Source organism: Balaenoptera musculus, chromosome 5 (assembly GCF_009873245.2).
Source record: "Balaenoptera musculus isolate JJ_BM4_2016_0621 chromosome 5, mBalMus1.pri.v3, whole genome shotgun sequence".
Taxonomy (NCBI): domain Eukaryota; kingdom Metazoa; phylum Chordata; class Mammalia; order Artiodactyla; family Balaenopteridae; genus Balaenoptera; species Balaenoptera musculus.
In genome coordinates, this window is record NC_045789.1 from 53,794,865 (window position 1) to 54,083,222 (window position 288,358).

Sequence of the window (288,358 nt, forward strand, 5' to 3'; positions counted from 1 at the left end):
TATTATTCAACATAGTTCTGGAAGTCCTAGCCACGGCACTCAGAGAAGAAAAAGACATAAAAGGAATCCAAATTGGAAAAGAAGAAGTAAAACTGTCACTGTTTGCAGATGAAATGATACTATACATAGAGAATCCTAAAACTGCCACCAGAAAACTGCTAATGCTAATTAATGAATTTGGTAAAGTTGCAGGATACAAAATTAATGCACAGAAATCTCTTGCATTCCTATACACTAATGATGCAAAATCTGAAAGAGAAATTATGGAAACACTCCCATTTACCATTGCCACAAAAAGAATAAAATACCTAGGAATAAACCTACCTATGGAGACAAAAGACCTGTATGCAGAAAACTATAAGACACTGATGAAAGAAATTAAAGATGATACCAACAGATGGAGAGATATACCATGTTCTTGGATTGGAAGAATCAATGTTGTGAAAATGACTATACTACCCAAAGCAATCTACAGATTCAATGCAATCCCTATCAAATTACCAATGGCATTTTTTACGGAACTAGAACAAATCATCTTAACATTTGTATGGAGACAAAAAAGACCCCGAATAGCCAAAGCAGTCTTGAGGGAAAAAAAAGGAGCTGGAGGAATCAGACTCTCTGACTTCAGACTATACTACAAAGCTACAGTAATCAAGACAATATGGTACTGGCACAAAAACAGAAACATAGATCAATGGAACAAGATAGAAAGCCCAGAGATAAACCCACGCACCTATGGTCAACTAATCTATGACAAAGGAGGCAAAGATATACAATGGAGAAAAGACAGTCTCTTCAATAAGTGGTGCTGGGAAAACTGGACAGCTACATGTAAAAGAATGAAATTAGAATACTTCCTAACACCATACACAAAAATAAACTCAAAATGGATTTGAGACCTAAATGTAAGACTGGACACTATAAAACTCTTAGAGGAAAACATAGGAAGAACACTCTTTGACATAAATCACAGCAAGATCTTTCTGGATCCACCTCCTAGAGTAATGGAAATAAAAGCAAAAATAAACAAATGGGACCTAATGAAACTTAAAAGCTTTTGCACAGCAAAGGAATCCATAAACAAGACGAAAAGACAACCCTCAGAATGGGAGAAAATATTTGCAAATGAATCAACGGACAAAGGATTAATCTCCAAAATATATAAACAGCTCATGCAGCTCAATATTAAAGAAACAAACAACCCAGTCCAAAAATGGGCAGAAGACCTAAATAGACATTTCTCCAAAGAAGACATACAGACGGCCATGAAGCACATGAAAAGCTGCTCAACATCACTAATTATTAGAGAAATGCAAATCAAAACTACAATGAGGTATCACCTCACACCAGTTAGAATGGGCATCATCAGAAAATCTACAAAGAACAAATGCTGGAGAGGGTGTGGAGAAAAGGGAACCTTCTTGCACCATTGGTGGAAATGTAAATTGATACAGCCACTATGGAGAACAGTATGGAGGTTCCTTAAAAAACTAAAAATAGAATTACCATATGATCCAGCAATCCCACTACTGGGCATATACCCAGAGAAAACCATAATTCCAAAAGACACATGCACCCCAATGTTCATTGCAGCACTATTTACAATAGCCAGGTCATGGAAGCAACCTAAATGCCCATCGACAGACGAATGGGTAAAGAAGATGTGGTACATATATACAATGGAATATTACTCAGCCATAAAAAGGAACGAAATTGTGTCATTTGTTGAGACGTGGATGGATCTAGAGACTGTCATACAGAGTGAAGTAAGTCAGAAAGAGAAAAACAAATATTTATATTAACGCATGTATGTGGAAGCTAGAAAAATGGTACAGATGAACCAGGTTGCAAGGCAGAATTTGAGACACAGATTTAGAGAACAAACGTATGGACACCAAGGGGGGAAAACTGCGGTCGGGTGGGGATGGTGGTGTGCTGAATTGGGCGATTGGGATTGACATGTGTAAAGTGATGTGTATAAAATTGATGACTGATTAAAAAATTTTAAAAAAAAAGGAAAAAAAAAAAAAAAAAAAAGGAAAGAAGAAAAAGGACATGCCTAAAGCTCAGTATAAGGAATTATTAGCCACATGCAAATTCAAATTCAAAAAGGTTTCAGCTCACACCAGTCAATGACCATCAGCAAAAAAAAAAAAAAAAAAAAAAAAAAAATTCATGATCCTTCAAATATGCTCTCTATCTAATCCTCCTCCCAACTTCAGGGTCTCTACTGGCTAGTTTATACCACTGTAAGTATACCCAAACTTTTCCATTCACAAGAAAAAAAAACTTTCATCAACCCCATACACCTTGATAATTTCTCTCTCTTCCCATCTATAATCTAACTCATAAAAAATTTGTTGAGATCCATTGTCTCATCTCCTTTCTTCCAATTATTCCTCAAACCCCTGACATTTGGTTTGTAACTTCACTGCTCTGTTTCTTTTCCTATTCACTGAATCACCATGATTCACTATGTTTAATCCAATGGGTATAATAAATTTTTATCATATTTGATTTCCCAACCACATTTGACACTGTGGATCAATGTCTCCTTGAATATCTTTTATCCTTTGTTATCATATCACACATATTTTCCTCCTTATTTCTTCTGTATTTTACTCTGTGGTTTTCAGCCTTCTTCATTCTTTGCCAATCTTCATTCTTTGCCTATATCTTAAATATTAGCCCTCTTTAGGATTCTTCTCTTGAGTCTTCCTCCTTTCCTATTATTTCAATTAAAAAATATTCTTTAGCATCTACCATATTCCAGGTGCTAAAAATACAATGATGAATTTGACACAGTACCTGACATTTTTAAATGGTAAAGTAAATTGCTAGATTGAAAGGAATGCATATTTAATGGAATTTTATTCATGTTGATAATTAACCTACTCATTTTCATATTTGTAATATATAACTTCCAATTTGTCATTTGATTTTTATTTATGAAAAGTTGATATATAGAAGATTTGATGCTATCATTAGATTCCCCGCCCCCTTTTTTTTTAAGTAGTCGAATTATTAATTTTTCCCTTGGTAACTTCTGCCTCCATATGTCATTTTTAGGAAGTGGAGATCTCATTCATAAATAAGATGGCAAAGAGTGAAACTAAGCCAAGATCAAGTGGAATTAATTTTTCTAATCTCTTAGCTCCAAGGAGTTTATAAGCAAAGGCAATAAATAACCTAAAACAGTAAAAATAGACAATTTAAACAAATAAGGCAGTTTTTAAAAGGGGAGTTTTCCTCCTCATGTGGTATTTAAGTAGGACACAATATTTTTTAGTTTTTGTGAATAGCGTTGATATAGTACACTACTTAAATGTCCCTGTGGGAATAAGTAATGTGCAATAATTATTTTATTTTATAGATGTATAAAAGAGTAGTTTGTAGCCTGAAATTACTATTGCCTAATCCATCCACAATTAATCTTGTTTCACAAATTCACAGTACAGGCTATATTCTTTTTACCAGATCATTAATCATCTAAGGGGAAATGACTGCCAAATTTCCTAGGTATTGACATATTACTGAGTTAAAATGCAATCTCAGTTCTGAGGTTTGGTAAATGAACCAGACAATTTCAGGTCATACATAAGGATCATAGTGAGTGAATACTGAGAATATTTCTTATGCCAGCCAAGAATCTAAATAACACTAAGATGAGCTCAGTGCTATTTCATTTCAACAATAACACAAAAAGGTACTCAATTACTGCCAAGGACAAGAATTGTAACTGAACACATGGTAGAAGGATAAAAGAAACCTGGTGTCTGTTAAGGGGAAGAGAGAGAGAACAATAAGTAGTAAAAAATATGATACTATTTAGAACTTAATAAATGTTAAGCACAGGTATAATCAATGTACTTTAGCAGCATTACCTAAAAAATAAAGCTACTATATCAAACTCAGTATTTGGTGGATGTCATTGCTTAGGGACTGGCTATATTAAAAGTGGATCCGGGTCTGGGCAAGATGGCGGAAGAGTAAGACGCGGAGATCACCTTCCTTCCCACAGATACAGTAGAAATACATCTACACGTGGAACTGCTCCTACAGAACACCCACTGAACGCTGGCAGAAGACCTCAGACCTCCCAAAAGGCAAGAAAATCCCCATGTACTTGGGTAGGGCAAAAGAAAAAAGAAATAACAGAGACAAAAGAATAGGGACGGGACCTGCACCAGTGGGAGGGAGCTGTGAAGGAGGAAAGGTTTCCACACACTAGGAGGCCCCTTCGCGGGCAGAGACTGCGGGTGGCAGAGGAGGTAAGCTTCGGAGCCACGGAGGAGAGCGCAGCCACAGGGGAGCGGAGGGCAAAGCAGAGAGATTCCCACACAGAGGCTCGGCGCCAAGCAGCACTCAGCAGCCCGAGAGGCTTGTCTGCTCACCCGCCGGGGCGGGCGGGGGCTGGGAGCTGAGGCTCGGGTTTCGGGTCGGATCGCAGGGAGAGGACTGGGGTTGGCGGCGTGAACACAGCCTGAAGGGGCTAGTGCACCACAGCTAGCCGGGAGGAAGCCCGGGAAAAAGTCTGCAGCTGCCGAAGACGCAAGAGACTTTTTCTTGCCTCTTTGTTTTGCGGCGCACAAGGAGAGGGGATTCAGAGTGCCGCTTAAAGGAGCTCCAGATACGGGCGCGAGCCGCGGTTATCAGCGCGGACCCCAGAGACGGGCATGAGACGCTAAGGCTGCTGCTGCCACCACCAGGAAGCCTGTGTGCGAGCACAGGTCACTCTCCACACCGCCCCTCCTGGGAGCCGGTGCAGCCCGCCACTGCCAGGCTCCCATGATCCAGGGACAACTTCCCCGGGAGAATGCACAGCGCGCCTCAGGCTGCTGCAACGTCACACCGGCCTCTGCCACCGCAGGCTCGCCCCGCATCCGTACCCCTCCCTCCCCCTGGCCTGAGTGACCCAGAGTCCCCTAGTCAGCTACTCCTTTAACCCCGTTCTGTCTGGGTGGGGAACAGACGCCCTCAGGCGACCTACATGCAGAGGCGGGTCCAAATCCAAAGCTGAACCCCGGGAGCTGTACAAAAAAAGAAGAGAAAGGGAAATCTCTCCCAGCAGCCTCAGAAGCAGCGGATTAAAGCTCCACAAACAACTTGATGTGCCTGCATCTGTTAAATACCTGAATAGACAACAAATCATCCCAAATTCAGGAGGTGGACTTTGGGAGCAGGATATATTAATTTTTCCCCTTTTCCTTTTTTTGTGAGTGTATATGTGTATGCTTCTGGGTGAGATTTTGTCTGTATAGCTTTGCTTTCACCATTAGTCCTAGGGTTAGGTCCGTCCGTTCTTTGTTTTTTTACGTAAAAAAATTTTTTTTCCTAATAAATGTTTTCTTAATAATTGTTTCCTTATATTCTATTTTTAAAAATTAAAAAAAAATTTTAAATAAGTTTTTTCATATTTTTTATTTTAAAAAATTAAAAATTTTTTTTCTTAATAAATTGTTTTCTTAATAATTTTTTTCTTATTTTTTATTATAAAAAATTAATATATCTATTTTTAAGAATTAAAAAAATTTTTTTCTTAATAAATTTATTCTTAATAATTTTTTCTTATTTTTTATTATAATAGCTTTATTTTATTTTATTTTATCCTCTTTCTTTCTATTTTTTCTCCCTTTAATTCTGAGCTGTGTGGATGACAGGCTCTCGGTGCTCCAGCCAAGCATCAGGGCTGTGCCTCTGAGGTGGGAGAGCCAAATTCAGGACACTGGTCCACAAGAGACCTCCCAGCTCCACGTAATACCAAACGGCAAAAATCTCTCAGAGATCTCCATCTCAACATCAAGACCCAGCTTCACTCAACGACCAGCAAGCTACAGTGCTGGACACCTTATGCCAAACAAATAGCAAGACAGGAACATAGCCCCATCCATTAGCAGACAGGCTGCCTAAAATCATAAGGCCACAGACACCCCAAAACACACCACCAGACGTGGACGTGCTCACCAGAAAGACAAGATCCAGCCTCATCCACCAGAACACAGGCACTAGTCCCTTCCACCAGGAAGCCTACACAACCCACTGAACCAACCTTAGCCACTGGGGACAGATACCAAAAACAACGGGAACTACGAACCTGCAGCCTGTGAAAAGGAGACCCTAAACACAGTATGATAAGCAAAATGAGAAGACAAAAAAACACACAGCAGGTGAAGGAGCAGGGTCAAAACACACCAGACCTAACAAATGAAGAGGAAATAGGCAGTCTATTTGAAAAAGAATTCAGAATAATGATAGTAAAGATGATCCAAAATCTTGGAAATAGAATAGACAAAATGCAAGAAACATTTAACAAGGATGTAGAAGAACTAAAGAGGAACCAAGCAATGATGAAAAACACAATAAATGAAATTAAAAATACTCTAGACGGGATCAATAGCAGAATAACTGAGGCAGAAGAAAGGATAAGTGACCTGGAAGATAAAATAGTGGAAATAACTACTGCAGAGCAGAATAAAGAAAAAAGAATGAAAAGAATTGAGGACAGTCTCAGAGACCTCTGGGACAACTTAAACGTACCAACACTCGAATTATAGGGGTCCCAGAAGAAGAAGAGAAAAAGAAAGAGAAAGACTGAGAAAATATTTGAAGAGATTATAGTCAAAAACTTCCCAAATATGGGAAAGGAAATAGTTAATCAAGTCCTGGAAGCACAGAGAGTCCCATACAGGATAAATCCAAGGAGAAACACGCCAAGACACATATTAATCAAACTATCAAAAATTAAATATAAAGAAAACATATTAAAAGCAGCAAGGGAAAAACAACAAATAACACACAAGGGAATCCCCATAAGGTTAACAGCTGATCTTTCAGAAGAAACTCTGCAAGCCAGAAGGGAGTGGCAGGATATACTTAAAGTGATGAAGGAGAAAAACCTGCAACCAAGGTTACTCTACTCAGCAAGGATCTCATTCAGATTTGATGGAGAAATTAAAACCTTTACAGACAAGCAAAAGTTGAGAGAGTTCAGCACCACCAAACGAGCTTTACAACAAATGCTAAAGGAACTTCTCTAGGCAGGAAACACAAGAGAAGGAAAAGACCTACAATAACAAACCCAAAACAATTAAGAAAATGGGAATAGGACCATACATATCGATAATTACCTTAAATGTAGATGGATTAAATGCTCCCACCAAAAGACACAGGCTGGCTGAATGGATACAAAAACAAGACCCATATATATGCTGTCTACAAGAGACCCACTTCAGACCTAGAGACACATACAGACTGAAAGTGAGGGGATGGAAAAAGATATTCCATGCAAATGGAAATCAAAAGAAAGCTGGAGTAGCAATTCTCATACCAGACAAAATAGACTTTAAAATAAAGACTATTACAAGAGACAAAGAAGGACACTATATAATGATCAAGGGATCGATCCAAGAGGAAGGTATAACAATTGTAAATATTTATGCACCCAACATAGGAGCACCTCAATACATAAGGCAAATACTAACAGCCATAAAAGGGGAAATCGACAGTAACACAATCATAGTAGGGGACTTTAACACCCCACTTTCACCAATGGACAGATCATCCAAAATGAAAATAAAGAAGGAAACACAAGCTTTAAATGATACATTAAACAAGATGGACTTAATTGATATTTATAGGACATTCCATCCAAAAACAACAGAATACACATTTTTCTCAAGTGGTCATGGAACATTCTCCAGGATAGATCATATCTTGGGTCACAAATCAAGCCTTGGTAAATTTAAGAAAATTGAAATCGTATCAAGTATCTTTTCTGACCACAACGCTATGAGACTAGATATCAATTACAGGAAAAGATCTGAAAAAAATACAAACACATGGAGGCTACACAATACACTACTTAATAACGAAGTGATCACTGAAGAAATCAAAGGGGAAATCAAAAAATACCTAGAAACAAATGACAATGGAGACACGACGACCCAAAACCTATGGGATGCAGCAAAAGCAGTGCTAAGAGAGAAGTTTATAGCAATACAAGCTTACATCAAGAAACAGGAAACATCTCAAATAAACAACCTAACCTTGCACCTAAAGCAATTAGAGAAAGAAGAGCAAAAAAACCCCAAAGCTAGCAGAAGGAAAGAAATCATAAAGATCAGATCAGAAATAAATGAAAAAGAAGTGAAGGAAACAATAGCAAAAATCAATGAAACTAAAAGCTGGTTCTTCGAGAAGATAAACAAAATTGATAAACCATTAGCCAGACTCATCAAGAGAAAAAGGGAGAAGACTCAGATCAATAGAATTAGAAATGAAAAAGAAGTAACCACTGACACTGCAGAAATACAAACGATCATGAGAGATTACTACAAGCAACTCTATGCCAATAAAATGGACAACCTGGAAGAAATGGACAGATTCTTAGAAATGTACAACCTGCCGAGAGTGAACCAGGAAGAAATAGAAAATATGAACAGACAAAGCACAAGCACTGAAATTGAAACTGTGATTAAAAACCTTCCAACAAACAAAAGCCCAGGACCAGATGGCTTCACAGGCGAATTCTATCAAACATTTAGAGAAGAGCTAACACCTATCCTTCTCAAACTCTTCCAAAATATTGCAGAGGGAGGAACACTCCCCAACTCATTCTACGAGGCCACCATCACCCTGACACCAAAACCAGACAAAGATGTCACAAAGAAAGAAAACTATAGGCCAATATCACTGATGAACGTAGATGCAAAAATCCTCAACAAAATACTAGCAAACAGAATCCAACAGCAGATTAAAAGGATTATACACCATGATCAGGTTGGGTTTATACCAGGAATGCAAGGATTCTTCAATATACGCAAGTCAATCAACGTGATACATCATATTAACAAATTGAAGGAGAAAAACCATATGATCATCTCAATAGATGCAGAGAAAGCTTTCGATAAAAGTGGATCCATTTAAAAATTTAAGAAAATCAATTTAGAGGTGTTAGTGCTTATGACAAAAATTGTGATGATTGCAACTGAAATTTGGAAAAAACTTTAGCAACTCAAAGAAAGAATAGTTAGTTTCAAGCAAGACAGAAAATCAACACTTCAAATAGAACACTTGGATGAGGTCTTAGAGATAAGTATATTTCTTGTAAGTAGGGAAATAGGAGAGGGCAACTGTAGACTGGGATTATTAGACTAACAATGCAGAATGCTTCCTTAGTTCATGTAATAGGTGTTTTGTTCTTTTTTGTTTTGCTTTTGACCAGGTTGACATCCTCAAGAAAAATGCAAATTACAAGCCCTTCGTTTTAAAACAAATATTCGTTTTATGTGTTTATCATAGCAGGTATTTACATGCTTCAGCAGTCATAAAATATATCACAAACAAGGCAGGAAAATTTCTACAGATAATTTTATTTTTAAGTTTCATTGTTATTATTACTGTGGGCTCAATTGACTAGTCTTTTATGTTCTTGGGCAAATCCCTTTAGCCACACCTTAAAATGAGCCTAATAATATTCACCATGTGAACCCCACATAGATGTTGGGTGGATCAAGTGTTACAGCGTATGCTAAAGCTCTTTAAAAGCTATAAAATGTTATATAAATGAAAACTATTATCATAATCATCACTATTGTTGGGGTGACCTGTGCTTCACCCTTACACCCTTGGACTTCACCCTTTGCTCTCCCAAAACTGTTTGGAATAAGGTGGGACAACCCTGAGTAAAAGACCACTCCCTACCTTTTCAGGGGCCCTAAGACTCTCTAGAACCACCCTCATGAGGCTCTGATTACACTGTGCAAATTTATCAAACACAGACAGAAAGGACTCCCAACAATTAAGATAGCTCGTCAGGTATATACAAATGCCATTTATATTTAACTGAAGTAATATAGTCACCCTGTGGCATGTATTTTTCCACTGAAATGTGAGGGTGAGCAGTAAGAAACTGGGGAGAAAAGAACTGGACAGGGATCCCTTGGTTACCATATGGACAGGAATCTCCAAACGTGTGCAATTTCTATGCAGTGACTGGACTGCCTTGGTCACAGCAGAGTGTTTGTACTTTTCAAACCATCTAATTTTGTTCAGCAAGGTCAGTCAGCCAGTCACAGCCATTTCTTTGATCATGTCTGAAAACAATAGCTAAACCAAGTGACCACTTACTATCTCTTTTAATTCTCCTAATATCTCTGTAGGGATAATCTGTATTTTACAGATTAATAAACTCAGGCTTTAACAAATGAGGTAAGGTCACATGACTAGTGACTGCAAAAGCATTCTGTCTGAAAACAACCAGGCTCTTTCCACCATACATGCCACTTCTCTTCAGAGAGCCAGTGGGGCTGCTGTAACCAAAGCAACCTCTTAAGAAAAAAGTAATGTGAGAGAAATATTGTTTATTTTCTGTTCAAGACTATATGAGTTAAGCAGGATGGCTAGAAGAAGTAGAAAATCATGTAAAAATGCATAAAATAGTGTATCACGACTTTTGTCTTCGAACACCTTCTTAAGATCCTGACCCATAATAGTGTACAATGCATTCATTAAGATGAAACCCAATAAACAGCTTCTTTCTTGCCCATGAAGTAACAGCAACCTAGAGGAAACTTTCTTATTATGTGATAGATCACATACAAACCAGGTTATGCAGGTGAATGGGAAATTGAGAAAACTACCTGGGCAGTTAAGAGAAAGTAGGAGATTTTCCTCTTAATTATCTAGATAATTGTCTTAATTCTTGATTTCCTCTTCTCAAAATGATTCTGACAAATTGTAGGAGCATAAGCCTAGAATCCAATCTTTTCACTCCATATCCTATACTCTCTTCACTTAAATTTCAGAGTCTCTACAGAAAACACAGCATTACCATTTCAACAAAACCAGAATTTATTGCCCAACTTGCACCAAACACTGTGTCAGCATTATTGTTAAAACAAGAAAGGCAGAGAACACGGACACAGAAATAAGACATAAAAAAGGCACAACAGGAATGGCAGATGGGTTAGTGGGAGTTTGTGGGTGTTCTCTTCTGATTATTTCTATTTTCTCAGTGAAATGAAAACAAGGTCATCAGCTGAGGCTGAGGATGAAAAGGAGGTATTGGAGATTTGAGAACAGAAAGTATGAAATAATTGTTTATTCCTTATACTAGGAGAAAGAGAGAGTAACGAAATTAATATAGCCAGGAAGCCCTGAGGGCCAACTTGATGTTAGCGGTTCTGCATTTAAAATGAGACTCATAAGCATAGTTGAGCATTTTTCCCCAGCCACATTTGTGCAAATGCAAAGTAGGTAGAAAGTTGTATTTCACTAGGGTTGGAGTTTTGCTAGATGATTATGACAAAGTAAGAGAGGACTGCAGGACTGAGGGTGTACACCAGTGAATGAGTATAATGAGGGTTCATAGGATTTACGGTGGGTAAGAGACCAATGCCAACATTAGGGTAATTGGAGACAGTGAAAAGATGGTAGGATCCACAGATTATAAATCCCAGTGGGACTGAACTCAGGGTATTAAGGCAGTGAGCTGGAAGGATGTGTCATGGCAGTTGAAGAGTTAGATGATTAAAATTTAGATTATGGAGAAATTGAAGCTCTTGGTAATGACAAGATATAGAGCCTGACTATGAAAGTGCGCAGCTAAGGTAGAGAGAAGGACAAGATCATTGGCACAAACAGTCAGAACATAAAACAGAACATGATCAATACAACAAAATAGACAGCAACAAAGCAGTATAGGAAACTTCAAGATAGTTGCTAACTGGGGTGGGATAGCTGTGAAGAGAACTGGCCCTTAAAGAAGACTTTAGAGCAGCACACTGAAAGGTTTTCAGAAATGGAAATTCCAGCCACTGGGGAAAAGGAGGTTAGAAATACAGAGGAAGAGAGGACATTTTAGGCAGGGGGGATGTTGTGAGCAAAACAGGGGTGGGTAGCTGTAAGGAATAGAATAGCACATGTGAAGCGAAGTACTAGACATTAAGAACCCAAAAGTGAGTTAGACACAGCAAATGAAAGACACTTCTTTTAACAATGTAAATTATATCAACATCCCTCCCATATTTAAATTTGTCCAGTGGGTTCCTATTACCCTTAGAATTAATAACACCTTGCCATGGGCTTCAGGGACCCCATGATTTGGTCCTTGCTTGTCTCTCTGGCTGAACCTTCTCTACTTTTCCCTGGACCCACCGTGATCCAGCACACTATCGTCATTTCTTTCAGGAACTCAAAAAACTCACTCTTGTTCCAGCTCTAGGAAGTTGTTGCCACTAGGTTGCTCTTTCCCTAGTTCTTCTAATGGCATCTCTTTGGGGATGACTCCCTCCTACCCAATTAAGCACCCTTTCTCCCTGGCCTCCAGTCACTCTCTATTCATCAGTGTGTTTTACTTTCATGAGTTGAACCTTATTCTTTGGTTTGTTTATTTTCGGTCTCCTTCCACTGGCCTTTGAGCCCCATGAGAACAGGAAACTTGTATGTCTGTTCACCACAGTTTTTGGAGCAACAGAATCAGTTTTTAATACAAAATGGGATTTCTATAAATATTTCTTGAATGAATACATGAATAAATGAATGAACACTAATCTAAAGAGTCAGTCTAGGAGGAGCTTCAAGACAGCAGAAGAGTAAGACGTGGAGATCACCTTCCTCCACAAAAATACATCAGAAATACATCTACATGTGGAACAACTCCTACAGAACACCTACTGAATGCTGGCAGAAGACCGCAGATTTCCCAAAAGGCAAGAAACTCCCCACATACATGGGTAGGTCAAAAGAAAAAAGAAAAAACAGAGACAAAAGAACAGGGACCGGACCTGCACTGTGGGGAGGGAGCTGTGAAGGAGGAAAGGTTTCCACACACTAGGAAGCCCCTTCATGGGCGGAGACTGCGGGTGGCAGAGGGGGGAGCTTCGGAGCCACGGAGGAGAGCGCAGCCACACGGGTGCGGAGGGCAAAGCGGAGAGATTCCCACACAGAGGATCAGTGCTGACCAGCACTCACCAGCCCGAGAGGCTTGTCTGCTCACCCGCCGGGGCGGGCGGGGGCTGGGAGCTGAGGCTCGGGCTTCGGAGGTCGGATCCCAGGGAGAGGACTGGGGTTGGCGGCGTGAACACAGCCTGAAGGGGGCTAGTGCGCCACAGTTAGCCGGGAGGGAGTCTGGGAAAAGGTTTGGAGCTGCTGAAGAGGCAAGAGACTTCTTCTTGCCTCTTTGTTTCCTGGTGCACGAGGAGAGGGGATTAAGAGCGCTGCTTAAAGGAGCTCCAGAGACGGGCGCGAGCCGCGGCTATCAGCGCGGACCCCAGAGACGGGCATGAGACGCTAAGGCTGCTGCTGCCGCCAAGAAGCCTGTGTGCGAGCACAGGTCACTGTCCACACCTCCCCTCCCGACAGCCTGTGCAGCCCGCCACCGCCAGGCTCCCGTGATCCAGGGACAACTTACCCGGGAGAACGCATGGCACGCCTCAGGCTGGTGCAACATCACGCCGGCCTCTGCCACCACAGGCTCGCCCCGCATCTGTGCCCCTCCCTCCCCCCGGCCTGAGTGAGCCAGAGCACCCGAATCAGCTGCTCCTTTAACCCTGTCCTGTCTGAGCGAAGAACAGACGCCCTCAGGCGACCTACATGCAGAGGCGGGTCCAAATCCAAAGCTGAACCCCGGGAGATGTGCGAACAAAGAAGAGAAAGGGAAATCTCTCCCAGCAGCCTCAGAAGCAGCGGATTAAATCTCCACAATCAACTTGATGTACCTGCATCTGTGGAATACCTGAATAGACAACGAATCATCCCAAATTGAGGAGGTGGACTTTGGGAGCAAAGATATATATATATTTTTTCTCTCCTTTTCTTTTTGTGAGTGTGTACATGTATGCTTCTGGGTGTGATTTTGTCTGTATAGCTTTGCTTTTACCATTTGTCCTAGGGTTCTGTCTGTCCGCATTTTTTTTTTTTAGTATAGTTCTTAGCACTTGTTATCATCAGTGAATTTGTTTTTGGTATGGTTGCTCTCTTCTTTCTTCCTTTTTTTTTATTACTTTAAAAAATTTATTTTTATAATTATTTTTTATATTAATAACTTTATTTTACTTTATTTCAATTAAACTTTTTCTTTCCTTCTTTCTTTCTTTTCTCCCTTTTATTCTGAGCCATGTGGATGACAGGCTCTTGGTGCCCCAGCCAGGTGTCAGGGCTGTGCCTCTGAGGTGGGAGAGCCAAGTTCAGGACACTGGTCCACAAGAGACCTCCTAGCTCCACATAATATAAAATGGCAAAAATATCCCAGAGATCTCCATCTCAATGCCAAGACCCAGCTCCACTCAACGACCAGCAAACTACAGTGATGGACACCCTATACCAAACAACTAGCAAGACAGGAACACAACCCCAACCATTAGCAGAGAGGCTGCCTAAAATCATAATAAGGCCACAGACACCTCAAAACACACCACCAGACGTGGACCTGCCCACCAGAAAGACAAGATCCAGCCTCATCCACCAGAACACAGGCACCAGTCCCCTCCACCAGGAAGCCTACACAACCCACTGAACCAACCTTAGCCACTAGGGACAGAAACCAAAAACAATGGGAACTACGAACCTGCAGCCTGTGACAAGGAGACACCAAATACAGTAAGTTAAGCAAAATGAGAAGACAGAGAAACACACAGCAGATGAAGGAGCAACATAAAAACCCAAAAGACCTAACAAATGAAGAGGAAATAGGGAGTCTACCTGAAAAAGAGTTCAGAATAATGATAGTAAAGATGATCCAAAATCTTGGAAATAGAATGGAGAAAATACAAGAAATGTTTAACAAGGACCTGGAAGAACTAAAGAGCAAACAAACAGTGATGAACAAGACAGTAAATGAAATTAAAAATTCTCTAGAAGGGATCAATAGCAGAATAACGGAAGCAGAAGAACAGATAAATGACCTGGAAGATAAAATAGTGGAAATAACTACTGCAGAGCAGAATAAAGAAAAAAGAATGAAAAGAATTGAGGACAGTCTCAGAGACCTGTGGGACAATGTTAAATGCACCAACATTCGAATTATAGGGGTCCCAGAAGAAGACAAAAAGAAAGGGACTGAGAAAATATTTGAAGAGATTATAGTTGAAAACTTCCCTAACATGGGAAAGGAAATACTTAATCAAGTTCAGGAGCACAGAGAGTCCCATACAGGATAAACCCAAGGAGAAACATGTCAAGACACATATAATCAAACTATCAAAAATTAAATACAAAGAACAAATATTAAAAGCAGCAAGGGAAAAACAACAAATAACACACAAGGGAATCCCCATAAGGTTAACAGCTGATCTTTCAGAAGAAACTCTGCAAGCCAGGAGGGAGTGGCAGGACATATTTAAACTGATGAGGAAGAAAAACCTACAACCAAGATTACTCTACCCAGCAAGGATCTCATTCAGATTTGATGCAGAAATTAAAACCTCTACAGAGAAGCAAAAGCTAAGAGAATTCAGCACGACCAAACCAGCTTTACAACAAATGCTAAAGGAACTTCTCTAGGCAGGAAACACAAGAGAAGGAAAAGACCTACAATAACAAACCCAAAACAATTAAGAAAATGGGAATAGGAACATACATATCGATAATTACCTTAAATGTAAATGGATTAAATGCTCCCACCAAAAGACACAGACTGGCTGAATGGACACAAAAACAATATCTATATATATGCTGTCTACAAGAGACCCACTTCAGACCTAGGGACACATACAGACTGAAAGTGAGGGGATGGAAAAAGTTATTCCATTCAAATGGAAATCAAAAGAAAGTTGGAGTAGCAATTCTCTTATCAGACAAAATAGATTTTAAAACAACGACTATTACAAGAGACAAAGAAGGACACTACATAATGATCAAGAGATCAATCCAAGAAGATATAACAATTGTAAATATTTATGCACCCAACATAGGAGCACCTCAATACATAAGGCAAATACTAACAGCCATAAAAGGGGAAATTGACAGTAACACAATAATAGTAGAGGACTTTTAACACCCCACTTTCACCAATGGAGAGATGATCCAAAATGAAAATAAATAAGAAAACACAAGCTTTAAATGATACATTAAACAAGATGGACTTAATTGATATTTATAGGACATTCCATCCAAAAACAACAGTATACCCTTTCTTCTCAAGTGCTCATGGAACATTCTCCAGGATAGATCATATCTTCGGTCACAAATCAAGCCTCGGTAAATATAAGAAAATTGAAATTATATCAAGTATCTTTTCCGACCACAATGCTATGAGACTAGATATCAATTACAGGAAAAAATCTGTAAAAAATACAAACACATGGAGGCTAAACAATACACTACTTAATAACCAAGAGATCACTGAAGAAATCAAAGAGGAAATTAAAAAATACCTAGAAACCAATGACAATGAAAACACGACGACCCAAAACCTATGGGATGCAGCAAAAGTGGTTCTAAGAGGGAAGTTTATAGCAATACAATGCTACCTTAAGAAACAAGAAACATCTCAAATAAACAACCTAATCTTACACCTAAAGCAATTAGAGAAAGAAGAACAAAAAAACCCCAAAGTTAGCAGAAGGAAAGAAATCATAAAGATCAGATCAGAAATAAATGAAAAGGAAATGAAGGAAATGATAGCAAAGATCAATAAAATTAAAAGCTGGTTCTTTGAGAAGATAAACAAAATTGATAAACCATCAGCCAGACTCATCAAGAAAAAGAGGGGACGACTCAAATCATTAAGTTAGAAAAGAAAAGGTGAAATAACAGTGACACTGCAGAAATACAGAGGATCATGAGAGATTACTACAAGCAACTATATGTCAATAAAATGGACAAACTGGAAGAAATGGACAAATTCTTAGAAATGCACAATGTGCCGAGACTGAACCAGGAAGAAATAGAAAATATGAACAGAACAATCACAAGCACTGAAACTGAAACTGTGATTAAAAATATTCCAACAAAAGCCCAGGACCAGATCACTTCATAGACGAATTCTATCAAACATTTAGAGAAGAGCTAACACCTTTCCTTCTCAAACTCTTCCAAAATATAGCAGAGGGAGGAACACTCCCCAACTCATTCTACGAGGCCACCATCACCCTGATACCAAAACCAGACAAAGATGTCACAAAGAAAGAAAACTACAGGCCAATATCACTGATGAACATAGATGCAAAAATCCTCAACAAAATACAAGCAAACAGAATCCAATAGCACAGAAAAAGGATCATACAACATGATCAACTTGGGTTTATACCCGGAATGTGAGGATTCTTCAATATACGCAAATCAATCAGTGTGATACACCATATTAACAAATTGAAGAATAAAAACCATATGATCATCTCAATAGATGCAGAGAAAGTTTCCAACAAAATTCAACACTGATTTATGATAAAAACCCTCCAGAAAGTAGGCATAGAGGGAACTTACCTCAACATAATAAAGGCCATATATGACAAACCCACAGCCAACATCGTCCTCAATGGTGAAACACTGAAACCATTTCCACTAAGATGAGGAAATAGACAAGGTTGCCCACTCTCACCACTATTATTCAACATAGTTTTGGAAGTTTTAGCCACAGCAATCAGAGAAGAAAAAGAAATAAAAGGAATCCAAATTGGAAAAGAAGAAGTAAAGCTGTCACTGTTTGCAGATGACATGATACTGTACATAGAGAATCCTAAAGATGCTACCGGGAAACCACTAGGGCTAATCAATGAATTTGGTAAAGTAGCAGGATACAAAATTAATGCACAGAAATCTCTGGCATTCCTATACACTAATGATGAAAAATCTGAAAGTGAAATTAAGAAAACACTTCCATTTACCATTGCAACAAAAAGAATAAAATATCTAGGAATACACCTACCTAAGGAGACAACAGACCTGTATGCAGAAAATTATAAGACACTGATGAAAGAAATTAAAGATGACACAAATAGATGAGAGATATACCATGTTCTTGGATTGGAAGAATCAACATTGTGAAAATGACTCTACTACACAAAGCAATCTACAGATTCAATGCAATCCCCATCAAACTACCACTGGCATTTTCACAGAACAAGAACAAAAAACTTCACAATTTGTATGGTAACACAAAAGATCCTGAATAGCCAAGGCAATCTTGAGAAAGAAAAACGGAGCTGGAGGAATCAGGCTCCTGGACTTCAGACTATACTACAAAGCTACAGTAATCAAGACAGTATGGTACTGGCACAAAACAAGAAATATAGATAAATGAAGCAGAATAGAAAGCCCAGAGATAAACCCACACACATATGGTCACCTTATTTTTGATAAAGGAGGCAAGAATATACAATGGAGAAAAGACAGCCTCTTCAATAAGTGGTGCTGGGAAAACTGGACAGCTACATGTAAAAGAGTAAAATTAGAACACTCCTTAACACCATACACAAAAATAAACTCAAAATGGATTAAAGACCTAAATGTAAGGTCAGACACTATCAAACTCTTGGAAGAAAACATAGGTAGAACACTCTATGACATAAATCACAGCAATATCCTATTTGATCCACCTCCTAGAGAAATGGAAATAGAAACAAAATAAACAAATGGGACCTAAGGAAACTTAAAAGCTTTTGTACAGCAAAGGAAACCATAAACAAGATGAAAAGACAACCCTCAGAATGGGAGAAAATATTTGCAAATGAAGCAACTGACAAAGGATTAATCTGCAAAGTTTAGAAGCAGCTCATGCAGCTCAATATCAAAAAAACAAAAACCCAATCCAAAAATAGGCAGAAGACCTAAATAGACATTTCTCCAAAGAAGATATACAGATTGCCACCAAACACATGAAAGAATGCTCAACATCATTAATCATTAGAGAAATACAAATCAAAACTACAATGAGATATCAACTCACACCGGTCAGAATGGCCATCATCAAAAAATCTAGAAACAATAAATGCTGGAGAGAGTGTGGAGAAAAGGGAACACTCTTGCACTGTTGGTGGGAATGTAAATTGATACAGCCAATATGGAGAACAGTATGGAGGTTCCTTAAAAAACTACAAATAGAACTACCATACGACCCAGCAATCCCACTACTGGGCATATACCCTGAGAAAACCATAATTCAAAAAGAGTCATGTACCACAATGTTCATTGCAACACTATTTCCAATAGCCAGGACATGGAAGCAACCTAAGTGTCCATCAAAAGATGAATGGATAAAGAAGATGTGGCACATATATACAATGGAATATTACTCAGCCATAAAAAGAAACGAAATTGAGTTATTTGTAGTGAGGCGGATGGATTTAGAGTCTGTCATAGAGAGTGAAGTAAGTCAGAAAGAGAAAAACAAATACTGTATGCTAATACATATATATGGAATCAAAAAAAAAAAGAAAGAAAAAAAATGGTCATGAAGAACCTAGGGGCAAGACGGGAGTAAAGACACAGACCTACCAGAGAATGGACTTGTGGATACGGGGAGGGGGAACGGTAAGCTGGGACAAAGTGAGAGAGTTGCATCGACATATATACACTACCAAACGTAAAATAGATAACTAGTGGGAAGCAGCCGCATAGCACAGGGAGGTCAGCTCGGTGCTTTGTGACCACCTAGAGGTGTGGGACAGGGGGTGTGGGAGGGAGGGAGACACAAGAGGGAAGAGATTTGGGGACATATGTATATGTATAACTGAATCACTTTGTTATAAACAGAAACTAACACACCATTGTAAAGCAATTATACTCCAATAAAGATGTTAAAAAAATAAAATGTTTTTAAAAAATCAAAAAAAAAATAAAGAGTCAGTCTATGTAACGATAAATATCTGCAAGTTTTTGCACTAGAGGATCACATCAGAACTGTATATTTAGAAGATATTTCTAGCTGTAACATTGTAGAATGTATTTGAGGGGAATTTATCTGGAGATAAAGAGATCTATTAATGGCTACTGTGCTTGTTCAGGTAAGACACTTTGAATGCCTAAGATAGGATGGTATTAAGGAAACGGAAAGAGAACAAATAGGAAAGACAACTCAGAGGTAGACTGATTAGGTGAAGGGGTTGAGGGGAGGGAGAGATCTGTGATTTCAGAGAATGGGTAAGTTGAAAATTTAGAAAATTGCGAATAATCCTATTAATACATATGTTTGTCTGTTTAATTTGATTAACAGTTAATGGGAAGTAAGGGTGAGGGGAATAAGAAATGAAGAGACTCAGGTGGAAAGAGAGTGATATAATAAGAATGAGGCAGAGCAAGAAAAGGAAGATGAAAACCACTATGGGACGGCAAAGAAAAAAAAAAGTGAAGATGTAGAGAAATTATAACTTTTTAAATGGTTGATGGGAATGTAAAATTATGTAGATACTATGCAAAACTTTAGCAGTTCCTCTCAATGTTAACCATAGAGTTATCATATGACCCAGAAATTCCACTCTTTAATATATATGCAAAGAAATGAAAATACAAGTCCATACAAAACTGAACATTAATGTTCATAGCAGCATTATTTATAATAGCCCAAAGTAGAAAAATCCAAAATCCAAAAATCCAAATGTCCATCAGCTGATGAATGCAAATAAATTATAGTATATCCATAAAACGGAATATTATTTGGCAATAAAAAGTAATGAAGTCTTACCTTCCACTATGGAAAACAGTATGGAGGTAATATGTTATCACACTGATGAAATTTGAAAATATTATGTTAAGTGAAAGAAGACAGATACAAAAGACCATATATTATATGATTCTATTTACATGAAATGTCAGAATAAACAAATCCACAGAGACAGAAAGTAGATTAGTAGTTGTGTAGAGTTAAGGGGTTAGGGGAAAACAGAGAATGACTATTAATGGGTATGGGGTTTCTGTTTGGGATGACGAAATGTTTGAAAATTAATTATGATAGTGGTTGCACAACTTTGTGAATATGCTGAAAAGAATTGAATTGTATACTTTAAGTGAGTGAACTGTATGGTATGTTAATTATATCTCAATAAAGCTCTTAAAGAAAAAAGAACGGAAAGAGATAAAAGGAAGGAAGAAAGGCCAGAGGGAAGACATCAAAAGGTTCTAGAAGTTCAAAAGTGTGTTTTCATTAAATGTAAAAAGCTCTTGACAGCTATTGTTCACTGAAGCTGTCAGTCACCTACCTATCATTATCCTCCCCATTTGGCACTCATGTGACTTCTACAGCAGTATCAAATAGTTCTCTCAATAGTTCTTTCTGACTCAAGAAAAGCCTTAGTTAATTTTCTTTTTGCATTTTAAATTTTATTTTTTCAAATAAAACTATCCCCCAATGGTCAGATACAGTGACAGTAGAACTTGTTCATTAGAAAAGATTTGTAGCTAATACTTTAGTGCATGTTTCAGTGTTCAAAGAAGCCCTGTGTCCTTGTGGAGGTCAAAATTTGTTGTTAAGTAGCAGTGGGAAGAGACATAATGAAAGATAAATGATGCTTGATTGAAAACATGAGTAAGAAAGTAGGAAACTGTACCCAAAAGAACTGAAGCCAAAGTGGGTGGGAAGTACTGCTCTGGCTAATCATCTTCAACAGCCCAGGTCAATGGCATATGCATTCTTTTTGGTCCTCATCAGGTTTTAATTACCTCAGTATTCTAAAATTCCTTTCAAGGAACAACTTCTCATGGAATTTCACCATACAAATTTGCATTAATGAGCAGAGCTCTGAAGAGTAGCACTCTCTGAATCTGTTTATTCCTTCTGAACTCTTATGAACTAAAACACCAGTTATTTTAATTATATTTTAATTATGACATCCATCAACTTTTTATTTATGAAACATTATGTCTTTCTTATTTGCATAATATGGGGTTATGGAAACAAGACACACAGCTTGTCAGAACATGAAACATAAAAGGAAGCACAAATCTTCATTTAATCTTTTGCACAACTTTGAATATTTCTATCCACATCACAGATTTAATGAAATATTATTAAATATTTGTTATGAATAATAACACCACCACCTCCTGATATTTGCATAACCACAGCTTTCTTCCAGAGTTATTCTGTCGTCCTTAGGCAATGAATTAAAACCCCAGCTAGATGATTGACCCATATTGTTTTGCCTTAAATTTTCCCATACCCACTATTTTTGTCCAGTAATTCTTTCCCCATGGATGCTCCACCATGTGCTCACCGCATAATGTCTACTTTTGAATCCTGTGATTACTCTTGAAGGCTCTGCTGTCTTCCCTCCCCCCAAGCTTGGAATTATTTTATCTGCTGGAACTCTCCATGGGGATAAGTAGGGCTTTGCTAGGCTCCCAAGCTGCTTCCCTATCTCTGTGTATTTTGTGTCCAGTGTTGCCACTCAGATTCCGAGGTCCTGGATACAAGTCCTCACCTCTTTTGAGAAGCACATCCACCATCCAGCGTGCACTTTCCACCAGCTCACTCCACTCCATCTATGCACAAACTCCTTGCTAGTCTTTCTCAGTTGCTTTTGATAATAAAAATAATGAAATAATCAAAACTCCTAAGTCCTCACCATGTTTTAGTTACTGTTCTAAGTGCCCTTTCATATATTAACTCATTTAATCTTTTCAATAAATCCCACAAGGTGTGTATTATTACTCTCATTTTACTGATAAGAAAGCTGAGGCACAAATAAGTTGAATGACTGCCAAAGGTCCTGCAGTGGGGAGCCAGGATAAGAACTCAGGTAGGCTGGCTGCAGAACCCACACTCTTAACCACTATGCTGGGCAACCTCTTTCAGAGACCATGAGCCCTTCAAATCATGCGGCCATTGCTGTGCCAGAAAGAAATCACTTTATTCCTCATTTTTGAATCATTGAGTGACAACATTTTGATTAAATAAAGCATTTGAAAAAGCTCCAATAAAAATAACAGATGCTCAGAGAGCTAAGGTGAAAGAACCTGAAGATGTACCTTGGTAAAACTTGTAACATTGAAAGAAAATGGTTGACATTGAAAAGAGCAAGAAGAGTTCTTTCTATTCTGAGTTTTGGTTCAATACCTCCCCATGAGACAGTCTGGATAATGAGCCCCTCAGAATTTAAACGAAAGTAAGGGAGGGATTAAAAGGATGACACTTTTCAAAAATGTTTTGATTCTTTGTGAAAGGTTTTCTAGACTGACCTGCTGAACGGATAGCTTTTGTCACTGCTCATCTTCATTTTGGTGTGAATACCTTAAAGGTGAGGTCACTTAAAATTTTCTTTTGTTTGGATGCCAAAGCCTTCTCTAAGGCTGGATATTCCTACACTACAGTGAACCTGTTTAGTCATCTTGTTGGAATAGTCTTACCAACAGACTCTTGGTTTCGAGGGAGAAACAAAGAAGGAAAGAGGAGAGAGTTGCCCTTTAGCAGTACAAAATTTGTAAGTGTATCTTGATTCCAGATAAAAGCTTAATCTCATTTCTCTTCCTGCTGTGTTTGAAGCAATTCATCTCTAGCAAAACTCTCTACTAAAAATAGTTTTTGTGTTGCAAGTAGTTTAGGGCTTCCTACTACTTTATAACACAATATTTTATTTAGTAGACAAATATTTACCAAGTACCTATGAGGTATAAGCTCCACCAATATGGAACAACCACTGAAATTAGTCAATGTTTAAGTTAAAATTAGGTTAGGAGTAAAAGAAATTAGGGAGAAAACATTCTTTTCTTTTTTTGAAAAACATGTAGTAATGAATATTTTAGGGCATGTCTGCATGGTTAAGGAAATGAACTCAAACAATTTTTCACTTGTGACCTATACATAAAATGGTAATCCAGTCACAGTGATGTTTCTGGAGTTAGAACAGTTCAACAGGAAACCACATCCTTTTGATGATAAGAATTTTGTTGCAAAACAAGCTCCCTCTTTATGAATGGTTTTCTGTATCTGATGCAGAGGGGAGCAGAGTGAGAAGATGGGTCTGGCATTTTCTTTGTATTTATTTATTTATTTTTGGCTGTTTTGGGTCTTCGTTTCTGTGCAAGGGCTTTCTCTAGTTGCGGCAAGCAGGGGCCACTCTTCATCGCGGTGCACGGGCCTTTCACTGTCGCGGCCTCTCTTGTTGCGGAGCACAGGCTCCAGATGCGCAGGCTCGGTAGTTGTGGCTCACGGGCCTAGTTGCTCCGCGGCATGTGGGATCTTCCCAGACCAGGGCTCGAACCCGTGTCCCCTGCATTGGCAGGCAAATTCTCAACCACTGCACCACAAGGGAAGCCCAGGTCTGGCATTTTCAAGTTTTAAAAAAGTATTATTATTTTTCAGCCATTATTTCCTCCAAAGAGAAATCATTAGTTCTTCTCTGAAATTCTCTTAGAAATGCTCTGCAAATCTGGAACAATTTGTGTGCACTGTGCTTCTCCTCTAAAAGACCATAAGTTCCTTGAGATGAAGACTGATTGAAGGTTCTTTTCTATGCTCCCCTGTGTTTCATACATAGTAATGCTCAATAAATATCTACTGAGTTAACTAATTACTCTGCATTAATTAACTTCACCTTCATTCTCATTCATGAACTCTACTTTCTCTAATATGTTCCTAAGAAATTCTTGTCCTTGTCTCATGTCTCCTTTTCTTTATTTATGCTGTTCCCTCTGCCTGTGGCACATGTCATTCTTCCCAATGCCTCCTCCTCAGCCTTCAAGGCCCAGTTCAAAGGACTTCTTTAAGGCAAAACCATGTACCCACTCAGCCCCCATAGCATACTGGGCATAATTCCATTATGACATTTATCACTTTATTATAGTAGTTACTTAATACATCTCTAGATCACACATCCTTGAAGAGGGGAGCCTATGGATTATTAGTTTTTGAGTGTCAAGCAGAAAGTGTTTGGCACACAGAAGAAACTCATTAAATTTCAACTGACTGAGTTCGTGGTCTTCTATTAATAAAGGTGATGATTATGTTCATCAGCACTTGCCTGTGCCCCAGCAGGATCCCATCTCTTTTAAGGATACTTCAGGTGTTTGCACATGTAATACTCTTGTCTTGCCACCAACCAAAGAGTAGCAGGCCAGAGTAACTTTAGATCCTTCCAGAAACACAGCAGAACTCAGAATTAGTGCTACCTGAGATATTTATCAGAGGTCGGGTTGATGTTTCTGGGGTGGGGAAACTGCCTCTACCTTCTTGCCCAGATACAAGGATACAGGAGCATCCCTAATCCTTCTAGACCATTGATGGCGAAAGGTAGCCCCGGTTGATATCTTTAATTTTTTAACTGGGGCCTATTTTCCACTTTACCACTACCAGCTACCAATCCCAGGGAAGATAATTCCTTCTTCTTTTCCATGTGTAATTTTTAACAGAACAAGAACTGGTACCTTTAACTTTCAAAAGAATATTCCTGTTCAGTTCTCCCATAGATTAGATCCTGCTGGACAGGCCATGTCCGTCTCAACTCTATAATTGTTCAGAATTGTTCTTTAGACTGTGGGCCCTGACACTGGGCTGGAGACAGAGCTTTGCCACATTTCCCTCATTCCACAAAGTTTCCCAAAACATCAGTCATTTGCATTCCACTTTCATACTTTTTGTTATATTTGTATACTGCTGATACTATTATTGCCTTAATATTTTTCTTTAAATTGATTATTTACTCAAATAAATATGGCTTTATCCTGTGCAATATTATCTATAAAAGTCAGGTTTGAAATCTTATAACCTTATGAAATAGATGCTCATTATATACCACCAGTGGTTCTCACACCACTGAGTTCCTGGGTCCAAAAACCTGAGCTATAACTATTTATTTATTATATTAATGATATCTCTTGGTTCACATATTATTTCTTTCTTATATTTCTCTTCTGTTTTCTTTTCTTCAAACCTGTCCTATTTTAGATGCTCTTCGTATGCATTACAGATTACTTGTTTTATAAATGGGGATTATTGGTTTAAGTGGTGTGAAAAGAGCCCCAAAGCCCACATCCTAGTCCCAGCTCCTCTCATACCCAACTTTGAGGATTTAGTAATCACTCTGTCTGTTCATGCTAGAATGAGAGGAGTGTCCCAGAGGCCCTTGGTCTTTGAGGCTTATTGTGATTTGAAGCACATAAACAAAATATATGGTATTAGTTCATTTACAAAGACAAAAATATTTCAGAACATCTAGTATAATGGACCTGGAACATAGGAAATAGTTGTCAACTGTAGTATAATTCTGACTTTTAAAAATTAAAATGTAAAGTCAAATGTCAATGAGATTTTTAACAATATTTTTTCTAATTTTTTATAGAAAAATATATTTAAATGTTACTAAGTGCAGTAAGGGCTAATCATGAATTTCAGAAAGAACATTCTATACCAAAACTATGTGAAATTGAGATTCTAGTGTTCAAGTTCTGTCTTTTTTTAACATGCAATTCTTTCTCAAAAGTCCATCAACATTGGGTAGAAGAACAAGTTCATTGAAACCATGGATGATTGCCCTTATTATTGCAGCTGTTGTGTTGGTTCTAGCAATAATCATCAGTCTCCTTGTTTATTTTTTGGCATTTGGTAAGAATCTATCTCACTGTATTATTTTGAAAATTTAAAGATCTAGTCAATTTATCTCAAAATCTTAATAGTTTAGAAAACCTTTTGTAATATCTTAAAATGTAGTTTTCATTGCAATAATTTACATAATGTATATATACTTTGTACAATTCGATATTTCTTTGCATAAATTTGTCTACATTTGGGGAATGATCATCCTTTATGTATAAAAATTACTTCTACTGTTTAAAATTTGACTTGATTCATATAACATTTCCTCTTGAACAGTGAAATAGATTCATAACATATGTTATTGTATGGTTTAATAATATTTAATGTACTGAGAGTAAAAATTATTTTAGTAGTAATTTTAACTTTGAGGTCAGCTTGTGGGAATATAATACATTCTATTATTATCATTTAATTAGCAGCTTAAATTTATGAATTATCACTAACAGGTGATAATTGTGTCAGGATACAACTGACAACCATGTGACTATGAGAATGTGTGATCTTAAAAAAGGTGTTGGCCATAGCTGTTTAGTGTTTAATTCTCAACAGTTCATCAATTATAGGAGTATTTTGCATGTCATCCCTTCTGATATTTATACAACTCAAATGAGCTAAAGAGAAACCATCCATTTTTGTTCTCCCTTCCAGAACAGAAGTTTCACTATTACCAAACTTCCTTCCAGATCCCCAGTATTGAATATAATCCTGATTTTTCAGTGGAACATTAAAAAAATAGGACAGACTTGAAACAAAATATCAGTAATGAGGTAAGCCTGAGCTTTGCTGGCATCATTCCTACCCTGACAATAGTATTGTGAAGGAGTTTAAAATAAAATAAGAGGCAAGTTGAGAACACACCAAATTGCACCTATGTTAGGGTTGCCAGAAAAAATACAGAATGCCCAGTTAAATTTTAATTTCAGATCCTCCTGAATATATATTTCATGCAATATTTTAAACATGCTTATACTAAAAAATCATTCATTGTTTATCTGAAATTAAAACTTAACTGTATTTTTATTTGTTAATCCTGGCAACGCTAACCAACATTATCTCAGGAAGACTGGAAAAATCATTGGACAAAGGATAATTATACCATATACTGAACAACATAAGCCCAACAGAAAATAAATAGCTCAAATACAAAAAAGAAAAAGAAAAAAAAAGGTATTAGAGTTATCTGGAGACATAAGTTAGTCAGGCACAAACAACATTACCACATACTATATATTAAACACCTACTGTGTGTATGACCTGATACATTTCCCATTAGGCAACTTATACTGAACATTTATTCCTGAAAATATACCACAGAAACACACAGACTAGCTCTTTCACTGAAGACTTCAGTTGTATACACAGCTTCTGAGCCTAGCATTGACTAAAGATGACAGATCTTTGCCAGGTTCAAAAGTACTTCTTTAACCCTTTCCCAACAAAAATCAGAAGCTGAATGAAATGAGTTGAAGGATGCAACCAAGTGGGATTGGCATGCCTCTTCAAAAATACATCCTAAGGAATAAATGATTAGGAGAAAAAAATCAGGGCAGGATATAAAATATTTTGTTACAGGAAGTAATATATTGAATTAGAGAGAGTCAAGTCTTTTAAGTCAGAACATCTAGATCATATCCCAATTTTACCCTTTGTCAGCTTAGCAACTTTGGGAAAGCTATTTGACCCCTCAAAATTTCAACTACAAAATAGGGACAATTTCATCTACCTTCCTGAGTTATTCTGAGGATTAGTTTATGTTGTGAATAAAAAGTATGAAAAATAATGTCTAAGTAATGTTAGCATCTCTTTCTTGTTCTGAGAACTTTTCATACACCTCTGCTGGAGCACTTACCACTTTGTCACAGCATTATTATTTTATATGTCTATGCCCCTCTGGATTTTTGAGGGGATAAGTCTACTTATTCTTGTGCCTGTCACAGTATCTACCACATGGTAGGACCATAAAATACTTATCAAGGAGATGACCAGCAAATAAATGGCCAGTTCATTAGTACTGGTTCTGTCCTCTAGAGTATAAATGGAGACAACATGAAGAAGGGCATATATTGTCTTATCTTATTCTAAGTAAAGATTTAATGCATTTTTCTTGATGAGTATATTCATTTTTTAAAAGTGCCCCTAAAATATTCATTCTCCTCCTCTTCCCCATTTACCACAGCATCAAAACACAGCCTGAAAAATTTCACTAAAGCCTTGAAACTTATCTTTTAATCACATCCATGAGAATGATAACTGAGCTTGAATGATAGTCGTTGATAAGTCTGTACATATCAAGTGTTCAAAGAAACTCAGTCTCTGTACTGGCTGTTGAAATATCGAGCTTAATTCAACTCTTTATATCATTCATCTTTGACCGGGTGAAAAGTTACTCAAATATCAACATTCAGTTACAGGGATGACCTTTATGACAACAGATTATGCCTAAATGAGACTTCTGGGGATAGTTATAAACAAACTTAGAAGTAAATGCTATTTGAATCACTGCACATTTTACAGAGGTATTTTTGTGATATATAGAAATTGTGAAATTCATATTTAACAAAATTCTATACTGTTGATTTTTTTTCTTTTCTCAGATAGATATTTCAAAGATCCAGTTTAAATCGTCATTACATCAAGTCACATGCTTTCAACCTTACGTAATTACAGCTACTTACTTTGATGAAAAGGCAACTTTGTATTATTTAGTTATTCTTCAATTATTTGCATTTTGATAGGATCTAAAAATCTTAGCTATACCAAGAGCAAAAATAATTTAATATTATTACATTTAATTGTTATTTCTCCTGTACACAGTACCTGTAGGGAGAGAGTGTCGTAACTTGGGTAGTGATGAAATATATTCTACTGGCTGTCCTTTTAAAGTTTTTTGCATTTCAGTTAAAGATTCTTACAATCATTGAAAACTCTTCTCAATTTTACTTACATTTTAAACAATGAACAGATATTATGGATTTTTTAAAATCAAGAAAAAAAATACAAAGTTGATGAATTTAACATGTGCTTTTGATTTATTTTTTCAGAAAAAAAAATTCTAGAATCCTCAGATACTCTCCCCTTCCTAAATATGATCAAGTTTTACAAGCAGGAAATAATTCAGGTATTAACACCGATATGATAAAGAAAGGGAAAAAAATCCATGACAATAAAGGTATAAAATATTTGTTGTATTTTCTTGAAATATAACTAATACTTAAATAATAAGTTATAAAAGTAATAATTACTATGGCTAGGTCCTCACTCATTTATTCTGGTGTTTTTGTTTTTCAGGTCAAGTAATGATGGTTTGAAAACAGATGTATTGTTCAAATTTCAGTTTGCTTCTAACAATGCAGACACAATAAAAAGACAAGCTGATAACATTTTGCATCAGAAGTTGAAATTAAATGAAAGGTTCTTGAAGCTAGATACTTCATTACCTTATCTTAGAGGCAAGAAATACAATTTTTCTTTCCTTGTTACAGTTTATCATTTTAACAATCTTCTCATCTACAGAGAAATCTTTATTTTACCCTTAAAATGAAACCACTTTTCATTTTTAAGTCTCTTATTTACTTGATAATAAACAAATCTCCACACAATCAGCACTAAAGCTTATCTTCCTTTGGTTTGTATGGAAACAATTATGAAACAAGAATTACATGATAATCTAAATATAGTAGTATTTCTTACTTTTTTTAAAAAAGAGATCTTAGTAGAATTGTTTGAACTAATTAAGCATGCATGTGATAAAAATCTACACTGTGCTACTGATCTAGTAATCCATAGTGCCCGGCTGTTTCTGATGCAATACTCTCTCAAATCTGAATTCAGAATGTAAGAGTGGTGTACACACAGAAATCACAATATGTGAGGCACAAGCGTGATTTGGCTCCGGTGAAAAGAAGTCTGATATTTTTTCTTTTACTCCCATAACACTTCCTAGGCACATAGGATAGGATTGGCCAAGGACATGAAGGGGATAGAAGGAAGAGAAAGATGACAGGCCCCAGTAGTATACTTGTATCAGGCATAAAGACACCATCTCATTTACAACACAGATATTTATCTGGGTGATAAATGTTTGGGGTCTGAGATTAAACAAAGCTCGTTACAATTCGAAGACAACTGTTAGCCTTCTATAAATTAATTTTAAAGTTGTCATATTTTACCAGACTGTGTAAGTTGTGAAATGAGATTCTAAAGCTGACAGATAAAGCAGACAAGTTACCAATAAGTCTTCCCTTGGTACTTTTTCTGCCAAATTGTTCTAGAGTACTAGAGCAGGTATATTATAATCTGTTCAAAGAGGAGAAAATTGCATCACAGTTTTGGCCGAAGTCAGAAGGAAGAAAAATAGATTGAAGATAAGAACTTGAAGTCTCTGTGAGTAATGCTCATCATTCAGTTCTGCTAGTCATGCAGATAGAATAGAGTAGACTCTGAATCCAATGCACTGGGCTTAGATAGCAGAGACAAGATTGCCTGAAGGAAACATTTTGTTGAAGAGATGTAGGTATGTAAAAAATTTTTATTTTCAAAAAATTTAATTTTGATTTTGAGCTCTCATTAAGCTAAATGTTAGAAACTTAAACTCCATCATTTCTGGATCTATCCCCCACCCTCATCCCCACTCTGTGATGTTAGGGGACTTAGGTTATATACAGTGTTGCTGGACCAGGGTGGAGGACTGGTCCATGCAGGCATCTGCTGGTGATCACAAGCTCTTCAGTTGCCTGTCTAAGCAAATTACTGTTAAGACATTCCTCATTCCCATGGAAAGGTCTCCTCAGATTCATAATTTATCCTGAGACACTTCTGTGATTCCCAAGAGAGCTTGGAAATTAATTTGTATATTTTTAAAATTTTACTTCTCTCTGCAAAAGACTGGTAATTCCTTGAATACGGGAAATGTGTCTTCTGTAGATATAATCACATCCCCAAGATTAGCACAGAACTCAGCAAAGGGCAGGAACAGGGTATTTAAAGACAGTTAAAGACAGGAACTGTCTTTAACTCTGTAAACTAACTCAGTGTCTTGAAAGTGAGCATGAAACAAAAGTAGTCTTTTAAAATTAATAAATACCACAGAACACTGAGGAACCTGAAATCATTCCTTTTCCACGTAGAGTTTTAGAACTATGCTTTAAAAAGTGAGAGGTTGTATATATAAAATTTAAAAACCAAAAGTTGTGTTCCATAGGGTAAGATAAATCATTTAAATACATACAGTATAAAGAGAATATGCATGGAATGCACTCTAGGAAAGACTGTAGGTGGTAGTGGAAAGAAACCAAGACTTAGAAACTAGAAGACCTGTGTCCCAGCAGTAACCAAAGTTGTAGCCTTGGATAAGTTGCTGGATCTCTGTGTCTCAGTTCCTGTTTTGCAAAATGAAAAGAGTAAGTAGAGTGTATTCTTTAGGAAAATGTAAAAATGCTTTGAAAAGTACAAGTACAAACAAATTAATGTAATGTAGTATTTTATGGACTTTCTCAGATATATTTAACAATGCTGATCCTGGGAAGTTAGAGAATTGATTAACTTGTCTCCTAAAAAAGAGAGCTTGGAAACTAAACACACATATGGCCCCAAAACACAAATATTGGAAGTTAGCTGAGAACATCTTGGGTCCAGCAGAAATCTATTAAGCTTAATCTTTCAAAAGTATTTTTTACAGTATTATAATAAAGCTCAAGGAGAAGCTTTGAGTTTAACTTTCAGAGGTAATAAAATGAAAGTCTGATAAATAGTTGTCTATGTAATGTATATCTTCTTTAAAAAAAATTGCAGAATTTGAAATGTTCATGTATAATTAGGTAATGTTTTTCTAAAATTTATAGCCTTGTGACAATTTCTTCTCATTTTGTAGAAGTTGGAATTCTTTCCAGAAGTTCCAAGTGACAAGGTTTTAAAAGAAGGAAAGAAGACTAGGGTTTGGAAGGAAGGAAGGATGGAAGGAAGGAAGGAAGGAAAGAAAGAAAGAAAAAGAAAAAGAAAGAAAGAGAGAGAAAGAAAGAAAGAAAGAAAGAAAGAAAGAAAGAAAGAAAGAAAGAAAGAAAGAAAGAAAAAGAAAGAAAGAAAGAGGAGGAAAGAAGGAAAGAAAGAGAGAGAGAAAGAAAGGAGGGAGGAAGACAGGAAGAAAGAAAGAATGGGAGATAGAGGGATGGAGGAAGGAGAAAAGGAAGGGAAGGAAGGAAAGGAAAGGAAAAGGAAAATAATTAGTTGAAAGAACAAATTAAGATTTTCAATGTTACATGAAAGTGTATTTTCAATCATTAATTTTACCCTGTTACAACCTTGTATCAAATTATTAAGTAACTTTTATTGATCCCAAAATATGTCTCTATTTCTGTTTCTCTTCATCATTTAAATATATACAATATAAAGAAAAGGTGCATGGAATTTACTTGTAGGGGAGGAAAAATAATTTTCCCTCTATCCTTCTGAGTTCTGGGCTAAGACCTCTGTAATAAAAAAACAGATTAACAAGAGAAAAAGAAACAGAAATTTATAAACATGTATACATGGGAGATAACCAGGGAAAAATGAGTAAATCAAAGAGGTGGCTTAGAATTCAGCATCAGCATCTTCATCAAAGAACAATAAATTTGTGGAGAAATGGCAGGACAAAAGAAAGTTTTTGTCTTCCAAGGGCGGAGATAAAGGCTAGTTAGTAAAGTGTCAGTAATTTATATCTAGGCCTCTCCTTTTTGTAGAATTTTATTTAAATTAAGAATTTATTGACAATTCAGTTCCTCCCAACCAGAAACATTCATGTCATGTAGGCAGAGAATTTTAAATTATAACTGTTCCATTGCTGAGCAATCATTTTGTTTTTGTTTTCCAGATATGAATAAAGTACAAGCAGAGCACATTCTGAACAGCTGTAAGTTAAAGAATATTATTGAGATGTATATAAATCAAATAATAGAACCCAAAACACTTTTGGAATACCTCTATTCCCATGTTTACTTTTTTCCCAAAAGTATATAACATCTCCGAATGGATACATAATTTAACTCTCCCTAAGGGAAAAAAAATACTACTAATAATTGGGAGTGTCTATATGGACAAACTTGCTCTTCCTCAAAGAAAGTTTCACTGATGACTTTTTTTTACAATTCCCTTTCACTTTATCTTATTTATTTTTATTTGGCTCACTTTGTTAAGGCAGAAAATTTTGCTTAGAATTTAATGACACCCACTAACTTTAATATGTGAACTTTGACATTTGTGCTCTAGTAGTATAATAATTATAATACTAGACAAGTATTTTAAAAGAGTGCTGCTATAAGTAGTGTACATTTCACACTCAAAATTGTCAAATATCACTGGGGTAAACTGCTGCCTATAAGAGTGTGACTCGGAAAAGTATATAAAAAAATTTTTTTAAGTGAAATTGCTGTAAGGGTGTGTTAAATATTTTTTTAAAGTTAATCCTTTTTTCAATGTAAATAATCATTATTCTGTCATATAACTTTGTTAATTTTGCAAAGTAAGGCAAACATAGATGTTTCCATCTTTAACTCTGGCACATTTATAACTCTATAATAACCATCTTATTCCCTCTGACAGTTTGCGGTTTAGGGAGGGAGTTCCCTTCCATGGAAAGAATTGCCGATGGTAGTGTTGCAAAGAAAGTTGACTGGCCTTGGCAAGCCAGCCTGTAGGTGGATGGCACCCATTTCTGTGGAGCATCTTTGATCAGTGAGGAGTGGCTCCTGACTGCTGCTCATTGCTTTGAAATGTAAGTCTTCAGTCTGTACCAACCAGATAACAAATTTCATCTCTTTTTCTTACCTTCACTTCCTATAATTCTTATCCCTTTTTCATTGATCATCTTAGGCCCTAAAATGGTGTTCATAATTGTCCAGGAGACTTAGAAGAAATATCAGGTAGTGAAGAATAGTAGAAAAAATTAGAGTATTTTCAGCTCCAGTTGAATACATATTCTCCATCAACCTCAACTTTAAGAACAAGTCAACACCGCCAAAAGTTAAACACACTCACCAGTTTTCCTGAGATATATTGTGAATTTTTTTAAAGACTCAGATAATAGTATCCTAACCCACAAACTTACATCTGATTATACCACATAAGTATCTTTGGTGCTATGCTTTTATTATTTGTATGCTTTTTGGTGATTTAACATATGGGACACTTGGAGATAATAAAGAGATACAGTGACCCTATTGAAATTCATATAAAACGGGAAAATATTCTGGATAAATTCTAACCAAAAAGAAAGGATGTGAAAATATATAAAGTGTGGCTTCCACTCTCATTCCCTCTCTGTCTCTCTTTCTCTCTCTCCCTTCCTCTCTCCCTCCCTCCTTCTCTCCTTTCTTCCCTCCCTCCTTTCTCTCTCTGTAGACATACATGCATTTATATAACTGTGCACAGATATGAGTATATGTGTATGTGTACATGTAGGTACATATGTCTAATTTTTATTTACTTATATACCCCTCAACTAATCTGAATTACTTTTGCAACCAAAAATGGCAATAATATAGTTTTCTTTTAAAAAAATACAAACTTCCCCTCAAGGAGAGTAATTTAAGCTATTTTAGAATGGGGGCTGCTTCCACTAGCTATCCATTTTACATTTAGTAGTGTATATATGTCCATGCCACTCTCTCACTTTGTCCCAGTTTTTTTATCAGCAAAATGAAAGCAAAGCAGTCCTGGGGGAGAAGCCTCAGATAATAAGGTGGGGGGATCCCAAACAACTACCACCTTAAACAATTTGCCCTTCTCCTGCTCTAATGTCCCATGCTAATCCAGAGTCCTGGGCAACTTTAGATCAGAAATGATCTAAACCAACCATAATCTTTTTAATTTGTGATCAGTTACAAAAACCCCAAACTCTGGATGGCTAGTTTCGGAACAACTCTAAGCCCTCCACTAATGAAAAGAGAGGTGCGGTCGATTATCATTCATGAAAACTATGTTGCCCATAAGCATGACGATGACATCACTGTGGTGAAGCTCTCCACCCCCGTCATATTTTCGGATGAGGTGCACAGAGTCTATCTCCCAAATGCTACTTTTGAAGCCTTGCCTGAGAGTAAAGTGTCTGTCACTGGATGGGGAGCATTAAAAGCAAATGGTGAGTATCTCAGTAAAAATATCTAGGCAAAAAAATGAAAACCCATCCCCCACTGGAATGGAGATATATTTATAAAATAAGATATAAAACCAAAATATAGAAAATAAGAGATGAAATCAAGATGTCCCATGACAAATATGGCAAAAACGACAAATAAACCCAAATATAGTGAATTATGAAAACTAGTATTACTATTACATATTATCTATGTTCCACCATCTTCTTTATGGAGTATTTTGGAAACTATGTAATTATAACTTTCTTTTCAAAAATAATTGGAGCATATTTTTTCATATGATCTTTTTCTTTCTGTTGCTGCCTTTCATATTTGAGATTCTGTTATTGTTGCATGATTCCTAAAATATGTGACTTGTGAGCAGTAATAATGATAAGCTTCTGTAATGTGTCATACAGCTAAACAGAAATAGCCTTAAGCAAGCAATTTGAATGGTGTTCCTGATGCTAAATATTAATGGGGCCCTTCTTATCCATGTATCTATGGAACAGTTTTTGAGCCTAAGACTTCATAAATTTGACAAATATGACATTTACTATACTTAATAATATACAATAAACTGCAAAGATAGGCCTTTAGATCCTGATATGAGTTTCCAGTTCCTATGTCTCTTGGTTGGATTTATTACATATGGTTTAATCTACCCTTGAATTTCTGACTCTTATCATAGACTCTTATTATGGCATTATAGTCTTGTTTATGTACTTGCTCAAAGTATAGCTTTTATCCGAGTCTTTATCAGATGGTGGTTAGTATTTTTTAGCAGTAAGTTTTTTTTTTAATTAAGGTGTATATACATATTTTTAGACATAATGCTATTGCACACTTAATAGATTACAGTATAATATAAACATAACTTTCTATATGTACTGGGAAACCAAAAAATTTGTGACTCGCTTTATTGCAATATTAGCTTTATTGCAGGAACTGAACCTGCAATATCTCCAAGATATGCCTGTATAGCTGTGTCCTTTGTGAAGTGATGAGGCAGATTTCCAGATAAGGTGAGGTGAACTGTCATAGATTATCCCAGTGGTGAGAAATGCCCTGGGTTTAAATCTAATGTTATCTCCCATTTAGCTATGTGATCATGGCTAAGACTCAAAACCAGATGAGCTTTGGTTTCCCCATCTGAAAAAGAGAATACTCATATCTATCTTTGGTGGTTGTTGCTAGGATTAAATAAGATAGTGGGAGTAAATGTGCCAAGCATGGTACCTAGCACATAGAAGACACCCTAGAAATAAAACTTGAATCTGAACACTGTCATCGAGTCCAGAGTTCTATAACCTCAAGAAACATGTTTTATCACTGGTCCATCCTTTGCAAGAAACAACAATTAACTGTCATAAGCAATAATATGGAAGTTCTTCATCTATTTATTTTTTCTCTTTAGGCCCCTTTCTCAATACTCTGTGAGAAGTTGAAGTAGAGATCATAAGTAATGATATATGTAATCGACTTAGTGTATATGGTGGTGCTGTATCATCGGGAATGATATGTGCTGGATTCTTGAGAAGAAAACTAGATGTCTGTGAGGTAAGAATAGACTCAGTTCTACTAAATGAATCTGTTAATAGAGGTGGCCTTCCTCTACATAGACCAATATCACTTCGTGTGACTCTATGAAATTAAACTGTGGGGGAGAGAGGAGAGTATAAAATATAGGTCTATATTTAAAATAGATAACCAACAAGAACCTACTGTATAGCACAGGGAACTCTGCTCAGTATTCTATAATAACCCAAATGGGAAAAAATTTTGAAAAAGAATACATGTATATCTATAACTGAATCAGTTTCCAGTACACCTGAAACTAACACAACATTGTTAATCAACTATACTCCAACATAAAATAAAAATTTTTGAAAAACTTGAAGAAAATTTTTTAAAATAGGCATCATTAGAAAATCAAAAAAAAAAACAAAAAAAAAACAGGGAATGGAAGAACCATATGAAATAGTTCTTGTTTATCACCCTATTGGCCAGGACCATATGTAAAAAATCATCACCAGCTGCAAACTAGGGCTCTGATTAAAGAAAAGGACTGCAAGTAAATAATAGAAACCAAATCAGAAAGACACACAATCATTGCTTCAAGCCATAGTCATACCCTATAGTTAGGTATCTAATCCCTCTAATTGTAAGGCAGTGTGGGATGGGATTTGCAGATATCTCCATGGCCAACAGAGCCTCATCCCACCAGCACTTGAACCTTTGACCTTAAACAGTGTACATCAGATAGAATTACACTATTTAGGAAAGAAAATATCTACACTTATTCATTTTAAAGTGTTACCTTGCAAATCATGTACAAAAACTAATTAAATAAATGGCATTTTCCCTCAACCATACAAAACATTAATTTTAATTATTAAGCATTTAAAAATAATATGGCTATTTAAAGGACTGAAACTAAATAACTAAAATAATAAAGATTCTACCTATAGCATTTGAAACTGAATCCAACCGTTTAGCAATTCTATGTTTAGAATAGACTCAAATCTACAAAAATGAATCTGTTGAATAGAGAGTTGTATTTGAGTTTATTCTGTAAGAGAGCAGATGTTCTCATTCTGTTGGTCCATGCTCCGTTGCTTATCTCACCTCTAGTATACTAAGAACCTAAATTAGGATTTAGGACTATGAGAAAAAAGCTGACAGGGATTGCTTTTGGTAGACCAGGGTTTTTATTCTCTGAGTATTCAGAGACTGAGTATTCAGTCCACTGAGCACTGGAGTGTACTAAGAAGCATGTGAAGGGAAGAGAGTTAAAGGCACAAGACTGTAGGACCCCATGCCTACTTCAAACAGCATCATTTCTCTTATTTTTTAAAAAAAGTCCGTAAGGGTCTTCCATATAATATTTCTTTTAAGTGAATAGTTTCATTGTTAAAAGATAAAATTAAAAATCACTTGTCTAAGGGTTAAATATATCAGGAAAGTCCCCATGATTCATACACTCAAATCAATTCACTTGGTAGCAAAATCCTTTGTGTAATAAATGGAACACACTTATTTGGAATGTACTCTGCATATCTTCCTCCTCCCAAGCCTACTGCTGCACAGTAATACAATGCCCCAGACACCTTCCCATCAACTGGTGTGAGTGGAACAAGGTGAGATTCAAATTCAAAGCAAGAATTATTCCTACCTAACAGAGTTAGGAGAGGCTTCGTGGAGGAAGTGACATTTAGTTGAGCCTTGAGGTCACATTTATGTAAGAACTGGATGCTTGGACTTAGGTTCAATTTGTTTCTCTCTGTTGAGACGGAGCAAAACTAAAAAACTATACAAGGATAAAACTGAAACCTTAGCTTTATTCACACTACCTTCCAGATAAAGACATTAATAAACAGAGATAATAAGATAACGGGTAATAAGTAATAAGCTCAATTATCATACTAACGTTAATGGTAAGTAAAAATAAAATTAGTTTTCCATACTTCAATTCAAAATATTAATTTATTAGACATCCAGATTTTCTGATTAACTCATATTTATGACACCCCTTTATTTACTACACTGATATTTTTTTCTTCTTCCTCCTTTCCAAGGTGATTCTGGGGGACCTCTTGTTATAGCACGTGATAGAAACATCTGGTATCTTATTGGAATAGTAAGCTGTGGAACGGACTGTGGAAAAGAAAATAAGCCTGGAGTTTATACCAAAGTGACTCGTTATCAGGACTGGCTTAAATCTAAAACTAACATCTAATGTACCAACCACTTCTACATCCAAAATGTAAATGCCATGTGTGCTCTCCAGCAAATTGTGTTTAGTATGTGCTGCCATGTATACTGTCATCAAGTTCAAGATGCAAGTAAGCATGATCTGACTAGTCTCCCCTTAAACATGAAGAAAGCAGGCTTTCTTTCACATCACCCAAAATGTTTCACTGACCATGAGCATATAACATACTGCCGACTCCACAAAGATCTGCCATTGCTGCTAAGTGTCTCTGATTACCTCCTGGTTCACCTTTCTGTTCCTACTACACACTTCCCATTTTAGAAAAATCCAGCAGTTTAATCAGTTGAGTATCAGCTGGCTAAGTATTCTTTATTTTTCTTCCTGACAGAGCATACTGTCCTTCCCTGACTTCACAGTTTTTAGCTTCCTCCTCAAGTAATCCTCATTAAGAATCTGTAGGGACTTCCCTGGTGGTGCAGTGGTTAAGAATCCACCTCAAAGTGCAGGGGACGTGGGTTCAATCCCTAGTCAGGGAACTAGATCCCACATGCATGCTGCAACTAAGAGTTAGCATGCTGCAACTAAGGAGGCTTCGAGCTGCAACTAAGGAGCACACATGCTGCACGCAGCTAAGACCCGGCACAACCAAAATAAATAAATAAAATAAATAAAATTTAAAAAATAAAAATAAAAAATCCAACAGAGCCCATAAAATAAAGTTAAAAAAAAAAAATAAAAGAATCTATAAGTGCAATGCACCAGACAAATCAAGGTAATTAGTTTTGGCCAATGCTAGCACAAATGATGGAGGGGCACTAGAAATGAAACCAGGACTTAACAGGTGGCACTACTGTGAGTCCTTTCCCCTTTGCCCTCAGATGTGCATTTAACCTCTCTCTGAAACTTGAAAAAAATTGACATTTAAATTTACACCCAATAGTGCAGATTTTAAACTCTTTAAACAACTGCACTAATGTTTACTTGAGAGCAATGAATAAATTCGATCAGACAGTAGGAAAACAGGAAATATTGTCTAGGACAGGATTTTGTTCTAAATTATGTAAAAATGCCTTTTACTATTCAGAAATTAAAAGCAGTTCCTTGGCCTTTTCGCCAGGTAGGAAATGAGAAGAGGCAAGGAATCAGTGAGAGAAGTTACTTTCCATCCCTGAAAAATGGGAGAAGTTCCAATTCTGGTGCAAATTTACTTTTCACTTCCGTTTAATTATTTCCTAATGCAGTTTGTTTGCTAAACCATTTTCTTTCTTTTCTTTTCTTTTTTTTTTTTTGGCAGCACACAGATAATCATAAGTTCTATTATCAACTTAAAAACCTAAACATTTCATGAGGACTAGGAAGCTTACCCATAAAATCCGCCCTCCTGCATTTCCAACTCCCACACATCCATGCCTCACTGCACACACGCCCCAATGATGTGCAATCCGCAGCACAGTGAGTGTCCTTTATTTGCACTATTGGTAGAAAACTGGCATTTAGATTTCAAAATTTTTATTACAAAATTACCAGCAGTTTTAAGCATTTCAACAATGCTTATGAACTCTACTTTGCTGACACAAAAAAGGCTATTCAAAAAGCAGGACCTGTCTGAAGTGGACTATTGTATGTCCTAAGATCCTTAGAGGCCACCCTGCTCAAGACCCATTTGTGACTGTGTCTTCTTCCATCTCCTCTTCACCATCATCAGTGGGGCCTGATCTGTGTTCTCTGCCAGGTATCTAACTGGACTGAAACAAGCTCTTCAGCTGCTCCACTTCAGCTAAAGTTGACACGTTTGCTATAGCATTCTTGATTGCTTCCACATCCCCTAGAGATGGCCCACCTTTCTTTTTCTCAATTGGCAAACAAGCACCTGGATTGAAAGTTTTGCTTCTCCTGGCAATATCCTTTGCAAGTTGTGCACCCCGTTTGCCCTTGAACATTTTCTCTGCTTTCTGCCACTCTTTTAGTTTCACCTTCTGGAAATCCAGTACTCTGACTTGTGGAACTTTATAAATCACATATAGTCTGTAATGTTTCTTATTTGTTACAGGATTTCTTAGAATACTTAGATAAGTCAATGATTTGAGAGATGCCAAAGGGTCCAGATCACCCAATTCCACAAGACTGTTGTCGGTGAGAATGAGTTCTGTCAGACAGGGCAGAGCCTGATCAAGTCCCTCACCTATATGGCATATTCTGTTGTTCACTAATAATGTTTCCAGTCTTCTCAACGAAGGAAAACCATCCCAGTTTCCAGATTTCATTGTCAGAAAAATCAAAGGCATCAAACTGGTCTAAGGTAGCGCCTAGATTTTCAATGACAGGAATGTTATACCTCTGCAGGTCCAGCTCATGGTCCTGCACAGTGTTGGTGTACTGCGCTGCCTGCTCGATCAGCTCCACCGTCAGCTTCACCATCCTGCCGCCTCCCGCCCGCCATGTCCCCCGCTCCTCTTGCAACCATTTTATTTTCAATCAATTTCAAAACACTTAAGGGACCCACAGAATGAGAAGCCAATATAAATTATATATTCATCAATAACTTAGAAGCCAGTAGAATATTAGACACTCATAGAAAGTTTGATATGAGTTTAGGAAAGACCTTATTGTATAATATTTAAATTTACTGTTAAAAATGGTAGTCATTCTTTGAAGAATTGTATCTATAAAGAATTTTCAAATAAGAAAGCATCTTTGGAATGGTTTAATAATTATATAGTCATTCTCATATATATATTTAAATGCATATTTCTGGGACTGTACATGACCATGGATTAGTGTTCAGCAAAACTTAAACTTTACCTGTGCATCTAAACCTTTATTTGCTTCCCCCCTCCTTTTACGATTAATTGAGTTAATGAAATAATTGCCATGTTAAGACTTTTTGAGTTTTATATCAAGTAAGAGTCTCTCTTGCCCCACATAATATTATACTGTATAAATTAAAATATATTTCTAATGGTAAATTCAAACTCGTTCTCTTTGAATCCTTACTACAAGGCACGGTTTCTCAATCTTGGCACTACTGACACTGTGTGAGAAAATTCTTTCTTGAGGAGGCAGGGGCAGTGGTGGAGGAGCGGCAGCATCCTCTGCATTGTAGAATGTTTAGCAGCATTCCTTCCCTCTATACACTAGGTGCCAGTGGTAACCCTACCAAGCTGTAACAAACAAAAACGTATCCAGGAGCGGAGGGCAGACAGCAGAAGCAAGAAGAACTACAATCCTGCAGCCTGTGGAACAAAAACCATATTCACAGAAAGATAGACAAAATGAAAAGACAGAGGGCTATGTACCAGATGAAGGAACAAGATAAAACCCCAGAAAAACAACTAAATGAAGTGGAGATAGGCAAACTTCCAGAAAAAGAATTCAGAATAATGATAGTGAAGATGATCCAGGACCTCGGAAAAACAATGGAGGCAAAGATCGAGAAGATGCAGGAAATGTTTAACAAAGACCTAGAAGAATTAAAGAACAAACAAACAGAGATGAACAATACAATAACTGAAATGAAAACTACACTAGAAGGAATCAATAGCAGAAGAACGGATAAGTGACCTGGAAGACAGAATGGTGGAAATCGCTGCTGCGGAACAAAATAAAGAAAAAAGAATGAAAAGAAATGAAGACCGCCTAAGAGACCTCTGGGACAACATTAAACGCAACAACATTCACATTATAGGGGTCCCAAAAGGAGAAAAGAGAGAAAAAGGACATGAGAAAATATTTGAAGAGATTATAGTCGAAAACTTCCCTAACTTGGGAAAGAAAATAGCCACCCAAGTCCAGGAAGGGCACAGAGTCCCAGGCAGGATAAAGCCAAGGAGAAACATGCTGAGACACACAGTAATCAAACTGACAAAAATTAAAGACAAAGAAAAATTATTAAAAGGAACAAGGAAAAAAATGACAAATAATATACAAGGGAACTCCCATAAGGTTAACAGCTGATTTCTCAGCAGAAACTCTACAAGTCAGAAGGGAGTAGCACGGTATATTCAAAGTGATGAAAGGGAAGAACCTACAACCAAGATTACTCTAGCCGGCAAGGATCTCATTCAGATTCGATGGAGAAATCAAAAGCTTTACAGACAAGCAAAAGCTAAGAGAATTCAGCACCACCAAACCAGCTCTACAACAAATGCTAAAGGAACATCTCTAAGTGGGAAACACAAGAGAAGAAAAGGACCTACCAAAAAAAACACAAAACAATTAAGAAAATGGTAATAGGAACATACATATCGATAATTACCTTAAACGTGAATGGATTAAATGCTACAACCAAAAGACACAGGCTCTCTGAATGGATACAAAAATAAGACCCATATATATGCTGTCTACAAGAGACCCACTTCAGACCTAGGGACACATACAGACTGAAAGCGAGGGGATGGAAAAAGATTTTCCATGCAAATGGAAATCAAAAGAAAGCTGGAGTAGCAATACTCATATCAGATAAAATAGACTTTACAATAAACAATGTTACAAGAGACAAGGAAGGACACTACATAATGATCAAGGGATCAATCCAAGAAGAAGATATAACAATTATACATATATATGCCCCCAACATAGGAGCACCTCAATACATAAGGCAAACGCTAACAGGTATAAAAGAGGAAACTGACAGTAACACAAAAATAGTGGGGGACTTTAACACCTCACTTATACCAATGGACAGATCATCCAAAGAGAAAATTAATAAGGAAACACAAGATTTAAATGACACAATAGACCAGATAGATTTAATTGATATTTATAGGACATTCCATCCAAAAACAGCAGATTACACTTTCTTCTCAAGTGCGCAAGGAATATTCTCCAGGATAGATCATATCTTGGGTCACAAATCAAGCCTCAGTAAATTTAAGAAAACTGAAATCATATCAAGCATCTTTTCTGACCACAATGCTATGAGATTAGAAATGAATTACAGGGAAAAAAACGTAAAAAACACAAATACATGGAGGCTAAAAAATACGTTACTAAATAACCAAGAGATCACTGAAGAAATCAAAGAGGAAATCAAAAGATACCTAGAAACAAATGACAATGAAAACACGATGATCCAAAACCTATGGGATGCAGCAAAAGCAGTTCTAAGAGGGAAGTTTATAGCAATAAAATCCTACCTCAAGAAACAACAAACATCTCAAATAAACAATCTAACATTACACCTAAAAGAACTAGAGAAAGAAGAACAAACAAAACCCAAAGTTAGCAGAAATAAATGAAATAGAAACAAAGAAAAGAATAGCAAAGATCAATAAAACTAAAAGCTGGTTCTTTGAGAAGATAAACAAAATTGATAAACCATTAGCCAGACTCATGAAGAAAAAGAGGGAGAGGACTCAAATCAATAAAATTAGAAATGAAAAAGGAGAAGTTACAACAGACACTGTAGAACTACTAAGCAACCTAAGAGACTACTACAAGCAACTCTATGCCAATAAAATGGACAACGTGGAAGAAATGGACAAATTCTTAGAAAAGTATAACCTTCCAAGACTGAACCAGGAAGAAACAGAAAATATGAACAGAGCAATCACAAGTAATGAAATTGAAACTGTGATTAAAAATCTTCCAACAAACAAAAGTCCAGGATCCAATGGCTTCACAGGTGAATTCTATCAAACATTTAGAGAAGAGCTAACACCCATACTTCTCAAACTCCTCCAAAAAAGTGCAGGGGAAGGAACACTCCCAAACTCATTCTATGAGGCCACCATCACCCTGATACCAAAACCAGACAAAGATACTACAAAAAAAAAAAAAATTACAGACCAATATCACTGATGAATATAGATGCAAAAATCCTCAACAAAATACAAGCAAACAGAATCCAACAACACATTAAAAGGATCATACACCATGAACAAGTGGGATTTATCCCAGGGATGCAAGGATTCTTCAATAAACGCAAATCAATCAATGTGATACACCACATTAACAAATTGAAGAAGAAAAACTATATGATCATCTCAATAGATGCAGAAAAAGCTTTATGACAAAATTCAACACCCATTTATGATAAAAACTCCCCAGAAAGTGGGCATAGAGGGAAACTACCTCAACATAATAAAGGCCATATATAACAAACCCACAGCAAACATCATTCTCAATGGTGAAAAACTGAAAGCATTTCCTCTAAGATCAGGAAGGAGACAAGGATGTCCACCCTCACCAATATTATTCAACACAGTTTTGGAAGTCCTAGCCATGGCAATCAGAAAAGAAAAAGAAATAAAAGGAATCCAATTTGGAAAAGAAGAAGTAAAACTGTCACTGTTTGCAGATGACATGATACTATACATAGAGAATCCTGAAGATGCCACCAGAAAACTACTAGAGCTAATCAATGAACTTGGTAAAGTTGCAGGATACAAAATTAATGCACAGAAATCTCTTGCATTCCTATACACTAAGGATGAAAAATCTGAAAGAGAAATTAAGGAAACACTCCCATTTACCATTGCAACAAAAAAAAATAAAATACCTAGGAATAAACCTACCTAGGGAGACAAAAGACCTGTATGCAGAAAACTATAAGACACTGATGAAAGAAATTGAAGATGATACCAACAGATGGAGAGATATACCATGTTCTTGGATTGGAAGAATCAATATTGTGAAAATGACTATACTACCCAAAGCAATCTACAGATTCAATGCAATCCCTATCAAATTACCAATGGCATTTCTTACAGAACTAGAACAAAAAGTCTTAAAATCTGTAGGGAGACACAAAAGACCCCGAATAGCCAAAGCAGTCTTGAGGGCAAAAAATGGAGCTGGAGGAATCAGGCTCCCAGACTTCAGACTATACTTCAAAGCTACAGTAATCAAGACAATATGGTACTGGCACAAAAACAGAAACATAGATCAATAGAACAAGATAGAAAGCCCAGAGATAAACCCACGTACCTATGGTCAACTAATCTATGACAAAGGAGGCAAGGGTATACAATGGAGAAAAGACAGTCTCTTCACTAAGTGGTGCTGGGAGAACTGGATGGCTACATGTAAAAGAATGAAATTAGAACACACCCTAACACCATACACAAAAATAAACACAAAATGGATTAGAGAACTAAATGTAAGACCAGACACTATAAAACTCTTAGAGGAAAACATAGGAAGAGCACTCTTTGACATAAATCACAGCAAGATCTTTCTGGATCCACCTCCTAGAGTAATGGAAATAAAAACAAAAATAAACAAATGGGACCTAATGAAACTTAAAAGTTTTTGCACAGCAAAGGAAACAACAAATGAGACAAAAAGACAACCCTGAGAATGGGAGAAAATATTTGCGAATGAATCAACGGACAAAGGATTAATCTCCAAAATATATAAACAGCTCATGTACCTCAATATTAAAAAAACAACCAACCCAATCCAAAAATGGGCAGAAGACCTAAATAGACATTTCTCCAAAGAAGACATACTGATAGCCAAGAAGCACATGAAAAGCTGCTCAACATCACTAATTATTAGAGAAATGCAAATCAATACTACAATGAGGTATCACCTCACACCAGTTAGAATGGGCATCATCAGAAAATCTGCAAACAACAAATGTTGGAGAGGGTGTGGAGAAAAGGGAACCCTCTTGCACTGTTTGTGGGGATGTAAATTGATACAGCCACACTGGAGAACAGTATGGAAGTTCCTTAAAAAACTAAAAATAGAATTACCATATGACCCAGCAATCCCACTACTTGACATATACCCAGAGAAAGCCATAATTCAAAAAGACAGATGCATCCCAATGTTCATTGCAGCACTATTTACAATAGCCAGGACCTGGAAGCAACCTAAATGCCCATCGACAGATGAATGGATAAAGAAGTTGTGGTACATATATACAATGGAATATTAGTTAGCCATAAGAAGGAACGAAATTGGGTCATTTGTAGAGATGTGGATGGATCTAGAGACTGTCATACAGAGTGAAGTAAATCAGAAAGAGAAAAACAAATATTCTTATTAACGCATATATGTGGAACCTAGAAAAATGGTACAGATGCACCGGTTTGCAGGGCAGAAATTGAGACACAGATGCAGAGAACAAATGTATGGACACCAAGGGGGAAAAGTGGTGGGGGTGGTGGTATGATGAATTTGGAGATTGGGATTGACATGTATACACTAATATGTATAAAATGGATAACTAATAAGAACCTGCTGTATAAAAAATAAGTAAATTAAAATTCAAAAAAAAAACAGACAAAAAAACATAACATAGTCAACAAATTTAGAAAATGATGACATACCTTTTCTGATTCAGATTTTAATAAATGTTTTTATGCATACCTACATAGTTTTATTATATCAATAAATGTAATCAACTCAGGAAAAAAAAAACCCATTCAGGATAAAACCTCAGCAAACAAAGAAACAGGAAGGAACTTCTTCAACCTCATACAGGGCATCAATAAAAACCTACAGCTTTCAAAAAAGAAAAAAAAAAAAAATGTAACCAGACATTGCCAAATGTCATCTGAGGGGCAAAATCACCCCAAGTTGAGAACCACTGCCATCGGGTCAGTAGTCAGAGGAAAAGAGTCACTCTTAAAAATCTTGGACCCACAATTTCCTTACATGAGTTTGAAAATATCTTTCTTCTCCCCTTTTATGTAATGCTGATGCACTGAGAACGCTAAAAGACCATCTATCATGATTACACTCGTATCTAAAAAAATCCTAGCCAAATTAAGATCATTTGGAAACTGAACCTTGTTGCAGAAAGGAGGCAGTTTGAAGACTGAGTTGCTACAAGCTAATAATTCATCTCTAGATGGATGAATGTATGTATGTATGTATGGATGGATGGATAGATATAGATGTAGATAGAGAGATCTACCTATATAGAGATACAGAGAGATTATGTAGAGAGATATCTATATAAATATGTAGCTAGTGAAATGTCAAGTACATAAATCCTGCATAATTGCCTCATGTCAAGTACATATGTCAAGTACATAAATCCTGCATAATTGCCTCATGTTTATCTATTCAGTATCCTCAAAATGCATAAACAGATACTATTTGAAAGAGTATTACATAGTCAGCTGAGGCAGAATGGCTCAGTCCATCATTCACTAACATTTCAGAGTGGAGAATAGAAAATCATGTAGCATTACTGTATACTAAAATCTGTACTGTCCAATATGGTAGCCACTAGCTAGATGGGGCTATTTAGATATAAATTAATTTAAATTAAATACAATTAAAAATTTATTTTTCAGTCATACAAATCACATTTTAAACACAAAATAACTACATGTGGCTAGTGGCTACCATATTGGGTAGCACAGATATACATCATTTTCATCATCGCAGAAAGTTTTATTGGACATCACTGACCCAGAGGATTCTACGCAACTACTTGCATAATCAGTTATTCATCTAACAAACATTTCTTAAACCTCTATGTGTCAGACATTGGGTATTCTAGACAATGGGTATACAGTTTTGTATAAAACTGAGTCCTTTCTCAAGACTACATAAGGAGCCAAAAGTGTTTTTGATAACTGCTGTTAAAAGTAGCAGACCCTTTGGAGAGTGTGGTTAGCCAGGCATAGCATGACCACTTTTTGACTCTCCTTCCTCTGGGGGTGCTGGTCCACTAGTGGAGAGGGGATCTGTATGAGCTAGAGAAGGCCCACCAAGGACCCACAGGTAGAAATTGTTTTTTTCTATCTCCCTCAGACAAAGATCCCAGAACTTCCCCCAAATAATGGTATATTAAAGAATCAACGAGTGTTTTTGGTTGCTTTTTAAATCAACAGGGAATTTCCTGTAACCCCAAAAGCTATGTTAATGACAACCAAACACAAGAGTAGCAAATAGTGGAGGAGTATCAGAGTGACTTAGTCACAAAGGTAAAAAATATCAAATGATAATTTAAGCAAGAAGCCAACCCAAATAAAACAAGGATTGGATTGTGCAATCAGTTAATGTTGATTTATTATAGATGAATCTAGGAAATACAGAAACAACAGATCACTGTGACCCACACCTATGTTCATTTAAATGCTGCAAGGCACTAAGAAACTTAGGCCAAAGGTGTTAATATGCTGCCACCTCCTGGTCCATGTTATTTTTAAAATATATTTTATTGTAATTTCATTTCAAGAGATGAAGTTACATGAGCTGTTTTCTAAACATAAAGAAAACTCTGGCAACCTCTCTCCAATTTCCTCTTAAAATAACCCAAGTTTAAAATTTCATATATCCCTTCATATCATTCCATCTGTATACAAACATAAACAGATATATCTGTTTGCTTATAAAGGGCTTGCCCACTTTTTATTTTTCAAAAATTGCATTATTTTTTACACTCACATAGACTGCATACACACACACACACACACACACACACAATCACATGAGTATATCTGGGCTTTTGTTTCTGCCAAAATGGTAAACTAGCATAGGATACTTACTCCCTTCTCCAAATCAATCAAATCAGATAAACTAAGAATAAAGAAGTAAACATGGATTCTAGATCAGAAAATCATAACAAAAGTGAGACACTGGGAGATGGGGCCATCTCGAATGGGAGTATGTAGGAAGAGTGGGTGGCTGAAGCCTAGAATTTAATGAGAGAATAGTTGAAGGAAAAGCTCTTTAAGTTTTACTCTGTCCCCCAGCACCCTGACTTGCCCTGTATTACCTTGAGACAATGTTCACCTGCTTTTCATACCAGACTAGACTCAGCAATCCAGACGACCAATTTTGGAAGCATCAGGGTAAATTCATACAAAGGAGAGGAGTTTCTAGAAAAGGTAGCAACTAATCAGCCGCTTTCAGGTATTCTTTACCTCACCCTCACTCCCCCAAACCTCCAGGGCCGGTGAATTCAAGTTTAAGAACATGGTTCCCCCCCCAGTGCTTCTTCACTTTGAGAGCCCAGCTCTGTAGCTGTTAGTCTCACGGTCAGCTTTCACCTGCAGAGGAGAGCCAACACTGAGCTTCTCAGTCATGCTCGAGTCCCTCCCACCAGCTCATTTCTAGTGGCTTTGGTAAACAACATGGGCCTGTCCCTGGTACATATCCACAGGTAGGTCTTCTGGCTTCACATAACATACCCATTCCAGAATTCCCATTTCCCTCAGCCTCTATTTTTTCCTCCAATGTCTGCCTGGGCAACTAGGGAATTTCTGCTTCACTCAGTCCTGACTATTGCTTCTTCCAGGCTGTTAAGATCAACTCTTGCAGCAAGTGTGCCCAATCTCCTTGGTTCTTCCCAGGATATTAAATTCCCTACCTCAAGAAGGTCAATAAATTCTTACTTATTCCATCTTCAATTCAGCCCTCCTTCATCATGCACCCTCAAAACCCAATGCCAGGACCAGGAGTACTCCTCTGTCAGCACATACTCACTAATTCTTACAATTTCTTCAGTGCATAGTCTCCTTCCTCCCTTCTCAGGCTCAGCACATTCCTAGCTGAGTTACTGGCCTGATTGTCAATTGAGGAGGAGAGAATATCTCTTGAGGAGGCATCTGTTGTCTTGTGGGGGAGAGGGCTCTGCAGCATCTTTCACCATGGGAGAAGGGCTAGCTCTTACTAAGGAACAAGGGACTACTTCTGCAAACTCTGAGGTTCAAGGAATCTGCAGGACCAATACCAGTATCTATCCACCTGTCTCCATTTTACAATTCAAGGTCCCAGATTTTTCTCTACCAGGTCCCAACCTAAGCATAGCAGATCTGCTTTGACTAAGCATTCAAACTCTGGGAAACTAACTATTAAATCTTTAGTCTACTCTTCCTCTGCAGGAGGTAAGCGTCTCTCTGTAACTGGTTCTCATGCTTAGCCTTAACTGATTTTAAACAACCCTCGTTTCTCCTTATCTCTCTGTGGGGCAACAATACAATTTAGCAGTAACCAGCCAATTCCACTATCTTTGTAGGCATTCTTCCTTCTCATCTCTTTTAATTGCCTGAACCATCACCCTGCAACAGGGTCCCCTCCACCAGGAAGTTTTCCCAGATCACCACTGGTGAAGTCTTTAGCAATTCAGTTATCACCTTATGCTAGGGATTATCTGTGCCCTGCATGCCACTCAGAATGTCCTCTTTACCCAATAGGCAGGGAAATGAGTTTGTTGGTCCTCAATTTTCTGACATCACTCAATCAGACCCCAAAGTTGGATTTGAGGTACAAGAGATTTATTGGGGAAAATTTCTGTGAAGAAAATGAGATACGTGTTGGAGGAGGCAAAGAGACCCCTCAGGATGCAGTTCAAGTCCAACATTTGTGCAGGAGAGGAGAAAGGGAGAAGAGTTAGAAAGAGTCTCACATGGCAGTGCAGGTCCAAGAAAATTTGGCTAAGCCTATGGGGAGTCCTCAAGTTAAATTCACCCATCAGAGAAGCCCCACATTTCCTAGGAATATTCCTGCCCTAACAAGCCTGCTGTGTTGGTCCAAGGCCAGGAGAAGCCTGTAGGAAGCATGGTCTCAGTATGAGTGCTGTGGAGGGCTCAGAGCACAGAAGCTGGGGCCATCTGTCAGTTACATTCTCCTAGATGGGAGATCTCAGAAGCTCACTTCCACCATCACCATAACCATGGATCCCTGCCTAAAACTACGCACAAAGGTAGACTCCAGAGATGGAGTAGAAACATAAGTGAGAGGGAAAAAAAAATGACGAATACAAAAAAAAAGGAAGAATGTCTTTGTGACCTAGGATAAGGAATAGATTGTTAAAGTAAAACACAGGGAATATTAACTATAAGGCAAAAAAAAATAAAAAATACATGTGACTATTCACTGCTTCTGTTAGGTAAATAACAGTATGGATAGAATGGAAGTAGATATTTAAAATATTTAAAACTGAAAAGGTAGTGATAACCTTATCAAAATATACAAAATACTGTTGCAAATCAACAAGGAAAGGAACAACCACATTAGAAATTTGGGCAAAAAATACAAAAGGGCAATTTTTTAAAAAGAAGTAAGCATATAAAACAAATGCTCAAAGAATTAGTGTTCAGAGAAATACAATGAAAATGAAAGTAAGGCATCATTTTATACCTAATAAGCAAGTAGAATAATGGCAAAGTGCAAGCAAGGATGTACACCGTTCATGACTATGGATGTTATCAGTCAATTTTAGTTAACTTATGTATACACATGTCCTCTGACCCCCAAGTTCTATAATCTATCATATCATGCACAAAGTGAATTTCAAATTGTTTCTTTCTACATTTTCTTCAGATCAGATTAGCTGGAAAGGTTTTAATTTCCCATATAATTTCAAGTGCAAGCCAGAAATCAAGAACACAGGAAGTTTTCATTTAATAATAGTTTAGCTATGAGAATAGGAGACTTACAGCAGAAGGAAAAACATACATTCTCAAGTAATGCTGTCAACCTTCACTGTCTTCAGAATTGATGACCCATCTCTATGTAATTGTTGAAGGACGGAGGGTGTTTTCTCAGAATAAACTTCCCTAGGTTGTTAGAGTAGGCAGCAAAGGATGACCCTAGCATTCTGTGCAAAATAAATGACATATGTTTCATCTCTCAGTGGTGCAGGGAGTAGAAGGAGAAAGGTTTTGTACATTACTCTTTTAATTTAAATAGATTCTCATGTTTATAACTAATACCTGTAACTAACTGCACTAACTGGCAATTTTGATTGAAATAAATACATTAACACATTTTCTTCTTTTTGTTCTACTTAATGCAAAGTATAGACAGTATGATATCTATGCCTATGATATTCCTAGATTATAATCTAAGCCATGTCCTTTCCTTTCCACAGAACAGGGTAAACATTCTCCTGAAACCTCTAGGGCAATAGCTTTCATGGGGACCATCTCTCAGGAGATGGAGATTCTAAGTAAGTGGGATTCCAGTTATGCCCTGCTCACCTCAGCCAGAACTGCTTCAGTGTGATTTGTTTCATGTATTTAGCTTCAGCATAAAACTCATTTAGAGCAAATAGTTCCACTGCTTTGTCTCCCCCACCCCCAATAACCGTTGTAATTCCTTGTTTTAGGAGGACATTTGTTATATTTTGTGACTTAGTAGAGTTGGAGTATAGATTCTTATATAATGAGAAGGTGATTTTGTAGAGAATAAATGCAAGTCATGACAATTCAATGGATGTGGGAGACCCAGGAATGGATGGAGGGGAATTAGAGAACAATATCTTGTTTGGGCATATTGAATTTGAGATATCAGAAACAGATCCACATAGGACTATTCCAGGAGGCAGAACTTTAAGTCAGAAGAATTATAACAAATATTTTAAAAGACTTGTCGGTCAAATGCACACATATGATATTTAAATCTGTCGTAGTGGATTAGAAAGCACAGAAGATAAACTTCATGATATGAATTTGGAAATGACTTCTTGGACATGACACCAAAAGAACAGGTGACAAAAGAAAAAATAGATAAACTGGACTACGTCAAAATTTAAAAATTTGTGTATCAGTGAACACTATTGACAGAGTGAAAAGACAACCCACAGAATGAAAGTTAATATTTGAAAATCATACATCTGTAAGGGATTAGTAGCCAGAAATATATAAAGAAACTCTACAACTCAACAACTAAATTCAAATTCAAAAATGGGTAAAGTACTTAAACAGCTATTTCTCCAAAGAAGATACACAAATGGCAATAGACATGTGATATGTTGCTCAACATCACTAATCATTAGGGAAATGCAAATCAAAACCACAATGAGATACCACTTCACATCCATCAGGATACGAAAAACAAAAAACAGAAAATAACAAGTGTTGACAAAGATGTGAAGAACTTGGAACACTTCTGCACTGTTGCTGGAATATGAAATGATATAACTGTAATGGAAAATGGTATGGCAGTGTCTTAGTTCATTATGGTTGCTATAACAAAAATATCATAGACTGGGTGGCTTACCAATAAATATTTATTTCTCACAGTATGGAGGCTGGGAAGTTCAAGGTCAAAGTGCAGGCAAATCCATGACTGGTGAAAGCCTGCTTCCTGATTCTTAGATGGCCATCTTCTTGCTGTGATCTGACATGGCAGAAGAGGTAAGAGAGTTCTCTGGGGTCTCTTTTATTAGGGTACTAATCCCATTCATGATGGCTTTACCCTCATGACCTCATCACCTACCAAAGGCCCTACCTCCTAATACCATCACATTGGGGGTTAGTATTTCTACATATGAATTTTGAGAAAACACAAACATTCAGTCCATAACAAGTTGTTCCTCAAAAAGATGAAACATAGAATTACCATATGACCAATGATTTTACTTCTGGGTACATATCCAAAAGAACTGAAAGCAGGGACAGATATTTGTTTTGGGTTTTTTTTTGTTTTTCATTTTTCTTTTTTAAAAAAATCTATTTTATTGAAGTATAGTTGATTTACAATGTTGTGTTAATTTCTGCTGTACAGTAACATGAATCAGTTATACATATATATATTTTTTCATATTATTTTCCATTATGGTTTATATCAGAATATTGAATATAGTTCCCTGTACTATACAGTAGGACCTTGCTGTTTATCCATTCTATATATAATAGTTTGCATCTGCTAACCCCAAACTCCCAACCCATCCCTCCTCCACCCCCCCTTGGCAACCACAAGTCTGTTCTCTACGTCTGTGAGTCTGTTTTTGTTTCGTAGATAAGTTCATTTGCGTTATCTTTTAGATTCCACATATAAGTGGTATCATATGGTATTTGTCTTTCTCTTTCTGACTGACTTCACTTAGTATGATAATCTCTAGGTCTATCCATGTTGTTGCAACTGGCGTTATTTCATTTTTTTTATGGCTGAGTAATATTCCATGAAGAAAATCTTTATGATAAAAGATGGAGGAAGTTCATTGTGGTGTCCAGATTATTATATATTCTCTAAAACATTGACCCTTCAAGGGTTGGGAGGTTGTTTAGGACTCTTTTCCTTTATTGAGTTTGAAACCGGTAGCTGTACTTTTTTCCCGTTACACCTTCTTTTCTCTCTTCTCTTACTCGTTATTACCATTGCTATTACTACAACCAGCAGCCTTCTCCCTTCCTCTCTTCTCAGTTCAGCTTATTGAATCAATAGCTATTTATTAAGCACCTAATGTGTGGTTGTGAATCTGCTCTAGGCTTGAAGAGCTGACATCCCAGCTGGTTAGACTAGGGTTTAAAGCATGAGACACACCCATGGAGTAAGGAATCATTGATTAGTAAAACAACAACACTTCAGTGCGTGGATTTTGCAAACTCTGTTTTGGATTCAGAGTGAGCAAGTAGATGCCTGGCTCTCCGCTGTGATCCAGAACAGCTGGTTGAAAAACTGAGCAGGGGATGAGTTTGGTACCACTGAACTTACAGCCTCTAGAAGAGAATTGATAGCCTGAGTGAGGAAAGGATTTGCTTCATTCTGCAGTGAAATCAAGTTGCAATTTAGTATCCTGACTTATTTTCTCTTGATTTTGCCATTAAAGCATGTTGTCTTCTTATAATAAATCATTAATGAGGTCACTAAAATAATGGAGGAAAGTAAGGTAAGAACACCATAAAACCATACTTTGCTAGGACTAATGATGCAATATTGCCAAGAAATTAACAGTCTTTTTTCATTCCTTTATAGCAAGGGAAAACAAAAGGAGTGACCAGTTACATAACCTTTCTCATGAAAATTTTCATACAGAAAATGTACAGAATAGGCAATGTAATACCTCCAGTAGCGACAGAGTAGAGATTTCTCTTATCTAAAATGTAGTATAGCTCACATATCAGTGTTTAGGGCAGTAAAACAACTACATCATTAATTTCTACCTTAGAATCATGAATGATTTCACCTCTATCTCCAAAAAAGGGACGATATTTGTAGACCCATGTTCATAAGCAAGCATTATTCTCAATAATCAAAATGTGGAGAAACTCAAGAGTCCATTCACAGATGAATAAACAAATGTGATATGTATGTACATAAAATGGGATATAATTCCACCTTTAAAAAGAAGAAATCCTGACACATGCTACAACATGGAGGAACCTTGAGGACATTATGCTAAGTGAAATAAGCCAGTCACAAAAAGACATACTATATGATTACACTTACATGAAGTACCTATAAAGTACTTAGGGCCATCAAATTAATAGAGACAGAACGTAGAATAGTGGTTAGAGGCTGGGGGAAGGGGGAAATGGGGAGTTAGTGTGTAATGCGTACAGAGTTTCAGTTTGGGAAGATGAAAAACTTCTAGAGATGGATGATGGTGATGGCTGCAGAACAATGTGAATGTTCTTAATGGCAAAGAACTGTACATTTAAAAATGGTTAAGATGGTAAATTTTGTGATCTGTATATTTTATCATATTAAAAAAGAGAGACAGAAAAGGAGGGAACAAAGAGAGAACAAAGAAGATATCCATGTCAAGACTGAGACAGAAACTGGAGTTTTAAAATACAAGCCAAGGAACTCCTGGAGCCACCAGAACTAGAAGAGGCAAGCAAGGGCTCCCTTGAGCCTTTGGAGGGAGTGCAGTCCTGATGACACCTTAATTTCAGACTTCTGGTCTCCTGAACTGTGAAAGATTACACTTCTGTGTTTGTGGTAATTTGTTACAGCAGCCTCTGGAACCTAACACAATGATGTAGGAATCAAGGTCATCAGCTAAGAGTGAGAAGTGAAGGGGTTTGAGAAAAGAGGAGAGGTGAGAAATTGTTGACCAGGAGTGTGGGAAAGGGAACAGCCTACAAACTATAAAATGACTGTCTGTAGCACTAGGAGCCCACTTTAGGATCACAGACAGGAATTTAAAATTAGATCAGTCAGTTTGTGTGTTTTTCTAGAGGCTGGTTTATCTGCACAAGGGTACAGGTGAGGAATCATAAAAAGTTGGCTTTATCCAAAGTTATCTTTTCATCAAGAGAGTACAAAGTAAAAGAGAAGTAAAGGAGTTGACGATGTTTGTAAGGAAGTAATTTTAATAAATTTTTTTAACTGCTCTAATCTCCAAGTACCCAAAACGTACCCTGGCACACCATAGGAACTGGGAAAATATCTATTTAATGAATTACTGAATGCCATGATGTTACCGTGTTAGGCTTCTCTGAAATAACCATCACACAATGGAGTCTGAGCTACTATGTACAATGACTCCTAAGCTATGTGATGCTTTCCATCTGTTCATTTCCAACATGACAACACTTGTTTGTCACCTGGTATCAGTCCCGTAATTTCCCCTTAGCAGAGAGAGGACAAAAATATCAGTTGAAAAGAAATATCATTCAGAGAAATATCTTACATCTCACTCAAGAAAGGTATATTGCTATTGTCTCATGATATAATCCTTATGCATTATAATAGTTTTTAGTATTCATATTTCAGTATTTCATATTCAACCAGTTAGTCTTCTACCCTCCAGTAAACAAAGGCCCAGAAACCTAAGAAGCCAGATGACGTCAGGGCCTATAGAAAAGTTCCAAGCAAACTTCTTGCCATGTTCTGCCATGCTGACATTCAGAGTAGTCATCTTTTGATCTCAGTACAGTTCTCTGTTCAGTTCTTATATATGCCAGTTAGTGTGGGTGGCATATTACATGTACTGTTACATTCATTCCTACAATAGCCTGGAAAGCTGTTATTAATTTCAAGTACAGACGAGGAAGCTAAGATGCAGAAGAGCCAAGCAGCAGCTATGTGGGGAGCCAGGATTTACAGTCAGGTGTATCTCCCTCCAAGTCTGGGCTCTGTCTAACAGGCCTTCTTCCACCAACAATGGAAGCTGTGATTTATTACCAGATATCGTGCTAGGCAGTTCCACACACATTATGTTGTTTAATTCTCATAAAAGTATTGCACATAAATGGTACCAGCTCATTTCATATAGAAGGAAACTGATGCTCAAAAGATCTAAGTAGCCTGTCCAGGTTCACATAACTTGATTATAATCAAGGCTAAACACTAAGTATATTCATATTTCATGTAGCTGTTAAAAAGAATAAGGTAGGTAGATCTGTGTCTCCAAACACAGAAAGATCTTCTAAATATTAAGTAAATACTTAATACTTCATGTAGCTGTTAAAAAGAATAAGGTAGGTAGATCTGTGTCTCCAAACACAGAAAGATCTTCTAAATATTAAGTAAAGAAAGAGCAGGTTGCCCAAGGGTGTTTGCATCATGACATTGTTTAATTAACATTCATATATGTTTTTCTATGAATACGTGTGTGTATGTGTCTGTGTCCGTAAATGCTTAGTATGTTCCACGAAAAGATGGACCCTAATAACACTGGTTGCTTCTGAGGAGAAAGAAATAAATCATGATTAGGACATGGTCAAACAGAGTTTCAGCCTCATTTCTTATGTCTTAATATTCACAAAGAGTTGGTATTCATGTTGTCTAATTGAAAATATTATTTGTTTCCCTGATCTTCTCTTTTTGTTTTCTTCATTATAATAAATCTCTCTCTCCCTCTCTCCCCTTCTGTGTGTGTGTGTGTGTGTGTGTGTGTATACATACACACATACATACATATATGTATATAAATATAGAGATATATATGTATAAATATATATTACATAAATATAAATTAAATTACACTTATTACATTAAGTCATTTAGGGAAAAAATCTGGTTTGATAGAATTTATTTGTATGTACTCTGAGAAATAGGTATTTTTAAAAAGTAAAATGATTATGTATTAATAAACTCGCTATACCCCTGATACATGGAGATAGCTGTTGTTCAACAAAAATTTAAGGAGTATTTCCTGAGTCATATTATGAATCTCGGTTTTAAGAATATCTGATTGTTTTTATTGAGAGCTTTTTATGTGAAGGTTTCTTTAAGATATTTGTATACCTGCCAATAATCTTCTTTAAACTCTTAATCCTAGTGCATTCCTAAAGTATTTCTCATTCAAATCCCTGTAACCAGTTCCTTCTCCTTTAACAAAATTAGTCAATACCAAAAAAAGAAATATTGCTTTCTTGTTGGGACTATGCTGTCTCTGGAGCTATTCTATGGGTTGAGGCTTCTCTGTTCAGACTTGTCAAACTAGTTTCATTTCAAGTACTTGAAATTTGTTCCCTTATGTCTTCCAGCCATAGACCTCTAATATATCTAGAGATGTCATATAGTTGATTAGAAAGTCAGGTTGAGTGGGCGCAGACCTCTAAGATCATATTCTTCCTCCCACAGATGATGTATCGGTAAGTTCAGTTTTGTTTAGTAATGGCTTGTTTGCTCTACTGTCTGTCAGTGGCTAGATTCCCAGAATGTCGGAGGACTGCCTGCATTGGATGTTGTGAAATTTGTGGAATTATTATAGCAGCTGGATTAATTAATCTCTGTAGTTAAAATCAATATTTTTGTATTAAAAATCATTATTAACATTATTTCATGTCACCAAGTTCAACAGTTGGGATTTTAGAAGAAGTTAATGAAAAACTATATTACATTGTTGTTTTGACTGCTTCTGATTTTTGGAGGGTGGAATGGGTGGAAGAACAGGTGTTACTTGTTTTAAGAAAAGCCTCCTGTCAGTAATATGACTAAACTTAGCTTCTGTAACACTTTCCTTCAGTTCCTTTTCCTCATACCTTATAGTCAGTCATTGGGAACTAATGCAGATTGGTAGGTCAAAATCTGCCGAGACACCTGCCTTCATAGATATTTCAGGACTTCTTGGGGGGAGAAAGGAGACGACATCCTGATTAGGGAAACTGTTTACTCTCTAAATTTTTTCCTGTTAAATATTAAAGAGGAAAGAAAACTATAAATTATTTCAAGTTTTTTTTTTTTCAAAGTAAGGTTGCCACATGTAAAGGAGAGGAAAAAAAATAAGATTCTTGGAATAACCTTTGATACAATTAAAATATGATTTTTAAACATCAATGACAGTAATATTTCAAGATTGCTTAGATGTATCCATTTTCAAAACATTTTTACACATTTATTTTCATTTAATAGTCAGGACCACCCCTGTAAGATCAGCAAACAGTTACCAATTACCATTTTAAAGTGATGAATCAAGAGGAAACAGATCTTAAGGGCTTCTCTGTATCGACAGAGTTGTGATGTCAAGATCAGAGCACTGCAACCCACAACTCCTTAAATCCAGTCTTCCTGGACTCTGCAGCCTCTCTAGTGCAAATGATTCCATCTGGGGTCTTTCAGAGATGAAACTTGACACTAGGTCAGTCCCTAAATTAGTGAACTTCACTGGGCTTCCTTCCCCACTAATAAAATGCACATTTGGATCAGTCCTTTAGTGAGCAAATAGTAATTGCCAGAGGGTCTCTGACATCCTTAGGCAGGGTCTACAGTGCTTCACACATAATTGGCACTCCACATATTTGTTGAACAAATTAATGAATAAGCAAATGTAAATATCTAGCATTAGTGTTTTGCTTATTAAAATTCATTGAATTTGAAAATGCATATTCCATGTCTATGGAAATCATGATATTATAGAGCAGTAGTTCCAACCTTTCATATTTCACATTCTCCAAATTATTCTTTTAAAAAAATCAAGTCTCATGATTATGGACACCAAAAATCTTCTTTTCTAATGCATATTTATGTGTTTAGAGGAATGTTTTCAGTTTAAGGGAAGTAAATTATAGGAGTAATATTGGGGGTCAGTGCAATTGTTCAGGACATCCATGACAAAGAAAGGGGACAGTGAGAAACACTGAATGTTTATGGTTTCTTTAAGATAAAGTAATGGAACATTAATCCAGGATTTGGAGGATTTGCAGGAGATGGCCAGGCAGTCTTAAGGATTGAGGCAAAGCAAATGTTTAATAATTACTGTGACGCCCTATGTCTCACCTACACTAATTTTACAGTACATTCTATAGTCGTGTCGGCCATCCTTACTTCTCCACTAACAAGAAACTCAGTGTGGAAGCTGTGTCAAAATGTACTTGATTCATATCTTTGTTGTTTCTGGTCTGTTGAAACTTGGATCTCTTTTCTATGGGTTTTTGACTCTCCTCTCTACCTTTCAGAGATAGTATTTAGTGTTCCAACTTTGCTGTGAATATCCATTTGCATTTGCCTTTAGCAATATCCATACCCCTACTCTTTCCTATAAATTGATTAGTTGGGTGATATATTCACTGAAAATCTCAATTATTTCTCTTATAAAGATAAATATCAAATGACTTCTTCATCTGAGATTGCTGTCCTGTTCCCAGATGACTGGCATCTCTCTCTTCCTATTGCCATTATTTTCAGCATTGCTTAATAAATGCAAAAATTAGATTTCTCCTTGTCATTATCCTCATTTAGAGAAAATGCTTCGCAAGCACTCATGTTGTACATTTTAATTTCATTTTGAATACTCATTTAAATCAACTTGATAATTTGCCAAGTTCATTCTCTAATATACTCAAAAACTATATCTTCAGAGTTAAAGCCAAAATAACAAGGTAAAACCTCCATGTTACTTACTGATCACTAAACTTTGTGTAAATTATCAATTAAATGTTACTGTTTTGTTAGTTTTTAGCAAACTCATAGTGCTTGCTGGGTGCCACATATGCACCACATTATATTACCTCATTTAATTCTCACAACAATTCTATGATTAGGTACTATTATTATCTCCATTTTATAGATGAAAAAGTAACTAGCCCTACATCACAGGCTAATGAGTGGAAGCTGGGATTTGAGGCAGTCTAGAACTCAAGCCTGAGCTTAACTATTAGGATATCCTGTTTTTTTCTTTTTCAAGAGAAAAAATCAATTTTTCCATTTTAATTTAAAATTTGAGTAAGAGATTCATAATGTTAGTTATACAGTAAAGCTTTATCTACATATGTATTCATATCATTGAGATTTAAAGGCTAGTTTATAGCATCCTCTTCTTTCTTTTGCTTTTCTTCTTTCCAATTGTCTGTCATACAAAGAATAATGTATTTGTAGATAAAATAGGGAGGCTGGCAAATATGTATACAAAATACTTGGAAACCAAGATAATAGAAGTTTATGCTCAGATAAGCATATATGAATCTATAGTAGGTGGTAGTTTATTTGTAATTACTGTAATAGCATCTACCATTTATTACCTATTTACAAAATATTCATCATTTTCCATATATTATCTCATTTATTTACAATCCTCATATGAGTTAGCTATTATTATCCCATTTTACAGAAAAAGAAAGCAGCCCTAGATCATAGAGTTATTGAGCTTTAAACCCAAGCTATACACAACATCTTACCCCCAATACATTCATAGCTGTGCCTCTGAAACATCTGGGCAACGACAGGAAATTGACCCACTACGGATACAAAAATAATATAAGCAACAACTGAACAGCGTACTACTAAAGGCTTTCACATTCATTATCAGAGTGGCCTGGTTACAAATGGTACTGATAGATTTGAAGTCAGAAAGATAAGCCCTCCCCTTAGCTTTGTAACCTGTGTTGATTTTCCTCTCTGATCCTCAGTTCTTCATTAGTGAATGGTGATAAGACACACCTCACCAAGCTGTGGCAACAAATACATCAGATAGCTCCTATGAAAACTCCTGACCCAGAGTAGGAATTTGATATGTGCTAGAGTCTTTCATATACTCGTTTCATTGCCTCACATCCTTGGGTAGTATTTATAATCACCATCTTACAGGTGAGAAAACTGAAATTCAGAGAGGTTTCATTAACTTCTCAAGATACATGTTAAAGAGTTACAAGCATGGACTGAAGCCAAAGTCGTTTGACTCTAAAAGGTAGGGCAGATCTGCAATACAAATAGGCCTAGAGAAGGTTTGTCCAGGCAGGTAAAAACTTAAAGGAATTTAAAAAAAAACCTTTGTCTTGGAAAAACTGTTTTTCTTTACTATCACACTATTACCACACACAATACTTCTGACATCAGCTGGGTAGGGTTTTCCCCCAAGCAATTCTCCAACACTGGCTGGGAATCCTACAATTCAATTCAATTATGACAGTAACCAGAGTTAGTGCAGGCCCCACAGGTTAAGGGCTCAGTCCCATAAGACTGCCCGTGCCGCCACTTCAGATGTCAATCCCAAGTCCCAGTCGTTACCTGTGTTCCTGACTGGCGGGCTATAAAATGGAGCTTCCTACAATCCCCTCCTCCGATTTGATTAATTTGCTAGAGTGACCACAGAACTCAGGAAAACAGTTTACCTACTAGGTTACCAGTTTATTACAAAGGTTATTAAAGGATATGTATAAACAGCCAGATGAGGCTGGTGAGGTCATATATGGTGAGGTCTAGAAGGGTCCCCAATGCAGGAGATTCTGTCCTCAAAGAGCTGAGATGCTCTCTCCTCCCAGCACATAGTTGTGTACACCAACCCAGAAGCTCTTTCATCATATACGACTGGGATTTTTGTGGAGGCTTCATCACATAGGTATGAATGATTATTAACTCAATCTCCAGCCCCCTTCTCTTCCCAGAGGATAGAAGGCAGTGGTGGAGCTTAAAGTTCCAAGCTTCTAATCATGGCTTCATCTTTCTGGCCCCCAGAAAGACTAGCCCCCATCTTCAAGCCATCTAGGAGCCCACCAAGAGTATCTCACTGGAATAAAAGACACTGCTATCACCCAGGAAACTCCAAGGGCTTTAAGACCTCTATCTCAGGAACTGGGGCCAAAGACCAAATATTAGAACAAAAGATGTTCCTAGTGCTCTTCATCACTTGGGAAATTACAAGGGTTTTAGAAGGAACTGGGGGCAGAGACCAATATATATATTTTCTATTATTTCATAATCTTTAACTCTCATTTTTGTTACCTTAATGGAAATTTGTTATTTGTGATATTTTAAATATTTATAGAAAAGAAGTTTACAATACTTATTATCATCCATATGGCACAGATTGAGACAAAAGCATTATATGTTGTATCATGAGTTACATGAGGGTAGAAACCATATTTTATTCATCCTTGCCTCCTTAAGCCCTGCATGATTCCTTAAAACATAATAAAGACTCAATGAAACGTTGTGGAAAAGAAAAATAGTTGGGTAAATGGACAGAAGGATGAATAGTTGAATGGATACATAAAAGGACAAATTAAAGGACAAAGGAGGAATAAGAAATATTGCAATATATGATTAATTCTCAGTAGTCTGCTAGGACATATTTATAGTATATAAGGCTGTGATCCAGGCATTTGTATACAAACAACTCATTTTGCACACATGCATAGACTCCTAGCCTAGACCTTAACCTCTAACCTGAGACATATTTTACAAACCTTAATAGGTGGGACTGCACTTTGTGTCAAAAACATGCTAAACTAAACCAAACACACATATCACACAACTCCATAACATCTGGTGCTGTCTACCCTTTCTAGTAAATTAGAACATTCTGTAATAAATTTCTGTTTTGTTACTGAATCTCTTTTTCCCTTATTAATAGTGTACTTGTAAAACAGGATTTCCATTTCATTGTGTCACTCAGGGCCACCCAGGACACATTTTTTGTTGATTAACATTGCATTTAAAATATTTGGGGGATTTCCTAACATACTACCTATCTAAGCTTTCTCTTGTGGGGCCACTCCAAGATGATCCTAAATTCCAAAATGCTACTGGTATAAAAATTACCTACCATGAATATTCTCAGGGTGAAATGCCCACTTTCTCAGCATGGTGAATTTCTAACAAGTGTGTAATATTAAGAAGAACAAAAATACTGATAATAGCTCATATTTATATAGCATTTACTATGTGCTGGTCATTTCACATGAATTAATGCACTTAATTTTCATGGAAATCCTGTGAGGTAGGTATTAATTTCATCTCCATTTTACAAATGGGGGAACTAAAACAAAAAAGGGTCAAATATGTTGCCACCTATTACAGAGCTAGCAAGTGGCAGGGCTAGGACTTGAACTCTGGTAGTTCAGCTCCAGAGATTGGGCTCTTATCCTTAATACTATACCACCCCCAGGAGAAGTGAGTTCAATCATGTTGCATTAATTTAAACTAACATGTGACTATGCTCTACCTCTAATGCAAAATCTAAGTTCAACACCATTTAAGAAAGACTTTGTGGGACCTCCCTGGTGGTCCAGTGGTAAAGAATCCGCCTTCCAATGCAGGGGACGTGCGTTCCATCCCTGGTCAGGGAACTAAGATCCCACATGCCACGGGGGCAAATAAGCCCACGTGCCACAACTACTGAGCTCGTGCGCCTTAATGAGAGAGCCCGCATGCTGCAAACTACAGAGCCCATGCGCTCTGGAGCCCGCATGCCACAACTAGAGAGAGAAAACTAGAGAGAAGCCCGTGTGCCACAACAAAGAGCCTGCACCGCAACGAAAAGATCCCACATGCTGCAAAGAGGAGCCCACATGCTGCAATTAAGACCCAACGCAGCCAAAAAAAAAAATAAAGAAAATATAAAATAAAATAAAATAAAATGAAAGACTGTGCTAAACTAGCACAATAAGACTCCCTATTTTGCTTATATATGAAGGTGAGAGAATTAAATGCCAGTCATTTCTTAGAATAAGGCTAGAGAATGCCTCCTTACTGAATCAGGACAGGGAAACCTAGAAGGGATAAGAATCTGAAATTAATTTAACTCACTAGGGCTGGGTAGATGTTAGAGGAAAGATGGAGCTGCCAGGATTTGGAGTAAATCCAGTCCAGAAGGTCAGATGTGATGAGCAGTGAGTAATTGTGTTCCTGTCAGGAACTGTCAGGGGTGGGAGTATCCCTCCAAGAGAAAGAAGTACATCCATGCGGAATCCAGGAGAGGTATTCTCAATCCCCTTTGGGTCACGTTTTCTTCTTCCAGCTCAAAATTCTCAGTTATGTTCCCTTTTTGCCAGTGTGCCTAATTTCCACCCCTGGGACCAGGGTGAAGGCATTTCCCTAGATACGTGAAGAAGTTGAGTCTTGTCTTTTCTGGCATCCTCATTTTCTTTTTCTGAGTCCCCTGAATTCAGCTCAGCCTGAAACTCTTCATTATTTTCTATAGAAGATGTTCTTTGGTCTAGACTTACAGTGGTATTTTATTCAATTTTGCCCCTCTCTCTTTGTCCCAACCCTCGCTCCATTCATATCTGGGAGTTAAATATAGAAGGAATATCAGAAGTTTTCTTTGTTTCTTCTTTTTTTTTTAAACCTCCTGACAATAAAGCATTCCATGGATTAGCACACTGGTGTAAATACATCTAGAGCCATGTTTTCAAAACTGTGTTCTGTGGAACATCAGAATCCCATGAGATACCACTAGATAGGGTGATTTTTAATGAGCACATTTGGAAAACTTTTATTTCAGTCCAATTCATTAAATAGTATTCAAGTATTTACCAAGAGTCAGATAATGTATTTGGTACTGGGGTTGTATCAGAGAACAGGATATATGCAAAACCAAGGCAGAAATACTGCCTCACCTTTACTCCCTTTTAAAACCATTAAAGGCTCTAAGACTTCTAGAAGTGAGAATCCTATTTAACTTTCTTTAACCCATTTTTTTCCAAACCTACTTAAATATGGCAAACCTCCCTTTACCCCACTACCTGGGAACACTTCTTGAGAAATGCCTCAATGCTGTATATGACTTACTCACTGTATTCAAGATCTTCCACACTCTGGGGCAAGAAGATAGGTGTACACATAATATCTCAAGAAATAAAACTTATAGGGAACATGTGGCAGCATGGAAAAAGTGTCAAATTAAATTAAAGCCTCCAAAGTTTACAGACAAGCCCAAATATGGTAATTAATTCTCCTCGTACATGCCTGCTTTCACAGCCCTCTTTCCTTCCTCCTCCTCCCTTCTAGATGACCTCTGCTACTGTCTGGAGAGGGATAAGGGAATGCTAACTTCTTGAGAGTTCACAAGAATTTAAAGCCAGTAGAAAGGAAGAAGAAGTGAAAGCAAAAACAAATTCAAGACTTGACCACAATGGACATGGGTGGTCCCTCTGGTCAGTAAACCAACCTCTGCTTTCACTTCATAAAACTGTTCACCTGCCTTTTATGCTTCTTGATGTTCCACACATTATTCATTTGGATTAATAGGAAGCCTGTTCTGTAAAAGGAAAAAAATCACTCTCAAAAGAAAATATGATACTACAGAATAAAAGGGCTTCTGAGTCACAGTGGCCAGAGCTAGGTTCTGCCTCTGCTTCTGGCTGCATGAATTGAGCAAGTTGTTCACCCGTAAAATGAAGATAAATAATTCTACTGACAAGAGCATTTAAAGGATAAAATCAACACATCCTACGAAGTCAGCACTTTCTAAATAGTAGCTCTTGTTCTTATCACTTTTAGTACTAAATGGTCATTCTAAAATAGTCACAGGAATATCAGAGCGTATTAGGTCACCACAAAAGGTTGCTTTTCTGTAACAAATGACTGAGTTCAGCCACTCAAAGGGAATGACAATTTTCGTTGGTGGAAGGAGAGTTTGGCACTTTAGTTCTATAAGAACTTTCCTCCAGGGATGGGAGCCAGGCTAGGAAAAGAGGAGCAAATTTTCTGCACTGTCTCCCAGGAATTCAATGCATTTAGCATCTTTGACAGTTTATATTAGGAGTTCAGTAGACTTGTAGGTTGGCCTGGGAAACTAACCAATAATTTCTTTTTAAACCAGATAGTATATCTTAAACACCAGAAAACTCTCTCTATGAAGATTTATGGGAACATAACCTGTCTGTAAATTGGCATTTTTATAATAATCACATGTATCTACATTTGTATAATGGTAACATGTAACTACAAGAAAGCAGAAAAATAATCCTGAAAAGGAAAGATTTGGAGCTTATAGCAAAATGATAAAGGGCATGTAGTTGACTGTGGAGTGAGCCAAAGTTACTGCCTTCAAGGGAGGTCTTTATAGGAAAAGGAAGATCCATGTGGAATAGGGGGTCCATGATGTCTTCTGCTAACTCAAGTCATCTTTTAACTCACATATATAGAAGTCATCAGCTTAGAGGGGTTTTTTTTGTTTTTTGTTTCTTTTTTAAAATATTTATTTATTTATTTGGCTGTGCCAGGTCTTAGTTGTGGCACGTGGAATCTTCGTTGCCACGTGTGGGATCTTTAGTTGTGGCATGTGGGATCTAGTTCCCTGACCAGGGATCAAACCCAGGCCCCTTGCATTGGGAGCATGGAGTCTTAATCACTGGACCACCAGGGAAGTCCCCAGCTTAGAGTTCTGTTACTAAGGAAATGAATATCCCAACTCTGATCATTAACAATTCATACTGCTCTATATATTCTTCAAGGTGTATATCTTTCGGTCTTCAAGATTGCAGAAAGCAAAGTCACAAAATTATTAATATTATCACTATGTTTTTATTGATAACATCTTTGGAAAAATCATGCCATAAATACACTCTTCTAAACACTGAATAATCAAAGTTAATGAAGGTGTAATGGATATGATAAATTGGATTTCACGCAGATTATAGGTTATGTTACTCTGAATAAATATCTTCTGTACTTGCCCTCTCCTTAAAGGAATGCAAAGTGCTAATTACGTCATGATCAGGGATTACTTTTAGCTTTTTTCCTACTTTAATTTAGAAGAGTTCACTTTGTATTCCCCCAAGTTGTTACTTGAATAAAACAGTCGTCTTCTAATTTTATGCTTAAAATAGAATTCCCTTTTAATGAAATAGTTCTGCCCCAACTCCACAAAAATTAGAGAAGGTTTTAAATCTCACATGCTTTTCTTTGAAGGCTGTAGATTTCTGTCCCTTTTTATGAAAGTCATAATATTTTCAGTTGTGAAAAACTTATAAGATCCTCCAAGATTCCCAACCCTTGGGGTATACACTCCTTCACCCAGTTATTCAAACACTAACCTAGGTACTGCTGTGAGGGGATTTTGCAGATATAATGAAGGTCTCAAGTCAGTTGACTTTTAAATGGAGAGATTCTAATTTTTAGGCCTAACCTAATCAGGTGACACCTTAAAATAGAACAAGGCTCTACCTGGAGAAAGAGATTCCGAATGTGAAAGAAATTTGATGGGAGGGAGATTCCCCATTGCTGGCTTTGAAGATGGAGTGGGCTACAATGGCAAAGAATGTGGGTGACATTTAGGAGCTGAGAGGCCTCTGACAGCCAGCAAGGGAACAGGAACCCCAATTCAGCTTCAAGGAACTGAACTCTGCCTGAAACCTAAGTGAGCCTGGAAGAGGGTCACATACATTAGATGAGATTGCAGCCTCAATCAACACCTTGATTTCACCCTCCTGAGATCCTGAGCAGAAAACTCAACCATGCCACATACAGAACTGTGAGCGAATAAGTGACTGTTGTTTTAAGCTGCTAACTTTGTGGTAATTTGTTACACAGCAACAGAAAATTAATAAACCAGTGTTTGTTTTATGGGTGCAGGTAAAGCAGGAAAAAAATGCTTGAGCATCTCTACCTACATACAGGCTAGATTCCAAAGGCTTTACTGAGTATATTTCCTCTCAAATCTACAGTGATATTATGCAAATCACTAATAGGACCTCTCCAGAATGGGAGGTTGATGATGCATATTTGTTTTCATGCCTTGCTTGTTCATAGTCATAAAAGTTGATACTAAGTTGCAAGTTTACTCATATACGATTAAGTAGTTACAGCTTTAACCCATGGCTCTTGCAGCTTTTGTAATTTGGCCTTGCGCACCTGTTACATTCCCCAAAAGTTTTCTCAAAAGGAGAAACACTCTGACAGCTGATCAATGGTGTTTGTTGGCCACCATTTCCCGCTAGATGTTAACAGCTCCTTGTATGGCATTTGTGAACAAGACTGCCATGGCACTTGAAGCAGTGTATCAGTGAGTGCTGAACCACTCTTCTGCCTAGTGTCTCACAGCCTGTAATAGTGTGAGTTTGTGTGCATCTTGGTGGCGGGGATGTGATCTTCCTGCGTCTACTTTCTCCATTTGTCCTACTCAGAGGAACTGTGTTATCATGGGAAGATAGATTTGAAAGCTTATAAATCTGCTTGAGGTCTAGCCTTTCTCCTCTGGTCCACTGTTGGTTTTGAATGACTTGAAGACACACTGATAAGATTCTCTAAGATAATAAATGGTCAAATAAATGAAGAATGAATAAGTGAAGAGATGAATATATAAATAATAAATCTAGTTAAGAATTAAAATACAATCAATGGGGAGGTACTCTGGCACTGAGAAAAAATAGCATACTATAAGTTAGAAGACATGAGTTTGAGATGACTACTAGCTTTATTATACTGGAGAAGGCACTTAATCATCTCTAGGCCTCAGCTTCCCCAACTGGAAAATGTGTTACATTGTACTAAATAGTCTGTAATTATGCTTCACTTCTGAATCTAGGTTTTAAGCCAACTAAGAGGCTAATTAATGTCATATCCCATGAAGCTTCTGTTTGTTGTTGTTGTTTTTTTAATATCTTTATTAGAGTATACTTGCTTTACAATGGTCTGTCAGTTTCTGCTTTATAACAAAGTGAAACAGTTATACATATACATAAGTCCCCATATCTCTTCCCTCTTGCATCTCCCTCCCTCGCACCCTCCCTATCCCAGCCCTCTATGTAGTCACAAAGCACGGAGCTGATCTCCCTGTGTTATGTGGCTGCTTCCCACTAGCTATCTATTTTACATTTGGTAGTGTATATATGTCCATGCCACTCTCTCACTTTGTCCCAGTTTACCCTTCCCCCTCCCCATATCCTCAAGTCCATTCTCTACTAAGTCCGCATCTATGTTCCCGTCTTGCCCCTAGGTTCTTCTGACCATTAACTTTTTTTTTTTTTTAGACTCCATATATATGTGTTAGCATACAGTATTTGTTTTTCCCTTTGTGACTTATTTCACTCTGTATGACAGTCTCTAGGTCCATCCACCTCACTACAAATACTTAAGTTTCATTCCTTTTTATGGCTGAGTAATATTCCATTGTGTATATATGCCACATCTTCTTTACCATTCATCGGTTGATGGACACTTAGGTTGCTTCCATGTCCTGGCTATTGTAAATAGAGCTGCAATGAACATTTTGGTACATGACTCTTTTTGAATTATGGTTTTCTCAGTGTGTATGCCCAGTAGTGGGATTGCTGGGTCATATGGTAGTTCTATTTTTAGTTTTTTAAGGAACCTCCATACTGTTCTCCATACTGGCTGTATCAATTTACATTCCCACCAACAGTGCAAGAGGGTCCCCTTTTCTCCACACCCTCTCCAGCATTTATTGTTTGTAGATTTTTTGAGGATGGCCATTCTGACCAGTGTGAGATGATATCTCATTGTAGTTTTGATGTGCATTTCTCTAATGATTAATGATGTTGAGCATTCTTTCATGTGTTTTCTGGCAATCTGTATACCTTCTTTAGAGAAATGTTTATTTAGGTCTTCTACCCATTTGTGGATTGGGTTGTTTGCTTTTTTGATATTGAGCTGCATGAGTTGCTTGTATGTTTTGGAGATTAATCCTTTGTCAGTTGCTTCATTTGCAAATATTTTCTCCCATTCTGAGGGTTGTCTTTTGGTCTTGTTTATGGTTTCCTTTGCTGTGTAAAAGCTTTTAAGTTTCATTAGGTCCCATTTGTTTATTTTTGTTTTTTTTTCCATTTCTCTAGGAGGTGGGTCAAAAAGAATCTTGCTGTGATTTATGTCATAGAGTGTTCTACCTATGTTTTACTCTAAGACTTGATGGTGTCTGCCCTTACATTTAGGTCTTTAATCCATTTTGAGTTTATTTTTGTGTATGGTGTTAGGGAGTGTTCTAATTTCATTCTTTTACATGTAGCTGTCCAGTATTCCCAGCACCACTTATTGAACAGGCTGTCTTTACTCCACTGTGTATTCTTGCCTCCTTTACCAAAGATAAGGTGATGCTATGTGCGTGGGTTTATCTCTGGGTTTTCTATCCTGTTCCACTGATCTATATTTCTGTTTATGTGCCAGTACCATACTGTCTTGATTACTGTAGCTTTGTAGTATAGTCTGAAGTCAGGGAGCCTGATTCCTCCAGCTCCGTTTTTCTTTCTCAAGATTGCCTTGGCTATTCAGGATCTTTTGTGTTACCATACAAATTGTGAAATTTTTTGTTCTAGTTCTGTGAAAAATGCCAGTGGTACTTTGATAGGGATTGCATTGAATCTGTAGATTGCTTTGGGTAGTAAAGTCATTTTCACAATGTTGATTCTTCCAATCCAAGAACATGGTATATCTCTCCATCTATTTGTATCATCTTTAAGTTCTTTCATCAGTGTCTTATAATTTTCTGCATACAGGTCTTTTGTCTCCTTAGGTAGGTTTATTCCTAGATATTTTATTCTTTTTGTTGCAATGGTAAATGGGAGTGTTTTCTTAATTTCACTTTCAGATTTTTCATCATTAGTGTATAGGAATGCCAGAGATTTCTGTGCATTAATTTTGTATCCTGCTACTTTACCAAATTCATTGATTAGCTCTAGGAGTTTTCTGGTAGCATCTTTCGGATTCTCTATGTATAGTATCATGTCATCTGCAAACAGTGACAGCTTTACATCTTCCTTTCCTATTTGGATTCCTTTTATTTCTTTTTCTTCTCTGATTGCTGTGGCTAAAACTTCCAAAATTATGTTGAATAATAGTGGTGAGAGTAGGCAACCTTGTCTTGTTCCTGATCTTAGTGGAAATGGTTTCAGTTTTTCACCATTGAGGATGATGTTGGCTGTGGGTTTTCATATATGGCCTTTATGATGTTGAGGAAAGTTCCCTCTATGCCTACTTTCTGGAGTGTTTTTAACATAAATGGGTGTTGAATTTTGTCAAAAGATTTCTCTGCATCTGTTGAGATGATCATATGGTTTTTCTCCTTCAATTTGTTAATACGGTGTATCACGTTGATTGATTTGCATATATTGAAGAATCCTTGCATTCCTGGTATAAACCCAACCTGATCATGGTGTATGATCCTTTTACTGTGCCGTTGGATTCTGTTTGCTAGTATTTTGTTGAGGATTTTTGCATCTATGTTCATCAGTGATATTGGCCTGCAGTTTTCTTTCTTTGTGACATCTTTGTCTGGTTTTGGTATCATGGTGATGGTGGCCTCGTGGAATGAGTTTGGGAGTGTTCCTCCCTCTGTTATATTTTGGAAGAGTTTGAGGAGGATAGGTGTTAGCTCTTCTCTAAATGTTTGATAGAATTCGCCTGTGAAGCCATCTGGTCCTGGGCTTTTGTTTGTTGGAAGATTTTTAATCACAATCTCAATTTCAGAGCTTGTGACTGATCTGTTCATATTTTCTATTTCTTCCTGGTTCAGTCTAGGCAGGTTGTGCATTTCTAAGAATTTGTCCATTTCTTCCAGGTTGTCCATTTTAGTGGCGTAGAGTTGCTTGTAGTAATCTCTCATGATCCTTTGTATTTCTTCAGTGTCAGTTGTTACTTCTCCTTTTTCATTTCTAAGTCTAATGATTTGAGTCTTCTCCCTTTTTTTCTTGATAAGTCTGGCTAATGGTTTATCAATTTTGTTTATCTTCTCAAAGAACCAGGTTTTAGTTTTATTGATCATTGCTATCGTTTCCTTCATTTCTTTTTCATTTATTTCTGATCTGATCTTTATGATTTCTTCCTTCTGCTAACTTTGGGGATTTTTTGCTCTTCTCTCTCAAATTGCTTTAGGTGTAACATTAGGTTGTTTACTTGAGATGTTTCTTGTTTCTTAAGGTAGGCTTGTATAGCTATAAACTTCCCTCTTAGAACTGTTTTTGCTACATCCCAAAGGTTTTGGGTCATCGTGTTTTCATTGTCATCTGTTTCTAGGTACTTTTTGGTTTCCTCTTTGATTTCTTCAGTGATCTCTTGGTTATTAGGTAGTGTGTTGTTTAGCCTCCATGTGTTTGTATTTCTTACAGATTTTTTCCTGTAATTAATCTCTAGTCTCATAGCATTGTGGTCAGAAAAGATACTTGATACGATTTCAGTTTTCTTAAATTTACCAAGGCTTGATTTGTGACCCATGATATGATCTATCCTGGAGAATGTTCCATGAACACTTGAGAAGAATGTGTATTCTGTTGTTTTTGGATGGAATGTCCTATAAATTTCAATTAAGTCCATTTGGTTTAATGTATCTTTTAAAGCTTGTGTTTCCTTATTTATTTTCATTTTGGATGATCTGTCCATTGGGGAAAATGTGGTGTTAAAGTCCCCTGCTATGATTGTGTTACTGTCTATTTCCCCTTTCATGTCTGTTAATATTTGCCTTATGTATTGAGATGCTCCTATGTTGGGTGCATAAATATTTACAATTGTTATATCTTCTTCTTGGATTGATTCCTTGATCATTATGTAGTGTCCTTCTTTGTCTCTTGTAATAGTTTTTGTTTTAAAGTCTATTTTGTCTGATATGAGAATTGCTACTCCAGCTTTCTTTTGATTTCCATTTGCATGGAATATCTTTTTCCATCCCCTCACTTTCAGTCTGTATGTGTCCCTAGGTCTGAAGTGGGTCTCTTGTAGACAGCATATATATGGGTGGCATTTTTGTATCCATTTAGCCAGTCTACGTCTTTTGGTTGGAGCAATTAATCCATTTACATTTAAGGTAATTATCGATATGTATGTTCCTATTACCATTTTCTTAATTGTTTTGGGTTTATTATTGTAGGTCTTTTCCTTCTCTTGTGTTTCCTGCCTAGAGAAGTTCCTGCAGCATTTGTTGTAAGGCTAGTTTGGTGGTGAATTCTCTTAGCTTTTTGCTTGTCTGTAAAGCTTTTAATTTCTCCACCAAATCTGAATGAGATCCTTGCTGTGTAGAGTAATCTTGGTTGTAGGTTTTTCTCCTTCATCACTTTAAATATGTCCTGCCACCCACTTCTGGCTTGCAGAATTTCTGCTGAAAGATCAGCTGTTAACCTTATGGGGATCCCCTTGTGTGTTGTTGTTTTTCCCTTGCTGCTTTTAATATTTGTTGTATTTAATTTTTGATAGTTTGATTAATATGTGTCTTGGCGTGTTTTTCCTTGGATTTATCCTGTATGGGACTCTCTGTGCTTCCTGGACTTAAGTATTTCCTTTCCCATATTAGGGAAGTTTTCAACTATAATCTCTTCAAATATTTTCTCAGTCCCTTTCTTTTTCTCTTCTTCTTCTGGGACCCCTATAATTCGAATGTTCGTGCATTTAATGTTGTCCTAGAAGTCTCTGAGACTGTCCTCAATTCTTTTCATTCTTTTTTCTTTATTCTGCTCTGCAGTAGTTATTTCCACTATTTTATCTTCCAGGTCATTTATCTGTTCTTCTGCTTCCGTTATTCTGCTACTGATCACTTCTAGAGAATTTTTAATATCATTTATTGTGTTGTTCATCACTGTTTGTTTGCTCTTTAGTTCTTCCAGGTCCTTGTTAAACGTTTCTTGTATTTCCTCCATTCTATTTCCAAGATTTTGGATCATCTTTACTATCATTACTCTGAACTCTTTTTCAGGTAGACTGCCTATTTCCTCTTCGTTTGTTAGGTCTGGTGGGTTTTTGCCTTGCTCCTTCATCTGCCGTGTGTTTCTCTGTCTTCTCATTTTGCTTAACTTACTGTGTTTGTGGTCTCCTTGTCACAGGCTGCAGGTTCGTAGTTCCCGTTGTTTTTGGCGTCTGTCCTCAGTGGCTAAGGTTGGTTCAGTGGGTTGTGTAGGCTTCTTGGTGGAGGGGACTGGTGCCTGTGTTCTGGTGGATGAGGCTGGATCTTATCTTTCTGGTGGGCAGGTCCACGTCTGGTGGTGTGTTTTGGGGTGTCTGTTGACTTATTATGATTTTAGGCAGCCTCTCTGCTAATGGGTGGGTTTTTGTTCCTGTCTTGCTAGTTGTTTGGCATAGGGTGTCCAGCACTGTAGCTTGCTGGTTGTTGAGTGGAGCTGGGTGTTGGCGTTGAGATGGAGATCTCTGGGAGATTTTCGCCGTTTGATATTACATGGAGCTGGGAGGTCTCTTGTGGACCAGTGTCCTGAACTTGGCTCTCCCACCTCAGTGGCACAGCCCTGATGCCTGGCTGGAGCACCAAGAGCCTGTCCTCCACACAGCTCAGAATAAAAGGGGAGGAAAAACAAGAAGGACAGAAAGAAGAAGATAAAATAAAATAAAGTAAAATAAAATAAAGTTATTAAAATAAAAAATAATTATTAAGAAAAAAAAATTTTAAGTAATTAAAAAAACCCAAAAAACAAAGAAACAAAAACAGACAGACAGAACCCTAGGAGAAATGGTAAAAGCAAAGCTATACAGACAAAATCACACACAGAAGCATACACATACACACTCACAAAAAGAGAAAAGGGGGAAAAAATATATATATCGTTGCTCCCAACGTCCACCTGCTCAGTTTGGGATGATTCATTGTCTATTCAGGTATTCCACAGATGCAGGGTGCATCAAGTTGATTGTGGAGATTTAATCCGTTGCTCCTGGGGCTGCTGGGAGAGATTTCCCTTTCTCTTCTTTGTTCGCACAGCTCCCGGGGTTCAGCTTTGGATTTGGACCCGCCTCTGTGTGTAGGTCGCCTGAAGGCATCTGTTCTTCACTCAGACAGGACAGGGTTAAAGGAGCAGCTGATTCGGGGGCTGTGGCTCACTCAGGCCGGGGGGAGGGAGGGGCACAGATGCGGGGCGAGCCTGCGGCGGCAGAGGCCTGCGTGACGTTGCACCAGCCTGAGGCGTGCCGTGCGTTCTCCCGGGGAAGTTGTCCCTGGATCACAGGACCCTGGCAGTGGCGGGCTGCACCGGCTCCCGGGAGGGGCGGTGTGGAGAGTGACCTGTGCTCTCACACAGGCTTCTTGGTGGCGGCAGCAGCATCCTTAGCGTCTCATGCCCGTCTCTGGGGTCCGCGCTGATCGCCGCGGCTCGCGCCCGTCTCTGGAGCTCCTTTAAGCTGCGCTCTTAATCCCCCCTCCTCGCGCACCAGGAATCAAAGAGGTAAGAAAAAGTCTCTTGTCTCTTAGGCAGGTCCAGACTTTTTCCCGGACTCCCTCCCGGCTAGCTGTGGCGCACTAGCCCCCTTCAGGCTGTGTTCACGCAGCCAACCCCAGTCCTCTCCCTGCGATCCGACCGAAGCCTGAGCCTCAGCTCCCAGCCCCCGCCCGCCCCGGCGGGTGGGCAGACAAGCCTCTCGGGCTGGTGAGTGTTGGTCGGCACTGATCCTCTGTGCGGGAATCTCTCTGCTTTGCCCTCCACACCCCTGTTGCTGCGCTTTCCTCCGCGGCTCTGAAGCTCCCCCCTCCGCCACCCCCAGTCTCCGCCCGCGAAGGGGCTTCCTAGTGTGTGGAAACCTTTCCTCCTTCACAGCTCCCTCCCACTGGTGCAGGTCCCGTCCCTATTCTTTGTCTTTTTTTTTTTTTTTCTTTTACCCTACCCAGGTACATGGGGTTTCTTGCCTTTTGGGAGGTCTGAGGTCTTCTGCCAGCGTTCAGTAGGTGTTCTGTAGGAGCTGTTCCACATGTAGATGTATTTCTGATATATTTGTGGGGAGTAATGTGATCTCCGCATCTTACTCTTATGCCATCTTGAAGCTCCTCCTGTTTGTTGTTTTTATGTTCTGGAACCTTAGGTCTTTTCCATCAAAAACTGCCTTTCAACAGCCAGTTGTCTAGATTCTTTTAAATCAGTCAATGTGCATTGTCAGTATTTTCCATACACAATAGAATTCAGGTCTCTCAAGTTTCACTAGTGGTAATTTGTTACACAGCAAGCAACAGAAGATTAATATACCATTGTTTGTTTTATGGGTGCAGGTAAAGCAGGAAAAGAATGCTTGAGCATCTCTACCTATAAACAGGCTAGATTCCAAAGGCTTTACTAAGTATATTTCCTTTCAAATCTGAAGTGATATTATGCAAATCACTACTAGGACCTCTCCAGAATGGGAGGTTGATGATGCATATTTGCTTTCATGCATTGCTTGTTCACATTCATAAAAGTTGATATTAAGTTGAAAGTTTATTCATATAGGATTAAGTAGTTTATTGGCTAAATGTATTACTGATGCCAAAACTATTACCTTCTTAACTATTTAGGTCCAAATAGTTTATATCTTTCATGCTGGCATTTATGTATAAAAGTATTTTATATTAAAAAAAAATTCCTGTAAATCAATCAATATATATTAAAAGTCTACTTAGAGTAAATCAATGCACTAAATCTTGTGAAACATGAAAAATACCTCTGCCCCCAAAGAATTTAGCTTTTCAATACACACACACAAAGATAAATTCCAATGAAAGGGATAAATTAAGTTGACTACAATGGCAAGTTGCAGAGACGGAGCACTAGAAAATGAGTTAGAAGACCTGGGTCCTTTTAAGTCTCCTGGCTCTAACAAAGAAGGCATCTTCTCTCTCAGCCTCTGTTGTTTCATATGTAAGGTTGGTATAATACCTGCCTGATTCTCATGGATTTATAAAATTCCTACTCTGTACCAGGTACCTTATTAGGTCTTAATGATAAAAAGATGAACATGACTAGTTTAACCCATTGAGTTCACTGTTAAGTATAGGTTAATATACTTGAAAATAAAGTTACTACAATGTGATTATCACTATTGTTGAGCATAACTAGAGGAAGAGCAAAGAGTTACTTTTTTTCTCCTAAACTGTGGAAATGTCCTCTAATCCAGAGGTGATGCAATATAAAGTATATAGCATCACTTTTGAAGTATTTTTGCCAAATGAATTTAAATCTAATCAAATCTTTAGATCTAAATTTAAGCTTATAAGAAATGAGGGGGATAGAACAAGTTAAATGAGATCACAAGAAAGCATTCAGACAAGTCCAGAAGGTGGACATTCTCAAGAAAAACTGGCTTGATCTCTTCAACAAGTCAATGCCATTAAAAGTTAAAAAGCAAGCTGGACTCTTTTATATTAAAAAAGACTTAAAAGACATAACAACCAAGGTACTATGAGGTCCTTGATTTGTACAGTCCATCTGTAAATAGGGACAATAAAGGAAATCTGAAGATGGATTTTGTATTAGAAGATAAAAAGATTAGAAAAATACTGTTAATTTTTTAGGATTGTTATGGTATTGTGGTTATATTGTAAATATCCTAATTGCTTATAATAATGATTTGGTAAAAACTCATGAAGTCCTATTTTACATTAAAATACAGCAGAAAATAATGAATAAAGCCATTATAGCAAAAATGTTAACAACTGACAAAATGATGTGATGAATATAGGGGTGTTCTATACCATTCTTTCTAAATTTCTGTGTCTGAAAAATTTCATAATAGTTAAAAATGAAAGATAAAGAATAAATGAGACAATATATTTGAAATCACTTTGTAAACTTTAAAAGGATAGATAAAAGAGATTTTTTTTTTTTAAAGAAATTGTTGGAGAAAGAAGGAATGGTTCTTTTTCAAGCATATGTGCTACTTCGGACCACACTGCTAAGAGAAGTCAGGACTGGCCACCACAGAGATCCACCCAATGCCTCTAGAAATAGAAACCAGGAGCAATAGCATGGATTCCCAGATACTGATCTTTTTAATACCTCCCTTCATGCCGAGATGACCTTGACCAAAATTGAAGACAAATGTCTTCTTGCTGGGAAAGGTGGGCTAAAGCAACGTGCACTTATCCAAGAAGAAGCAGAAAGCCTGTAACCATTACAACATGAGAGTAACTGGTGAGTTTTCCTTTTTGCAGATCGGTAGGATTTGGCACCCAAAGCAGAGGTTTGAAACCATGGATGATTGCCCTTATTGCGTTATTACTGACAGTGGTAACTGTGGCCACTGGTCTTCTGGCTCACTTCTTAGTCTCTGGTAGGTAAAATTGTGGATTTTGCTCAGTTTGATTTCAGTTTTCTGTAAAGCTTCATTTGAATAAATGTAAATTTATTTCCATCCAAAAATAATGTACTTTCACCAGTAAATGTCCACATTTTGAATTTTTTAATTTATTCAGTCATTTCATCAACAAATAACTACTGAATGTTTAGTATGTCCAAGTACGTTTCAGGGCACTCAAGAAACAGCATTAAGCAAAGCAGATAAATTTCCCACCTCCTTGGAGCTCACAATCTAGTATTCTTTTCAGAATCTATACAAAAGACCAAAATAGTAATTGTCTAAAATTTACTAGTAATCACAATAAACTCTAATCATTCATGTATATGCAAGTGAAAAATTATGATGAATTAGTTATTAAAATTGGCTCTTTTACTCAGCATTTTCTGCCCACTAACATTTCTAGGGAAAAAAGAAAAGCACATGTCCAATGAAATAATGAATTTTGAAATTATTGGTAAAGTATAAATATGATACAATATTATTACTTATTTTTAGAGAAAAAATTTTACTCTTTCCAAAACAATATCGAGAGATTATTTTTCTATTGCCGGATATATTTATACTCCCACAAAAATTCATTGCAGAATTCTCTTTTTATATTGCATCACTCTGCAGAGTGCAAACCATTTACATTTTTGACAAACGTCCACAATGTCAATCTCACACAGATGTATGTGATAAGACAACTAGTTCAGGGGACTTACTTGAATGGACTTATCTGTTGTCTCTTTCCTCAGACTTGATGGGGGAGTGAAGATTCTTTCAGGAGCTTTAAAGGGCTTAAGAACATAGTTCTGGGGCCCATATAACGACCCCATCTGTAGTTTACACCAATGGCAAAAGATTCTCAGGTCAGCTAATTTAATGTATAGAAGCCCCTTTACTATGAGTAGAGGGTTCAATTACAAATGGACTATATAGATTAGTAATCGGGGGGACCAAAAAAGCACTACAGAGTCCAGAGATGTCCCTAGGAGATAGACTATCCTGAGGTCCTCTTTCTTTCCTAGATCCACAGCTTCCCAAGGAGAGATGTGCTTCTGTGGTTGCTCCATTTTCTATCTTTAACTCTTTGTAGATTTCTTGCCCCACCAGGGCCATACTCCTAAGATTACCACATTCCTCCACTGCTCTGTTTTTTATAAACTTTCCTGAGAGACGAGCAGAAATCTGATTGATTCATCCCTTTTACACACTGTTCTCACCTCCAACCTCAGGCAGTTTTTTCCCTGCCTTTCTTTTCACACCTTTCTTAGTGTGCCTGGCTCTTCCATTAAAAACCAAAATTTACAAGAACACTTATTTACCTCTACTTCCAGTAGAGTACAAGGTGGTATACATTTCACCACAGCAAGAAGCAATACAGTAATTAAATATTCCAGCTCTAGAGCCACACTTGTCTGGGTTTAAACTTGGAGAGGCCACTAACTAGTTGTATAGCACAGAGCAAGTTACTTAATGCCTCCTGCCTCACTTTCTTCATCTGTAAAATGAAGGTGATGCCAGTCTTAGAGAGCTTAGTGAGAGTCAAATGAATTAATACATATAAAGTGCCCAGAACAGAGCTTGGCACATAGTAGGCACTGAATAAATACCAGCTACTATTATTAACATACAACATTAATCATTATTTTTATTATATTTATTATTAAACTAAATTAAAGTCTCAGAGATATATTCAAGACTTCATATTAGTCCCATTATAGTTGGGCCTTAGATCCCAAAATCTACTCTCAAACCACTTAATTTCCTACTTTTTTTTTCATCACAGACCAGAAAATGGAGTATTATCATGGCACCTTTAAAATTTCAGATCTACAAGTCAAAAGTAATTCTGGACAAAGCAGCCCACACCAGCTTAAGGACTTACAGGAGATGAGTGAAAACTTGGTAAGTCAGATAAAATTGTTTCTATCATAAAATATTGCAGGAGGAAGGGATTTTGTAAATCATTTTCCCCACTATTTCTTAAAACATGATTTTCAGACAATTTGCATCAGAATCATCTTGCAGATTCCCAGGTCCCACTCCAGATCTTCTGAATCAGTGTATGATGGGGTGGGTGGGTAGGGAGAGGGGAGTAAGGGAATCTGCATTCTAGCAAATTGGTGATTCTGATAAACCACTTTTTAAACCACCTCATTTAAAAGTGAGAGAACGGAAGCCAAGGTATCCCAGCCCATCGCTCCCCCATTCCACCACAATACTACCCAACTGAAAAGCTTAAACATACCAGAAGTGGTTATTTGTAAAACCACATGCTTTTTTTTTGTTAGACCACATTTTAAGACTTAAAATATTTGTTAAATACATGAAGAAAGGAAAGAGGATTATAAATGTTCATTTTATCTCAAAAACACACTAATTAAGATAAAATACCCAGACCTATTGCGCAATATTCAAATGACCTGCTAACGATTTTGTTAAAACTGAAATACAAGACTGCCCCCACCACCCCCCAAAAAAAGTAAACTCAGTTGCATAACAGCTCTGCTCACGATGCGTGCGAACCCTCACTCAAAAACTAAGGTCAAGTTAACTTCCTTGACAAAGAAGTACAGAGCATAAAGTTATTTTAAAAGGGTGGAAATGTCAGGTGTTGGTTTGTTTTAGTCAAAGAATCTTTTTTTTACTCAAAACATTTCCTTTCTTTCTCAAACCATTTTCCTTTTTTCATGCCGCTATTTGATCTGTCCACATGCATACCCAGTTGCAGCATATTCACAGCCACATCACAGATGGAGTTTTTAATCTGTATTTCCAATTCTCATTAAATTATGCACATTTTTTTTATTTTGCAGTCTCATCCCCCCAAATCAATAATTACACTTATAGATTGATATATATCCTCCATTCTTTTATATTCAGAGCACCTTAGAAAATAGCGTTTGTGATCATTTCTTGAGGAATGGCAGAAAAAACTTGGATACATACCTTAGTATCTCTTTTATTCCTCTGACCCTGACTCCACATAGCCTCCTCAATCTAAAAATATGAATAATAAATTAATTAATCTTAGTTAAAAAGATATACAATTTCTTTGAACATTGAAAAAATATTTATAATTTAACAGGAAAGTTTAAAATTTGTTTTCTTTATGTTTTACAGCCAACATTGTTGGCATTGTTTTAGGCTAACTAACACATTGTTTCTACTGAAATAAATGGACAGGAATGAAGCAGGTCTTTTAAAAAAAAGTGAAAGAAATTCACTTATAGAGGTACGTCTATAACATTATGTGTTTGAAGGTGGACTTTGAAGCTTCACTAAAGCACACGTTTTTAGGTGTGAAAGAACCTCAGGTACAAAGGCTGAGTTATGTGATGAAACATTATCATCATAAGGACCTACAAGGCCTTTCTCTAGTTGTCATTATTTATTTCTTCTCTTTTATTTTCATACCACACTCTCATTCTCCTCCCCCTGCAGACAACCATACTGTATTTCACATGTATTCTTTTATTAGTATTCATTCTTGCAAAAATGCATTTTCTTGTTTTGTGCAGAGCACATGCTTTTAATTTATTCTTTGTGTTATAAATCCCTTGTTTAAAAATGTACCATAGTTTGAGTGGCTTATAAACAACAGAAATTTACTTCTCATAGTAATGGAGGCTGGAAGTCTGAAATCATGACACTAACATGGTCAGGTTCTGGCAAGAACCCTCTTTCATGTTGCAGACTGCAGACTTCTTGGTGTATCCTTACATGGTGGAGAGCAGGGAGCTAAAGAGCTCTCCGGGGTCTCTTTTATAAGGTGCTAATCCCATTCATGACCTAATCACCTCCCAAAGGCCGCACCTCTTCATATATGGCCTTCATTATGTTAAAGCAGGTTCCCTCAATGCCCACTTTCTGGAGGATTTGTAACATAAATCAGTGTTGGATTTTGTCAAAAGCTTTTTCTGCATCTATTGAGATGGTCATATGGTTTTTATTCTTCAGTTTGTAAATGTGGTGTATCACACTGACTGATTTGCAGATACTGAAAAATTCTTGCATCCCTGGGAAAAATCCCACTTGATCTTGGGGTATGACCCCTTCAATGTATTGTTGGATTCGGTTTGCTAGTATTTTCTTGAGGATCTTTGCATCTATATTCATCAGTGATATTGACCTGTAATTTTCTTTTTTTGTGGTATCTTTGCCTGGTTTTGGTATCAGGGTGATGCTGGCCTCATAGAATGACTTTGGGAGTGTTCCTTCCTCTGCAATTTTTTTGGAAGAGTTTCAGAAGGATAGGTGTTAACTCTTCTATAAATGTTTGATAGAACTCGCCTGTGAAGCCATCTAGTCCTGGACTTTGTTTGTTGGGAGTTTTTTAATCAGTTTCAATTTCAGTACTGGTGATTGGTCTGTTCATATGTTCTATTTCTTCCTGGTTCAGTCTTGGGAGATTGTACCTTTCTAAGAATTTGTCCATTTCTTCTAGGTGTTTACTTTATCGGTATATAGTTGCTTGTAGTAGTCTCTTAAGATCTTTTGTATTTCTGTGGTGTCCATTGTATAATAACTTTCTCCTTTTCCATTTCTAATTTTATTCATCTGAGCCCTCTCACTCTTTTTCTTGATGAGTCTAGCTGAAGGTTTATCAATTTTCTTTATCTTTTCAAAGAACCAGTTTTTAGTTTCATTGATCTTTTCTGTTTTCTTCATCTCTATTTCATTTATTTCTGCCCTGACTTTTATGATTTCTAGATAGGAACAGTTTGTTGGTAGTAGACATTGCACTTATCCATTCCATCTTTTATTAACTTGGACCATATTGCCCTTCATAAAACAAAAATCCATAATTTTAAAGTAATCATATTTATCAGTTTTCTCAGCCTTATGGTTGTGTTTTTAAAGTTTTTTTTAAAGTTATTTCCTCTTTTAAGTTATAAAATTATTTTACTGTATTTTCTTCCATTAAACTATACTTCTACCTTCTACAGAAGGTTTTTAATGCATCTGAAGTCCACCTTTGAATGTGATATTAAGTAGGAACCCAGGTAGTGATCCAGTTTTCCCAATGTAATTAACTAAACAATCTGTCTCACCAATATATGGTATGATTATTCAGCTTATGACACTTCTTAGCCTCTGAGTCTTACAGAAAAAAAAAACACCATGATCCACCTCTTCAAACTGCTTCCCATCTCCTTGGAGAGATGATAGTAACACACATGAAACTGAACAGCATGACGTGATATAGTTAAGGACTAAATTGTATGTTGAGGACTATAAGTGCAGAAGAACTTCAAAGAAAAGGAAGATCAACTAGGGTTCACATGGTCAGGAAAGGCTGTGTATTATTTTAGCCCTGTTTAAGTGAGACAATGTCCCTTTCCCTCCCATCCCCACCAATTTACCTTCAGGAGAATTACAGGAAGTGCTCATGCCTCATCCTGAGCCACTCCTTTTTATTGTTGCTAAATCCCAATGAGTGAAACCAGATTCTTCTCTCTGACCTATGTGGGTGCTAATTAGACAGCCAAGAAATACAGGTTGTAGGTCCTGTTCTTCCTCATAATTGGGGATTTACTGATTTGAATGGAAATGGAGATGCAAAAATAAAATGAGTTCATGCTCAGATACTGCTAAAACCCATTCCAGTTCCTTGAGATAGTAGCACAGACATATCTCATCTTTCATACCATTCTTCAGAGAATACTCCAGTAACCAGACACCATGATATTCCTAAATAGGTAGGTCAATTTTATTATTATTATAAGTTTGAGTAGGATCACTGACTGAACGAGCACTTCATTTGAAGAAATATATTTCAGAAATATTTTTAAAGTATAGGATCATTACAAATGTGAAAGTTAAAAACTTGTAACACTATAGCAATGACACTAGTTAACACATATTGAATGCCAAGCACTCAATTAGCTTAGCACATTAAGCACTGTATCTGTATTATTTTAGTTAATCCTCAAAAACAAACTTATGAGGTAAGTATAATTATTATCACAGTTTTACAAATTGAAAAATCAAGGTACAGAGAAGTTAATTTACCCAAGGTCATTCAGCTAGTAAACGATATAGTTAGGGTTTTAGATTACATTTTCTTAATACATTTTTGTCATCTGTGTGATTTTACTTCCCATCTACCATCCCACAAAACACCAGAAATCAAATAATTATCCCTGGTACATTACTCTCTTTCAGTTACAGCTGACCCTTGAACAACATGGGTTTGAACTGCGCAGGTTCACTTACATGCAATCTTTTCAATAAATACGTGCTATAAATAAATAAATAAATATGTGCTACAGTACTACATGATTGGTGGTTGGTTGAATTTACAGATGCAGAACCAGGGATACAGAGGGCCAACTATGAAGTTATATGAAGATTTTTGACACAACCCCCCACATAGTTCAATGGTCATTGAATACTGTATAGTATTAGCATGTGCCAGTGACCACCACCTGAATTAACAATGGCACCAGTTAGGAATTTTCTTAGTGTTGTCTCCAAAAAAACCCACTTCTCCTGTGCCCAAAGCAGTCCTAAATTTTGTCTTCTTTGTGCCCAAGAACACCAGAAACAGCTCCTGAAATGACCCTCAAACTATCCTTTAGATTATGTGTCTAGAGTTGTGGAGACAAAGAACTTGGAAACAGAAGTGATGTAAGGAGAAAATGTAGTTTAGGAACACTCTCTAAAGGAACTTGAAGACACCAGTGAGAGACTTGGCTCTCTGAAGCAGGAAGCTCTTCTCTTGAGAAAAGGCAACTGGGTCAAGGTGAACAACTTAGCAAAGGTATTAGACTACCTAAAGTTTGGAGTTGCATAATGTAAGAGAAGTAAGAGGCCCAATGCCTGGTGTAGGCCTATGGTCCTATGCCTAGAGAAGAGATGAATTTGAGAGCTTAGAGAGAAAATAAGCAGCAATTACTTTAAAAAGCAAAAAAAAAACCTTTGTGTTCAGAGATTAGAAAAATTGGGTGTAGAATGTGACTGAGTTCTTACTTGAGAGCTCAAACTCACGTTCATTTCATAACTGAAGATTAGGTATGACTAAAAGAGGAAAATGTGTATCACAATCTCTGCCTTCAATGTGCTAAATTTGAATACTGAAAGAAAAAGCTAACTGTTGTATATTTCATGTCTAATCTTCAATATAACACTGCAAAGGAGGCATTGTTATTCACACTTTATAGACAGATAAGAGAACTAAGCCTCTGAAGTTAAGGTCCACAGTTGGTAAATCAAGGAGGAGAGATTTGAAGCCATATAGGTTAACTCCAACAGGTGCTATCTCCACTAAATTGTTCTTTTTGTCAGGAAGGGACTAAGCTATAATAGAAAGTTCAGTTCTACATCAATTCTTCTCCCATTTAATTTTTAAATCCATAAAGATTATAAATCTATATGTTCTGTCAGACCACTTTTACTTAGCCAACACATTGGGATTACATTACTAATTATATAAAGATGTCTTCATCCTTAGTTTCTTCATTTCCTTGTATCAATTTTTTCAGCTTTATTAAGATATAATTGACATATAACATTGTGTAACTTTAAGGTGTAAAATGTGATGATATGATACACTTATGTTGCAAAATGATTACCACTATAACACCTCCATCATGTCACATAATTACCATTTTTTTTGTGTGGTGAGAACACAAGATCTACTCTCTTAGCAACTTTCAAGTATATAACACAGTGTCATTAAGTATAAGCATTACAATGTACATGGGATACCAGAACTTATTAATTTGTAACCAGAAGTTTGTACTCTTTGATCAAGATTTCTCCATTTTTCCCATCCCCTAGCCTTAGTAAGTACCATTCTACTATCTGTTTCTATGAATTCCACTTTTTAGATTCCACATAAAACTGGAATAAAGTATTTGTCTTTGTCTGACTTATTTCACTTAGCGTAATGCCCTCAAAATCCATCCATGTTGGCAGAATTTCATTCTTTCTCCTGGCTGAGGAATATACAGCTGACCTTTGAACACTATGGGCTTGAATTGCAAGTGTCCACTTATATGCAGATTTTTTTTCATTAATAAATACTGTAGGATTATATGATTTGACCCATGGTTGGTTGAATCCACAGATGCAGAACCATGAATACAGAGAACCATATGGGAACTGTGGATACAGAGGGATGTTATGCTATATGGGGATTTTCAACAGCACAGGGGTCAGTACCCCTAACCACGACATTGTTCAAGGGTCAACTGTATATATATGTATATACATCTTCTTTATCCATTTATTTTTTGACAGACACTTAGGTTGTTGCCATATCTTGCCTATTGTGGATAATACTGTGATGAACATGAGAGTGCAGATATCTCTCTGAGATCCTGTTTTAATTTCCTTTGGATCTATACCCAGAAGTGGGATTGCTGGCTCAGATGGTAGTTTTAGTTTTTTGAGGACCCCCCATACTTCCTCCACAGTGGCTATGCCAATTTACACTCCCACCAACCGTGCTCCTTTCACCAAAGTCTTGAAGTTTCATTGTTAAGATCTTTCACCTCCTTAGTTAAATTTATCCCAAAGTATTTTATTGTTTTTGATGCTATTATGAATCGGGTTGTTTTCTTTATTTCTTCTTCAGATATATTGTTGTTATTGTATAGAAACACAACTGATTTCTATACACTATGAATGTTGATTCTATATGTTTGATTTCTCTGTTGATATGTATGCAACTTTACTGAATTCATTGGTCAGTTCTAACAGTGTTTTGGTGGCATATTTAAGATTTTCTATATATAAAATTATATCATCTGCAAATAAAGGCAATTTTACTTCTTCCTGTCTGATCTTGATGCCTTTTATTCTTTTTCTTGCCTGATTGCTCTAGCTAGAACTCCCAGTAACATGGTGAATAGGAGTGGTGAGAGTGGGCACCTTCTTATCTTGTTCCTGATCTTAGAGGGAAAGATTTCAATCTTTTACTGTTGAGTTTGGTGTAAGCTGTGTATTTGTCATATATGGAGTTTATTATGTTGAGGTATGTTCCTTCTACACCTGATTTGTTGAGTGTTTTTATCATGAAAGAACACTGTATTCTGTCAAATGCTTTTTCTGCATCTATTGAGATGGTCATATGATTTTTAGCTTTCATCCTATTGATGTGTTGTGTCACATTTATTGATTTGCATATGTTGAACCATCCTTGCATCCCAGAGATAAATCTCACTTGATCATGGTATATGATCCTTTTAATGTGCTGTTGAATTTAGTTTGCTAATACACTGTTGAGAATTTTTGCATCAGGAATATTGGTCTGAAGTTTTATTTTCTTGTAGTGTCCTTACCTGGCTTTGGTATAAAGGTAATGCTGGCCTCACAAAATAAGTTTGGGTGTGTTCCTCCTTCTTTGATTTTTTGGAAGAGTTCGAGAAGGACTGGCATTAATTCTTATTTAAATGTTTGGTAACATTCACCAGTGAAACCATCTGGTCCTGGGCTTTTCCTTTTGAGGAGGGTTTTGATTACTGATTTAATCTCCTTATTCATTATTGGTCTCAGATTTTCTATTTCTTCATGATTCAGTCTTGGTAGGTTGTATTTTTCTAGGAATTTATCCATTTCTTCTAGATTATCCAATTTGTTGGTTTATAATTGTTCATAGTAGTTTCTTATGATCCTTTGTATTTTTGTGTTATAATGTCTACTCTTTCATTTCTGATTTTGTTTGAGTCTTCTCTCTCTTTTTTCTTTTAGATAGTCTCACTAAAGCTTTGTCAATTTTGTTAATCTTTTCAAAAACACAGTTCTTAGTTTTGTTGATCTTTTCTATTGTTTTTCTGATCTTTATTTCATTTATTTCTGTTCTTATCTTTGTTACCTCTTTCCTTCTGCTAGCCTTGGTCTTAGTTTGTTCTTTTTCTAGTTCCTTGAGGGGTAAAGAGATCAAAAGGCCAATAAGCCTCAAAATCCTGTGAGCACCATCAGTGCTCAGGTTGGCCATGTTCTACATAAACTTAGGATAATGATTCACAGCTGACTTCTTAAATCCTGGGTTTTGCCAAAAATCTGGATCTTAAATAGATAGAATAACAACTTTAAAGGATTGCAATAAGAACGATCAAGATTATGGTCCTTATTTTTAGAGGGCAAAGAATATAGGCTGCCTTTGGAGAGGGGTAACCATTACATGTTGCTTGTACATATCAGTGGGTAGGAGCTCTTAGTCCACAGGAATCAAGTTACTGAAAATGTCAACAAGGAGAAAAAATTCCCCTCAAATACTTCATGGGCAGTTTTCTTTTTTCTCTAGGAGCACTGATCTCAATCTGATGTAAATTTCATTAAAAACACTAATAAAATCTTCCTGATAAATGCAAGGCTTTCTGATAAATAAATTTTCACTTCCTTTTATTAATTCATTCAAAAGAGCATGCTGAATTCTTACATATTGTAGAGTATGAAAAGAAGAATGATTGTCCCTATCCATAAAAGGTTTGCAGTTTACTAGAGGAGATAATATGTTTTCATAAATAACTATATTAAGGAGTAGAAGATATAAGAGGAATAAGAACAATTAGGACAGGAAGAGGAAAGATTACTCTGAGGTTCAAGGAATAAACCCAAAGTAGGTCTTATCTGAAATAGACTTTGAAGGAGAGTTGTGATTCAGAAAAGCAGAGCCAGCAGAATCAGAGAGGGGACTACAGACCAAAGGAATAGCCTGAGAAGGGCAAGTACACAGGGAAACAAGACATGCCTGCAAACAGCACTACCAAGCATGAAAGGTAATGGTGGTGTTGATGGGGGTTGTGGGTGCAGGGATCAATGAGAGATGGTGAGGCCCTTGAACATATGACTCTGTGACCAGAGGCTCAAATGCAATTGTGCTCTAATCTCTATTTCTACCTTGAGTTCAGCCCTGGAGTAAAGCAACTTCAATTAAACCTTATTTGAGGTTAAAGGTGTGTTTTTTAAAAAGCATCTCTTATACCATCCTTTGTCTGCCACCCTTATTATAACTAGGAGAAAGCAACAGGATCTGAATTTTTTTCTTGGCATGTTTTGGCTCTAAACTTTTAGTTCTCAGGCACTCTGATCTGGTGTGATGTTGGTAGAAACTGCCTTCATATTCCATTGGCCAGTCTTCAGTGGCATATCTCTCTGAAGTTTGTGGTCTCAGCTCTGAAACACCCCTATGTGAATACAAAGACTGCTGTGAGAGGAGCAAGCTGGGAAGCATCTAAACTGAAATGCAGGCTATGTGTGTGAACAGAGGTAGTTTAGGAATGAGAGCTAAATGGCTGGGCCCGTCTGTTTGTTTGAATTGAAGGCCTCTCCCTAACTCTTCCATTAAACACCCAACTAACCTTCAATTGTCCTCTTAGAACTTAGTCTCAGTGCAACTTCCAGCATTTCAAAATCATCAAACATAAAGAGGCACTACCTTGAAAGGAGGTCTTTTGTTCAATATGAGGGACTAACTCCAACTACAAAACTCTACAAATGGCTCCAAATGGGAGCAAGATAGATTTATAAATCACTAACTCTATTAAGATATGTAAATAATCAACTTAGAACAAGCTGGCACACAGCTTAAAAAAAGTGTCCTTTGAAACTTCTGAGAATTTAGAATTAGAATGCCAAAGTGCTGGCAGAATGTTTCTGATGAAATACGCCTTAATCTGCCAGGGAAACATTTTTGGGGGGGGGGGTCTCTAGAAAGCTAGTTCTTACATAAACTCCATTCAGCAATAAAGTTTACATTCATGTTTTCTCTAATTTCCCCTGTTTTAAATCCCTTTAGTGTAGGAACCCTGTTAGCTAGTCTCTGTGCCCCAGCATTTTTTAGGAAAACATAAAGATCCTGGGCTTCACCCCAGACCCAACCAATGAGGCTTTATAGGGACACGGTCCTGGAATTTGAAATATAGAGAAGAGACTTCTATATTTCTGTGATGACCAAAGTTACTTCTACCTAGATTCTTCTTATGTTATCCTTTCAGCTCCTATCTTCCCAGACACCTGAACTATTCAAAGATGGAATGGACGCTGGAGCTAGATATTCTTCTCAGCAGGCATTCTGCCAGATGAATGATGTCATCCAGAGTCAAAAACTTAATCCAGTACCTTCACCAACAAGTCACAAACAGCCAAGGGATCTATTGCGGGTAGAATTTCAGGGGATAATTACAAACCAAACTTCTTTAGATACTCAAACACTATTTACTTTTTTTCCTTTTAATACTGGTCATTTTTCTCCCCTTTGTTTTGGTTAGTCTTTTCTTTTCTTTTGGATTTCCCCCAGATACTGAGTAATAGGACTGGCTGTGTATGTCGGAAGAGAAATGATTAAAACAATTATCGGTCTTGCAAAAACGTATCTTACAAAATAATTTCAGTTCTAACATATAAACCCCACATTTCTTCAGCCCATTTAAGCTTTTCTTATTTAAATACAAGTAAGTGTATATTCTGGATACAAGCAATTTCTCTATTTGCTAAATACTGTCTTTGATCTAAAGTTCAAAAATATATTACCAAATTTATGTTTAAAAGTTTTATACTTTAAGTCAATCGACTGTTTATGTTATAACTTATTGTCATATGTTCTATGAAAGAAAATGAAGTAAAATGCACATCACATTTAACAAGGAGGTTGTGTGATTGATTAAGAGATGGACCTAGAGACAGAAGACCTAGATTTAAGTCCCAGTTTATTAATCCACATGATGCTAGGGAAATTCACATGATGTCTCCTAGTGTCAGTTTCCTCTTCAAATGAAATAAGAATCAAAATAATTCTTATTTCATACAGTTATTATAAGGAGTAAGGGGGATATATATTTTGTTTCCCAATTAAGCTTTTTACAAATGCCTGATACTGCTAAGGAAGTCACAACTTGTTCCTTGATCTCTGAAACAGTCTTCTTTTTTATTTCTATTCTTTGGGTTTTTCAAAATGAGAGTTGGTTTTCTTGTCTCTTTCTTAAGGATTTAGGACATAATTTTTGCACATTTGGCTCATCTACTATCAAATATGAAATGCAGTGCCTGCATTCAGATGACACTGTTGCCACCAAGTGGTCACTAGGGGATACTGCAAGCAAAAATCTAGGTGTGAAAAGTCACAGCATCATAACGTCTTGGCAGGCAATTAAAATTCTGTGCAAATGGACCCCAAACAGTAGTTTTTGTTCTCCTCCCCTGTTGACATAAACTGAGGAACACAATTTTGACCTAAACCTGTAAAACCACCTTACTCTTTCTTCCTTCCTGACCTACCCTAGGGCTCAGAATCAACAACAGTTAGAAAATTGTTAGCTCTTTCCTAAATCTCTAATGCCTCTTCCCTGTACTTACAGCCAAAGACCTGCAGAGAAATCTGAGACCTGTGATGCCAGGATGGGGACTAACCTGATCCACTGGCAGTCTACTACCAAAATATACCCAGCATTTTATATGTGTTTAATCCTTACAACCCTATGAGTAGCATAGCAATATCTTTGTTTTAGAGGTTAAGATACTGAGGCTCAGCTTGGTTCAGCAACTTTTCCAAGGTCACCCAGTTCATGAGCAGCAGGATAAGCAGGCTTCAAACCCAGCACTGAGCCACGGTTCTCTCCACCACTTCTCAAGGCCTCCCTGCATGTCCCATCTCTGCTCTGCAGCTTTCTGCTTCACCTTCTGTGGAGCTTTAGGAAGATAACCTTTACCCCAGATACCTATGTCAGCACATTAGAGTCACCTGGGGAGATTTTTACAAATACAAATGCCTAGGTTCCGTCCAGACGATTTATAACCAAAATTCTGGGAGAGGGGCCCCAGCATCTTAAGTCTTTTTTTTTTTTTTTTAATTCTGCAAATGATTCTGTTGCACAGTTGGAATTGAGAACCACTGGTTTAAATCATGATATAACTCATGTTAAAACATTTTTCTATCGCTTTAACATTTAATCAGGGGTATATTCTTCTTATAAAATATCTTATTAACACATAGTTTCTCTCTTATTGTAATAACAGGTGGATGAGATATTTATAGATTCGGCCTTGAACAAGCATTATATCAAGAACCAAGTAGTCAGACTGACGTATGTATGTTTGGGCAAAGGTGGATTCACATCTTGGAGTGACAAAGGGCAAAAGAGATAGGAACCCTCATATACTGTTGCCTCTATGAGCTTGGCTTTTGGCTAGGATTTCTTATAAATATTATTTCGACAACAGTCTCGAGATACAGGGCCGACCACCAGTTTGTAAACACAAAAACTAAGACTCTGGGAGGTTAAGTGATATGTTCAAAATTCCACAAGTGACAGAACCAGGATTCAAATCCCATCAACTGATTATAAGGCCTGGGACTACCAGAAACCACAGCTTTGGGAAAACCCAGCAGCATGTCACTGCATGCACCAAGTTGTATTCTTTCAATACACATGTCATTTCAAAAGTATTAAGAAGGCAAGGTTGACTACAAAATGGGATCATAAGTCTTACCTGTAATGAAGCCCTAGTTACAGGAGCCATGCCCAAACAAAAAGATGTTCCTGTTTTAATGAATTTCTGCTTGTTGTGGTGGAGAGGGAAGTCTCCTGTCATTTACAGAAATTGCTCAGAGGTTTCAATTGTGTTATTTGGAAAGCTCATAGCAGAACATATACATAACAGATACAAACATATGGGCCTGTGTGACTCATCTTCTTAAAGAAAATGAATATAGTCAGACAGATCTATTTGAAGGAAATAATAATCGGTTTTCTCATCAATAGGCTAATGCTTTATTGGCAGACTTACTCCAATTTCCTTATACCTTTATCGAGTAACTAGTGACCTCCAGAAGGATTTTACAATATATATTGGATAAATTTTATAATATTTAGGAGATAAAAAGCATGTATTTTCTGAAACTTTCTAGATTTCATGCCCTCCATTTTTAAATTCTGACTTGCCATAGCATCCTAGCAAAATTTTCATCCTTTGAATTTGTAGCCACTATCATTTTGTAAGCTTTGTGTGGGTCCAGAGAAATCCCACTTGGTAAACAATGTTTTCCCTCTGATTTAAAAAGAAGGAAAATTACTAGATTGTATATTTACCAATTTGACATAAAATTCTGTTTATTTATATCTTCACATTCCAAAGCCTAAATGAACCACAATATATAAAATGCCTTCAAACTGATATGATTCCCTCTTTTTTTAAATCAAAGAATTCAGGAAAATAGGGCTTCAGTGCTTTTTAGAGCGTGGATCTTTTGAAATGTTAAAATAAAAGACATGGCAGATCAACACATAGGTTTCCATTTTTCTTAAAGCTCTTTAATTGTTTGGTTTTCCTACTTTAACAGTATGGAAAAATTCAACCCCACAAGTGAAGGGGCTTGAACTTGTGTATATGAAAAAAGTTCAAGGAACTGGACATGTGTAATCTGGAGAAGACTCAGACACCAAGAATATCACTGTCTTCAAATATTTTATGTGGAAGAGGGAACTGATGTTTTATGTATGTCCCAAGTGGTAGACCTAAGCCTATTTGGAATGTAAGCTTTAGGGAGACATATTTCAACTCCAAGTGAAGAGCTCTCTTAAAATCAGAGCTGACCAAAGAGAAATACCCTCTTTAGAGAAGTAAATCTTTTTAATTACTGTGCTGGGGTTAGATGACCACTTATCATGGAGGCTGTAGAGCTGATGAAGGTATCACACGAGGGACTGGCCAACGACACCATTAAAGATTCTTCCAATCCTCAGGGTTTATAATTTTGATGATAAAATTTTGGTGTCTGAGTCTTACTCAAATGCTATAACAAGCCTTCAAATTAATGGGGAAAATTCACTCAGAACATAATGAAAACTTGAAGAGGGAACATATGAAATGATCTTAAGTCAGAAAGTGACATATATGAGTTATCAATGTGAGATGATTAGTTCTTGACACTTTCAACAACTGAGGCATAATTCGGGAGAAGACAATACAGAAAAGAGAGTTAGATAATACTGGATGTATTCTTTGAACAAGTACCTTTCTCTTGTGTGTCACAGTCCAGAGGAAGATGGTGTGACAGCAGATGTCATTATGGTGTTCCAGTTCCCCTCTGCTGAGTTAAGGGCAGTGAGAAAAAGGAAAATCCATAGCATCTTAAATGAGAAGATAAGTAACACCAGAGCTTTGTCAATAAATGCCTCGTCAGTTGAAGTTAATGGTAAGTAGGTACCTTTCTATGGGATGTGAAGTTCTCTATTAAGTCCATTTTATGTCTAATCATAAACTTATTTACCATTATTTCCATTCCAAATAATAGCTAGAATTCAGATGGAAAAAATTTCAAGTTAAAAAAGTGACTTTTAAAGGTTTTATTATTCTCTGATGAAAGCATGTCTGAAGTTAGTTGTCAAGTGATTTTTTCTGTAGTAACTGACTGGCACTCATCCAGAAATAAAATCAAACCTTTACCACTAACAGAGAGTCAATTTGAGCCAGCCACTTCCTCCATGACTAAGCAAGTGAAAATACCAAGTGTTCAGCAAAAACTCTTTTTCTGTTTCTAAAACATAAACTCACTTGTTGCCTTTTTAAAATATGAATAGTTTCTGTAAACAGTGAAATTATGAAGTTTATGTTAACTTTTTTTCCTATGGGCATTTGAGAAAATGGTAAATCAATTTTGGAGCCACTAAAGCCTTCTTATAAGTAATGCTTTAAAAATCACTAAACTAGAAAATAAATCATAGGAACAATTATACCATTATTGCTTCTCTAAAAAGAAGTAATCTTTATCAAGGCCCTTCTCTATATCCTTTACATGCAGCATCTAATTTCTATATTCTTATGAATTAGGCAAATTCACCTTTATAGATGTGAAAGAGGGGCAAAAAAAGGTTAAGGACTCCAATAATTAAAAGGAGCAAACATTCGGGACTTCCCTGGTGGTGCAGTGGTTAAGAATCCGCCTGCCAATGCAGGGGACATGGGTTCGAGCCCTTGTCCGGGAAGGTCCCACATGCCACAGAGCAACTAAGCCTGTGTACCACCACTACTGAGCCTGTTCTCTAGAGCTCTCGAGCCACAACTACTGAAGCCCGTGCAACTAGAGCCCGTGCTCAGCAACAAGAGAAGCCACTGCAATGAGAAGCCTGTGCACCACAACGAAGAGTAACCCCCACTCGCTGCAACTAGAGAAAGCCCGCGTGCAGCAACGAAGACCCAGTGCAGCCATAAATAAATAACTTTTTTTTAAAAAGGAGCAAACATTCAAATCTAGATTACTAATTTCTTGAAAGGCTTGTGAAAAAAGGGTGTGGTCAAACGCATTTCAGAAATTCAGTCTATGATATTCACCTCTTGGAAATTCATCCCTTATATTAGCATACTAAAGACTCTGAGGAGACCAGCTAAACAGAAACCTGTTCAACCGTGTACATTAAGCTGCTTCCACAAGCATCTATTTCTGGAAGACAAGTACAGATTTCCCGTACAAATTCCAGGGGACACCAGACTTATGGGTCACAGAAGAGATTCAGAGTAAGTGTGATTAATATCAGATGTGAAACAGAAGGCCCTGCCCTTGCAAGGGTCTGGTTGACCCTTTAAGAGGAAACTTGACCAGGAAGTGAAAATCTGCAGGAATGGGATGGGCAGGAGTTTGCTGATGAGACAAAGAGTCAGCTAGTCAAGGAATAAACCTGGGGACCTCTCCCAACCCAGGAGGGAAGAACCTGTCATGGGCTTAATCCACCTTCTTTGTTTTCTTGTTTGTGGGGAAACAAATGAATCGAGGTTGTGAAATAGTGGAAGCTCTGATAAATTACATGATGTGTTCTATGTAATTTCCAACAACCAGTTAATTTGCCAGGAACTTAAAAGCCTGAGCTATCTGAAACCAGAAATGAAGTATGAAATGGTCATCAGTTGTCTGGGCTTTTTGTTTCTTATAGGTTCAGTTTGTGACCTGCAGCTTATTTTAATGACTATAGTAGATTAAAGGGCAGGATGTGCTGATGGAGAACCTGATTTGAGAGTTACCTAATTCTAACTCCACTGAGTCACTGCAGGAACACCCAAGTAATTGGCCCATGCCTTTGCCTCCATCTTCTCATCTATAAACTTGCAATGATAATGTTTGTTATTCCTGAAGTCACAGAAATAGCATGAAGATACACAAGAAAATAGAAAATAGAATATGGAACCTACAGGCCATTACCTCTTAGAAAGCTAGCAAATTGTGCATATGCGTTGGAAACCTGAAAGCATTAATGTGAGTAACTGGTGGTAGAAAAAGCTATAACCTTGAAGTTTTCCAAATTTCCAAATATAAAAAGAGCAGTGTTTACTAGCACTTAGGAAAGGCCCATTTAGTAGAAAGCTCAGTAGAATCCTCAAGGCAATTCTTACAGACAAAAACATTGCTCTCCAGCAAAACTTAATTTGGGGGACTTCAAATGAATGGAGAACTGCAGAAATTCTAGACCAAGTCTAGATACAACACTGCAGCCCAAGATTTATCCATAATTTGTCAAGGATCTGTGTTTTGGCTTGACAAATAAGTGTGTGGTGTGGGTCTTTCATGTGATGTAATGTGTCGGAGCAAAATTAAAATCAGCTCCTTTGAATTGCAAACACCATGGCTGTGGAAGAGCGGCTCACCGCCTACATGTTGTTGATGTGAGTTCCAGTTATCATCATGTTACGTGTAGCATGTACTGACCTGAATATGATTACTCCCAACTCAGAAGTGTGTTAGAGGGTCACTTTCAAAACTAAGGTGTTAATGTTTCTTTTCACTTCTAGATGTGGAAAGTAAAAGTATTTGGTCAAAACTGGAAATGTGAAACAGCTAGTTACTTGTGTATGGGTAGTTTAGTTACAGGTGTAATCATTCTCTCTAAAACTCTTTCCTTAAAAATCCAATTACACTCCCAACTATTACACTCACCCTGGTATCATTCCTGGAAAGGGGTGATTTGCATCTTGCTCAAACTCAGCTGAAGAAGTTTTAACTGAAGAAGTCTAACATTATACTATTTTCCATTTTAATTTATTACTAACATGTGGCATATTAAAATACTTCTTTTTATTTCACTTCCCTTTATTGCACTTCAGAGATGTTGTGTTTTTATAAATTGAAGGTTTGTGGCAACCCTGTAGTGTCAGATAATTTTTAGCATGCTGTAGCAATGAAGTATTTTTTAATTATATATATATATATATATATATATAGTTTTTTCAAGATGTGATGCTATTGCACACTTAATGGACTACAGTATAGTGTAAAAGTAAACTTTTATTTGCACTGGGAAATCAAAAAATTTGTGACTTGCTTTATTACAATATTCACCTTATTGCAGTGGTCTGGAACTGAACCCACAATATCTCCAAGGTATGCCTACATTTAAAAACATAAAATAAGAAATTTACTACCTTAAAACTATATTTGACTGAAAATTGAGTTCCTTTCATAAGTAAGTACTGAGAATCTGACCTGAGAAATTGATTCTTCACCATATAATGATTTAGGTATGCCTTTAAGGGTATCCCTGAATTGGATATTCTCAAGATCTCCCACTTTGTAGAGTTCATCATCACTAGTTTCCCAAGTGAAATTTATAGAAGGTAAGTAGAAAGAAACATTCTTATTGTGCATAATGAGAAATTAGATACAAAGAATATGAGTCTGAGAAACATGGCATTGGTAGAAATAAGTAAAACCAATCTACCCTCATTCTACTCATTAAGCCCTTTTATTTTGAAAACCATCACAGTTTTCATGCAACCGTCCGTCAGCTTAAGTTTAAATGTTTGTATTTCCTTTATCAGATTCCTAACTTTGTTGGAAATGACAGAATTTAATCTCAGATTCTGTCCAATAATTGGCCTTTACCAATATCCAGAAGGAGTTTGATAAGAATATACAGTAGTTTATTCCTCAGAAAAAAATCATTTTAATAATTTAGGAACCGTGTTTTAGAAGTATTTTAAATATAGTTTATGTGGTAGTTTTCAAAGTTTTTTTTTTCCATTCCCAAACCCTTTGACCAAAGAAAGGCTTATGCGAAATCGTAAATAAAGAGAAGAGAAAAAGCAGACCTGTTCTGGTTGAGCCTGGGTTTGAACCTAAAGACCCCATCTAGTTTCTCCCTCTTTCCCCACTTTCTCTATTTCCTTAAATAAAATCCAAAGAAGCTTTATCCTGCACCATTGGAAAACCACTGTTCTGTATTAATACAAATGATTTGTGGGTTTTGATCATACAATATTTGTGCCTTAATCACCTACTGCTTGTATTACCCACCTAATTAGCGGTTGCCTATAAATCTCTACAAAAACTGTACACATATTCTGTTATATCAGATAACCATTTTCCTGACTGATCTATATGCTCAAGTTTCTCGAATCCATATGCGGTCAGTATCCTCTGATAATTTCTGATCATTGAGACCAACCAGAAGAATATCAAATTATCATTCTTTGCTCTATTTTGTTTTTCAGCAATGAGCTCATCGACAGGGAAGCTAACTGTCCAAGCATGTAAGTCTAGTTAGCTTATAAAAACAAGTTCTATTTCCATATCAGGGAGGATAATATCTTCAAATATTAGCTCATAATCTCCCACCCATGTCCCACATTTTCTTTGGGAGAGAACAACAATTGAGTAAGAGATGAAAATACTTTTTTTCCCTAAGACCGACCTTTTTGTAATGTTCAAGAAAAACATTTTACATGGTGGGAATTGGGGGGCAGTTTGAAGAAATTATATATTTCTGGTTTGCAATAAATGAACTTGCCTTGCTAATTTTTTGAATGCTATGAAATATGCTTTCTGCTGAGAAATAAAATGAGAAAGTGATAAATGGGAAAGAGATAGACCCCATAATTTGTGACTGACCTATAAATTTTACTTATTATACCCATCTTGATGGTTGACAGCAGCTCCACTCACTCACTCTATATCAGTGTGACCTAAATTTTGAAAGATTTTATAATAGCAGTGATGAATTTTAGGAAAGTTGTTCATTCATTTTCATCTGTGTCTTGCAAACATACTATACATTTTATTCATTCATTCAATAAATAATTTTTTAACATCTACCAAGTGCCAGAAAGTGAATACAAGTGTCAATAAGACATGATTCCTCCTCTAAAGTTAGGAGTTTGAAGGTAGGGGAAGACATAAATAAATCAGGAAATGTTAAAACAGTGTGATAAACGCTATGACAGAGACAGAGCACAGTGCTATGAGAGTCAATCAGAGACAGCTAACCTGGTCTTGTGGGGTCAGAAAGTGATCCTTGAGGAGAAAGGAAGGATGGAAAATCAAGTGACAAGTGGAATGAGTGTCTCAGGCAGGGGGAGCAGAATGTAAAAATGTCTTCAGAAAAGCAAGAACACGGTCATTTCTTGTCATTGAAAAATATCAGTGTGGCTGTAATATAGAATGGGGTGGGCATGGGAAAGGGGTGTGATTAATAACGATCAAGGACCAGAACCATGCTGAAACATTTCGACTTCATTTGGAGGGCAACGAGAAGTCACTGAAGGGTTTTACACACATCAGAAAGGTCACTCAGTTTTCAGTGTGGAGAACGGACTGCAAGAGCAAAGCTGGAGGCAGGTAGATGAACAGGGAAGTTATTTCAGTCCTTCAGATGAGAAAAATGGTAGTCTAAACTAGAGATGGCAGAGTGATGGGGATTTCTAAAATGACTGGCCACAGAAGGAGTGTAATCAGTACCAGTAAAGTGAATTTCCTTTTTGATACCTAATTTGTTGGAACAAGAATTGAACCTACCATGTTTTCTTTATGAGCACCATGCTTTAAACAGGCTTAATTCTTAGCAGGAACCCTAAGAATCAAACTAATCTCTGATCTGATGCACATAATAAAGTACATATTTATTCCTACCAATAGTGAATGTGATGTTTATGTGGAAACACAGAACCCTCCATCCCAAAGAGTAAGAGACTGGTCATGATACATTAACCCGTGCTCACTTTAGGAACTAGTCACTCAGAAAAATGTATGGGGGTGGGAGTTCCAAGGAATTAGCAATTACTTCTCTGACTAGTTCTTCTGGTGAGGACTTCATGTCAAAGTAACATGGTGGGAACATTTAAAACTGGGAAACAATAATCTTAGTAGGAGCTCCCAGAACATCTGGATAATTGACACTGCAGGTCCTCAGGACATACACTTTGTGATGTGTCAACACTTTACAACCTTACATAGCTTCAGTAGGCAATATATATCCACATCTATAAAGGGAGGGAGTAAGCAAAATATCAACTATCAGGAAATACAGAGGATGGATATTAATACTGTACATGTTTACATAATGACATGCAAATATTGCACTGCAGTACTCTACTAGTTTCTCTGTATCAGGGATTATAGAGATGTTTCTTACAACTTAATGATCTCATCTCTTTCAGGTTGTGGTAAACGAGTTGTTCCATTAATAATGAACAGAATAATGTCTGGAGAGATTGTGGTCAAGTCTGCCTGGCCTTGGCAAGCTTCCCTTCAGCATAATAACACACATCAATGCGGGGCCACCCTGATTAGTAATACGTGGCTTGTTACTGCAGCACACTGCTTTAAGAAGTAAGTGATTGACGTTAACTTACTACTACTGCTACTACTACTGCTTAAAAAAAAAACTCTGAGTTTTATCATCTTCTGAGTAATAACCAATGTCCCCAAATATTACTGAGGTAAAATGAGAAAAACTTCTTTCAGTTTCTTTTCTAAAATTGTGTTATACTTACACTTATTTGGAAAGTCAGTAGGGGTAGTAGTCATTATCCTAGTATCAGGTCCTTAAGGTTTTAAATAAAGAAACCGTGGCTGAACAGAGTGTGGAGAAAAGGGAACCCTCCTACACTGTTGGTGGGAATGTAAATTGGTGCAGCCACTATGGAAAACTGTATGGAGGTTCCTTAAAAAACTAAAAATAGAGCTACCATATGATCCAGCAATCCCACTCCTGGGCATATATCCAGAGAAAACTCTAATTCGAAAAGATACATGTACCCCAATGTTCATAGCAGCACTATTTACAGTAGCCAAGACATGGAAACAACCTAAATGTCCATCAACAGGTGAATGGATAAAGAAGATGTGGTATATATGTACAATGGACTATTACTCAGCCATAAAAAAGAATGAAATAATGTCACATGCAGCAACATGGATGGACCTAGACATTATCATACTAAGTGAAGTAAGTCAGACAGTGAAAGACAAGTATCATATTATATCACTAATATGTGGAATCTAAAAAAAAGATACAAATGAACTTATTTACAAAACAGAAATAGACTCACAGACATAGAAAACAAACTTATGGTTACCAAAGGGGAAAGGGAGGAGGGATAAACTAGGAATTTGGTATTAACAGATACACACTACTATATGTAAAATAGATAAACAACAAGAACCTATGTATAGCACAGGGAACTATACTCAATATCTTGTAATTAACTCTAATGGAAAAGAATCTGAAAAAGAATATATATATATATAAATATATATATATAAAATGAATCACTTTGCTGTATACTTGAAACATTATAAATCAACTATACTTCAATTTAAAAAAAAAAAAAGAAAGAATTAGGTTGAGAAACAAGTATCTACATAGGCAGTATCTGTCTCCTTGCTTATCCCTCTTGAATGATGTTAGTTCAATTAATTAGTTAAGGAACATTAATCTCATTATTAATAACACATTTTGGTGGGAGATGGTATCCTATAAAGAACAGAGAGAGACAAACAGACATGTGATACTATGCATATAATTTAAACCATCTAGGCCCTATTTTCCTTAAGTATAAAACAAAGCCTTTATCAGAGGACCTTTCATTACTAGATGACCTTCCCAGTCCCTGTATGTGCCATGATCTACCAGCTGCTCAAGCCCATAAGCTAGAAGTCACCCACACTTGGTCATCTCTCATAGGACTTCTGACAACTTTGCCTCATTCACTCTTGCCCTCTAACAATCTACTCTCTGGAAAGAACCAACGTGATTTTTTTTTAACATGAGACTACATTATGCTTGGCTTAAAATCATCCAGTGAATTGCCATATCACTTGAATAAAATCTAAGCACTTTATTCATGACCTATAAGACACTCTAAAATCTGGTCCCTGCCTACCTCACCGACCTCATCCCCCACCATAATTCCCTTGTGTCCTGAACTGCAGCCTGTCTGGTCTAAGCCCTTGAGATGTTTGCCTGAAAACTTGTCACCCCATCTTCTCACAGCTGACTCCTCATCAACCATGTCTCAACCCAAATGCCATGATCTCAAGAGACTTATCTAACTACCCCCTTGTACTCTATTCCATTGCCCTATTTTATTCATAGTCCTTATCACTGTGGGAAATTATTTATCTATTCATTAATTTGTTTTGCTCCTTTTCCTTCACTGAAATTAAATACACCCACCAGCAGGGACCTTTCTATCTTGTTTGCCACTTTATCCCCGGAACTTCATATAAGGTTCAACATGCAGATGTTTAACAAACATTTGCTGAAGAAATAAATGAATAATATTTTATGTGCTTTACAGTTCTAAAATTCAATAATTCTATACTGAATTTCAGCTCAAAGATGCCGTTTGTATATATTTTATCTTTCAAAACAGTAGCAAAAGACTATGGTCAAAGAAAACTATCATTGCAATCAAGTGTTTTAGGGTGGAATTTTCTCCTTTATTAGCCTGCATGCAATTATTGTAATGCAGTTCATATATTCTGTTCATTTCTAACCTTTTCCAGTAAAGCAAATCCACATCAATGGACTGTTAGCTTTGGAACAACAATCAACCCTCCATTAATGAAAAGAAATATCAAAAGAATTATTGTCCATGAGAGGTATCACTCCCAAGCAAGAGAATACGACATTGCTGTTGTGCAATTATCACCCAGCGTCACCTTTACTGATGAGATCCGAAGAGTTTGTTTGCCAGAAGCCTCTGTGTCCTTCCAACCAAATTCAACTGTCTATGTCACAGGATTTGGAGCACTTTTTTATGGTGGTGGGTATCCCAAAATGAATCATGGAGCACTAAGCCCTATTTATGGCAGTGTGATTTAATGTCCATCAATATTATTCTGTCAGACTTTTCCACACAGTTTGGTTGGATTAGTTAGGGCTCTTGTTTTACAAGTGACAGACACTCAACTCAAATTAACTAAAGTAAAAAATAATAATAAAATGGCAAATTTGGCCCTTGTCATTTGGAAGTCAAGAGATGAGATGAGTCTGGCTTCAGATACAGTTGGATTCAGGAGTTTGTATGATGTCATCAGGCTCTGAATCTTGGAGTCTTTCCATTACTTGGTTCTGTTTTCTCCAGGTCACCTTCATGTAGAGGGATTCTAGCTCCACATAGTGGTAAAGGTAGCCAACAGCAGCTCAGGGTGTACATCTTCACCTAGTCAATGCCAGGGAAGAGCATGTGCCTTCTCTTTGCCAGAACTACATTAATCCCTGAAAAGGTCTCTTTTGGCCCAGCTTGTGTCCAGGAGTACCAGATTGACTGGCTGACTCAAATACTCACTCCTACGCCTATAGCAAGAAAGGCAGGTGTGTGATTGGCAGCCTAGTCAGAATCACATGGAACAAGGGAAAGACAGCTCCAAAGGGAAAGCTTCAAGGAAGATAAAGGAAAAGAGGTTCCCTCAGCAACACTAAAATCTATCTCTATGTACCATTCTCTATGCAATGCCAGGTATATACTGGTTATGCTATGACCCTCATGCCCACCTTCACTCCAAGACTCTTTCACTTTGAGCCCCACCTCTGTCAGCCTCCTCTCCCTTTTTTCATCTCCTCTTCCCCTTAGTTTGCTCCATCACTTTTTCAGTTTCCTCAATCACCTCAAAAATGTTTTCTTTGCTCAGCTACAATCTTCAGTTGCAGCAAAATCTGCTTCAGAACTAAAGAGGCTAATTAGGTGTTATCAGGGATAAGAATACTGTATAGAGATGTCATCTCTCATAATAAAGCTTCCATTGACCTCTCTAAAATGATTTAACTTGATATACTAACTTAATCTCCTAAGAAATAAAAATAACTTCATGTTTTAATGTTTTAGGGGCATATTTGGTCAGACACACTCTGGATTCTAAAATCTGGTCCAGGGGCATACATGTAACAACAGCCAGAGGGTTTCTTTAACTCTGGGCTTGAGAAGGTAAAAAAGGACTTTTTGAGAATGAAAAAATTCATTCAAAGAGCTCTATACAATTTATATACAATAAACTCTAAAGAATAAGCCTTTAGTTCTCATTCTCCACTAAGGAACCAGGAATACCTTTCACTAATGTGGCTGAGAATGGGCTTGATGGTCTCTAGATTTTCTCCAGATGTCCCATGTGGTTTCACTCCATATTATACAAGCTGAGATATGTATTGCTTTCTTTAAGGTCATATTACCAATCACAGAAATTATTATCCATAGCTTAATAATCCTAAGGTTGACTTAGTAGAGCTGTGAGCCTGACACCACTATGTCTTCACTCTCTCTGATGGATTTTCTCCTAAGATAGAGTTGCATTCTTTGCTTGATGGGAGGGGCATCTCAGATTCCCTTTGGCTTGATGGAAAGAATCACTTCTGGCCTGGAGTTTGAGGTTGGCATAGAAATATACCTGCCATAATAGTTTTTGAGTAGCAAAAGAATCTAACTTGTGTAGAACACTATAATGAGCAACAGAATACCTACTTTTTTTAAGCACCCATGGAACATTCGCCAAGACAGACTATATCTAGGTCCATAAAACAATCTTTGACAAACTTAAAAGAATGGGAATCGCACATAGTATGCTCTCGGATGATAATGGAATAAAACTAGATACGAGTAACAGATAACAGGAAAATCTCTAAATGCTTAAAAATTAAGCAATACACTTCTAACTAATTCATAGGTCAAAGAGAAAATCTTGAAGAAAACTGTAAGTATACATAGAATAAAATGAAAATGAAAAAGTATCAATACATGCCGGATGCATCTAAAACAGTAAAGAGAGAGGGAAACATAGCAAATGCATACATTAGAAAACAAGAAAGGTCTCAAATCAATAACATAAGTTCTCATTTCAAGAAACTAGAAAAGAAGAGCAAAATAAACCTAAAATAAACAGGAAGAAGGAAATAATAAAGGTAAGAGTGAAAATGAATTCAATCAAAAGCAAAAAATAGAGAAAATTAATGAAATAAAAAGCTGATTCTTTGAAAAAAATCAATACTTTCTGAGAAATGTCATTAAGCATTCCCACAATAGTTGAGAAACAGTTCACGGATGTATAGGACTTATAGGCTATACTTTTTGTTTGTTTGTTTCCTATGGGTTTTTTTTAATTTAATTAATTTTTATTGGTGTATAGTTGATTTACAATATTGTGTTAGACTATACTTTTTATAACTTTTTGCCAACTAGTTTTATGAAAAATTTACGAATTTACACTGTCACCTACAATATGCATTTCATCTTACCCTTCCCGGCACTGGACATGAATTATTTTTAATCGATAATGTAGTAGGCAAAAAAAATTACACCAATTATATTCAAAGAACAGAATAATTTGAGCATTTTTTAAACATTTTAGCGAACACACCTGTCCAGAAATAAATCCTGAATTGGCATTCTACAGAAATTAGTGTCTATATTAGTTTTCTACTGCTGTGTAACAAATTACCACAAACTTAACAACTTAAAAGAGCACACATTTATTATCTCACAGTTTCCATGGGTCAGAAGTTCAGACATAGCTTAGTTGGGTTCTATTCTCAGGGTCTCACAAAACAGCAATCAAAGTGCTGGCTGGGGTTGTGGTCTCATCTACAGCTCTGAGTTCTCTTCCAAGCTGGTTGTTGATGGAACTCAGTTTCTTGCAGCTGCAGAGCTCATGGCATCTTGCTTCTCCAACACCATTAGGGAAAACTCTCTGAACTTAGGGAAGGCCTAAGCCCTTTTTAAAAGGGTTCACAGGATTAGGTCAGGCCCACCTTGGAAAATCTCCCAGTTTATGAACTCACTGTCAGACTGACTACATCTTAATTAATCTGCAAAATTCCCTCTCCTGTGCCACAGAACATAACCTAATCATGAGGATGACATCCATAATATTCACATATCCCACCCATACCTCAGAGAAAGGAGATCACATAGGAATCTTGGGGATCATAGTAGAATTCTGTCTACTACACGGTCAGTTTCCCAATCAGCGTATGGTTGATATAAAGAAACCCTGAATGCTTGTGATATTATTGTTTTCCATCATAAGTAGTTGTCTTCTGCATTAATACTGGTTTCTATAACTCAGGATCTAGTTTATGATCTGGAGTCCCAAAATTGTAAGAGGTAATGAAATCATTGCCTTTAAATGTCATTATGTATGTGAAAGTTCTTCATAAAATGTAAAGGATAAAATAAATGTATATAGTTATTTTATCAAGCCAGGGGAGCAAACTAGGCCTGCAAAGTTTCTGGGAACAATCTGGAATCTACAAATACAAACTTTATTTTTTTAAAAATGCCTTTCTAAATACATTAACTGATTGTTTTTTAAGTAAAGGTACAAAGGTTTTCCAGAAAAAGAAACAAAATGTTTTTCTTGCTAGTATAGGTATTTATAAAAATGAGATAAGGACGATTATCATTTACATATGCCAGATATTAAACAGAATTTTTTTCTTTAGGAACTGCTTACATTAACCTCATTCTGTATCAACAATTTTAGTATGAAAAAAAAATCGGGAAAAGGTCCACACTTCATTCTAGCTAAGGATGTTTATTGTAAACACTAAAATTACTTTGTTTTTCCTTAAGGGGAATCCCAAAATGATCTTCGAGAAACCAGACTGAAAATCATAAGTGATGATGTGTGCAAGCAGCCACATATGTATGGCAGAGATATAAAATTTGGAATGTTTTGTGCTGGCTATCTGGAAGGAATTTATGATGCCTGTGGGGTAGGTGGAGAGAGATTATTTTGATATCATGAACTCAAAAAATTTATCTGGTTCAAAATGCTCTTTATTTTAGTAAAATACAGAGATCTTGTCCGTTCAAAAATTTATAAATGCAAATCTCAAACACAAACATATTTTTAAATGTTTTATTAAGCAAAACAAAATAAGCAAAGAGTTTCTTTGATGCTATCAAACAACTAATAAAATTAAATTTTCTTAATACCAGAAATCCACAGGTTCATAAAGCAGAGTCCCTTTCCTTAAAGAGCTCACATTTAGAAAGGAAACAATCATGAACAATGAACTACGGTGTAATGTTATAAATTATATAATGGAGAACAAAATTTTTTATTAAAGTATAGTTGATTTACAATATTGTGTTAGTTTTAAGTGTGGAGAACAAACACTTTTAGCTTGAAGGAACATTTTTGGAACAAGTATTAGAGAGATGATACTTCAATGAGGCCAGAAGGATAAAAAGCACTTACCCTATAGAATAAGAGGAGACTATTATAGAAAAGAGAAAAAGCATAGCTAAAATTCTGAAGGTGTGAAATTATAATTCATATTTGAGGCAACTCCAAGTAATATGCTGGGTCTCAGCCTAAGGAGGATGAGAGGTGAGAAGCTGTTAGTGCTGAGAAGGTGGATTAGGCAATGGTGTGAATATCTAGTCCCCTTTCCAGTGGCCTACTGTGTTGTCCAGCGTCTATCCTGCATGTATATTTTTGGACAAAGGAGTAAAGTGTGTTTCTTCCTGGAGGCACTTGCTTTATAATGTGAGATTCTTGAAAACTCCAAGGAGGTGATTCCACATGCTAAAATGATGGGAATTGTATTGTTATCAGGTGGCAGAAAGCCCTGCCCAGAGTCCCACAAATGACACAACATAGACAACCTCTGTCAGAAAAATAGCAGGGAGTTTTGCAGCATACACACTGGGCAAGAGCAGAATCTAGCCCTGGTTGCTGAGAATGTGGAGGAGGTATCTAGAATTCAGGGAATCCAAAGAGAGGTTCATGCCATGACAGGCAAGTGGGAGTTGGTGACAGGAACACACTGAAAATGGGAATCTAGATGAACAGTGAGATCAGTGATAAGCCTCTGGAAAGATTGGTGGTCATGAAGAGCTTTCACTGGACTGGGAAGCAGAAGTAAGATTCCTGCCCCATGACTGTTCAGTGCATAATAAGGCAAAGCTCTAGTCATAGAAAAATTGGAGAAGTTATCGAGGAAGTGACTCAGGCACAGGGGTCTAAGCAGGAATACAGGGATTGCTACTGGGGTACATCAGGAGGTGCTTCGCCTGTCTGATAAAACAGAAGCCCAGGCACTTTACTTGGAGTCAGAAAAAACTAACATCAGATTGACTTTCTGTGCTGTGTACTTGAAATTTGCTAAGAGTAGACCTTAAGCGTTCTTACTACACACATACACCCACACACACACACAAAGTATTGTGAGGTGATGGATGTGTTAATTAACCTGATTGTGGTAATCATTTCACAAAGTATGTATGTCAAATTATCACGATGTACACTTTAAATATATATAAGCTTATCTGTGAATTATACATCTATAAAGTTGAAAAAATAAAAAAATAAAATGTGGAAATTGAACTTTAAGGCTTTTATAACTTTCAAAACCCATGTTTCAACTAATTATCCTAGAATTGGTAATCTATACATATACTGTCTAATAATAAAATATGTGGTTCATCAAAATATCTTAAGTAATAAGCTTTACATTTAGCTAATTTTCTTTCTCTTTTTTCTTTTTTTATTTTCAGGGTGATTCTGGGGGACCTTTAGTTGGAAAGGATCTTAAAGATACCTGGTATCTCATTGGAATTGTGAGCTGGGGAGATAACTGTGGGCAAAAGAACAAACCTGGAGTCTACACAAAAGTGGCTTATTACCGAAACTGGATTACTTCAAGAACGGGCCTCTAATTCACTATACAAGTTAAACATTGAGAGCTGTATGCAGGTCATACATGTATGAGAATCCATATATTGTACGACATTGTTGTAGTACAATGAAGTGAGATTAAATGATATGATTTATTTCAGAATCACTTTAATCAATCAAAATCCCATAGCCAATTTGTAAAGGATTTAAATTGATAAGGTAGTGGGTCAGTTTAGCCTGGCTTGAAAAATACAGCAGAGATACTGTACTCTTTATATCAGCAAGCTAGAGTATAAAAGAGGAGCAATGCAAATTTTTTAGGATAATCTGTAAGATTTTTAGAGTGTCTTTTTCCCTTAAGTGAGAAACTTTTTGAACTCTCAGAGTTTAGGAAACCCTTATATAATTTTCTATCATTTCTCCAGAGGTCAGGTCACAAATACATTTTCTAGTTCTTACAGGTTTTCCAAAGAAATTTTCCGTACTTTCTATTTATAAATCCATTGAAGGGATCCTAATTTTTAAAAAAGTTATATCTAGGAAACAAAGTATGGTGATAAATCAAGCCAGAGATCTTATAACCTTTGTCTGCTACAAAATCTCCCTAATTTTTCAGTGATTCTTTAACATACATACACAGACACACACACACACGCACAGAGAATATCCCTACCTTCAGATATACCCAGAAAAAGCCTGCTTAATGAATATATACAGTAATTAGCTAATCAAAGATGTATTTTTGTTACAAAAATTTGGGGGAAGGTGATAGTAACTTCATGAGCAGTCCGAAAATAATGGCACAAAAATTGGATATTTTATAGATGCGTTTACATGTTTGGACCACCAGGAGGCAGCTTTGTACATTATTGTTGTAAGCTTAAATGCCTAGAAAAAAATGAGAATTTGTTAATATGTTGAAGAATTAATGAGCATTATCCTTCCACACAGAAAGAAAAAGTTTATTCCTTTGTATTGCTGCAGCCAATTATCTCCTAAGGCTTGCAGCAATAGCCTGACTATTGCAACCATGAAACAACAGTTTTTGTTTTAGTTTAATAAATATAAATTTTGAGGACCAACCATACAGAACACATGAACAAAGTGATTAAATGAACCCCCTAAGTGTCTCATGAAGACATTGGGTGAGTCAGGCTCATGTATTCCATGATACAATTAAATGAAGATTTTGTGGAAACTGTTACTCTGTGTGACAATGCTGACTAAACATCAGGGTTATAGGTGGGGCGTCGTTTACGCATGCAGTCCAAATGTAAACCAAACTGTTAGAAAATTGAGTTATTTTATAACAGTCTCCCCCATGTGCTATTGATAAGGCATAAAAATAATCCTAAAAGCAACGAAGACCCAACGCAGCCAAAAATAAATAAATTAAATAAATAAAATTTTTTTTTAAATCCTAAAATAATCTAAAAGAGATTTAAAATTTATTCACCATAAAAATTGATCCATAACTTAGACTCACAGAATTTTAAAGCTTAGGAGAGACTACACGTCATGTGGGCCAGTACACTTAGAGTTCAGCGAACTGAAGCCAGGAAAAGTAAATAACTTTGTGAAGCTGTAGGTAATTTGTATCCCCAGGGGGCCTAGAACCCAGATACAAATTTCACAGGCCCTTTTCTTACAAAGTATCTTTATGACTGTCTATATTTATTGAATCATCAGCTGTATAAAAATTTCAGTGAGTTCTATTGAATCTGTTTTAAAGTAAGAAACTCAAGAATTTTAAACGGTGTGATTCACTTAGGGGGCTGGCTGCCAATTCTCTGAACTCACTTCAAGATAAAGCTGCTTTTTCTTATATAAAAATACACATAGGCATATAAATTATTCAATATTATGGTGGCAAGATATAATTCTGATTTCTAGTGTTAAGGTTCAAGAAATGATCTTAGAGTTATAACTTTATATTTCTAAACTGTTTTGTGAAGCACTTAATCCTGGGTCACATGTAAACAAATACTGATATATCATTTAAAACCTAATAATAAAGTTGGTGATCAGAGCATTCTACAAATAATATCATTGAATCTGTGTTAGGCCAATAGCGTGAATCTTTCTTTCAACTTCTGTTAAAAATTACATTTCTTTTAAAAACTAGTTGGGGTCACTCTGAAGCAGAATTTCTCAACTTTGGCACTTTTGACCTTCTGGTCTTGATAGTTCTTTGTTTTAAGAGGCTACTCCATGCATTGTAGAATTTTAGCAGCACCCCTGACCTCTGCCTTCTAGATGCCTGAAATACACTCCTTCCCACCAAATTATGATAACGAAAAATGTCTCCAGACATTGGCAAATGTCTCCTAAGGGGTGAACTTGTTCCCTTTTGAGATCTACTGTTCCAAAGACATTTGATTATTTTCAGAAATGCCAGCGATATCTCAAAATTATGACACTGAGCATTCAAAAACTATAGTCTCCTGGTCAAACTGTATGTTCACTATCATGTTCCTAAAAGAAACAGCAGAATAAGTGACTGATGCTCTAGTCAGTGGCTGTTTCAAATACAGAGTGATCTTCCCACACACAATGTGCCTAGCGTTTCTCTCATACTCCTGCCTACAGTATATTCATAGAAAACCATCAACCACTGCTATGAAGATAGGTTTTCTATGAATATACCCTCTAGTAGAGTTTCTCTATCTTGACCACAATCCACAGCAAGAAATAGGTTTTACATCACAGCTCCATAAATATGTAACAAAATACTATGTATGAAAAAATGAAACAGAAGTTTCATAAAACAATACCTACCTTATTAAATACAATAAAATCTAATATTTCTATTCTATTTCATTTTTTTAAATGCTTGCCCCACCAACTAAATTGATTTCACAATCTAACAAGTCAGTTAGATTGTGAATCTGCAGTTCCTATAACACATTCTGGAATGATCATTCACTATTATTAACACCATATTGTTATTATCTCACCTCTTCCCACTGCGTTCCCCACCTTCAACATCTCTCTACTCCATTTAGAAAACTGTAGCTAGATTATAATGCTATTGAATAATGCTATTCTCACGCACTCAAATCTTCACTGATTTCCCCTTTGCCTGACAAATAGAGTCTAAATCCACTTCACCATAGCTTGTAAGGTCCTTTACAATCTGCCAACAACAAATAAAATTTTTGTTTCACTTGTACTCAGTGCTCTTATAACACTGAATGTTACTCTTTATTTCCTGAACACATATATAGTGGGGCATGCAATGTTCTCTTCACTCTACAAGATCTAGCTCAAATATCACCTCTACTGAGAATACCTTTATTATCCCAGACAAAATTACTCTTTTTGAATGTTTTTGTTCTTCTCCTAGAGCACTTCTCGTACTTTACTCTGTATTACAGCTTATATGTAAATTTATTATCTCTGCAAACATTTTAAGTTCCATTAAAGACTGCTTTGTTCATTTTTGTATTCCCTACAGTATTTAGGACAATATGCTGTATATATTGTGTTTAGTGAAAGAATAAATTAATAGAGGTTAATTATGATTTCTATGAAGGAAAGACACCTCAGTTCTCAGTTGTTAACTGCTTCCCCCAGGTCACCTTCTTTTACACTGCTTTCCAATCTGTGCTGGTCCTGCTTTGCATATTCTTGAATGTTTCTAAAGGTCTCCTGTTCTCTGCCTACACCCGAAGCAATCAAAATACAGTAAGGCAAGTCTCTGACATTTCAGGACCCCCTCTAAATCAAAAACTTTTCCCTATATCCCTTAAATGAGCACATTCCAAACCCATAGGGATATTTGGAAATAAGGCCAAAAAGCAAATCTCTCATTTCCTTTTTTTGTTTTTATTTGATCTACAAGGACAGTCCTTTCCTCCTTTTTCTTTCATGGACGTCACAAAAGAGGTCTGGGTACTTCCAAAAAGCCTTGTTAGATATCCATGGTTATATTTTTCTGATCAAAGCCCTTCTTTGTTGAATTTGCCCAATGGGAAACAATAGAGATAAAACTAAAACTCATATACAATATCTATTTTTGAAAACTCACAGAAATAAAAGGATTAGAATTTCATGAAAAACATGACATTTGGTTCAGCGATTTTAATTATCCATAAGCCTGTCCTTTCATATCCATTAGTAATCAAGATTTAACTGATTAACCTTTTAAAACTGATTTTGTTGTTTTACAAGTTCAGGAGACTCCTCCTACACCTGAAGTCACTAAATTAAATAAAGGGAAAAAAATCCCAAATGTCACACTGAAATCTAAATACATACTAATGAAAATGATCAGGGGCTCATGGGCTAAAAGAGGAGAGACAGTAAGAGTGTCAAGACTGCTTGTATAAGTACATGCCTGGGACATCTAAGCTTGAATAAAGATGCTACATTTTAGGCTCAGTAACTTATCCATGAACTGTGGTATTTTGAGCTAAAGTTGGAATTTCTGATGTCCTGATTTAGGGAGAAGCCAAATTGAAAGACATCTTATAGATTTTTAATCTGAAGATTAAAGCCAGTGGGGAGAGGAATCTAAATACAAATCCACTTAGACAGAAACAAGGAAAGTCTGAAAGAGAATAAGTTCAAAGGAAAGTTTGGAAATTCAAAACCTAATTATTAGACCAACTAATGGAAAAATGAAGCTGATTTTACTAGAGTAACAATATTATTTGCAAAAATAATGATGGATGAGTTAAAGAGACTATCTAAGGTTTATCCATTGAAAAACCCAAAGGTGCTTGCTACATTTCTAAGGTCGGTGCTACAACAGCATCTTCCTCCAGCCTGTACACTTTTCAGTAGACAAAAATAGAAGTCAGCTGGGAACCTCTTCACACACTTGGGTTTTCTGCCTCAGGTTAATGTTGTTGGGATATGTAGGTATAAGCTATAGCGGGGTCTTAGTTAATTGGCATAGGGGAGAGCAGTTAATTGGCATAGGGGAGAGCTGAGGAAGAAAGGAGGGATGTCAATGAATGAGGCAAATTGAAGCTGAAAGTTATGAGATTAATATTATTAGTTACTAACACCTCAAAGCAGTCCCACAGAACTTTAAAACATAACACAGGCTAGAAGGACATCAAAGAGTATATTCTACATAGTAGTCTTCCCTAAGTTTAAAAATTCTGCATCCCTAAAGATGCTACACAAATGCCAGAACATTTGCACCTGATCTTGATACCATGGAGACTATGGTGGTGTCACTTCCTTATGGCCTGTACATTTCTCAAGTGCTAAAAAGCTACCAGGGGAATGCAAAATGGTATGGCCACTTTGGAAGAAAGTTTGGCAGTTTCTTACAAAACTAAACATACTCTTACATACAATCCAGCGATTGTGCTCCTTGGTACTTAACCAAAATGAGTTGAAAATCTATGTCCATACAAAAACATGCACAGGAATATTTATAGCAGCTTTATTCATAGTTACAAAAATTTGGAAGTAACCAAGACAACCTTCAATAGGTAAATAGATAAACTGTGTTACAAGCAGACAGTGTAACATTACTCAGTGATAAAAAGAAATGAGCTATCAAGCCATGAAAAGACGTGGAGGAAGCTTAAATGTGTGTTACTAAGTGAAAGAAGCCAATCTGAAAAGGCTACACACTGTATGATTCCAACTAGATGACATTCTGAAAAAGGAAAAACTATGGAAACAGTAAAAATATCAGTGGTTTCCAGGGATTGAGAGGAGGGAGGGATAAATAGGTAGAGCATGGAGGACTTTTAGGGTAGTAAAACTATTCAGTATAATACTCTAATGGTTGTCAAAACTCATAGATTATCAAAACCAAGAGTTAATGTTAATATAAACTTTGGATATTGGGTGATAATGACGTGTCACTGTAGGTCCATTGATCGTAAAAAATGTACCACTCTGGTTCAGGATGTTGATAGTGGGGAAGCTGTGCACATCAGGTGGTAGTTGGTATATGGGGGCTCTTTGTACTTTCTGTTCAATTTTGCCGTGAACCTAAAATTTCTCTAAATATAAACGCTGTTTCTCTATTTTTTAACAAAAGCTGCTAGAGCCTCAGAGGCCCTTGGGGATGTGGTAAAATATAAAGGAATATTGAGTTCTAACTCACAGGGAGTTAGTATAAGGGAATTCTTCTGTAGCTGAATTGTGTTGTCTGCAGGAAACATACAACAGGAGAGTTTTCTAATTACCAAGCTGAAAGTCTTTTTATCAATCAGTATAGGCAAAAAAGAGGAACTCAACGTATCTTTCTTAAATGAATAGCTGAAAATTATATTTAAAAATTCTGTGGAAACTGATAGTGATGGTGAGGATAGAGGTCCAGTACAGGGATTAACAACTTCATGAGGGTAGTGAAGACCTTCAGTATAGGGATTAACAACTTCATGAAGGTAGTGAAGACCTTCAATGTTAGTGAGGGAAAATCAAAGATTAAAATGCAGGCTTTCAGGAGTCAGAAAAAAGAAAAGAAACAAATGAACAGCAGTTCCTCAGATTACCCTAAACTGTGTTTAGCCTTGAAATAGGTGTTATGGGTTTAGGCATATAGATGATATTATGTCATATACAGGGCCCCTGAAAATTCCTGCATAACCTGTTGAACACTCTGTATGGGCTACAATGATCAACTGTGGTAACAACATGGTACAGAAAAAACACTAAGCTGAGCACGTCTCTGACTGAGTTATGCGGTCACTGCCCTCATAGAGTGGACCACCTATGTACCCTGTGCCTCCCAGGGCCATCTCAGGAGGTTCTGCCATTCAGTGAGGCACTATTATCCACATGATTCTCCTGCTATCCTTTAAGGGATCATGTGCTTTAGTTGGAACCTGGGAACTAGATGACTTCAAAATTCTCAAGATTTCCCAAGGAAAAATTTCCCTTACCAATCTCTGTTAACCTGGCTTCCAGGATTAGAGGAGCCATCTGGCAGGTTTGCTTTATCTACTTCAGCAAAAGCAACTCACCAAAAAGGACAGCGGCAGTAACCATGGTAGAACAAGCCATGAAAGTCTAGAGACATGATGTTGGCCCCCCTCAAAGGGATAGTTCTAAATCTTAAAAGTGTGCTTGATATTGAATAAATAAGGTATTTTACCTTTGTGGGAATGCTTTCCTGAAGAATCATATATAATGTTGGTCCCTGAGCAAAGTCCAATTTCAATGACAGAAGGTAGGGGGAGTTTAGAGGAGGAGACTGGAGTAATTTCTGTCATTGTCTATAGAAAGTACACAGTTGTCTCTGGGGTTCCAGACAAACCTCCTTCCCATGTAAAGTTTTGTTATTGTTTTGTTTTGTTTAAGTGACCATGGCAGAAAAGTATGAAATGAATCACTGGGGGACCTTAAATATTTTTGCCCAACCTTGAAGATTCCCACTTATAAAACTGTCATCAGTTTTCTGGCTGGGATCATGTCTGGATAGAGAGAACATTCAGGGTTCCTGTCAGTGCTCTTCTTGAAACTGTACTAAAAGTGGTAACATAATCTGGCTCCATGATACACTACACAATGGTGGTCCAGCACAAACCTTTAGCTAGGCCTCCAACACTCTTCCTGCTTTCCCTGGATGGACAACTGGGAAGTAGGATGGAGACCATTCTAGGTCAGAAGTCATGCCACAGCTGACCACAGCTCTGTTTCCTCTCTCTCATGGTGTCTGAGGCAATGGACAGTATTCTTGGTGCAAAAGCACAAACTTTACTTCTGGCTTTCCATGAACACCACTCTAAATACAGCCTAACCCTCACATTGCCTTTCATTGGGCCATTTTAAGAACCTAACCATCAAATAGGAGATAATTACACCATCTCCTATTTGATCCACATTCCTTATTTCCTTCTCATTTAGATGTCTCTGAAAAAATAATCAGATCAACAGACTCAAGCACAAGACAAATAAAGCAAACATTAAAAAAAAAAACACAGACTGAATTCCAAGGTGAGCTGGTAGCTTCTCCCTGTTCCATGACTACAGACTATTCCTAATCCTCAAAACTATCATAGTATTAAATGTTCTTGTTCAAAAGCCTTGGAAAACAAATAAGGATAAATCACGGAAATGCACCAGTATTACTAAAAAAAAACAACTCAAGTACTTTCTCTTCGAACAGTAAGTGAGAATTGTTATCTTTGTGTCAAAATGATGTCATCATGCACTTTCATGGTTCCAAATGACCTCAAACTCTGTTCACGTACCTCCCTACAATCACATATTTCACAGATTGGTGAAAGAGTTCAACACTAATACAAAACCTGGCCATTGATGCTCATTTGAATCAACTGGATTATTAAATATAGGTTTAAAAAATCTTTCAAAATGTTTGTAAAAGATTACACTACCAAATCATACAATTGCTGGATAGTGAGTAGCAAAACACAGAAGTAAACAATATGAAGTTAAAAAGAATTTATTTAAAGAAAAAAAAAAAAGAATTTATTTGAATCCCAGCTCCATAGCCTACCAGCTGAGTGACTATGGGTGTGTTATTTGAGCTCTATGATGGTTAGTTTTACATGTCATCTTGACTGGGCCACAGTGCCCAGATATGTATCAATAGTTAAACATTATTCTGGATGTTTCTGTGAGGGTGTTTTGGGTGATATTAACACTTTTCCAGCTTTACTGAAATATAATTGAAAAAACTGTACGTATTTAAAGTATACAACACAATAACTTGATTGTATATATACATTGTGAAATTATTACCACATTAAGTTAATTAACACATCCATCACCTAACATGGTTACTTTTTTTCTTTTTTGAGTGAAAATGCTTAAGATTTACTCTCTCAGAAAATTTCAAGTATACAATACAGTATAATTAACTATAGTCACTATGCTAAACATTAGGTTGCCAGGAGTTGGGGGCAGGGGAAATGGGGAGATGTTGGGTGAAAGGGTACAAACTTTTAGCTATGAGATGAATAACCTCCAGGATCTAATACACAGCATAGTGATTATAGTCAATACTGTATTATACACCTGAAAGTTGCTCTGAGAGCAGAGCTTCAATGTTCCCAAAACAACAACAACAATGAAATGGTAATTATGTAAGGTGAAGGATGTATTAACTAACCTAACTGTGGTAAATATTTTGCAATGTATATGTGTATCAAATCATCACATTATATACATTAAACTTACACAATGTTATATATCAATTATATCTCAGTAAAGCTGAGGGGAAAATCAATAGATTGCCTTGAAGTTAGCAGTAAACAAACAGAAAAAGAAATGGAAAATTAACCTATTCAAAATGACAACAAAAACAAATCCAACAAAACAAAATCAAGAAATCTGCTTTGACCATTCCCAGGGCCAAAGCAGGAAAAACCCAAGTTCTATGAAAGGTCTATGTAGGGGGAGATTCAAGATGGCAGAAAAGTAAGACGTGGAGATCACCTCCCTCCCCACAAATACATCAGAAATACATCTACATGTGGAACAACTCCTACAGAACACCTACTGAACGCTGGCAGAAGACCTCAGACCTCCCAAAAGGCAAGAAACTCCCCACGTACCTGGGTAGGGCAAAAGAAAAAAAAAAAAAACAGAGACAAAAGAATAGGGATGGGACCTGCACAAGTGGGAGGGAGCTGTGAAGGAGGAAATGTTTCCACACACTAGGAAGCCCCTTCACTGGCTGAGACGGCGGGTGGCGGAGGGGGGAAGCTTCGGAGCCACGGAGGAGAGCGCAGCCACAGGGGTGCGGAGGGCAAAGCGGAGAGATTCCCGCACAGAGGATCAGTGCCGACCAACACTCACCAGCCTGAGAGGCTTGTCTGCCCACCCGCCGGGGCGGTCGGGGGCTGGGAGCTGAGGCTCGGGCTTCGGTCGGATCGCAGGGAGAGGACTGGGGTTGGCGGCGTGAACACAGCCTGAAGGGGTTAGTACTCCACAGCTAGCCAGGAGGGAGTCCAGGAAAAAGTCTGGAGCTGCCGAAGATGCAAGAGACTTTTTCTTGCCTCTTTGTTTCCTGGTGCGCGAGGAGAGGGGATTCAGAGCGCCGCGTAAAGTAGCTCCAGAGACGGGCGTGAGCCGTGGCGATCAGCGCGGACCCCAGGGACGGGCATGAGACACTAAGGCTGCTGCTGCCGCCAGCAAGAAGCCTGTGTGCGAGCACAGGTCACTCTCCACACCGCCCCTCCCGGGAGCCTGTGCAGCCCGCCACTGCCAGGGTCCCGTGATCCAGGGACAAATTCCCCGGGAGAACACACGGCCGCCTCAGGCTGGTGCAACGTCACGCCGGCCTCTGCCGCCACAGGCTCGCCCTGCATCCGTACCCCTCCCTCCCCCCGGCCTGAGTGAGCCAGAGCACCCGAATCAGCTGCTCCTTTAACCCCGTTCTGTCTGAGCAAAGAACAGACGCCCTCAGGCGACCTACACGCAGAGGCGGGTCCAAATCCAAAGCTGAACCCCAGGAGCTGTGGGAACAAAGAAGAGAAAGGGAAATTTCTCCCAGCAGCCTCAGGAGCAGCGGATTAAATCTCCACAATCAACTTGATGTATCTGCATCTGTGGAATACCCGAATAGACAATGAATCATCCCAAACTGAGGAGGCAGACTTTGGGAGCAATGATATGTGTATTTTTTTCCCTTTTTCTCTTTTTGTGAGTGTGTATGTGTATGCTTCTGTGTGATTTTGTCTGTATAGCTTTGCTTTTACCATTTCTCCTAGGGTTCTGTCTGTCCGTTTTTGTTTTTTTGTTTTTTGGGGTTTTTTTAGTATGATTTTTAGCGCTTGTTATCATTGGTGGATTTGTTTTCTGGTTTGGTGGCTCTCTCTTTCTTTCTTCTTTTTTTATTACTTTAAAAAAATTTTTAATAATTATTTTTTATTGTAATAACTTTAATTTTATTTTATTTTATCTTCTTTGTTTCTTTTTTTTTCTCCCTTTTATTCTGAGCCATGTGGATGACAGGCTCTTGGTGCTCCAGCCAGGCATCAGGGCTATGCCTCTGAAGTTGGAGAGCCAAGTTCAGGACACTGGTCCACATGAGACCTCCCAGCTCCACATAATATCAAATGGTGAAAATCTCCCACAGATCTCCATCTCAACGCCAAGACCCAGCTTCACTCAACGACCAGCAAGCTACAATGCTGGACACCCTATGCCAAACAACTAGCAATACAGGAACACAAACCCACCCATTAGCAGAGAGGCTGCCTAAAATCATAATAAGTCAACAGACACCCCAAGACACACCACCAGACGTGGACCTGCCCACTAGAAAGACAAGATCCAGCCTCATCCACCAGAACACAGGCACTAGTCCCCTCCATACAGAAGTCTACACAACCCACTGAATCAACCTTAGCCACTGGGGGCAGACACAAAAAAAGTGGGAACTATGAACTTGCAGCCTGCGAAAAGGAGACCCCAAACACAGTACGTTAAGCAAAATGAGAAGACAGAGAAACACACAGCAGATGAAGGAGCAAGGTAAAAACCCACCAGACCTAACAAATGAAGAGGAAACAGGCAGTCTACCTGAAAAAGAATTCAGAATAAGGATAGTAAAGATGATCCAAAATCTTGGAAATAGAATGCAGAATATAAAAGAAATGTTTAACAAGGACCTAGAAGAACGAAAGAGCAAACAAACAGTGATGAACAACACAATAAATGAAATTAGAAGTTCTCTAGAAGGGATCAATAGCAGAATAACTGAGGCAGAAGAATGGATAAGTGACCTGGAAGATAAAATAGTGGAAATAACTACTGCAGAGCAGAATAAAGGAAAAAGGGTGAAAAGAATTGAGGACAGTCTCAAAGACCTCTGGGAAAACATTAGACACACCAACATTTGAATTATAGGGCTCCCGGAAGAAGAAGAGAAAAAGAAAGGGACTGAGAAAATATTTGAAGAGATTATATTGAAAACTTCCCTAACATGGGAAAGGAAATAGTTAATCAAGTCCAGGAACCACAGAGAGTCCCATACAGGACAAAACCAAGGAGAAACACGCCAAGACACATATTAATCAAACTATCAAAAATTAAATACAAAGAAAAAATATTAAAAGCAGCGAGGGAAAAACAACAAATAACACACAAAAGAATCCCCATAAGGTTAACAGCTGATCTTTCAGCAGAAACTCTGCAAGCCAGAAGGGAGTGGCAGGACATATTTAAAGTGATGAAGGGGAAAAACCTACAACCAAGATTACTCTACCCAGCAAGGATCTCATTCAGATTTGATGGAGAAATTAAAACCTTTACAGACAAGCAAAAGCTAAGAGAATTCAGCACCAACAAAACCAGCTTTACAACAAATGCTAAAGGAACTTTTCTAGGCAGGAAACACAAGAGAAGGAAAAGACCTACAATAACAAACCCAAACAATTAAGAAAATGGTAATAGGAACATACATATCGATAATTACCTTAAAAGCAAAAGGCTTAAATGCTCCGGCCGAAAGACACAGACTGGCTGAATGGATACAAAAACACGATCCATATATATGCTGTCTACAAGAGACCAACTTCAGAGCTAGGGACACATACAGACTGAAAGTGAGGGGATGGAAAAAGATATTTGATGCAAATGGAAATCAAAAGAAAGCTGGAGTAGCAATTCTCATATCAGACAAAATAGACTTTAAAACAAAGACTATTACAAGAGACAAAGAAGGACACTACATAATGATCAAGGAATCAATCTAAGAAGAAGATATAACAATTGTAAATATTTATGCACCCAACATAGGAGCACCTCAATACAAAAGGCAAATACTAACAGCCTTAAAAGGAGAAACAGACAGTATCAGAATCATAGTAGGGGACTTTAACACCCCACTTTCACCAATGGACAGATCATCCAAAATGAAAATAAATACGGAAGCACAAGCTTTAAATGATACATTAAACAAGATGGACTTAATTGATATTTATAGGACATTCCATCCAAAACCAACAGAATACACTTTCTTCTCAAGTGTGCATGGAACATTCTCCAGGGTAGATCACACCGTGGATCACAAATCAAGCCTTGGTAAATTTAAGAAAATTGAAATCATATCAAGTATCTTTTCCGACCATAATGCTATGAGACTAGATATCAATTACAGGAAAAAAATCTGTAAAAAATACAAACACATGGAGGCTAAACAATACACTACTGAATTACCAAGAGATCACTGAAGAAATCAAAGAAGAAATTTAAAAATACCTAGAGACAAATGACAATGAAAACACGACGACCCAAAACCTATGGGATGCAGCAAAAGAAGTTCTAAGAGGGAAGTTTCTGGCAAAACAATCCTACCTTAAGAAACAGGAAACATCTCAAATAAACAACATAACCTTACACCTAAAGCAAGTAGAGAAAGAACAAAAAACCTCCAAAGTTAGCAGAAGGAAAGAAATCATAAAGATCAGATCAGAAATACATGAAAAAGAAATGAAGGAAACAATAGCAAAGATTAAAACTAAAAGCTGGTTCTTTGAGATGATAAGCAAAATTGATAAAACATTAGACAGACTCATCAAGAAAACAAGGGAGAAGACTCAAATCAGCAGAATTAGAAATGAAAAAGGAGAAGTAACAAATGACACTGCAGAAATACAAAGGATCACGAGAGATTAATACAGGCAACTCTATGCCAATAAAATGGACAACCTGGAAGAAATGGACAAATTCTTAGAAATGCACAACCTGCCGAGACTGAACCAGGAAGAAATAGAAAATATGAACAGACCAATCACAAGCACTGAAATTAAAACTGTGATTAAAAATCTTCCAACAAACAAAAGCTCAGGACCAGATGGCTTCACAGGCGAATTCTATCAAACATTTAGAGAAGAGCTAACACCTATCCTTCTCAAACTCTTCCAAAATATAGCAGAGGGAGGAACACTCCCAAACGCATTCTACGAGGCCACCATCACCCTGATACCAAAACAAGACAAAGATGTCACAAAGAAAGCAAGCTACAGGCCAATATCACTGATGAACATAGATACAAAAATCCTCAACAAAATACTAGCAAACAGATTCCAACAGTACATTAAAAGGATCATACACCATGATCAAGTGGGGTTTATCCCAGGAAGGCAAGGATTCTTCTATATATGCAAATCAATCAATCTGATACACCATATTAACAAACTGAAGAATAAAACCCATACGATCATCTCAATAGATGCAGAGAAAGCTTTCGACAAAATTCAACAACCATTTATGTTAAAAACCCTCCAGAAAGTAGTCATAGAGGGAACTTACCTCAACATAATAAAGGTCATATATGTCAAACCCACAGCCAACATTGTCATCAATGGTGAAAAACTGAAACCATTTCCACTAAGATCAGGAACAAGACAAGGTTGCCCCCTCTCACCACTATTATTCAACATAGTTTTGGAAGTTATAGCCCCAGCAATCAGAAAAGAAAAAGAAATAAAAGGAATCCAAATAGGAAAAGAAGAAGTGAAACTGTTTGCAGATGACATGATACTATACATAGAGAATCCTAAAGGTGCTACCTGAAAACTACTAGAGCTAATCAATGAATTTGGTAAAGTAGCAGGATACAAAATTAATGCACAGAAATCTCTGGCATTCCTATACACTAATGATGAAAAATCTGAAAGTGAAATTAAGAAAACACTCCCATTTACCATTGCAAGAAAAAGAATAAAATATCTAGGAATAAACCTACCTAAGGAGACAAAAGACCTGTATGCAGAAAATTATAAGACACTGATGAAAGAAATTAAAGATGATACAAATAGATGGAGAGATATACCATGTTCTTGGATTGGAAGAATCAACATTGTGAAAATGACTCTACTACCCAAAGCAATCTACAGATTCAATGCAATCCCTATCTAATTACCAATGGCATATTTCACAGAATAAGAACAAAAAATTTCACAATTTGTATGCAAACACAAAAGACCCCGAATAGCCAAAGCAATCTTGAGAAAGAAAAACGGAGCTGTAGGAATCAGGCTCCCTGACTTCAGACTATACTACAAAGCTACAGTAATCAAGACAGTATGGTACTGGCACAAAAATAGAAATACAGATCAATGGAACAGGATAGAAAGCCCAGAGATAAACCCATGCACATATGGTCACCTTATCTTTGATAAAGGAGGCAAGAATATAAGTGGAGAGCCTCTTCAATAAGTGGTGCTGGGAAAACTGGACAGCTACAGGTAAAAGAATGAAATTAGAACACTCCCTAACACCATACACAAAAATAAACTCAAAATGGATTAAAGACCTAAATGTAAGACCAGACACTATCAAACTCTTAGAGGAAAACATAGGCAGAACACTCTATGATATAAATCACAGCAAGATTCTTTTTGACCCACCTCCTAGAGAAATGGAAAGAAAAATAAAAATAAACAAATGGGACCTAATGAAACTTAAAAGCTTTTGCACAGCAAAGGAAACCATAAACAAGATCAAAAGACAACCCTCAGAATGGAAGAAAATATTTGCAAATCATGCAACTGACAAGTAATTAATCTCTAAAATATATAAACAGCTCATGCAGCTCAATATCAAAAAACCAAACCACCCAATCGAGAAATGGGCAGAAGACCTAAATAGACATTTCTCCAAAGAAGACGTGCAGATTGCCAACAAACACATGAAAGAATGCTCAACATCACTAACCATTAGAGAAATGCAAATCACAAATACAATGAGGTATCACCTCACACCGGTCAGAATGGCCATCATCAAAAAATCTACAAACAATAAATCCTGTAGAGGGTGTGGAGAAAAGGGAACCCTCTTGCACTGTTGGTGGGAATGTAAATTGATACAGCCACTATGGAGAACAGTACGGAGCTTCCTTAAAAAACTAAAAATAGAACTACCATATGACCCAGCAATCCCACTCCTGGGCATATACCCTGGGAAAACCATAATGCAAAAGGACACTTGTAATGTTCATTGCAGCACTATTTACAATAGCCAGGACATGGAAGCAACCTAAATGTCCATCAACAGAAGAATGGATAAAGAAAATGTGGTACATATATGCAATAGAATACGATTCAGCCATAAAAAGGAATGAACCTGTGCCATTTGCAGAGACATGGATGGAACTAGAGACTGTCATACAGAGTGAAGTTAGTCAGAAAGAGAAAAACAAATATCATATAATATTGCTTATATGTCGAATCTAGAAAAATGATAAACTTATTTGCAAAACAGAAATAGAGACACAGATATAGAGAACAAACGTATGGATACCAGGCGGGGAAAGAGGGATGGGATGAATTGGGAGATTGGGATTGACATATATACAGTACTATGTATAAAATAGATAACTAATGAGAACCTACTGTATAGCACAGGGAACTCTACTCAATGCTCTGTGGTGACCTAAATGGGGAGGAAATCCAAAAAAGAGGGGATATATGTATATATGTATAGCTGATTCACTTTTCTGCACAGCAGAAACTAACACAACTTTGTAAAGCAACTATACTCCAATAAAAATTAATTAAAAAAACAAAAGAACCTGCACACAGTAAGAAATAAAATAAAATAGACTTGGCCACACTTAGAAAATCCAATTACTACCCAACTTTTAAATTTACACTTATACTAAATGTAAATATTTCTATTTAAACAACATTTTACAACTTTCAAATGGTGGGCACATCCATTATGTTTCTTTTTCTATGTATATAATAACTCTGTGAAGGAGGTCATGACAAATTCATTACCAGCCATAGCCATATGACAGTGCTGCCCTGGACATGATGACTAAACAATCTCCAAATTCAAAGAAAACACTCTGGCCCACGCCTTCTTACATCATCTGCCTTTTGGTTGTTTTCTTCTGCTCATATTGTTGTGACGGGTTCCACTGAATGACTCATACTTCTTTTAAAGCTAGGTCTATTTTCAGACATTCGTGTATTTGGAGATATTGTCTTTACCATCATCTCCCCCCTCAGCCTAGGCAGGCAAAAGAACCAATCTTGATAGTGTTTACACTACATGATTTATACTCCATCACAACAAATGATCTCTTCTATTGATATTTCCCTGAAGCTTGTTCCTGTCAGTCTTAGGTCACATTGTCTTGGTTTTGTGAATGTACAGCTGGAGGAATAAAATCAAGCCTATGGCAGGGAAGAAGAGGATTCTGATATTTTTTGTACAATGTCATTCTACATTCCTTATTCTTGCAATGGCTTCCCCTATAGAATAGAAAAGGTCAAGGCCTATCCTGCCACTCCCTGAGGATCTGAAAATTAAGAGTCAACATCTTTTGAATAAGTCCGTGTTAAGAGCAATTCCTTTGCCTCACAAACCATAATTTTTTTATTTTTTATTAATTTTTATTGGAGTATAGTTGCTTTACAATGTTGTGTTAGTTTCTGCTGTGCAAAAAAGTGAATCAGCTATACATATATACATACATCCCTTCTTTTTTGGATTTCCTCCCCATCTAGGTCACCAGAGAGCATTAAGTAGATTCCCTGTGCTATACAGCAGGTTCTCATTAGTTACCTATTTTATACATAGTAGTGTATATATGTCAATCCCAATCTCCCAATTCATCCTACCCGCCCCCCTTTCCCCTTTGGTAACCATAAGTTTGTTCTCTACATCTGTGACTCTATTTCTGCTTTCACAAACCATAATTTCATGCCCCACCTCTCTTCTGTGTTGAGCTCATCACAGGAAAGCAGGAAGTTGCTTTCAGACTGAATGCAGTTTACCCCATGCCTCTCCCCTGACGCATTCCCAAGTTCTGTTGTGAACAGTGTTGCGAAACCAGGATCTGCATTAATTCATTCAGTTACTGGACATTCAAACAATGTGTGTTGACTAAGTACCTTCTCATTAAAAAGGGCTTTGCTGATTGCTCCAGGAAATACAAAGATGGAGAAGAAAGAGCACACATAGTTGGGGGAAAGTACTGTCAACAAAAACCAGAAGACAATATACTTCACATCTTTAAAAAAACTATTAAAATAAAAGCAAATTTTTAAAGGTCATTAAAATATTTAAATAATTTGCCCCAGTATGCTATTTTTTCTTTTTCATTTATTTCAATGAAAAATTCAGCAGCAGGGTAAAAAAAAAAGACTACGTTCGTGAAGGTGGTCAAAATACTTCACATTAGGAGACGGTTTCCGTATTTTATGATGTATCTGTTCAGTGTGATATGATTCACCTTTTAAAATGCAGCCGTTAAAATTCTTAATAATTGATGAATCTAGGTACTATATTTGCAAGTTTTCTGTAAGTTTGAAATTATATCAAAATAAAAAGTTATACTTTCTATGCAGCCATTAGACAGGTACACAGCTACCAGAAATAATATATACAGCTACTAGGAATAAAAATTAGTAACACAAGAATATGCTTATGAAATAATATTGAGCATAATAAAAAGCACAATACAAAGCTATATACTATGATATAACTTGTGAAAAAGAGCTGTACATGTGAAAAGTACTTAAAAGTTAACATATAAAATGAAAATGGTTTGTTTAGGTAACTTTGTTCAAATGTTTTTAATATATTGTTTTATTCTTTTTACTAAAAACGAAACAAAAAAAAAAGGTCAGAATATCAGGCATGAGATATAGGATCTGATGAAAATATATAGGGGGCAAGGGTAGGGAGGAGCCCATGCATTCCTGTTCCTGTTGTATGGTATGCACATTATATAAAAAATGCATAAGTAATTGAACACTTCTGGAGTTGAAGTCCTGGAGTGAATTCATTAGACATTAGCTATCAGTGATTTACAAGATAAAGTCATAGAATTTTAGAGATAAAAATGTCCTCTAAAACCAAGTGATTCAGCTTCTCATTTTCTCAGTAAGTAAATGAGACTCATAGAGTAATAAGTGATTTTTTGCTTAGGCTTTGCAACTAGTTGGTGAAAAAGTTGAGACCAAAATTCAAATTTCCTAATTCTGTTACACATTCCAATTATTTAGCATTCATTATTTCTCCCAAAGTAACCTCAGCATAACCTTCCAAATTTATCTCCTGTCCTTCCCAGCACAATAAACAGGAATGTCCTTTCTCACTTCCGTGTTATTCTACATGGAATATTCGTACTATACTCTGCTGTCCACTCATCCATTAGCAGTATTGAGTTAGAATATTTTTTTAAAAAGGCATAGTGAAAAAGACAAAGTGAATTTTAGTTCCAACTGTTCTGCTTGCTTATCCCACAAGTTTGTATATGTAATCAATTACTTCTCTGAATCTCTGTTTCAAGTGCTATGAGAAAAACAGAATTTTATCACAGAGAAGGGAGAATTCAAAGGTAGTACTACCAATTAATATCTGGAAAGTATTTTCTGATAGTCTTTGGCTTGCTGTGGCAAAGAATAAGTTGTATGACAACATGATAATATGGGCGAGTGTCACATCCTTTTTAAATTAAAAACTATGACACTACAGCCTGTGGAGTAGTTTCAAGCTTTCACAAAATACCTATCACCTGTTATCATGTGTAATCACAATTTACCAGTATAAATAAAATTTTTACTGATTTGTAAAATTTCCTGTCTATTTCTTATTCCATTCCACATGTCACATGATTGGTTCAAGTTGATTCCTTCAGACTTGTTTAACAAGTTAGGTTTTAATTGTGTGGGATTTCCTCCTTTGTCTTCAGTTCTTTCATAGATCACATATAACACACAAGAGTCATTCATTTGAGTGGAAATCTCAGAGCAGTTGGACAGGCAGAAAAAAGGACCTCTTTATTACTCAGGATTAAAATGTATAGGTAAGTCCTATTTTTGCCGTTGTAGTTTTGAAATTTTGACTATATCATAAAGCATTTGAAAAATGTACAGAAGCTTAAGAAATTTTGGTTGTGCCTAGCAATCTTTTAGTTACTTTTCTCAAAACTTCATTGAAACTCTTAGATATTGTTTAGATAACATGCTTGATATTGTTTAAATAAGGTGCTTGACTGCTTGACTGAATTTTTAACAAAATGAATAAACCTAAAAAGATGGCTTAGCGCTTTGAAAACATGTTTGAATAAGGAAGTGTTTTTGTTTTCTCATATTTAACTTTTCAAAAAACTGATGTGTGGCTTTTAAAATGTAATCAGTAAAAAATTCCTCTGTTGTTTAAAGTTTTTTAAGGATTCTCTATTTTCACTCCTGTCGCAATATTATTACTAGCTATTAAATATGCAGTGAATCCTGAAGTCCTCTTTAAGAAAGCAAAGACTATATTTGTCTACCTATTATATACTATGATATCATTAATTTCAAGTAAGTTCTTGTTGATACTTAAGAAAAAAATAGTATTTGCCTAGTTTTCTTTTCAATTAATAGCTACTTATGATCATACACTTTCACATAAAAAAAAGCAACAAATTGTAGCACAATCTAGAGTTAGATGGTACAATCTCAAAATTACATAATTTGATGTGTTTGTGTCTGCATCTATGAGTATATTGTTCATTTTGTTTTCCCATGAACAAAGAAAAGTATGATACTGGTAAGTCATTTTAAAAGAGGAATAAATAAAATATGGACAATCTGTTGGCCATGTTAAGTGTAGTTGTGTTTATTTTAAATATCCTGAACTTTAGAAAACTCATTCAAAATTCAAATAATTTTAATAAAATATATGTACAATTATGTGCATTTGAATATATATATAAAAGAATAAAAACTGGATAGCAATCTAATTTTCCAAAAATAAATAATTAACAAGTAATAATATAAGAAAATAATAAAAATAAATTATTTCATATTCATAGAAGGGATAGGTTTAATAACCCATTAAAATAGGTTAAAATCTATGAAATAATTTATATATTATGTATTCTCATTTTATGTGAAAATAAATCACAAAATTGTATTCACTCATTGATTAACACTTTGTAAAACTATACATTTGAAAAAGTCTACGAGAAATATAAAATACTAATCATGTTTGTTGTATTATAGTGGTGAGCTTATTAATTATATTTTTCCCATTATTCCTAAACCTCCTATAACAATCTGGTATTGTTTCGGTAAACACAATAGAGTTTGAAATGTATTTTGCTGAAACATTTTTAATTTTGCAAAGAAATTTCTCTGATTTTTTAAAGAAACTGAATCTCATAAACAGCTAAATGTCATTCAAAGGAAAATAAAGGGAAACATGTAAATAATGGAAGTAATGAAAGTGATGTACAATTTCATAATGCCTTGAATCAAGCTAATTTCTAAATTGATCCATCCTTACACTCAATCAGAACCAAACTTTAAAATTACAAATAACTCTTCTTTGCAACTTGGTTTCTATGGATCACACTTTGAAATATTTTATCTCTTAAAAATAAGCTGCATCTACATATAATCAGTTTTTCCTTTTTTATTAACCTAAAAATATATAGCTCACAATTAGGTTTGTTCATTGGTTGGTTGGTTGGTTGATTTTTTTTTTTTTTTTAAAGAACAACCTGTTTTTTTGTTTTTGTTTTTGTTTTTTTATTTTATTTATTTATTTATTTTTGGCTGTGTTGGGTCTTCGTTTCTGTGCGAGGGCTTTCTCTAGTTGCGTCAAGTGGGGGCCACTCTTCATCGCGGTGCGCGGGCCTCTCACTATCGCGGCCTCTCTTGTTGCGGAGCACAGGCTCCAGACGCGCAGGCTCAGTAGTTGTGGCTCATGGGTCTAGTTGCTCTGCGGCATGTGGGATCGTCCCAGACCAGGGCTCGAACCCGTGTCCCCTGCATTGGCAGGCAGATTCCCAACCACCGCGCCACCAGGGTAGCCCGGGTGGTTGATTTTTATCGGAACAAGTTAATCAGTGCCACTGTGCCAAATTGGTGAAATTTTGAAAATAACTTATGGACCTTGTTCATCAATTTGAGGACCCATGACTAGAAAACAATGCCTTCTGTCAACATGAGTAAAGAGTAGAATTTTTAGTGGGAAGAGGAGAGTATACTCAAATGACTTGCATCATTTAAAATTAGACAAATTTTTTTTTTTTTTTTTTTGGGCCGCGCCTCGAGGCACGTGGGATCTTAGTTCCCTGACCAGGGACCGAAGCCGCACCCCCTGCACTGGAAGCGCAGAGTCTTAACCACTGGACCCCCAGGGAAATCCCAAATTTTTATTTTGACAGGACACATGCCTGAGTTTAATAGTGCAAGAAATGAATTAAAACATAGTTTCCTACTCTACTTGAATATTCCCATCAGCATAAAGACACACCTCACTATCTTCAATTTAAAAGAAAAAACTCAAACTTCACTATTTTCCAGTTCCTCCATATGCTCTGAGGGAGCAGGGTATCCAAATTGGGTAGGGGAAGGGAAATTAAAGTAATATGTTTTTAGGTAATTCTACGTCATTTTTAGGTAATTTTAGGTAAATCTCCAGGTAATTCTGTGATACCTTTTGTTGAGAATGGGGTCTCTTGAATGGTTTGATTACTTTTATGTATAAGTTAAACTTACAGACCTTTTTTAGGTTGTCTTCTCCTGAAGGTTGCAAAGATGGTGTGTTTCTTTCTTTACCTATCTGTTCACCCCTCTCTGAAGAGGGAAATCCTATCAGAGGACCCAGGAACCTGGGCAGCTCTGTTATCATGATATAATTATTATTCATTTCAAATCCTTAAGTATTCCAAATGTTCTTAGGTCCTCTAAGAGAGTGTCATTTGCACTGGATTACATAAAAAGTATGAGATGAAGTTTGGAAAACAGGATGAAGATTAAAAGCTGGAATTCAGAATGTAGTTTAAGGAAAGATTTAAGGCAAATGAGCATATCTCAGCTCAGGAACAGACACGTCTTAGCAGGACTCCTCCCACCATAACAAATCTTATTTCCATTTTCTTCCTTTTTGTTTGTGCTCTTGATATGATTAACTGACCAGAGAGACATGCCAAAGCCAATCAAATGCCACAGAAAAAAAAAAAGCTGTAACTGTCAAAAATGTATTCCAAATTCTTCCTGTTGTTTCAATTCTGGTTTATGAATTGCTATTTTAATTTTCAAAAACCATGCTTAAAATTATAAATCAGTAGCCAAAGGACATATTTCTTAATAGAAATTAGACAAGTGGATACCAACTTACCTTTACAGTCATGGAGCCCAAAATGGTACATTTAAAGTACAAGGTATTGCCCATAAAAGCCTCAAGCCACATGCTAAACCAGTTGCCCATTTGGCCAGACTGTTTTTCTAATGTTGATACAGGCTGGGGAGTGGTGATGGCATTATAATACATGGTGACTGCAATCAGTCCCCTAGAATCATGTATTTTCTAGCAAATTCTCTTATATCCACTGCCAATTTGTCCTCCAGAAGGAACTCAAGTTACTTCCTCAGAAATTTGTTACTTATCTGACTCATGCCACTCCATGCCATCATAGGGGTGGCTACGGTTGACACCCCTAAAATAAGTCATGAGGACAAGAATCAGTATCTGTTGTTGTAAGGGAAACTAAAGATACCCAATCCAATTCCTTAAAAGGTATTGCTCCAACTTGAAGGGTCTCATTCTCCTGAGCAAAGAAAACTTGCCATAATTTCAGTTTTTCAGAGTATTCTTTAAGTCTAAATTTAGCATGTGCTCATGATGTATAAAATTAAAGTACCATCCCAAGTCTAAAATCATTCACTGGGTAACTAAGATCATTGAAAATAAAACTGACTTTGGAAAAGTTTACACTGATGAATAACTCAGCAGAAAGAAAGGGCAGATTCATACAATATTTTCAATATCCATGTGCCAGAAGTATAAACAAGTGTATCAATGATTAATAAAAGGATATGTGATCTCAAATTTCAAGTCAGTGGATAAACAGATCCATTGAACATTTTTCTAACCTAGACATTTTTTTATTCTGAATTAAACAAATTAAAACATATAGTTTCCTTCTCTGCTGGAATATTGCTATCAGTATAAAGACATACCATGCTATCTTCAGTTTAAAAAAACAATTCCTCCTTGATCCACAACTCTTCTCTAGCTATTGCCTCATTTCTCATTTTCTCCCCTTAACAGCAAAACTCTTGTAAAAGTTGGTTTAAACCCACTGCCTCCATTTCTGTTTTCTTCTCCCATTCACTTTTTTTACTTAAAATTTTTTTTATCATGAAATATATCACACATAAAGACTTATTTAAAAATGAACCTCTGAGTACTCAGCATTTATTAAGAAAAATAGTATCACTGTACTTTAGAAGACCCTCTGGGCCCCTCCCCAGTTACATCTTGTTCACTAACTGCCCTCCCCCAACACTGCCCTTGTAACTGTTATCTGTCATGGTATCTAAATTTCCTTGATTATCTTTATGATATATATATATACATATATATATGTATATATGTATATATATACGTGTGTGTGTGTATATATATATATCTCCCTAAAGAACATACTGTTTAGTTCTACCTATATTTTAAATTCATTACATGGGCTCAAAATTAGGTTTTATAAGGTGTATAGTAATAACTTGTTCGTGTTCACAGCTATATGATATCCCATTGTAGGAGTATAATATAACCTACACATCCACTGTTTGGGGATTTTACCATTACAAATAACACAGCTCTGAACATTCTTGAATGGGTCCAATGGTACAAATGTGCAAGCATTTCTCTTGGGTATGTTCCTGCAAATGAATTTTCTGGACCATAGAGTGTATGCATGTTTATCTTCAACCTATTCTCTCTTTTCCCATTACAAACAGATTCTCATCTCCACAGCTCTCAAATTGCTCTTGTCTAGCTCTCCAGTGATCATGCAAAATCCAGTGGTCAGATCTCAGAGTTCATTTTACTTAACAGCTTCACAACAGATCATTCCCTCCTTGAAACACAGTCTTCACAAAACTTCCAAAACATCATTCTCTTGATTTTTCTCCTATCCCACTGGTCAAACTTTCTGAGTTTATGTTACTGGATCCTTCTCATTTTACTGTTGTCCAAATTCTAAGTAATTTGAGGTATAACTTCTTTTCTTCTGTAGCTCTGCTTACTTTCTGTGTGATTCCATCCAGTTCCATGGTTTTTACAAACTTCTCAACTGATTTTTACACACACAAAAACTTGAGAACTGCTAGCTTAGATGGTAATTGAAGTTGACTGAATGGGATCAACTAGAGAGAAAAGTGAACACCCAAAGACAGAGCATGGAGCAACACTAGACTCTTAAGGTTGAACAGAGGAGAAGCAACCAGCAAAAGACGTTTAAAAGAAGAGTCAAAAGGATAAAAAGAGTGTGGAATCATGGAAATTAATAGAAAGAGAGTGTTTCAATAAAAATGAATGGTCAAGGGTGTGAAATCCTGCTAATAAGCTATATCTTATCTTCCCTCAGAAAGTCATGAGTGCCTTAAAGCAAGGACAATTGGCCATTGTTTTAAAGTCCCCAGTGTCTAGCAGAATGGCACAATAAGTACTCAATATCTATTGATTTTTCCACCACTCATTCAATAAACACTGTGTTAATACAGTGCCCACCGTGTCCTGGGTTGAAAAATAAATAAATAAGACTTCAGAAAAAAACCACAGATTAAAAAAAATGAAGAGGCATCTCGTACCACCACTTAATCTCTCTTTAGATCAGTCGATTCATATGGATAATGGATAAGATGGAGTGGATATTCCTGAAGTTCCCTTCCACTGCTAACATTCTGTGATTCTGAAGAATGTTTTTACTCTTACAAAATGCCATTACAAAAAAATGATATTATTTGCAGCTAAAGCTGGGTTCTACCTAAAAGAGGAATGTAGAATTTACCACTTACTGAATACAGGCCAGAGTTCTAAATACTTTACAAACAGGACCCCATTTAATTCTCACAACCCTCTGAAGCATGTGATTATCCCCATTTTATGAATGAGGAAACTACAGCTTTTGTTGCTTGCATATGGTCACATTGTGTCTGTCTGAATACAAAACTTGTGATTGGCATTATTGTACTATATTATCTTTCTATATTACTTATTAAAAAATAGAAAAAAAAACCCTGAATAAATAGATACATTTGTTCATGAGACAGAAAGGAATCTCTTATATGTATGGATCTTCATGCCCATGTTAGAAGCCATGGCAATGTTCACAGAGTAGACAGGGTCTCACTTCCATCACCTAATCCACCCTCTCACTGTGCAGATACGCTTAACACACAGACCATCAAAAACTTCAGGAGATACAATGGAGAACTAATCACAATCAGTCCCTCCCCTCATTTATTTGATTGACCACACACTGACATAGGGTCAAATGTCAAATTTTTAACTTATTTATCCTCACAGCAACCTCGAGGTGCAGGTACTATTGTCACATCTATTTTGCAGATAAGGAAATGAGGAGAAGTAAGGTAACTTCCCAGGTTCGCACAGCAAGTAGATGGCAAAAGTGGAACTTGAACCCATGGAGTCCACTTTAGAATCTGTGCTCTCAACCGCAGCCTCTTTCACAGAGCTTAGTCTACTGGGGAGGGGAGAGAGGTGATGTGGGGATGGGGAGATAGATAAGGAACATGTAAGCAGACATTCTTAAGGGAATAAAGTGTTTGCAAAAATTGAAAGTGTGTAGTAGACATGAGAGAATCTACCTAATAGAGTGGTCATGGAGAGGGAAGGAACCATCCATGTGAAGCAGGGAAAAGGAAAGAACACTGTGAAGGTGATAAGGAAACTCACTGATTCTTCATTCAATGACAAAGGAGAAAACTGAAGTCCAGAGAAGGGATTTGCCTAATGTCAAGTAGCTTTTCTGATCTCTTCAACAGTGTTTTCACCCCACTATGTATACTGCTTCCCAAGGTGAGAGATATATCTGCAGCAATTTTACTAAGTTCTGAGGAATATATTCTATATGTAGGCTTCAAAAATACTAGTGTCAGAGATCTTGGAACTCTACTAATTTCATTATGACACAAAATCATCCTGGGAAAATGATACTGAGAATCTCAATTCTTTCCCCTGCTTCTTTGGAAAATCTGGGCAAGAAGCCACTAGGATTAAGTTCAGATGGGTTTGAGTACAAGATGTTGTTTTTAAAAATATACTGATGTAACTAAATGTTACTCAAGAGCATTTGAAACAACTAATCTTGGGTTTGGTCCATGATTCATTAGAAGCTACTTTTTTTCTATGAGAGCAATTATCATTTACTGGATATAGTTAAATAGAACTAACCATGATAAATACATATGGGGTTCTGGTTTCAGTCCCCACTTATTCCAAGTTACTGGTAATAACCCTTAACTAGTAGCTCTGAGAGAATAGTTCAGTAAATTTCTAGATTCTCTATTCTATCATTCCTACTAACTTATTTCATCTAGTTTGTGCTGAAATGTCTTTCTTGCTTTAGACGCTTAACTAATACATTTTTACTTAACTTGTACATTTCTTTTTTCTTTCTTCAACCCCATTTTTCACTGTACCTCCTTTCTTGCCTCCCTGCCCCACCCACCCCAAGTAAACAATGTTAAAAATCTGGTATATATCTCTCTATACAAATTAAACAGGATTGTCTCCTTGGTAATTGTTAGAATTTTTTAATATTTGGGTCTATATATAACAATCAGATCAAATATTAGAAGATGAACACACTTGGGGCAAAAAATGCTGCCTTGTGCTTCTCCAGAGTGTGATGTACCAAATTTCTCACCTCATTGGGACACACTTTGTAGAAACAATAAAACAGGGAATATCCTGATACTTTCAATTTAGTATTACAAATCACATCACAATGAGCTAGGAGTAAGGGCCCCCAAATACTTCACCCATTTATTTTCTATAGAAAGCAAATATGTATCTAGTTTTATTTTGACAAAGCAGTAAGTTAAGGTTTTGGACATTTCATAATGACCTTATAGCAGAAAAAGATTGTCTCCATACTTGGACTTTAGGAAACAGAGAAGAAACTAGGATGTCTTCAGTAGAAATCACTCTGTTCTGTCTTGGAGCTACTCTGATCTAAATGTATCCAAAACCCTTGTTACACAAAGTGTGGTACTGGGACCAATAGTATCAGCATCACCTGGCAGCTTGTTGGAAATGCAGAATCTTGGGCCCAACCCCAGATTCACTAAGTTTAAGTTTACATAATAGGCAATTGATACAAACATTAAAATATAAGAAGTACTAAACAAAACAACTTCAACTAAACTAAACAGCTACAAGGTAGTCTCCCAAGTATTCAAAATGGAGAGAGAGGTACAGCAAGAAGTATCTTTGAGTGTTTAAATATGAATGAGCATGCCCTCCAACCTGGGTGTGCAATAGATTTCCCATTCCTCTCCTGCAGAAACACTTTAGTGCCTTGGGCAAGTCACAACTCACAGAGCAGCATTTTCCTAACTGAGTTCCAGGAACACTGTGCTCCTCAAAATGTTAGGTATTTTGGAAATAAATGTTTCTGAGCTCAAATAAGTTTGGGAGACACTGCTATCTAGGCAGTTCAGGCCGCTTAAGAAAGGAAGAAATTGGGGAATTGGGAATTCCCCAGGAGAACTGCGGAATGCACAGAAAATGAATGGCTTTTTTGTCATTTAGCAGCTGAAATTTAAATATAAGTTTTTCTCTAGGACTTCTTAGTTCTTTTTTTCCACCCTGACAAGTAACAGTAACATGTGTGACATACCACGCTGGATCTAACCAGACTTATAAGCAATTCCTAATGCACTCTTTGTAACTCCACTCAAAAAAAAAAAAAAAAGGAAGAAAGAAAATACAAATGAGTGAGAGGAATGTTATGCTAGAATTATCTGCTCTAAATTGTGTAAGAAGTAAATCATTTCAAAACTCTGATGCTTTAACTATTATTTGTAACAAGTTGTTTGCTATTGTTGTTGTTACTAACAATAAGACACCGTTGTATTCCAATACCTAGATGAGAATTGCTTTCAAGGAAATGGCACTGAAACTTGAACTGAATGGGTTGAGTCCTTTTCTGTCTCTGTGAGTTCAAGTCCACCCTCACTGTCAATTACTCTTTGAAAGTTTGGTAATTTTGTTATTGCAATAAGTTAAGAATCATTAAAAGATAAACAATTTTAACAGCTTTATTGAAATGTAATTATGTGTCATAAAGTTCACCTGTTTAGGTGTACAGTTCAGTGGTTTCTAGTATATTTACAGATTCGTACATCACCAAAACCTAATTTCAGAACATTTTCATCATCCCAATAGATACATTTAATTTTAAAAATTAATTTCAAATACACATTTTTAAAAGAGCGTTTTGACAATAAACTTTCACATGCTTATCGTGTCAAGAATATGTCTTTGTAATTTGCAGAAAGATGGCAAAATATTGTTGGTGCTGATAAAGGTTAAATACCATCTTTAGTTTAAAAAATTTTTTTAAGGAAAAGAGGAAGAAAATCTCTTTAGTTTTTGAAAAAAACTAAACAAAAAAATTTAGTTTTTGAAAACTAAATCTATATAGGAAAAATATACTATTTGGAGGAAAACAGACAAGGAAGCAAATCTTCAACTAAATAGTTATTTCCTGCTCTGAAACTAGTATGGGCTCAATGGTTCTGTCAATAGCTAGCTACACTTTCTAGAACTCAGGTGGAAAACTAACATAGAAGAACAGTGCCCTCCAGAACAGCAGTCCCCAACCTTTTTTGCACCAGGGACCGGTTTCACGGAAGACAATTTTTCCATCAACAGTGTGGAGGGGAGGGGAAGGTTCAGGCAGTAATGCAAGCAATGGGGAGCGATGGGGAGCGGCAGATGAAGCTTCGCTTGCCCACTGCTCACCTCCTGCTGTGTGGCCCAGTTCCCAACAGGCCTCAGACCGGTACTGGTCCACAGCCGAGGGGTTGGGGACCCCTGTTCTAGAGTACATGCTAAGCTCTCCCTAACATTAATCAGCAAGGAGATAGGTAGCCTCTGTCAGGACTCTCTCTGTTACAGTTGTTGGTATTGAAATACCAGGTACACGTTTTTTGACAGTGGTAGAGTCAAGAGAGCGTTGCTCCCATGACTTTGTGGACTTGGTGATTCCTAGAGAAATATTCTTAAAATATCAGCATTGTCAAGTTCCAGAAGTATTTCATCTGTTCTGTAGTTTTCAGATCACCTACACAGGTTCACCTTTGCAGACAGTGCCACCGTGTACCATAGTGCCACTGTGCCTATTTGCACATGGAAAAGCCTCCACAATCTCAGTTACAGAATCAGAATCCACCTTTAGGCAGCTGTATAGTTCCAGCAAAGTTGGCCTTCCTTATAAAAGCAAGTGTATATTAAGTTTAGCAGAGCAGTAACCAGAATAGGCCTTTAAGTCTTTAACTGACTCTATGTCAGTTAGGAGTCTTCAAATATCCTCTATTAATAATTATGCAAGGCTAACCCTTTTATTGAATTTGGAGGTATATACTGAGTAAATGAAACCTGGCAAGCTTTACTGATCTATGTCCAGCAGCATTCCTCAAACCCTCCTCAGCAGTACATTCCATTCTCTTAACCAGACCATCTGCTTGAGGAAAATGAGCGTGAGTGGGACAATTCAGATATACCATCTCCTGCCTTAGTCTAAAATAAGATAAATATCAAAGAAAGATCAGAAACAAGTATCTGGAAATGCTTACTTTAAAACAATGGGTGCAAGGCTGTATTAGGGCTATGATTTGAAAAGGAAGAACTTTGATTTTCTTTGGATAAGTCTTCCACAGTCAAGAATTTCTTCCCCTGAAAAGGCCTATGAAATCAGCCTGACTCATGAACAAAGACTCTTGTTTTTGGTATATGTCACATTCCTTTACAGTCTTTTCAATATCAGAATTAATTCCTGCTTCTAGTAAGTGCCTTTCTTGGAACAGTCCTTGAATATGTTGAATATAGAGAAACCAGAGTAATGGGACCAGTCTTCTTAAAATAAATACATTATTCATGAGAAGGAAGGGGGGAAGGAGGGAAGGAAAGGAAAATCCCCACCCGCCTGGAGCTTCTAAATCAATGAGGGGAGACAGACAACTAACTAAATAAGTAATATGGTATATCAGAAGGCTCTAAGTGCTCTGCAAAATAATAAAGCAGGAAAAGAGGGTAGAGAGTACTAGGGGAGGAGGAGCAATTTTAAGTAGGGAAGCCTCACTGAGAAGGTGTCAATTTAGCAAAGACTTGAAGGAAGGAAGGGAGGGAGGAAGCCCTGGGGAAACCTAAGAAAAGTGTTCCAAGGAGAGGGAACAGCAAGCACAAAATCCCTGAGACAGAGAGTGCCAGGATGTTTGGAGCACAATACGGAGGTAGAAAGAAGTAAGAGATAAGGTCAGAAATATAAAGAAACATGGAATCACATTAGAAATACATGGAAGTAGCATCACCATGCAGCACCAAGAAATTGAGACAAAATATTACAAGATAAATATCCAGGGTTATCTTGGATGTCTGATAAACATTTCAGCATCAGCATTCTTAATCTTGAAGATGTAAGAAAGTATTAAAATATACAAAAACAATGTTGCCCACACAAGAAAAGCACATAGCATTCAGCATGAAGCCCTTATTGGGGTGATAAATGTGCCACCTTGGTGGTATAGCTTCTGCCAAGACCATTTTGTTTAATTAGATGCTCCAATTCCTTACTCTTTATTGGGTGAGGGGGCCAGGTCTGTACTACAAAAGAAACACACCAGCAAAATAGCAAATAAGAACAAAAGCTCAGCCTATAGCTCTGAACTGGTTGGGAAAATCTATCTGCGATGAAACCTTTGACCTTGGTCTCATTATATCATGCCATAAGTACACAAAATAATCAGCTACTGAAGGACAATTCCGACTCCATTAAACCATCAATCAACTGTTTAAGTAACCATACACCCAAGCACCCAGCATGAGTAGTCATTTATGTTGTTTCATTCATTTGACTATTCGTGCCTCTTTAAAGTGTAGACTAGCTAGGACTTCCCTGGCAGTCCAGTGGTTAAGACTCCATGCTTCCACTGCAGGCGGTGCGGGTTCGATCCCTGGTTGGGGAACTAAGATCCCATATGCCATGCGGCACAGCCAAAAAAAAAAAAAAATCTAAATAAATAAAGTGTAGGCTAGTTAAAGAAGTACGGACAAAATTTTGTATTTCTTTCTTTTCTATTTGTAAGCCACAATAAAAGTTCATTTTCCCTGGGTCATGGTTCATTGTATTTTTAGTCTCATATGTAAAAATTATTTCACTTTGGACAATGGTGTAATTATATGTGTTTAGTAAATATTAATTGATGGCTGCCTAAATTATATACACATACTGATTTTCATAATGCCAAATGCTTTCACTTATTACTGGATACCTAAGGCTGTAATAATGGGAAGTTCTTTATGAAATCAAATTCATGTGTGTCTGCATATCTGCCTAGACATTTACATTGTATTTTTTTTTAATCCAAATTTAGTGAAATGAGTTGGTTTCACACTCTCTTTTTCAGAGCTTTAAATTACTCTCTCTCAGATAATGGCTTCAGAAAGGATACCTCCAGTCCCAAGATCTTTTCTTAGGTTAGACGTACCTTTCCAGCTAACTGCTGGGAAATATCATACAAGTACTGCTAGTTACTAAAATTAAATATTATTAAAATACCTGAAAAAACTCAAATCGTCTATTCATATAACTAGTATAACTAATTCCTAAGTTACTCAGGCTAAGCCTTCATTCTCATCTTGGGCTGCTTCTCTTGCCTCTGGCACTGAATTCTCTATCAGGGACTGATCCTAGTTTTCCATCTTCCATGTTTCCCTCCATCCCTCCCTTTCCATCCCACAGTCTCTACAAGGCCCTAGGCCCATCCTATCCCATTCACGGACTAATGAGTTAGTCTCCCCAGTAAGACCTCCTGCCTCCCAACTCCCTCCCATTGTGGCCCAATCAGGCCACCAGATTAGCCTTTCTACAACACTACTGTTTTTCTGTAACTACTCATTTCAAAAACCTCAGTGATGTCCTAAAGCAAGCAAAGACTCCAAATCCATCACACTTAGTGTCTTCTATAATCTTGACTGATCTTAGTTTTCCAGAGTATTTTCCATTTACTAATCTATAAGTACAATACAGGGCCAATTACTATTCCCCAAGCATACTTTGCACTTTCTATCTCTTTTGTTCTTGTTTCTTCATCTACTCAGAAGTCCTGCCCATCCTGCAAAGCATAGCTCACATGCCACATCTTCCATGAAGACTGGAAACAATTTATCTTTCCTTTAACCAAAAGTTACTTCTCTGACCTCTCAATTTCTATAGCATTTGGAGTGCTTATGTGCCACTTTTTACCTATCACTCTAAAGTTATTTAAGGAATTTTATTTATTTTTACATGTCTGGCAAAACAACAGGCATGTAAAACCAATAAATATTTCTGAATACAGGAATTAATGACTATATAAGAACAGTAGAAAACTAATATTAAATTTCTTCTACTAAAAAAAGGACTTCAGTAGAGGCAGCTGTGGACATGTTCCTTTCCTTTGGTCTAAGGTATATATGTGATAACACCCAGGTGTCAGTTGGAAGAAACTGGAGCTCATGAAAAACATTACAACTAAAGATATAAATTAGAAGTCATCTCTGAAAAAGAATGTGTATAAAGTAAGCTTGAAAAAAGTGGAGATAGAGTAGAATAGGTAAATAGGTAAAATTGAATATTTTAAATGAAATACACTTTCTTCTCTTGATAGTATAAATTAAATATGAACAGAGGGTAATAAATAAGATTAAATTGATTAATGAAAACAATTTCTTCTTACTCCAAAGGTGCCTTGTGCTTCTTTAGCACTTTATAGTTTATATAGCATGCATATTATCTGCTTTAATTCTCACAAAATACTGTGCAGTGGGTATTGTTATCACCATGGTACAGCTGGGGCAACTGAGACTCCACCATGTTAGAAGGACTCATTCAAGATCACTCAACAGTTACTGGAATAACAATCTTCAGTTCTTGAGATCTTTCTAGTATACTTCAGTTGTCCCTATAATAATGCCTTATATTCTGAAAAACTTTTTTAGAATTTTACAAATAATTGTCACATACATTTTATTTTGTTCTCTTTGGATAGGGAAGGCATTGTTTTATCAATTTTTAAAATAAGACAGCTGGAGTTTGAAAAAATTATGATTTACATGAGACCTCATAGCTTAGATATGACAGAGAGAGAACCTGAATCCACATCTCCTAACTCCAGTTCTCTTTCTACACCTCCTTAGAAGTCTTTTACAATGCAGGAGTTAAACACTATGCTCAGAAATTTAGTCAATGAAAGGAATCTTTTATATCTCAGGTCTTTCATTTCAAAAACATGACTGGTATTAGAATGAAGGAAATCTCAAAAAGAAGAAATAATTTTTAATTTCCTTCCTTATTGCAGAAATGTAAAGTGAACATTATTAACAAAGAATGTATTACAAAACTGGAACTATTTTTCAATGTAGCTGGGTCCAAGTAAATTAAAACTTGATATACTATGCTGAAGTATAATCTATAATTTTTCCCTTCTCCAATAATTGTTTAATGCAGCCCAAGATCTATCCTCAAACACTAGAACTCAGTGAATTTTTTTAATCAAGTAACAATTGCTGTAAAACATCTTAAAATATATTTCAATGATATAATAATAATAAACTGGAGAAAGAATGTCCATGGGATTTCTGGGCTTTTGAACATGAGCTGCCCATTTTCCTTGCTTGGCCCTGAAATAAACCTTTTTTTGCTCCAAAAAAAAAGAATGTCCATGAACTTCCAGTATATGAAAATGATTCCTTCAAGTTTAGAACCAATTAGACAAAGTATGAATAGAGCATCATAAGGAAGGAATTAATTTTTCCCCCAGCAATAAGGATGGATTTGTCTTATTATGGCCACACTCTCTCATGGGGTTGATTCTGTGGCCTGGATCTGTTAAAAAGAGCCTGAGTTCCAGGATACAGCCTGAGTCCTAAGAAAGGAAGAACTTAACTAGCCTGTGAAGCTATTGAGCCCACACTCTTGGCTTCATTGGCAGCAGGTTCTCCTGAACCATCATCAACCCCCCAACTCAACTACTACATACATGCAAACATAGGCACATGCTTACATAATACCTATTAGTCATTTGTCCATATCAATTTGCAAACTTTATGAGAAAAAAATGAATCCTAGATTGGCTTTTCCCACTAGCAGCAGATTCCAAAGCTTTGACACATCATTTCATGTCTGTTGTACACAGCTGTGCAGTTTGTGCAATGCACAGAAATGCTGGTTCAGGGAGAGACTGGAAGCCTAGATGGTGCCTATGCTCCCTGCCAAGCTGTCTACCCCAGAGTAGAGCTGCATGCAGACCAAGGAACACCACTGTCTCTGTTTCCCAGAGAAGTTGCCTTTTCCTAATTCTCACAGAAGCATTGTATAGGCTTGCTCAGGTCCCTTACCACTTGCCCAGTCTCTGTATCCTCAACTGGTATAAAGTGCTGTATATCCTCAAGGAATATAAGCTAATTTAAATGTTACCCAAGATAAAGTTAAGTTGGAAGGTAAACCATTGAATTAAAAGAAAGTAATGTAGTGCATTCCAAAGGTACATGCACATAAAATGTTGTGGACTTGTGATTCAAGGATAGGAATCTTATCTTCCATATGAACCCAGAGTTTTCAGAATGCATCATGTTTTAATAAAACAAACATATTCAAGAAGTCTTAAAACTATGGCACTTACTCTACCATCATCCAGTTGTGCAATCCTGAATAATCCTGTGTCTCTCTTTTCTTTTGGAGCACACCTAAGGTTATCAAGGACAACCAAAAAAAAAAAAGTTAAGAAAGAAATAAATAAAAGTGTTGGACTAGATCAGTGATTTGCTGGAAATAGGAAGGGGTCCTTTTCCCACAACTCAAAATCAAACAGAGAAGCTACTCCATTTTTATCTGTTTTAACCATTAAGCTTCCAAGCCTTTCAAGACCTTGTTTGAACAAAGTATTTCTCAACTTAAAAAATTAAATCATTGAATTGGATAGTCTCTATTGCCTGCCTCATGACACCATCCAAAGTTAATGAAAGGGACTAAAACAGAGTAAGTTCCTCTACTTTGGAACCATTTCTCATATTCTTCATAACTCCAACATAAAATGTAAATAAACACACTCAAATATATGTGTTTGTATATCCTGTAATACAAGGGCTATAGAAATATTTTTGAACTTTCCATTTCTTAGTATCAACAATAAGGTAGTAAGTGTGACAGAAATTAATAACAACAACGTGATGATTAACAGAAAACTTCCTCCCATCTGAAGTGGCCATTTGTAGTTTGAGCTTGACAGACCTGTATTTGCATTCCAGCTCTCTTACTAGCTGAGTAAGCTTCTGTTTCTTACCTGTAAACAAGGGTTTTTAATAGGGATTAAATTAAATGATGTAGAAAAGTTCAGCCAGTACATGGTAAGCACTCAATAGATGGCAGAGATTATTCTCTGATCTATATTTTTGTCAGTATTTAAAATAAGAGTGCACAGCATACAATCTTACATAAAGTCCCTCCAAACTATAGTAAAATTAGTTTTTAAAACCCTCTTTGCAGAGTCATTCATAAATTTTTCCATAGTAATGCCTGATGTGGACTCTGTAATGGGTATTACGTAGGAATGGGGCATATCCTGGCAGACAAGATGCATCGCTACCTTTCATGAGTTACAGCCTAGATATGGATGCAGGCTCATGAGGGGATAAGGGACTGTAACAGAGAAATTCATTGAGCATTATGAGATCAGATGAGGAGAAAAAGGTAACTACCTGGAGGGAAATGAAAGGCGTTTAAATTATTTTAAGGATAAAATGAGAATTAACCAGGTATGACATTTTCCACACAAAAGACATCACATACAGAAGGGGCTGTGACATTTGATCTGGCTGGGGTCAAGTGGGAAGCTGAGGATGTGGCAGACGATGAAGCTGCAGGGGTGATATGATGGGCCTTAAATGCCATGGAAGATTTGAATGCCATCTGAGGATTTTGATGAGCTATAGAAAAATTTCAAATGAGGTATTGGAAGGGGAGGATGTCAGACCCTAAGATCTACATTTTTAAAAATCCCTTGAAGGATTTTAAAGTGTTGATTGGAAAGAGGCAAAAATCTTGAATTCATTGGAAAGAGGCAAAAATCTTGAATTTGATCTGGATTTCTCTTTTTCCCACATCTCATAAGTGAATCATCAGCAAATCCTCTAGGGTCTAAATTCAAAATATATCCACATTCTGACTACTTCTTACCACCTCCACTGCTACCACCCTTGTCTAAACTACCATCGTCTCTCACTTCGATTATTTAATGACCTCCTAAGTGGTCTCCCACACCATCCAGGCCCACTATTCCCCGCAAAGTACCCAGAGTGATCCTACAGAAGACATAGATCTGAGGTCAGTCTTTGCTCAAAACCCTCAAAGACTTTGTCTCACTGAGAATAAAGACCAAAGTCCTTACTTTCAAAGCCTTAAGTGATCTTCCCCAAACCATTGACTCCCTGATCATTATCTTTCTGACTTTATTTTCCTCCAGTATCCGCCACCCCTAACTTTCTCACTCCACTCCAGTTCAGCTGCCTCTCTTGCTCGTCCTCAAATTTACCACATGAGCTCCTTGCTCAGGACCTTCAAATTGCTGTTTATCCGCCTAGATAATTCTCCCCCTGGTATCTTCATGGCTTGCTCACTTACCTCATTCTGATCTTTACTCAAATGTCAACTCCTCAGCAAAGCCTTTCTTGGTCACTCTATCTAAATTTTCAGCACCCCGTACTTATACTTCTTCCTACTCCTTTGCTTTTTTTTCCTTTATTTTATTTATTTATCTTACTCATTTCTCTCCCCCCATTATTAGGAGTGCTATGATTGTTTCTTTTCATTGTATTCCCAGAAATTAAATTTTGCCTAGAACATTGCAGGCACTCACCAAATGTCTCTTGATAATGGAAGAAGGGAGAACATTTAAGAGGTATTTCACATAATACAAAATAATAGCAGCCAGAATAAAGAAAGAGATAGAGGTGATGGAGAGAAAGATTTAGGCAGTAGGTGTAAGCACCAATGACCTCTCGAATGTGGGAACTTACCAAGAGGGAGCAGGTACAGCTAATTCCTGGATCTTTAACTGTACCAGATAGATGGTAGTGACATTCACCAATATTAGAAATAGTGGGGCATGAGTGCAGGCTGGAGAAAAAGATAGCAAGTTCAGTTCTTAACTGAACTGTTATATTTAAGGAGGTTCTAAAACATCCATAAGATGTCCAATGCATAATTGAAAATAATGATGTGGAGCTCAAAGACAGAAGTCTGGGCTGAAGATCTATCTTAGAAAATATTACCTTATTATATGCCTGCTGAAACCAGGGCATAGGATGGGATCATTGAGGAAGAATACACATCAGGAGAAAACAACCGCGGACCAAATCGTTACTATCATACCTGAAATCTTATTTAAATGGACACAGAATTGTCTAAAAGTCCTCTACAGACATACTATGTATATCTGAATTTGCAATTACCCTGTCGTTGTTTTCCTCTATTCTTACAAATAATGGAAAGTTATTGCCAAGTGACTCTATTAATCCACAATCATATATTGCTTCTAACTATGTGTCAATGGCAGAAGTTAACTAGTATTCCTACATAAATCTGATATATTAATGTAAGGTATACTTTCAAATTAAAATTAGATCAACAATTATTTTATTGCACATTTACTATGTGTAAGAACAAAATCCTAGCACTCAATTTAATAAGCACTCAATAGATGTCGATTCCCTTTGCTTCCTCCAAGTGATGTCACAAGGGATAGGAGTCCCAAAATTTCTTCCATCTCTTATAGTGTGAGGGAGGAAGTCTACATGAGAGGAAGTCCATGTTCTTTTATTCTAACCACCCTGGTTTCCATTTCAAGCTCTGTCACTCCTGAGTTATTACTCTCTGAACCTCAGTTTTCCTATCTTCCAAATAGGGATCATAATACCCATCTTACAAGACTATTATGAAGACTGGCAATAAGCATGTATAAAGTCTGACACTTTGGTTCTCATAATAAAAGCATAGAATAAGTTTTCTAAAATTCATGTAATTTTCCAAGTCAATGAGAGAGAGAAAGAAGGAGACGGAAGCTGGTTAAATATGTCACAACTGCACATTTGTTTTGCTGTTTAAACACAACCACTAAAAATTTTACTGATCAGGATCATGCTTTAAAAGCAAACTATTTGCTTGAAGATTTCCACTGAATATGAGTCAAAATTCAGACAGTGTTAGCAAATATATTTTCTCTAATAGTTTTCAAAGCAAATATTGTACACAATTTAGTGTGTGTTGGCATAAGCTTTATAATCAGCGACATACAGAGGTTCAATGACAAGTTGCACTGCTAACAAGAGAGCAGGTATTTCTTCAGCAGTTTCTACAAGATGGAACAACCTATTCTTATGTAATTAATTATGGCTTGTGAGATTAAGGTCATTTGAGCTCCACACCCTTTGTTTATTGAGTCACATGTCTCATGGTGCTTTTTAGCCATTGGGTTTAATATGTTTTCCATGAACTGAAGCAAAGATGGTTCTAAAGCCATTCCCATGGGAGGCTCATCCAAGCTAAAGCATATGCTGACTCTAGCCTATGGTTTTTCTTTTTTGGTATTTTGGCTTCCAAGTTAAGCCTTGTTTTTCAGTAACTTCTCATTCTACACTCATAAATCTTGATACTTCTATTCACCTCTGGAAATACAGTCAATTTTTTGTTTTGGGGGTTTTTTTTAAACATCTTTATTGGAGTATAATTGCTTTACAATGGTGTGTTAGTTTCTGTTTTATAACAAAGTGAATCAGCTATACATATACATATATCCCCATATCTCCTTCCTCTTGGGTCTCCCTCTCACCCTCCCTCTCCCATCCTTCTAGGTAGTCACAAAGCACCGAGCTGATCTCCCTGTGCTATGCAGCTGCTTGCCACTAGCTATCTATTTTACATTTGGTAGTATATATTAGTCCATGCCACTCTCTCACTTCGTCCCAGACTACCCTTCCCCCCACCCCATGTCCTCAAGTCCATTCTCTACATCTGCGTCTTTATTCCTGTACTGCCCTTAGGTTCTTCAGAACCACTTTATCATTTTTTTTTTTTAGATTCCATATATATGTGTTAGCATACGGTATTTGTTTTTCTCTTTCTGACTTATTTCACTCTGTCACCTTATTTTTTTTTTTTAATTATTATTATTTTTTTTTTTAATTTATTTATTTATTTTTGGCTACGTTGGGTCTTCGCTGCTGTGCATAGCCTTTCTCTAGTTGCGGTGAGCGGGGGCTACTCTTCGTTGCGGTGCACGGGCTTCTCATTGCGGTGGCTTCTCTTGTTGCAGAGCACAGGCTCTAGGCACGCGGGCTTCAGTAGTTGTGGCTCACGGGCTCTAGAGCGCAGGCTCAGTAGCTGTGATGCATGGGCTTAGTTGCTCCACGGCATGTGGGATCTTCCCAGACCAAGGCTTGAACCCATGTCCCCCGCACTGGCAGGCGGATTCTTAACCACTGCGCCACCAGGGAAGTCCCTGTCACCTTATTTTTGATAAAGAAGGCAAGAATATACAGTGGAGAAAAGACAGCCTCTTCAATAAGTGGTGCTGGGAAAGTTGGACAGCTACATGTAAAAGAATGAAATTAGCACACTCCCTAACACCATACACAAAAATAAACTCAAAATGGATTAAAGACCTAAATGTAAGACCAGACACTATCAAACTCTTAGAGGAAAACATAGACAGAACACTCTATGACATAAATCACAGCAAGATCCTTTTTGAACCACCTCCTAGAGAAATGGAAATAAAAACAAAAATAAACAAATGGGACCTAATGAAACTTAACAGCTTTTGCACAGCAAAGGAAACCATAAACAAGACAAAAAGACAACCCTCAGAATGGGAGAAAATATTTGCAAATGAAGCAAGTGACAAAGGATTAATGTCCAAAATTTACAAGCAGCTCATGCAGCTCAATATCAAAAAAACAAACAACCCAATCCAAAAATGGGCAGAAAACCTAAATAGACGTTTCTCCAAAGAAGATATACAGATAGCCAACAAACACATGAAAGAATGCTCAGTATCACTAATCATTAGAGAAATGAAAATCAAAACTACAATGAGGTATCACCTCACACCAGTCAGAATGGCCATCATCAAAAAATCTACAAACAATAAATGCTGGAGAGGGTGTGGAGAAAAGGGAACCCTCTTGCACTGTTGGTGGGAATGTAAATTGATACAGTCCCTTGTTGTTGAGGTAGGGGGTCAATCAGTATGAAACTTATTTGGGTTGGCTTGCTTCCAGCTCTTCTTTTGACTCTCCCCTGCTGAGTACCCACTGATATTTACTGAACTTACAAATGCCAAACACTGTGCAACTGTGACCACACGTCATTGGCACAACAAACCCAGTAGGAAACAGAAGAGTAAACTGAGGCTCAAAAAGTCAGCACGTGTCAATGGGCCAATTTTACCCTACTAGAAAATTACTACAGTTAGTCATTCCCAAATGTTGGACTCTGGACCAGTGTCACTGAAAGTCAGTTTTGATTAGCATAGCAAAATGAACAAATAAGAACAATGTAGTAAAAAGACATCATTAATCTAGAGCTAAATTATTCATCTAATTTGTTATTATGAGATTATGTCCTTCCTACTTTTATCAATTTAAATGCCCTTTTATTAAAAAATAATATTTGAGCATGGTCAATTTTTGTAATGTTTAATGTGTTTATTCAACAAAATTGAAAGTTGGAAAGTCTATGTCCACCTCCAAAAATCTTCTGAAATGATACTGGTCCCATAGCCATAGCGTACAATGTGCAGGTGGTACAATGTAAAATACCAGGAGATGCCCTTTCATCAGTATGTGAGTTGGGTAGAGCCCAAACAATACCAGGCAACCCTGCTGCGAAAACTAAAGTCTGGGAATCACTGACTCTCAGAGCATTCCCTTCCCACTTATACCAGAATGTTAGCAAAACAAATAGAAAAAATGGAAATCTGACTATATTCTAGCTAAATGTAAGTGCTTTTCAGTTCTGTTAAGGCTTTTAAATCTAGAACACACCCATGAGTTAACACATACAACAAATATTTATAAATATCATAAATCTACGGACCACCTATATATGCCAGGTACCCTACAAACTGTCAGAAACATATGCATGAATACCATCTTTATCCTCAAGGTTCTCACAGTCTAGTGGAGAACCTATTTAATAGAAATATATACTTTATACACTTAACATAACCTCACTGATCTTCAAATTAGCCTTGTGAGGCAAGTATTATTCCCATTTTTTCAGATGAAGAAAATCTCAGCTAAATGACAATATGATCTCCAAGCAAACAAGGGATAAAACAGGAATTCACACTCAGCTCTTCTGGTGACCTCCCCAGTGTGAGTGTGTGTGTGGTAGGGAGAGAGGCCATGAGGAAGTACTTGGATTATATGCTTAATATAATACCAGATACTGTTAGTACAAATCTATTGGCTTACACTGCTGTTGATGATTTCATGGGTGAAAAAAATTACGCAAATCCTCTGCTGCTGGTACAGTTCTAATTAATTACAGGTGCTTATTACTCTCCTGGATCTCAGCTCTCAGCCTCTAGACATACCCCCATTTTAATAACCCGGAGAATATTACAGTGAGAAATGCTACTGTTCTGACTCCCTCCACCCCTCTCCCCCTAAAATGATCTCTCTTCAGCACATCCCTGAGGATGGTGCCCAGGTAAGGGAGCTTACTAAAGTAGTGTCCAACATAGGGTCTTAGAAGGAGTTGTAGTAAAACAGAAATAGTTGTTATTCTTGAGAACTTCATCAACTGGCAGAAGAAGGAAAAGTAATTGCAAACCAGAGGTCAGATTTCCTTATTCTTCTATCAAACTATCTAAATGTCAACATTTTAGTGCTGGAAAAAAAATTGAAAGAAAAACCATTAAGGAGAGTGTTGTTCAGTTAGATTTCATTTCCAGAACTATATTCCTATCAAGAAACAATCAGTTTTCTATAATAGAGCCATGTGCAAACTAAGAGACTTCTTACACATGGAAGGCAGAAAATGATCATGAGAGCTGAAATGATTGTTTCTCTGAGTGAAATGAGTGGCCTTTGATCTTTTCCCTTGTTCTAAGGCCAACACGGGCGCCATCGGCCTCAAGATCTCTGAATCCATACATAGTATGTTTTGTTACCGTCGCCGTTGTGGTGATCCTGGCAGTGACCACAGCTCTACTTGTCTACTTTTTAGCTTTTGGTAAGTACCAGAAGATTGGAAATACCACTCTTCACATGAATTAACTAAATATACTTTCAGATTAAAAGTTTGGCATTCTCACTTTTATTGCCACTTCTATTTCTTAATACAACATAATTATATATTTTATTCATATACCCCTGAATATATGTTCATGTCTATATTTTCTCTAATTCAGTATTTTTTCTCTTCTTTTTCTTTTGGCCTTTTTTAGTATACTAAACAACATTAAACCCAGACAAGAATTATTCTAGCCAAGGGAAAAAACTCAATATTTTTCTGATGCTAGAGTTCACTTGTTTTGTTTTTTCATTAATACCATGATTTCCTTCTTCATTTAAAATTTGCAAAGGACCTTAAGTTTCAACATCTAAAAGTTGGATGTATCTAAATATTTGTTAATTCATGACCTGTCTCCTGAAAATAATCTTAGGGGCAGAACAATTATGATAAGAGATGAATTTGAAGTTAAGAAGTAGAAAGAGGTTAAAAACAAACTTTAAAAAGGATTCTGTTCCTTTTTGTTTCTCTTAGTTTCTTTAATTTTTCATTGCATCATAAAAATAGGAAACAAAGAAATAATATAAAGAATGCATATACCCTGCTCATTCACAAACAATATCTCAGTGAATATTCTTTCAGATGTTTTAATGTAGATAAAATGTGTCAAATTTCACTACATAATATATGTTATAATCTGTTTTCTTCACTTGAAAAAACACTTTGACTTTGTTTTTTTTTTTTAATTTTGCTATAATCCTGTTAAATTATTTAAATCATTGGGGCAGGGCGGGGCAGAGTGTGAAGGCATATGGGTATGTGTGAGTGTGGAGACTGAGCAAGAACAAATTTATTTATTCCAGTAACTAGGAATAATCTTTTCAGTCAATCTAATTATAAAGTTGTGGCTAAATTTTGCTTCTGACTACATTTTGCTATCAAATCACCTAGAGACAAATATGTCCAAAGTGAATTACGGAAGAAGGAAAAACAAACATCAAGTTTCAGATTAAACTAATGAATTTTCGCTCTTAACGGCGCTGTATTGTCACACTTAAACACAAAGTGCGAAGCCTAAGTAAGTCCTCTTCAAAGTGTATACCAGTGACCACTTATGGCTCCAGAAAGACTTGTCCTTCTGCCACAAAGGACCACACAACCCTATCCCCAGGATCTCAAATGCTTTCCCTGATTGAGGTATTTCTCTGCATAAATTATGTATATGAATGATCAAATGGAAGCAGGGAATTTTTTCCCAAGACAGGTTAGGTTATGTCCATGTTCATAATGTTTCTAAGGTAAGGACAAGTATGTTTTAGGAATTTTTATTTCCTTCACATAGATTAATATATCCATTGGTAGACCCTTTTTGATGGAAATAGTTCACATTGAACAACCAGATTAGCTTTCTTGTCAGAACAGTTATTTTCTAGCTTAATCCAGAGAACCAATAAGTCACTAATTCCTCTAAAAAGAATAGTATTTGAAATAATTTTTAAAACTATTCAGAATTACTTTATTCCTTAATGATAAATGAATAATAGTGTATTATAGACATTAATATTTCCTGAATGAATAAATCTGTAATCACAAATCTCCCTAAAATACAGTAAGAATGAAAATTATGATACTACTGAACAATTTAATTTCTCAAATAATGCTGCTCTGATTTTCATGCATTTTTAACAGTTCTAGCATTGCCAATCTTTTTAAAAACTGAAAGAAAAATAATTTCATTATAGTTACATTATATTAAGTTTAGAGTTTTCTTTCAAGGGAATCAAATTTTTTTAAATTGTATAACATAGCCTCCCATAATCCTGTATAATATACAGATTAAAGTACTTAGTAATGTGAGATTGATTCTGCCTTTTCTTTGTTTTACAGGTCAAAAACATTACTTTTACCGTAGCAGCATTCAAATCCTAAATGTTCAATATAGTGATGAGCTAAGTTCATCAGTTACACAGAAATACAGGAATTTGAGTGGAAATATTGAGTCTATGGTAAGTTAATATTTGCATTTCCTCTTTATTATATCATAAAACAATTATGATAATAAACTTAATATTTTGTGATACATTTGCAACTCCTAGATGCTCTGCATATTCTCCTCCCCGAATGGTGAAAGATGTGTTTCGTTATGCTTTTTCCAAGTCAATTTGCTTGTACACTTGTTCTTGTTCATATTTTCTTACATCATGAAAGTTTTAGGTCATGAGTAAACATATTTTTTATGATTATGACTTCAGATTGGAAGTCTATTGTTTATGCAATTTGAGCATTTTTCCTACCCTTGAGATTGTCTTTTTAAATCCTTTTCATTTTGCCTTCTTTCCTTTTTTCTTATCCAACTAAACATACAGGTAGTAGGTGTTAAAATACATATTAACATAGTTTGGAGAACGTCATACTTTGGTTCAATGATCGACATAGAAAATATACAAAGAAAGCCTGCGCTCTCACTTGAAAAGGCCCCCAGGCTGCTTACCGGGAAACCTCATAAGCAGACCCTTAGCACTGGTTTATCATCACAGACCAGGGTTTGGCCTTCAGCCCTGCAGAGTCAGAGCTGAACAATCTCAGGGTTGCTCACTTACCCGTATGTTTTCTAAGATTCCTAAGGTTATAAATTAGTCCAATGGTTCTAAAACTTTAGCAAAATCACCTGGAAAGCTTATTAAAAATAGAGTTCTAGGCCCCAGTGTCAGAGTTTCTGAGTCAGTAGTTAGAATTTGCATTTCTAACAAGTTCCCAGGTGATGCTGATGCTATGGTCCAGGGACCACACTTTGGGAACCACTGAGTTAATCTATAATGAGAATTATCATGGCTGGGGGACTGAATCATCTGCTTGTCTAACACCCTTTTCCCCTAGAGGCAAACTACACTAGGAGCCAAGTATTGAGAAAAGTGCTTGGTGAGCATTAAATTAGAGCAAGGGAAGTTAGTATCTTATTTAAATGTTTAATCAGAATAAACAGCTGAATCAGAATAATCTGAGAACAGAATCTAGGCCAGGAGGCAGAGGTAGGGTTAATATTGGGGAACACCAGTTTATTATGTCAGAAGTGGGAGCCTCCTGTTCCTTCAATAAACTTTTATTAAACATCAATCCTGTCAAATGCTGTGGACATACAAAAAGTGGAGTAGATATTGGATCTGCCCTCATGGAGCTTAGTCTAACATGGGAGATTAAACAAGCTTACAAATATTTACAATATAAGGTATGCAGTGAGTATGTGACATGAGAGCAACGCAGATGTAAGTTTGTGGTAAGAGGATAAATGATATCCAGTTATGGAGATCAGAGACAGTGTCTTATAAAAGATGACTTTTCAGGTTGGCTTTTAGAATGAGTAGGGCACACCACAGCTAAAATATGAGCCAAGGCATAGAGAGGAGAATGTGCTTAGCTAAAAAGTTTGGGTTTTATCTTGCAGAGAGAAAGTCTTGAGCTAGAGGCAGAATGATGCAAACAGGATCTGATAGATTCATGTTCCGAATGTAAAAATTAGACTATAAAGAGAAGAGCCTGCACACAGTAAGGCTAGTTAGAAGCTCATTACGGTGGTCCAGAAGAAAGCCAAGGGGTTAAAACTTGAATTAAGGCATATTCCAGAAAATGTGGAAATGCAGATAAAACTTCCATTTTAGGCTTACCAAAGCAATCCACCTCCCCAACTTCCTACTTTCTCTTCCCAACCTGCTCTTAAAAAATCAATAGGAATATTTAGTTATATCATTTGCATCATGAGAGCCCATTGTTTAGACTTCAAACCAAGAGACTTTTTTTTTTTTTTTAGTATTTAAAGAATATCCTTAAATTTATTCACATTTATTTAAAAATGCCAGTTTTTAAAAACTTTGGTACTTTGTCATTAGTACCACTGACTGCCCACACAGTTTAGATGTTGAAAGGTGCTGATTTATGCAATAATCGGTGCTTGGATTAGTAATACTACTCTGAGGCTGGACCCCACAAATACACACACAAATGCAAACTACGCAGACGAATACAAAGAGCCTGTGAGTACCTTTGTCTTAGGCAGAGGGCAACCTGCAAATCTGAACAGATTTTCTTGTGATTAACACTGCAAGAGACATTCTTAAATTTCTTGAAGAAGATACTAGAGACAAACATCTCAGGAGGCCAGTCTGAGGACAGTTATTCATAATGAAGTCCTCACATCCACACAAAGACATTATGTAATGTTTCAGCTATTTACCCAGTCTAATAAAAGGAGCAAACTGAAAGTGTGTATATCGAGAATCCCAGCTTCATTATAGGGAATTAGAATCCAGCTATTTGTCATTAAAGCAAGATGCCAGAGACATCCTCAGCCCTAAAGAGGTCACTCAGTTCCTGCCAGACAGATCAGATATGTTAGGTCAGCGCATCCTTCATAGAGCATATGTAAAATTGCAAAAGACTGATATGGAGAGAAACGGCATAAGGCATAAAGCACAACGTACATATTCAGCAATGTGAAAAACATAAACTAAGTTTCTTTTCAAAAGCACTACCAGCACATTTGAAAGATATTCAGTAAGTCTTTAAAACCCAATCCCAATGACAAAAAAATTATACAATCTAATTTGTTATTCTTAAATTACTCTCAAAAGTGGTCTATAAATTGTAATGTATAAAGTGTTATCAAAATGAAAATAATTTTAGTTTTGTCTTTTGTTGTAAAGATAATATAAAAAAGTAGAAAAGTCAGGGCATTCAAGAAATATAAAGAGAAAGAAATATGCACAAAATCTCAATACTCATATATCCACTATTAATATTTTGATGTTCCAAGTACTTTTCATGAAAACTGCATAATCGTCCATGCACAAACACATACTATTTTCTGTCAATGGAATAAGACTATACATGCTTGTTTACTACTACTTTTTTCTCAAAAAATATGTCATAGAGGTATTTTAATATCAATGAAGAAATACACCATTTTAAATAACTAAATAGCATTATAGTGCACAAAGGTACAATATTTTATTTAACCAGTCCTCTGTTGACAGATGTTCAAATTGTTTCCAGTTTTTCACTATTATACCCAATATTCTGATGACCAGTCTTGTTGATACATCCTTGCACACCTGAGTGATTATATTCTTGGGACATATTCCCAGAAGTAGAATTATCAGAATATAGGGTGTATGCATTTTTTTATTTCTCTCTAGAGATTTTTAAATTTCTTCTTCAATTTTAATAAAGATTTTATTTTAGAAGCATTTTAGATTTATAGAAAAGTTGCGAAGATAATATAGAGTTCTCATATACATCATACCCAGTTTCCTCTATGATTAACGTTTTATATTACAATAGTATATTTATTGCAATTAATGATCCAATATTAATACATTGTTATTAACCAAATTCTGTATTTTATTCAGATTTCCTTTGTTTTTACTTAATGTTCTTTTCCATTTCCTGATCCCATCCAGGATAGCAAATTACAGAGTTGCCATGTCTCCTTAGGCTCTTGTAGACTATGACAGTTCCTCAGATTTTCCTTGTTTTTGATAACCTTGACAGTTTTGAGGAATACTAGTCAGGTATTTTGTAGAAATGTCCCACAATTGGAGGCCTTCTGATGTTTTTTCTTACGGTTAGACTGGGGTTTGGGGTTTTAAGGAGGAAGACTATAGAGGAAAAGGGTCATTTTCATTACATCATATGAAGTGGGGTACATAATATCAACATGACTTACCACTGTTGACCTTGATCACCTGGCTGAAGTAGTGTTGGCCAGATTTCTACACTGTAAAGTTACTCCCTCCCTTTTCCATATTATACTCTTTGGAAGAAAGACACTATGTACAGGCCACACATAAGAAGTGGAGGAGTAACGAGTTATGCTTTGAATATTTAAAGAATATTTGAAATTCTTCTGTTTGTCTAGTTTCTCCACGTACTAATTCAACCATTTGTTTATATCAATATAGTGATCTATGAATTTTTAACATTTATTTTAATTTCTAGATTGCACTCCAGAAGTGCCCCAGTTTACATTCTTACCACCAGTGTATAAGTATGCATAGGTATGCTTATTTCCCCCACAGCATTAACACTATGCATGGTAAATCTTATTAATTGTTGCTAATTCAATAGGTAAGAAGTGATATCTCACTATTATTTTGGTTTGCATTTCTTTGATTACTGGTAAGATTTAATCTGTCTCCCTATAGTAATAGGTCATTTTTATAATTTCATTTGTGAATTGCCTGGTCATGACCTTGCCCATTTTCTTACTGGAGACTTTGTGTTTTTATATAAATCTGGGGGAAAAAATTCTTTCCTTGTTAAAATATTAAAATTTGCCTGTTATTCATTTTCATATATTTCTCTAACGAGATTTGACTTTCAACTTTGTTTATAATCTAGGGTTTTTTTTTTTACTGCCATATAGATTTAATTTTTTAGGTAGCCAAAATTATCAATTTTATCTTTGATTCACCTGTAATTTATTTTTTAATAAGATAGAGATCCAGCTTTTTCCCCTAAAAGAGCTAGGTGGTGGTACCAAAACAGTATATTAAATAGTGCAATGGATTTATTTGTTATGCCGTCTTTATCATACACTAAATTCCTCTTTTTTTTTTTTCTGTACTCCCCTCTCTTTCACTGATTAGTCTTTGCCTGTACCTGTACCCAGCTATTTACTGTGGCTTTATAATTAAACATCTGGCAGAGAAAGATTCCCCTTGAAATTCGTCTGATGTATGATTTCTACAGTTAATCTCATTTATTCATACTTCTGTAGAAACACTTTGAATAATACTCTAATATAGTACTTTATAGTTCATAAAGCACTTTTACATATATCATCTAACCTTCAACTCACAAAGGGCATGTAATTTTTATAGATGGGTAAGTGAATACTGTGAGAGATTAAGAAACATGACAAAGGCCATTCAACTGGAAAGTGATAGAACAAAAATTCAAACCAAGGTCTCCTGGTCTCAAGTTCAAGAATCATACCACTTACCAGTGGTAACATGAGTACCATCATTATCCTTGTTCCACAGTCAGCAGTGTTATACTTAATGAGCAGTGGAATAATTCCAGAATTTCTATTATATTAAGCAATTCACTTTTCTGGTTCACAGTTTATTCATTAGTAAAACAAAATCATTGATTTAGATGATTTTTATAGTACATTCTACCTCAAAAAGTCTATGATTATGTGATTTTCACACAAGATATCCATGCCACCCAGTCACCTGTTTTTCTCATCCTGCTTCTCTGGCCACTCCTTCTCCTCTGTATCTTTTTATAGATTCACCCTCCTCTACACTGACATTAAATGTTGAAATTCCCCAACTCTTTGACCTATGCACTCCTCTCCTCTCACATTATCTTCTATCTCTAGATGATCTCATCCATGACCATTACTTCTACCAACACTTATATACTAATGACTCATGCTGTCGTCAGCCCAGACTTTTCTTCTGTACTTCAGACCTTTTCCCCCAACTGCCAGCTTAATATCTCTACTTGTCTGTTGTAAAAACATCTCAAATATATTATGTCCCTAAATCAAACTCATGATCCCTCCATGCCATACTAGCCTTCTTCCCATAATCCTAACCCCATTGATGATAATACCATTTATTCAGTTTTCCAAACCAGAAACCTAGGATTCATCCTTGACATACTGCTCTCTATCATTCCAAATATCCAATCTATTACCAACCCCTGTAGGTTTTATCCCCTGTATTTCCCTCAGATCCATTCATTTCTCTCCATATTCTGCTACCACCATAACCATCCAAGCCATCACCTCTACACTGAAGTGCCAAAATAGGACCATAACTAATTTATGTTATTTTGCGCCTAAAATTGTTTATCCACATGCAACCAGAGAGATTGTTCTCAAATTGCAAATCTGATTTTATTATCCTCTCATTTAAAACACTTCAGTGACTTCCCATTATTATGATAAAGACCAAATGCTTCACACACTAACAAGACTTTCATGATCTGGCCTTTCTATATAACTCTAGCCTCCTTGTTTTCTAGGCTACAACTGTCCTGGCCTTTGATTCCTTAAACACAATCTGCTTGTTCCTACCTCAGGACTTTGTATGTGCCATTCACTCCACCTGTGAGGCTTTTCCTTTCTCTTCAACCAGCTAACTCTGATTCTTCCTGAAGATCTCAGTTTCATAAGCATTCCTCTGAGAAGCCTCTCTAATCTCACTGACTGGATCAAATCCCTCTACTATATTGCTGCACTTATCACAGTTATAATTCTGCTTAAATGTGGATGATAATCTGATTAGTGCCTATCTCCCCCATTAGATGTAAGCTCCATGATGGCAAGGACTGTCTATTTTCTCCACCAGTGTAACCCAGTGCTTGATAGAGGAAGCGTGAAGCATAAGAGGTGCTCAAAAGCTGTTGAATGAGTAAAAAAATGAACAAGGTGATTTCGAAATAATGAGAGCATCTGTTTGCAAAATATGTGTATCAAAACTATGAGTGCATTCTGATTGAATGGGCCTCTCCAAATAAAACAAGGGACTTCAATCAGGATTCATACCTAGGATCAATTGAACCATTGAAACTCCCCTTTGGCATCAGGGGTGGTATTGCAACAGATTCTGCAAACAACAATTGCCATTTTTTCCAAAATATACCTAAGGACTGTACCATGAAAAAAACTAGGGCACAGGAAGAGAAAGACAGCAGTATCAATTTGCAATTAATCATATCACATCCCTTTTACCATCAGGGCTTTTAGTACAGCCATTTAATAAGCACTGATTGTTGCCTAATGCCTAAAAGAGAATTTGGTACATAGTTGGCATTCAAATATTCATTGAATGAATGAATAAATGATACATTCTATCTGTTGGTTCCTGTGCTAAGTGCTAGGGACACAAAATAAAGATGTCATTGCAGTCAGGATGAAGCCCACAATGGTCTCCAAGATGGAGTTGTCATACCAGGGAGGGATTCACAATAATTTTATTGGAGTCATGGAAGAAAATACTTAAATGTCACTCTACATGTGTTTTTCTCTTTTACGAAAAAATTTTTAAACAAGAAGAAAAAGAAAATAGGGAGAGAAGGAGTGAAGGAACAAATGAACAAACTTAGCTTTGTTACTATTTAACAAATGGATTGACACTGGCACCTTTGTTTGGTTTTATGTCAAGTAGTTCCACACAATGTGTGTGAAAATATCTTGAGGGATGGGGTGGGCAGTAACACAGTAGAACTGACTGGGCATCAGCACACTTTTACCGGCTCTCAGTAGATTTAAATGATATACAGCTTCCACTGGATTTTAAAATTATATTATCTAGCTCTAAAAGTAAACTAAACCTCCCCAAAAATTAATATGAGGACTGAGAAGAATCCTGCAAAACACAAATAAATTTAAAAACCTGCAATTTGAAGATAACCCTCATATGCAGTAATGAATATGCAATATACAATAATGAATAAGTAAATGAACAGTTAGTAACATAAGAACTGACAATCTTCTATTCCTGGCTAAAGCCATACTGCCAGGTTAAGCAATGCTTCTTAGAAGATGTTTAAACACACACACACACACACACACACATCCTGTCCCTTGAAGGTATAAGTGTGAGAAATTAACTGCTTTTTAAATAAATAAGAGAAAACTTTGGAAATACATGTTTAACAATGTGTCCAGCATTAGGTGATTGAGTTCAGTTGTTTTGTTTTACTGAAAATTAAGGGCTTAGACATGCACACATAAAAATTTGGGAGGCAAAAATTACCTACCATGTTTGGTTGATTTTGAACACATTTCTTAAAATATGTATATAAATATAATGAAACTCCTTTGATTTGATTTGAAAGGGTAGCCAATTGAAATCAGGGAAGATGGAAAGTCACTTGCTGAATTTCAACAAAACCCTTGCATGATTGGTGGGACTGACAACTTAGTGTCATGATTTATTAAGTTCTGCTAATGAACTTCATGCATCTGGAGCCACATAATTGTGTGGAAACTTCTTCAGTGCTTCAGACCAAGTCTTTAGATTAAACTTAGAATCATACCTTTGGGTCATTTTATCACAGTGTTTCAAAAATTATAAATTCTATCCAGTCATATTGTTAACACTGAATATATTGCTATTAAAAAATAAATGGAATAAAATACCTAAATGTTTGTTCTGTAACTCAGCCTTTTTAATTTTTAACTTTGGCAATATTTTATAATTCATATTGTTAATAGAACAGTATTATTACATGTGTATAATTTATAAACGTGGTTTGGCCACACATGCACAAAATGTATTACCCATAAGAGTGCATAATCAAAAATATTTGAAGAGTATTGTAGTAATAGATAGATTATATTGCCATGTATTTTATCTTTTTCTTGAAAACTGAGTTTCCAGATCTTCTGATTAAACAGAAAAGAAAGTTTGTAACTGAAGGGTGACTGAAATCACAAAAACAACATTATTACTATTATTCAGCTCATGAATATTATGAACAAAACTGTAACTATTGAGAAATGTTATGAGGTAGGTATGTGAGAGATGCTTCCACCTCATCAGTTGTTCGTGTAATTTCATCATTAAATACTAACATACAAGACAAAACAAAAAATATACCTACCAAGTAAGAAGGTACTGAAAATAAGAAGGTGATTTACTTTCATGGGGTAGCTAATAAGATCTTTTCCCCCTCAAGATGAAAAATATGTGACAATTATAGACATTCTATGTGTAATGTCTTACCCTTCATATGACCTCATCTATTAACCGGTTTAATGATGGTTACTTTGTTAGAATTTACCTAAATAATCCATGTCTCACTTCAATTCTTATCGATTATGAGTATTATTGAGGTTTGAGGATTCTAGGCCATTCTAGAATTCAAAGATAGTATTGTCAAGAGACCTTCAAGATGGCAGAGGAGTAAGACATGGAGATCACCTTCCTCCTCACAAATACATCAAAAATACGTGTTCATGTGGAACAACTCCTACAGCACACCTACTGAACGCTGGCAGAAGGCCTCAGACCTCCCAAAAGGCAAGAAACTCCCCATGTACCTAGGTAGGGCAAAAGAAGAAAGAAAAAACAGAGACAAAAGAATAGGGATGGAACCTGCACCTCTGGGAGGGAACTTTGAAGGAGGAAAAGTTTCCACACACTAGGAAGCCCCTTCACTGGTGGAAAAGAGGGGTGGGTGGTGGGGGAAGCTTTGGAGCTACAGAGGAGAGTGCAGCAACAGGGGTACAGAGGGCAAAGCGGACAGATTCCCGCACAGAGGATCAGTGTCAACCAGCACTCATCAGTCTGAGAGGCTTGTCTTCTCACCCGCCGGGGTGGGTGAGGGCTGAGAGCTGAGGCTCAAGCTTTGGAGGTCAGATCCCAGGGAGAGGACGGGAGTTGGATGCGTGAACATAGCCTGAAGGGGGCTAGTGTGACACAACTAACTGGGAGGGAGTCCAGGAAAAAGTCTGGAACTGCCTAAGACTCAACAGACCATTGCTTTGGGTCACGTGAGGAGAGGAGATTCACAACACTGCCTAAACGAGCTTCAGAGACGGGCACGAGCTGCAGCTATCAGTGCAGACACCAGAGACGGGCATGAAACGCTAAGGCTGCTGCTGCAACTACCAAGAAGCCTGCGTGCAAGCACAGTCCACACCTCCCCTCCCGGGAGCCTGTGCACCTCGCCACTGCCAGGGTCCCGTAATCCAGGGGCAACTTCCCTGGGAGAACACACAGCGGGCCTCAGGCTGTTGCAACGTTATGCGGGCCTCTGCAGCTGCAGGCCCGCCCTGCATTCCGTACCCCTCCCTCCCCCCAGCCTGAGTGAGGCAGAGCCCTCTAATCAGCCGCTCTTTAACCCGCTCCTATCTGGGCGAAGAACAGATGCCAGAGGGTAACCTACATGCAGAGGCAGGGCCAAATCCAAACCTGAACCCCAGGAGCTGTGCAAACAAAGAAGAGAAAGGGAAATTTCTCTGTGCAGCCTCAGGAGCAGCAGATTAAATCTCCACAATCAGCTCAATGTACCCTGCATCTGTGGAACACTGGAATAGACAACAAATCATCCCAAAATTGAGGTGGTGGATTTTGGGAGCACCTGTGGACTTGGAGTTTGCTGCATGAGACTGATTAGTTTCTGATTTTTATGTTTATCTTAGTATAGTTTCTAGCACCTGTTATCATTGGTGCATTTGTTTATTGGTTTGGTTGCTCTCTTCTTTATTTTTAAATTACTTTTTTTTTACTTTAATAATTTTTTTAATTTTTATTTTCATAACTTTTTTATTTTATTTTATTTTTTTCTTTCTTTCTTTTTTTCCTCCCTTATCTTCTGAGCCCCGTGGCTGACAGCATCTTGGTGCTTCAGCTGGGTGTCAGGCCTGAGGCTCTGAGGTGGGAGAGCCAGGCTCAGGACACTGGACCAGCAGAGACCTCTTGGCCCCATATAATATCAACCGGTGAGAGCTCTCCCAGATATCTCTGCCTCACTGCTAAGACCCAGCTTCACTCAACAACCACCAAGCTCCAGTGCTGGACACCCCATGCCAAACAACTAGCAAGACAGGAACACAACTCCACCCATAAGCAGAGAGGCTGCCTAAAATCATAATAAGTTCACAGAAAACCCAAAACACACCACTGGACGAGGTCCTGACCACCAGAAAGACAAGATCCAGCCTCATCCACCAGAACACAGGCACCACTCCCCTCCACCAGGAAGCCTATAAAACCAACTGAACCAACCTTACCCACTGGGGGCAGACACCAAAAACAACAGGGACTACGAACATGCAGGCTGCGAAAAGGAGACCACAAACACAGTAAGTTAAGCAAAATGAGAAGACAGAGAAATATGCAGCAGATGAAGGAGCAAAGTAAAAACCGACCTAACCAAATGAATGAAGAGGAATAGGCAGTCTACCTGAAAAAGAATTCAGAATAATGATAGTAAAGATGATCCAAAATCTTGGAAATAGAATGGAGAAAATACAAGAAAAGTTTAACAAGGACCTAGAAGAACTAAAGAGCAAACAAAAAGTGATGAACAACACAAAAAAGGATATTAAAAATTATCTGGAAGGAATCAATAGCAGAATAAATGAGGCAGAATAATGGATAAGTGACCCGGAAGATAAAATAGTGGAAATAATTACGGCAGAGAAGAATAAAGTAAAAAGAGTGAAAAGAATCGAGGATAGTCTCAGAGACCTCTGGGACAAGATCAAATGCACCAACATTCGAATTATAAGGGTCCCAAAGGAAGAAGAGAAAAAGAAAGGGACTGAGAAAATATCTTAAGAGATTAAAGTTGAAAACTTCCCTAATATAGGAAAGGAAATAGTCAAGTCCAAGAAGTGCAGAGAGTCCCATACGGGATAAATCCAAGGAGAAACACACCAAGACACATATTAATCAAACTTTCAAACATTAAATACAAAGAAAAAATATTAAAAGCAGCAAGGGAAAAGCAACAAATGACATACAAGGGAATCTCCATAAGGTTAACAGCTGATCTTTCAGCAGAAACTCTGCAAGCCAGAAGGGAGTGGCAGGACATATTTAAAGTGATGAAAGGGGAAAACCTACAACCAAGATTACTCTCTCCAGCAAGGATCACATTCAGTTTCGGTGGAAAAATTAAAACCTTTACAGAGAAGCAAGAGCTAAGAGAATTCAGCACCACCAAACCAGCTTTACAACAAATGCTAAAGGAACTTATCTAGGCAGGAAACACAAGAGAAGGAAAAGACCTATAAAAACAAGCCCAAAACAATTAAGAAAATGGTAATAGGAACATACATATCGATAATTACCTTAAATGCAAATGGATTAAATGCTCCAACCAAAAGACATAGACTGGCTGAATGGATATAAAAACAAGACACATATATATGCTGACTACAAGAGACCCACTTCAGACCTAGGGACACATACAGGCTGAAAGTGAGGGGATGGAAGACGATATTCCATGCAAATGGAAATCAAAAGAAAGCTGGAGCAGCAATTCTCACATCAGACAAAATAGACTTTAAAATAAAGACGATTATAAGAGACAGAGAAGGACACTACATAATGATCAAGGGATCAATCCAAGAAGAAGATATAACAATTGTAAATATTTATGCACCCAACATAGGGGCACCTCAATACATAAGCCAAATGCTAACAGCCATAAAAGGGGAAATCGACAGTAACACAATCATAGTAGGGGACTTCAACACCCCACTTTCACCAATAGACAGATCATCCAAAATGAAAATAAATAAGGAAACACAAGCTTTAAATGATACATTAAACAAGATGGGCTTAATTGACATTTAGAGGACATTCCATCCAAAAACAACAGAATACACTTTTTTCTCAAGTGTTCATGGAACATTCTCCAGGATAGATCATATCTTGGGTCACAAATCAAGCCTTGGTAAATTTAAGAAAATTGAAATCATATCAAGTATTTTTTCCAACCACAACGCTATGAGACTATGTATCAATTACAGGAAAAAAACTGTAAAAAATACAAACACAGGGAGGCTAAACAATACACTACTAAATAACCAAGAGATCACTAAAGAAATCAAACAGGAAATCAAAAAATACCTAGAAACAAATGACAATGAAAACGCAATGGCCCAAAACCTATGGGATGCAGCAAAAGCAGTTCTAAGAGGGAAGTTTATAGCAATACAACCCTATCTCGAGAAACAAGAAAAATCTCAAAAAAAAAACAACCTAAACTTACACCTAAAGCAATTAGAGAAAGAAGAACAAAAAAACCCAAAATTAGCAGAAGGGAAGAAATCATAAAGATCAGATCAGAAATAAATAAAAAAGAAATGAAGGAAACGATAGCAAAGATCAATAAAACTAAAAGCTGGTTCTTTGAGAAGATAAACAAAATTGGTAAACCATTAGCCAGACTCATCAAGAAAAAAGGCAGTAGACTCAGATCAACAGAATTAGAAATGAAACAGGAGAAGTAACAACTGACACTGCAGAAATACAAAGGATCATGAGAGATTAATACAGGCAACTATATGCCAATAAAATGGACAACCTGGAAGAAATGGACAAATTCTTAGAAAAGCACAACCGTCCAAGACTGAACTAGGAAGAAATAGAAAATATAAACAAACCAATCACAAGCACTGAAAATGAAACTGTATTAAAAATCTTCCAGCAAACAAAAGCCCAGGAACGGATGGCTTCACAGGTGAATTCTATCAAACATTTAGAGAAGAGCTAACACCTAAACGTCTCAAACTCTTCCAAAATATAGCAGAGGGAGGAACACTACCAAACTCATTCTACGAGGCCACCATCACCCTGATACCAAAACCAGACAAAGATTTCACAGAAAAAGAAAACTCCAGGCTAATATCTCTGATGAACATAGATGCAAATATCCTCAACAAAATACTAGCAAACAGAATCCAACAGCACATTAAAAGGATCATACACCATGATCAAGTGGGGTTTATCCCAGGAATGCAAGGATTCTTCAATATACACAAATCAATCAATGTGATATGCCACATTAACAAATTAAAGGATATAAAGCATATGATAATCTCAATAGATGCAGAAAAACCTTTCGACAAAATTCAACACCTATTTATGATAAAAGCTCCCCAGAAAGTAGGCATAGAGGGAACCTCTATGCACATGCACATATGGTCACCTTATCTTTGAGAAAAGAGGCAAGAATATACAATGGAGAAAAGACAGTCTCTTCAATAAGTGGTGCTAGGAAAACTGGACAGCTACACATAAAATAATTAAATTAGAACACTTCCTAACACCATACCCAAAAATAAACTCAAAATGGATTAAAGACCTAAATGTAAGGCCAGACTCTATTAAACTCTTTGAGGAAAACATAGGCAGAACACTCTTTGACATAAATCACAGCAAGATCCTTTTTGACCCACCTCCTAGAGAAATGGAAATAAAAACAAAAATAAACAAGTAAGACCTAGTGAAACTTAAAAGCTTTTGCACAGCAAAGGAACCCATAAAGAAGATGACAAGACAACCCTCAGAATGGGAGAAAATATTTGCAAATGAAGCAAGTGACAAAGGATTAATGTCCAAAATATACAAGCAGCTCATGCATCTCAATATCAAAAAAACAAACAACCCAATCCAAAAATGGGCAGAAGACCTAAATAGACATTTCTCCAAAGAAGATATACAGATTGCCAACAAACACATGAAAAGATGCTCAACATCATTAATCATCAGAGAAATGCAAATCAAAACTACAATGAGGTATCACCTCACACCAGTCAGAATGGCCATCACCGAAAACTCTACACACAATAAATGCTGGAGAGGGTGTGGAGAAAAGGGAACCCTCTTGCACTGTTGGTGGGAATGTAAATTGATACAGCCACTATGGAGAACAGTATGGAGGTTCCTTCAAAAGCTAAAAATAGAACTACCATACGACCCAGCAATCCCACTACTGGGCACATACTCTGAGAAAACCATAATTCAAAAAGAGTCATGTACCACAATGTTCATTGCAACACTACTTACAATAGCCAGGACATGGAAGCAACCTAAGTGTCCATCAACAGATGAATGGATAAAGAAGATGTGGCACATATGTACAATGGAATATTACTCAGCCATAAAAAGAAACAAAATTGAGTTATTTGTAGTGAGGTGGATGGACCCAGAGTCTGTTATACAGAGTGAAGTAAGTCAGAAAGAGAAAAACAATTACTGTATGCTAACACATATATATGGAATCAAAAAAAAAAAAAAAAATGGTTCAGAAGAACCTAGGAGCAGGACAGGAATAAAGACGCAGATGTAGAGAATGGCCTTGAGGACACAGGGAGGGGGAAGGGTAAGCTGGGACGAAGTGAGAGAGTGGCATGGACATATATACACTACCAAATGTAAAATAGGTAGCTAGTGGGAAGCAGCTGCACAACACAGGGAGATCAGCTCCGTGTTTGTGACCACATAGAGTGGTGGGATAAGGAGGGTGGGATGGAGACGCAAGAGGGAGGAGATATAGGGATATACGTATATGTATAGCTGATTCACAGAAGAAACTAACACAACACTGTAAAGCAATTATACTCCAATAAAGACGTTAAAAAAAAAAAACACAAAGATAGTATTGTCACCCTCAATCAGGAGGGAAACTTAAAATAGTTCCTTTTTCATTGTTCACTTGATTTTTTGTCCATTGTAATAAAAGGGTCAATAATACAGGTTACAAAATCAAAGAAGTATGAAAGCAAACTCACCTGACCCATTAAACAAGTATCAATAATAAGTCTGAAGGGAGTGAAAAAGCCCAAAGGTTACATGTAAAGCTCACTGAAAGTAGATGCATAGCCTCTGGGAGCTGCAGTAGTCAACTATGTACAGAACAATTTTTTAAACACACTTTGGACTGTTTTCCTTTTACAGATGAAGAAACTGAGAGGAAGAAAGTTCAAAAGATTCGTTCAAGTTCTCATAGCAAGCTAACTTTTCTCTGTGTCCCCTATCTACCACACTTTCCACTCTCCTATTGGCTTCCTCTTCAAGCATCTGCTCACTGATTTTCTACTAAGTATTTGATAAGTTCTAATGAAAGAGACTACAAAATTTTCACCCACTCTATGAAATACGGATTCTTATCCAAAGGCCTCTTCTTTTATCCTTGTATATGGATATCAACCAATTAATCAACTTGCTTTCTTTATGTTGCTTATTACCTTAGTCCTCACTAAATTACATCAATATTTTCCACATAATAAAAATGTCATAATTAAATTAGATTTTTAACATTTTGGTCCAGTGTAGCCCATGCTGATCTAAATTTTAGCAATTCCTTCAGTTTTAGGTCAGTTCCTTTCACTTCTGTTAAAGTCAAGTAAAATTAAACATAACTCAGTTTATTAAACTCCCTCCTACAATATACCATATTAATAAACACATTAAAATCTATCCTTCTACATAGTTAACTAGAATATGACTCACCAAATGATTGCATTCTATAATTCTAGATCATAGAATTTTGAGTGACTTTTGGCTTTCTTCTTAACACTTACTAGTCCTTCTTGAATTTTTTAAAAAGGAAATTATTTTGAAAAACTAACAGCCTCATAACTCTTAAAAATGTTCAAGGCCTCTAGAAAGAAAAAAAGTTATTTTGTCTCACAACTGGTTGGTCTGATATCAGCCTAAAGAATGGATACTGAAAAAATAAGATATAATGCAGTGTAATAGAGATTGCATAAACTTTACAGTCTCAAGAAGAACTGGCTTCAAATCCTGGCTTAATATAATATTCAACATGCTACTTAATTTCCCCATCTTCACCTTTTCATGTTCACCCCCACCTTGGTCCAACCTCACAGTACAAGCCAACAGAATCCACTCTCCATTATGAAAGCTCAGTACATCTCACCCTGCATCTTGGCAGAACTGTTCCAGTCACAGAATCACTCACTACTAGTTTACTGCAAAGCTAAACCTTATACCTCAAGAGGACCACCCTTGCTGGCATTGAGCAATGATTCAGGGGGAAAGTTAAAGTTAGGTCAGGAAATACCAACTGATGCTAAAAATAACTTATGTTGCTTAGGCATTAATCAGAAACAATAAGGAAAAGACTGCCCTTTACTTCTTTTCCTCTTTCTCATCAAGCTCTCCATTGCTACTCATTTTAATCTGGTTTTACCCATTTAAGAACCGTTGTTGCAGGATCACACACTGTAAATTGTATCAGTGGACTCACCTAGTGTTGGGTTGGCTCATGCACCCACCTCTTTGGGAACAGCCACCAAATCACATAACGTGGGCTCTCATTGAGCAAGACATCTGCTATGTTTAGAATGGCTTCTAGTGAAGATGCATCCTGTCCATTATCATCTTTGTGTAATAGATGAAGAAACAGGCACTGCATCAGAAGGTTATTAACCTGCCTAAATCGCTCCCATGTGTTCTGAGATGGAACAGAACTAAACTGAACTCTCTATTCTTCATTAACATAGTCAACTCCCCATTAACAACCATGTTGCAAGGTTGGACAGAAAGAGGAAGCAGAGAAAGAACAGTAATTACAGAGAGGTTGTTTTTTCCTTTCTTTCTACAGATTACTAGAACATTCAAAGAGTCAAGTTTAAGAAAACAGTTCATCAGAGCTCATGTTGTCAAACTGAGGTGAGTGGAACTACAACAAAAAATATCTATAAGCATAGATACAACTTGGTGCATTTGATTTTGTTCACAGCATAGATCATGAATGAGACGTTCATACAATGTGTTGCAATATTATGAAAATAGTATCATGGGCAGTTTAAAAACCAATGCCAAAAAAACAAAACATGTCACATACGGTCTACTTACTAATGTAAATAACCATATTACTTCAGTTCTTGGTGGGAAAAGGAGGAAAGGGTAGAGAGAGAGTTGGGTGAAGGTACAGCAGCAGGGTTATTCTATTATATAACTCCAGGGGATACTATTCACGATGCAGTCTATGTAGCAAACAATGCCTTGTTGAGATGTGCAATGTTGTGGTCCTGGGCACGATTGGAACACTAAACCAACACCAAAAGTGGCTTTTTGGGTTTTGTCTGCCTGGAATGCTATAATATAAAGGATGCTGTGGCCAAATACAGACGTGTCTGCTATGAATTAATAATTCATATGAATAATGCTAGAAGTAGCAGCACACAAGCTAGTTATTTGCCGTTCTTACCTTAGTTGAATATGGACTTATCCTTGTGATGTGATGTGATATCCCTACCAACTAAAATAGCCACCCTTACTGACCCTACCATAAATGTCTCAAATGTCCATATTGCTCAATCCTTCAAATAATATACAAAAGCTCTTCAGAAGGGAGAGAAATTATACTAATTATTTCTCAAATACTAATACCACAAGAAAATTAATTTTTCTTATTCTCGGAAGAGTCACCTAGTTAAGTACCCAGGAGCATAGAGCTCTGGTCAGTTAAGTTTTGCTGAGGAGTTCAAGAAGTAAGAAGAATCCATAGGAAGAGCATTTTCCAAAATGCATTTCAGTCAGTTCAGTGCACATTCACCTTAGTACTTTCTTGAGAAATTCTCTGTACCAGCCACTAGCTTGCAATACTTGTAGGACTGAATCTGCATTTTTTTTCTCCTTTTGTTCACTTCCCACTTACTTCTCATTTCACTGCAGTCTGGCTTCTGACCTCACCACAAAATAGTAATTGCTCTTGCCAAGTTCAGCAATGACATCTGAATCACAAACTCCAAAGAAATTATATCAGTCCTCTTCTTGGACCTCTCAACAGTATTTAACACTGTTGAGTTTTCAATCCTTTTTGAAATAGTACCATCCCTTGGTTTCTATGACCCTATACACCCCTGATTTTCCTTTTATCTCTCAAGTTATTCCTTCTCAGTTTTCTTTGTTAGTTCTTATTCCTTCCTTTTCTCAAATGTTGTCAGACTGTGCTGTAAGCCTCTCACCTTCTCAGTTCACACTGAAGCTCCTTTTAGGGGCTTCATTGCCCCTATATGCTAATTATTATCAAAGTTGTACCTCTGGGCCAGTCCTCTCTTCTCATCTCGCGATGTGAATATACACAGCCATCTACTTGATATCATCATATGGCTATCTTGGACAACTCAACTTTAATAAGTCCAGACCAGAACCTATCATTTCTCCCCCACCAAATATGTTACTCTTCTAGTATTGCCTAGCTCTGTCAATGGTGTCACCTTCAACCCAGATGCTCAAGAAAGAGTTATGAGTTATCTCTAAATTCCTCTCTCCCTCAACCCACACATCCAACCTTCACAATTCTATTTCTTAATTATGTTTAAGATCCATAACTTCAAACACACTGCCCTCAACCATCTCTCTCCTTGTCTATGAACAGCCTCCTAATGAGTCTCCTTTCCTGCAGTCTTGCTCCACTCCACATTCTACATAGCAACCAGAAAGATTTTTTGAAATGAAAAGCTAAACATAGTATTTGCTTAAAGTTCTTCTAACTGCCATTCCTTACTCTTATGATATGTCAAATATCATATATAAACATGAATAATATATGTGCATCAAAGATATATGTATTCTTGATATATATATATATATGTCTCCTTTCATATATATATATATATATAAAACAAAGTTTACTAAACCTTCCTATGTAGGGTTTTCTCCTACCATCTCTATTGCTGGGGTAGTCTTTTACTACTCTCTACTTTGTTCTTTACTCACAAGTCCCACTAGACTGTTTTCAGTTCTTCACTCTCTCTAACCTCAAGATCTTCTTACATAAGCTATTCCCTCTGTCTGAAATACACATCCACACACACACACCACTTTTTTTCCTTCCCCTTCTGTTTTAAAATATACTGCATCAATAGAAAATTTGAGGTACAGTAAGGCCAACAAATCAGGAGATGATGACTTTTGAAAAGACAGTTTGTTACTCACAGTTCCCAAGAGAAAGGTACATGACTCTTTGATAGAGTTGTTATGAAGATCAAATAAATGAAGTATAAAACACCGTCCTGTTTGAGTATCTATTTACATGTTTATCATTCACTAAAGATACCTCTTCTTTGAATTGCATATTCATCTTTTCTGGTTTTTTTCTATGATTTGTCTTTTCCTTATAGATTTGTAGGAGTTCTTTGTCTATAGGAGGTACCAAACATTTGTTACTTTGAGTTGCAAATATATTCTCCCTGTCTATAGCATTATCTTAACACTTTGTATATGCATCTTTTGTTGTAGAAAATCAATTGTAAAATGTCTTACTGAAGAAATCCTTTCTCCTCTTGTATATAAAGAAAATCTCCCATATTTGACTATAAATTTTAAATTTTTGCTGTTCCTATTCAAGTGCTTTGTGTGTGACATGAGGAAGATTTTTAATTTTTTACATGAGTTATTTTCCTTCAGATTTGTGATACCACTTCTATAGTATATTGTTTACATATGTCTATGAGTCTGTTTCTGGATTCCTATTAGACTTAATAATAGGAATTCTGTTCCTTCCAATTAAGCTTAGTAATTGTCATTCAAATAAAACCTACCACTATGGATTTGCCTATTTCTCCTTGTTCAATATATTTTGAGCACATATTATCAAGCACCTATATGTTTAGAATTATTATATCTGCCTCATGAACTATTTCTTTTAGCAAGGTATTAATCCTTTTTATCACTAATTAATGTCTTTCGATCTTAAAAATCTCTTATATCTGATACTATTATGCTACACTGACTTTCTTATGGTTCTTTTTTCAACATACCTTATCTTCATTTTCAACATTCATATATCCTTACAGGTTAGATTTTTCTCCTAAAACAAGAAGACACCTAGATTACATTTTCAAATGCATTCTGACCATCTTTGCCTTTAACTAGAGAGTTTAGTCAGTTTCAATTTATTGTGATGACAGTTACATTTGTATTTATTTCCTCCATATTATCTTATGTTCTTCATCCTGGTTTTTCTAATGCTTTTTCCTATTATCTTGCCTTCCCTTGTATGATTGTATTTTCATTTTCTTTTTTCTGTTTACTAATTTACAAGTTCTACATTCCATTTATCTTATTTTAGTGATTATTCTTAAAAATTCTTACAAACAAGGAGAGTTGGTTTAATCCACTACCCTTCTTCCAAATAATACAGGAAACTTGGAACAGTTATACACATATTACTGATGTTTTAGTTCCACCTTATTTGTAACACCTGCAAATAAGTCACTGTAATTATACTGTCAATGTCATTTTATTTATTTTTTTAAGTAAACATTTTATTTTGGAATAAGTTTAAGTTTACAGAAAGGTTCCAAAGACAGTACAGAACGTTTCTACATACACTTCACCTAGCTTCCCCTAATGTTAACATCTTACATAACTATGGTACATTTGTCAAAACTAAGAGATTAACATTGGTACATTATTAGACTCTGATTTACTTGGTTTTCACCAGTTCTTCCACTAATGTCCTTTTTTTCCATTTCAGGATCCAACCCAATATACCACATTACATTTAGGGTGGTTTTTTTTTTTAACATCTTTATTGCAGTATAATTGCTTTACAATGGTGTGTTAGTTTCTGCTGCATAACAAAGTGAATCAGCTATAGGCATACATATATCCCCATATCTCCTCCTTCTTGCGTCTCCCTCCCACCCTCCCTATCCCACCCCTCTAGATGGTCACAAAGCACAAAGCTGATCTCCCTGTGCTATGCAGCTGCTTCCCACTAGCTATTTTACATTTGGTAGCGTATATAGGTCAATGTTACTCTCGCACTTTGTCCCAGCTTACCCTTCCCCCTCCCCATGTCCTCAAGTCCATTCTGTATGTCTGTGTCTTTATTCCTGTCCTGCCTGTAGGTTCTTCAGAACCTCTGTGGGTTTTTTTTTTAGATTCCATATATATGTGTTAGCATACGGTATTTGTTTTCCTCTTTCTGACTTACTTCACTCTGTATGACAGACTGGGTCCATCCACCTCACTACAAATAACCCAATTTTGTTTCTTTTTATGGCAGAGTAATATTCCATTGTACATATGTGCCACATCTTCTTTATCCATTCATCTGTCGATAGACACTTAGGTTGCTTCCATGTCCTGGCTATTGTAAGTAGTGTTGCAATGAACACTGTGGTACATGACTCTTTTTGAATTATGGTTTTCTCAGGGTGTATGCCCAGTAGTGGGATTACTGGGTCACATGGTAGTTCTATTTTTACTTTTTTAAGGAACTTCCATACTGTTCTCCACAGTGGCTGTATCAATTTACATTATCACCAACAGAGCAAGAGTGTTCCCTTTTCTCCACACCCTCTCCACCATTTATTGTTTATAAACTTTTTGATGATGCCATTCTGACCAGTGTGAGGTGATACCTCACTGTAGTTTTGATTTGCATTTATCTAATGATTAGTGATGTTGAGCATCTTTTCATGTCTTTGTTGGTAATCTATGTATCTTCTTTGGAGAAATGTCTATTTAGGTCTTCTGCCCATTTTTGGATTGGGTTGTCTGTTTTTCTGACATTGAGCTGCATGAGCTGCTTGTATATTTTGGAGATTAATCCTCTGTCAGTTGCTTCATTTTCAAATATCTTCTCCCATTCTGAGGGTTGTCTTTTCATCTCCTTTATGGTTTCCTTTGCTGTGCAAAAGCTTTAAAGTTTCATTAGATCCCACTTTTTACTTTTGTTTTTATTTCCATTTCTCTAGGAGGGGGGTCAAAAAGGATCTTGCTGTGATTTATGTCAAAGAGTGTTCTGCCTATGTTTTCCTCTAAGAGTTTAATAGAGTCTGGCCTTACATTTAGGTCTTTAATCCATTTTGAGTTTATTTTTGTGTATGGTGTTAGGAAGTGTTCTAATTTCATTCCTTTACATGTAGCTGTCCAGTTTTCCCAGCAAACCTTATTGAAGAGGCTGTCTTTTCTCCATTGCATATTTTTGCCTCCTTTATCAAAATAAGGTGACCATATATGCATGGGTTTATCTCTGGACTTTCTATCCTGCTCCACTCATCTATATTTCTGTTTTTGTTCCAGTACCATACTGTAGTATTGTATGATTGATTACTGTAGCTTTGTAGTATAGTATGAAGTCCAGGAGACTCATTCCTCCAGCTCCATTTTTCTTTCCAAAGATTGCTTTGGCTATTCAGGGTCTTTTGTGTTTCCATACAAATTGTGAAATTTTTTGTTCTTGTTCTGTGAAGAATGCCATTGGTAGTTTGATAGGAATTGCATTGAATCTGTAGATTGCTTTGGGTAGTATAGTCATTTTCACAATGTTGATTCTTCCAATCCAAGAACATGGTATATCTCTCCATCTGTTTGTATCATCCTTCTTTCATCAGTGTCTTACAGTTTTCTGCATACAGATCTTTTGTCTCCTTGGGTAGGTTTATTCCTAGATATTTTATTCTTTTTGTTGCAATGGTAAATGGGAGTGTTTCCTTAATTTCTATTTCAGATATTTCATCATTAGTGTATAGGAATGCAAGAGATTTCTGTGCATTACTTTTGTATCCTGCTACTCTACCAAATTCATTGATTATCTCTAGTAGTTTTCTGGTAGCATCTTTAGGATTCTCTATGTATAGTATCACGTCATCTGCAAACAGTGACAATTTTACTTCTTTTCTGATTTGGATTCCTTTTCTTTTTCTTCTCTGATTGCTGTGGCTAAAACTTCCAAAACTATGTTGAATAATAGTGGTGAGAGTGGGCAACCTTGTCTTGTTCCTGATCTTACTGGAAATGGTTGCAGTTTTTCACCATTGAGGATGATGTTGGTTGTGGGTTGTCATATATGGCCTTTATTATGTTGAGGTAAGTTCCCTCTATGCCCACTTTCTGGAGAGTTTTTATCATAAATAGGTGTTGAATTTTGCCAAAAGCTTTATCTGCATCTATTGAGATTATCATATGGTTTATATCCTTCAATGTGTTAATATGGCGTATCACATTGATTGATTTGCATATATTGAAGAACCCTTGCATTCCCGGGATAAACCCCACTTGATCATGGTATATGATCCATTTAATGTGCTGTTGGATTCTGTTTGCTAGTATTTTGTTGAGGATTTTTGCATATAATGTTCATCAGAGATACTGGCCTGGAATTTTCTTTTTTTGTGACATCTTTCTGGTTTTGGTATCAGGGTGATGGTGGCCTCATAGAATGAGTTTGGGAGTGTTCCTACCTCTGCTATAGTTTGAAGAGTTTGAGAAGGATAGGTGTTAGCTCTTCTCTAAATGTTTCATAGAATTTGCCTGTGAAGCCATCTGGTCCTGGGCTTTTGTTTGTTGGAAGATTTTTAATCAGAGTTTCAATTTCAGTGCTTGTGATTGGTCTGTTTATATTTTCTATTTCTAACTGGTTCAGTCTTGGAAGGTTGTGCTTTTCTAAGAATTTGTCCATTTCTTCCTGGTTGTCCATTTTATTAGCATACAGTTGCTTGTAGTAATCTCTCATGATCCTTTGTATTTCTGCAGTGTCAGTTGTTACTTCTCCTTTTTCATTTCTAATTCTGTTGATTTGAGTCTTCTCCCTTTTCTTCTTGATGAGTCTGGCTAATGGTTTAACAATAGTCTTTATCTTCTCAAAGAACCAGCTTTTTGTTTTACTGATCTTTGCTATCATTTCCTTTATTTCTTTTTCATTTTTTTCTGATTTGATCTTTATGATTTCTTTCCTTCTGCTAACTTTGGGGGTTTTTTGTTCTTTCTCTAATTGCTTTAGGTGTAAGGATAGGTTGTTTATTTGAGATGTTTCTTGTTTCTTGAGGTACGACTGTATTGCTATAAACTTCTATCTTTGAACTACTTTGCTGCATCCCATAGGATTTGGGCAGTCGTGTTTTCATTGTCATTTGTTTCTAGGTATTTTTTGATTTCCTCTTTGCTTTCTTCAGTGATCTCTAGGTTATTTAGTAGCGTATTGTTTAGCCTCCATGTGTTTGCATTTTTTTACAGTTTTTTTCCTGTAATTGATATCTAGTCTCATAGCGTTGTGGTCGGAAAAGATACTTGATACGATTTCAATTTTCTTAAATTGACCAAGGCTTGATTTGTGACCCAAGATATGATCTATCCTGGAGAATGTTCCATGAGCACTTGAGAAAAATGTGTATTCTGTTGTTTTTGGATGGAATGTCCTCTAAATGTCAATTAAGCCCATCTTGTTTAATGTATCATTTAAAGCTTGTGTTTCCTTATTTATTTTCATTTTGGATGATCTTTCCATTGGTGAAAGTTGGGTGTTAAAGTTCCCTATTATGATTGTATTACTGTCAATTTCCCCTTTTATGGCTGTTATCATTTACCTTATGTACTGAGGTGCTCCTATGTTAGGTGCATAAATATTTACAATTGTTATATCTTCTTCTTGGATTGATCCCTTGATCATTATGTAGTGTTCTTCTTTGTCTCTTATAATAGTCTTTATTTTAAAGTGTATTTTGTCTGATATGAGAATTGCTACTCCAGCTTTCCTTTCATTTCCATTTGCATGTAATATCTTTTTCCATCCCCTCACACTCAGTGTGTGTGTGTCCGTAGGTTAAGTGTGTCTCTTGTAGACAGCATATATACAGGTCTTGTTTTTGTATCCATTCAGCCAGTCTACGTCTTTTGGCCGGAGCATTTAAGCCTTTTGCTTTTAAGGTAATTATCGATATGTATGTTCCTATTACCATTTTCTTAATTGTTTTGGGTGTGTTTTTGAAGGTCTCTTCCTTCTCTTGTGTTTCCTGCCTAGAGAAGTTCCTTCAGCATTTGTTGTAAAGCTGGTTTGGTGGTGCTGAATTCTCTTAGCTTTTGCTTGCCTGTAAAGGTTTTAATTTCTCTGTCGGATCTGAATGATTCCTTTCTGGGTAGAGTAATCTTGGTTGTTTTTCCCTTTCATCACTTTAAATATGTCCCGCCACTCCCTTTTGGCTTGCAGAGTTTCTGCTGAAAGATCAGCTGTTAACCTTATGGGGATTCCCTTGTATGTTATTTGTTGCTTTTCCCTTGCTGCTTTTAATATTTTTTCTTTGTATTTAATTTTTGAAAGTTTGATTAATATGTGTTTCAGGGTGTTTCTCCTTGGATTTATCCTGTATGGGACTCTCTGCACTTCTTGGACTTGACTATTTCCTTTCCCATGTTAGGGAAGTTTTTGTCTATAACCTCTTCAAATATTTTCTCAGACCCTTTCTTTTTTTCTTCTTCTTCTGCGACTCCTATAATTTGAATGTTAGTGTGTTTAATGTTGTCCCAGAGGTCTCTGAGACTGTCCTCAATTCTTTTTATTCTTTTTTTCTTTATTTTGCTCTGCAGCAGTTATTTCCACTATTTTATCTTCCAGGTCACTTATCCATTCTTCTGCTTCAGTTATTGTGCTATTGATTCCTTCTAGAGTATTTTTAATTTCAGAAATTGTGTTGTTCATCACTGCTTGTTTGCCCCTTAGTTCTTCTAGATCCTTATTAAATGTTTCTTGTATTTTCTCCATTCTGTTTCCAAGATTTTGGATCATCTTTACTATCATTACTCTGAATTCTTTTTCAGGTAGGTTGCCTATTTCATCTTCATTTATTTGTTCTACAGGTTTTTACCTTGCTCTTTCATCTGTAACATATTTTTTTGTCATTTCTTTTTTTTTTTTTTTTTTGATGGGTGGTGCTGTTTTCCTGTTTTTCTAGTTGTTTGGCCTCAGACCTCCAGCACTGGAGTTTGCAGGCAGTTGGATACAGCTGGGTCTTGGTGCTGAGATGAGGAACTCTGGGAGATCTCACTCCGATTAATATTCCCTGTGGTCTGAGGTTCTCTGTTAGTCCAGCGGTTTTGACTCGGAGCTACCACCATAGGAGCTTGGGCCTGACCTCTGGCCTGGGAACCAAGTTCCCACAAGCTTTGTGGCACAGTAAAAAAAAAAAAAAAAAAAAAAAAAGAGTGAGAAAAAAGAAAAAAAGGAGCAGTACAATATCAAAGAATAAAAAACAAAATAAAATTAGAAAGATAAAAAATATATTAGGAAAAATAAAACTATAATGGAAACAACTGCAACAAGGTAAAATAAGACCAAAACAGAAAAAAGGAAACAAAAAGTGGGCGGGGGAAGCAAGCCAGAAGGAGAGAACAATAACAAAGTATAAAGAATAAGATAAAGTTTGAAAAATAAAAGATTTATTAGGAAAAATAAAAATATGAAAGAATCAACAACAATGAATCAACAAGGTAAAACAAAACCCCAATCTAAAAGAGGAAAAAAGAAAAAAAAAAACAGAAAAAAGCCTTGGCTATGGGGGCGGAGTTTAGGTGGGGTGGAACTTAGGCAGGGGCGTGGTTCAGTGTGGGGCAGGACCTAGGTGGGTGGCGGGGGTGATGTTTGTGTGTGGGGCAGGGCCTAGGCTCAGGACCCACGTAGCTGGAAAAAGTCCTGGGGGCGGGGCCTAGGCAGGGCAAAATTCAAGCATGGGGGCACAGTGGGTCTCTGCTTAGGACCTGTGTGGAAGGGAAGAAGCAGCACATGGAAAGGAGGGCCGCCAGAGTGTGGGGTTCCGGAGTTTAGAGGTAGGCCCCTGGGTGAGGGTGTGTGGGTGGGGTTTAGGCCCAGTGCGTTTGGAGGGGGTCTCAGAGGGGGTCTCCAAGTGTAGAGGTGGGGCCCTGGGTGGGGGTGTAGGAGCAGGGCTTGGGCTCTGCGCAGCAGGAGGGAGGCTCCAAGGGCAGAGGATTAGGCCCAGGAGCCCAACAGGCTCCCCAGCTGCTAAGCAGACAGGGAAAGCACTGGCTGTGTTCCCTTCTGTTCCTTCGCACCCCTCCCCTACCATCTCCCCCAGGGTCTCCCCCGTCACCGCTGGACCCCTAACCATGGGTGGGTCCTGCTGGGTGTAGGAACTCCTCTCCTCCCCCAGCCACCTCTCAGGGGTTCCAGTCCCATAGGTCTGGCCTTTACTTTTGCTCTCCCTTCCCTCCCTCCCACTCCCTCAGGACCACATGGCTAAAGGGGGCCTCAGTGGGCAGAGGATCAGGCTTGGGATCTCAGCAGGTTCCTGGGGGCCCAAGTGGGCAGGGGAAACCTAGCCATGCTCCCTTTCGATCCTCTGCCCTCCCAATGGTTCCCCAATTTCTCCCTTCAGGCGTAGGATCCCTTCCCCTTCCCCAGCCACCCCTCAGGAGTGCCAGTACCATCCCGCCTCCACTTCTCCTCCCCCTTCACTCCCCCCAGGCCCCACGTCCTACCCAGTCCCTGAGGGTTCCTACTGTCCCATTAGGTGTCCACAGTCCCCCACCAGTGCCTGGTAGGTGCCCAGTTGTACAAGCGAATTCCACGTCCTCCTGGTACGCCATCTTGACTCCGCCCCCATCAATGTCTTTTTAGATTACCAGTTTACCATTTCCTTTGTTTCCTATGTCTTCCTGTACCTAACAAACACCCTTCTTCTGGGTTCAATTTCCTTCTTACTGAAGTACTTCCTTCATAAATTCTTTAACAAGAGTACAGGAACAATAAACTACACATTTGTTTAGTTTTGTTTTTGTTGTGATGCATGAAAGGTCCTTATTTTAGCCTCATTCTTGAATAATACTTTAGTGTGGATATAAAATTCCAAGTTGATAGCAATTTTCTCTCAGTATTTTGAAGATACAATTATATACTGCCTTTTATCGCTGCTATTAAGCAATTGTCCTTCAGTCAAAACTTTCTTTGGTAGCTAGTTTTTTCTCTATTGTTTGAAAATCTTCCATTTGCCTTTGGAGTTCAGAGTTTTATTATGATGTATCTGTGTGTGTGTTTTGTTTTACTGAGTATGCTTCAGACTCATCTCGATCTGAGGCTTCGTGTCTTTATTAATTCCGGATAATTCTCATTATCTCTTGTAATACTGCTGCTCCTTTATTTTTCTGTGCTCTTTAGCATTTCACTAGGTAAACTTTGAGATGTCTCCTGTCTCTTAGCCTCTATTTGATCTTTTTCATACCTTTATCTATGTTACATTCTGTGTGATTTCTTCATCTCTTTCAGTTAACCAGTTTCTCTTCAGCTTTGTCTACTATTCTGTGTAATTCATCCATCAAGTTTTCATTTCAATTAAAAAGTATGTTTGACTATGTTTACCTGTTTTGAAAAAGTACTATACTTTTCTTATATTTATAATTCCCCTTTTATGTCATTAGTCATTTCAAATTTACTTACCTGAATATCTGTTAATTTTATTATGTGGACTTTTTGAGGATGCTCTTCTTATTCTGATTTTAGCTCATGATGTATTGTTTACCATTGAGGTTGTATGCTTATCTTTAATCCCACTTTGTAATTGGGATCCTATGCAGTCTGGATTTAACATACATACCTCCAAAGCATTTGCTTCTATCAGATACTCTAGGAGGATTGGCATCACATGGACCATTTTTTGGTTAATTTCTTAAAGTGTCTGGGACCATGCAGGTGGTATTAATGTAAATCCAAAACTTTCAGGAAGTCAGATTCATGATTATGAATTCTCAGGAGAACCTTTTTTCCATCCAGACCGGGACCTCTGAGACAACTAAACTTCTTTTTCTTTTATGATGTGAGTAGTTCTTCTTTCTAATCTATGCTTTCACTGAATGCCTAGTTCTTTGAGAAACCTAGCCTTATTCTGAAACCTCCTGTCCATCTCCCTATTTTGTACTAGCTCAAGACCTCATCTCCAGTATCTATTAATGCTGAAACACAAAACTATTGGAATTCTAATGCTTAACATGTAATATTCATATTCTTCTTTATTTTTAGTCTTCTAAGATTTCCCTTATTTTCACAGGAGCCCAACTTTGCATTTCAAATAGAATTTATTATATTTTAGCTAGCATTTCTGGTTGTTTTATATGAAAAGCATTTAAAAATTATTTAGGTTTTCATGTTGCTAGAAATGTAAGATGTAATTATTTATTCAGTGTCTGCTTCTTCATCTAAAGTGCCCTATTCATGAGAATGGCAACTGTGAAACTTGGTTATAGCTAATTTCTGAAACTAAGAATAAGGCCCAGCACAAAAAAGATGCTTATTTAGTATTTACCTAGTAAATACTAAATTAATATCTGGGATGAATATTATGGCAAAATCAGCAATTGAGATGAGAGGAGGCAGCCTAGAGTGAGTAGGAGAGCATCAAAACCAAATGTGCCTAATGCACATTCATTTTCAGAAAAGGAGAGCGCCAAAATTAGGTGGAGGAAGTGATTTACATGGTAATTTACATGGGAGGAAATGGATATTATCTCGATTTTAGAGAATTATAACCTTTAGCCAAATTATCAAGGTTCTTGTGAGAAGTATCAACAGTTAATCGAAACAGAGATAAAAATCTTAACGTATGACTACAGAAGTTAAAATTTGCTTTTGTAGCCAGATAAAGGGGTGTAGGTACCAGAAAATTAACTTGAGCTTTTAAGTCACATAAACTTGGAAGTTCATCCCTTTATAAGTTTGTTTAATGAGATGAGTGGGGTTTCTTGAAGATTTGTGAAGTCTAACCATAGCTAATACTTACAGCGTACTTACTGTATGCTATGTACTCTTCCCAAAAGTCTTACATATGTTAATTCATATAATCTTCATAATAACCCATTTTAATGTGAGGATACAGGTACAGAAAGATTAAGAAACAAAAAACTTACCTAAAGTCCAACAGTAAATGGCAGAGCTGGTGTTCAAACTCTGGCATTCTGACTTTAAAACAAGCTATCCTGAATGGTGGGTACAGTGTACTATGCACTGAAATCTAGTGTTTGTGGGATAGCATTGTGATATATCATTACATACAGAAACACTGTTATGTGAATCTGTTCTAACGTTAAATTTCTTAAGTAATGTTTTTAATGCTTAATCAAGAAGAGTATATAAAGAGAACGACAGAAAATTATCATAATTATACATTTTTAAAAATATCTTTATGGTTTTTCAGGCAAAGTGGTAATGATGTGATAGCAGATATTGTCATGAAATTTAAATTCACCAGGAATAACAATGGACCATCAGTGAAAAGCAGAATTGAGTCTGTTTTACGCCAAATGCTGATTAACTCTGGAAACTTGGCAATGAACCCTTCAACTGAGTTAACACGCAAGTATCATTTTTTTTAGCCATTTCATTTCAATATATCTCTCTACCAGTTCTAATTCATGTTTCGATTTAATGAGAGACTGACTTTTTTCCCTTGGAATTAAACTTTATGAAAACAATGTATTATGAAGCTAACTATAATATATAGCTCTCCAATATAAAATATTCTAAAGTTTTAAAGAATCATTTAGCATTCATGTAGTAAGTTTTATTTGCTAAAAATTCTTTATTATTTTTCCCTCTCAACCCTCCTTGTAAGGGATGTTGCTGTCAGATGTCCAATTTGTAGGTATGTTATAAGAATGGTAAATAGCTGTTCGAGGTCAGAGAACAATTTAATTAAGGATCTATCTCCCTGAGAAAAGAGCATGCAATTGGAAGGTGTCTGGTAAATACTTGTAGAATTAAGAAGGAAATTAGAAGATTTAACAATATCCCTACCTCCTCTCTGAAAATCCTCTCTACTTCTGCCTAGAATGGAATCTATTTCCATTGTTTTTCATCCCTATTGCTATCACTCTGGTCTAAGCCAACATCATTTCTTACTTGAACTACAGCACTAGCCTCCAAGCTACTCTGCTTCTATACTTTCTTGGCCCTTTCCAATGTGTTGTCCACATACTGATCAAGGAAATATTTTAAAATATAAATACAATCTTGCTTAAAAGCCTCCCATGGCTTCCCACAAAACAAAACAAAAATAAAAACAAAACATAAACACCACATGTAAGAAGAATACCATATTTCCTGGTTTACCCAGGACAGTCCTGGGTTCATGCCAATTGTCCAAGAACCATTATTAATATTAGTCTTTACGTCTTCTGGTTTGGACAATAAATGATATGGTGATCTCATCTAAAGCACTGTATGATCTGGTTCATACTTACCCCTCTAGCCATTTATTATACCATTCTCTTCCTCATTCACCACAATCTGGCCACACCTTCACTTTCTCTGTTTGCAAAAATTCTCTCCTTCTTGCCTCAGGGCCTTTGCATACATTATTCCAGTTTCTTATAACACAGGTTATATCACCCCCTTGCATCTGTCAAGTATCATCTGAATCATTTCTTTCTAATGTAAGTCTTTTCTAACTTCCAGTACTAAATTATTTACCTCTGTCATACACACCTTCATTTTCCTTTACAGCGTTTATCACAATTGAAACTACAATATTATTTCTGTGTCTTCATCCTACTCTGTAAGTTTTCTAAAGGCAAGGACCAGTCTGCTTTGTTCATCCTACTGTCCTTCTACTGCCCAGTGTCTAGCACATAATAAGTACTCCATTAATATTTTTGCATGACTTTAAAAAAAAGGAATTACTTAATATATGCATAGAATTTAAGGACACTCCTTCAACTTTGTCATGCACTGCTAGCTTAAGAAACCATGATTCCCCTCATAATAAGCTCACAATTAAGGGATTTTGGTGGTTCCCACATTGGACTGGTAGTTAATCAGCAAATACCTGTTATAGTTTTACTAGTTGTTAAAATATTGAAATTCTTTCCTATCTGTTGGTAAATAACCACTGCACCAGCCCTACAAAGGTGCCTCCCCAACCCCTCCAAATTCTCCCATCCCTACCTTGGACTCCCAGCTCCTCCCCTTGCAACTACAGCATTAATGCTTAGCACAGCAAGGACCTCCAAGACACTGATCCAGCTCCATAGGTGGCTGTGTCCTTCCTGACTGGCTGATGCTCATGCATTACAGTTTGTTTAATCCTCACAACAACCACATGTTATAGATCCTTCTATTGTCCCCACTCAGAAAAGATAGATAATTGCCCAGGGCATACAGACAGCATGTAGGGGAGCCAGTATTGAAATAAAGTCTTTTTGCTCAAAGAATGAAAAGGAATGGTCAGCTCTTTTTATTTCCTTTCTCCAAAAGGATGTTTTGCCTCCTCTAACACTTACAAAGCAGGTGTGATGTCCAAGCCCTGTGAAACTTCTGGCAGCAAAAAAGTTTGTTTAAGTTGACTTTAGAGAACATGAACACCTGTCTGAGAGGTTTAGATTTATCTTATAGGAAATAAGAAGCTGATTTCTCATTAAAAGATTTCAAGCAGAGAAGAATATACTCTGATATGATCTACATTTTTAGAAATGTCAGTCTGGTAAAGTAGAGGTGGATGCATTAAAAAGGGCAAAAGTGGAGGCAGGGAATAGGAGTCAAATGATGAAAGCATGAACTAAAGTAGTAGCCAAAGGGAGGGGGAAGACGGTGCTAATGCAAAGGATGGTTAGAGGCTAGAAGGTACAAAATCTGGAAAGCAATAAGATGTGGGAAATGATGAGAAAGGAGGAGTCAGAGACCATTTCAGATTTCTAGCTATTGGTGGAAATGGTGTCATTTACTAAAGGAGAAAATATATGTAGCAAATTTGGAGTAAAATTTGGTGACATTGAGTTTGAGATGGCTGTAGGACATGCAGAGAAAACTGTTCTATAAGCAGACATTAAACTGGAATATACAAACTGTCACTATCTGGTACCAACATATTTTCCTTTCTGTGCTCTCCCACCACTTCCCTACATGCAACACTTGTATTAGCTCTACTGACTTTATTGTTCCACAAACATCTTACACCTCCATGCATTTGTGCCCACTATATTTCTCATCTGGAATGCCTTTTCACTTCTTGCCTGCCTGAAAAACTCCTTTTAGGTATTCAAAATACAACTCAAATGTTATTTTCATCATGATAACATCTATGAACCAGAATCATTAGTAACTCTCTCCTTTATCCTCTCTAATTCGCATTTAAATTTATTTCAATGATTTCTTGATCAATTTCTACCTATAAATTATGTGATGGAAGACCCCCTATATTTTGTTATACCTGCAGTACTACAAATAGTATCAGTAAAGCAATACAGATATAGTTATATGTACATACATATATATTAGAAAAAAATGAAAAATTAACTTCTCTTATAGCATTTACTACATTGTATCTCCATGATTATGCTTCTGTTTTCCCAAGTAAACTGAGTGACTTGAGAGCAGAAATATCTTTTAAATAAATTTTAAGTGTCTTTTAAGCGTTTGATGAGAAATTAAAGCACAAACTTTAGTGTGCAAACAATAAATTGAGGGAATATTATAAACAGTTTTCTGAAGGCCATGACTCAGATTCTTTCAGCAGGTCTGCGATGTAGCCAAGGAGTCTGTATTTTAGCAGTCCTCTAAATGATTCTGATTATGGTTGTCTGAGGACTACACGTTAAGAAATTAAGGTCAAATGGATACAGTCCTTTTTGTATTGATCTTACTCTCTCTCTCTTTTTAACACCAGCAATAAGTGTCGTGGATACAGAATATATTTTAACTCAAGGTAAGCTTTTAAATTACTTTGTAAATGTGGTTTACCAAAATAAAAAGAGTAAATGTTCAAGTGATTTGTAGTCTTTGCCAAGGCAGTATCTATTGAGATGGTATCTTTATTCTTAGTTCATTCATGTGGGTTGTTGTTGAGATAAGATATTGCTGATTCTGTTGGCCTATGAAGTGATGTTTAAGTTTTCCCCTCCTTTTAGAAGGAAGAAGTAGCAATGCCATTCCACCACTCCATAAAAGTTTGGTCTCATTAAGGTTTTCTTGGCAGCTTTGGGAAGTTTTTCCTGCCCTGGTTCCATGGCAGCATTTCAGTAGACTTGTAAATTATGTTTAGTTGCATCATTTATATGCCTTCTCCTAACCACCAGAATAGCTTGCTTTGTTGTGGATTTAAGTTAATCATAAAGTATAATAAAAAAATTACAAAAAGCAATATCAGTTTTATGTCTACAACATATTAGAAAAGTCACTGCTTTCCAATGTCCTTATGTATACTCTCAGGCTAGGATAGCAGAAATATAGCCCCTAGAAAACAGCAGTTTACTTCTCTGGCTAATAAAAGGTAGTTAGAAATTAGTTCAATATATCTTGATGGCTGGCCTATCTCCCATACTTAAGTGATGTTATAAGTTAATGTTTCCTCTGTGGGTGTTTTTCAACTTCATTATATATTTAATTCATGCTTCTTTTTCATTAAAATGTGCTTAAATAATTTACTAGAGAATTTGGTTGGAGAATGTAGCAAAGGAACCTATATTCCATGTATATTCTTAACGGAAGTCTAGTCCTCCTCTATCTGGGAGATCTGTTAGAAAAAATGCCTTTGGATGGTGTCCTATTGAAGCAATGTCACTACTTCAGAGCTGGTCCAGCAATAGAAACTGTTGGTGGTGATTTACCTCTAATTTCTCAGTAATAGACTAAACAAGAGGAAATAAACCATGGGAGTGGGAGTTAAGAGGAGTTGAGTGATCCAGCCCACTCCAGCCCGTTTCAGCTTTGACCATTGGAGAGTCATGGGCTCTCTTAAAATGTTTAAATAAACCTCATCTAGATACTTAGAAACCTTCAGTTATCCTCGAGAATATTCTGTGGACCTAAAGTAACTCCTTTTCGAGGGCACATTTGGTAAGATAGAGTCAGTTATGGATGTGGACTGAACTGTCCACAATGAACTGAATTACCACTATAGAGTCTTCATGATGAGAGCAGTTTCCCTCCAACTTCACTGTGCACATGAATCACTTGTTAAAATGCAGCTTCTAATAAGTTCTGAGAACCTAATGCCCAGCTTGGTGACTATAGTTAGTAATATGGTATTGTACACTTGAAAGTTGCTGAGAGTAGATCCTAAGTATTCTCATCACACTTACACACACACACAAAAAAGAGAACTATGTGAGGTGTTAGATGTGTTAATTATCTTGAACTTGGTAATCATTCTACAATGTATATGTATATCAAATCATCGCACTATATACTTTAAATATATATACATTGTATCAATATTTGTCAATTATTCCTTAATAAAGTTGGAGGGAAAAAAAACGCAGCTTTTGATTTGTTCCCTGATGTGGGTCTGAGAGTCAACAATTTTTTTTTGTCATTGTTGTTCATCTTTACTGTGGGACAACTGACAAATAAAATTACAAGATATTTAAAGTGTACAATGTCATGATTTGATACATGTATACATTATGAAAAGATTCCCCTCATCCAGCTAATTAACACATTCATCACCTCATGTATTTATCACCTCCCTCCCTTTTTTCTTTTTAGTGAGAACTCAGCAAATTTGCTACTCTCTCAGCAAATTTCTATTATACAATACACTGTTGTCAACTATAGTCACTATGTTATACATTAGATTCTCCGACCTTATTCATCTTACAGCTGTAAAAAAAGTTTACACCCTTTTACCAAACTCTCCCTATTTCTCCAACCCGCTGGCCACCACTTTCTACTGTTTCTAGGAGTTCAACTTTAATTTCCACATATAGGTGATACCATGCAGTATTTGTCTTTGTCTGGCAAATTCCCTTAGCACAATACCCTACAGTTTCATCCATGTTGTTGCAAGTGACAGGATTTCCTTCTTTTTTAAGGCTGAATAACATTCCTGTGTGTGTGTCCATGCTTGTGTGCATGCTTATGTGCACATATATACCACTATTTCTTGATCCACTTATCTACTGACAGACACTTAGGTTGTTTCTACACAGAGCCAACATTTCTAACAAGGTCCTAGGGGAGGCCTGTGCTGCAGATCCACAGACCACACTTTGAGTAGCAAGGCTACTGAGAAGATGGAAATTTCCCAGAGAACCTGTGGCCTGAACTGGTGCCTCCAGCACTGACCTATCTTAACCCCCACTCATGAGGAATTCCAAAGAACTCTGAAGCTGCTCCGGAATTTGAAACCTCCATGCCAATTAAGTTCAGCAATGTTCTCTAAAATGCAGTCTATAGGCAACAGTCACATAAGTACTCTAAAAATATAACATATTGATCATGCTTTTGGAAAGCCTAGCATGTCCTGGGAAAGAATACATAAGAGACATAAAAGTCATAAATGATGATGAAATTCTTAAAGCATCTGCCAAGTGTAAGAATCATGATCTTCTCAGCACATTAATTCCCTTTTCCCATTAGAATGTGGGGTCCGTCCAGACCTAATAACATTGTCTGCCGAGAGAATCATAGGAGGCACTAAAGCTAAGGAAGGAGACTGGCCATGGCAAGTCAGTTTACAGTGGAGTGGTGTTCACCACTGCGGAGGTGTCTTGATCAGTAAGAAGTGGATCCTGACAGCAGCTCACTGCTTCAGAAGGTAAGACCACAGTTACCTACCCATCTTGGTATACCTTAGTTGTCTCAATTAATACTTACATCTGTGTTAGAGGGTATCAATCAATCACATTTTATGCATAAAAAATTGATCATTAGCAATATTAGATAACTTGCCCTGAATAACACTGCCAATATGCGACACAGCCAAGATTCAAATCTAAATTCAACTGGTTCCAAAACCATGCTCTTATTCATTTGCTGAAAGAAAGGAAAGGAAGGGAGGGAGGGAGGGAGGCAGACAGGGAAGAAAGAAAGAAGAGTATCTTTTAAAATCTTCACAATAAAGACCCTGAGGCAAAAGAAGTTTAATATAAAAAATTCATGTATTTTCTTGTTGTCAAATATTTTTTCTTTAGAATTTTTAACTAGCATTTACTCTTTTGCAAGCTACTGTACCTCATGAAAGTATCTCCTGGATATATAATTTCTATTTTCCGTATAACTCCACTATCTAAACTCCACAAAACCCTCAAATTATTTGGTTACATTTTGCTTTTATTCAACCTTAAAAGCATGTTGCATTAATCAACCTTCCAATTCATAGATCCTTATTTTCATCAGTTTGTACAAGACCTTTCTCTCCTTTTATTTTTCTCCTGTCACACCTGTATTCCACTTCTACTACCTTCCCTGCCCCCCAAAGGCCTCACACAAATATTTGACATATGTCTTTAAATATGCAATTACCTGCAAAACCTTTGGGGTGTGTGTGTGTGTGTGTGTTTAAATTATATGAGTAGCATTGTGTATAAGCCTCATATTTCCTTACTGTTTTTGCTCAATCCTGGGAATTTTAATCTGGTCCACCACTGCATCCACCATATCCCTTCATCCAGCTAGGTTGCTCCAACTTCCCACTGCCACAAAGAGCAGCACATATACACTTTCTCTCATGCCTTCATATGTGCCTCTCTATAAACCTTCAAGAATTTCTCTGACATACATACCCAGAAGTATATATACAGTGTGTTAAATACACTACAATGCTTTCCAGAATTTTACATCTTCACATGTAATGCAAAAGAGTTCGAACTTCTTTCTCACCAACACAATACTATTCTTTTTCAATTTTTTGTCATTCTTATGAATATACATTAGATGCTCATTATTGTTATAATTTCCATTTCTCTGCTTATTAGTGAGTTTGAGTATCTTTTCATATGTCTACTGGCTGTTTGGGCTTCTCCCATGAAATGCCTATTAATATTTTTTGCTCATTGTATAATGGTTTTTCCCTCCATTTATTGCTGGTTTACAGACTTCTGTATATTCTACAAAAATTTTAGATATTAAACATTGCAAGTCTTTTCTCATTCATCTGATAAATATGTCTATGGTACAGTTAATTTTGTTTTCAGATTTTTATGTCTTTTAATTTTCTTTTTTATGCTACATACTTTTTATTGAAGTATAGTTGATACACAATATTATATATTATAGGTGTACAGTATAGTAATTCACAATTTTTAAAGGTTATACTGCATTTATTATAAAATGTTGGCTATATTCCCTGCATTGTACCATATCCTTGTAGCTTATTTATTTTATATATAATAGTTTGTACCTCTTAATCCCCTATACCTATCTTGCCCTTACCCCCTTTCTCTCCCCCTAGTAACCATTAGTTTGTTCTCTATATATGATACACTTAATTTTGATCTCATGAAATTCATCCATTCTTAACTGTATGGTTTGTATTTTGGGAGTTTGGCTAAAAAGTCCCTATTCCTAGGTCAGCACGATAATGCCTTATTTTTTTTATATTAGTGCACTCTCTTTCTCTCTCTCTCTCCCCCTCTCATGCGTGCTCTCTCTCTCTCTCTCTCTGTGTGTGTGTATGAATACATACAAACACACACACACCCCAAAATCTTCAAGAAGCATCACACTTAGTACAGAAAAATCATTCATCAATTAATAAGACAAGGAGCCCCTTACCATCACTAGTATTTAAATGGAACTTCTGGCTAAAGGAAAGGAAAAAAATAACAGTTGGAAGGAAAGAGTTAAAACTAAAGTGAACATTATTTCAGACTCCTTAGTTGCTTGAATGGAAGGATGTAGAAAAGGGAGAAATCAAAGAAAAGTTTTGTGTTATACTAGTGTTCATCAAAGTATCAGTATATCCTTATTGGAATAACGGAACACCAGGATGTTCATCACCCCAAGATATGTTTTCTAAAATATTTCTATGTTCTTTAGACAAATGATCACTCATTGTGCCAGTAAAGAATTACAGAAATAGATCACAAAGAAATGTTAGTCAAATACTTCCTAGATTGGGGGTGGAGGGGACAAACACAAAAACCAAATATTTGAAATTCTCATAAGTTCTCTATTCAAATGACATGTTTTCATATTTTTAGCCACTCTGATACTCGTCAATGGACTGTCACTTTTGGTATCTCCACAACATTTCCTAAAGAGAGAAGAGGAGTAAGGACTATTTTAATCCATAACAATTATAGACCTGAAACTCATGAAAATGATATTGCACTTTTACAACTTGATAAAGAAGTCACCTTTACCAGAAATATCCATACGGTGTGCCTCCCAGAGGCTAGCCAGAATATTCCACCTGGTTCCACTGCTTATGTAACAGGATGGGGATCTCAAAAATACACCGGTGAGTATCTCAGGAAAAATAAAACAAAAACAGCAGCAATATCTCCTGGTACTTGCTAGTACGCTTTTTTTTTTTTCATTAAGGAACACCTGAAGGGTAGGTTCTATGGACAGAACCATCCTACAGTCTGGTCATCCTAAGATCTAACTAGAGTTCCTTCAGCAAATCAAAGCAATGTCCCTAGAAACTATACAGAATTCTCACACACAGTAGTAGGAAAATGTAAAAGCAAGTGATACAGAAACATGAGTTCTTCCATGATCCAGAGACTCTACAGACTTGAATGGCTCCCCTATAAAGAAAATTTTAAAAATTTATAAGAGGATTTAGATAGGTATTCTCTAAGGGTTTTAAGGTATTCTGAACTGAAAGAAATCCTGCCTTCAGACCAAGAAACTCTGTGTGTACATAAGTATTGTTCACACTTATTTATGAAGCAAATAAAATGAGAAAAAGAAATAAGGGTGACATGAAAGAGTAAATATAGCCAAGGGGAAAATGAGTATCAGCTAGAGAGTGAAAGGATAGCATTAACAATATCCATGGGTTTCTAACTATGTTGTAGATCATGTCTCCAAGAAACAAAACAAAGGCTGAATTGTCCTAGAAAATATTTCATTGTGTTTTCATGGCCCAAAGTAATCTGATGTAGTAAATAAAATTTGTGCCAATCACAAAAACGGCAGTGCCATATTGAAGGAATATCAATATAAAATAAATTCATTCTTTAGCCATGAAACAAGATTTGTTTCTCTTTTGTTACTATATTAAAGGTTAATCAATATGTAATTTTCTAATTCAAAGTTAATCAGTGGATATTTCAAAATCTACTAGTCAATTTTAAGTAAGCAGATTTTTTCCCCCTCTTAAGGTCTAAGGGGCACTGTATCACAAACCTAAAGCAAAAAAAGAAAAACACAGATCTATGTAAAGGGGTAATCCATCTCTACTATGGAAATCTTTGCTGAGAAAAAGCTACTAGTACATTTTCAATAGCCTTCTTTGCTGAATAAGAGATAATGTTTGGAGTACAATTATTCCTTCCTATATTCACCATAGAATCATTAATTTATCTACCCTGAAGTCCATTTTCATTCTGCTTTTATACTTAACAGGCAGCACAGTTTCAGATCTACAACAAGCACGGGTCAATATAATAAGTAATAATGTATGTAATGCACCATCTAGTTATAATGGAGCCATCTTGCCTGGAATGCTATGTGCTGGACTATCTCAAGGTGGAGCGGATGCATGCCAGGTAAGTTCAAGACAATGTTATTCACGTTATCAGCCAAGTTTATAAGCACTTACTAGCATGTCATATTGTGATAGACATAGAGGTATCATTATAATACACAGCCCTGATCCTCTAAAAATGTATTGTCTAGATTTTACAGATTCTTATATGAAGTTGATCTATCATGAAACACTGATTCTGAGAAGCCAAGTTGCAAAGTGGTTAACTATCAAGCTCAAGAACCAGACAGACCCGGGTTTAAATTCCTTAACCTCTATTACCAATGCTTTTATCTATAAAATCGGGATAAGAATAGTATCTAACTTTTTAGGTGCCACTAAAGATTAGATGGAGATTAAATATGTCAGGTGCGCACTAAGCAAGAAAGAAATCTCAGCTATCTCAGCTATTTCTACTGTTGTTGTCAACCTAGACCATGATAACTGACATCAATAACTTTCATCTCAACCTTCTACTATGAAGACTTAAATAAATCACTCATCTAAGAGTTGTAGATAATTGATTTTAAAAATATAAATAACACCTGAATATCAGCACCTTGAAGATAAAAAATTTATACAAAGATCTTAGTTACTTGAGTCACCATAGCTCCCACAATTGTAAAACAGCACTAATGAAGGAAAAAAAAAAAACTATTTAGATCTACTTTGTAATTTTCAACCAAATATAAAAACACTAACAATAAATATGAATTCTTACTCTAATGTAATTAGAATAAGATTTTTTTTTGGAAGGTATGTTGCTATTTATTTTTCATAGATCTTTACCGTAGTATAATTGCTTCACAATACCGTGTTAGTTTCTGTTGCACAACAAAGCAAATCAGCCATATGCACACACGTGTCCCCATATCCCTTCCCTCTTGAGCCTCCCTCCCATCTTCCCTATTCCACCCTTCTAGGTCATCGCAAAGCACCGAGCCAATCTCCCTGTGCTATGCTGCTGCTTCCCACCAGCCAACTATTTTACATCTGGTAGTATACATATGTCGATGCTACTCTCACTTCGGCCCAGCTTCACCCTCCCACCCCATGTCATCAAGTCCATTGTCTATGCCTACCTCTTTATTCCTACCCTGCAACTAGGTTCACCGGTACCTTTTTTTTTTTTTTTTTTAGATTCCATATATATGCGTTAGCATACGGTATTTGTTTTTCTCTTAGAATAAGATTTTAATACTAAATTTGTAATTAAACTATCTAAACAACTGATGTGGTTATATTTTTTAATAGATTTTATTCCTATGTCTGAAACCCAACCCCATATAGTAAAAGCAACAACTACTTAGTGTCCAAAATTACATTTTTGGAATTAAGAAAAATCAATCTGTTTTCTTGATGAATCTGCTACTGCTTTCCTGACTGAATCATAAGCAGAAAAATGAGGTCTATTCTTTCCTCAAACATTGCTGACTTTTATATTTAGTGCTTACATTCTTGAAAAAGAGGATAAGTAGTAGTTCTTACATAGTTTTGGCAAAGACCCCAATCCATGAGCACTTTCCCCAAAATGAAACATTTTTCTTAACTACAAGCTGTGTGGGGGTGGAGGGGAATTGTTTATCAATTTTCAAGACACTGTTAATTACCCACTGGTTTTTATTCACTTTAAGTGGAGATGTCTTGATGGTAGGGAATGCTTCTTGTTCCCCTTCCCATTTTCTTCTTTTCTATTGTTAGCCCTGTAAGAACAAATTCTCAACTTTCATAGTAGTTTTACAAAGAATTCACCAATCAAATAAGCAACAAACCTCTACACGATAATTTCAGATCTACTAAGAGCATTAATTAGAACTGACTTAAGGATATACATGAGATATAAAAGGGTGTTTATTCATGCTTTACTCATGATACACTTTACCTTCTGCATATACAGATTCTGCTCTTCCTCCAAGCTCAGTTCAGGCCATAACTCACCATGAAACTTTCCTGTGTGTTCCACTCTGGGCCTCACTGATTTTCAGCTGAAATACTATATATAATGCATAGAGTTTATGCCTCAAAAAAATAGCACTTTACATAAGAGCTTATGAGATCCTATTTGTTTTTGTTTATTCATTTTTTTAATTGCATTATTTACTTTTTATGTGCCAGACTCTGTGCTTACACAGTATCACCTGAACTCAGCAAGTCTATGGTCTAGAAGAAAGACCACAGGCTCAGATATCTGCCCAATCAGGCAGTGAAGCTGCCCAGATACAGGAAAAATTACATGTCCCACTTAGTTTAATATTTGCTTGCCCACTCTTGGTAAGACATTATGCAAAGAAATCTCTTACTATAGAAGAAGTAGAAGAAAAACACAATGATGGGAGAGTGCTGAGAACTGGTAAACTGGAGCACATGTGCAAGATCTAAAGGAGGCAGATGCCAATCACTTCCATGCAGTGCTTGCCATCAAGCTGGTAATTCAGACACTAACCCTTCTCCCCATCTAAACCAGTAATTAAGTAGGCATGGAAGAACTAGCTACTATTAAGAGCAGTCAAATGAATAGCAAACTATTCTAGAAGCACACTTGGTAATAACAGCTGAGTTTTATTAGTACTATTTACCAGGCTATGCTCAGATTGCTACGCATGTTAAACTCATTTAAACACATAAAAATATTATTTACAGATGAGGAAGCTGAGGTACAAAGGGCTATTAAGTAGCTTACTGAAAATCATATAGCTAGTAAGTAGAGGATTCAAACCTAGGCTAACTCCAGAACCCACAGACTTACCCCATTATACAGCAGGTAAGATATCCTAATTTTTCTCCCCAAATAGATTATTACATGCACAAATATTTAGTTGGTTGGCTTACTATTATAATTTGCTGGTAAATATTTCATAAGGAGTGTTTTACTCATTGCCATATAAATTTCTATTATTCACCAAAAGAATACTTTTTGATACACTGTGTATCAAACACCATGCATTGTGCTATGAATAGGAAGATAAGTGAGATTTCTAAAAACTTATTCATTCAACAGACATTTTCTTAGCATTTCCTTTGGTCTAGAAGCTTAGCATATAGCAGTGTCCAGAATATGTATGCCCCCCCCCTTCCCTTATGGACCTTACAGTAGAGCCTGAAAAACAGACACTGAACAAGTATCATAAATGCAATGAGAGTTGCAGAGATGTGCAGCTGCTACAACGAGGGGAGCTGATCCAGTGGGAGTAAGTTCAAACAGGCACACAAATGTGCATGTACAAAATAATGAAGCAGCATTATTGTGAAAGTACCCACAGGATGTGAGAATGCAGGCAATGAAAAACTAATCTAGCCCAAAGCTGGAAGTGGTGACAGTGGGGAGGAAAGGTGCAGGTGAGGGATGGCCCCCTGAAGGAGGTGAGCCTGGGATGGGTAGCAGACTGGTGGAGTCTGGAAAATATGCTTCTCATCTTCTCACAGTTGCTGAAGGAACAACACGTGTACTTGGAAGATTTTGTTAATTTTCGCATGACTTGGTATTTAGTATTTCAACAGGAAATGTCAGACTAACTTTATTGTCATACTGGATGTGACTTCTACTGCCATAGAAGTAAACTTAATACTTTCGCATTGTTTTCACACTTAAATAATCAATCACTCTGTTTCTTTCAGGGGGACTCTGGTGGCCCACTAGTACAAGAAGACGAACGGCAGCTCTGGTTCCTCGTGGGGATAGTAAGCTGGGGGTATCAGTGTGGTCTGCCAGATAAGCCAGGAGTGTATACTCTAGTGACAGCCTACCATGACTGGATAAAACAACACACTGAGATCTAGTGCAATAAATAACATCTCTGTTGCAGAGTCTGAATGCAGATATGCCTGTCTAAAATTCTAAAACTTTTCAGCTGCAAAAAGAAACAAAGTGTCCTATTTTAACATTCTGTTACATAAATACTAAAGATTAAATACTATTTAACTTTTAGCTGTTACTATGGGTTTTATATTTTCTCAAGAAAATTATATGAATGTTGCATAGTACTGTGCCAGGGGAAACACTGTAATAAACTAGTTACAGAGGTAACAATTATACTATACTTGTGATAACATAAATGCTAGTAGTGAGAGAAACAGATACCCTGAGAGTGGAAACTAAAGGAAACTGCACAAGTCTGCAAGGTCAGAGGAGTTTCCTCTGTGGAAGTCTCATCAAAGCTGATAAATGGGCAAAGTATACAAACTTGCAAAGGAAGAAGTTGTAGATAACATTTAAGACAGAACAGCATGAGGCAAGAAAAATACTATATTTTGAGAAACGAAATTGAGTTATTTGTAGTGAGGTGAATAGATCTAGAGTCTGTCATACAGAGTGAAGTAAGTCAGAAAGAGAAAAACAAATGCCGTATGCTAACATATATATACGGAATCTAAAAAAAAAATGGTTCTGAAGAACCTAGGGGCAGGACAGGAATAAAGATGCAGACGTAGAGAATGGACTTGAGGACACGGGGAGAGTGAAGGGTAGGCTGGGACGAAGTGAGAGAGTGGCATGGACATATATGCACTACCAAATGTAAAATAGATAGCTAGTGGGAAGCAGCCGCAAAGCACAGGGAGATCAGCTCGTTACCTTGTGTCTACCTAGAAGGGTGGGAGAGAGAGGGTGGGAGGGAGACTCAAGAGGGAAGGGATATGGGGATATATGTATACATATAGCTGATTCACTTTGTTATACAGCAGCAACTAACACAACAATGTAAAAAGCAATTATACTCCAATAAAGATGTAAAAAAAAAAGAAACGAAAAATACTATTTTTTAAAATTTCTGGTTACTTAATATTTTATAGGAGGCGTTACATCCTAAAAGTACAAGTACGAAGTCACTGTACAGTCCTACAGCAATCTTAATTACCCTGTAAGAACATGCTCTCATAGGAACTAACCAATGAATTTCAGGCATTTACGATCAAAGCTAGAATATTCACTCCTCACCAGAGACCCAAAGAATTATAATTTTCATGATAACTTTTATTTAAAATATTCTTTATCTATGTGAATGAGAGAATTTATCGCCTCCATGGGGGGGTGGGGCAGGGGGAATGGGAAGAGTTGGTTTGCAAATACAAAAGCAAAAAGTTAAATAGCTTAATTTCAATAAAATTATCTTAATGAAGAAACTTTTCTCTTTCTTTCTCTTTCTCTCTCTCTCTCTCCTGCCCTCCCTCCCTTAAACACACACACACACATGCACACACACACCAAAAGAACACAAATAAAATTTATTAACATTTAATGGCACAGCAATTTATACAGTCTGAATTATGATTGTTACTGAATTTTTACGGGACTCTAGCAGAGCTAAAGTTTGCTTATGCATGATCATCTATGTGTCAGAGCTTCCTCATTCTAAAAGCTAACTTATGACACCTGGGTATCAGAACAACTACATGCATTGTGATGAAAACGTATTTCCTCATGTAAAACTGTGAAGAGACCTACACTGAAGTCACTTACTTTACAGAAGTTGAAAATTTAACCAACTCTGTGAAATGTACAAATAAATCATTGGTATACCTTCAAATAACTAATACTTCAAATAAACTATTTTAAAATCATTTCTCTAAGTATTTATGGAAGTTATGACTTTTGAAGGAAAATCCAAAACAATTTATTTAACTGGTTCTCAAACAAAAGAATGGCCAACTAGATTCTGAAGGCTTGGCACTTTCTGCTGCCTTATAATCAAGCTCTGTAACTAAGGCAAGCGTCCAGCTTGAAACTCCCTGGCTGCGCCCTGTGAGGACAATATTAAACTGGCCATTTAGAGTAAGCCTCAGGGGAGTGTGTTTGTGCATCGGTGTGTTGGTGTGTTTGTATGTGTGTGCATGTGCCTTCACATAATCATAAACATACTAGTTTATTTCTACACATTGAAAGCTATATAAAGGAAAGTACTTATTTAGCAGAAAATAGAGCAAATTCAATTATTTATTGAAAATAAAATAGTAAATATTCATAGTTTTATGAAAAGATATTTGAACACCAGAAGAACACCTATTTTAAGAGATTTTTTTAATGTTCTGATGAGATCTATCTTCTTGATAGCTAAGTAACTCCATGAAAGCAATTTTGAATATTTATGGAAGGGGTGGTGATTCATAAATCTTTCCAGTTCTTAAAAAATCATTCTGGAAACTCTGGAAGAAACATTCTAGAACCTTAATTCAGTGCCAGGAAGAGTTATTAATACCAGGGAGAATCCTTTTCATCATAGAGAAAACACACAGATGAACCAATTTTTTAAAAATGGCAAACAAAGTGAATATTTGATGTTCAAACTGAATACTCCTGAGTTTAAAATAGTCAACAGAACTAATAAAAGAATTATTCAAGAAAGTTTACAGCAAGCAACTGACTATTTCACTCCTGGGAAGTCTTAATTAAAGAGTGTAGATCATTCATTTGGCAAATTTATTGAGCCCTATATATTTCAGGCTCTCTACTATACTACTCTCTACTATACACTAATGAAACTAAAATAAACAAGACATAGTCCCTGTGTTTAAGACACTCAATATATTGTATGACAAACAGACATATAATATAATGGAGGCAATGATAAAGAGTAGGATATTTATTATAGGATAACAAAAAAAAGGGGGTAGTTCTAGAAGACTCAGGGAAAATATCTTATAATAATATCAAAAGTGAGTCTTCCAGACCATCCATTTGCCATGAACGATACTAATTACTGTGTGGTTAGAGAGACGGGAGCTAAGAACTCCTCAGGTTATTTATTTAAATGTCACAAGCTCTAATTTATACAATTCAATTCCTATTTTCCTATTTGCCAAACATTAATCTTCAAACAGATCCAAAATACAATTTTTTATATTTTTTATGTCCACATAATCCAAATCTCAAAATCCAGTCCATTCTGCTTCTAATCAGTTTAATTAATCTCCTTTGGGGAAAACAGATCATCCCCACTCCCCTACATTTCTAGTGATTCATTTCTGTAAGAATCAGCTGTCTTTTGAAGGAACAGTTTTCTTATCATAAGAGATATTTAAGCAGAAGCTGGATAATAACCTGAAGAAATGTTTTAGAAGGTTTCTGCAATGGGTCAGGCTTAAAAGCAGATTATTTCCATGGTGATTTCCAGACTAAGATTCTACCCATGATAAGCAAATAGTTTTGAGGGAGCATAACATCTGAGAAAAAGAAGAATTTCAGCATATTAGGATATCTGTTTGTTTAATGTGGTGCACAACCATGACACAAATCATCCAGAGCAAAGAAGTCAAACTGATCAGAATTCAAATTAAGTAGAAAACCATTCTGGAGAAAAAGAGAACTGAATGAAATGAGAAATTAATTCAAAAAGCAGACAGAGCTCAGGCATTTTCCTACCTCCAATCATACAACTTAGACTGAAATTACTTATGCAATAAAAATCTGTTGATATAGTATTAATAAAGGGTTTTTCCCTGCAAAATTCATCCATCTAACCATTCATTTTTTTACCCATTCACTTGTTTATCAATAGCTTTTGAGCACTGACAATTTGCCAGGCACTACTGTAGGCTAGCCAAGTCAACTTCAAGGAAAGAACAAGAAAGGCAGAGGAAGAAGCAAGTGTAAAAGTCCTGAGGTGACTACAAGTTTGTGGGTTTGAGGAACAGTAAGAAGTCAATGTGGCTAGAGCAAAACTAATAAAAGAGAGACTAGTGTTAGAAGAGGTTGAAGAAGTAAGCGTGGGGGCCATCTAAAGAAGTTTTGATTTTATTCTAAATGTGAAGGCAAAATTCTGAAGGGAAATTAGATGATCAATTTTCTATTTTCTAAAGATAAAACTGGTGAAACCAAGGTTAATCATCAGTTAGATCCGTTAAACCTGTAACCTGCCTTCACTAATCAAGCTCCCTTTAATTGTTACTACAAAAACGTGCATGCCCTCCAAGTGTCATGTAACCTAAACAATAAGATGTTTGCCCAAGTTGTGTCCAGTTCAAGCTCCAGCCAATTAAGACTGGTTGGGACCACTGACCCTCCAACTGCGCATGCCTGAATGACCACTTGGTGACCTTTTAACGTCAGAGGGCTAGGTGTTCTGGCACCCTCAGAACATGCCAACACCACCATTTTCTGACCATGAGTTCTGTGAAGAAGCCTGTAGCTTAGTCACACTTGTGCAGCACCACGATTACCTCACCTCTTTCTTATTTCCAATCATCTTTCCCCATGCTCCCCACACCTCAGACCACCCTGCTTCTTTATCCCATAAATATCCCAAGCCTCTCCCTCCTTCCTTTGGGGAGGCCGATTTGAGATTTTGTTCTCCCATCTCCTCACTTGGCTGTCTCATGAATATGAAACAGTCCCCCTAAAGCTGGGTTCCTCTGCTGAGTTTATGATTAACCTCTCTATCCAAAACTTGTTCCCTTTTTTGCCCCATACCTATTCCCCCTCAAGATTGAGAAGTATCAAAGAAAATGGGGGATTGACACTGAGAAGGACCCTATGGGGTCCTCCTAGGCACAAAAGTCTTACCATGTCCCCTCTGTTTCTTGCTCACAGGCCTTCCCTGATTTCCAAAGAGCAGATTCAAACAGTTACTAATTAGGAGGTGAGGGAATACAGAAACAAAGGAAAAGCAGTGAAGAGTAAACTGTGCAGTGATAAAGCAGAATACTAGTTCCTCCTCAGAGTATATACACAACAATCTGATACTTTTCTTTGAGTTCTTTGACAGGAACTAAAGCCCTCACCCAGGTGGAGGGTGGTAACTTCAGGCTGAGCATAAGCACATTGACCCCAGACCAGTTAGAACCAGAAGGCTGATGACTGAGATTCCTGGACCACCACCCTGTTACCTCACCACCAACCAATCATGCATCCTGCAGCCCTCCCCCTGAATTTGTCTTTAAAAATTCTTCCCAGAAGACTATTGGGGAATTTGGGTGTTTTGAGCATGAGCCTCCCATACTCCTTGCTTGGCCCTTGCAATAAACCGTTCTCTGCCTCAAATTCCAATGTGTCAGCTTGTTTGGTCTCACTGTGCATCAGGCACACAAACTTGAGTTCAACAACAAATACACCCTTTCTCTGCTGCAACCCTCTGCAATCTCGACATTTGACTTGCTGTGCATCAGGCAAATGAACTTGGTTTGGTAACACTGGCTACCCTAAAAAGAAAGAGCTACAAGAGGACAAAAGAAGGGAGATGAGTCAGAAGACTAATGCAGTAATCCAGGGAAAAATGGGACTGACTTGGATTAAGGAGCTAACAGTGAAGATGGTGACAAACAGTGGAATTCAGAAAATATTTGTAGGGAGAAACAATAGGAATTTCTAATAGACTAGATTTAGGGACTGAGGGAAAGGAAGAGATCTAGGTTGACTCAAATTTTGGGCCTGAACCACTGAGATAGGAAATTTGGGAGGAGCAAGTTTGGGGTGTGGAGAAACTATAACAGTTTCTTTCTGAATCTGTTACGTTTGAAATTTGCAAGCAATAAGGTGAGGTAAACAACTATAAACACACATCTGTAGCTCAGGGGAGGGATTGAGACCTGAAATATCTATCTGATGGCATTTACAATTTCAGGGAAGTAGGAGACAAAAGCCATATTGGATGACTAGAAGAGGGAGTGGGAAATGTAGCTTTTAGAAAATATAAGGAAATAAATGATCAAGAAATATTTTGATATCTAAAGAAGATGAAAGAGTGATTTTAGTATCAGAACAAAAAGGGATTTAAAGGCAAGTTAAATTTGATTTTATTAAAATTAAGAACTTTCTATTCAAAAGACACTATTAAGGAATAAAAAGGTAAAATGACAGAGTGAGAAGATATTTGCAATACACATAACAAATACCTTGTATCTAGAATGTGTAGGGAATGACTACAGATCAAAAGGAAAAAGATAACTCAATAGAAAAATGGACAAATGATTGGAACAGGCATATCAGAACAAAAGGGAAATTTAAATGGCCAATAAATGTAAGACAAGGGGCTCGAGCTTATTAGAAATAAGGAAATGTAAAATAAAGCCACTGTAATGTATCACAACTACACACTTACCAATGGATAAAAATGGAAAGTCTGAGGATATCAAGCACTGGTAAGGATGGAGGAGTGTAAATTGCTTTAACTTGGAAAAAAAATTGGCATTATCAAATAAAGGATATCATATGCATATCCTATGATCTAGCAAGTCTACTCCGAAGTGAATACTCTAGAAATGGGTGCACATGTGCAGGAATATTCAAAGCAGCATTATTCTTCATAGCCAAACAGTGGAACAACCAAATGTCCATCAACACTAAAATGGATAAATAAATCTTGTTATATTCATACAATGGAATACAATACAGCAACAAAAATGAATGGACTAGAGTCACACCTAACAACAAGGCCGAACTTTAAAAAAACACAAAGTTAAACAAAAGAAGCCAGTCACTAAAGAATGCATACTATACTATTTGTTTAAAGGTCTACATTGTTTAGGAATTCATTCTTACTCATTAAAAGCTATTTTTTTTAAAAAAGCAAGTAATTTATTACCAAAAAATACAAGGCTATATTTACCTTTAGAGGAGCAGGGTAGAATTGTAATCACGAAAGGCTGGTTTCTTAGCAAACTTCAATGGATATATGCTTTATAGCAAGCCATTAAGTTGTACGTTTATGTTTTACATGCTTTCCTAAATGTGTATTGTTTCTCACATCTCTGATGGAGAACATCTGTGGGCATTCCAAACACGGTGAGGGGAAGCAATCTATAATTCTCAGGTCATTCAGGAAAGAATCTTTGAAGGAAATATATGAAACTCTTTTTTTAAGGTATATATCATGATAGACAGCAGAAAAAAAGCATTTTCTTTCTGTTCATGATCCACACTAATCTTTTAAAACTTGTTTTTAATTGAATTTTAAACATCTAGCAGGATCGCCTATTAATGTTAACATTGTTACTATACTTAAACATTTCTAATGTGCATGGTACTATTCAAATATCTGATTTTATTTCTTCCACAATTAGTTAATTTTCCTAAACTATAAGTTTTTGAGGGTAAAATAAAAAGATACATAAAATCCCATTTTGTAACAAGAGGCCAGATCAAATGATTCAGAGTTAAATTATTCATGTTAAATGATTCAGGTTAAATAATTGTACTTGAAATAATAAAAATGGTTTAGTAAAAGGTTGTGTGTTTTGTTTGTTTGTAAACAGAAGATTTCTTGAACATTTCATTCAGCTTGTACTAATACACCCCTTCCTTAAAATCTCACTGAACTCCTTATTATAATAAAATTGTTCTTCCGTTTTGGGCCTTAACTCTTATAAGAGTGGACAACCCCAGGGACTTGATACATCCTCTGAACTCCCCCTAGCCACTGCCTCCAATAAAACTCCCTTGATGGAAGGAAAGAAAACTAAAGCTTCCATACATATCAATGCAATGAAAGCAGATGCTGAGAGGGAAGGTACAATAGGTATTGGTAAAATCTTCTGGGTTTCAAGTGAGTCAGCCAGAAGTAGTGTTCTGTTACAGTTTTTAAACTACTGTAGCTTTTTCTGAATTTTTAAACTTCCTTTCTAGTTCTAATGCTGTCCTAACTCAATACCTCTCATACTCGTATAGGCCACTTGGAAAAAAACCCTGCCTTTTGCTCCTTTTGTGATGATTTTATTCATCCTCACAGGGTAATTTCACTGACATTTTGTCGTCCTGAACAGGCTTAGGATGCAACCTTGTTTCTTTTCAACCTTAAATATATCACCTTCTCTCTACTTTTGACAGAGTAATTTTATGAGAAAGACATAAATTTGAATGAACTGTCAAAATCATACGCAATAAAAACAGGATTATAAAGAACTCATCAACACTAGCTCCAAAGATGTTTATACCACATACTTGGACGAATTAAAAAAAAAACAAACTTTAAAATCATCCTACAGATGTTAAGGTCTATATAATTATATTATTCTGGTTAAAAAAAAAAGAAATCTCCATTTGGTTTGTAGCACTTATCAGAACAAGAAAACTTTTTTCTTCTAAAACTCTGAAGATTTTTACAATCCCTTCTCTAAAACTTTTCTCTATAGAAGACTTGTCAAGCATGTCTTATATAAATCTACTGTAACGTCATTATTTTTCCAAACCTGGCTCAGGAAACATCAATTGCAAAATGAAATGCCCTTAACTTTAGGGCAACACTTACCCATGGTGTTGCCGGCAAAGCCCACGGGGGTCCCTGAGAAAAATTCGATGGAACCTAGGTGATAAGGTCTACCTTCTTTTGCGCTTAGTCTAGTTTCACTTGTCTATAGAAGCTGCGTGCATAAGTCTTGCACCTAACACGCTGGGTTAGCACTCCCAGCATAAAAACGCTGTGCCGGACACTTTGGCGGCTCTACGCAGAAGCACGGCACACGACACCCCAATCCAAGATGGCGGCGGAGGTCCGTGTGCAGAGAGGCTGCGCCCGCCCGGCACTGTGATCTGGGCGTGAGCAGCACAGCTGCGCCCACCTCGCGAGAACTGCGCCCACCTGAGAGAACTCTGCCGGCCTGTGAGAATCCTATAAAGCAGCCCTGATGCCGGCCTGTCAGGGAGAGTGGTATACTCTAGAGCTGGAGCTCGAAACTCTCCGTTCTTGGATCTTAGAATAACGCTTTCCTTTGCTTCTGAACCAAACTCGGTCTCATTATATTGGTGAGTAAGACATCGGTCAGGAGGACCCTTGTTGGGGCCTGACTCCAAAGGGTCAGTAGCAATGGCATGAGATTGAAATGAAGACTTCCTTTCTAGATACCCAGATGTAAGTGTGACTTTCATTTCTCTGTAGATTCATGTAATCTGTTAGATAAATGCCAGCTTAGAGATATAATTGTAGGACTCAACTCAAGGCAAACATTAAGAAAGTTAGAATAACTCTTTCAGAGAAGGACCCCTCTAATTAGAGGGATTCTTCTACCCTGACTCAAAAATAAGATTTTTTTTTTATTATACTCCTCTAAAATACGTTCTTAGATTTTAAAACTAAAATTGAAAATTTTTAAATAATAATTTAAAATTGGACCAAATAAACAGGCTCATAAATGAGACAAAGAAAAAGGAGGAATAAGAACTAGAGGACCTATAGTCTATGAGAATATTCTCCAGGATAATATTTGCCTCAAGCAGACTTGATATCCAACACTTAAAAGAAAATATTTACTAATATGTGAGTATATATTTCAAATTACTTACATACATATGGAAAAGTTTAATAGGATCCTACATTTTGACATATTGGATTTTAATTGTTCAAGTAAGTTTTTAACATTTAAGAAAGCAAGATGTGTGTATGTATATTTACAGGTTAGGTTTCTTATGGAACTCAATAATAGTGAATGATGTAATCATTGGGACTGAGGAAACAAAAATATATAGCAATTAACCTTATGACCAGTTTATGTCACAGGTTTCTCATGAGATTTACACAATCACACAGCAGATGTACACAGACTTTCCACAAAATTCTTACAGCATTTAAATTTTCAATAAATTAAGACATAGTTGCCTTTCATCTCAGAAATCCCATCATGATGCATAACAGATAACAGACATTCATTGAATGTTTGTATACATGAATGAATGAAAGTTCAAATTCAATGGCATTGAAGGAAAAATTAACTTTTTTTCTCAAAGTGGATGGAGATTGTAGCCACAAAAAATTTTATCTTACATGCAGTCATTTTTTTTATTATGGCCTCCAAACTCAAAGTACATTTCGAAAAAAAAGTCTAGAATACATTTGTTCTAAATTTTAATAAACATTCTGTCAAAAATTTTCCAAGTGTGCAGCCTGAGTTACTAAAGGTTACAGAGCTAATGGATGAGACAAGTACATACAGAGATACAGACACAGAGACATAGATACTTTCAAACATATACAATTATGGAACTTAAAGGAATTATATATATTCATAGCAACACAATAATATGAACATTAACAAAAAGATCAAAGAAAGTATTCTCAGATAAGAATAGAGAATTTGACTAATTAGTTTTTATGAATTAAACAATTTTTACAAAATTAGTTAAAATAAGAATTATCAACAGTGAGTATACACAATATATATTCATTAAGAATATCCATAATACTGTTTTTCAAATCATGAATTGCATGTATTCCAGGATTACCTCTTAGACTAGCCCTCATCTAAGGTGTTCTAAATAAAAATTTTTGCATAGAACAGTATCTTTGAAATGGCTTATTTATTAAATTTAAAAACCAATAAAATTTATTCTTTCCCAAGTACGTTTTAAAGATTGAAATACCTTTATGTTTTATCCTTTGTGATTTTTCAAACTTTCCCTTCATTAAATGTCTTCTATTTGAAAACTAGACAGAAAAGTGCATAACATGTATTTTATACTTATTTTTAAAAGAGATCCATTTTATAAAGCAGAAACTAACACACCATTGTAAAGCAATTATACTCCAATAAAGATGTTTTTTTAAAAAAAAGAGAGAGATCCATTTTAAAATTTCACCTGAAATGTTAAAATTGGCTATACATGAATAAGTCATAATTTTTAAAAATATACACTTTAAAAGAATGTATTGTGTAAACAACGTTATAATAATGGAAAAGAATGAAAAACTTAAAAAAATCAGTGACTGCTAATAATATCAATTTTCACTTTCTCATATTCTCTTCCACTTCTCATCCAAATATATGTATAATTTTACTTAGTTTGTAATCATAATTTTGGTTCCCAAACTGGCCTCTGTACACAGAAGGAAAGGACAGACTGAAGAAAGAGGCAGAACAACTCAGACTGGTAGGTGGCAATTTTAGTAAACAAGAGAACTTACACTCAAGGCTTGTCTTGGGTGGCCACAAGAAGAGCAGATCTCCACACCTGTCCACCAAAATCTTTAAAGTTTACAGTATTTAGAGGCCTTAACTGAGCTCAGTCACATATACAGTCCAGATGATCTCAGCAACAGATTGCTCTCTCAAGGCTGCGTCCTTGAAAATGGCTCCCACTGTGGGAATAGTGGGCAGAACATACATCCCAGGGACAGGAGAGGGGCAAGGAGCCTCCATGTGCCCAGGTCCATCTTGTGAGTCAGCTGGCAGTCATGTCCTTTCCATGACCTCCTCCAACAACACAGAACAATTTTGTATTCTGCCTTATTCACTTTATATTTTATCTTTAACATTAGTTTATGCTGTTTCATGATAATTATCAAAAGGTTTTAGGTTTTCACTTACTTTATATGTCAATGCATCCATTAATATTTACTTAAAAATTCATTTTTAAATAATTCTCATCTCAATCCAATGATTGATTGATTTTTAATGATAGCTTTTAAAGTGGACACTTAGATTTATAATAAGAAAAAAAGAGATACTTTTAGTTTTTGAAAGTGTTCTAGTGTACATCATCACAAATGTTAGATATATAGAGAAAATACTTTCAAACACATAAAATTATGGCATTTAAAAAGAAACTTAGAGTTGTAACTTCCATATAGCCCCTTTCTATGGAATCTTTCTTCTATATAGTTTTTTAAAGCTATGACCCTTTTTTTCCTTGATGCTCATTGCTTAAAAACTAATACTTTAATGAAAACCCCCGTTTTTTGCTTTTTAAAAAAATTTTTATTGAAGTATAGTTGCTGTACAATATTATATAAGTTACAGGTGTACAATATAGTGATTCACAATTTTTTAATTAATTTTTATTGGAGTATGGTTGCTTTACATATTCACAATTTTTAAAGGTTATACTCCATTTATAGTTATTATAAAATATTGGCTATATTCTCTGTGTTGTACAATATATCCTTGTAGCTTATTTTACACATAATAGTTTGTACTTCTTAATCCCCTACCCCTGAATTGCCCCTCCCCTCTTTCCTCTCCTCGTTGGTAACCACTAGTTTGTTCTCTAATCTGTGAGTCTAATTCTTTTTTGTTATATCCACTAGTTTGTTGTATTTTTTATATTCCATGTGTAGGTAATATCATACAGTATTTATCTTTCCCTGTCTGACTTATTTCACTTAGCATAATACCCTCCAAGTCCATCCATGTTGCTGCAAATGGCAAAATTTCATTCTTTTTTATGGCTGAGTAGCGTTCCATTTTATATACATACCACATCTTCTTTATCCATGCATCTGTTGATGGACACAGGTTGCTTCCATATCTTGACAATTGTAAATAATGCTGCTATGAACTTTGGGGTGCATGAATCTTTTCAAATTAGTGTGAAAACCCCTTTTTGTATAACTTAAAATCTGCCTTTTAAAGCTCATACTCAAACGTGCTTCTTTAGCTGGTACGATATTTTCTTGCCATAAACTCAAGTATACCCCCCAGAAAAGTAATTTTCTTAATTATATCTCTTTCAAACTCCCATTCTGCCTAATGACTTCAGCTGTGCACTCTATTTTTGGTAGATTTAGCCAATTCAGGCTTTTCTTAGGCAGTCTGGGGTTTTCTCAAGCGAGTTACCATACTCCTCCCTCTTCTCTAAGTTCCAGGCGACCCAGCTTACATAGTATCAAAGCACTGGGTTGAGGGGGCTGATCTACAGTCATAATCTGTCCAGACTGTCACCTCACTGGCACAATCTACAGGTCAGTCAGCTTTCTCACACGTTCATTTCTACACAGTGCTTAGAAGCATAGAATAAATAGCATATTATCCCTCACTCTTCTCAGTCACCATCACACTCAGCAAGGCTACCTCAGGATCTCACTGCCTCAATACACTGTGAAGTCTCTCTATTCAAGGACTTAAACACCATGATGGCACAAAGAACTCAGGAAGGTGCAAGATCCCATGACTTTATGAACTTCAAATGATTAAGCAGTATATTTTGAGAAGCTCACATGGAAAAACTAGGGACTGACCTAATCTTAAATGATGAATAGATTTACATAGACAAGTGAGTGAGAAGAGCATACTAGATATTTTGAAGAAAAGTGCAAAAGCCTAGCCTAGAATGCTCAAATAAATACAATTAAAGTAGAAATTGTTAAAGAGTGCAAATGTTTCTGATTCAGGTCCTATTAATAATTGATACGAGAACCACCGTTATGGTTTTTCATTCTGATACAAATATCATTACTCTGATGACCTTTACCTTTACATGTTTGGGAGGAAAAAAAGAGGGGAAGCACAGGTTAGAACAATGATTCTACTCGACCATATAAGTTTGAATCTCTTTAACAAAGACTGTTACCCAAGGAAGCCTTCTCTCCCAGCATAACTGGATTTTCCCTTACTGCTGGTCCCTGGCCTCTGGCAAATTCGTTTTCTTCCAAGTGGCTAAACATTAGAATGTGTCAAATCTAGTCTCCACAACACTATCTAAATTTGCTGCTAAGAATAAGAATGCTGTCTAAAAATTTGAAAAATTGCTCGTTAAACCCATGTATACTTTTAATAAAAAATCAACACCCTTTGGATTTCAGAGAATGAAAAATTCTTTAGTGAGTGCTAGTATTAGGGTAGCAGTAAAAATTTCAGGGAGGAATTCAGAAAGGATGATATGAGTCAAAGGAGACAAGAGTTATGAGTTGGAGAGCATTCAGGTTCTGGTGGAGGGTGAGAACTTGGAGAGCCATTGGTCTTCCACCAAAAAGCAATAAAAAACTGCCACAATCTAGGGAATAAGAAGGGCAGCTGCTCTCTTTAGATTCACAAAATGCAAAACTAAATAAAGGCTGACTGTCCTTCTCAAACCACATAACCTTATTGTTTCCTCAGTCACAACAACTGAGAGTTTTAACTTGGGTCATATGATTATTATTTATGGAACAGCATATATACAGCTCATGTTTTACTAATGTACAAATAGGAAATGCTCAGAAAGTGCTTTGAAGATGAAAAGTTGTATGAGTGCTAAGTATTATCATTACACCATTATCATAAAACACATAAAAGTCACAGTATCTTGTAAGCTAAATGGGTGGAGAATGACTGTGCTGCACAGCACTCGGGGAGATGATGGCAAAGGGACAACCTCTGTGGAGAGAGCAGGCATGGACACCACCACAGAACAGGTGGGCTTAATGGGCTGGGCAGCAGGAGGCTTGCCCTTGCTCCTCAGGGAAATTTTATGAAGGGACCAAATTCATTAAAGTAGCTTCATTTGTATTTTATAGTCTCAAAAATGAACTTTATATGGAAGAAGGAACAATGTATATTCTAAATAAAAGAAAAATAAGAATGATTGATAAATTTTAATCATTAGAGTCTGTTTTGCTTGTTAGCTTTTGTGAGAAATATTTCCATCACAATTAAAACATTCATGAGAAGTATATGTATAAATTGCTGAAATTTCTGAAGTAAAGTTGGGGCTTTCTACTTTTTAAAAGATAATTTCACTTTGAAAATTGAAAGAACACAAGATAGTTATATGTATCTATTCTTGATGTGTGTTGCTACAGAGTCATTAATATTTATGTTTATAATATGCTATTTTACCTATAGGAAGTGGTAGATAAAAGTTTAGGTCTTAATGTTAATCATTGAAACATCACAGTGTTTCACTGCTATACATTTTTACTGGTGTGATTTAATATTTCAGTTGGAAACAAGAACAAAAAATTTTTATTTCTTTCCATTAGCAGTGCCACATGCTTAGATAGCAACTGTCCCGAAAGTTAAAGAAATGTGCTGACTGGTTCCATGGCACACAGATGGACAAATATTTTTTGATTCTTAAGCTAATCAAATTAGCACACAAAGATAAATGTCCACGTACAAATTACAGTCCTTCCTGTCACTCCAAAATGCACAACTTGATAAACCCATTGGGCCTGACCCATGTTTTTAACAATTTTTAAACAACTTTTCTGGTTTTGATGTTGCCAATGTCTAGATTCTAGGTGAACAGTTTAATATTGGGCAGAATATAACTTATTCAATAATCAGTCACTTTATACATTCACATAAATATTTAACTTAACTATAAGAGTACCCCTGAAATCTTTTCCATTAAATGGTGACTGTTAATCCTTATGATTTAATTAACAAAAACTAGTAAAATATGTTTGGCCTTGTCTCTAATTAATGTGTTTTATTTCCAAGTCAACTTGCTCAGTTCGTTAGGCTTCATAAATGATATATGAGAAATAATGTATAGACAGACCCTGATTTCATCCTTTCAAGGAAATAATTTTTATGTAAAACTCATCAGCAAGCCACACTTTCTAAAACTGCTAAATCATTATTACACCTTACCATTATTACATCTTACCTTTATCACACCTGAATGGCTTCAAGATACACTTGGTGAATAAATAAAACTTTGGAAAATTAAGGCATGTTGCAGAAATCAAAACAAGTTTTTCTATTCCTCATGTCAACTCCCACCTAAGACCCAATTTCTGTTGAATAAGTAGTCTATTTTTCAACTGACAGTTCACATAATAACACTTTGAGAAAGTGGAATTTAAATGTCTCGCATTGTTCTTAGAGAATAAAGAATCTGGATGTTTACAAAGTTTAATTTTTCTTTTGAATTTAAAGATACACACACACACACACACACACACACACAGACACACACACACACCACACTCACACAGAGGATAACTACTTTCCAAATCAATAAAATCCTTTGTAAGTAGAAAGAACATCTGCACCTTTGAAAACTCAAGTGAGAATGACAGAAATACACACTTAGTTCATTTGCCTTTAGAATTAATTTTTATTCACTAACCATAATTTTGCATTTGTGAATCAAGATAGTTAAGTCACTGTAGTGATCTTAGATTTTGGCTGTAAGATAAGTAAGAGTTGCAAGTTAGAGTGCCCTATATGATTTACTTTTCCTTCAGGAGATCAGGAAAGAATCCTAATCCAAATTCAAACCCTAACCTAAATATGCTGCTGATAACCAAAGGAGAAATCTCTACCTAGAATGTTTGTCTTCCCTAGATTTGAAAGGTTCTAAAGAGAAAATATTGTACTACAATTTCCACTTTTTTAAAATAAGGAAACAAGAATGGGTGATTTGCAAAATCCCTGCCATCTCCAAAAGGCCATGCATCTCTCATTTTAGGAAATTTACACTGAAGAGAAGTTTGAAGTCAAACAATCTCCCTAGTAAACAAGTTCTTGTTTACAAGAATCACTTTTTTGTCACCTTATAGACAAATAAGGAGAAACAATAAATTAAATGTATCTGAATCTATAGGTTGAACTGTTGTAAAATTGACAATATTCAATTTTTTGATCTACAAAAGCAGCATCTTTATATAGCTCAATCTGTTAGAAAAACACAGTTGAGATAAATAGAAAATATACTCCAAGTATTTGCCACATCAAATTTCACACTCCATTTATCACATTTTCATTGAAGCTTATTCCATGGCAAGCTGTATTGAAGAAAACATACAGACATATACCTTTGGGTATGGAAGAGGATGCTTTAGTATAATATACTAATCTACAAGAATTTAAGTTATGAGGGTTTTACCATATCATTTAGTCTTTTCTTTTTCCAAAAACTTTATATTATACATTGTTCTAGATTCAGTAAGTGAATTGGTCCAATTGAAAAGTGTTTTCCTCTAAACTTTTACATAGTGAGGTGTCTTTTAGGGTTTTTTATTTTATTATAGATCAAAAGAGTTCATTAACATCATACTTCCATGGAAATATTGAGATATTAATTTTTATGTGCAGGATGCAAACATAACTTTGACAAACAATATTTAAATAGTCAAAGTCAGTTTTCTTTTTAAGTAAAAGGAAATTTCTAAAAAGCTTAAGATTTGGAAATGTATCTGCTCTGGGGATCTAGTAAATATTTCTTCAGGGAATATTACCTTTCAGGGAATGACTGTTAACTAAAAAATAAATTTTCTGATATATATTTGACTCTGTTTGCAAATAAAAATCAAACTAACATAAGTGTTTTTAAACCAATCAACATTTAGCATAGTCATTTCAATGAATGTTGATATATATATCAGATACATTTTTCACACACACAAACATACAAGCATACCTGGAATATTGTATGTATGGGTATATACTATATAAAATATATAATATAAATAAAATATATATATTCTGTTAGTAATATAAATATGAAATATTTATATTAATATATATAAACCAAACATAAAATACAAAAATATGGACTGAACTGTGTCCCCTCAAAATTCATATATTGAAGTCCTGACCTAATACCTCAAAATGTGATTGTATTTGGAGATAGGATCTCCAAAGAGACCTTAGGTTATGAGGAGGTAATTAGGTGGGCCCTAATCCAATGTGACTGGTGTCTTTATAAGAAGAGGAAATTAGGACACAGATATGTATAAAGAGAAGACTATGTGTAGACACAAGGAGAAAAATTCATCTATAAGCCAAAGAGAGAGGCCTCAGAAGAAACCAAACCTGCTGAAACCTTGATCTCAGACTTCTAGCCTCCAGATGACTTCTGAAGGCTGTTTTGATTAAGGCATTAAAAAGGCAGACTTGAGTCCTAAAATACTCATAGTTACTTTAAAGCTAAATAGCCTAAATATACCAGTAAAAGACATATATTAACAGAATGGATTGAAAAACATAATCCAGTCATATGTTGTCTACAAGAAACTCACTTCAAATATGACAATATAGGCAGATGAACTGTAAAAGAATGGCAAAAAGGCCTATCATGTAATATTATTTAAAACATTACTCAAAGGAAAGCAGGAGTGGCTAAATTAATATCAGATAAAGAAGTAGACTTCAGAGCAAAGAAAATTACCAGAATGGGACATTGTATAATGATATAAGAGTCAATCAACCAAGACGACATACCAACCCTAAAAGTGTATGTACCAAACAGAGAAGCAAAATATGTGAAGAAAAAAAACTGAAAGGAGAAATTCAAAAGTCAAAATTACAGTTGTAGACTTCAACACCTCTCTCTCAATTGTTGAATATCTATGCAGAAAAACAAGATATAGAATAAACAATGCCAGCATCAACAGGACCTAGTCAACGTTCATAGAAAACTCCAACAACAGCAGGACACATTCTTTTTAAGGATCCATAGAACATATGCCAAGATATATCATATTCAGTGCCATAAAACAAACCTCAACAAATTTAAAAGAATTAAAAAATCATATATAGCATGTCTTTCAACCACAGTGGAGTTAAACTAGAAGTCAATAAGGAAAAGGAGTATCTCAAAACACTTGGAAGCTCAACAACACATTTCTAAGTAATCCAGAACTCAAAGAGAAATTCTCAAAGGGTGTTTTAAAAATACATGGAATGAAAATGAAAATAAAACACATGAAATTTGTAAGACACAGCTAAAACAGTGGTGAGATGGAAATTTATAGCATTAAAAGCATGCATTAGAAAAGAGAAAAAGTCTCAAATCAATAATTTAGGCTCCCAGGGAGCTTCCCTGGTGATGCATTGTTTAACAATCCACCTGCCAGTGCAGGGGACATGGGTCTGAGCCCTTGTCCAGGAAGATCCCACATGCCAAGGAGCAACTAAGCCCATGCACCACAACTACTGAGCCTGCACTCTAGAGCCCACGAGCCACAACTACTGAGCCCACATGCTGCAGCTACTGAAGCCTGCATGCCTAGAGCCCGTGCTCCACAAGAGAAGCCACCGCAATGAGAAGCCCACGCACCGCAACTAAGAGTAGCCCCCACTCCCCCCAACTAGAGAAAGCCCGTGTGCAGCAATGAAGACCCAACACAGCCAAAAATAAACAAAATAAATAAATTTTTTAATAATAATTTAAGCTCCCACTGCAAGAACTTAGAAAAAGAAGAGTAAAGGAAACCCAAAGCAAGCAGAAAGATGGAAATAACAAAGATAAGCACAAAAATTAATGAGATGAAAAAAGAAAAAGAAAAAAAAAACAATGGTTCTTAGAAAAAAATCAATAAAATTAGCAAATCTCTGGAAAACTGACAAAGGAAAAAAAGAGAAAAAACGCAAATTACCAATATCAGGAATGAAACAGGGGATATAGGTACATGTAGACATCAAAAGGGTAAGGGAATACTACCAACAACTCTACACACATAAATTTGACAATTTAGACAAAATGGACTAATTCTTTGAAAAACACAAACTATCCCAACTCAAACAATATGAAATAAATCATTGGAATAGACTCATAGTTATTAAGGAAATTGAAATTGCAATTTAAAACCACACACACAAAAAAAAATCCAGTGAGGTTTATGCCAGAGGTGCAAGGCTGGTTCAATATTTTTTTAAAAAACAATATAATCCACCATATTAACAAACTAAAGTAGAAACATTACACATCATTGGATGTAAAAAGGTATTTGTCAAGATTCAACACTGTTTCATGACAAAAACTCTAGGGAAAATAGGAATAGAGAGAAACTCTCAACTTGAAAAAAAACATCTACAAAAAACTTAAAATAATGGTGAAAGACTAAATGCTTTCCCACTAATATCAGGCACAAGACAAAAATGTCCACTCTCATGACTCTTATTTAACATAGTGATGAAGTTCTGGTCAGAGCAATCAGATAAGTAAAGAAAATAAAAAGCTTACAGATTGGATAGTAAGAAATAAAACTGAACCTATTTGCCAATAGGACCAATAGGGCATGATTGTCTACATAGAAAATCCCAAGGAATCTGAAAAAAAATAAAAAGCAACTTCCTAGAACTAAAAAGTGAGCCCAACAAGTCACAGGATGCAAGATAAACTGCAAAAATTAATTGTATTTCTATATAATAGCAATGAACAATGGACTTCTAAATCAAAACATAAAACTATTTACAATTGCTAAAAAAAAAAGAGAAAGAACTTAAGTGTAAATCTAACAAAATATTTATGGGATTTGTATGCTTAAAACTGCACAACACTGACGAAAGAAATCAAAGACGATCTAATTAAATGGAAAGACATGCTATGTGGATTAGAAGACTCAGCATAGTAAAGATGTTAATTATCTCCAAAATTGATATAGTGTTTTACAGCAAAGCCTATCAAAATCAAAGCAAGGTTTTTATTTAGATATACACAAGATTATCTAATGTTTATGTGGAAAAGCAAAGAAACTAGAAAGCTAAAAAAATTTTCACAAAGAAGATAGTGTGGGAGGAATAGTCTACCTGATTTTAAGACTTACTATATAACTACAGTAATGGAGATTGTGTGGTATTGGAGGAAAAAAAGACACATAGATCAATGGAACAGAAGAGAACTCAGAAATAGACCCATATAAATATGCCCAACTGATTTTTTGACAAGAATACAAAAGCAATTCAATGGAGAAAAGATAGACGTTTCAGCAAAAGGGGCTGGAGCAACTAGCAATCCAAAGGAACAAATTAACCTCAACCTAAGTTTCTTACCTCATGTAAAAATTAATTCTAAATGGATCATAGCATAAAATGTACAAAATTTTTATGTAAAAATATAAGACAATCTAGGTCAAGGCAGAGTTCTTAGATTTGACACCAAAAGTGTGGTCCATGAGAGAAAAAATTGAGAAATTGGCCTTCATCAAAATTTAAAACTTTTGCTTTGTGAAAAGACTGTTAGGAAGGTGAAAAGACAAGCTACAAACTGGGGGAAAATTATTTGCAAAACACAAATTCTACAAAGGACTAGTATCTAGAATATATAAAGAATTCTCAAAACTCAGCAGTTAAAAAGAACAATCCAATTATTAAACAGACAAAAGATATAAACAGACATTTCAGAGGATAGACATATAACAAATTAGCACACATGTAAAGATGTTCAACACCATTAATCAATGCAAATTAAAACTACGGGGTACCTCTCTATATCTATCAAAATTGTTAAAATTAAAAATCATGATAAATGTTGACATGGATGCAGAGGAACTGGATCACTTATATATTGCTGGTGGAAATATAAAAGGTTGCATCCACTCTGGAAAACAGTTTGGCAGTTTCTCAAAAATTTAAACATACAACTACCATATGTCTCAGCAATTACACCTCTGGACATTTATCCCAAACAATTGAGGACGTGTTTGTGCAAAAACATCTATGTATATAGCACCTTTATTCCTAACAGCCAAAAAGTGGAGATAGTCCAGATGTCCTTCAGTGAGTAAATGATTAAACAAACTATAGTACATCTATACTATGACTTACTTCTTAATATAACTGTTTTAAAAAAGAACTGTTGATACATGCAACAACCTGAATGAATTGACAAAGAATTTTGCTGAGTGAAAAAGCAAAATCCAAAAATGTTTCATATTTATATTCCATTTATATAACATTCTTGAAATGAGATTATAGAAAAGGGGAATAAATTAGTGTTTACCAGGGTTAAGGAGGGCAATGGTACTGGAGGCAAGTGAGTGTGACTATAAAAAAGGGCAACATGAAGAACCCTTGTGATGGAAATCTTGGTATCTTAGTTTCTTGGTTAGTTTTCTTGGCTGTATCAATGTAAATATCCTGGTTATGATATCATATATAGTTTTGCAATTTGTTACCATTGGGGGAAACTGGGTAAAATATATGAGGGATCTCTCTGTATTATTTCTTACAACTGCATGAGAGTCTAATTGTCACAAAATGTTAATTTTTTTTAAATTTATTTATTTGTTTTTGGCTGCGTTGGGTCTTCGCTGCTGCACACAGGCTTTCTCTAGGCGCGGCAAGCAGGGGCTACTCTTCGTTGCAGTGCGAGGGCTTATTGCAGTGGCCTCTCTTGTTGCAGAGCATGGGCTCTAGGCACGCGGGCTTCAGTAGTTGTGGCACGCAGGCTCAGTAGCTGTGGCTTACAGGCTCTAGAGTGCAGGCTCAGTAGTTGTGGCACACAGGCTTAGTTGCTCCACGGCATGTGAGATCTTCCCGCACAAGGGATCGAACCAGTGTCCCCTGCATTGGCAGGTGGATTCTTAACCACTGCGCCACCAGGGAAGTCCACAACATTTTAATTTAAAATATTTGAAAAATATACAAACTTCTCTTAGTAGAACATTCTATAGCACAACTGACCCAGTACTTTCAATAAGTCAATGTCACAAAAAATTTAAAAAGGAAAGCAGAGTATGAAAGGTATTCTAGATTAAAAGAGACATAAGAGAAATAATAACCAAATGCAATGTGAGGGTTTTGATCTGATTTGTGTTCAATAACAACAAAAAAAAATTGTAAAAGACATTTTGAGGACATTTTAAGGACAAAAAGAGATATTTGAATATGAACTTGGTATTAGAGTATATTAAAGAATTATTGCTAATTTCATTAGAGATGATCATTTTTTAAATGCCCTTATTTTTTAGATGGAAAAAATCTAAAATGATTTTTCCATTGTGAATATCATAAGGCAATTATTTTCCTGTAACTATTTTTAAATGCTTCAGAAAAATAGATGAAATCTTGCAAAATGTTCAACTTTTAAATCTATGTGATTGATAAACAGAAGTTTATTAAGCTATTTTCTCTACTTTTATGTATATTTAAAGTTTTCCATAATAAAATAAAATTTCTCTTGATCCCATTTCCTTCACCATGTATATATTCCCATTTCTTTATGCCCCTTTTCAGCAAAATCTTTGAAAGAGTGGTCAGTGGTCACTGTCTCTAGCTCCTCTACTTCCATTCTCTTTCAAACCATCTCTAACCATTCTCATGCCCCTTCCACTCCTAAAATTTCTTGCATCAAGGTCACCAATTACCTCCATAATGCTAATCCAATGATCAATTTTCAGTGCTCATTTGCTTATCTTGTTTATGAGCCATCAGCAACATCTGACACAGTTGATCCCCTTCACAAATGTTGGTACACTTCTATGGGCTCCCAGGACACCACTTTTTCTCCACTTTTTCTTGGTTTTCCTCCTACCCTCACTGGTTGCTTCCTCTCAGTGTCCTTTGCTTGGTCTTCCTCTTCTCCCTGATCTCTTAATATGGGAGTGTCCCAGTGATCATCTCTTGGTCTTCTTCTCTAGCTACACTTACTCCCTTGGTAATCTCATCTAGTCCCAGAGCATAATCTCTATGTTGAAGAATGCCAAATGTACATCACCAGCCCAGACCTCTATCCAAAATTCCAGACTTGTATATCCAACCTGCATCTTCACTTGGATGACTAGTGAACATCTAAAACATAAAACTGAAATAATAATCATCCCCTCAAAACCTGCTATATCAGCAACCTTCCCATCTCAGATGAAGACAACTCCCTCCCTCAAGTCCTCAAGCTAAAGAACTGGAAACCATCTTTGACACCTCTTTTCCATTCACATTCCACCAATTCATCAGGAACTCCTATCAACTCTGTATTCAAAATATATCCAAACTTCAAACACTTTACATTTCCTCCACCTCCACCACTCTGGTCCAAGCCAACATCACCTTGTGCTTCAATGATTAGAATCAATTCTTATCTTGTCACTCTGCTTCCACCCTTGTACTGTATAATTTACTTTCCAAAAAGCAGTCATAGGGATCCCATTAAGAAATTAGACCAAATCATCATAGTCTTCCACTCAAAGACTTCCAAAGCTCACATTTAACTCAGAGGGAAAAAACCAAAATTATTACAATGACCTACACATCCCTATATGATCTGGGTCCTCGTAACGCCAAGAAGTACTCTTACTACATTACTCCTCATTCACACTGCCCTCCTAATATGCTCCTCCTTCAGGGCCTTCGTAGGGTCATTCCGTCTGCCTGGAGCATCCCAGATACCTCTATGGCTAACACCATTGCATGTTTCAAGCCTGCTCAGATTTTACCTTCTCAGTAGGTCTAATCTGACCACTCTGTTTAATATCACATCCTGCCCCACCACCACCATCTCTCACACACCCCCCACATTCCTGATTTTCTTTACCTAGCTCTACCTTTCCTACAGCACTTATTACCTTTTTACCAGTTATGTATTTTATTTATTAATTATATTTCATTTGTTGTCTGTCTCCCCTCAGTAAAATGTAATCTCCATAATGAAAGAGATTTTTATTCCTACAACTGTGCCTAGCAGGTCATCTATAAAAATTTGCTGAATGAAGGAAGTTTGATTTTAGTATTATATTATTCATACATGCTGAAAAATAAGCAGGTCAAATATTAATTCACTAGTTCTGCATGTTGTTCTACAAGCTAAGCAGTCCACTGAGTCCATAATTAATGTAAAACAAAATATACTTTTAAACTTAACATCAAGTCCATATGTATTTCTGAGAGTATCCTATATTTTGCTCATAGTAACACTTGCTTCCCTGTCCTTTCTGCTCAAAAGAACAGGTTCAAACACAAAAATGAAAATCACAAGTTGTGGAAAGATTACCCTGTGTATCTTAATGATGGTCATCACCATAGTAGTCTTCAGACTCATTGTTTATTTTGTCACTTATGCTGAGTACTCAATATGTCTTTCTAATCACACAGAAATATTGGTTCCATTATTGGGAAAATTAGGAATTTTGAGAATGAGGGAAGAGAAGCAGTCAGACAATATTATTAGGCAGAGAAAATTTCTTACGGTTAATAACATTTAACAAGATTGTTCTTTAGCAAACTTTGGTTTAGGGCACTCTAAACCCAAAGATTTAGTGTACTCTTTTTAAAATTCCTGGGAAAGATTTAGGTTCTTGGAAAATATTAGTGAAGCAAGTAGTCATTCTCCCTACCTTAGCTAAACTTATAACTTTCTGAAGAGATAATCAATGAGTTAACAAACAAACATTAAAAGTCTATAATATGGTATTCTAAGCTTTCTTCTTCCAAAGCCTATAATTTTTTCTCTATACAAAGTTTTCTTCTGATAAAATTCTTATTAAAAAGTAGAGTATTCCCTATTATTGAGGAATAAAATTTAAAAGGTCAGTAAAAACTTTTATATATATTTTCCATACAATAGAAAAATTCTGGGGTTCTCAAGATTGATTTTTCTTAAAAACAGCTCTATGTGCCAAGTTCTCTGTCCTATTCTTCTTACTATCTTTTTTTGTTTTTAATCTTTATTGAGGTCTAATTGCTTTACATTGTTGTGTTAGTTGCTGCTGTATAACAAAGTGAATCAGCTATATGTATACATATATCCCCATATGCCCTCCCTCTTGCATCTCCCTCCCACTCTCCTTATCCCCACCCCTCTAGGTGGGCACAAAGCACAGAGCTGATCTCCCTGTGCTATGCTGCTGCTTCCCACTAGCTATCTATTTTACATTTGGTAATGTATATATGTCCATGCCACTCTCTCACTTCGTCTCAGTTTACACTTACCCTTCCCCATGTCCTCAAGTCCATTCTCTACATCTGCATCTTTATTCCTGTCCTAAACCTAGGTTCTTCAAAACCAATTTTTTTTTTTAGATTCCATATATATGTGTTAGCATATGGTATTTGTTTTTCTCTTTCTGACTTACTTCACTCTGTATGACAGACTCTAGGTCCATCCACCTCACTACAAATAACTCAATTTTGTTCCTTTTAATGGATGAGTAATATTCCATTGTATGTATGTGCCACATCTTCTTTATCCTTTCATCTGTCAATGGACATTTAGGTTGCTTGTATGTCCTGGCTACTGTACACAGTGCTGCAATGAACATTGTGGTACATGACACTTTTCGAATTATGGTTTTCTCAGGGTATATGCCCAGTAGTGGGATTGCAGGGTCATATGGTACTTCTATTTTTAGTTTTTTAAGGAACCGCCATACTGTTCTCCATAGTGGCTGTATCAATTAACATTCCCAGCAACAGAGCAAGAGGGTTCCCTTTTCTCCACACCCTGTCCAGCATTTATTGTTTGTAGATTTGTTGATGATGGCCATTCTGACCGGTGTGAGGTGATACCTCATTGTAGTTTTGTTTGTTTGTTTGTTTTTCTCATTGTAGTTTTGATTTGCATTTCTCTAATGATTAGTGATATTGAGCATCCTTTCATGTGTTTGTTGGCCATCTGTATGTCTTCTTTGGAGAGATGTCTATTTAAGTCTTCTGCCCATTTTTGGATTGGGTTGTTTGTTTTTTTTTTATATTGAGCTGCATAAGCTGCTTGAATATTTTGAAGATTAATCCTTTGTCAGTTGCTTCATTTGCAAATATTTTCTCCCATTCTGAGGGTTGTCTTTTCATCTTGTTTATGGTTTCCTTTGCTGTACAAAAGCTTTTAAGTTTCATTAGACCGAATTTGTTTATTTTTGTTTTTATTTCCATTTCTCTAGGAGGTGGGTAAAAAAGGATCTTACTGTGATTTATGTCATAGAGTGTTCTGCCTATATTTTCCTCTAAGAGTTTTATAGTTTCTGGCCTTACATTTAGGTCTTTAATCCATTTTGAGTTTATTTTTGTGTATGGTGTTAGGGAGTGTTCTAATTTCATTCTTTTACATGTAGCCATCCAGTTTTCCCAGCACCACTTATTGAAGAGGCTGTCTTTTCTCCATTGTATATTCTTGCCTCCTTTATCAAAGATAAGGTGACCATATGTGCATGGGTTTATCTCTGGGCTTTCTATCCTGCTCCATTGATCTATTTTTCTGATTTGGTGCCAGTACCAGACTGTCTTGATTACTGTAGCTTTGCAGTATAGTCTAAACTCCGGCAGCTGAATTCCTCCAGCTCCCTTTTTCTTTCTCAATATTGCTTTGGCTATTCAGGGTCTTTTGTGTTTCCATATAAATTGTGAAATTTTTTGTTCTAGTTCTGTGAAAAATGCCATTGGTAGTTTCATAGGGATGGCACTGAATCTGTAGATTGCTTTGGGTGGTATAGTCATTTTCACAATGTTGATTCTTCCAATCCAAGAACGTGGTATATCTCTCCGTCTGTTTGTATCATCCTTAATTTCTTTCATCAGCATCTTATACTTTTCTGCATATAGGTCTTTTGTTTCCTTAGGTAGGTTTATTCCTAGGTATTTTATTCTTTTTGTTGCAGTGGTGAGTGTGAGTGTTTCCTTAATTTCTCTTTCAGATTTTTCATCATTAGTGTATATGAATGCAAAAGATTTATGTGCATTAATTTTGTATCCTGCTACTTTAACAAATTCATTGATTAGCTCCAGTAGTTTTCTGGTAGCATCTATGGGATTCCCTATGTATAGTATCAGGTCATCTGCAAACAGTGACAGTTTTACATCTTTTCCGATTTGGATTCCTTTTATTTCTTTTTATTCTTTGATTGCTGTGGCTAAAACTTCCAAAACTATGTTGGATAATAGTGGTGAGAGTGGGCAACCTTGTCTTGTTCCTGATCTTAGTGGAAATGGTTTCAGTTTTTCACCATTGAGAATGATGTAGGCTGTGGGTTTGTCATATATGGCCTTTATTAAGTTGAGGTAAGTTCCCTCTATGCCTAATTTCTGGAGGGTTTTTATCATAAATCGGAGTTGAATTTTGTTGAAAGCTTTCTCTGCACCTATTGAGATGATTATCTGGTTTTTATCCTTCAATTTAATATGGTGTTATCACATTGATTGATTTGCATATATTAAACAATCCTTGCATTCCTGAGATAAACCCCACTTGATCATGGTGTATGATCCATTTAATGTGCTGCTGGATTCTGCTTGCTAGTATTCTCTTAAGGATTTCTGCATCTATGTTCATCAGTGATATTGGCCTGTAGTTTTCTTTTTTTGTACCATCTTTGTCTGGTTTTGGATTCAGGGTGACGGTGGCCTCATAGAATAAGTTTGGGAATGTTCCTCCCTCTGCTATATTTTAGAAGAGTTTGAGAACAATAGGTGTTAACTCTTCTCCAAATGTTTGACAGAATTCGCCTGTGAATCCATCTGGTCCTGGGCTTTTGTTTGTTGGAAGATTTTTCATCAGAGTTTCAATTTCAGCGCTTGTGATTGGTCTGTTTATATTTTCTTTTTCTTCCTGGTTCAGTCTCGGAAGGTTGTGCTTTTCTAAGAATTTGTCCATTTCTTCCAGGTTGTCCATTTTATTGGCATATAGTTGCTTGTAGTAATCTCTCATGATCCTTTGTATTTTTGCATTGTCAGTTGTTACTTCTCCTTTTTCATTTCTAATTCTGTTGATTTGAGTCTTCTCCATTTTTTCTTGATGAGTCTGGCTAATGGTTTATCAATTTTCTTTATCTTCTCAAGGAACCAGCTTTTTGTTTTATTGATCTTTGCTATCGTTTCCTTCATTTCTTTTTCATGTATTTCTGATCTGATCTTTATGATTTCGTTCCTTCTGCAAACTTTGGGGTTTTTTATTCCTCTTTCTCTAATTGCTTTAGGTGTAAGGTTAGGTTGTTTATTTGACATTTTTCTTGTTTTAGAGGTAGGATTGTATTGCTATTCACTTCCATCTTAGAACTGCTTTTGCTGCATCCCATAGGTGTTGGGCTGTCATGTTTTTATTGTCATTTGTTTCTAGGTATTTTTTGATTTCCTCTTTGATTTCTTCTGTGATCTCTTGGTTATTTAGTAGCATACTGTTTAGCCTCCATGTGTTTGTATTTTTTACAGTTTTTTCCTGTAATTGATATCTAGTCTCATAGTGTTGTGGTCGGAAAAGATACTTGATATGATTTCACTTTTCTTAAATTTACCAAGGCTTGATTTGTGACCCAAGATATGATCTATCCTGGAGGATGTTCCATGAGCACTTGAGAAGAAAGTGTGTTCTGTTGTTTTTGGATGGAATGTCCTATAAATGTCAATTAAGTCCACCTTGTTAAATGTATCATTTAAAGCGTGTGTTTCCTTATTTATTTTCATTTTGGATGATCTGTCCATCGGTGAAAGTGGGGTATTAAAGTCCCCTACTATTATTTTGTTACCATTGATTTCCCCTTTTATGACTGTTAGCATTTGCCTTGTGTGTTGAGGTGCCCCTATGTTGGGTGCATAAATATTTACAGTTGTTATATCTTCTTCTTGGATTGATCCCTTGATCATTATGTAGTGTCCTTCCTTGTCTCTTGTAACATTCTTTATTTTAAAGTCTATTTTATCTAAAATGAGTATTGCTACTCCAGCTTTCTTTTGATTTCCATTTGCATGGAATATCGTCTTCCATCCCCTCACTTTCAGTCTGTATGTGTCCCTAGGTCTGAAGTGGGTCTCTTGTAGACAGCATATATACGGGTCTTGTTTTTGTATCCATTCAGCCAATCTGTGTCTTTTGGTGGGAGCATTTAATCCATTTACGTTTAAGGTAATTATCGATATGTATGTTCCTATTACCATTTTCTTAATTGTTCTGGGTTTGTTTTTGTAGGTTTTTTCCTTCTCTTATGTTTCCTGCCTAGAGAAGTTCCTTTAGCATTTGTTGTAAAGCTGGTTTGGTGGTGCTGAATTCTCTTAGCTTTTGCTTCTCTGTAAAGGTTTTAATTTCTCCGTCGAATCTGAATGAGATCCTTGCTGGGTAGAGTAATCTTGGTTGTAGGTTTTTCCCTTTCATCACTTTAAATATGTCTTCTCACTCCCTTCTGGCTTGCAGAGTTTCTGCTGAAAGATCAGCTGTTAACATTATGGGGATTCCCTTGTATGTTATTTGTTTCTTTTCCTTTGCTGCTTTTAATATTTTTTTCTTTGTATTTAATTTTAATAGTTTGATTAATATGTGTCTTGCATGTTTCCTCTTGGATTTATCCTGTATGGGACTCCCTGAGCTTGCTGGACTTGATTGACTATTTCCTTTCCCATGTTAGGGAAGATTTTAACTATAATCTCTTAAGATATATTCTCAGTCCCTTTCCTATTCTCTTCATCTTCTGGGACCCCTATAATTTGGATCTTGGTGCATTTAATGTTGTCCCAGAGGTCTCTGAGATGGTCCTCAATTCTTTTCATTCTTTTTGCTCTGTGGTAGTTATTTCCACTATTTTATCTTCCAGGTCACTTATCCGTTATTCTGCCTCAGTTATTCTGCTATTGATTCCTTGTAGAGAATTTTAAATTTCATTTATTGTGTTGTTCATCATCATTTGTTTGTTCTTTAGTTCTTCTATGTCCTTGTTAAACGTTTCTTGTATTTTCTCCATTCTATTTCCAAGATTTTGGATCATCTTTACTATCATTACTCTGAATTCTTTTTTCAGGTAGACTACGTATTTCCTCTTCATTTGTTGGTCTGGTAGGTTTTTACCTTGCTCCTTCATCTGCTGCATATTTCTGTGTCTTCCCATTTTACTTACCTTACTGTGTCTGGGTTCTCCTTTTCGCTGGCTGCAGGTTCGTAGTTCCTGTTGTTTTTGATGTCTTCCCCCAGTGGGTAAGGTTGGTTCAGTGGCTTCTGTTGGCTTCCTGGTGGAGGGGACTGGTGCCTGTGTTCTGGTGGATGAGGCTGGATCTTGTCTTTCTGGTGGGCAGGACCACGTCCAGTGGTGTGTTTTGGGGTGTCTGTGAACTTAGTATGACTTTAGGCAGCCTCTCTGCTAATGGGTGGGGTTGTGTTCCTGTCTTGCTAGTTTTTTGGTATGGGGTGTCCAGCACTGGAGCTTGCTGGTCGTTAAGTGGAGCTATGTCTTAACATTGAGATGGAGATCTCTGGGAGAGCTGTCGCCGATTGATATTACTTGGGGCCAGGAGGTCTCTGGTGGTCCAATGTCCTGAACTCAGCTCTTCCACCTCGGAAGCTCAGGCCTGACACCCCACTGGAGGCCCAAGGTCCTGTCAGCCACACAGCATAGACAACTGTGGTAAAAATCTGACTGGTGTCTTGGATTTTTCTTTGATTGGCGATTTATCCGAGCCAGGTTCCCTTTGTCAGAAACACAGCAAGCCAAAACGCTGAGACATCCGAGGTTTGCAGTGAAGACAGGGCTTATTCACAAGGCAGCCAAGGAGAAGACAGGAGATCTTTAACCCACTCTCTCCTAAACTTTTTAAGAATGAGGACCTTTTTATAAGGAAAATTTTTTTTCCTCCATTCCACAAGAGAATAATTACTTTTTGAATAAAAAATAAATGCATAAGTAATGTAAATTTAGTAATGCTTTTAAGTTAACCTTTGTTTACTTAATTACATCTACGTATGTTTAAAAATCAGTAATACATATACATACAAGGATCATTGTTTATTAAGTCTAAAAAACAATGCCTGGTGTGTATATAAATAATATTCTCTAGAATCATCTTCTGCTGCCACCTCCCTATCCTGTATAATTCATGTCTTACAGGATGGGAACTATTGCTTTAAGGCATAGTAGTATTTTCTGAAAAAATACTCACATTTAGAAAAGAGCTTTCTGGCTAAATAAACATCCATTTCAATTTATAAGGGGAAAAGAATTTAGATCGAGAGAAACAGAGTTGTACATTGTGGAATAAAAAGGCCATGTCCCCAAGAACTAAGTGCTTTACTACTTACTGCTTACTACTAAGTGCTTACTACCATCTGTTTCATCTTCCAGAGACAAACTATTTGTGTGAACACTATCATTAGATAGGTTATAATGCCAGCTGCTACCACAACCAATCCAAGAGTCATAGTCATAGCATATGCCCATAAACCTTTGAGTAAGAGGTGCTCACATGAGACAGACACAAAATTTGCTGCCTTTTATCAGGGGTGTAAAAGTGCCAGAAACTGGAGATAAGAAAAGGATATTTGAAAATTTTATCTTTGGAGATAGGTGTGCTATAATTTCTCATACAACTACAACCACCCTGATATGTGAAGAATAGATGATGTTTTCCCCTTTATATCAAGCTGAGAGATGGACTTTGAAAGACACCAATACAGCCCTAAGAAGACTTGCAGATCCAAGAAGACAGTGGACTGAAGCTGACTCACACATGGACTCTCTAAAGGGCAAGAGACTTGGTGATTTTTCAGCAGAGTGGAGAGGGGCAGTGCCCTTGGGCAGTTTGAACAACCAGTCTTTGAGACAAATAATACATAAAATGTTTCCTATGAAACAGATATAGACCACCCAGAAAAAAAGCCCCATCACCTTAGGTCCTTTACAAGGGGCCACTTGGAGGGGAATTCAGATCTTCAGTTAAAGAATGGGAAATATCTCCCACTGCCTAAATACTGAGGAATGAGTAAATTCAGGCTGGAATTATTACATTAGTTCATGTAAGGTAACTATAGTTGAGACGTCTCCAGTAATGAGTAGAAAAGGAATGTCAAAGTTCAGAAAAAAACTAGACAGAAGTTAATTTTAAATATATACTAAATTCCAAGAGCACAAAAGCTAGATGCCAAATTCTCAACCATTCATGTAGGCACCTAGAGGGGTCCAAATCCTGTTAATTAAGTAGAAAAGGAGGACTAGCTGGACTAAGTGGGTAAAGAGCTTAGGAAGGGAAATATCTCAACATTAAATCAAGTTCAAATTTTGATTATTCAACAGACCTGGATATTTTAATTTCTGAACTGAGACCATATTTTGTGACGTATAGTGACTGTAAGACTTTTTAATACTAAAGAACAGAAAACAAAATTTTTCTGGTTATATTCTATAAAATATACTTGTTTGAAATAACATTTTATACATATTTGTATATAATATAAATATATACATTATACTGCATATAATGTATATATATTCCACACATTATACATATATATTATATATAAATTTATAATATACATATTATTTTCATAATCACCACTTGTAGTTTATTCTAAAGCAACTAAACACAGATATTTTCAGTGAGCCTAGAAGAAATTACTCATGGCAGAAATGAATATGAGCTCTAATATATTGAAGACACACTCTTGGAGTTAGTTATAGTAATACCTATTTCCCAGAAATTATAAACTTTAATGGCTTATAGAAACTTCTAAAATGAAGGGAAAAATCCAAAATTAAATACTTCTGCATCAGAATAATAAGTAATTTTTGTTAATAATGTAAGTTTTCTCAAATCATAGTAAACGTGTAGAAACAGGAATAGAATCTCCTGAGACTGGGTGAAGTACTTTGATAGAGTTTCCAAAATCCTAGATTTTATATTCTTGTCTTTTTAAAAGTCATTGGTTTTCACCTTTAGGCCACCTACCTGATGCCACAATATCTTGTATGAACTAAAAAATTAAATCAGAAAGATCCTTTTAAGAATCTACATATTTGTCAATAAACAAACAAAATCTCAATCTGATTAAACAAATTTTATACTTTTTATCCAGATGTTTTGGTATCATATAAATGCAGCCTTACAATGCGCCTCTCTTGAATAATGCTTCCATTACCTTTTTTTTTTAACATCTTTATTGGAGTATAATTGCCTTACAATGGTGTGTTAGTTTCTGCTTTATAACAAAATGAATCAGTTATACATATATATATGTTACCATATCTCTTCATTCTTGCGTCTCTCCCTCCCACCATCCCTATCCCACCCCTCCAGGTGGTCACAGAACACCAAGCTGATCTCCCTGTGCTATGCGGCTGCTTCCCACTAGCAATCTATTTTACGTTTGGTAGTGTATATATGTCCATGCCACTCTCTCACTTTGTCACAGCTTACCCTTCCCTCTCCCCATATCCTCAAGTCCATTCTCTACTAGTTCTGTGTCTTTATTCCCGTCTTACCCCTAGGTTCTTCATGACCTTTTTTTTTTTTTCCTTAGATTTCATATATATGTGTTAGCATATGGTATTTGTTTTTCTCTTTCTGACTTACTTCACTCTGTATGACAGACTCTATGTCCATCCACCTCACTACAAATAACTCAATTTCGTTTCTTTTTATGGCTGAGTAATATTCCATTGTGTATATGTGCCACATCCTCTTTATCCATTCATCTGTCGATGGACACTTAGGTTGCTTCCATGTCCTGGCTATTGTAAATAGAGATGCAATGAATATTTTCGTACATGACTCTTTTTGAATTATGGTTTTCTCAGGGTATATGCCCAGTGGGATTGCTGGGTCGTATGATAATTCTATTTCTAGTTTTTTAAGGAAGCTCCATACTGTTCTCCATAGTGGCTGTATCAATTTACATTCCCACCAACAGTGCAAAAATGTTCCCTTTTCTCCACACCCTCTCCAGCATGTATTGTTTCTAGATTTTTTGATGATGGCCATTCTGTCCGGTGTGAGATGATATCTCATTGTAGTTTTTTTTAAATTAATTAATTAATTAATTAATTATGGCTGTGTTGGGTCTTCATTTCTGTACAAGGGATTTCTCTAGTTGCGGCAAGTGGGGGCCACTCTTCATCATGGTGCGTGGGCCTCTCACTATCGTGGCCTCTCTTGTTGCGGAGCACAGGCTCCAGATGTGCAGGCTCAGTAATTGTGGCTTACGAGCCCAGCCACTCCGTGGCATGTGGGATCTTCCCAGACCAGGGCTCGAACCCATGTACCCTGCATTGGCAGGCAGATTCTCAACCACTGCGCCACCAGGGAAGCTCCTCATTGTAGTTTTGATTTGCATTTCTCTAATGATTAATGATGTTGAGCATTCTTTCATGTGTTTGTTGGCAATCTGTATATCCTCTTTGGAGAAATGTCTATTTAGGTCTTCTGCCCATTTTTGGATTGGGTTGTTTGTTTTTTTTGATATTGAGCTGCATGAGCTGCTTGTAAATTTTGGAGATTAATCCTTTGTCAGTTGCTTCATTTGCAAATATGTTCTCCCATTCCGAGGGTTGTCTTTTGGTCTTGTTTATGGTTTCCTTTGCTGTGCAAAAGCTTTTAAGTTTCATTAGGTCCCATTTGTTTATTTTTGTTTTTATTTCCATTTCTCTAGGAGCTGGGTTAAAAAGGATCTTGCTGTGATTTATGTCATAGAGTGTTCTGCCTATGTTTTCCTCTAAGAGTTTGATAGTGTCTGGCCTTACATTTAGGTCTTTAATCCATTTTGAGTTTATTTTTGTGTGTGGTGTTAGGGAGTGTTCTAATTTCATTCTTTTACATGTAGCTGTCCAGTTTTCCCAGCACCACTTATTGAAGAGGCTGTCTTTTCTCCACTGTATATTCTTGCCTCCTTTATCAAAGATAAGGTGACCATATGTGCGTGGGTTTATCTCTGGGCTTTCTATCCTTTTCCATTGATTTATATTTCTGTTTTTGTGCCAGTACCATACTGTCTTGATTACTGTAGCTTTGCAGTATAGTCTGAAGTCAGGGATCCTGATTCCTCCAGCTCCATTTCTCGTTCTCAAGATTGCTTTGGCTATTCGGGGTCTTTTGTGTTTCCATACAAATTGTGACATTTTTTGTTCTAGTTCTGTGAAAAATGCCAGTGGTAGTTTGATAGGGATTGCATTCAATCTGTAGATTGCTTTGGGTACTAGAGTCATTTTCACAAAGTTGATTCTTCCATTCCAAGAACATGATATATCTCACCATCTATTTGTATCATCTTTAAATTCTTTCATCAGTGTCTTATAATTTTCTGCATACAGGTCTTTTGTCTCCTTAGGTAGGTTTATTCCTAGATATTTTATTCTTTTTGTTGCAATGGTAAATGGGAGTGTTTTCTTAATTTCGCTTTCAGTTTTTTCATCATTAGTGTATAGGAATGCCAGAGATTTCTGTGCATTAATTTTGTATCCTGCTACTTTAACAAATTCATTGATTAGCTCTACTAGTTTTCTGGTAGCATCTTTAAGACTGTATAGTATCATGTCATCTGCAAACAGTGACACCTTTACTTCTTCTTTTCCAGTTTGGATTCCTTTTATTTCTTTTTCTTCTTTGATTGCTGTGGCTAAAACTTCCAAAACTATGTTGAATAATAGTGGTGAGAGTGGGCAGCCTTATCTTGTTCCTGACCTTAGTGGAAATGGTTTCAGTTTTTCACCATTGAGAATGATGTAGGCTGTGGGTTTGTCATATGTGGCCTTTATTATGTTGAGGAAAGTTCACTCTATGACTACTTTCTGCAGGGCTTTTATCATAAATGAGTGTTGAATTTTGTTGAAAGCTTTCTCTGCATCTATTGAGATGATCATATGGTTTTTCTCCTTCAACTTGTTAATATGGTGTATCACATTGTTTTATTTGCGTATATTGAAGAATCCTTGCATTCCTGGGATAAACCCCACTTGATCATGGTGTATGATCCTTTTAATGTGCTGTTGGATTCTGTTTGCTAGTATTTTGTTGAGGATTTTTGCATCTATGTTCATCAGTGATATTGGCCTGTAGTTTTCTTTCTTTGTGACATCTTTGTCTGGTTTTGGTATCAGGGTGATGGTGGCCTTGTAGAATGAGTTTGGGAGTGTTGCTCCCTCTGCTATATTTTGGAAGAGTTTGAAAGGATAGGTGTTAGCTCTTCTCTAAATGTTTGATAGAATTCGCCAGTGAAGCCATCGGGTCCCGGGCTTTTGTTTGTTGGAAGATTTTTAATCACAGTTTCAGTTTCAGTGCTTGTGATTGGTCTGTTCATATTTTCTATTTCTTCCTGGTTCAGTCTCGGCATGTTTTGTATTTCTAAGAATTTGTCCATTTCTTCCAGGTTGTCCATTTTATTGGCATAGAGTTGCTTGGAGTAATCTCTCATGATCCTTTGTATTTCTGCAGTGTCAGTTGTTACTTCTCCTTTTTCATTTCTAAGTCTAATGATTTGAGTCTTCTCCCTTTTTTTCTTGATGAGTCTGGCTAATGATTTATCAATTTTGTTTATCTTCTCAAACAACTAGCTTTTACTTTTATTAATCTTTGCTATCATTTCCTTCATTTCTTTTTCATTTATTTCTGATCTGATCTTTATGATTTCTTTCCTTCTGCTAACTTTGGGGGTTTTTTGTTCTTCTTTCTCTTATTGCTTTAGGTGCAAGGTTAGGTTGTTTATTTAAAATGTTTCCTGTGTCTTAAGGTAGGATTGTATTGCTATAAACTTCCCTCTTAGAACTGTTTTTGCTGCATCCCATAGGTTTTGGGTTGTTGTGTTTTCATTGTCATTTGTTTCTAGGTATTTTTTGATTTCCTCTCTGATTTCTTCAGTGATCTCTTGGTTATTAAGTACTGTATTGTTTAGCCTCCATATGTTTGTATTTTTTACAGATCTTTTCCTGTAATTGATATCTAGTCTCATAGTGTTGTGATCAGAAAAGATACTTGATATGATTTCAGTTCTCTTAAATTTACCGAGGCTTGATTTGTGACCCAAGATATGATCTATGCTGGAGAATGTTCCATGAGCATTTGAGAAAAATGTGTATTCTTTTGTTTTTGGATGGAATGTCCTATAAATATCAATTAAGTCCATCTTGTTTAATGTATCATTTAAAGATTGTGTTTCCTTATTTATTTGCATTTTGGATGATCTGTCCATTGGTGAAAGTGTGGTGTTAAAGTCCCCTACTATGATTGTGTTACTGTCGATTTCCCGTTTTATGGCTGTTAGCATTTGGCTTATGTATTGAGGTGCCCCTATGTTGGGTGCATAAATATTTACAATTGTTATATCTTCTTCTTGGATTGATCCCTTGATCATTATGCAGTGTCCTTCTTTGTCTCTTGTAATAGTCTTTATTTTAAAGTCTATTTTGTCTGATATGAGAATCGCTACTCCAGCTTTCTTTTGATTTCCATTTGCATGGAATATCTTTTTCCATCCCCTCACTTTCAGTCTGTATGTGTCCCTAGGTCTGAAGTGGTCTCTTGTAGACAGCATATATATGGGTCTTGTTTTTGTATCCATTCAGCCAGTCTGTGTCTTTTGGTGGGAGCATTTAATCCATTTACATTTAAGGTAATTATCGATATGTATGTTCCTATTCCCATTTTCTTAATTGTTTTGGGTTTTTTATTGTAGGTCTTTTCCTTCTCTTGTGTTTCCTGCCTAGAGAAGTTCCTTTAGCATTTGTTGTAAAGCTGGTTTGGTGGTGCTGAACTCTCTCAGCTTTTGCTTGTCTGTAAGGTTTTAATTTCTCCATCAAATCTGAATGAGATCCTTGTTGGGTAGAGTAATCTTGGTTGTAGGTTTTTCTCCTTCATCATTTTAAATATGTGCTGCCACTCCCTTCTGGCTTGCAGAGTTTTTGCTGGAAGATCAGCTGTTAACCTTATGGGGATTCCCTTGTGTGTTATTTGTTGTTTTTCCCTTGCTGCTTTTAATATGTTTTCTTTATATTTAATTTTTGATAGTTTGATTAATATGTGTCTTGGCGTGTTTCTCTTTGGATTTATCCTGTATCAGACTCTCTGTGCTTCCTGGACTTGCTTAACTATTTCCTTTCCCATATTAGGGAAGTTTTCAACTATAATCTCTTCAAATATTTTCTCAGTCCCTTTCTTTTTCTCTTCTTCTTCTTGGACCCCTATAATTCGAAAGTTGGTGCGTTTAATGTTGTCCCAGAGGTGTCTGAGACTGTCCTCAGTTCTTTTCATTCTTTTTTCTTTCTTCTGCTCTGCAGTAGTTATTTCCACTATTTTATCTTCCAGGTCACTTATCCCTTCTTCTGCCTCAGTTATTCTGCTATTGATTCCGTATAGAGTATTTTTAATTTCATTTATTGTGTTGTTCATCATTGCTTGTTTCCTCTTTACTTCTTCTAGGTCCTTTTTAAATGTTTCTTGCATTTTGTCTATTCTATTTCCAAGATTTTGGATCACCTTTACTATCATTATTCTGAACTCTTTTTCAGGTATACTGCCTATTTCCTCTTCATTTGTTAGGTCTGCTGTGTTTTTACCTTGCTCCTTCATCTGCTGTGTGTTTTTCTGTCTTCTCATTTTGCTTATCATACAGTGTTTGGGGTCTCCTTTTTGCAGGCTGCAGGTTCGTAGTTCCCATTGTTTTTGGTGTCTGTCCCCAGTGGCTAAGGTTGGTTCAGTGCGTTGTGTAGGCTTCCTGTTGGAGGGGACTAGTGCCTGTGTTCTGTTGGATGAGGCTGGATCTTGTCTTTCTGGTGGGCAGGTCCACATCTTGTGGTGTGTTTGGGGGTGTCTGTGGCCTTATTATGATTTTAGGCAGCCTGTCTGCTAATGGATGAGGCTGTGTTCCTGTCTTGCTAGTTGTTTGGCATAGGGTGTCCAGCACTGTAGCTTGCTGGTCGTTGAGTGAAGCTGGGTCTTGGTGTTGAGATGGAGGTCTCTGGGAGATTTTTGCCATTTGATATTACATGGAGCTGGGAGGTCTCTTGTGGACCAGTGTCCTAAAGTTGGCTCTCCCACCTCAGAGGCACAGCACTGACTCCTGGTTGGAGCACCAAGAGGTGCTACTTCATCTACTTGGCTCAGAATAAAAGGGAGAAAAAATAGAAAGAAAGAGGATAAAATCTAATCAAATCAAATAAAGTAAGACAAAATAAAATAAAGTTATTAAAATAAAAAATAAAAAATAATTATTATGAAAAAAAATTTAAAAAGTAAAAAAAAAAAAGAAAAAAGAACGGATGGACAGAATCCTAGGACAAATGGTGAAAGCAAAGCTATACAGACAAAATCACACACAGAAGCATACACATACACACTCACAAAAAGAGAAAAAGGGGAAAAAAAATAATATCTATCTTGGTCCCAAAGTCCACCTCCTCAATTTGGGATGATTCGTTGTCTATTCAGGTATTCCACAGATGCAGGGTACATCAAGTTGATTGTGGAGATTTTATCCGCTGCTCCTGAGGCTGCTGGGAGAGATTTCCCTTTCTCTTCTTTGTTCGCACAGCTCCTGGGGTTCAGCTTTGGATTTGGCCCCGCCTCTGCATGTAGGTCCCCTGAGGGCGTCTATTCTTCACTCAGACAGTACCTGGTTAAAGGAGCAGCTGCTTCTGGGGCTCTGGCTCACTCAGGCCGGGGGGAGGGAGGGGTACGGATGCGGGGTGAGCCTGCAGGGCAGAGGCCTGCGCGACATTGCAGCAGCCTGAGGTGCGCCGTGTGTTCTCCCGGGGAAGTTGTCCCTGAATCACAGGACCCTGGCAGTGGTGGGCTGCACAGGCTCCCGGGAGGGGAGGTGTAGGTAATGACCTATGCTTGCACACAGGCTTCTTGGTGGCTGCAGCAGCAGCCTTAACGTCCCATGCCCGTCTCTGGGGTCTGCGCTGATAGCCGCAGCTCGCGCCCGTCTCTGAAGCTCCTTTAAGGGGCACTCTGAATCCCCTCTCCTTGCGCACCAGGAAACAAAGAGGCAAGAAAAAGTCTCTTGCCTCTTCGGCAGCTCCAGACCTTTCCCCAGACTCCCTCTCAGCTAGATGTGGTGCACTGGCCCCTTCAGGCTGTGTTCACGCCACCAACCCCAGTCCTCTCCCTGCGATCCGACCTCCGAAGCCGAAGCCGAAGCTCCCAGCCCCCGCCCGCCCCGGAGGCTGAGCAGACAAGCCTCTCAGGCTGGTGAGTGCTGGTCGGCACCGATCCTCTGTGCGGGAATCTCTCCGCTTTTCCCTCCGCACCCCTGTGTCTGTGCTCTCCTCCGCGGCTTTGAAGCTTCCCCCCTCTGCCACCCGCAGTCTCCGCCCGCGAAGGGGCTTCCTAGTGTGTGGAAACCTTTCCTCCTTCACAGCTCCCTCCCACTGGTGCAGATCCCGTCCCTATTCTTTGTCTCTGTTTTTTCTTTTTTTCTTTTGCCCTACCCAGGTACGTGGGGAGTTTCTTGCCTTTTGGGAGGTCTGACGTCTTCTGCCAGCGTTCAGTAGGTGTTCTGTAGGAGCAGTTCCACGTGTAGATGTATTTCTGGTGTATCTGTGGGGAGGAAGGTGATCTCCGCGTCTTACTCTTCCGCCATCTTCTCTTGGCCCACTGTCCCCATGACGGTCGTGGCTTCGGCCGCCGGGGCCCCTCCAGAGACGGCAGCCTCAGTGAGGCCGCCCTCCTGTCGGGCTCCGGGGCAATTCCGTGACGGTGGCGGGGAGGGACCCCGAGCCAGGAGTTCCAGCTCTGCGGATCCGCGGGCTCCGTTCTGCCCATTACCATTTTAAGATTTTCTTGTTCACTATTCTAGGCACCAAACCTGGAAGCCACTAGCCATATCCTCAAAATAACTACTCTTTCACTTGGGCCAGTAACTAGTTAAACAAAGACAGCTGGACAACCAAAGCACAGCACAAATATTCACTCCACAAAACCTACCTTTTTCTACTTCACATGAGTCTATGTAATAATAATGTTGTGTTATCTATTTGGTTAAGTTTTTAAGAGAAGATAGATAGATAGATAGCCTTCCTCTTTCTCCCATTCTATCTGAAACTGGATACAGATTCAACCCAACAAGCCATTCATTGGGTGACTACTGTGTACTTAATGGCACGTAGTAGGCTAGGTGCTATAATGGGAGTAATGGAGTAATGAAGGAGAGTTTCTAGAACATCACACTAGTCCTTGCCTTAAAGTGCTCAGCATCTAGAGCAGGGTCAGCACACTTTTCCTGTAAAGGATCAGACAGTATACATTTTCCTCTCTGTGGGCCATAATAGTCTCTATCACAGCTTGAGTCTAATGTTGTAATGCTTAAGTAGCCAATATGTAAATAAGTGAATGTAGTTAATTTCCAATAAAACTCTATTCGTGGACACTGAAATTTGAACTTCATGTAATTTTCACGTCACAGAATATTAGTATTTTGACTTTTTTTCCACTTTTAAAAAATGTAGAAACCTTCTTAGGCACAGGCCATACAAAACTAGGCAGCAAGCTAGATTACACAGTTTGCTGATCCCTGATCTAGATGAATAAAATTTAACCCTGACTGCACCTGAGAACCACCTGGAAAGCTTTTTTCAAAAAATACTAGTACAAAAGCCCCACTCAAAGATGCTGTCTGGAGTGGAAATTTTAACTTTAAAAGCTCCCCAGGTGGTTCTAATGTTCAGCCAAGATTTGAGAACCACTGATCTAGGGGGAAACAGATACACATATTTATAAGATTCAGACACAAATATTTTCAGAAGTCAGTGACTCAGGTTCAGTATGTCACTTCAAGATGTCAGAGACCCAGGCTCCTTCAATATTGCTTTGCTACCATGACCTATATTGCCCAGATCATCTCAATATTCAAAGTGATTGTGCCAGTTCTGATCATCATGTTCACATTCCAGCCAGACAGAAGGCAGAATAGGAAGAAGAGCATGGCTTCTATTAAGAAAACATGTCATAAATTGCACATACCACTTTCCATTTCATTCCATTTGTCAGAACTTAAATGTACTCCATCACTCCTAGATGGAACAAACAGAGACAGGAAAACATAGTTTTTGTTTTTGGATAGAATCTGCTCAGTTAAAAATCACAAACTGTATCACTATAGGAAAAGAGAAGAAAGAATATCAAGAAGTAGCACATAATTTCATCCTCAGGAGGTTAAAATTCTCTTGCAGTAGGTTAGGCTGTGAGTAATTGATGAGGAAATGAACAGATGAGATTTCCAGGGGAGTTTCTGGATATGCATGGAGAAAGCTAATCTATCTTGCTGATTTTCTCACTACCACTAGTTCAGGATATTTCAAATATTCCTGTGCCAACTGTAAATGGAAATTGTTAATCCCAAATTAGCAACTTCACTTTCAAGGAATAGGAAATGAAAGGGAAAGCATCAGAGTCAAGGCAAAAATAATTTCTTCTCAAATTCAAATTTATTTTCTTTTTTTTCTTGCTTCTTAGCCAAAGGCCAAAATGATAAATATGTGAGGTACTTTTTCTAGACTGTCTCTTTAGGGCCAAGTTTAATGTTAACTAATAGATTTTGTAAAAGGCATCTCTTTGACTCTCTAGATGCACATTTGGGAGATCCTGGCCTGGAGAACTACTTTCAACAAGTCTTAAATGTTGAGAACAGAAGCCAGGGACCAAGCTGAGGGTATTTAAGGTGATTCACCTTCTAAGATAATAGCAGACAAAAATGAGAGCAATTGGTGGCCACCAGAATGCAGTTTTGAGCAAGTAAGTCACCATGTGTGAGAAAGATCTAGGTGTGGAAACATCTAGGGACAAGTGTACTGATACTGTTATCAGTTAATTATAAGCCCACAATATATGTATGGTCCTGACCACAGAAAGAATTCTATGGGGCAAGAATTCTCACAGGACAAGTGGTACTGTAAAAGAAAATTCAACATAAATCCATTTCCTTGAACAGCATTTTTAGATTACTTTTCAGTAGTTTTGAAAAGATACAAAGAGTAGGGGAGGGAATCTGCCACATGAACCAAGTGAATGAAGTTAACATCAGCTGTAATGGGACAAACTGATATCAGGTGCCTAATGTTTGCCGAAGGACATATAACTGCTGTGATATTTACTGGCCAGAAAAATAAGCAAATCATAATCTAAATCTAGTCATGAAAAACATCAGTCTTATTCAAATGTCAAGCCACATAGAGTGCCCATATTCTGCAATCTCTAATACAGTAGTGTATTTAAATAATCTTTCTTTAGCATTATAGAGAGGCAGTGTCTCCTAATTACTCTTATATTTCTAGAAATTTCTGCATTATTCTGGGTCATAAATGCCATCCTGTTTAGATGTGCATTTTCTTATTTATTTATTTTTTTTTTATTTTTTATTTTTTATTTTTATTTTTTGGCTGTTTTGGGTCTTTGTTGCTGTGTACGGGCTTTCTCTAGTTGCGGCAAGTGGGGGCTACTCTTCGTTACAGTGAACAGGCTTCTCATTGAGGTGGCTTCTCTTGTTGCGGAGCATGGGCTCTAGGCACGTGGGCTTCAGTAGTTGTGGCTCAGAAGCTCTAGAATGCAGGCCCAGTAGTTGTGGCACAGTGGCTTAGCTCCTCCATGGCATGTGGGATCTTCCCCGACCAGGGCTCAAACCCGTGTCCCCTGCATTGGCAGGCGATTCTTAACCACTGTGCCACCAGGGAAGCCCTAGATGTGCACTTTCTTAATCCTGGTCTACATAGAGCTGACGAACCATCCATATGGGAACTAAACACTACACTTCCCTTCTTCACTGATATTCCAGGTCCCCACTTCTTCCTACATATGAATCTTAGCTATCAATAACTTTCCAAAGTGATCTGTCACAAGAACATTATCTGTAGTTGCAGGTCATTAATTGATGGTGGCAAGTGCTCAAGGCCCATCAGAAGTCTGAATGGAGAAAACAAAGAAGGATCTGGGATACAGGGGAGAAGTGTTCTTAAGAGTTAACCTTGACTGTCACAAGAAAGAAGAAAAAAAAGGTAGTTGAAAAAAAACTTGTTAGGCAGAAACACCAGAAGTACAGAAGTAAAATTTTCATGTTCTAAAACCATGGCATTTCAAGAAGTAAGGAGAACATAGCCCCTGATGCAAGACAGGACATTTACCTGAGAACCTACCATTTCTTCCTCTTCTGCTTCCTCCTCTAGGTTTCTTCCTCAGGTGAGATTATGTGGAGAAATCACATCAGCATCTTGAGAATATGCCTTTAAAGGCTTCGGCACAGATCCTTTACCTGCTACCAATGTGGCCATGGGCAGAAGGGCCTTGAAACTCAGGAAAGTCAACCCTTCCTTGTTTCAGGAGAGATTCAGGAACAATGAGCTCCTACCTGGAGAACAGACTTTGAGCTTCTCCTTTCTTGTCTTCAAGGACCCTCCCTTTCCACAGATGCCCCTAAATTTTGCTACACAATAGCTAATGTGGGCTCCACCGCCCTGCCTCTACCAAACCCATGTAGAACAGACCTTGTTACCTCCCCTTGGACAAAAGCCTGGACTCAACTCTCATAAATATACTTGGGAGCCCACATACTTAACCCTGGCCTCACTTAGAATCACCTGGAGCACTTAATTAAAGCAACATTGATGTTCCCACCCAGACCAATGAACAGAATCTGTGGGAGAGGACCCAAGATTTGATAGTTTGCAAAAATCCACATGTGATCTTTGTTGAAAGCCCAGGCTGAGAGCCACTTATGTAAACCTTGCTTCTCAAGCTTTAATGTGCATAAAAATCTTGGATGGATGTTAACTAGACTTATTGTGGTGATCATTTTGCAATATGTACATATATTGAATCATTATGTTGTACACCTGAAACTAATATAATGTTATATGTCAATTGTATCTCAATTGTAAAAACCACTTGGAAAGCAAATAAAAATAAATAAATAAAGATACAAAGAGAAGAATTGGTCAGGATCTAGTCCTCCCTGGAGCTCTTAGTCCTAGCCCAGAATGTGACCTGGATTATTTGAAAAACATGACTCTTCTAGGGAGGAAAAACCAATCAAAATAACACTCAGAAGAGATCCTAGATCATATTTTTTTCTTTTCTCTGCTCAAGGTCCAGGTTACATTTGAAGGAGAGAAACTAATCCTTTAGTATAATAGTCTGATAGTTCCTCTGAATACCAACAGTAGCACCTAATTTATCACTACACCTTCCAATTCAGGACTCGGTGCTCTAACAGGATAACAGAGCTAAGGAATGGCTTTCCTTTCTAGTGTTTAAAATTTGTTTAGTAGTCCAACAAGTTAATAAAGTCTAATACTGTCTTAATGCCCTAGATTTTCAACCCTGATATCCTAATAGAAAATTAAGGTCATATAGTATTTATGAATAAAAATATATAATAACAAAAATATTATGTTCCTTTGGAATTTTATTCTTCCAGCTTTATTGAGATATAATTAACATATAACATTGTGTAAGTTGAAGATATACAATGAGTCGATTTGATATATATTGCAAAATTGTTACCACCATACACTTGTATATTACAAAATGATTATCATAATATGCTTATGTGTATATTTTTTAAATAGATCTTTTTTGGAGTATAATTGCTTCACAATACTGTGTTAGTTTCTGTTGCACAACAAAGTGAATCAGCCATATGCAAACACATGTCCCCATATCCCCTTCCTCTTGAACCTCCCTCCCATCCTCCCTATCCCACCCCTCTAGGTCATTGCAAAACACCAAGCCGATCTCCCTGTACTATGCTGCTGCTTCCCACCTGCCAACTATTTTACATTCGGTAGTGTATATATGTCTATGCTGCTCTTACTTTGCCCCAGCTTTGCCCTCCCACCCCATGTCCTCAAGTCCATTCTCTATGTCTACCTCTTTATTCCTGCCCTGCAACTAGGTTCATCAGTACCTTTTTTTTTTTTTTTTTAGATTCCATATACATGCATTAGCATACAGTATTTGTTTTTCTCTTTCTGACTTACTTCACTCTGTATGACAGATTCTAGGTCCATCCACCTCACTACAAATAACTCAATTTCATTTCCTTTTATGGCTGAGTAATATTCCATTGTATGTATGTGCCACATCTTCTTTATCCATTCATCTGTCAATGGACATTTAGGTCGGTTTCATGTCCTGGCTATTGTAAATAGTGCTGCAATGAACATTGTGGTACATGTCTCTTTTTGAATTATGGTTTTCGAGGTATCACCTCACGCCGGTCAGAGTGGTCATTATCAAAAAATCTAGAAACAATAAATGCTGGAAAGAGTGTGGTGAAAAGGGAACCCTCCCGCATTGTTGGTGGGAATGTAAATTGATACAACCACTATGGAAAACAGTATGGAGGTTCCTTACAAAACTAAAAATAGAACTACCATATGACCCAGCAATCCCACTACTATGCTTATATATTATTTCAGATGTTTCATTGTTAGTATATAGAAACACAACTGATTCTGTGTCCAGCAGCTTTACTGACTCAGTTAATTGTAACAGTTTTTTGGCAGAGTCTATAAGATTTTCTATACATAAGGTCATCCATGTGCAAATAACAACTTTCCTTCTTTCTTCCTAGGTTGGATGTCTTTTAATTCTTTCTCTTGCCTTTGCTCCAGCTAGGATTTCCAGCACTATATTGAATAGAAGTGGTGAGAGTGGGCACCCTTATCTTGTTGCTGACCTTGGAGGAAAAGCTTTCAAACTTTCACCCTTGATTATCATGTTGGCTGTGGGTTTGTCATATATGGTCTTTATTATGTTGAAGTTTGTTCCCTTTAGACCCAACGGGATTTTACAACATGAAAGGTTTTGTATTTTGTCAAAAGTTTTACTGATCTATTGAGATGATCATATGATTTTTATCTGTCATTCTATTAAAATGGTATATCAAATTTATTGATTTGTATATATTGACCCATTCTTGAATTCCAGGGATAAATCTCGATTGTGGTGTATGATTCTTTTAATGTGTTGTTAAATTCAGTTTGCTAGCATTTTGTTGAGGATTTTTGTACCATATTCATCAAGGATATTGATCTCTAGTTTTACTGTAGTGTCCTTATCTGGTTTTGGTCAGGGTAATACTGGCCTTGTAAAATTAGTTTAGAGTGTTCCCTTCTCCTCCTACACTATTGGTGGGAGTGCGAATTGGTACAGCCACTATGGAAAACAGTATCAAGGTTCCTTAAAAAACTAAAAATAGAGCAACCATATGATCCAGCAATCCCACTCCTGGACATATATCCAGAAAAAAACATAATTCGAAAAGATACATGCACTCCAATGTTCATTACAGCGCTATTTACAATAGCCAAGACATGGAAGCAACCTAAATGTCCATCAACAGAGGAATGGATAAAGAAGATGTGGTACATATATACAATGGAATATTACTCAGCCATAAAAAAGAACAAAATAATGACATTTGCAGCAACACAGATGGACCTAGAGGTTGTCATACTGAGCGAAGTAAGTCAGACAAAGACAAATATCATATGATATTTCTTATATGTGGAATATTAAAAAAGGCTACAAATGAACTTATCTACAAAACAAAAATAGAGTTACAGATGTAGAAGATAAACTTATGGTTACCCGGGGGTGAGGGCGGGGGGTAGGGATAAATTGGAAGATTGGGATTGACACATACACACTACTATATATAGAATAGATAACTAATAAGCACCAACTGTTTAGCACAGGGAACTCTGCTCAATGCTCTGTAATGGCTTATATGGGAAAAGAATCTAAAAAAGAGTTGAGATACACATATATATATATATATATATATATAAACAGATTCACTTTGCTCTACACCTGAAACTAATACAACATTGTAAATCAACTATACCCCAATAAAATTTTCTTTTTAAAAAAAGTGTTCCCTTCACTTCTATTTTTTAGATGATTTTGAGAAGGATTAACATTAATTCCTTAAGTGTTTGGTAGAATTCACCAGGCAAACCATCTGGTCCTGGGCTTTTCTGTTTGGGGAGGTTTTTGATTATTGGTTCAAACTCCTAACTCATTGTTGGTCTGTTCAGATTTCCTGTTTCTTCATGATTTAGTCTTGGCAGGTTGTATGTTTCTAGGAACTTATCTGTTTCTTCTAGGTTATTCAATTATTTGGTGTATAATTGTTCATAGTAATCTCTTATGATCATTTGCATGCCTGTGGTATCAGTTGTAAAGTCTCCTCTTTCATTTCTGATTTTGAGTCTTCTCTCTTTTTTTCTCAGTCTAGCTAAAGTTTTGTTAATCTTGTTTATCTTTTCAAAAAACCTTGATCTTCACTATTGTTTTTCTGGTCTCTGTTTCATTTATTTCTCTGATTTGGTTATTTCCTTCCTTCTGGTAACTTTGGGCTTAGTTCTTCTTTTCCTAGTTCCTTGAGGTGTAAATTTAGAGTTTTTATTTGAGACCTTTCTTTTGTCTTCATGTCAGTGTTTATCACTGTAAAATTCCCTCCTAGAACTGTTTTTGAAGCAACCCGTAGGTTTTGGTATGTTGTGTTTCCATTTTAATTTGTTTCAAGATATTTTTCAATTTCCTTTTCAATTTCTTCTTTGATCCATTGGTTGTCCAGGGGTGTGTTGTTTAATTCCCACATATTTGTGAATTTTCCAGCTTTATTTCTGTTATTGATTTCTACTTTCATACCATTATGGTAAGAAAAGATAGTTAGTTGATTTCAATCTTCTTAAATTTTCTAAGACTTGTTTTGTGACCTGTCATATGCTCTATCCTGGAGAATATTCTGTGTAAACTTGAGAAAATGTGTATTCTGCTGCTGTTGGATAGAATGTTCTACATAAGTCTGTTAAGTCAATTTCTCTAAAGTATGATTCAAGTTCAACGTTTCTTTGTTGACTTTCTCTCTGGATGATCTATCCATTATTGAAAATGAGATATTGAAGTCCCCTACAATTACTGCATTCTTGTCTATTTCTCCCTTCAGATCTGTTAGTATTTGCTTAATATATTTAGATGCTCTGATGTTGGGTGCATATATATTTATGATTGTTATGTGTTCTTGATGAATTGACCCCTTTATCATTGCATAATAATAAGTCATATTATATTATTTAATGTATGTATAATATTATATAATGAACTTCTTTGTCTCTTAATACTATTTTTAGCTTAAAGTCTATTTTGTCTGATATATGTATAGCTACTCCAGTCTGAGTATTATTATTTTTGTCATCTTTGCCAATACAATCCAAGAAAAATGCTATGTCATTTTTTTGTTTGTTTTTTTAAATTATTTGTGACTGTATAGGAAAGATTTTTTTTAACTAATTAATTAATTTATTTATTTTATATTTATTTTTGGCTGTATTGGGTCTTCGTTTCTGTGCGAGGGCTCTCTCTAGCTGCGGCAAGCGGGGGCCACTCTGCATCGCGGTGCGCGGGTCTCTCACTATCACGGCCTCTCCCGTTGCGGAGCACAGGCTTCAGATGCACAGGCTCAGTAGTTGTGGCTCACGGGCCCAGTTGCTCCACGGCATGTGGGATCCTCCCAGACCAGGGCTTGAACCCGTGTCCCCTGCACCGGCAGGCAGACTCTCAACCACTGCGCCACCAGGGAAGCCCAGGAAAGATTTTTTTAAATAATTAACTGCAGCCACTCATATGAAGAATTTTATCAGAATGTTACAAAATGGTTTACATTCTTGGGCAAGGTTATAATTTAATAGGCATGTCAAAGTTATTTCCACAATCGCTAGGAATTAAGACTATTTAAATGTTAAGTTACTTGAAATTTCATCAGAGTATTCTATTTCACATGATTCCTTAAGAATGAAAGCAGTTACACAATAAGCAAAGTCAGAACTATTTTTTCTTTTTTCTCCTTCTCAGGAAAAACACCTTTTTACTATCACATGAGCTTTAAAGTCAGTAATATTGACTATGACAGCAAGTTCAAAAAACCATATTCACAAGAATATATGGACCTAACTAAAAAGATAGTATCTTTGGTAAGATGAAATTCTTTTCTTAGCATTTTTTTTTAATGCTATGCTCCTTAAAATGCCAGAATCCTAGCACTCACCTTCCAAGTTGGAAATGATTGATAATTTGATATTATTTCTTACCGCTACCTCAGTTCTAGATGAGGATAGTGAGCCCTTTCAGAAAGTTAGTTAGAATACATGTATGGGAGGAAAAATGTAAGAGGGACACATTTTGAAACATCTAAGAAATGCCTGACATGTGATAGACAGTCAAAGAATATTTCTAACGTATTAACAAATTAAATGAATAAAACTTATTCTACCTCCAAGATACCTGACCAAGGCTATGCTGTTTCTGCTCCTAACTTAAACAGTCCTTCAAGGAAGAGAAATGGCCAGTGTAGAAGAGAACATACAGCCCAAAATAAAAATCTTCTTGTTGACCCTCAGTGTATGTAAAAATTTTTAAATGTCTACTTAAGAATATGCTTGTTATAAGTTAAACTTTACTTGACTAAAGACCTAATGAAAAGTCTTGACTGCACCTTGGACATAAGCTTCCTTTATCATAGATACCAATCTAACTAACTCAAATAATTCTATCAATCAAACCAAATTCTGCCAAGAGCAATGGTGTCATCATTCATCTCCCGTTTCCCTGAGCAGATTCCTGACAGGACATTTTCAGACCTAACTGTCTCTGAGTAAAGCTTGTAGTTTTCCCACAGCATTCCACTACCTCCAGTTTCTAATAAATCCAAAGACTTTAAAAGTTTTGGTGTGCTTTTGCCATTAGACTAAGAGTTAGCATATAGAAAATGAAGAAAGAAAATTCCCACTTTTAGTTTACCTTTATGATAAGGAAATGACAAGGAAGCAGTATAACACACTGATTAATAAATAGTAGACTTTGGACTCAGAGTCCTTGTTCAATTCTATGTGTAGCCATTTACTACCTGTATGACTTCAGACAAGTTATTTAATCGTCCCACACCTCAGTTTCTTCAACTAAAAATGAGATGACAAATACCTATACCATGGAAATGTTCTTGGCATGACATAAGGTTAAATATGTCATAATCTTAGCAGAAGTCTTATTATTCTGTAAACCCTTAAAATAAGGATGGTCTAAAACAATTACCTAAAATGAGTGCCAATAGACTTAATAAATTTTAAGTATATAAGAAAGCTAGTATGTAAATTTAAAATAACTCCAAATATGCCACACTAAGAAATTCACCTTTTCTGCTATAAATTCAAATCAACATGTTCAAACCAATTAACCTATGTTTACTTCACAAATGAATATTCCAAAACTATCAGTCTGATCTATTATCATATCATCTTGGTCAATCAACCACCAATCCTGACATCTTGCTTCAGGCTCCTTTAGCAGTCCTCATTCCCAATTTGTAAGTCACCTGTATTAAAACAAGCACCAAATATTTCTCATACTTTTTCATTTACATGGGTCAGAATGCCTGCTTTTACATGCCTTTCCTTCTATTTTCATTTAATTCAATGCTCCTTGTATTATAATTATTACCATATACACAACATTCAAAAGTACAACACTGGTGATGATAGCATGTACCAAACGGACTTGTGAATCATTCATCAAACTTACCTATTAGTCATTATTATAATGCACACAGCCTGTTTTTCTTCTGATTTCCATTAAATAATTCTTGTGATGATTCACTCTAAAAGGAGAAAAGGAATTAAATAAAGAGAGATGCTGCTTTACTATGAATCATAGTTTTTTTTCACTACAGAGAATAAGCCTTCATAGGGAACATTTTCATGTTTTAGATATATGGTTTTCTAGTGAGAAACTCAAAAAGAAATCTCTGTTATTTCTTTTTTTTTTTTTTTTTGTAGCTCTCCAGCAGATATGATGTCCAATTACAGTGAATATAAATTCTAAAATGTAGGAGTGAGGTAGTACCTTAACAACAAAAATTAGCTTTACTAATTGTCAGTACTGTTCTAAGCACTTTATATATTAACTTATTTGATTCTCCTGATATCCCCATTTTCCATATGAGGAAACTGAGGCATGAAGAGGTTAATTTACCCAAAGTCATAATGCAAGTATGCTTCCTTCTACTTTATGATTTATTGTCCTATAATTAATGAGCATGCAAACATTATAAAATCTCAAGCACATTTCCAATTATATCAATTTTCACATGACAGGTCAAATATTCCAAAATGTTTAACCAAATACTATGTGGTTTTCACATATAAATGCAGTGGATTATAGATGACCAAAACGATACCTGATATGTTTAAGATATCTAAGATTACCCATAAGAAACAGGTCAGCCAAGCTTATACATCAAACTACTTACCAGAGTATCCAAGAGCAGGGGGCATCTTTGGTCATTATATAACCAGGGTATTCATCAAATAACAAATTTTCTGCTGAGCCAACCTAAACCTGGTACGGGCATATGCACCTTTATACTTATGTCTCTCTGTGCAGCCTACCAAATGACACATTATCTATGGAATTCATCAGGATTAGAAGTATGTAATTTTTAAAAGGTAACAAAGTGAAGGATACTATGCAGGATTCCTGTCCAATCTAATATGAGTAAATATTATGCCAGTGTTCATTCAGTTTCATGCCCTTCAAAACTTATAAGAAAACTAAATTCAAGAATACTGTACTCTCCAATATAGGCTATTGAAAAAATGCTGATCTGACATATTAAATGAAAATCATTGTGCGTTAAATTTTTAACCATGAAGGAATTGAGAATATCCCAGGTTTATCAAAAAAAATGCAACCAACATTATGGAGATATTATTCATATTTCAAATGGTATGAAGAAAACTTACAAAAATTACTGATGCACTAGTTTTCTACAATTGGAAAATAAGGAGAGAAGAAATAAATATTAGATGCTCAGGACAGGATGTCTGCAGACATGGTTATGGAAGGTGGGAATGGTAATAATGAACACTAACATAATTCTAAGTGAGTTTCTGAAACTTGGCACTTAGTTTCAGGTCAAATATCTAACAACCCTTTTCCTACAGGGTGTACCAAGAGACTGAGCTTCTTAAAAACAGGGGTTGCATGAGTGCTTCTGTGGAAACTTCTATAAATCCACCTTACAGCTTCTTGGAACACCCTAAGCCTGAAGTTACTGTTCACTCTAAGGATGGTTCTACATCTTCCATATATCCACACCTTATTAAACAAATATTATATGCTAAAGCTGGGTGTCTGAGTTCATTTTGAAGCTTATTTCTTTCAAGTATCATTTAGCAGGCATCATTTTTGGTCTTCAGTCTAGTCTCTTTCCCTGGTTTTGGTTCATAGTATTCCCATTCTCCCACTCACCTAGTCACCATATCTTAAAGTCAATTTTGACCCCTCCTTCTCCATTATCTAACCAGTATCTCCATTATCTAACCATTCACCAAATTTTATTAATTATTTCTTCAAAGTATTCTAGCCTGACTTCCAAAGCAAGATTGCTGATTAAAAGCAGCATTTATCCCTCTCTCTCTCCTCAAATCTCACTGAAATGACAGAAGACAAATAAAAACAACACAATGTGTCTTACAATGGTGGAAATGTTGCCACCCAAAAGACTAAAAGAGTGAGGAGTTTCTGGAAGATAAAAACTAGAGCTCCACTAAGAGTAAAATCTCAGCAGCACAGTTGCTGACAAACTCCAGAGCCCTGAGGTAAAATACCAGCCTCCAAGAAAGTGAGTCTTCCCAAGAGAAGCTTCAAATAAACACAAGATCAGAGAAACCAAAGGTTGAAAGGAAGTCATAGTGGGTAACTAATTAATTAACATAAGGTATTAATTATTCCAACAGGAAGTAATATATTGTAAATTAATTAAAGGACTGAATCAAACATTCTACTGGAAGTCTATACCAATGCAATTACAAAAAGAAAAGGAAGTAATATGTGTACATTGAAAATAATGAGGGGAAAAGGTCATTATATACTGACAATATTACTAGATACTTAAAATATTCAAAAGACTTAGTTGAAAAATTACTAGAAATAGTAACAGAGTTTTGCAAGGTGGCCAAATACCAGACCAACACACAAAAAGTAATAGTTTTCTTAATCAGCAAAAATAACAAAATATAAACATTTTTAAATTCCATTTAATAGCAACAAAAACTATAAGATATACATGAATAAAACTAACATAAATTGTACAGAAGACTCATTATTTTAATTATATCAATCCTGTTCAAATTAATAATAAATCCAGTACAATCCTTTAGTTTATGATAAAGATGCAATTTCAAATTCAATAGTGTTGGGCCAATCAGCTAGCCATCTGGAAAATATAGGAAGTGATATTATTTGTGTTTCTGGTGTAATCACTCAATTACATAAGTAGTTAGCTTGTGCAAGATTCTGTTTACTTATCTGAAGAATAGGACTGGTTAAGATTATTTATAAGGTGGCTTATAGATTTAAATTCCATGAATCTGTGGATTTATTACTATCAATTCTAGGATGCTATTATCTAACCACTCCAACTCAAAATGTTGTCTCCCATCTCTGAATACCTACAGAAAACACAATCTATAGTACTAATTTTGTCACTTACTGTGTCTTCTCTTTGTAGCTACAGGTATGCTCCCTGTACCTCTTGCCCCAGTCATCTCCTCATATTCAAATAATATATGAAAAAAAGGAGAAGAAAAAGTCAGGGGGAAGGGAGTTAGGAAGGAGTGAGAAAGAAAAATGATGAAACAGCTTAAAGAGGAAAAGGTAGATTTACGGATCAGCAGAAAATTTCTGCAGCCTAAGAGAGTTGACAGCAGTTGAATTATTCTGATCATATAAGTAGCTATATTTTTCTCTCTTTTCATAGGATTTTCTTTTCCACAAGAAACAAGATACTGTAATACTATTGCTCTTCTAGAGTGCAGTACAGTATTTCATGGTCTTTTCTTCAGAGATATCAGTAGCTAGCTCACACACTCTCATCTAAAAATGTTGCTCTTGACTCTATGTTCTCCTCCAGCATCATTTTCCTGCTCTCCTTCTCAGTAAAGTTTTGTTGAAAAAGTTAGATATGCTTGCTGTTTCCACCTCCTTTGTCACCTGTTCTCACTTTAACCCAATCCAACTGGAACTTCTTTCTCTCCCCCACCCATTCAACTACTCTTATAGAGGTCACCAAGTACCTCACTGTTGCCAAATCCGATGGTCACTTCTTACTTGAACTTCTCACCATTACTGATGTTCCTTCCTGAAACTTTTCTCTTTTTGGTTTACAAGATACCTCCTTCTCCATATTTTCTTCTTCACTAACTGCTTTTCCCAGCTGCCTTTGCTGGTTTCTTATCATCTGTAGATCTCTAAATATAGGTGGTCCCCTCTGCATTGTCCAGAGTTTCCCTTCCTTCTCCATCTTTCCCCCTCCTTTTATCTTCTCCTCTCTTCTCTATCTGTACTCCCTCTACTTCATACTTTGTGTGTGTGTGTGTGTGTGTGTGTGTGTGTGTGTGTGTGTGTGTATGTGTGTTTATTTTTTGCTCCAGGTTTCTTTGCCTTTTGACCCTTTGGTTGCTTGCTCAAACTTCATCATCCCAAATCTGTTGCTTGATCTATGTTTTCGATTCTAAACTCTGGCTTTCCTGTACTCACCCTTTAGAATTATTTAACAAGCGCTTAGATAGCTTTTATTTATTAGAACAGTGTCTGTCACTGTTCTAAGCATATGACATATTATCTCACTTAATCATCATAACAGCTCATAAGCAGCATATAATTACTGTCCCCCTTCACAAAAGGTTTGACAACACATATGAAATATTGCCAACCAGTGAACCTCATCCAAGCATTAGGGCATCCAGGGTAATTTCTGGGGGGCAGTCACATAAACATGGAGTATCCACATGACTGTCCTTAACTACTTAGTCTGCAGCTCCTCCAGAGGTGAAACTGTTATACCATGACCCAGGGCCCCCAAAGCCCCAGGTATACAAACACACTCTTCTCAGGCAGGACATTCCAAGGGCTTAAAGGTTATCCCTCAGAAGCTGGTCAAGGGTCACTCCTTCCTTTGGAATGTACAGGGATTGAACACCCTACGCCTACTGAGTTAACTCTTTACTGCACAGATAGCTTCTAGAACTTATGCATCTCACAAGAAAATTAGCATTGTTATATGAGGAAGAGGGTTGGGGCCCTAGAATGATGATGAATGCATCATGAGCACCAACAGTGGAAGTATGTGGTAGAGGGGGATAAATGAATCTTGGTATTAAGGAGCTAGAATCCAGTCATCAGACATGTAAAATTTTTTAAAGGCTTCAGTTTTTGTTTTTGTTTTTTTAGGTATAATTGACATTAACATTGTCAACATTGTGTTGGTTCCAGGTATACAACATAATGATTCCGTCTACATGTATATTGTGAAATGACCACAATAGGTCTGGTTAACATCCATCAGTACACATTATTTCAGTACATGGTCAAATGGAAGTTCCCTTGTACTAGGAACATATTTGATAAGGCAGTATGTAAAATCATAAATATACCATTACATTTTTTTCTCTTATAATGGAAATCATACAAACTAAAATATATCAGAATTTCTGTGTTTTAGGACTCAAACCTATGGTACTTAAACAGTTAGTACACATGTTCATACATGAAATAAGCCTAGATCTTCCCTAAACTACATTTTTCCAAATAAAATTTTAATGTTAATTTGAAAAATAGATAAAATAAAATGCCATCCTTGTTGTATTCTAAGTCCGTGTATAATCTAGGATATATTTTTTGATTCTATATTGTGTTCCACATTAATTGTATAGCATTTCTTTCTCATAACTTCATAATCAACGGTCTTTTTTTTGTCAAATGTGCATTCCTTTAATTTTTAAAAATATACACAGGAGAAGCCATGGGTTTTATATAAGAATACACACATTAACAAAGCATTTCTTATCGTTTTCCAAAACTATATCAGTCTGAGATTTATAAATTAAATATATCAGAAACTTTTAAGTTAAAATGATATCCGTGAAACTACTGGATATACTTTTCTCAAGATCAAATGAACAGGGAACGTGAATATGGTTTGTGCTAAATAAAGTTTATTGTTAGCTTTATTGCCTATAGTCTATAAGATGCAACTTTATTGTGCCTTTGCAAACAGGATAATTTTCTTTAAAAAACTGATCAAAATTTTCCATACATATAGCTCTATATGATAGATTACTGTGCAACACCATTGTTACGTAATTACAGAAATACCATAGAACCCAAGAGCACAGGGTAAGCAAAAGAAAAACAATCCTGAGCTATCTGAACAAGATGATTTGATGAATCCTTTTAGTGTAAGTTTAGAAAACATGAAGAGGGGGAAAAAATACATGCACACTGCAGTCAGGAGCAAAATAGTCAACAGTCTTTCATCCCTTTATTTACAAGTACGATTCTTTTAAATAATAGATAACTAGGTTTTGGTTTTTGAATGCAATTTCATAGATTCTTTAATGACAAAGTTTTATCTATTCTCATTAATTGTAGCAGGTAATATACTTGATTTTATTTCTCCATCTTGCTTTAAGTAAATAACATTTTATTTTTTTACTTTCTTATCCTTATTCTTCCTGATTTTCACTGTTTTTCATTCTATTTTTTTCCTTTTGAAAATTTCAATGTACTTAGTTAATAGGTAACATCCATCCTGAAACTCAAAGTTAGATGAATATTTTTCTTTATTAAAAAAAATTATTAGCCCTATCAAAACATTATTTTCCTTACCTAAACCCCAACCCAAGAACGGGAGGCCTTTAACATAGTTTCATTTGTATCCTCTCCTCACATTCCCATTCCCCACTCCTGATAAGGCTTTTTAGCACTTGTTTCCCCTCCCTCTCCTGCCCTCCTTTCCTATTCCTAATAGGTGAAATAGCACCTCAAGTTCTATTGTTAGGCTGTTTCTTAAAGTTTGTTGCTTCTGCTGCAAGCATTTCCATTATACATTCATTGTAGTGTACACACACCCCTCAGGTTTCATTGCTCAACGTTTGTTCCCTCTCCTCTTCACCTCCGCCTCTATTGAGACCTCATTTCTGTTTTATATCTTGCTTTCCTAGAATCCTTAGTCATGTATTCTCCTCAGTTGTGATATGTGAATGCTAGATTACTGAATTCTTGAATATCCATAAATAACTTTATTTTACTCTAACGAGAAATTATATCTTGACTGAGGATAGGATTGTTAAATTGTCAGCTTTTTCTCTCAGAGTATGAGGATATTATTCCACCAGCTTCCACCTTCAAATGTTACATATGAAATGATTCTATTTCTTCTGTCAAAATATTTTTACTTCAGTATTAAAGTTTGTAGCTAAAATTCGAAAATATTCCCCCTGATGCATCAAATCTGCCTGAAACTCAGTCTATCCCTTTGAATCTGTAGATTTTGATCTTTATTTAATTCAGAACCACCTCCTCCTACTACTTATTTTACTATTATTATTATTTTTTCCCTCCATCTCTTTCTCTCTTCAAGATCCTATTATTTACAGCCACTTCTGGAATCATGATCTAAGTGTTTTGTTTCTCTTCCCTCATTGTTTTCTTCTTTTTAAATTTTACTATTTAAAGTATTTATTCTTTTTGGCCTTACAGGTCACAAATTTGGACCTCAAGAATGACACTCATCTTTTTTAATTGACCCACTAAATTTTTTAACTTGAAAATTGTGCTTTTTAGTACCACATAGTCTTTTTTTGATGTACCTGAATGTTCTTATGTGTGCTTTTTTGCCATTGTTGTTAGGTTGCTGTGTTCTCCAGAAGTTCTCTTTTGATGAGCACCTAATCTGTTATTTCCTTTCTCTGGCTGCTGGGTTTCTTTATTTGTATTATCATTTTTCCTTGTTGGTTTATTCGGGCCACTGTCTTGTTACTGGAGACAATCCTACAAGATAGAGCATGAGCTATTCTTAAATCCTGTAGTCTGAATGTGGGCAGCAGGCCTTCTGCATCTCCATACCAAAGACCCAGGAAGAAGTCTTCCAGCTCTGCAGTACTAGCCTAGCATCAGGAGAAAGGAGGCTTCAGCCCCCTTTTCAGTTCCTTCTTGGCCTCTGTGGAGCCATGGAAACACACTCACATGGTCCAATGTTGACCTGATCCCTGGGTATTCACACACCTCTGTTGACCAGGATCTTCCCAGGGCCTGTTTTGATTCTATCCTTGCACAGGACTCATACTATTCTCTAGGTTCTTCCTTGACCCGTGGAAAAGGAATTCTTCATCACCTTCTTGTTTGACTCCCATAAAACCCAATTCCACCTGGCCCCAAGAGTGGCAGATTGAAATAGAGAATAGAAGAAAAATAGAAGAAAAATACAGTATAGTTTAGTTACCATCTTGTCAGGATTCCTCCATTCACTATATTTAGGAATAACATCCAAACTTATTACCATGGCCAAATAGGCTCTCTCTAATCACATTGCTATCTACCTGGGCAACCTCAGCTTATACACTCTCCCTTGCTCACTTTACTTGAGTCACAGCAACTTTGCTTCTATCCCTCAAATATACTAATCTCATTTTTACCTAGGATTATATCACTTGTTGTTCACTCCATATAGAATATTCTTCTCCCTTTGATAGTCAACTTTACATCTTTCAGGTCTCAATCAAGTGTCACCTCTTGAAAGAGATCTTATTTTATCATTCAAGTATTATTCCCTAAATCACTCCATCACATCATTTTACATTTTTTATATCACCTAACACTATCTCAAATTATCATATTTATATATTTATTTCTTGGTCTGCTTATTATCTGTCTCCTTCATTGAATCTCCAAGAAAGTATGGATCTATCTAATTTGTTAGTAGCTTTATTTCAATAGATATTTATTGAATAAATGAACATATTCCAATTGCTTTGGAGCAAGAGGAAAAATATAAATTAAATCTTTGCAGTTCCAAAAATGAGCCACTGTTTCTGAAGGACTATCTTTGCTGAAGTAAAAGCCATGGACAGCGCAACATTTTGTCTTGTCCTCTGTGAAGGTCCTGCTGTGAGAAATCATCATTAGGTTAAGATCAAGAACAGCTGAGAAAATGACTCTTATGTGAGATTTCTCTGAGAGATTTCTACATATCCTGCTTTGAACCCGTCGGTAGCACATAACTGAAAGATCAGGGGAAATGGTTTGCAGTCCAGAGGTGAAAAGCGGGCTGCTGTAGTACAAAAAAAAAAAAAAAGAAAGAATTATTTCCTCCTTCTCGGGACACTTCTGTTTAGTTTTATGGCATTGATGTTCAATGGAGGCTGAACATGGAAGACAAACTCTATCCATTGGACCTTTGAATTTACCTCTCCAAAATGAATATTCTTCCCTATCATGCTGTTAGGAAGCAAATATTATTGCCTCACCTTGCCACACAATTTATTGATTTAAGGATATTTGTGAATTAATTGAGCTAGTATAAAGGTAATTTTCAAAAAAAAACACATGTTTAACACACATTGCATCTCTTTCTTAAATGAGATCTGGGGAAATTTTAACAGTATGTTTTTGATGATATTACGGAGTTATTTGATCCCTAGGATGTGGATAGTAGTAAAATGCAACTGGTTTGGTCCTTGATTGGTAACTGGTGAAGATGAATGATGGGTACATGGGGTACATTATACTACTCTATTTATTTTCATGTATATTTGAAGTTCTTCACAATGAAAACTTTAAAATTAAAAGCATAAGTTATTCATTTTACTGTTTAACAGATAAATGAAACATTTCATGGATACAGACTGAGAAGACAGTATGTCAAACCTCATGTTGCCCAAGTAAGGTATGTAAAACAGCCTGAGAGGCACAGAGAATAAACTTTTCCTTTGCCTTCATATCTCATATTCAACAGAATATCTTTGCATAGTATATAATCAAAAGGTTAAATTGGGGGCTTCAAAACCACTAGCCTTTTCAAATGTGAAAAAATGTATTCAAGGTCTGTTGGAAAATTATTAAACCAGAACCAAGAGTTCCAGCTGATGGTGGTAAAGGTTAAGTGGGGTTGTTTTTTATTTGAAGGCACAAAGTCAGAAAGCAAATCTAAAATCAGATAATTTCAATGTAAGAATGGATAAGATAAGAGAGCCACATATAAAATATCTGACCCAGGAGTGACACGCTAGTAGATAATGTGCCAAATCTTGCTTAGAATTGTGGATTAAATGTAAAAGTTTGAAAATTTCACATAAAAGCAGGATTCTCAGAATGCGTTAAAAAAATCAAAAGATCTAAAAACATGTGACCCACATTCCCACACAGTAACGATATTCTGACACTGAAGCTGCACTGTTTGCAGCAGGCCCTAACACTCACACAAATGTATACACATGTATTTACACCCAACCAGCTTCACTCTTTTACCTTACCTTCCTAATTCTACAGTTATTTTCTAGCAGCAAAGATGTTTATCCAAACACTGGTGAGGAAGAGGTAACCTGCAATAGATATGGAAAAATAATAACCACAATCTCAAATAGAAAAGCTAATATGCTTTGGAATATACCGCTTCCTAAAACTAGAACTTGTGCTATTTAATTTTCTTGGTTCCTTTTTAAATAATCCATGCTCTCAACCAGAACCCCCAGAGAACTTATAATAACTCATTTAACCTGATAGCAACCCTGTATGCTATGTACATATTAGTTTCTCATTTTGCAGAGGAGGAGATTGAAGCAAAGTTAGGTTAAGTGACTTGCCAAGGTCACATATTTAATAAGTAAAAAACTGTAGTCTGAACCCAAGCAATCATATCTAGATTATTGCATCAACTTGTCTAATCTTCAGCTTTCACTCTTGCTCCACTATTATACATACTGCATGCAGCAATCAAAATGAATTAGAAGAGGCCATCATCCCCTTCCTTAATATCCTCTGGCAGTTTCCCACAAATTCCACACTTCTTACATAGTGCACATAACCATACCTGGAATGGCCCTGCTTCTCTCTGACCTCATCTCATACCCTCATCCTCATTCAACACTTATATCCATATAGATTGCTATTATTCCCCCAATAAACATGACAAAATTGTTCCCACCACCGGGCTGTCAAAGCACAAATTGCACCATACAAAACTGAACAGACAAGGAAGATATTGTTCAAGGCTTTTGCAACAGGGTAGATGGTTGAATGTGAATGTGAAATGGTGAATCTAGAGTACAAACTCAGTTCCTGTGAGTCTAAATCACACTCTCTGCTGTTCACCATGTCAATAAAGTGCTGTTTCCACTCCCTTTGGAGGAACTAGAAAACTGCCAGGGGCTCTGCTTAACAAAGGATAGAATGACTCCACTAAGAATGATAGAGGCTCAGTAATAAAAGCATAATTTCTCTGTCTGTTTCCTTTGCCGAGCCAAAGGAAAAGTGATAACACATGCTGTGCTTAAGTTTAAATCCTGTTATATGAATAATGCAGCAAAATTTTGGGATAGGATCGAAACCATTTTACATCAGAAGCTAAAGGGCAAAACTGGGTCTTTATGTATAGATTCTTCTTCATTTAGATTTTCAGGTAAGCTTTTTATGTATGGTACAGAATGATTTTCATCTTTTAATTTGAATATGGTGTTTTGCTGTGCAAATGAAAACAATATTTCTCTCTTTAAATATCATTTCATAGATAATGATAATTATTTTTAACCACTGTTAAGGTAATCAAGGTCTCTGTTAATCAATTTTTTGATATAGAATCATCCTTGTATTCTTGAAATTAAACTTTATTTAATGATAGATTTTTTTCAAAAAAAGCAGTCATGGTCCCAAATAACATTTCTTTGCAAAACAAGGCAGCCTTAAGCTCAAACACTTATGGCTTGTTCTGTGGGTCATGATTTCTCTCTCAGTTCTTTTGGATGTCTTAAGAATCTAGACTCCCAAATTCGAGAACTGAGTTTGAATATTTTTAACATCCAACTTATTTCTTGATAGGCCTTTAATGGATTTCATCTCTCTCTTATATCCAATCTAATTCTTATTCTTGGTCACATAACAATATTGTGAAAGATGGCTACTAAAAGATAGTGACACATGTCCTCCATTCACAGGATAATCAATGTCTCCCTGATCTTGATAAATGTATAGCCAATGCCTGGCACATCTAAGCTAGGCTATCAGTTCTCTGCTACAACAAATTTGATCAAGGGCAGAAAAGTATCCTATTCCTACAGGAAGGACTAAAGGACTAAATGTTTGTGAAAAAAAAATCTAGTCCAAGTGTTCATTTGTCTGGAACATCAAAAGGATCAAAAAGCAAAACCTGAACATGCTTCTCCTGGATAAAAATCCATCATGTTGTTGAAATGTGACTCTCCTCAGGTTATATTAGATGCCTTGTCTTAGAACCTTCCTTCTCACACAGCTACGTGTGATTACCTTAAAAAAACACGGAGAAATAAAGCAGTTCTCTGATTTACAGAGAATCAACCACCAAAGATATATTTTTGGAAACTCATCTGCTCTAACATGAACTCACATAGTAAAGAAACAGCATTATATTCCTGGTATTCCTCCAAACTTTAAGAACATTATGTAGGATCCCTGGAAAATAGACTTTCTGGGAGGTATTTCCCAGGTTTATGGTTTTCCTCAGTAGTTTTATTTATTACAATGCCATCCGACAAGTTTATGGAGAGCAGTGACTGATAAGTGTAATACTCTTAAGTACATGTGGTGCTTTGGTACTGTCTTAGCCTCTACCTGTTCCCTAGAAACTCCCTATCTCTCCTCCTTCACTTCTCATCAGAAGCTAGACGTCTCATGAAACTGACTGGGCGTTCACAGGTGCAAGATCAAACTCAGAAGCCGACTGGGCCAGGCCTCCAAAACCACAATGAAGTGAGTTAACACAAAGCTCACATTTAAGACAGCTCTTAAAGAGATTATGAACCTTCGTTAGTCACCACATAAATGGGTCTCTGGCTTAGGGATTTACGAAAGCTTATTTAGGTAGCCACGGTTGCTGTCGCAGCATCTTATTGAATAGCCTGACCTTCTTATGCTGCCTGGTTAGTTTGGTTGCTTAGCGCCTGCTCCTAAGTATGTCAAGGTTGTGGATTTCATTTTCATACAAGCTGCTAACGTAGAGGAAAAAGACATCACTGGCCAGTGCTATTAGTTACAATGAATGCCTGAATACAATACCAGTGTTCCCATATGATTATGCCTAGAAAGAGGGCATATAGAATAATGATATGCATAAACTATGTATCATCGGTGCATAATAGAGATGTTCCAGGTGCATAAAAGAGAAGTTTCATTAGAACAAAAGCCACCTAGGACTTTAGAGCTTCATTCCCTTACAGAACCCCAACTGAGGAAGGCCGATGGCAAGTTTGGCACATGTACGCTGCTAGTAGGCACTGCTATCCCCAGATTTAAGATGCAAAGAGTGCTTCAATTATTAAGACCTGTGAACATAATATGCAATTTAATTTTCCACTCACTCTTGAATTCCAGGGAAATGACACTGCTACTATCTTCCTAGGTACTAACAATCAGTATTTACAGTGTATTCTTCAGTGAGAAATAAGTATTTTCTCCATCAATTCTAAACTTACTAGATCAGAGAATTTTCAAATTGACTACCAGGCATAAAGCCTAGAAAAAACATTGATGGAATAGTTTTCCCCTGCCCATGATAGAATAGTTTCCAGAAAAATCTCTCAAACGGCAAATTTCTTAACCTAATACCACTGACTTCAGTGGTGAAAGTTTTTATGCATTCCCAAACCCCTGAATTTATATTCACTTATACTTTATCCTTAAACAATATCACATTATTTTAAAAATAGAGATGATAACCTCAATAGTTAAAATTAGTTAACACAATCAATTCTTTATAAATTATTTCCTTTATAAATTATAAGATCATGCTTACATGATCTTGTTATTTTATAGCTTAACAGGCAGAACATACATGTGATACTTAATGTTTATGCAAACTTTAATGCAAAAAAAACCAGAACATACATGTGATACTTAATGTTTTACAAACTTTAATGCAAAAAGAAAGAAAGAAAGAACGAAAAGAACAAGTAAAGCAATGCAAGTGATATCTCACCAAACAAGTTGACCTCATAGCATGATGCACTTAACTGTCACTGCCAGAAACTATCAAGCCAACAGCTAAGAAGAAAATGTAATGCTAGACTAGATCTACCAACTACACAACTGCAAGGATGACCACATGGTGTTTCTCTCCTGGAAGCTTTGGAAGGAAAAATCTAAGTCATTCTTTGTAAAAACAAAGAAATGCCTCATAAGCTGAAGTGAGGGTTTTAATGAAATGCCTTATAAAGTTGAATGCTCATAACTTTAATGGGCATACTTAAGGATATGACTATACCTTGTTTTAAAAAATATTTATTATTTCCTACAGAAAAATGCCTTGTACATACTGCTACACTTAACCATTTACTGATTAAGCTTGAAAAATATTTTAAATACTTATGTTAAATCATAACTGGTTAAAGTAATAACTCAAATTATGTGACAGTAATAGAAATTCATACACAAGGATGACGGTCCTGACCCACTGTTAAGAGTTTTACAAGAAGAGGAATGAAGCTCTGGCCTAGCACTCATTTGTGTGTAGCTGGGCAACACTGAGATATAAATGATGTTAGTAGAACACAGCTTTTTCATGTGGCTTGATCCTGAGACACTGCATGGCTTCATTTGTACCATGTTTAAACCAACTTTAACCAATCATTCTTTGATAACTTCTAGAGGACTTTTTTTTTTAAGTATACTGTTTCCCAGAGACATGTTCTCTTTCTTTAAGTATTTTTCAAATGCAAGCTTGAAATATATATATTATTGAATGATACAGCTATTAGACACAGTCCAGATACTTTAAGAGAATTTAAAAATTATTAATAGTCATTGCATTAAAGGACTCGCTATGAATAGGGCACACAAGACATACTGTCACAGAATTACCTGTGAAACAAGAATTTTCTTCCAAATGAATCATCCTTATTTTCTACTCTCTATAAAAGGAAAAACATTATAATTTATATTGCTTATTTTTGATAGTCAGGCACTAATTTTAAATGATTAACGCTAAGACACTCCATCTAGTGGGCCAATTCAGTTACTTGCCTGGACTACCTGATAGATCCATGTAGAATGACTGAGACTCGATCAAAATAAGCTGTTAGTAGACCAGACCCCAACAGATTTTATTTAGTGGAGTTCTAGAGTCATCTTGGCAATTTAAATCCAGGATACCTGAAATGAATCCTGAACTTTTTTTTTCTTAACATCTTTATTGGAGTATAATTGCTTTACAATGGTGTGTTACTTTCTGCTTTATAACAAAGTGAATCAGCTATACATATACATATATCCCCATATCTCCTCCCTCTTGCATCTCCCTCCCACCCTCCCTATCCCACCCCTCTTGGTGGTCACAAAGCACAGAGCTGATCTCCCTGTGCTATGCAGCTGCTTCCCACTAGCTATCTATTTTACATTTGGTAGTGTATATATGTCCATGTCACATGCTCACTTCGTCCCACCTTACCCTTCCCACTCCCCGTGCCCTCAAGTCCATTCTCAACGTCTGCGTCTTTATTCCTGTCCTGCCCTTAGGTTCTTCAGAACCTCTTTTTTTTTTTTTTAGATTCCATATATATGTGTTAGCATACGGTATTTGTTATTCTCTTTCTGACTTACTTCACTCTGTATGACAAACTCTAGGTCCATCCACCTGACTACAAATAACTCAATTTCATTTCTTTTTATGGCTGAGTAATATTCCATTGTATATATGTGCCACATCTTCTTTGTCCATTCATCTGTTGATGGACACTTAGGTTGCTTCCAAGTCCTGGCTATTGTAAGTAGTGCTGCAATGAACATTGTGGTACATGACTCTTTTTGAATTATGGTTTTCTCAGGGTATATGCCCAGTAGTGGGATTGCTGGGTCGTATGGTAGTTCTATTTTTAGTTTTGTTTTTTTTTAAATTATGTATTTATTTATTTATTTTTATAGCTGTGTTGGGTCTTCGTTTCTGCGTGAGGGCTTTTTCCAGTCGTGGCAAGCGGGGTCCACTCTTCATCGCGGTGCGCGGGCCTCTCACTATCGCGGCCTCTCCTGTTGCGGAGTACAGGCTCCAGATGCGCAGGCTCAGTAATTGTGGCTCACGGGCCCAGTCGCTCCACGGCATGTGGGATCTTCCCGGACCAGGGATCGAACCCGTGTGCCCTGCATTGGCAGGCACATTCTCAACCACTGCGCCACCAGGGAAGCCCTATTTTTAGTCTTTTAAGGAACCTCCATACTGTTCTCCATAGTGGCTGTATCAATTTACATTCCCACCAACAGTGCAAGAGGGTTCCCTTTTCTCCACAACCTCTCCAGCAATTGTTGCTTGTAGATTTTCTGATGATGCCCATTCTAACCAGTGTGAGGTAATACCTCACTGTAGTTTTGATTTACATTTATCTAATAATTAGTGATGTTGAGCAGCTTTTCATGTGCCTTTTGGCCATCTGTATGTCTTCTTTGGAGAAATGTCTATTTAGGTCTTCTGCCCATTTTTTGATTGGGTTTTTGTTTTTTTAATATTGAGCTGAATGAGCTCCATAAGCTGCTTGTAAAATTTAGAGATTAATCCTTTGTCACTTGCTTCACTAGCAAATATTTTCTCCCATTCTGAGGGTTGTCTTTTCATCTTGTTTATGGTTTCCTTTGCTGTGCAAAAGCTTTTAAGTTTCATTAGGTTCCATTTGTTTATTTTTGGTTTTACTTCCATTCCTCTAGGACGTGGGTCAAAAAGGACCTTGCTGTGATTTATGTTATAGAGTGTTCTGCCTATGTTTTCCTCTAGAGTTTTATAGTGTCTGGCCTTACATTTAGGTCTTTAATCCATTTTGAGTTTATTTTTGTGTATGGTGTTAGGAAGTGTTCTAATTTCATTCTTTTACACGGAGCTGTCCAGTTTTCCCAGCACCACTTATTGAAGAGGCTGTCTTTTCTCCATTGTATATTCTTGCCTCCTTTATCAAAAATATGGTGACCATATGTGTGTGGGTTTAGCTCAGGGCTTTCTATCCTGCTCCATTGATATATATTTCTGGTTTTGTACCAGTACCATACTATTTTTTTTTTATATCTTTATTGGAGTATAATTGCTTTACAATGGTGTGTTACTTTCTGATTTATAACAAAGTGAATCAGCTATACATACACATATATCTCCATATCTCTTCCCTCTTGCGTCTCCCTCCCTCCCACCCTCCCTATCCCACCCCTCTAGGTGGTCACAAAGCACCGAGCTGATCTCCCTGTGCTATGTGGCTGCTTCCCACTAGCTATCTATTTTACATTTGGTAGTGTATATATGTCCATGCCACTCTCTCACTATGTCCCAGCTTACCATTCCTCCTTCCCATGTCCTCAAGTCCATTCTCTAGTAAGTCTGCATCTTTATTCCCATCCTGCTCCTAGTTTCTTCATGACCATTTTTTTCTTTTGTTTTTCTTTTTTGGATTCCATATGCATGTGTTAACATACAGTATTTGTTTTTCTCTTTCTGATTTACTTCACTCTGTATGACAGACTCTAGGTCCATCCACCTCACTACAAGTAACTCAATTTCGTTTCTTTTTATGGCTGAGTAATATTCCATTGTATATATGTGCCACATCTTCTTTATCCATTCATCTGTCGATGGACACTTAGGTTGCTTCCATGTCCTGGCTATTGTAAATAGAGCTGCAATGAACATTGTGGTACATGACTCTTTTTGAATTATGGTTTTCTCAGAGTATATGCCCAGTAGTGGGATTGCTGCGTTGTATGGTAGTGCGATTTTTAGATTTTTAAGGAACCTTCAAACTGTTCTCCATAGTGGCTGTATCAATTTACATTCCCACCAACAGTGCAAGAGGGTTCCCTTTTCTCCACACCCTCTCCAGGATTTATTGTTTCTAGATTTTTTGATGATGGCCATTCTGACCAGTGTGAGATGATATCTCATTGTAGTTTTGATTGGCATTTCTCTAATGATTAATGATGTTGAGCATTCTTTCATGTGTTTGTTGGCAATCTGTATATCTTCTTTGGAGAAATGTCTATTTAGGTCTTCTGCCCATTTCTGGATTGAGTTGATTGTTTTTTTGATAATGAGCTGCATGAGCTGCTTGGAAATTTTGGAGATTAATCTTTTGTCAGTTGCTTCATTTGCAAATATTTTCTCCCATTCTGAGGGTTGTCTTTTGGTCTTGTTTATGATTTCCTTTGCTGTTCAAAAGCTTATAAGTTTCATTAGGCCCCATTTGTTTATTTTTGGTTTTATTTCCATTTCTCTAGGAGATGGGTTGAAAAGGATCATGCTGTGATTTATGTCATAGAATGTTATGCCAATGATTTCCTCTAAGGTCAGGAACAAGACAAGGATGTCCACTCTCACCACTATTATTCAACATAGTTTTGGAAGTCCTAGCCATGGCAATCAGAGAAGAAAAAGAAATAAAAGGAATCCAAACTGGAAAAGAAGAAGTAAAACTGTCACTGTTTCCAGATGACATGATACTATAGATAGAGAATCCTAAAGATGCCACCCAAAAACTACTAGAGCTTATCAATAAATTTGGTAAAGTTGCAGTATACAAAATTAATGCACAGAAATCTCTTGCATTCCTATACACTAATGATGAAAAATCTGAAAGTGAAATTAAGAAAACACTCCCATTTACCATTGCTACAAAAAGAATAAAATACCTAGGAATAAACCTACCTAGGGAGAAAAAAAGACATGTATGCAGAAAACTTTAAGACACTGATGAAAGAAATTAAAGATGATACCAACAGATGGAGAGATATACAATGTTCTTGGATTGGAAGAATCAATATTGTGAAAATTACTATACTACACAAAGCAATCTACAGATTCAATGCAATCCCTATCAAATTACCAATGGCATTTTTTATGGAACTAAAACAAAAAATCTTAAAATTTGTATGGAGACACAAAAGACCCCGAATAGCCAAAGCAGTCTTGAGGGGAAAAAAACGGAGCTGGAGGAATCAGACTCCCTGACTTCAGACTATACTACAAAGGTACAGTAATCAAGACAATATGGTACTGGCACAAAAACAGAAATATAGATCAATGGAACAAGATAGAAAGCCCAGAGATAAACCCACTCACCTATGGTCAACTAATCTATCACAAAGGAGGCAACGATATACAATGGAGAAAAGACAGTCTCTTCAATAAGTGGTGCTGGGAGAACTGGACAGCTACATGCAAAAGAATGAAATTAGAACACTCCCTAACACCATACAAAAAAATAAACTTAAAATGGATTAGAGACCTAAATTTAAGACCTGACACTATAAAACTCTTAGAGGAAAACATAGGAAGAACACTCTTTGACATAAATCACAGCAAGATCTTTTTGGATCCACCTCCTAGAGTAATGGAAATAAAAAGAAGAATAAACAAATGGGACCTAATGAAACTTCAAAGCTTTTGCATAACAAAGGAAACCAAAAACAAGACAAAAAGAGAACCCTCAAAATGGGAGAAAATATTTGCAAACGAATCAACGGACAAATGATTAATCTCCAAAATATATAAACAGCTCATGCAGCTCTATATTAAAAAAAGCAAACAACCCAATCAAAAAATGGGCAGAAGACCTAAATAGACATTTCTCCATAGAAGATATACAGATGGCCAAGAAGCACATGAAAAGTTGCTCAACATCACTAATTTTTACATAAATGCAAATCCAAACTACAATGAGGTATCACCCCACACCGGTTAGAATGGGTATCATCAGAAAATCTACAAACAACAAATGCTGGAGAGGGTGTGTAGAAAAGGGAACCCTCTTGCACTGTTGGTGGGAATGTAAATTGATACAGCCACTATGGAGAACAGTATGGAGGTTCCTTAAAAACTAAAAATAGATTTACCAGAGCTTCAAGACGGTGGAAGAGTAAGACGTGGAGATCACCTTCCTCCCCACAGATACATCAGAAATACATCTACACGTGGAACTGCTCCTATAGGACACCTACTGAACACTGCCAGAAGACCTCAGACCTCCCAAAAGGCAAGAAACTCCCCACGTACTTGGGTTGAGCAAAAGAAAAAAGAAAAAACAGACAAAGGAATAGGGATGGGACCTGCACCAGTGGGAGGGAGCTGTGAAGGAGGAAAGGTTCCCACACACTAGGAAGCCCCTTCATGGGCGGAGACTGCGGGTGGCAGAGCTGGGACGCTTCGGAGCCACGGAGGAGAGCGTAGCAACATGGGTGCGGAGGGCAAAGTGGAGAGATTGCCGCATGGAGGATCGGTGCCAACCAGCACTCACCAGCCCAAGAGGCTTGTCTGCTCACCTGCCAGGGCGGGCAGTGGCTGGGAGCTGAGGTTCGGGCTTCGGAGGTCAGATCCCAGGGAGAGGACTGGGGTTGGCGGCGTGAGCATAGCCTGAAGGGGTTAGTGCACCACAGCTAGCCGGGAGGGAGGCCGGGGAAAAAGTCTGGACCTGCCTAAGAGGCAAGAGACTTTTTCTTCCCTCTTTGTTTCCTGGTGCGCGAGGAGAGGAGATTAAGAGCGCTGCTTAAAGGAGCTACAGAGACGGACGCGAGCCGCGGCTATCAGCGCAGACCCAGGAGATGGCATGAGACACTAAGGCTGCTGCTACCGCCACCAAGAAGCCGGTGTGCGAGCACAGGTCACTATCCACACCGCCCCTCCCGGGAGCCTGTGCAGCCCGCCACTGCCAGGGTCCCGTGATCCAGGGACAACTTCCCCGGGAGAACGCACGGTGCGCCTCAGGCTGCTGCAATGTCTCACTGGCCTCTGCCGCCGCAGGCTCGCCCCGCATCCGTACCCTTCTCTCCCCCCGACCTGAGTGAGCCAGAGCCCCCGAATCAGCTGCTCCTTTAACCCCGTCCTGTCTGAGCGAAGAACAGACGCCCTCAGGCAACCTACACACAGAGGCGGGTCCAAATCCAAAGCTGAACCCCGGGAGCTGTGGAAACAAAGAAGAGAAAGGGAAATTTCTCCCAGCAGCCTCAGGAGCAGCGGATTAAAGCTCCACAATCAACTTCATATACCCTGCATCTGTGGAATACCTGAATACACAGCGAATCATCCCAAATTGAGGAGGTAGACTTTGGGAGCAAAGATACATTATTTTTTCCCCTTCTCTTTTTGTGAGTCTGTATGTGTATGCTTCTGTGTGATTTTGTCTGTATAGCTTTGCTTTCACCATTTCTCCTAGGGTTCTGTCTGTCAGTTTTTTTTCTTTGTTTGATTTCTTTTTTTTTTTTTAACTTAAAAAAATTTTTTCCTTAATAATTATTTTTTCTTTTAATTATTTTATTTTATTTTATTTTATCCTCTTTCTTTCTATTTTTTCTCCCTTTTATTCTGAGCTGTGTGGATGACAGGCTCTTGGTGCTCCAGCCAGGCATCAGGGCTCTGCCTCTGACGTGGGAGAGCCAAGTTCAGGACACTGGTCCACAAGAGACCTCCCAGCTCCATGTAATATCAAATGGAGAAAATCTCCCAGAGATCTCCATCTCAATGCCAAGACCCAGCTCCACTCAACGACCAGCAAGCTACAGTGCTGGACACCCTATGCCAAACAACTAGCAAGACAGGAACACAGCCCCATCCATTAGCAGAGAGGCTGCCTAAAATCATAATAAGGCCACAGACACCCCAAAACACACCACCAGACGTGGACCTGCCCACCAGAAAGACAAGATCCAGCCTCATCCAGCAGAACACAGGCACTAGTCCCCACCACCAGGAAGTCTACACAGCCCACTGAACCCACCTTAGCCACTGGGGACAGACACCAAAAACAACGGGAACTAGGAACCTGCAGCCTGCAAAAAGGAGACGCCAAACACAGTAAGATAAGCAAAATGATAAGACAGAGAAACACACGGCAGATGAAGGAGCAAGGTAAAAACCCACCAGACCTAATAAATGAAGAGGAAATAGGCAGTCTACCTGAAAAAGAATTCAGAAAAATGATAGTAAAGATGATCCAAAATCTTGTAAATAGAATAGACAAAATACAAGAAACGTTTAACAAGGACCTAGAAGAACTAAACAGCAAACAAACAGTGATAAACAACACAAAAAATGAAATTAAAAATTCTCTAGAAGGGATCAATAGCAGAATAACTGAGGCAGAAGAACGGATAACTCACCTTGAAGATAAAATAGTGGAAATAACTACTGCAGAGCAGAATAAAGAAAAAAGAATGAAAAGAACTGAGGACAGTCTCAGACACCTCTGGGACAACATGAAATGCACCAACATTCGAATTCTAGGGGTCCAAGAAGAAGAAGAGAAAAAGAAAGGGACTGAGAAAATATTTGAAGAGATTATAGTTGAAAACTTCCCTAATATGGGAAAGGAAATAGTTAAGTCCAGGAAGCACAGAGAGTCTGATACAGGATAAATCCAAAGAGAAACACACCAAGACACATATTAATCAAACTATCAAAAATTAAATATAAAGAAAACATATTAAAAGCAGCAAGGGAAAATAACACACAAGGGAATCCCCATAAGGTTAACAGCTGATCTTTCAGCAGAAACTCTGCAAGCCAGAAGGGAGTGGCAGGACATATTTAAAGTGATGAAGGAGAAAAACCTACAACCAAGATTACTCTACCCAGCAAGGATCTCATTCAGATGTGATGGAGAAATTAAAACCTTTACAGACAAGCAAAAGCTGAGAGAGTTCAGCACCACCAAACCAGCTTTACACCAAATGCTAAAGGAACTTCTCTAGGCAGGAAACACAAGAGAAGGAAAAGACCTACAAAAACAAACCCAAAACAATTAAGAAAATGGGAATAGGACCATACATATCGATAATTACCTTCAATGTAAATGGATTAAATGCTCCCACCAAAAGACACAGACTGGCTGAATGGATACAAAAACAAGACCCATATATATAATGTCTACAAGAGACCCACTTCAGACCTAGGGACACATACAGACTGAAAATGAGGGGATGGAAAAAGATACTCCATGCAAATGGAAATCAAAAGAAAGCTGGAGTAGCAATTCTCATATCAGACAAAATAGACTTTAAAACAAAGACTATTACAAGAGACAAAAAAGGACACTACATAATGATCAAGGGATCGATCCAAGAAGAAGATATAACAATTGTAAATATTTATGCACCCAACATAGGAGCACCTCAATACATAAGCCAAATGCTAACAGCCATAAAAAGGGAAATCAACAGTAACACAATCATAGTAGGGGACATTAACACCCCACTTTCACCAATGGACAGATCATCCAAAATGAAAATAAATAAGGAAACACAAGCTTTAAATGATACATTAAACAAGATGGACTTAATTGATATTTATAGGACATTCCATCAAAAGCAACACAATACACATTCTTCTCAAGTGCTCATGGAACATTCTCCAGGATAGATCATATCCTGGGTCACAAATCAAGCCTTGGTAAATTTAAGAAAATTGAAATCGTATCAAGTATCTTTTCTGACCACAACGCTATGAGACTAGATATCAATTAGAGTAAAAGATCTGGAAAGGTACAAACATATGGAGGCTAAGCAATACACTACTTAATAACCAAGTGATCACTGAAGAAATCAAAGAGGAAATCAAAAAATACGTAGAAGAAAATGACAATGGAGACATGATGACCCAAAACCTATGGGATGCAGCAAAATAGTTCTAAGAGGGAAGTTTATAGCAATACAATCCTACCTTAAGCAACAGGAAACATCTCAAATAAACAACCTAACCTTGCACCTAAAGCAATTAGAGAAAGAAGAACAAAAAAACCCCTCAAAGTTAGCAGAAGGAAAGAAATCATAAAGATCAGATCAGGAAAAAATGAAAAAGAAATGAAGGAAACGATAGCAAAGATTAATAAAACTAAAAGCTGGTTATTTGAGAAGATAAACAAAACTGATAAACCATTAGCCAGACTCATCAAGAAAACAAGGGAGAAGACTCAAATCAACAAAGTTAGGAATGAAAAAGGAGAAGTAACGACTGATACTGCAGAAATACAAAGGATTATGAAAGATTACTACAAGCAACTCTATGCCAATAAAATGGACAACCTGGAAGAAATGGACAAATTCATAGAAATGCACAACCTGCCGAGACTGAACCAGGAAGAAATAGAAAATATGAACAGAACAATCACAAGCACTGAAACGGAAACTGTGATTAAAAATCTTCCAACAAACAAAAGCCCAGGACCAGATGGCTTCACAGGCGAATTCTAGCAAACATTTAGAGAAGAGCTAACACCTATCCTTCTCAAACTCTTCCAAAATATAGCAGAGGGAGCAACACTCCCAAACTCATTCTATGAGGCCACCATCACCCTGATACCAAAATCAGACAAAGATGTCACAAAGAAAGAAAACTACAGGCCAATATCACTGATGAACATAGATGCAAAAATCCTCAACAAAATACTAGCAAACAGAATCCAACAGCACATTAAAAGGATCATACACCATGATCAAGTGGTGTTTCTTCCAGGAATGCAAGGATTCTTCAATTTACGCAAATCAATCAATGTGATACACCATATTAACAAACTGAAGAATAAAAACCATATGATCATCTCAATAGATGCAGAGGAAGCTTTCGACAAAATTCAACACCCATTTATGGTAAAAACCCTACAGAAAGTAGGCATAGAGGGAACTTTCCTCAACATAATAAAGGCCATATATGACAAACCCACAGCCAACATTGTCCTCAATGGTGAAAAACTGAAACCATTTCCACTAAGATCAGGAGCAAGACAAGGTTGCCCACTCTCACCACTATTATTCAACATAGTTTTGGAAGTGTTAGCCACAGCAATCAGAGAAGAAAAAGAAATAAAAGGAATCCAAATTGGAAAAGAAGAAGTAAAGCTGTCACTGTTTGCAGATGACATGATACTATATAGAGAGAATCCTAAAGATGCTACCAGAAAACTACTAGAGCTAATCAATGAATTTGGTAAAGTAGCAGGATACAAAATTAATGCACAGAAATCTCTGGCATTCCTATACACTAATGATGAAAAATGTGAAAGTGAAATTAAGAAAACACTCCCATTTACCATTGCAACAAAAAGAATAAAATATCTAAGAATAAACCTACCTACGGAGACAAAAGACCTGTATGCAGAAAATTATAAGACACTGATGAAAGAACTTAAAGATGATACAAATAGATGGAGAGATATACCATGTTCTTGGATTGGAAGAATCAACATTGTGAAAATAACTCTACTACCCAAAGCAATCTACAGATTTAATGCAATCCTTATCAAACTACCGCTGGCATTTTTCACAGAACTAGAACAAAAAATTTCACAATTTGTATGGAAACACAAAAGACCCCGAATAGCCAAAGCAATCTTGAGAACGAAAAATGGAGCTGGAGGAATCAGGCTCCCTGGCTTCAGACTATACTGCAAAGCTACAGTAATCAAGACAGTATGGTACTGGCACAAAAACAGAAATATAGATCAATGGAACAGGATAGAAAGCCCAGAGATAAACCCAAGCACATATGGTCACCTTGTCTTTGATAAAGGAGGCAAGAATATACAGGGGAGAAAAGACAGCCTCTTCAATAAGTGGTGCTGGGAAAACTGGACAGCTACATGTAAAAGTATGAAATTAGAACACTCCCTGACACCATACACAAAAATAAACTCAAAATGGATTAAAGACCTAAATGTAAGGCCAGACACTATCAAACTCTTAGAGGAAAACATAGGCAGAACACTCTATGACATAAATCACAGCAAGATCCTTTTTGACCCACCTCCTAGAGAAATGGAAATAAAACCAAAAATAAAAAATTGGGACCTAATGAAACTTAAAATCTTTTGCACAGCAAAGGAAACCATAAACAAGACCAAAAGACAACTCTCAGAATGGGAGAAAAGATTTGCAAATGAAGCAAATGACAAAGGATTAATCTCCAAAATTTACAAGCAGCTCAGGCAGCTCAATATCAAAAAAACAAACAACCCCATTCAAAAATGGGCAGAAGACCTAAGTAGACATTTCTTCAAAGAAGATATACTGATTGCCAACAAACACAGGAAAAAATGCTCAACATCATTAATCATTAGAGAAATGCCAATCAAAACTACAATGAGATATCATCTCACACCGGTCAGAATGACCATCATCAAAAAATCTACAAACAATAAATCCTGGAGAGGGTGTGGAGAAAAGGGTACACTCTTGCACTGTTGGTGGGAATGTAAATTGATATAGCCACTATGGAGAACAGTATGGAGGTTCCTTAAAAACTAAAAATAGAACTGCCATACGACCCAGCAATCCCACCACTGGGCATATACCCTGCGAAAACCATAATTCAAAAGGGTCATGTAGAGTCTAGGTCCATCCACCTCACTACAAATAACTCAATTTGTAGTGAGGTGGATGGATCTAGAGTCTGTCATACAGAGTGAAGTAAGTCAGAAAGAGAAAAACAAATACCATATGCTAACACATATATATGGAATCTAAGGGGAAAAAAAAAAGGTCATGAAGAACCTAGGGGTAAGACAGGAATAAAGACACAGACCTACCAGAGCATGGGCTTGAGGATATGGGGAGGGGGAAGGGTAAGCTGTGACAAAGTGAGAGAGTGGCATGGACATATATACACTACCAATCGTAAAATAGATAGCTAGTGGGAAGCACCAGCATAGCACAGGGAGATCAGCTTGGTGCTTTGTGACCACCTAGAGGGGTGGAATAGGGAGGGCAGGAGGGAGGGAGATGCAAGAGGGAAGAGATATGGGAACATATGTATATGTATAACTGATTCACTTTGTTATACAGCAGAAAGTAACACACCATTGTAAAGCAATTATACTCCAATAAAGATGTTAAAAAAATAATAATAATAATAAAAAAAGACATAGACGTAGAGAATGGACTTGAGGACACGGGAGGGGAAAGGGTAAGCTGGGACGAATTGAGAGAGTGGCATGGACATATATACACTACCAAATGTAAAATAAATGCCTAGTGGGAAGCAGCCGCACAGCACAGGGAGATCAGCTTGGTGCTTTGTGACCACCTAGAGGGGTGGGATAGGAAGGGTGGGAGGGAGATGTAAGAGGGAGGAGATATGGGGATATATGTATATGTATAGCTGATTCACTTCATTATACAGCAGAAACTAACACACCCCTGTAAAGCAATTATACTCCAATAAAGATGTTAAATTAAAAATAATTAAAAAAAGGAAGGACACACAAAGTGCCAGAGCGGTGACTCAGTCGAAAACAATGACGGCTTAAGTCATTTCCCCATTCATGGTACCTGTCTTCCACCTAACCAAGTGATAGTTACTGTATTAAGCTCTGAAATAATACAACTATTAAATGTAAGTTCCAACTCAAAAACATTTCTTCTCTTTAGAAAGTCATGCATTGCTAATGCACATATGTGGAATCTAAAAAAATGGTAGTGATGAACCTAGTAGCAGGGCAGGAATAAAGACGCAGATGTAGAGAACAGAATTGAGGACACCGGGTGGGAAGGGGAAGCTGGGACGAAGTAAGAGAGTAGCATTGACATATGTACTCTACCAAATGTAAAATAGATAGCTAGTGGGAAACTGCTGCGTAACATAGGGAGATCAGCTCGATGCTTTGTGACCACCTAGAGGGGTGGGATAGGGAGGGTGGGAGGGAGGGAGACGCAAGAGGGAAGAGATTTGAGAACATATGTATATGTAAAACTGATTCACTTTGTTATACAGCAGAAAGTAACACACCATTCTAAAGCAATTATACTACAATAAAGATGTTAAAAAAAAATAATAAAAATAAATAAAATTTTTTTAAAAAGACATAGACGTAGAGAATGGACTTGAGGACACGGGAGGGGAAAGGGTAAGCTGGGACGAAGTGAGAGAGTGGCATGGACATATATACACTACCAAATGTAAAATAGATGGCTAGTGGGAAGCAGCCGCACAGCACAGGGAGATCAGCTTGGTGCTTTGTGACCACCTAGAGGTGTGGGATAGGGAGGGTGGGAAGGAGATGCAATAGGGAGGAGATACGGGGATATATGTATATGTATAGCTGATTCACTTCATTATACAGCAGAAACTAACACACCCCTGTAAAGCAATTATACTCCAATAAAGATGTTAAATTAAAAATAATTAAAAAAAGGAAGGACACACAAAGTGCCAGAGCGGTGACTCAGTGGAAAACAATGACAGCTTAAGTCATTTCCCCATTCATGGTACCTGTCTTCCACCTAACCAAGTGATAGTTACTGTATTAAGCTCTGAAATAATACAACTATTAAATGTAAGTTCCAACTCAAAAACATTTCTTCTCTTTAGAAAGTCATGCATTGCTAATGCACATATGTGGAATCTAAAAAAACGGTAGTGATGAACCTAGTGGCAGGGCAGGAATAAAGACGCAGATGTAGAGAACAGAATTGAGGACACCGGGTGGGAAGGGGAAGCTGGGACGAAGTAAGAGAGTAGCATTGACATATGTACTCTACCAAATGTAAAATAGATAGCTAGTGGGAAACTGCTGCGTAGCACAGGGAGATCAGCTCGATGCTTTGTGACCACCTAGAGGGGTGGGATAGGGAGGGTGAGAGGGAGGCTGAAGACGGAAGGGATAAGGGGATATATGTATACATATAGCTGATTCACTTTGTTGTACAGCAGAAACTAACACACCATTGTAAAGCAATTGTACTCCAATAAAGATATATTAAAAAATACAAAAATAAATTAGGTACTGAGGCCATATCAGAATAAAGCTGTAACTTTTGTAGTGTTAATCATACCTTAAAAAAAAAAAAAGTCATGCATCAGTAAAGAAAACCTCAAAGGAAGAAGAAAGTCTGTGAACAAAGTAGGGTTTCTAAATAATTAGTTCTTAAGATATAGGAATTAACATTTTTCCAGTAGAGTTATAGTAGTTTAATTATTTCCCAAAATCTTGATATGGTTTGATATATTTTACCAACCACGCAAAGCTCAAAATCAAACTCTACTGGTATCATGTTGAATAAAAATTAGCCTCTGGAAAGCAGACATAAAGGATTAGACAGAAATACGCCATCGGTTTAAGTAGGTGTGGCACACATTTACTCCTAGTCCCTCTGACTGCTGAATTGCTCCTGCCTTTTTGTTCAGACAGGTTGACTTTCTGGTAAAGGATTCTTTTGTCTCCCTGATTTGTTGTGCAACCTAATACAAGAGTGTGTAATTGTAATTGGCATATATAACTGGATACTCCCTCCTGGATTTATAGAAATCCAAGAGCATGATAAAAATGAACCTACTTTGACATTTACAGTATTTAACTTATAGAGTAACTGGTGATTTCTTTTTGAAGAGGAACTCATAAGTCAAAATGGCTACTGGATTTACAGTTCTCTGCATCTGAAACTTGGGACATAATTGTAATTCACTTACCCTCTCCTCACACACTTTGCACATGAATTAAACAGGTTTGCCGTTCTGCATCGATATGGGCCCATACCAAAATTATCAGGAGTAAATCTCACTCTATAATATTCCCTAGATGTCTAGGAATGAGTAGACAATGTTGAAGTGTGCCCTCTTCTTAAAATATATTTTTATCCAAAATGAATGAGAAATGGAATGGCATGCTTAATTGAATGTTCTGAATAATTGAAATTTACTGCACAAAATGTATTTATTTTTAAATGAGCAAAATATAGCAAAATGCACACAACACTGAAAAATGCACTAACTATAACAATTTATGTACTCTCTCCTAATTACAAGCATTATTTTTTCTGGTATGTAGTTATTTGAGTGTCTTAACCTGGTTCCTCAAAAGCAGAGCCTGAGACAGAGACTTGCATTCAGTAGTTGATTTGAGAAAGAGTAAAGGACAGAAAGAGTAAAATGGGGAGAAGAAGTTGGTCATCACTAGCAGCAACTCTAGCTCCATCCGGTAGGACCTTACTAATTGTATTTCAGAACTGTGTTCCCCTGTGACTAAAGGGGGAAACATTTGTCCATCAGCTCTCAGCCAATTCTGGCTCCAACAGTTACCTCCCACATCTCCTATTGTCCATCTTGGAATGTCCAGTGGGTTCCTTCTAGCAGAAGGTGAGAAGTCTTAGGTGCTGACTTGAGAAGGGCATTTGTTACTCCTGAGTAGAGAAGATCCAAATCTGTGTGGAATAGGTCACCATACTGTGGCTGGGATAAGATGGGCCAAGAGTATTTAAAATGGCATTAAAAAGTGTCAAAGCATTCAGTATCTGGTGGTTTGTATTCAAGATGTGGTGACAGATTACCATTTTTCATATATTTTAGTACTTTCTAGAACTCAGACCTCTTTTTCAAATATCTTGTGATGGGGAACTTGAGAGTCTTTTTAAAAACAGAATAATAAATACTAAGATTTTATTACTCTCTATGCTAATCTATGAACATAGAAATTACATAGTCAGGATTGAATAAAATGATTATGTCTACAGAATAATGTGTTCTCCAAAACAAAATAATTAATATGAATTAATATTAAAACAAAATGTGTTCATAAATGTAACTATTTCCATTTTTTCCCCCTTGACTTTTAGACATTGCAATGCCAACAGCAGAAAATCTTCTCAATACCTGTAAGTTCACTAATAAAGAGTTATTTTCTAGTAAGAAATTCCTTAGATGGAAAAAAAAAAACCAACCATCCACTTGAGAGTCAATGTGGTATCCGTAAAGGTGTAATGGGAACCTTTCTTCTGGAAACTTGTATGAAGGTGACTGTAGATGGTTTTTGACTGATGTCATGGATTTAAAATGAGGAACACATTATCTCATGCCATGATGGCAGAGGGGATCTAAGGACAGCAGTGATAATTAAGAACACTACCAAACATAAAATAGATAGCTAGTGGGAAGCAGCCGCATAGAACAGGGAGATCAGCTAGGTGGTTTGTGACCACCTAGAGGGGTGGGATAGGGAAGGTGGGAGGGAGAAGCAAGAGGGAAGAGATATGGGAACATATGTATATGTATAACTGATTCACTTTGTTATAAAGCAGAAACTAACACACCATTGTAAAGCAACTATACTCCAATAAAGATGTTAAAAAAAGAAGAACTTAGACTCTAAAACTAGCTACACATTAGTTTTGAGCCCCAGATCTAGCACTTCCTAACTGGATGAATTTACACAGGTTATTTAACTTCTCAAACCTTCCGTTCCAAGTTATTGTGATGATAAAAGAAGGTACAAGTAAAGTACTTAAAAGAGTATACGCTCATGATAAGCACTCAAAAGATGTCAGCCCTTTGCATTTTCTACCCTGCCGCTGAACACTTCAGGCCTAGGAACTCACTGTGGAATTCTGATCCTAGAAGCCGAGTTTAGTGTGCTAAGAAGTCAGCTGCCTTACATGCAAGCTGCTGCTTGTTGGCCAAGGCATTCTGTTTCTACTCTCCCACTAGCCGCTTTGGGAAATGTGATCCCCAAGGTTGCTAGAACCTGGAGCACACTGTCAGGAGAAGCACTCCTCTTATCTGAGGTTGATTGGAGCAACTGGATTAGAGGAATTGCCCTCCAGAGCCAGGTGACACCGACCCCAATTGCTCTTGCTATCCTTCAGTCACATCATAGTTATTTCTGAGCAACCTGGGCAAAACTTAAACACAAATCTGTATTAGATTGTTTTTCTCTGTGATATATTTTGACTGAACAATGCTTAAGCAACTAATTAGACATTTTTAAGTCAATTATTCCAGTTAAAAACTTCAGTACTGATATGATCAAAATCCACAATTAGGAATTTGTCAGGTTGGTAGAGAGAGGTAGTCAACACAGGAATAAAAGCAGTGGTAAGAAAGAGATTAGCCAATTTGTCCATCTGCCCATCTGGGACACTAAACAACCATCCAGACCAGTATCCTGAATTTGCCTTGGTTTATCTGAGATTTTAATTGTACTTTAAATAAGAAGGGAGAAGGGAGAGGTAGGCAAGAAAAATCGAACAGAGTTGAAGAGAATAGAGTTTGGCATGTGACGTAAAGTATATTAAGGTGCAGTAATAGGATAAACAAGGTCCTACTGTATAGCACAAGGAACTATATTCAATATCATGTGATAAACCATAATGGAAAAGAATATGAAAAAGAATATATATATGTATGTATATATAACTGAGTCACTTTGCTGTACAGCAGAAATTAACACAACATTGTAAATCAACTATACTTTGATAAAAAATTTTTTTAAATGCAGTAATAGCTGATGGAGTAGAAGTTAGAAGGGTAGCGAGACTGTAAGAGCTTGGTAGATTATCTGATTTTCCTGAAAGTATCACCCAGAGAGTCTTCATTATATTCCTTAAATCCTTGAAATTTGTCAAATGACCTCTTTTGACATAACAAAAGCTCTAAGGTGCCAGGTAAGATTTTGGCAGAGGTAATAACAAGGTAGTACTGCAGAGGTGGTGGCTAAAAGCTTAACAGATACAACAATCATGAGTAAATAAAAACTCAGAATAAAAATTGGTGCATGGATATAAATTAGATTAAAATTCTGAGTAAGAGCAGAAACAGAGAAGTAGAGTCGCCCAGGGGAGGTTCTCCTAGCCCACAGAGAATCATCTTTGTTTTTACATTCCTCTGAAGGAAGTTGAGTAAAAGCCAACTTCCTTTAGGAGTTGTCCAAACAGAAAGGAAGATCAGCAGGAACCCTTATATATTCAGGTTCTGCATTATTTTCTTTATCCTCTGTAGCGTCCATGATAAGGGAGTGGATAGAAAGAGGGAAAGAAAAGGGAGTCACACTTAGTGAGTCAATGTGAGTGCTGTCTCATTCAAATTCAGTGATGTTTATCAAGAGGATGCCTTACAACCTGAAGTTTGGGTTTCATCAAAGAGAACAGTCTAGAATCAGAAGCAATATACAAACTTAAGGATTTCAAAGGGCTAGTGAAGGTTTTTTAAAAGTCTACATGTCCCTCCCCTGTTCTTCTAATCCTTTCCACCCTCAGGAGAGAATATCTCAAGATACCTCTTGTCACATATAATAAACAACATCTCTGTGAAGCAATTGACCATCTAACCTTTCCAATTAATTTAAATATTCTCATTCTTGATACAAACATCTTTTCTTTAATTCAGAGTTTCTCAACCCTAACTACTAACTTTTTGGGCCAGATAATTCTTTGTTTCAAGGACAGTCCCATGCATTATAGAATTTTTAGCAGGATTACTGGCCTCTACCCACTAGATACCAGTAGCCCAACACTGCCGCCCTCCCAGTTATGACAACCAAAAATGTCTCCAGATATTGCCAAATTACTCCTGGGGATGGGAGGTGGTATGCAAAATTGACACTGATTGAGACCACTACCTTAATCTATGCCCACTGCACTGATTTTGGCAAATTTTATTCACTCTCCAAATTCTTAGGAACAAACCTAATACAGAAGAGGGTTTTGCAGTCAAATATTTTTATTTTAAGATGTCTCATGGATTACGCTATACAGACTTCATTTCTACAAACATTTGAGAACTTGTTTGTGCTCCTTTTATGTGATGGGTTCTCTCCAGTAGGTTCTGGAGATACATTTTAATTTAAAGATACGATTCTTGCCCTCTAAAAATATTTATTAGTGAGGCTGACGATCTCTAGCAAAAGGTACCATAAACTGTTAAGGGACAAGCTCAGTGCTTTAGTTGGAGTAAGACGAGATAGTCACGAGAATCAGACAGAGGGTCAGATGGGTAGAAAAATAGTGAAGTTACACTATTACTGCAGATTTGCTTTAAAGACTTAAGAGTCTAGCAGTTTCTCTGGATCTAAATTGACACTAAAGCACAGTCCTGATACAGAGAAGCATATAACTTTGGGAAAAGTGTTGGCTATCTTCATGTGTTTTTCCTTTTATCCAAGTATTGTTTGTTGTAACTTGAATGCAAATACATTTCTATCTACTCTGTCTCTCATCAATATCTCATTCACACTTTCTTATGAATGTTTAATAGCAATTATTGCTTTAAACAACTGTTCACAAAATTAAAAAGCACACATTTCCCCATGCAACTTTGTAATTTGTTATACAATTATCTTCCAGATTTAAACATTTAATTCCACCTACCTCTTTCAACAGGTCATAGCAAGGCCGAACCACACACAAAAAGATGTATGTGAGTGATGAGGATGGGGGAGAAAGATGTCAATCTATTTTGAATGAATTCTCAGGAAATCTCATGTCATTAGTAAATTAGTCCTGACTTTTCCAAGACTGTGTTTTTTCTCAGTTAAAAGTTAACAGTAACCCATATTACAGGAAGGTTGTTTACTATAGGAATGCATGCATAAGTGGTATCAATATTATATGCTAATGACTCGATTTTGAAAAGGTTGTGGACAACACACAATAACTCCCTCTGGCAACAAGATAGCTGGGGGCACGGATGCCGAGGAAGGGGAATGGCCCTGGCAAGCTAGCCTTCAACAGAACAATGTCCACCAATGTGGAGCCTCTCTGATTAGTAACAGCTGGCTTGTCACTGCTGCTCACTGTTTCTTAAAGTAAGCTCTGAACCACTTAAAGGCCTCAAATTCACTCAAGTACCTAAAAGTCTGATACATATCTTTCAAGAATATAGTCATACAACTATGCTTCCAGCTGTACAGTATTGTGAGATATAGCTCAAAATTACTCAATGAATTATCAGTAAAAAGAAAAAAAAAAAATATATATATATATATATATATATATTCAGACTAGAGCAGGGTTGTCAACAGTGGCACTACTGACATTTTGGACCAAATAATTCTTTGTGGTGGGGGACTAGCCTGTGCATTATAGCATGTTTAGGAGCATCCTTGTCCTCTAAACACCAAATGTCAGTGTCTAGAGGACAAGACTGACAACCGAAAATGTCTCTAGACATTAGCAAATGTCTCTTGGAAGACAAAATAGCTCTCAGTTGAGAATCACTAAGCTAAATCTACTTAATCAATTTTATAAGGAAATTATAAATCCCAAATTGAGTACAGGTCTTCTATTCCTTTCTCATCATTATTACATTTGGTCATATTTACTTAATCATAAGTATTTGAATCCATCCTGCATCCTCCCATATATGTTATATCTCTACATGAAATGATTATTTCTTTAAAGGATATATTATTACACCAAAAGTTTACTTTTTTATACCTAAAAGTTTTTTACCCTTTTGTTTGATGGTTCATTTCACTAATTTCTGTTGGTTCTATATAGCACTTATTGTTTTTATATGTAAACAAAAATCCCTCTCAAACTTGAGAGTTTTAAAGTGTTCCGGCAGTACTACTTTCAGTGCTTAATGTACAACCCTTGATAAACAAGTAATAGTAAAAAGTCAGAAATATTTTCTATTTATAGTTTTTAATGCGTATAAAAGAGGATTTAGACTATTTCCTTAATTTCCACAAGTTCACTTTGTCCCATATCCTTGCCCACTTTTTGTTTAATCTTATTATCTTGTGTTGTTATATTTATCTTTCTAAATCCCCTTGAGTCTTTTCTGTACAAAAAAGAATAAAATGTAGTTTACATGAGTTATCCTTTAAAATAGAGCTTATTGAGTTATTCAAAGTCTATTCATGTTATCATTATTTTAATTTTTTTCTTACATATATCTTTGCTTTTGTATGTTTATATGCACTATGGGAATTCAAAACTTATCTAGTTCTTTAAAAAAGTAAAAGATATTAATTCCTACAACTCCAATATACAGGACTTTTAATAAATAAATTTATTTTCTTTAGGGCCAGGAATCCCAAAGAATGGAATGTTAGTTTGAGGCTTCTTTTAAGTGATCCACAAATACAGCAAAGTGTCAAGGATATTATAATTCATGAAAACTACCACTACACCAGCAGCACACGATAATGACATTGCTCTTGTGCATCTGTCTTCACCAGTATTATATACAAGCAACATCCAAAGAGCATGTCTTCCAGAAGCTTCTTATGTATTCCCACCCAGTTCCGATGTGGTGGTCACTGGATAGGGACCATCAAAGTCTGATGGTGAGTTCCTAACCTTCCATCATTACATGGTTTGAGTTTTAGGAGTCAAAAAAAATACTCAGAATCACAATTAAACCTGAGAAATACTCTCTCTCTCTGGGTCATTTTAAAGGAGGTAATGTGCAATGGGTTGAAAATCATCCTCAACAACATTCATGTAGAAACTACAATTTCATAGAGCTGTTTACCTTAATTTCCCTTAAGAATGGCAGTTTTTACAGAAATGATTATTTGAATAAGTAATTCATTTTCCTCCATTTCATTTATTCATTCACTCATTCAATAAACACTTATTTTGATTACGACTTTTATTCCAAGTACTGTCCTAGGTCGTTTGGATATATTAATGAATAAAATAGGCAAATATTCCTGCCCTTACAAAGCTTACATTCTTAGCAAAGAAAGACAGACAATAATCACGAGATACAATAAATAAGTAGATTACATAGCATATTTTATGCAGATAAGTACCATAGCAAAAGTAAGAACTACAGGGGATTTGGACATTTTTGATGGGGTAAAATGAGTAGCTCTCTGTGACAAAGCAATACTTGAGCAAAGGCCATTTAAACCATGACCCTAATAATGTAAAGATTTAGTGGCTGTTTGTGTTCATAAATGCATTTGAAAG

At 36.7% G+C, this 288,358-nt stretch overlaps 2 protein-coding genes and 1 pseudogene across 7 annotated transcripts; 2 read left to right on the forward strand and 1 right to left on the reverse strand.

The window, feature by feature from the left end:
• Positions 1-40,862: 40,862 nt before the first annotated feature.
• Positions 40,863-41,707, reverse strand: LOC118895905 (annotated as a pseudogene).
• A 17,603-nt stretch (positions 41,708-59,310) lies between these two features.
• Positions 59,311-114,324, forward strand: TMPRSS11A (transmembrane serine protease 11A). Of its 6 annotated transcripts, XM_036852096.1 has the most exons (12): positions 59,311-59,472; positions 67,046-67,191; positions 79,878-79,996; positions 81,795-81,913; positions 91,957-92,121; positions 93,974-94,041; positions 95,992-96,152; positions 100,436-100,474; positions 102,377-102,548; positions 104,730-104,989; positions 108,788-108,930; positions 110,720-114,324. In XM_036852096.1, exons 3-12 carry the CDS (start codon positions 79,921-79,923, stop codon positions 110,879-110,881), a joined length of 1,365 nt encoding a protein of 454 aa, XP_036707991.1. In that variant the 5' UTR covers positions 59,311-59,472; positions 67,046-67,191; positions 79,878-79,920; the 3' UTR covers positions 110,882-114,324. The 6 variants fall into 6 exon arrangements, with proteins under 6 accessions (XP_036707991.1, XP_036707989.1, XP_036707988.1 ...); XM_036852094.1 differs by lacking the exon at positions 67,046-67,191; XM_036852093.1 differs by lacking the exons at positions 59,311-59,472; positions 67,046-67,191 and adding an exon at positions 79,645-79,784.
• A 16,149-nt stretch (positions 114,325-130,473) lies between these two features.
• On the forward strand, positions 130,474-201,040 carry TMPRSS11D (transmembrane serine protease 11D). Its single transcript, XM_036852037.1, has 10 exons — positions 130,474-130,551; positions 153,926-154,047; positions 155,935-156,053; positions 173,152-173,219; positions 186,482-186,639; positions 189,947-189,985; positions 192,640-192,817; positions 195,204-195,463; positions 196,579-196,721; positions 200,315-201,040. Exons 1-10 carry the CDS (start codon positions 130,544-130,546, stop codon positions 200,474-200,476), a joined length of 1,257 nt encoding a protein of 418 aa, XP_036707932.1. The 5' UTR covers positions 130,474-130,543; the 3' UTR covers positions 200,477-201,040.
• Positions 201,041-288,358: the final 87,318 nt, after the last annotated feature.

Bases quoted from the DNA above. Each gene is read 5' to 3' on its own strand.
- TMPRSS11A (XM_036852093.1), top strand. From the start codon at position 79,765: ATGTCTTCTTGCTGGGAAAG. The intron at 96,153-100,435 runs GTAAGTAGGTAC...TTTGTTTTTCAG, and splicing joins CTCGTCAGTTGAAGTTAATG to CAATGAGCTCATCGACAGGG. The intron at 108,931-110,719 runs GTAGGTGGAGAG...TTTTATTTTCAG, and splicing joins GAATTTATGATGCCTGTGGG to GGTGATTCTGGGGGACCTTT.
- TMPRSS11D (XM_036852037.1), top strand. The intron at 173,220-186,481 runs GTGAGTGGAACT...ATGGTTTTTCAG, and splicing joins GCTCATGTTGTCAAACTGAG to GCAAAGTGGTAATGATGTGA. The intron at 195,464-196,578 runs GTGAGTATCTCA...TATACTTAACAG, and splicing joins GGGATCTCAAAAATACACCG to GCAGCACAGTTTCAGATCTA.